The sequence below is a fragment of the Antechinus flavipes genome, chromosome 6 (assembly GCF_016432865.1).
Source record: "Antechinus flavipes isolate AdamAnt ecotype Samford, QLD, Australia chromosome 6, AdamAnt_v2, whole genome shotgun sequence".
NCBI classification, from domain to species: domain Eukaryota; kingdom Metazoa; phylum Chordata; class Mammalia; order Dasyuromorphia; family Dasyuridae; genus Antechinus; species Antechinus flavipes.
In genome coordinates this window covers 237472845-237761202 of record NC_067403.1, presented here as the reverse complement: position 1 = coordinate 237761202, position 288358 = coordinate 237472845, and the positions used below count along the sequence as shown (strand labels likewise).

Genomic DNA, 288358 nt, shown 5'->3' with positions numbered 1-288358 from the left:
AATAGATTCTGGGTTAAGAACCCTTGAACTAAATCTACCCCAGCTCCAGGGCCCATCTCTAGCTGCTCTTCAACAGATGGGGACCTACTCATCTGGGCAGCATCCAAGGCAAACCCTTTTTCCTTTCACCTTAGTTCCACAGAGTCCGGAGCCTCTGAACTAGAATACTGTAGATATCTTGCCTTCCAATGAACCTACTAAAAACAAATCTCCATTAAGTGCCCAATATCTGCCAGGCACTGTGCTAAAAGACACAAATAGAAATGGAATAGAACACAAATAGAAAGAACAAAACAATCCCTATACGTAAGAAGCCTATATTCTAATAGAGGAGACAGCAAGGACATATGAAAATATATACAGATCTTTGGTCATTGAAAGTGTCCATTGAGCCAATGTAGTGATTGCTGCTGGGCTAACTAATAAACTGATCATTGTTGGGTTATTGTCTCTAAGTTTATCTTAATTTTCCAGTAATTAATTAGTTACTGTGATGGGAGAGGGCAACCCCCAAAGGGATATAAAGAGGAGGAGCGGTCCCTGAAATAGTCCTGCAAGAGAAACCCTCCCCCTCAAGAGCTCACTGGTGACATTTTCCAGCATGGACTGTTTCCATGAAAGACTAAAAACCAGGGATCTGACTCTCCCACCCTCATTTTCTTCTGAATTTAAGTTTTAAAGGTATCAGACCCCTGGAAGTCAGCTTCATTAAGATTTCAAAGGCGCTACAATTTAAACTTTCTCCTGGACCCTGAAAGAAGAGGTTTGCTTAAATCAATGAGTGTCCTGAGGATCAAGTTCTTGATATCTACAGCTTGAGCCAAAACACCCCACTGCCCTTGTAGAACTTTAAAGGGCCTCGGGGTACCGACTTGTGGACTTTATGACTTGCAATTTTAACAGAAATGTCTAAGAATCTCTACAAGTAACCTGAGTCAGAGAAGCAGAACTTCTAGGAGAAGTGCCTACCTTCAGAGCTGCTCTGAAAACAGACCCAGTCCCAGAATGGCCATGGGAAGAGATTTTCAGAAACCAGACTCCGACATGAGACATCTGAGCCTAAAGATAGAATATGCTGATGAAATGGACATTGGGAACATGTTGCTAGGAAAGAGACTGAATGCTCACCCTACCCATTCAATCCTTCCCTAAGGATTTGTGTTTCTGTAATTTGTGTTTCTGTAAGACTTAATTACTAAAAGGGATTGTCCCAATGGTATTTGTCAGTTTGTCAGCCATGGGTGATCTTAAAGATTAAGCTTGATGGTTTGGGGGCTATCTCTCTCAAGTTAATTCTATTAAAGTCAAATATATAAGATAAAATTTCTTTAGTCCCTATCCCAATATATAGAATGAGCATTAGAATGTTACAACAGCATGAGAACAAGACAGAAATACCATCCCTATTGCTCAGAATTTTTTTTTTCTGCAACCATTGCTTCAACTTTACTAATCATAATAATCGATAGATATATCTGATTTGTCATTTTAATCAGGATTAATGATTCATGGGAAGAATGGCCTCCAAAGAATCAAAGGGGGAAATTATAAAATTAAAAATTGATTACAATTTTATCTTAAAGACTTACTCAAGCTGACATGCACAACTGAATGGTTCAATGCATAGAGTGCTGGGGAAGATTCATGTTGGAAGATTCATCTTCCTGAGTTCAAATCTGATCTCAGACACTTACCAGCTGTGTGACCATGGGCAAGTGACTTAATTCTGTCTGCCTCAGTTTCCTTATCTGTAAAATGATCTGGAAAAGGAAATGGCAAGCCGCTTTAGTATCTTTGCCAATAAAACCCCAAATGAGATTTACACAGAGTCAGACATGACTGAAAGGGGGAGGTGGGGTGGAAAGGCAGAAATTTAAAAAAGCAAGGATTAAGAAGGATAATACCAGAGAGGGAATAGTGAGCAAAACAAGCTTTCTTAACCTGCAGGTGGAATTTAAAAGGCAAAGAAAAAAAAAGGAAAATACTTTTAATCTAATAGGATACCTTAAAAATTTGCCTCTTAAGTGGTAGGGAAATGGCAGGACAAATTGTGATATAAGTATATGATGGAATGTTATTGCGTTATAAGTGATGAAAGATGATTTCAAAGAATCCTGTATAATAGAAACTGATGCAGAATGAAATCAGCAGACCAGCAGAACAACTTATCCAAAGAGAGCAACATTTTAAAGAAAAACACCTTCAAAATACAAGAACTCTGATCAGCAGTGACCAACCATGTATCCACAGGACCCATGATGAAGAATGTTCCCTTTCAGAAGTGATGAACACAAGGGACAGAAAGGTGCATATGTTTTTGGATATGACCACTGAACAGATTTGTTGTGCTTTACCATTCTTATATATTATGAGGGTCCTTCTTCCCTTCCTTTTTTCTTTCCTTCCTTCTTTCCTTCCATTTTCTCTTCCAGTGTCTCTCTCTCTGGATTTCTCTGTCTCTGTCTCTGTGTCTCTCTGTGTTTCTGTCTCTATCTCTATCTGCCTCTATCTATCTGTCTGTCTGTCTTTGCTTTTGACTGATTGGTTAACAGTAGTAATGCCAAAATTAAAAGGGGGCCATTACAACATTTTTTTAAATGCACACCAGAGAAAAAAGTTCAGATGGAAGCACAGACAATTTTTAAATTAACATGAAAAATATTCAGAATAAATCCTGCCCCCCCCAAAAAAAAAAAAGCCAGAAAGGAGCTCAGCTGAAGAGCTGGGAGTATTTATCCTAGAAAAGGGAGCTGGGGAGCTGATGGCTTTTTAAAAATTATATTCTGGAAAGAGAATTAGGCTTTTTCTGGATCCCAGAGGTTAGAAGTAGGGACAATGGGGAAAACTACAACAAAACAAGGGGAGGTTGTTTTTGGTGGAAAGCTTTCCTGCAATGGGAGCTCTGCAAAGTGGAACCGCTTGCCTCGGTTTTGTTGGCGGCCTTCAAGGCCAGATTGCCTGACCCCTTGGTGAGGGTGCTGCCCAGGGTGCTGTCAGACACCAGTTGGACCACGTGGCTGGGAGGGAGATTCTGTCTTTCTGCCACTCTGGTTTCTGACTCCCAGGCTCACTCTGCTTCCCTCTTTCTCTTCCCTCGCCCCTGCCTTCCTCAGGTTTGTCTGCAAGCTGAGCTACTGTACTTGGGCCTGAGCTGCCTGAAGCAGAATGGGTTTCTCCTTGGGTGGTCCCGGTCTGACCCGGCTGGGAAGAGCAGAAGGGAGATGGAGGCAAAAACGAGCAGCTCCCCAGAGCAAAGTCTGAGGAAGGCAGAGAGGGGGGCTCCCCCCCCCCATAGCTTGGGGAGTGGAGGCTGAGCGGCTCAGGGGATGGATGATTAAGGAGACACTGTTTATCCTGGCTCTGAGGACGAATGTGTAGGGGGGTAAACAGGAACAAGAGGAGGAGGACGTGATTGATGAAGCTTGAAAAACTTCCGGCTGCCATAGCAATAGAAAAGTCATCGCAGTGAAGGGAGGGCCAGAAGCTCCCCTGTTTTCCTGGGTGTGTTGGGGGGAAGGAGCAGCAGAGAGGAAAAACATTGACTTTAGAGTGCAAGGCCCTGTTTTCAAAAGCTGTCTCTGCTTCTAATTACCTGTAGGATTCTGATCACCCAATCCGGGTCTTACCCCCTCATCTATAAAGTGAGAAGCTCTTTTCCAATGCTAAGTCTGTGATCAGATGATGGGATTCTCATTCCTGGCCCTTCTGAGACCACCTCAGCTAGAGTCCAAAGGGAAATAATCCCGCAGTAGTTTCACAGGGACCAGTGAACCGGGTCTCCCCAAATCACAGACTGAGCTGAGCCAGAAGAGGCCTTTAGAGACCCCCTCATGCACCCTCCTTGATTCACAGATGAGGGAATGGCAGCCCAGGGAGGGTGAATAATTTGGCCAACATGACAAAGAAGCAGGATTGGAACCTGGGAGGACCTAGAACTATACCATTGTACCACATTTCCCTTTTTTTACATTAGAACTGGGGAATCACTAAGTCCAGTCTCCTCGTTGTTAAAGGACAGGAAAAGGAGACCCCCCCCCTTGCTGGAGTGACTCAGTGACTCCACAGAGATCTGGTGGAAGGAGATCGGAAGCACTTTCTGCCCAGGACCTAGTAGAGCCCCATCTCCTGGGGCTAATTCAATTAACAGCCCCTGGCCTCCGAGAGGAGGGCTGTGTCCTGTCCTGTGGGCCCCACTGCCGCTGCCTCCCCCCTCGGGTTCTGCACAGTGTCTGGGTCTCTGCCACCTTTCTGCCACGGCTCCTCCAGGCTCTGGACCCGGCCTCACTGCCTGCAGACTAAAAGGAGCCTTCGAGGTTGGCTGGCACTGCCCCGTGGTGCCAGCAGCTGACATGATCCCAGACACGGAGCCTCTGACCAGGACCCCTGGAGGCCCGGGAGGATGGGGAAAGTGGAGGATGATTCTCAAGCCTCAGCCCTTTGGCTTTTTGGGGCAAGAGCAACTCCATCCTTTCAGTGCCTCAGGCTCACAGCCCAGGAGCCTCCTCCACCACAAAAGCCCATTGATATCCCTTAAATCTGCTCCCTTCTCCCCTCTGGACCTTAGTGTTCATCTAAGCTAACCTCCCATTTTACAGGTCCCTAAGTCGTTTCCTTTCTGGACTTTAGTTTTCCAATCCACATCACATAAGATGGGCCTTCACCACCTCATCCTTGGACTTGCCGTGGGTCTGCCTGCCTCAGGTCTTACTCACCCTGTCCAGCCTCCATTTCACTGGCAAAGTGAGCCTCCTAATGTTCAACATGTCACCCCTAGACTTACTAAATTCCAGTGGCTCCCTTATCACCCCCAGGATCAGACACAAAATCCTCTGGCACTTGAAGCCCTTCATCACTTAGCCACCTCCCACCTTTCCAGTTTTCTACCTCTCTCTCACGCACCCAGGGCCCCTGCTCTTTGATCCAATAACCCCGGCCACCTCAGTGTTCCACAAACAAGACCCTCCATCTCTCAGCTCTGGGTATTTTCCCTGGCTGTCCCTCATGCCTAGAATTCCCTCCCTTCTCTCTGGTTTCTGGCTTCCTTGGAATTTTTTAAGTCACAACTGAAATCCTGCCTTGTACAGAAAGCCTTTCCCGATCCCTCTTAATTCTAGTGCTTTCATCATATTTAGCTATATATCCTATAGATAATGTGTTTGTATGTTTCCTCCCCATTAGAATGTTAGAATTTTGCTTTTCTTTGTATCTTCAGGCCTTAGCACAGTGCCTCAGGAGGGTAAAGTGAGGAGCTCTTTTTTTAATTCAAATCTTCCTTTACAAAATGTCTAATATAGAAATATTTTATATAATTGCACATGTATAACCTTACAAAAGAGCTGATAGCACTTCTACTCCTTTCTGAGTTTTGCTTCCTATTACTTCTAAGATTAAATACAAGCTCCTCTTGTTGACATTAAAAACTTTGCACAACCTGGTTCTGACTCACCTTCTAATGTTCACTGTTATTTTATATCATTTATACTTACCTTCAGTCTCTCTCAGTTTCCTCATTTGTTTAAAAAAAAAAAAAGTAATGATCACAGTACCTACATCCCAGTGTTGTGAGGATCCAATGAGAGAATATTTGTACTTTGCTAACCTTAAAGTGTTATATAAATAAAAAATAGGTCCAGCCAAAGTAGCTCTCTCATCCATCCCCCATCCCTCATCCCTCCTTGTCCCTGTTACAGACTGGCCCCCATCCATGAAATACCTCCTTTTTTCATTTCTGGTCTTAGAATCTTGTCATTTCTTTCAAAGCTCAATTCAACAGTAATGAATTACACGAGTCTTTTCCTGATTGCTCCAGCTGCTAGTGCCTCTCCCTCCAAATTATCTATTTTGAGTCTACTTCTATGTATATATGGATTTCTATATTATATCTAGGTTCAGACACTTACTGGCTGTGTGACTGCACTTATTTTCTGTCTGTCTCAGTTTCCTTATTTGTAAAAAAAAAAAAAGAAAAAGAAAAAGAAAAAGAAAAAAAGAAAAGATAATTACAGCATCTAGTTCCCAGGATTACTGTGAGGATCAAAGGAAAGAATATTTGTAGAGTGCTTTGCTAACCTTGAAGTGTTATGTAAATGCTAGTTATTATGTGCATACATGATGTATGTTCTAATCAAATGCAAGTTTTACTGAAGAAAGAAAGGGACGATTTCATTTCTGTCTCTGTCTCTCCAGTGCCTGGGATGTCTTGTGCTTACAAATGCCTCTCATCCTCACTCTTACGGGCACTGTGACTGAAAGAGAGAAAAGTTAAAGATAATACTGAGGTGCTAAGCCTGAATGACTGGACTAATGCCCTCACCGGGACCTGGGAGATTGAAAGGGGGGAGAGTCTGGGGGAGAGGTGAGGAGTTTGGCTGTGAACAGGCTATGGTTTGAGATGCCTGGAGGGCTTCCAGTTGGAGACACCAAGAGGCAGTTGGAAATGTGTGGTTGTAGCTCATAAGCAAGACCAGGGTTTGCTGTAAAGATCTGGGTAAGAGATGATAATGGAACCCATGGAAGCTGAGAAACTCTTTAAAGCTGGAGGGAATCTCAGAAGAGAATCTTTTGGAAGGGATCTTAGAACATAAGGGGTCCGGGAACAGACCACTATGGCTGATTCCCAAGGGTTTTCTGGATGAATCACACTTCCTCATATCAACGAATGAGCAAGTATTTATTGAGTGCAATAGGACCTTATTACCCAGTCCTTCCATCACATAAACACCTATTTATTTGTCTACCTCTACATTAGGCTATACAGGGGGGTAAGAGTTCATGGTTCCCAAGTCACTAAACATTTATTAAGCACCTAATCAACATAGAGATGATTATGGAACCCATTGAAGCTGATAAGAAAAGACCACTGATCTTTGCACACAACATCCTGAGGGAAGATGCCATTCTGTGATGGAGAGATGAAGCTTTCAGGACATTTTGAGGCTATTATTGTAGACCCCTCCCCAATTTGAAGAAATTAGCTGGAGTATGGGAACTGGAGAGGGGAGGAAGGAGAAAACGATCGTGTTACCAGCTTTCAATTTGAAGTTAAGAATTTTGCTAACTAGGATTATAGGACTATCGATTTAAAGCAGGAAAGGACAGAATTTTCCTAATTCAGTGGTCTCAGTGAGGAAGCTTAGGCTCATAAAGGTCAAAAGCCTTACTCAAATAAACACAAAACTCAGTTTTTACTTCTGGAAGGAATATATGTGCTTTCAGCACTTTTTTTAGGTTACACGTGTGCAATTATGTAAAACATTTCCATGTTAGACATTTTGTACAAGAAAACGAATAAAAGAAAAAAATGAAAGAAAGGGAAAAATATCATGCTCAATCAATATCACTTCTTTCTGTGGAAGTGGATAATATACTTCATTATTAGCTAAGATCTTATGTAATGTGTATCTATGTGATATGTGGGGTTTTTCTTTCTAAACTATGAACTCCTTAAGAAAGAAAATCAGCATTTATTAAGTATTTACTATGTTCCAGGTGCCGTGTTAAGTGCTTTACAAATATCGTCTCATTTGTTCCTCCCAATAACTCTGAGAGACAAATGCTATTTTTAGCTCCATTTTAAAACTGAGAAGACTGAGGCAGACAGAAATCAAGTGACTTGCCCAGGGTCACAATTAATAAGTTTCTGAGGGTGGATTTGAACTTGTCTTCTCTACTCCAAGTTTAGCACTCTAAGCATTATGGTGCCCCTTAGCTGACAATAATTGTTGTTGTTTTTTTTTTTAATTTTCTCTTTGTATCTCCAATGCCTTGCATTGTGTTTGACACAGAGTTAGCAATTAATATGTTTATTGATGAATTAATTGGTTGATGGATCCCCATAGCTCTAGGATCTAAACTGGGAGCACAGATCCCCTGCAGGCTTAGCTAAAATATGCTAAACTCTATTTCTCTCTGCTCTGAGTGGTAATGAAAGCCCTCAGTGCCCCAAGCTTTTAACACAAAAAGTAGAGGTGCTAATGTATGCATCCCCTGGTGTATAATTAGCATGGCTTTTTTTTTTAAAAGCACTTGTGAAATGCACTTAAGTCCTCCATCACTTTCTCCCCAGAGTCCTCCACCTTCTTATGTGTCAGTTTTGTCTGATACCAGCCCATAAAACTACAGCCGGCAAGTCTGCCTCAGCTTTAAATCTTCCCTCTTGGTCCCGCCCTCTATGTCCATTGTGCCTCAGATCCTGATTAATCTACCATTTTAAAATAATCTCAGCCAGGTGGTTCTATGCCTCAATTTCCCCGTCTGTCCAATGGACTGATAACAACCATTTTCACTTGGGGATGCTGGGAAGATAAGTGTGGATCCTTTGGTGGGAAGATGGGGAGGAGATGATATTCTCCTTGAAGAACAAAGTAGAACCAGAAGAACAATTTGCATAATATCTATAATGATATGAATGAAACCATCTCTGAAAGACATAAGATCAAAAAGCTAGAAGAAAAACTTCAACCCTCTTGTTCTACAAATGAAGAAAATGAGACCTATGGAGAGGGACACATCCAGGGTCAAACAGATGGTGTGATCTCAAAGCTGGGACTCTTTCCATTGGACCTCACTGAGTCCCTGTCATGGTGCTGAACTTAGATTACTTTCAATAGCCAATCTTCCTCCCATAAGACAGATGATAAACTGATCCTTTTTCATCTATCTGGTAGAGGATTTGTAGGTACCTCATTTTTTGCATATTGTCTCTCCACCTTAAAATGTACATCCCTTGGAAACAGACTATTTTTGCTTTTCTTAGTATTTCCAACACTTTCACAAAATGCTTGGAACAGAGAGAGAGCTTCTAAAGTTCCCCTTGACTGATTGGCTAGAGAGGTTGGGATCTACAAGATCTACATATCACATCTTGTGAGATGGGCGTCAGTTTTGTTGAACTTTTTCTGTTAAAAATGACAGCTGGGTGGTTCCATGGATAGAAAACTGGGTCTGCCAGCCTAAATTCAAATTCAGCCTCAGATACTTACTAGCTCTGTGATCTGGGCAAATCACTTGACTCTGCCTCAGTTGGCTAATAATAATAGCTCCTATTTCTCAGGGTTGTTGGAACGGTCAAATGGGATCATATTTGTAAAGTCCTTACCATGGTGACCGACACATATTAACTATTGCAATTTATTCCCATTTTATACATGAAGAGACTAGGTTCAACGATTAAAGGTCACATGGTTAGCAAATATCAGCGGGGGCAATCCAAATCTAGTCCACTATGTCTCTGGGATAGAAGTTAATGGGGGCAGGGGGGAATCGGAGGACTCCGGGATTCCAGCCCTCAGGGCCTTAAAGGGAATATACACATGACAGTCACAGGAAGCTCCAGCTGAGTGAGAACTGAGCTTGGCAAAGTTTCCTTGGAATGCTGGCTAAATCCTCCTCTGAGTCCTTACAATGCTATGAAAAATGAGCCTAGGGAAGACATTGGGGGAGCAGGGCCAGGGCCAGAAATAGGGACAGCGGAGGCAGCTGCCCCTGCTATAGGACAACCTCCACTGGCCACCGGCCAGGGAAAGTGGGGTCTCCCTACAGTTCAGATCTCCAACAGATGGCCTGGTGATGTCCCCCTCCTCTCCTCACCAAGGTTGACATGTAGTTTCCTCTTATAAACTATTCAGTGATGGAGCCATTCCTCATCTCAGCGCTCGTGGTAGATGAGTGATAAAATCAATTTTTGTTACAAAGAAAAGAATGGAAGTCTACCTTCATGCTCTTAGAAGAGCTAGAGAGTCTAGGGGAGCAAGATATTGCCAGTATGATCAAAAGTATTCTCTTTTTTATTTGGGTCTTGAATGAGGGAAGGTTCAATGGGAGAACAAATTATCTAAGTGCCATTTGTTGAGTTTTTGTTTTGTTTTTTGGAGGCAATTTGTGACAAGTCACAAAAGTTCCATAGCTATTAAATGTCTATGGTTGGATCTGAATTTAGGTCTTCCTGATTAACCCCTGAGCCATCTAGCTGCCCTTAAAACATTTATTGTTTTTTTTTTTAAAGGGGGGGGTGGGGGATAAGTAAAAGTTCTAAATTGGAGAAAACCATAAATCAATCAATCAAGTTTATTAAATGCCTACTTTGAGCTAGACTAGTGCTAAGCCCTAAAGATACAAAAGGAGTCAATAAATAGTCCATGCCCTCAAAGGACTTACATTCGAATTGGGGGAGGGGGGGGAGTTAACCAAGCAAACCATATACATGATAAATAAGAAATAATTAGAAAAGGAAGCCATTAGAATTAAGAAGAATTGGGAAAGACTTCCTGTAGGAAGTGGGATTTTAGTTTGGATTTAAAGGGGGGGGAGGGTTGGAGCAGAAGGGGGCAGTAGCCTGAGGAGGAGGGAGAACATTCCATGCTTGAGATATAGCCAGAGAAAATAAAACTCTAGTACAAATCTTTAAAAATAAATAAACAAGAAGTAATCTTTGAAGATGGGGATAGCATGACTAAGAGACTTTGTAATGACTTTATGGCTAAGAATAATAGATTTTAGGGCTTCAAGGGACTTTCGAAAGCTCATTCAACCCTCTCACTTTACAGAGGAGGAAGCTGAGACTCAGCAAGGATCATGACTCTTTGAGAGCACGTGAAGAGTGAATCTGGTTCACAAACAATGCTTCTGCCTCCACCTCCAGCATTCTTTCCATGATACTGGACTGGCATGTAGGATGGAAAGGATCCTGTAGATGCAGATGGTGATATAGGACAAACCAGCACATGGGTTTGAAAAGAGAACTAATTCTAAAGTCAAGAAACTAGGGTTGAAGGGTCACTTAAGATCCACAAGTGTGTGATCTTGGGCAGGACTATAAGATGACAGGAATGAACCAAATGGCCTCTATATAAGGAAAATGTGGTCACAGTAAGGTACATACTCTTCCATTATCCAAAAGATATCAAAGTGTCATAGGATTTTAAGACTTGGGTAGTATTTTGCTAGTCCAGCCCTTTTGTTTTACAAAAAAGAAATGGATACTTGGAGAATTTAAGTGATTTGCCCATGGTTAGAGACTTAATATTTCTTGAAGTCATCTCACCTCCCAGAAAAAAATTGCTGCCTTGGAGATAAGAAACAATTGTTTCAGAAAGTAGAGTTGAGATAGCCTCCTCTAAAGAATGAAATACCAGAAGATTTGCACATGTTTAAAAGATATTGGATTACTTGCCCTCCAGGGAAGGGGGTGGGAGGAAGAGAAGGAGAAAGAAAAAAAAAACAGTTGGAACACAAGGCTTGCAAGGATGAATGCTAAAAACTATGGGTGCATTTGTTTGAAAATAAAGAGTTTTATGAAGAAGAAGAAGAGGAAGGAGAAGACGAAGGAAGAAGAAGAGGAAGGGCAAGAAGAAGGAAGAAGAAAAAGAAGATGAAGGAAGGAGAAGAAGAAGGAAGAAAGAGGAGAAGAAGAAGAAGAAGAGAAGAAGAAGAAGAAGAAGAAGAAGAAAAGAAGAAGAAGAAGAGGAAGAAAGAGAAGAGGAAGAAGAGAAGAAGAAAAGAAGAAGAAGAAGAAGAAGAAGAAGAAGAGAAGAAGAGGAAGAAAGAGAGAAGAAGAAGAAGAAGAAGAAAAAGAAGAAGAAGAAGAAGAAGAAGAAGAAGAAGAAGAAGAAGAAGAAGAAGAAGAAGAAGAAGAAGAAGAAGAAGAAGAAACCTGCTATATCCATGCTAAGTCTGGAAGTGACAAAAATTTCCACCTTTACAACTTCAAGACTCTCTGCCTGAGGTCTTGGGGCTAAGATCTGGAGGTGCCTCATCAGATGACCTCCATCTTATATTAAGCAGTTAATTTGAAGAAGTCGGGACTTTAGGAATTTGAAAGGTGTTCTCAAATATTTTCTAAGTCATATAAAAGAGTTTTTTTATCTTGGTCCCAGAGGGTAGAAGTAGAGGAGCAAAAGATAAAAGAAAACTAGAAGAGCAATAGGTGACAGATATATATTTCTATTCAGAATAAATAAATATAAAGATTACAGAATCATAGATTTATAGGTGAAAGGAACCTTAGAGGCCAAGTTCAGAACCCTTATTTTACAAAAGAGAAAGCTGAGGCACTTGTCCAACTTGTCCAAGATTTCATAGATAGTGCCTGAAGTAGGTTTTCAATCAAGATTTTCCTGATTCCAAGTACAATGTCTTCTCATTGGATGAATATAGAAACAAGTGAGTTTCCCCTTAATAATAAAAGGGGTAGAAAAACAGGATCACAGAACTGTGGGATATCTGAACTTACCTATTATATTCCCCGCCCAAATTACTATCTAGAAGTTCCAAGGAGCTTTTGCCAATGTCTCCCATTCCCCAAGCTCCCTGATTCTAGATAAAAAGAAATGTGCTCTTTGACCCTTTAAGGGACAGGAATAGAGGGGATAGTTGTGAATAAGAAGGGCCTGGGTTCCTGATGAGTTCAGAGAAGACAAACTGATGGTTATATGGCTCCAAGGATGGAGCTTTGAATCTTTGTTTCACTGAAGATCCTACCAAATTGAAATGTCTACTTTATTAACCCTAAGCTTTGTGGATCTCAGATGAAATATAAAAGGTCAATTCAATAAAGCTTCAGCACCTGTCGTTTGCTTTAAGCACCTCTTTCTTCATCATCATCATCATCAGATTCATCATCAAAAAGTGCCATGCTTATTAACCACCTGTTTGTTTGGGGATGTTGTCTCTCCCGGGAAATCTGCCTTGCTTAAAACCAACTCAATTCACCATCTCCTTGAGGGGCCTAACTTATAATTGCTTTACAAAAATGTTATTTATGGTATATTGAGAAGAAGGAAAGGAAGGAAGGAGGGAGGGAGGGAGGGAGGGAGGGAAGGACGGAGGGAGGGAAAGAGAGAGGGAGGAAAGGAAGGAAGGAAGGAAGGAAGGAAGGAAGGAAGGAAGGAAGGAAGGAAAACGAAGGAAGGAAGGAAGGAAGGAAGGAAGGAAGGAAGGAAGGAAGGAAGGAAGGAAGGAAGGAAGGAAGGAAGGAAGGAAGGAAAGGAAGGAAAAGGAAGGAAGGAAGGAAGGAAGGAAGGAAGGAAGGAAGGAAGGAAGGAAGGAAGGATGGAAGGAAGGATGGATGAATTGCTGGATGGATGGGTGGATGGATGGGTGGATGGATAGATAAAGCATTTACTGAGTGCTAGAATTGGATACAGAGTCAGACTCTGAGCTCTAATAGACCTGGATTTAAATCTAGCCCAGATTCCTTCCTAGATGTGTGACCCTGAGAAGACTGACTTTCCTGAGCCTCAGCTGGTTTGTCTCTGATAAAAGATTCAATAAGTTGATCTCCAAGATCTCATTTCTCCATTGAAGATCCTTTGATGACATGATTTCTCAGGCTCTCACCCCTCTAAAGCCTAGGATGCTGTAAGTGAGCCTCAAATAAGTATCTCTGGTCTCACCCTTCCCAGGAGAAAGGTCAAAATCGGGAGGGGGGTGGTCACTAAATCACTGTGAACTGACTAATTGCATGGAACAAGTTCGTTAGACTATGCATGGTGCTTACAATAGAAAGTAGGGAAATACTGAAGAGGCTAAAAATGGCTGTTCTTTCTTCCTTAGTCTGCCCAGAAAAGAGATTTCCTAACTTCAATGTCTGATCAAGCTCTAAGCCCTCCACAACACCTGCTTCATGGCATTGGAACCAATTATTCTCATCCACCCATTCCATTGGGAAAGATCAGGGAATGTTTTCACAATACTTTGGGTAAATATTCCTCTAACTCACCGTATTTGAGGTCTGCTTATTTTTCCTAGGGGGGCAACTAGATGGTGAAATGAATAGATCTCTGGGCTTGGAGTCCATCTGTTCTCATTTTCCTCAGTTCAAATCTATCCTCAGATACTTACCAAATATGTTGCCTTAACCTGTCTGCCTCAGTTTCCTCAACTGTAAAATAAGCTAGCAATGGCAAAAAAAAAAAAAAAGGCAAACCACTCCAATATCGTTGCCAAGAAAACCCCAAGAGATCACAAAGAGTCAGTCACGACTAAAACAACCAATACCAACAATCATTACCCTCAACCTGATTTAATCCATCGGCCAAGATAAGTGTATATGGGTGCTGTGCATGCACACAGTAGACACTATATAAATGCTTATTCCCTTCCTCTTCTTCATGATCTCTGGATCTAAAAAGAGGCATAATTTGTGCTACACAACCAGACAGGTAGATTTCTGAGAGCAAAGTACATGGCAAATTTTAGAATTTTAGAACTTAAAATGGAATGATCATTATCATTATCTCCCCCCCACCCCCACTTCCTTTAAGCTAATCTTCCCTTAGAACAACAGCAGAGAAGGAAATCAAAGGATCAATGGTCCGTTGCTTCATGTGACCGAGATATTTACAGGAAATTGGTTCAGCCCATTCTTGTCATGAGACAGCCCCCCCTCATCTGCCCTATTCTTCTTCCCTCCCCCATACCCTGGGAAACCATAATGAAGAGAGCCTGCTCAAAATCTCACCGATGTGGAACGGGAAGAGCTCTCAGATGACATCAAGTCCAACTCCTCTCTACTCTGATCATAACTGAAGCTACAAAAGGTGCTCAGTTGTACCCTCCTGGAGCAAGAATTCAGTAATAATGAGTCACTACATATGGAGGCAGGTCGTTTCATTTTGGGAACAACTAGGTGATATAGAGAAGAAAGCACTAGGCCTGGACTCAAAAAGATTCATCTTCCTAGCTCTGTAGTTCTGGGTAAGTCCTTTCACTCTGTTTGCCTCAGTTTCCTCATCTGTCAAATGAGCTAGAGAAGGAAACGGCAAACCACTCGAGTATCCTTGCCAAGAAAACCCTAAATGGGTTCACAAAATCAAACACGACCCAACAACATTTCAGTTTTAGATAACTAGACCCGTGTTATTGTAGGTGCCAGAATAAGAATCAAACGAATCTCCGGTGATATAAATAGAAGAGAGAGCCCTTGCCCTCAAATAGCTTCCATTTTAATAAGATAAGGTAGCATATATATTTGGGGGGGCATGGATGGAAATTCTCATCCAAGACATGGAGTTGTGATATGGAGCGATCATTTGGAGCACTCTTTCCAGAAGTAATGGTAGCACTGACAGCTACTTTCCAGAGCAAGAGGTAGAATGGGAAGGTGGGGGGAAGGGGATGGAAGCAATGAATGGTTAGGGTAGGTGAGCTCTAAGGTACCTTCCAGCTATAGAGCTTAAGTAGAGGGATCTGAATGCTGTATTTAAAGTCAATAAGATCTGAGTTCAAATTGTGCTTCAGATACTTATTAGCTAGGTGATGCTGGGCAAGTCACTTCAATTTTTACCTGTTTCAGTTTCTTCATTTATAAAAAGGGAGTAATTAACACTTGCCTCCCAGAACTATTGTGAGGATCAGAGGGGACAAAGGAGATAAATATGTAATCTCTAAGGTTGCTTTCAGGTCTAAGGCAATGATCCTAGTTTTTCTGTATCAGCCTAGAGTTTAGCATCCAAAGATGAGAAGAAAGAGCTTTTCACATTCATCTAGCCATGTGACTTCTATTTTTTCTGAGTTTTCTTGAGAAATGAAATGGGCATCTGGTAATAAATGCTTGACTGACTACATCGAGAGGGAAAATAGCATTCTCTTCCAAATCTCCTGAGCAACCTAGGGGCTACATTTAAGATCAGATTTGGAAGGACAAGTCTGCTTGAAACAGACACTCTTCCCCTCACAGAGACCCCCTACCACCAACCATTCGGTAGGACAGGAAGGAAGTATGCTGTCCTCTTCAGGAGCAGGGCTGCCAAACCCAGCTCAATCCAGGTAAACTGTTGGGATTCTGTTCAATAAGGCAGCCTAGTGTAGGGCTTGGGGGTGGGAGTTGGGGGAAGGAGTTCAGAGCAGAAGATGGGTCTGAGATGCTTGGGAAATCAACAACCTTGTAGACCTTGAGGACTCTGGAAATTTCAAAGCTGTCATCCAATTCCCAGCATTCCTCACTTAGCTAATTATCTGCTTTCTGTCCTAAGCTGAGGGGCTTGCTTGCTTCACTGCCTCCAGTGGGCTTTGGGGCTGCTGAAAGTGAGGTAACTAGGTTCCCTGGACTTCCCCTCCCCAACAATCCCAGAGAAGGGAAGGAGCCAGACCGGAAGCAGTTAACTGACAGCTGTTCAGAACCTGAACTAGAGGTCTGGAGACATAGAGACAACAGGATAGGAAATAAGGGCAGACAAGCCCAGAGGCTGCCCGCTGGCCATCCTTGGGTGGGCGGGGAGGCCTCAGTGTGAAGATCAACCTTAAGAATCAGAAGCAAAGAAAGAGTGGGGGAGGGAGCAGAGAGAGCAAGCCGGGAGAGGAAGAAAAGAATCCAGGACAGCTGTTCTTTGCATTTCCACTGAGTCAGCATTAAGGAAAGGTGACAGCTCCTGACCCAGCGTGGGCTCTCAAGTCCAGGTCTCAGGGACTATAACTACTGGGACGGCCCCCACCCACACCAGCTCCCTAGGCCTCTGGTCTTGTAGTCCAGACCAGCCCGGCTTCCCAAAAACAGCGCCCCAGGCTTCCCATAAAGAGCACCCCAGGCTCCCTGCCCAAGCTATCCTGAAATGATGACTTCCTTCCTAGGGAGGAAACCCTGGAGAGGACTTGCCCCTTTCTCAGGTGGGATGCAACTGTCCCAACAACGCTCCTTGTTTCCCTACCAGAAAGGGGAGAGTTAGAAAGACACCTTCGTGTGGCTCAAGAGTCTCATTAGGCAGAAGAGAAAAAAAGGGTCCACATCAATGATGGGGTTTGTCAAAAGTCACCCAGCTACTAAGAACCGAGTAGGAATCTGAACCCAGGGCCAAAAGCCTGTCTTGGAAAGCCACTGGCCTAAGACACCCTTCCTGGGCGCGCTAGGTGGGCTTGTTTCTAGTCTCTGTTTCTTCATCTGTCAAATGAAAGTAATATGGAAAGCTTCTATCTCCCTTTGGTTGCATCGAGACCCAAAACGAGAGAGCGGTTGTAAAACTCTACACATATGTCAAGTAGAATTCTTAGAGCAGCTGAGGGGCTTCGCACCCAGCTCCTGGACCGGGTGTCCGAGCCTGTGGAGAGGAAGTTCTATCCAGGACAGATTTGCTCATCCCGGACGGAGGACGGGCCTTGGATTGAATTTGAATCAAGACCCGGATGGACACAGGGGACTGGGGAAGGGGGACTTTTAGTGGAACTGACCGGATCTCAGTGTCTCCGCTGCTGTCTTTCCAAGGACCCCTGCCCCAGGTCCGCACCCCGCCCTCCGCCCCTCCCCCCCGCCCCCCTCGCGCGCGCGCGCAAACACACAAACACACACACACACACACACACACACACACACACACACACACACACAGCCAGCAGTAGGGCGCTGCAGACAGCCAGAGAGACGGACAGATACTCTCAGAATAACGAATGCACTGTGCAAATATATGGTTTTATTTCTCTGTTCTGGAAACCTCACAGACACATCAAGGTAGAAAGAGTATTAAATAAATGCAGTTTACGATTGAAATGCAAAAATAAATAGACTCCGGAAGCTTCGCGGTAGCCCAAGTCCCATCTGTCGCGGCGGGCTGGTAGAAAAGTATTGGGGCGCCGTGTGCTGGGGAGCAGGGAAGGGGGATAGATGGAAACCGGAGCTCCCTACAATTAGAGACAAATACACAGCGGCTCTCCTAGAAAACCTCTCTCTCTCTCTCTTCTCTCTCTCTCTCTCTCTCTCTCTCTCTCTCTCTCTCTCTCTCTCTCTCTCTCTCTCTCTCTCTCTCTCCCTCTCTCTCGCAAAGTAAAAGAAAAGTGGGGACGGGGAGGGGGAGCCCTTCCTTTGGCCCCCTAGGCTGCCTAATCGGGGCATTTGCCCCGCCTCGCTCCAAGTCCCGGCCCCGGATAAGCGCCCGGAGGAGGGCAACGAGTTCTCAGCTCTGCCAGTGTAGAAGCAGAGACCCGGGTTCGGCGGGCAGCCCCCCCACAAGGGCCGGGGCCAAATCAAGTCCTTGGCTGGGAGGGCGGAGGGGGGAGGGGCGATCTCAGAGCGCCGAGTCCGAGTCGCTGGAGTCCAGGCTGTTCCGCATCTTGCAGCTGCCGAGCTGCTCGCGCGGCAGGCTGAGGTTCTGGGTGCTCCGACGCAGGCACTCGAGAGACTGCAGGAACGACTTCTTGGCCTTCTCCTCCTCCATCGGGGACACCCCCTCTTCCTCCACCTCCTGGATCTCGTCGAACGTCACGGGCTGGGTCTTGAAGCGCGACTGGCGGGGCCGCCGCAGCTTGCCCTTGCCCCGGGGCAGCTTAGTGGGCAGCGCGGGCTGCGGAAATTCGTCGGCCAGGCACACGAAGTGGGGCATGACCGCTTGGTAGCTGGAGCAGATGCCCATCAACTCGGGCGGCTTGGCTGCCGCGGCCGCCGCTGCTGCCATCGGGCTGCCGCTCGGCCCGGGGCCCGGCTCTGGGGAGGTGCCGGAGGTGGGCGGCGGCGTGCAGGAGCGGACGCCCCCCGGGCCGGGCGGGCTGGGAACCGGCGGCTCCCCCCGGGGCGCGGCCCGACGTCCGCCGGCCGGGGGATCCAATCTGCTGCCGGGGCGGCGGGCGAGCGGGAAGGGACGGCCCGCTGGGGGCTGCGGGGGGGTCAGCGGCGGGCCTCCCCGTCTAGGGGCCGGCTGGGCGGGACGCCCCGGATCGGGGCTGGGAACGTGGGGGTGGGGGGGATGCAGAGGCTGCTCGGGGCCCCTTCTCACTGCTGCTGCTACTGAGGCTGGCCCTGGGATGCTGCTGCTGCCGCTGCCGCTGCCGCTACTGCTGCTGCTGCTGTTAGTGCTATTGCCTGGTAGGCGGTCGGCTCCGGCTTCTGCGCCGCTGCCCTCACTCCCAGCTGGCCGCCGCTGCCCGCTGCCGCTGCGTCTGCCTCGGGGTCGCCGGCTTCTCTCGCTTATATATCCCCCGTCTGCCCACACGGGAGCATGCTCAGATGACAACAAATACCATTTAAAGCTCGAGAGCCTGGCTCCCTTCCGCCTGACGTCTCCGACTCAGTTCATTAAAATAACCCGCCCCTCTTCCTCTCTCCCTCCCCTCCTCCACGCCCCTCCCCCTCTCCCACCTTGCTTCTCCCGGGTAGGGACCCGGGAGAGGCGCTCCAAAGTGGAGAGCATCCGAGCATCCCCAGCGACTTGGGAGTTTCCCAGAGCATCCCGCGGCTCTCTCTGTCCCCAGGCTTCTAGATAAAGAGAGAGGGGAGGCCGGGCTCGGGGTTGGACCCTGAAAGTAGTCTGGTCCATCACCCCGCTCCAGTCATCCCCATTTAGCCTCCCCTCTAACTAGATCTAGCCCACCTCTCTTAAGTGTCTGCTCCCGGAGGGCAGCTTACCCCAAGTCAAGAAAGTAGTGAGCATCAGAGCGAAGATTCGAACCCCAGAGCCTCCGACCCCCGCTAACTCTATCCACAGTACCGTACTGCCTCGTCAGCTAGAAGCGAAGTAGGGATTTCAAACCAGGCAAGTGAACTTAAAGCGGGGTTTCTCGGCCTTTTTGTCTCACGGTGAAACCTCACGGATCCTCTTCTCAGAATCAAGTTTTTTAATGTACAAAATAAAATACACGGGATTGCAAAGGAAAACATGTGATTGAAATAAAGATTTTTTTCCCCCTTCCAAGGTCACAACCCGTTCGTTCTGTCCAAGATCTCCTCGTTCTGTGGGCCCCAGTCGAAGAATTCTGGCCCCCAAAGCCAGTGCTCTTTCCAAGGTCAATGGCCATTGGGAGGAGTTATCTTTGGCAAACCCACAATGCTGGTTGTATTCACGCTCCCCCCACCCCCCTTTTGTTAATTGAGCTCGGCTATTCCATCCTCTCACTCCTTCCCTACGAGGTAGACTGTGGAGAAAGTGTTCTGTAAACTTAGAGCAGTTCTACTAATGCCGTGCCCAGGGGGTGGGAAAGATAGGACTTAGGGTATCCGATGCCTTTTTGTCTTCCCTGGGGGGCTTGGTAATGTCCCTGCTTTATAAAGTCCCAGGGATCCGCAGAGAAGGTTTTGTTAATGCCAAAAAAAGTCTGTTGCAGTGGAAGGAATATTGGATGTGACTCCTGGGGGCAGTGGGTTTAAGTTCATGATTTCTGTTAAAGACCTCCATCTTTCATGTTCTTGAGAGCATAGCCTAACCTTGCTGCTCCTCCTTCATGATGCTCTTTTTCCCATAGCCTGTTCCCCATGCCTGCTATGAACTCCCTTCTCAGCTCTTAGGATTGTTAGTTTCCTTCAAAACTCACCTCCTACGGAAACCTTTCCCAATCCACCCAGCCCAGCTGCTTAAAAATGGTCTTCCTAAAAAACTTATCTTCAATTTACTCTGAATACAATTTGTGCAAACAAACATATAGTGTATATATATAATGTGTGTGTGTGTGTGTATGTGTGTATATAATGTCTCATCTGATAAAGTGTAAACTCCTCAAAGTCAATCAATAAGCATTAATTTAGAATTTATTGTGTACCAGGCATTGTGCTAATCTCTGGATATCCGAAGAAAGACAAAAAAACCTTTCCTTGCCTTCATAGAGTTCACATTCTAATAGGGCAATATTATTTTTATCTCTGTATCCCCAGCAATTAATCAAGCAATAAACATTTATTAAATGCCCTGCCACGTGCCAAGCACTGGAATCCTTGCTCTCAAGGAGCTCCCAAGCTACCATAATACTTGGCATATAACAGAAGCATGATAAATGTCTGGTGATTCTCCAATTGATAAATGGTCAAAGGATATGAATTTTCAGACCTTTTCAGAAAGATCTTTCTTTCAGAAAATTTTCAGAAAATTTGACAATTTTCAGATGATGAAATTGAAACTGTTTCCAAATGCAAATTAAGGCAACTCTGAGATACCACTACACACCTGTCAGACTAGCTAGAGTGACAGGAAAAAATAATGATGAATGCTGGAGGGGATGCGGGAAAACTGGGACACTGATGCATTGTTGGTGGAGTTGTGAACGAATCCAGCCATTCTGGAGAGCAATCTGGAATTATGCCCAAAAAGTTATCAAACTGTGCATACCCTGTGATCTAGCAGTGCTACTACTGGGCTTATATCCCAAAGAAATACTAAAGAAGGGAAAGGGACCTGTATGTGCCAAAATGTTTGTGGCAGCTCTGTTTGTAGTGGCTAGAAGCTGGAAAATGAAAGGATGTCCATCCATTGGAGAATGGTTGGGTAAATTATGGTGTGTGAATGTTATGGAATATTATTGTTCTGTAAGAAATGACCAGCAGGATGAATACAGAGAGGCTTGGAGAGACTTACATGCACTGATGCTGAGTGAAATGAGCAGAAACAGATCATTATATATTTCAATAACGATACTGTATGAGGATGTATTCTGATGGAAGTGGATATCTTCGATTAAGAGAGTTAATTCAGTTTCAATTGATCAAAGATGGACAGAAGCAGCTACACCCAAAGAAGGAACACTGGGAAATAAGTGTAAACTGTTTGCATTTTTGTTTTTCTTCCCAGGTTATTTTTACCTTCTGAATCCAATTCTTCCTGTGCAACAAGAGAACTGTTCAGTTCTGCACACATATATTGTATCTAGGATATACTGTAACATATTTAACAATTAATCTTGCCATCTAGGGAGGGGGTAGAGGGAGGGAAGAGAAAAGTCCAAACAGGAGTGCAAGGGATAATGTTGTGAAAAAAAAAATTACCCAGGCATATGTTCTGTCAATAAAAAGTTATAATTAAAAAAAAGGAAAAAAAAAAAGAAATTTGCTAAATAAAGGAGAATAATCAGAAAAAAAAATGTTTGATGATTGGTTGCTCCCTGGATGATCTTGGGCAACTTGAGAAGCATTTACTGCAAGTCAGGCTGTAGCAATACAATGACAAAAACAAAAAAACAAAACAGCTCCTCCATTCAAGGAATTCACATTCTACCGAAGGAAACAATGTACACATAATAAGCGGTGGGCATAGTAGAAAAAGTTCTGGCAATCAGAGATCCTGAGTTCAGATCCTACCTCTGATGTATTCCTTTCACGGTGACCTTGGACAAAAGTCCTTTAATATGTCCAACTCTCAGTTTTCTCATCTTTCAATAAGAATATTGGGCTGGATGATTTCTAAGATATATTATAGCTCCAAATCTCTGATGAATAAGGAGCCTCCTTAATTATGACTATTTTCATTCGATATTAACATACATTGATTAAATTGTTGGACTGGATATTGTTTGTTCTGTCATTTTCAATCATGTCTAACCCCATTTAGGGTTTTCTTAGCACAGATGATAGAGATGCCATTTTCTTCTCCAGATCATTTGACAGATGAAGAAACTGAAGTAGACAGAGTTAAGTTGCTTGCCTAGGGTCACATAGCTAGTAAATGTCCAAGGCCAGATTTGAACTCAGGAAGATAAGTGCAGGCCCAGGTGCTGTTCTGTCCATTGCACCATCTTAGCTGCCCCTTGGACTGGGTAACAGAATCATAGACTTTGAATTGGTAAGTTCCTTCAAAGGAACCTCTACTCAAAGCATGAATCCCATCTAACACAGCTCTGAGAAGCTGTCATTTAGCATTTGCTTGAAGACTTCCCAGTGCAGGAAACTTAGAACTCTGGAGATAGATGATATCCATTTTGGAAAGCTCTTTTTATTAAAGAGATTATTCCTGATGGGGAGCTGAAAGTTCTCACTTCTCTTGATCTTCCACCCAGTGATCCAAGTTAGACTCCTTAAGACGGAGCAGAACAATTCTTTTCCCCCATGAAAACTTTTCAAATATTTGAATATTCTACCCATATTCCCAGTAAGTCTTCTCTTTCCTAGGCTAAACACACACAATTCTTATGTAGATATATCCATACATAAACACACTCACACACATAGCACACATATATACATGTCTTTCCTATTCCTTCTGACTCTTTCATTAAATTCTGCTCCGTAACTTGGCTTACTATTATTTTATCTCCCCTCATCCAGGAATCCCTCTCTTGTCTTATTCCCTCACCCTTTGCTTTCCCATCCACCTATCCCTCCCCCTTTACTCCTTTATACATTTTGGAGAGTGCTATACCCTTCATGGTATATATGTATTGTTACCTATTGAACCCATTCCAGATGTGAGTAGGTTTTCAGAACTATGAGCCCTTCTCCCCCTTCTAATGCTTCTGTGTCTATTCTTCTTCTGCATCTTATTTGTATAACATGATTACAATTTTTATCTTTACTTTGCCAATATCTCTTTTGAACTTATCCTATTGTTGATGTAAATCTTAAACATAAAGTATAGATTTCCCAAGTAAAAAAACAAGCAACTTATCCATCTTAAACAGTTTGTCCATGTTAAGTTCCTTAAAATTACTCTTTGATATTGGCTCTCATATGTGAAATTTTCTGTTAAGCTTGGGTTTGATTGATAGAAAGTCCTGAAATTCTGCAAGTTCATTGAAGGTCCATTTTTTCTCACTCAAAATTATAAATAATTTTGCTGGATATGATATTTTTGGCTTTAGGCTAGTTCTTTTGATTGTCGGTAGATATTATTTTAGGACCTGTAGTCTTTTATTATGGCTGGTGTTAAGTCTTATACAATCCTACTTGTAACTCCAGTCTATTTGAATTTTTTTGTTTGTTTCTTGCAAAATTTTCTCTTTCATCTGGAGGTTTTGAAACTTGGCAATAATATTCCTGGATATTTTCCACAAAGGATCTCTTTGAGGTGGTTATCAGTGGATGTTTTCTACTTCTACTTTCCCCTCATGTCCTATCATTCCAGGATAATTTTCTAGGATAATTTCCTGCATTATTTTGTCAAGGTTCTCTGTTTAGGCACAATTTTCTGGAAGTCCAATTATTCTTAAATTTTCTCTTCTTGACATGTTCTCCAGATCTGTTTTTTTTTTAATGAGATGTTTCACATTCTGTTCTATTTTCTCATTCTTTATAATCTGTTTTGTTATTTCTTAGTTTCTCATAACTTCAGTGGTAGATTCTAATTTTCAAGTAGTTATTTTCATCTTTGAGACTCTGTACCTTCTTTTCTAAGTGGTTAACTTTTTTCATAATCTTTTTTTTGTTGTTGTTGTTTTGTTTTGTTTTTTCTGGATGGTTTTAATTTTTTTCTTTAGTTTTTTTTTTTTTTCCCTCAGTGTCTCTCATTTGATTTTTGAATTTTTTTTTTTTTGAGTTCTTCTATAAATTCTCTTTGGATTAGGGAGACTTTTTACATTTCTCTTTGATGTAGAAGCTTTTTTTTTTTTTAAACTAAAGTGCTCTCCTCTGAAGATGAATCCTGTTCTTCCCTAATAATAATAATATGGGGCTAGCTAGGTGGAGCAATGGATAGAGCACCAGCCCTGAAGTCAGGAAGACCCGAGTTCAAATTTGCCTAAGACACTTAACATTTCCTAGCTGTGTGACCCTGGGCAAGTTACTTAACCCCAATTGTCTCAGCAAAATAATAATAATATGTTTCAAAGGTGGATTCTTTCTTCTTTGCTGGTTCATTTTTTTTTTTAATAAGAGGTATTAATGTAAGCATCTCTAATCATGGGGCGGAGGGACGGTGCCCCAAGCTTCCCTTCAGCTCTGCACTCTGACCAGGAACCCCAAACCAAGAGCTCCATTCTCCTGTAAGTGCCCACAGACAGCAGTCCTCCTACCCCACTGCTTCCACACTCACCAGATGCTGGTTTCTTCTCACTCAGGGCCGTGTCTCAGCAGCACAGCTGGGCCTGGCGTTCCCAATCCACCAAGATTCACTCAGTCTTCTAGGACTCAAACCCCCGCCAGACAAACTTTCAGAAAAGTGAAAGTCTCGGTGATTCCTGCTGAGTCTCTAGCCACACCCAGCTAGCCGAGGGATCCCCACTCCCTGCTTCCGCAGAGCTAGCCCGGAGGTGTTTACACTTCCGACAGGTTACTCTCCGCCCAGATCTTTCTTTCGATCTTGTCAGGTTGTATCAGGACTCCTGTTCTGCTCCAAGTCTTGGTTTTTCACCAATCTATGTTTTTTCTGAAGCGCAAATTTGTTCTATTTGTGGGGAAAATCCGGAGAGCTTGAAATTCACCAACCTTCTGTGCCATCTTCCCGGGATTCACCCCACAACCACCACCATCACCATCCCATGCACAGCTCTTTCAACTGGGCCTTGTTCAAGATGGGTTTGAATATACTCCCCATTCCTGTTGACCTCCCCTGACACTCCTGCTTGTTCATGTCACATCTCCAAGGTCCCTTTCCAACTCTGAATTCCTGTGATCCAATGATTCCAAAGATAAACAACAGGTACTCTTGTCCTCATTAAGCTTCCAATCTAGTAGAGGGGATAATATTCACAGATAAACAAAACGAGCTGTTCGAAGGAGAAAACCACCAGGTTGAAAAAGACTTCAGTGGCCATTCACTCCAATCAAGATCTGAAAAAAAGCGTAGCCTCCACAATATACCCAAATGGTCATCTGATCTGTGATTGAAGACATCCAATGAAGGGAAACTCAGGGTCTCCTGAGGCAGCCTTATCCACTTCGGGATAGCTCTAAGCTTTTCCCTATGTCAAACCTACATTTGTATCTTTGGCTTTTACCCATCATTCCTAGTTTTATCTTCTGGAGTCAAACAGAATTAATTCAATCCCTACTGCAGGTGTGAGTCCTTCAAATACTGGAAGACAGTTCTCATCTCCAAGAAACACATTCTTTGTTTCTTTAATCTCCATGGCGGTGAAGAAGCTCTGGTTTTGGAGTTAGACTGCTTGGACTTGATTCCCTCTTCTGCCAAGACTGTCCTGTGTGCCCATGGGCATATACACTCTCTCTATGTGTGTGTATAAGTATATACACATATTTATATACATATATACATGCATATACATATAGAGAGACATATATGTGGGTTTGTATGGGGAACATGCTGACAAAAAAAATCACACATTAACATTATGTTTTATTATATTTTTTTGTTGTTGTTGTTAAAAACATTCCCAATTACATTTTAATCTTATGGCCCACTACTGGCATGTTTGACACCTTAGTTGTCAAACTCTCCCTCTAATTAACAGCCTTCCTAAAAGCTGGTACCCTGAACTGATACTTCTAAAGAGATGTTTGGGAATGGTTCTATATTTTTTTTTCCTCCCCTCTCTGGTTCTGCACTATCTCCATATAATTCTCCCCAAGCAAGCAAGCAGGCATTTATTATGCACCTGCAGTGTGCTAGGCAATTGCGCTAGAACTAGGGGTACAAAAACAAAAGTGAGAAAACTCCTGCCCTCAACGAGATTCTTCTAGGAGAGACATTGTATTCACTCTGTTTCTTTCAACTGTTTCATTATCTCTATTTCTCTCCTTTCCTCTTTTAATTTCATGACTTTGTCTCCATCTGCAGTGATCTTTGAGCCCAAGAATAGAAAATCTGATACTGCTTCCACTTTCTTCTCCCTCTCTTTGCCAGGAAGTGATGGGACCAGTTGCCACTATGTTAGTTTTTAAATGTTAAGCTTCAAATTGGCTTTTACACTCTCTTCTTTCATCTTCATCAAGAAGCTTCTTAATTTTTCACTTTTTCTGTCAGAAAACTTAGTGTATGTGGAACTCTAATCAGGTGCCTTGAGATCAGTGCCCTGAGATGATCATAAAATTGACTAACAGAATCCATAGTCACATGGAGGGGAAAATCTAAATCACTATTAATTGGAGAAATGCAAATTAAAACAACTCTGGGTACTACCTCAGATCTATTAGATTGGCTAATAGGACAGAAAAAGAAAACGACGAATGTTGGAGGGGATGTGGGAAAATTGAGACACTGCTGCATTAATAGTATGAACTTATTCATCCACTATGTAGAGCAATTGCAACTATGTTTAGATATTTATAGCAGCTTTTTTTTTCTGGCTGCAAAGAATTGGAAATTGAGGGGATGTCCATCAAATGGGGATTGACTGAGCAATTAGTGGTATAAGATTGTGGTGGAATATTATTGTGCTGAGAAAAATGATGAGGTAGATGCTCTCTTTTAGAAAACCTAGAATGACTTATGTGAACTGATACAAAGTGAAATGAGGAGAACCAGGAGAACATTACACACAGTTATGGCGATGCAGTCACACGATCAACTGAATGATTTAGGTATTGTTAGCAATACAACTCTGCCATCAAAAAGAACTGATGGTGTCTAAGTATGGAATGAAGCATTCTTGGTAAAGTTTCTTCATTTTGGAAGCATTTTTATTTTGGGTTATGTTTTCTTTTACAACACGGCTAATATAGAAATATGTTTTGTATAGCTACGTACATATAATCTATATCAAATTACTCTCCTCAATGAGGAAGGAGAGAGAGAATTTGAAACTCAACTTTAAAAACAAATGCTGAAAATTGTTTTTACATATTATTAGGGGAAATTAAAATACTATTTTTTTTTAGAAAAGAAAAAAAAATTGGCCAGTAGCTCTATTGTTCTTGAGTCATTTCAGTCACGTTCAATTCTTTGTGACTTCATTTGAGGTCTTCTTGGTAAAGATGTTGGAATGGTTTGCCATTTCCTTCTTCAGCTCATTTTAAAAATGAGGAAACTGAGGCAAACATGACTTGCCCACAGTCACATAATTAGTTTCTGAGTCCAGATACGAATTTAGTTTTTCTTGACTCCAAGGCTCACTGTTCTATCCATCTAACTGCCCCTGCATTCTTCTCGCCTAGCTTTAAGTGCCACTTTCATTCAATGATGTAAAGGGCTAAAACTCTGAATAGATGCACTGGAATCAGACAACTGAGCACTTAATGCTAGTTACCTATTGGACAATAACTGTATTAGCCTATGCTTGGGAAAATGGCCCTTCTCACTATTCCGTGCTGGCTTGATCTTTTGGTATATACAGATAATCATAGAAGGGATTAGGGGGTGGAGTGAGACAAGCAAGAGTCACTTTGAAAGAGGACGAGGAGAAGGGAGGTTGTGGAGAGCTTGTGGCAGTTTTGTCCATCCTCTTCACTTCTCCCCTTAAGACCAAGGACTTTTGCTTATCCTGACTCTGGATGATTCTGAGGCCTCCAGGAAGCTAGTACCGAACTTACACTATGAGATGAATTAGAGCTGGACTTTAGTTCATGGTTATGCCCTCATAGACTGAAATAATGAGAATTCCTAGACTGCTGCCTTTCTTAACCTCAGTCTTGTTTGCCCAAACTTTGAACCCAGATGCATTTTGACCTTTTTCTAACATCTGGAAACCACGACCCTTCTGCCAAAGTGGGACATAAACCAGGCACAAATCAAACACCAGTAATGAGGATTTCTGAAAGTGAATTAGTAGCAACTGAACCTGTGGGGACTGATGCCTAGGAGGGATGCTAGACAAATCTGTCAATTCTCTCAGGGCACTGACACCAGGGCACCTAGTTAGAACTCTGCAGACACTATGCTTTCTAATGGCAAAAAGTAAAGAAGAATTAAGAAGCCTCTTGATGAGCTTGAAAGAAGAGAGTATAAAAGCTAGCTTGAAGCTTAACATCATGGCAACTGATCCCATCACGCCCTGACAAAAAGAGAGAGAAGTGGAAGCAAGTGTCAGATTTTCTATTTTCTATTCTTGGGCTCAAAGATCACTGCAGATGGCAAGTGTAGATGTGAAATAAAAAAAAAAAATGCTTGCTCCTTGGAAGGAAAGCCATGGTAAATCTGGACAGCCTATGAAAAAGCAGAGACATTACCTTGCTGAAAAAGTTTCATTAGAGTCAAAGCAGCAACTTATGGCTCTGAGAGTTGGACTATAAGGAAAGCTGAGCACCCTAGATTCGATGCTTTTGAATTGTGATGTTGGAGAAGATTTTTGGATGGCAAGGAGATCAAATCAGTTAATACTTAAAGAAATGAACTCGGATTACTCGTTGGAAGCAAAAATATTGTAGCTAAGGCTTAAGTACTTTGATATTTGATAATGAAAAGATCAGATTCATTGGAAAAGACCCTGATGTTGGGAAGAGTTGAAGGCAAAAGGAGAAGGATACAGCAGAAGATGAGATGTATAGAGAATGTCATGGAAGCAACGAACATGAACTTGGAAAGACTACAGGAGATAGTGGAGGACAGAAGGATCATAAAGAGACGGACATGAATAAATGAATGAATAAATGAATAACAATGATACTCTAAGCTGTGCTCAATAAAATTGGTATGTCCCCAAACCAGATGAGATCAGTCACTCAAGGTTTCTTTAGGGTCAAATTCCAGCTCTTTAGCCTTACAGATTGGTTCCCATAGACCTTCCCAGTATTATTATTCCATAGTACTCCTTTCTATACTCTTTCCTTCTTTGTCAAACTGATGATAGCTTCCCCTTCCACGACCACTCACTATGTCCCCCCTCTGTCCATTTGCACAAGGGGTCTCGCACATCTAGAATATCCTTCTTCCTCATCTTCACCTCTTAGAATTCTTAATATCTTGACTTATAGATAGTTGGTGAAGGCAGGTGGCAGAGTGAATAAAATATTGGACTTAAAGGCAGGAGGAAGTGAGTTCAGATCCTCCCTCTGATATATACTATTTGTATGACCCTGAATAAATCACCTAACTTTTTATAAGGTTTTTCCAAATCTGTGAAGAGGTGGACAAGAGAACCTTTAAAATCCCTTGGAGCTAGAAATCCATTATCCATCCTCTGGATAATTATGTAACTCTTTGTAAATATTACCTCCTTTGGGACTCACAACAATGCTAGGAGTAAGTGCTATCATTAGCCTCATTTTACCCATAGATACAATAGAGAGGGAGAGATTACATGATTTGCCCAGAATCGCAGAGCTAATAAGTGCCTGAGGTCACATTTGAATTCAGGTCTTGCTGATTCCAAGCCCAGGGCCTTATCCATTGAGCCACCCATTGTTGCTGTTCAGTGGTTTTTCAGTCATATTTAACTCTTCTAGATTTGGGTTGGAGTTTTCCTGTTGTGGTCTGCCATTTCCTTCTCCAGCTCATTTTACAGTTGAGGAAACAGAGGCAAACAGGATCAAGTGACTTGCCCAGCATCACAATAGGTAATAAATATCTGAAGTCAGATTTGAATTCAAGTGCTTCTGACTCCAGTCCTTGTACTCTATTCACTACATCACCTAACTGCCCTATTGGACCATCCAGCTGCCTTTAAACTAGACAAATTCACATTAAAATGGTAATAGAAAGCCAGCCATGCAGCCATTGAGCTCTAGCGTTGCTTCTAACACATACTGGCTTGTGAGTGAGCCTGGGTAAATCATTAAACCTCTTAACTCTCCAGACCAAATAGTTCTCAAAGTGTGGTCTAGAGACCCCTTCAGTTTCAGAGATTTTTTTTATGAGGGTCTTTGAAGTAAGAAATTTTCATAATAATAAGATATTTTAATTTCTGGTATAGTATTTACTTCATATATAGTATACATATATACGTGCATATTTTATATATATATAAATAAATATAAATTTATAAATATATAATATATTACATTATATATAAATATATAATCTAAATAAATATATATGTACATATATATTTACTATAAACAAAGGCTCTTTGGAGATTATCAATACATTTTAAGAGCATCAAAGGGTCTTAAGATCAAAAAGTAGCTACCAATCTAGATAACTCTGTCATTTGTAGCAGAGACTGGCCCGCATGGACAGAAGGAATTGTCTCATAACACATACCAATGAAATCACAAGTCCAGTTCTCATCCCTCTCCTGGAACAAAGGAATGAATGAATGAATGAGTGTGAGTCAGCCTCCCAGAAGCCCATGTCACCCACTCACTCCCTTACTTAACCCAGCTTGTGGGGTAGGATACAGAAGAGGAGATGAGACAAATATGAGAATGGGATCTCTGCACCTCCTTTACCTCGTGCTCTCCACTCTACTCACTGTTCCTTCTCTCTATTTTTTACCCTTCCGCCCACCTTGCAGAGCTACTGTAAGGAAAGTACTTTGTGAATCCTAAAGTACTATGGAAACCTGCATTATTGGTATTATTACAGGGGATTATGTTACATAAAATGCTATGTTGTGTATAATAATACACTTAGAGATCAGGGGCCGGAATGGTCCAAGTCCAAGTTGCCCTCACTGACTGGATTTCCCCTGCTCTCTAAAGATGGGAAGAGCCTCCCAGCCCCTCCCGGCTCAGGGGAAAGAAGCAGGTATTAGCTTGACTACAAGGTCCTGGTTTAGAGTATGAGATCATCCTCTTGGAAAGGTCTCCCTATGGTCTCCTGTTTGCTGAATGTCTGAGGGAGGGAGGATGAAAAGGGGAGGGGAAGGGAGGAGAAAAGGGAGGAGACCCAGAAAGGGGAGAAGCAGAGACAATAATTCCCCTGGTTGTGATCCTGATGAGGAAAGGCAATCTCTCTACACGGGCTCTGAGGAGGTGTCTGGCTTCAGAGAGAAAGCTCACCCTGACCTAGCTCTATGGGATGAGAATTAGCACCCCACGTAAATAGAGCTGAGCTCTTTCCTCACCTGCCCTTTACTCCCCTCTCCTCTCGGGCGCTTTCATTCTAACAGAGGGTGCTCCTTAACTAGGGCGCCACAGACTGGGCCACGAGATTGAGGGGAGCCAGAAAACTTGGATTTGTGACCCAATTCTGCTGCTTTTGTTATTTATGGCTCAAGGCAAATCATCTAATAAACACTCTACTTGTGGATTGCTTTTGTTGGATGATACTTATAATGGGGAGAGGTAATGAGAGTGATGGGGGAAAATGCCACAAAGTATCAATGAAACTTTGTACAAAAACCGGAAGCTAGGGGAAGGAAGTTTAGCCACATACACAAGTGGGGAAATGTTGATATTATTGTGTTAAATGTTAAGAAACATTTTAAAAAAACAACAAAGTGGACAGAAGTTGACAGTTCCTGAATAATGAGAGTTGATATTTACATATCACTTGAAGGTTTTCAAAGCTCCTTACGCATATTATCTCATCTGATCTCATAAATGACCTTCTTGCTTATTCTTTATTTAAATGTTTATGTATGGACAAAGTTAATAATTGAGAAAAAAAAAAACCCTAAAGCTCTCTGGGCCTGGTTCCTCATGTGTAAAAGATGTAGTTTAGATGAATTCTATCTCCTTCAAGGTTTGTGAATCATTCATCAGATGAAATGAAGTTAAGGGAGATATTTGGGAAGAAGGAACATCTCTGCCTACATAGGAGAAGGAAGAGCTATCTGATAGTTATCTGACCCTCAGCTCTCTGCCCCAAAGGTCATAGATTCAGAGGGTCCTATCACTGTATAGGCTTTCCCAGAAATGATGGGGAGGGGAGTCAGCCCTCTGATATCATGTGCTGGAGAATGGGAAATCTGGAAATCGGGCAATTGGGAGAGAAAAAAAAGATGGAAATATGGGAAAAGAGGCTGATCTTCCATCGGGGAGGAAGGATTTGGGATTTTGTTATCCTCTATACTCCGGACTCTTTTAGGGAGATAGTTCTCTAAGACTTGGATTACTAGGACTTTGGGTCAGCTATAGTTGAGTTGGAGTGAAACATTGTAGAGTCCAAGCATTAATTTTTACAAATTGGACTAACACTCACTTAGCATGTATCCCATCTGAGTTGGGGAGGAAGGGATTTGGTAATTTGTATGTGGATGGCAGGCAAATTAATTTGAAAATAGAATGTAGTTGTTTGGAGTCTCAAGATCGTGTGTGTGTGTGTGTGTGTGTGTGTGTGTTCAGGTGAATGTGCTGTGTAGGATGATAAGCCTGATATCAAACCTGGAAGTACAGGAAAGGTATCACAGAAAGAAAACCATATAAAGGGTCAAGAAATATGAGCCCCAGTGGTCTAAGTGTTTATACCATTGATCAACTGAGTGACATTAAGCAAGCCTTTTCCTTTTCCATATCTCAATAAAATGTTCTTCACCTGCAAACTGATTCAGGCATGATAGTGCTAAGGTAACCTTCCAGCTCCAGTATTCTGCTTAAAGTCCCTAAGAGCTCTGGCAATTTATGTTTTATGGACTATGTACTGAGGTCCTTCCTCTGACATTCTATCCTTTCAGAACCCTTTCAGTTCTGACATTCTATGACCAAACAAAGGAGGGTTACAAGATCAGGGGCTGGGAGGGACATTAGAGAATGTTTTATTGAACCCCCTCCTATTACAGGTAAGGAAATGTTTGTTGAAATGAATTCAAACAATTAGAAGCAATTATTAAGCACTTCTACTTACTGGGTTAGACACTAGGGACAGATACAGAAGACAATAATGAAACAGTCATTCCTTGCCCTCAGGGAGCTTACATTCTATCCAGAAAGATAGCATATGTGTATGTATATATTTATGTATATATTTACATATATGTGAATATATGTGTGTGTGTGTGTATTAAATACAAGATAATTAGGAATAATTCTCTTATTTGTCCTTCCCCCAATGCTTTGCTGGAATCCAAATATAGTATATCTTTAGGCAGGGGTCCTCAAACTACGGCCCGGGCCAGATGCAGCAGCTGAGGATGTTTATCCCCCTCACCCAGGACTATGAAGTTTCTTTATTTAAAGGCCCACAAACAAAGTTTTTGTTTTTACTATAGTCTGGCTCTGCAACAGTCTGAGGGACAATGAACTGGCCCCCTATTTAAAAAGTTTGAGGACCTCTGCCTTAGAGTATAAAATCAAAGTGTGTGCCCATAGCCACAGGAGAAATTAATGCCAAAGCCACGATTTGAATTCAAGCTATGAGCCTTCCAGCTCTAATATTCTATAATCTTAAATTGGAAATAAGGATTTTCTTAAGAAGGACAATTTGATTTAGAATCTGGGGCAGAAGAAAGGAAAAAATTATAAATATAATATCTCGAAAAGGAAAGTTGACTGAGTTAAATGGAAACACATTGATGGAGAGCAGCTCTGGTCGGCTTGGGACTACCACTACCTTTCCCCGACTTTGATTTAACAGTAGAGCTATAGTTTAAAAAAAAAAAAAGGCAACAGATTCTCAGCTGTACTTCCTGGGGCTTTCATCCAAAGAAGCTCCAAATATCTCATCTCAACCATCCTCCCAAAAGCTTCTGCTCCTGACTAGGGAGCCAGGGACACATAGGGACACACTAGGACTCAGAGAGGTATGGCATATCACCAGGATTAAACAGCAAGCTAGGTATAATTAGAAACAGAATCGAGAGCTCCAAATTCATTCTCCGGCCTTCTATCCACTGCACCATTGGCTTCTAATAGGGAAAGCAGGGGTTGGAAACCGGGGTCAACCCAAACCATTGTTGACAGAAGCAGCCAGGAATCAGACAGACTTTGGGTTCCTCCAGTTCAGAAACAGAGAGGACTTGGGCAGCTGATCAGCTGGAAGCCAAATTCTTCCTGGCTGCCAACTCCTACTTTCCAGTGTCCGATCCCAAACACCCTCTCCTACCCCCACTCCCAAGCTCTCCCCGGAGACTAGGTTTGGGTTCAAAAGTCTAACTAAGACAATCATACTTTGGAATCACATGGCAGTTTGGTCCTCAAGGGCAGTTTCTTTTGCCTGGGTCATTCTGGAATTTGGGCTTATTTGCTCCCATCTGGTATATGGGAAAGTTTGCATGGGAAAATATGTCTTATATGTATGTGTGTCCAAGTGTGTGAGAGAGCTGAGAAAGTGTCAGTAGTATGCAGTGTTTGAATGAACGTATGTGTGTATGTGTGTATGTGTGAGTCGGGGAGCAAGGGGCCACACCGAACAACTCCACAGCTCTATTGGGGAGTCTTTCAGAGCCTTCTCTGAGATGAGAGGTTTCCTCTAGCACCGACCTTCTCCTCCCCACCCCCATTCCCCATCAAGCCTTCTGAACAAAGCCTGGGAGTTCAGCATCCGACCAACTGGCTTTACCACACTCAGAATTAGCACTTAGTCTGGTACAATTATGAACATCAAAGTGTTTGGATAATTTTGCAGGAGGGTTACCATGGCAATCCCTAGCAAGCTCCAAAAGGGGCTCTCTGTGTGTATATGGGGGGGGGAGGAAAAAGGGGAGGAGGGAAGGAGGGAGAGAGAGAATATGAAGTGACAGGTCCTCAAGTTAGGTTTTCACCCCCACCCCCACCCCATCCTGCTGAGCTCATTCCAGTCGCTGAGCTCACCGCTCTAAATCTGGGACGCTCACTGTACATGCAATGGGACACCGCCGGTGGGGGCAGGGAGGGGACTCATCTGACTGGGGACTGGCACTCTTGCTACCCCTCCTCGGCTCTGGATTTCCCCAACTCTGATTCAAAGGAGAATGGTGTCCAGGGAAATTTCCCCCATGAGCCACTTTGGAGAGAAGGAGAGCTGCCTGGGATGATTAAACCAGGAGCATCCTTGACCTCTCCTTAATCTGTAATCTCATTACCCTTCAAGGAATCTTGTTATGGTAATGGATCACCGGTCCAGAGGTTTGTTCGTTTTCCTCCTCTCTGAGACAGTTTCTTGTAGACTTAAGTGCCCTACCCCCAGAGGACAAGGTTCATGAATAATAATAACATTAATGATAAGCATCCTACGTTTTGATTGTAGAGTGCTCATTACTCTTCAAAGCCCCTTCCCAGCTAAGAGTTCACTAGATCCTCACAAAAACCCCAGGAGATTTTTTTCCTTCATTCATTCATCCAGCAAATGTGTGTTAAAGGCCAATTTCCCATAATTTTTGGTGCCTAGATAGATGTGGCAAAAATTAGGGTTCCCATTTCAAGTATGAAGCAATCGGGGCCCAGAAAGATGAAGTCACTGAAACAAAGTCACAGCAAGCTTTGGTTCGGTTTGATTTTTTTCTGCTTTGGATTTTTGTTGTTGTTGTTGTTTTGTTTTCTGGCTGTTGTTGGTAATTTTTTCTGGACCTATGATGTCATCAGTGAAGGAAGCCCCTGTTATGGCTCCTGCATCGAAGCAGTAATGTCAGTAATTTCTCTGTAATTTATAGCTTTAGAGCTTTTCCTAAGAAGCACCCAGAAGTTAAACAATGTGTCTGTGACTACAAAGCTAGGAGTTAGGAGTTAAATCCATAAGACTCCTCCTCTGTGCTGTCTGCGCAGCAAATAAATCCACAGAAATCATCATTTCTCTACAATACCAAGAATAACTAGAAGGAAATAATAGAGAAATCCCATTCAAAATAGCTACAAAATGCATACAACTTTTCAATGTTAATCTATCAAATCAAACTTAGCTCTTCTATAAATACAATTGCAAAATAGTCTTTCCAGATATAAGATTTTAAGAGCTAAGGAAATATTGATTTCATGTGGTTTGGCTACATCAATGTAAAAATTATCATGATGCATAAATTAATTTGTATATTTAGCCCTATGTTAATTTCTTTCTCAAGGATTTGATAGAACTATGTAAAATAATAATAAAATTCATTTGAAAGAATAACTAGCCTAGAATTTCAAAAACAATAAAAAATTAGGAATGAAAGGATCATAGCACTTTTACTTTTCAAATTATATTATAAAGTAGTCTTCAAAACTACTCAGTATTAAGATATAGAATAATAAGAAATAACTAAGACTCATAAGTAAGCAAACAGCTCAATTTTTAATAAACTTGAGAATATGAGGGGAAAGATTTCCAATTCATTGAAAACTTCTGGGGCAAAGTAGAAAGAAATTAGGCAGTAGTAGAATTAGATTGGAAATTTATGTCCAATATCACAAAATTCCATAAAACTCAAGAATATAAACTACATTGGGGAAAGATTCTCTATTCATTAAAAACTTCTGGGGCAAAGTAGAAAGAAATTAGGCAGCAATTAGGATTAGATCAGAAATATACACCAGATATCATAAAATTCCATATGGATAACCAAATTAAGATACTTTTAAGATTGGCAATGGGAGAGGGAAGGCAATTCTTAACTATACAAGGGATCGTTATTCAATCATTTCACTTGTATCTAATTAATTCTTCATGACCCTATTTGGGTTTTTCTTGGTAAAGATACTGTAATGGTTGGCCATTTCCTTCCCCAGCTCACTTGACAGATGAGAAAACTGAGATAAATAGGATTAAGTGACTTGCCCAGGGTGACAAAGCTAGTAAGTGGCTGAGACCAGATTTGAACTCTGGAAGATGAATCTTGCTGACTTCGGACCCAGCACTCTATCTACCACACCACTAAGCTGCTCAAAATAAGAACTAGAGGCTATTATAAAAAGTAAAATAGGTGACTTGAATTGTCTGTAATGTAAAGGCCTTTCCACAAATAAAATCAGTGCAACTAGAATAATAGAAAAAATTGAATGGGAAAAAAAAGTCTTTGCCATCCATCTTTTATTCTCATTTCAATATCTGATGTCCAAGATATAGCAGAAATTAATGTGAATTAATGAGATCAAGCTCCCATAACAAGTGAATAGCAGAACCAGAATTCGAACTTGGAATTTTTCAGAATCCCTAATAGTTGTGCTGTTTTGGGGGACACTGCCTCTCGGCCCAAAAGTTCCCTGGAATGGGGAAGCCTTACAAACCCATGTGTCTACATCCTGACTCCAGGTGTGGTACTGAGCACCGATAATATAAATATTAACAAAAATAAAGCCTGCCCTTAAAGAGGGCATCCTAGGGACAAAAAAAGAGCTAGAAAGGGTTGGAGGAAGAAAACAAGAGAATCAGGACTAAAGCCTAGAAATTAAGGAAGACATCAGTAGAGCCATTTCCCTACAAATGGGGTGCTGGGAGAAGCCAGCTAATTAGAAGAAGGAATCCTGAAGGCAGAGTGGACTCCCAGAACTTGTGATGAAGGCTGCTGGGGCTTGACAAAGAAAGACTCGGGATTAAGAAGTGGAGCCTGGGGAGGGATGGAACAGAAAAATCCAATCAAGCTAGAGTCAGAGTGCAGTAGGGGAGGCTGTGGCCAATGAGGATGGACATTTGGGGTGGTGAGACCGGGCTAAACAAAGGACTTGATATTTGATCCTATAGGCAATAGAAAGATGCTGAAATATATTGGGCAGGGAAGGATAACATGGTCAGATCTGCACTTAAAGAAAACCACTTTGGCAGCTTCTTGGTGGATGAACTCAGGCAGGGAGAAGCTTAAAGGGGGATCTCACCCCTTCTCTCTTCCTCTTCCTGCCCTCAGAGTTACTGAGAAATATGTTCCCTTCTCCTAGAAGACTAATGAGATTTCTTTTCCCTTAAGTACCTAATAATAAAGTCAAGCCAAGCTGATCCTTCTAAGAGCTCGGCCCCTGCTTGGTGAGACCGGGATGACAACCCCCAGCTCTGAGTATCTCATTGGCAACACACCCACTCTCCAAGGACAGTCTCTGTACCTCAGCCAAATGGGCTCTAAGTGAGGCTTCCAGCCACAGAAGTTTAATAGGCAGGGGAAGATGGGTTGGGGAAGGTTTATTAGCTTATTTAGCCCAGCCTCTGAGGGACCACAAAAGGATCCTTCCCAGCAGCATCTCCTCTGGGACAATGATTCCCAAATGGAGTTTGGGAAGTAGCCATGGTATATAAAGGGTTCCTCGGCACCAGAGGAGAGATCAAAGGAGGGAGATTGGTGAGAAGGAAGGGTCAGTGAGAGTGAAGGAGAGAGTGCTCCAGTCATCAGACCAAAGATCTAGGGCTGGAAAGGAGCTCAGAGCTCCCCCATGTTACAGCTGAGGATACTGAGACCCTTGGATGTCAAATAGCCTCCTGCCTTTACTTGATCCTTTGTAACCGAGACCCAAAGGGATTGTGGGAATTGTTCAAGGTCACACAGGTGAAACAAGTGGCTGAGCCAGGATTTGAAGTCAGGTTCAAAACTGGAATAGATCTCTCGGGCCACTGATTCAACTTTTCATTCAATAGATGGGAAAAGTGACTCCAATTTAAGCTACCGAGTCACCCCACTGAGTGAGTTCTGAGGCCTTTTCCTGCTTTAAATTAAATGTAAATTTCCTGACCATATATTATGTGTAAGAAGCTATGTTAGAACCCAAGGGGAATACCAAGCCCAAAAGGCAGCTGGCTTTGTCTGAGCATGCTCTGCCAAGCACCCGGGGGCTGTTGGTTATCAGTGGGAGAGAGAATGAGGGCACACTGAAAGAGTTATGGCTCTGCTATCACAGGTGGTTGTTCAATCATTTTTCAATCACATTCAACTCTTCTTGACCCCATTTGGGGTGTTCTTAGCAAAGACTCTGAGTGGTTTACCAGTTCCTTCTCCAGCTCATTTTACAGATGAGGAAACTGAGGTAGACAGGGTAAAGTGACACACCCATGGTCCACACATCTAGTGTCTGACCTTCCTAACTACAAGTCTGATGCTCTAGAGTGTCATTCAGCCGGCTCAGATCCTGGGTTCAAATTCTGCCTCTGCAGAGGCAGTGTCTCCTTGGACCAGTGTAACTTCCCCTTGTCTCAGTTTATTCATCTGTAATATGAGGGGATTGGATCCAGTGGTCTCTGATTTATGATGCTATGGTGATCAGTAGTAGATGCTGCAGATCTGGTATCATTGGTCCTAGACCGTGCATACCCTTGCAGATGAGGCAGAAGAGAAAGGGAAACGGAGCAATCTAAACTGAATGAGAGACAACCAGAAAGCAGAGCAATTCCAGGTAGGTAAATACAAAGAAAATTAGTCATAGTCTTGTGGATCTCCCTTTGAAATCACTGATTATAAGTCATCATCCTGGATGCTCACAGCTCACAGAGGGATGGACAACTTCCTCACAAGGGGCTTAACTTCCCCATCTCCCCCTGGGCACACACCGAGCCTTCACAGGGCTCCAAGCCATGCTCAACAAAAGCTCTCTTCACTGGGCTGGGACCAAAGGATCTAGGAGGGCAACAAGAATGCTGTGTTCCTCCCTGCTCAGATCAGAACTGGAGCTCTGGGCTCAGTTCTAAGCACTGCATTTTAAGAAAAATACTGAAAATCTATTTTTATTATAAGTTTATTTATTTTTAATACACATTGCTTAATGAATCATGTTGGGAAGATAATAAAAATCTAGTGAGCATCTGGGGAGGGCAGCTAGAATGGCAGAAGAACCTGAGCTATTATGATGGACTGAAGGAACTGAACTTGAACATGAACTTGAAAGAACTGGAGATGTTTAGCCTGGGGAAGAAATTGGAGAAGCAGCTGACAAATAAAAAAAATAACCTAAAAGGCTGGTCTGTGAAAGAATTAATCTGTGAATAAAGGAATGGAAAAGATCTTTATTAAGAATTATGTGTTGACTAGCATAGAAATATTTTGCATGATTTCATATGTATAATTTATATGAAATTACTTACTATTTCTGGGAGAAAGGGAGAAAATTTGGAACTCAGAAAAAAATTAATGATTGTTTAAAATTGCCTTACAGGTGATTGGGAAAAATAAAGATTATTTTTAAGTTAAAAAAAAAGAATTATGTGTGTCGACCACTGTAATGAACACTAATGATATAACTGGAGAGAAGGGGAGGCAGTCCTTCCTCTAAGGAGATCACAGAAAGGGAAATGACACGTAAGAGAGGATTTGGGTGCAGGGAAGATGGAAGAATTCAGAAACCTTAAGGTTGTGGGGAAGATAACAAGACTTGAGTAACACAAATAGGTCAGCTCAGCTCATAGTGTCAGAGGACTGCAGGGTGTCGACTCAGGATAGACGAAAAGATCTCCATCTCATCAGAAGGAAGGGAGTAGCTGAATGTCCATCTCATCCAATCCCTGGGAGCAGTTAATAGCTCAGGGAAAGGCGTTAAAGGAAGAAGGATTTCAGTGGTGGAGAGTCTTCCTATCATTCAGCTGTCACAAACAAGTTTGTGGTCCCAGAGGAAAGAACCAGGACTGAAATTTCAAAGATGTAAATTCAGATTCCGTAGAGGAAAAGCATCCTAGTAATTGTTTCAAAGTAGAATGGACTACATAAAAAGATAATCATTTCCTCTTCACTGGGGGTCTTTGAGCAGAGACTCATGTTATTTGTCCTTCATTTTTGAAAAGGACCAATGATGACAGGGGTGGATGTCTTGACTTCTCTGTGAATTATATTTAAGTGAGGCAGAGTTGCACAAAAGTCACTCTGGAGTCATCCAAAGTCCAGTGGCAGGAGCAAAGTCAAGACAAATAATGATGGTCCAGGATGTAGTGGATGACCTTGGCATCCTGGGTGTCTGATCAGGCTCCAAGCACTCCACAGTGCCCACTTTAGCCTCCTTCATGGCAGATGAAACAAGTTGCCCATTCCCAGCCCACTGAGGAAGTCTTCACATGTTTGGGGTAAACACCTTCCTCCCTTTGTATCATCACTAGGTTGCTTTGAAGGATGAGGCTTAGACTAGAACTCTGTTGGATTCCCTTCCAACTAGGACACACTATTCTTCTATAATTTAAGCCCCCTTTAGTCTATACTTTTCATTCTGAAGACAAGGAAAGATTGTCCAAGGTGACTACCCCTGTCTTCCTTGCACCATCCTCCCAGCTTCTGGGAGTTAAATAAATTGGACAGCTCCCTGGAGAGTGACGATATCCAAGTAAGGCTCTGCCTCACCCTTGATTCAAGAAGCCGGGTTCGAGAGTCAACTTAGGGCAAAGAGTTGGGAATTCTCAAATTCTAAGCCCAGCCCTTTGACCTGCCAAGTCACTCTTGGCTCCATTCCGCTTTCTCTGGAGGGGTAATAAGACTGAGATTGTTGTGTTCCACAACCCGTATCAATAAGCCCTTGTAAAATATTAGAGATGTCTCAGAATCACATCTGCTCCAGGAGGAGGTTTTTAGATGTCTCATTTGCAATCCTATTCATGATAGTAATAAAAAGCCATTTCATTTAACTACTGTGCAAGACTGGGGGCTGAGGAAAAAAAAACAAAAACGACCAGAGCCAGCCACAGAATTTAATCATGAAAGGTTTACAGGAAAGGAAGAGAAGAAAAGCGGAATAGGATTTTTTTAAAACTTAAATGAGTGCCTTTAAAAAAATGCATTTTGGAATGAGTCTGTCCTAGAATATAAACTTGGGGACAGAACTGACTGTCTTCCTCTTGTTCCCCAAGCTTGATGGGATGGAAGTTTAAAAAACATTATTTGGCAAGAATAACAGACAGGGAGACCACACTGTCCTTGAGAAGTAGTAATATTGACTTATTCATGGAAACCTTGACTACACTCCTGGAGTCATTTCAGATCAGTGCTGGAAATCTTAAAGGCTCTTAGAACAGCAACTCCTGCTTGCTAGCTGCAAGGATAAAATGTAACAGAGATAAAGGAAAGGATTATGCTTGAGTTCAAAGGATCACCTTAACAAGAACAGGCTGAATGAGGTACGATGAAATATTGGTTTGTCTGGAGGTTGCAGGAAACTCTAAGCTTGATGTGAATTAACAGTGTGATAGGACAGCTAAAAAAGCTAAGGTAACCTTGGGCTGACTTCAGAGCACAGCCAGCATTATAGTCAGGAAGCCCTGGATTTAATTCACTTGTCTAAGTTATACTGACTGTGTGACCCAAAACAAGACTTCCCAACAGACTGGGAAGTCATCATCCTTCCGCCAAGATCTCTCCGACTCTTATTCTCCCTATGACTGTGGAGGATGTATAACAAGATCCTCTTAGTCCTTCAGATTCATAATCTGGGGTCAATCTGGACTCCTCACTCTCTCTCACCTGTCATATCCAATTTGTTGTCAAGGTCTGTTGATTTCCCTTTCTCTCAATCACTCCCTCTTCCCTCTTCTGACACAGTCACTGCTCTAATGGCTGCCTACCTGGACTACTGTAATAGTTGGCTTACCTCAGAAAATCTCTCTCCATTCCAGTCCATCATCCACTCAGCCACTCGAGTGATTTTCCTAAATCACAGGTCCAAGTGTACCTTCCTCCTCAATAAATGACAGAGGCTCCCTAGTCCCTCCAGGAGCAAATACAAAATCCTCTTTTTGGTTCTCAAAGCCCTTCGTGAGCTGCCCCATCCTTCCAACTTTCCAGTTTTCTTACTCTGATTCTCTGAAATACTATTCAATCCAGTGATTCTGGCTTCCCAGCTATTCCCCAAACAAGACTCTCCATTCTTTGGCCCTGGACATTCTTTCCATCTGTTCTCCTCCAAGGCTGAAATGCCCTCCCTCCTCATCTCTGCCTACTGGCTTTTCTGTTGCCCTTTAAGCCCCTAGTTAATATCTAACCTTCTAGAGAATCTTCTCCCCAACCTAATTTCAGTACCTTAATTATTTCCTATTTATCTTGTATAGAGTTTGCTTTGTATATGTTTGTTTGTATGTTGTGTCCTCCCTTAAAGTCTAACCTCCTCGAGGACAGGAATTGTCTTTGGTCTTTTTTTTTTCATATTCCCAGAGTTTAGCATCATGTCTAGCACATAGTAGGAGTTTAACCAATGTTTGCTAACTAATTGACCAAAGTAATTGACCACTATTGGAGGCAGTAGCATTCTCCCCCATCAGCTTGTATCACTTCAGTGTTAGCTCTCCCTATTGAGAGTTAGCCTCTTCCTCTCGCTGAGTGTCTCTCACTTCCTCTGTATATAACTTGTATCTATGCCCATGTTTGCATGTAATCATGGAAGGCAAGGGCCATGTTTTTGCCTTCTTATTTGTATCCCCAATACTTAGCACAGTACCTGACATATAATAAACACTTAATAAATACATTTTATAAATAAATAATAGTATATTTGTAGCCTAGTACTTTATGTTCGATAAGTATAAGGAAGTTGAACTATTGAGACTATATCTTGTCCAACAGTTGTTGATTTGTTTGTTGGAGCAATTTTTTTTCACTGGGCAGTCCTAGGGTTTGGTTTGGTCCACAATCTGTTTTTTTGTACAGCCGGTGAATTAAGAATGATTTTTTTTACATTTTAAAATAAAAATGTATTAATTGTTTTTCTGAAGCAATTGGGTTAAGTGACTTGCCTAGGGGCACACAGCCAGGAAATGTTAAGTGTTTGAGTTCACATTTGAACTCAGATCCTAGTGACTTCAAGCTAGTCCTCTATCTACTACCCCAATGAGCTGCCCCCAAATTAATTTTTAAATCATAAAAAATGAAGTCAAAGTTCCGGACCAAAAAAAAAAAGGAAGAAAGAAAGAAAAAAGAAAAGAAAATGTTCTGTTCCCTATTCTGTAGACCTGTAGTCTTGTGTTCAATTCTAGGTACCACATCTCAGGTGTGAAGACCGAGTTAGCACCCTGGATAGCTAAAATCAGCTAGAGCCAGGAGAAGCAAAAGTCCTTGATCTTTATTCTTTGTCAAAGTGATAGGAATGGACACAGGAATCTTCACACCTGGCTTGTCTTACTCCACCCTCTAACTCCTCCTACAATTCTCTGTGTACACCAACAGATCAAGCCAGCTCAGAGTAGTGGGGCAGGCCATTTTCCAAGTATATGCTAATAGAGTATTGTCCAATAAATAATTAGCCTTATGTGCTTGGCTGTTCAAGTGCATCTGCTCAGTTCAGCCCTCTACATCTCTTGCTTTCTTTTGTTTTAGAACACAGATGGTCATGTCATCCCTGACTTCTTGAGAGCCCCCAAAGGAAGGTGATCACAACCCCCCTGACTTCTCAGGGAGATGAGAACCCTAAAAGGAGGTGATCATGCCTCCCTGACTTCTCAGGAAGGGAGATGAAAAGCACCAAAGGGAAGTGGGGATTGCTAGCAGGTTTCTGGGCTGAAGGGTCTTATTATAAACAGGTATGCACAAACCCATCAGCATGGGAGGTATTACAGAAGCACATCGCAATAATGCACAGGCCATTAGTGATGACTCTCCCCACAGTCAGTGCAGACTTGATGTGGTGTAACAAACATTTATTGTACATGCAAGTAGTGGTATAACAAACAATATAAATCAACATGATATTCCAGAAGTCCTAGATGGAGAGTATGTAAACAGCAGTCACACATACGCCTTCTTCAGTAACCAAGAGATAGTCCAAAACCAATCTATTGTCCATTGCTTCACATGTCAGGGAACCCAATGATCCCCGCAAGTTTTTGAAGTCCTGCAACAGTCTTTTTATGTGTTAGGGAATCCAATGATTCCTGCAGATTTTGAAGTCCTGCAACAGTCTTATCATTTCTCAGAAAATCCAATGATTCCTGAGGGCTTTCAAGTCCTACAATAGTCTTATCATGTCTCAGAGAATCCAATGATTTCTGAGGGCTTTCAAGTCCTACAACAGTCTTATCATGTCTCAGAGAATCCGATGATTCCTGAGGGCTTTCAAGTCCTACAACAGTCTTATCATGTCTCAGAGAATCCGATGATTCCTGAGGGCTTTCAAGTCCTACAACAGTCTTATCATGTCTCAGAGAATCCGATGATTCCTGAGAGTTTTCAAGTCCTACAACAGTCTTATCATGTCTCAGAGAATCCAATGATTCCTGAGGGTTTTCATGTCTCAGGGATTCCAATGATTCTTGAGGGCTTTGAAGTCCTGCAAGAGTCTTATCATTTCTCAGAAAATTCAATGATTTCTGAGGGCTTTCAAGTCCTACAACAGTCTTATCATGTCTCAGAGAATCCAGTGATTCCTGAGGGTTTTCATGTCTCAGGGATTCCAATGATTCTTGAGGGTTTTGAAGTCCAACAATTTTTGATGTCCATGAGTCAAACGCCATAATTGCCAGGCTCTTTCAGTTGTGGGCACAGTCAGCAACAGAACCACTCGATGTTTCTTGGGTCTTCTCCTTCGTTTCAAGGGTCTGCTCTGTCCCTCCAATGGACAAGGCAAATACGGCTTGTTGGCACCCATCTGATTCCTTCTCCACCTGTAGAGATACATGCAAACTCTCTCCCCTAAGCAGTTAACCTATATGATCCCTTCCATTCACCACTTTCTGGGTCTCTCCACATCACCTGGAGATTATCTAAATATAGTGGAGCTGCTCTCACTGGACACTGCCCTTCTGGTGGGTTATAAAACCTGTCTGCTGGAGCCAGTGCATCTTTGTCAAAAATCAAGAAGTTAATAGTTTAAAGAGCTAAATTTAGAAGTTCTCTAGGGTTACCTGTGGCTCCTCCTTTCTTTTGTTTTTGGAGGAGCATCTTAATGTCTCTATTTCTCCTCTCTACTATTGCCTGTAATTGAGGATTAAAGGGTATGCCAGTGGTGTGTAAAATCTTATACTGTGCACAAAAGTGTGCAAAATGTTTGGAGGTATATGCAGGTCCATTATCTGTTTTTATTGCTTGTGGCATGCCCATAATGGCAAATGCTTGGATAAGGAATTCAATAACCACTCAGGCTGTCTCTTTTGCTGTTGGTATTGCAAAAGTGAATCCTGAAAAGGTGTCTACTACAACATGGACAAAAGACAGACGACCAAAAGATTTATAATGGTCACTCTTGGAATCTTTACAAACTGTTAAGTCATTAGAGTCAATAGAGACAATAATTACCTAATTTAGCATGGTTCAGTATCATTGATCTGATCTTACAAAGAGATATTTTGAGCCAGAACCTGAAATAAGGTACTAAGTAGAACTAATTGATACAATGCTTGTGTTCACACCAGTACTCATTGGAGTTCACAAGTATGGGAGATTTACAAAGTTAACTGTGTAACTTTGTGAATTCACACTTCCCTTAGGTGTGCCTCCAGAAGGAGGAGTCAACCTTTGGGAAATCATATATAAAGAGGCTCTTAGCTTCAGGTTAGTTAGTTACTTCAGGAAAGAGGAGCTGAATTAGATTGGAGAGTTCAGTTGAATTTAAATTGAGAGGGGAGTGTCAAGTGAGTTCGTCCAGAAACCCTCTCTCTGAGGCAAGAGAGATTCATTGCATTTTCCACCCGGTTAGCTTAGAGGCCTATCTCTTTGCTTGGTTCCAAGAGCTCCCTCCGAATGTCTCCAAATCCAAAGGTTTGTCCTTCAGCCTCCAGCCAGCCAGGTGGAAAATGGAGAATATGACAAGATTAGAAGGGGCATTAATTAAGGCGAAAAATGAAGGAGAAAATATATCTGATTTTATAAATGCATATCCTGTGATTGAAAAGCTTGACTCTTCAGGTCAAAAAGAGAGAAAATACACTCCTTTTAATTTGGAAAAAATTAAAGATTTGAAAAAGAGTTGCACTCTTTATGGGGCTATATCCTCTTATGTTAAGATGTTACTAGATAATTTGTCTTATGAAATCTTAACCCCGAATGATTGGAAATCCATAGCTAGAACATGTCTAGAACCGGGACAAAATTTATTGTGGCTTTCGGAGTTTCATGAATTATGTAGGATTCAAGCCCAATGCAATAGGCAAACAGGAGCTATTGGACAAATAGCTTTTGACCAACTAGCTGGTGAAGGTCAGTATGCAGAGAGTTCAGAACAGATTTATTATCCCATAACAGTGTATGAGCAAATTTCTTTCTTTTTTTTTTTTAATTTTATTTTATTTAATAATAACTTTGTATTGACAGAATCCATGCCAGGATAATTTTTACACGACATTATCCCTTGCAATCACTTATGTTTCGTTTTTTTCCCCTCCCTCCCTTCTCCCCCCCCCCAAGATGGCAAGCAGTCCTATATATGTTAAATATGTTGCAGTATATCCTAGATACAATACATATTTGCAGAACCGAACAGTTCTCCCGCTGCACAGGGAGAATTGGATTCAGAAGGTAAAAATAACTCGGAAGAAAATCAAAAATGCAAATAGTTCACATTCATTTCCCAGTATTCCTTCTTTGGGTGTAGCTGTTTCTGTCCATCATTTCTCCAATGAAACTCAGTTAAGTCTCTTTGTCAGAGAAATCCACTTCCATCAGAATACATCCTCATACAATATCGTTGTCGAAGTGTATAATGATCTCCTGGTTCTGCTCATCTCACTTAGCATTAGTCCATGTAGGTCTCTCCAAGCTTCTCTGTATTCAACCTGCTGGTCATTCCTTACAGAGCAATAATATTCCATAACATTCATATACCACAATTTATCCAGCCATTCTCCAATTGATGGGCATCCATTCATTTTCCAGTTTCTAGCCACTACAAACAGGGCTGCTACAAACATTTTGGCACATACAGGTCCCCTTCCCTTTTTTAGTATCTCTTTGGGGTATAAGCCCAATAGAAACACTGCTGGATCAAAGGGTATGCACAGTTTGATAACTTTTTGGGCATAATTCCAGATCGCTCTCCAAAATGGCTGGATTCATTCACAATTCCACCAACAATGCATCAGTGTCCCCGTTTTCCCGCATCCCCTCCAACATTCATCATTATTTTTTCCTGTCATCTTAGCCAATCTGACAGGTGTGTAGTGATATCTCAGAGTTGTCTTAATTTGCATTTCGTATGAGCAAATTTCTAAGGCTGCAATAAAAGCTTGGAATTCTCTCCCTGGACAAAAAGATGGAAATAAAGCCTTCACAAAAATAGAGCAAGGTCCCAATGAACCTTTTGCTGATTTTGGGGGATGTCTGCAAACAGCTCTAATAAGAACCACTGGAGATAATGCTGCCACAGAAATAATGACTAGACATTTGGCTAAGGAAAATGCCAATGAGGTTTGCAAAAGAACTATATGGGTACTCAACAAAGATGCTCCTTTAGAGGAGATCATAAGAAGCTGTGCCACAGTGGGCATAAATGCTTATCATACCCAAACTATGATGAATATGGAAAGACAGGGTCCTTCTTGGCAAAGGAATTCTAGAGAAACTTGTCGATGTTTTCAGTGTGGAAAAGTTGGACATTTGAGAGCTCATTGTAGAAATAGAGATAGAATGAGAAGACAGGGTGAGAGAATAAAACCCAAAACCCCATGTCCAAAATGCAACTGAGGCTTTCACTGGGCCTCTGAATGTAGATTGACCCAGAGAAAACCATCTTTTATATTATTTTAAAGAAGAACAAGAACTCCAACAGGTCACATCCATTTGCCAAATTTCACTGGGTCTCAAACCATGAGGGTTCTTCCTTGGAGGCAGTGTAGGAGCATGGAAAGGAAGGCAAGCTGTATAGGCTTTTACTATGCTCCTAGCTTCCTCTCTTGATATTCCAAATTGTAAATGTAAAGCTCGAGCAGCCTGATGATATTTAGAATGAGATTCCTGGGCTTCTTGAAATAAAGGAGTATTGGCCAACATAATTAAAAGGCAATCTGCCTTTGAATTACCATCAAAAATAGGATCTGGAAGTCCACTATGAGAGTGGACATGCAAAATATAAATCTTACCTGGATGCTTTCTCACTTGCTCTTGAAGTTCCTTAAAGAGCTGATATATATTAGAGGCTACAAATTTTATTTGGGCTATGGCAATTCTTCATACCACACCTACTGAATAGGCTGAATCAGATATTATATTTATATCTCCTGGATAATAAATAAGAGCTAGAATGATTGCATACAATTCATTCTTCTGAGTGGACTGAAAAGGAGTTCTGACTACTCTCTTTATAGTTAAGTCATGAGAGTATACAGCACAAATATTATGTTTGGACACATCTGTAAAGATAGTTGGTCCTTTAAGAGGAACTTTAGAAACCTTTTTTTTTCAAGAATCCATCTCCAATTATGTAATAGTCTGGTTATCTTTAATGGAGCTCTGTGTGTAAAATTTGGAGCCATGGCTAATAAAATTTGCCACTCTGGGATGGTTTCACAGCATACATTAACTTGTGCATTAGTATAAAGGGTGTATATCTTGTCAGGTCTTGCCCCAGATAATTGTACTGCTTGCTTAATGGCCTTTAATAAAATTCTAGCCACAAGCACCGGGTAAGGAGTAAGGCTTTGTTCTGGTTATGCCGGGAGGTTCACCCACTCTATCACACTGTCTCCTTGATGAAGGACTGCTGTGGGTGCCTCTTGTGTAGCAAAAACTGATATTTCCAAGGGTTTTTGAGTGACTCTTTCAACCACATTGGATAAAGCCAGTTCAACTTCTCTCAAAGCTCTTGAGCTTCTTTTGTAAGCTGGTGTGGTGAGTTTGAAGTAGTGTCTCCCCTTAAAATGTCATATAATGGTTGCAATTGATAGGTAGTCAAGCCTAACACTGGACGTATCCATTGGATATCTCCTATCAATTTCGGAAAGTCATTTAAGGTATTTAACTTTTCTGTTCTTAAGGACAGTTTTTGTACTGTAAGCACCTTAGGATATACTTCATATCCTAAATATTGAAAAGGAGCATGTCTTTGAATTTTTTCTGGAACTATGTACAATTTGTAGTCCCTTAGTGTTTCTATGGTTTTTTGTAGACATGCTTCTAACATTTGTTCCTCAGGTGCACATCCCAATATATCATCCATATAATGTAATAACATTACTTTGGGAAATGCTTTTCTTACTGGAGTAAGAACAGCAGCAACATACATTTGACACTTAGTAGGGCTATTTTTCATTCTCTGTGTCAAAACTGTCCATTAATATCTTTTATAAAGCTCAGCTAAGTTAATGCTGGGCACTGAAAAGACAAATCTTTTCATATCCTCCTTATCTAGAGGGATAGAATAGAAACAATTCTTAATGTCTATAACCCAAAGAGGCTATTCTTTAGGCAAATGAGTAGGAGATGGAAGTCCAGGCTGAAGAGTTCCCATAGTTTCCATCTGTTCATTTACCTTTGTTAAATCAATCAACATCCTCCATTTTCCAGATTTCTTTTTTACAACAAATACTGGGGAATTCCATGGACTTAGATAAGGTTCTAAGTGTCCTTGGTCAAGTTGTTCCTGTACTATATATAATAAGCCTGAATTTTATCATCTAAGGGCCACTGTTCTATCCACACTGGAGTATCTGTTTTCTATTGGATAGGAACAGGTGAAAGTGTTGGCAGGCCTTCAACAGCAGCCCTGCCTAAAAAACCAAAGCACTCATTTGTAATCCTAATTGTTATAAAATGTCTCTTCCCCACAGATTGATGGGGATTTTTTCAACTATAAAAGGAGTAAAAACTACTCTTTCACCTTCAAAAATCCATCTCAAAGAGGTAGTACTAACTTCAGCTGCTATGGATCCTCCTACGCCAGACATGTAGGTGTCTGCTTTAATCTTTGGCCAGTGACTGGGCTAGTTGGCACCTCTAATGACTGTATGATCTGCACCTGTGTCTATTAATCCTTCTAATGGCATGCCATTTATATAGATAGTGAGCATAGGTCGGTCAGCTGTCACAGCTGCTGTCCAGTATATTTCTGGATTTTGTGGCTTGGAGACAGAATCTGGGCGACTATCACCAGATTGCTTATTAGGAGTCTGTATCAGTAAATCTGATGCTACTACTTCTCCTGGTTGATAAATCACACATTGTCTACCTGTGTTAGTGATTGGGATATTATCTACACATTTCCCAGTTTCCCACATCAGTGTGTGGATGGACACTGTTTTGTATGTACTCTCAGGAGGTGAAATGGTCAAGCCTACTGTGCCTGGAGGCAAGGGATTCATAGGCTGGAGAGGAACAGATTTCACCTCTCCAGGGGGTATCTCAGTTGTCCCAGTTGCATACAACTCTATTCTCCCCAATTGTAATCCCTTTCTCCCATCAGATTGCTTCTTGGCTGATTGATTGTGTAATCCCCTTCTCCTATCAGATGGCTTCCTGGCTGATTGGTCATGTCTGGGTACTGGACTTCTAGGCACTCTCTGGGTGTAGCATCGACTGCCATCATTTCCCAAGTATTCTTTGCCCGGGATCCTGGAGCTGGGCCTCTCATCCCATTTCCCTGAATCAGTCTACATTCTGATGCCCAATGAAAGCCTCTGCTGCATTTTGGACATGGGGTCCTGGGTCTTGTTCTCCCACCCTGTTTTCTTACTCTGTCTCTATACCAACATTGAGTTTTCAGATGCCCTACTTTTCCACACTGAAAGCATCTACAAGTCTCTCTGGAAGTCCCTTGCCAAAAGGGACCCTGTCTTCCCATGTTCAGATCTTGGGAAGTGTGCATCATAGCCTGGCTATAAAAGGCATTTGTGCCTACTGTGGCACAGCATCTTAAGATCTCCTCTAAAGGAGCATCCTTGTGCAGTCCTAGTATAATTCTTCTACAAACTTCTTTGTCCTCCTCTTTTTCCTCACTTCCTCATCTGGCTGTTCTTAGAACTTTTCTTTTTTCTATAACTTGCAGGATTCTTTAAGGCCAATTGTATTATGTTGTATATATAGAATGTTTCCTTGGAAATTGAATGAGGACCTTTATCATAGTATTCACATAGTTGATCTCCTACCAGCTTCCAATTATCTATTCCTACTTCTTCTTCCCCTAAGAACCGAGGGGACATGTGTTCTAATGTACCAGAGTCTAGCAATCTGTTCCCAAGTTACGATTAAGCCTTGCCCCTTGATCAACTTAAGTATGCTTTCTATAGCACTCCTTCAGGGTGGGGGTGAGGGAGAATCTCTTCCTAACATCTGCCCCATTTCAACTAGAAAAGGTTACTAGTTTAGCCCTTAACAAAGTAAGTTCCCTGTTTTTCTATTAAAATACTGACCCAATTTCCTGGTCACCAGAGACTTCTTCAGTGAAAGTAGGATCCTTGGTCCCACGTGAAGGCTGAGTTAACACCCTGGATATTTTAGAATCATCCGGAGTCAAGATAAGCAAAAGTCCTTGATCTTTATTCTTTGTTGAAGTGAGAGGAATGGACACAGGAATCTCCACACTTCTCCTCTTCATCTCCCGCCCAAAAGTCAGTCTCGCTTGTCTTACTCCACCCTCAAATCCCTCCTACAATTCTCTGTATACATCAACAGATCAAGCCAGCACAGAATAGTGGGGCGGGCCATTTTCCAAGCATATGCTAATAGAGTATTGTCCAATTAAGTGCCTGGCTATCCAAGTGCATCTGCTCAGTTTCAGCCCACTGCACTCAGGAAAAAGAGAGAATAAATATTTACAAGGCACCTATTATGTGCCAGGTACTTTAGTATTTTACTATTTCATTTAATCCTCACAACAATTTTGGGAGAAAAGTTTTGTTAATTGTCCTCATTTTACAATTGAAGAAACTGAGTCAAACAGAGGTCTAAGTCCCAGCTTCTTAAACTCTGAGTCATTACCCCACATGGGAATAACTGAATGTGGGCATCATGAAATTACGATTTATTATCAGTAAACGTTTGCTTTGTATAACTCATTTACATATTTATGCCCGGGATCACGTAAAAATTTCTTGCCTACAAAGGGGTCATGAGTGCAAAAAGTTTAAGAAGCCCTGGTCTAAGTGATTTGATTTGCACAGTTAGTGTGTGTCTAGAATCGGAAAAGGTCCAGTGCTCTCCTCAACGGGCCGCCGGCTTTCAGAAAGGAAGATGTCCAAACAGGATATTGACCAACCAGAGAAATTCAAATGAGAGCAGCCAGAGAGCTGAGGGACCTTCATATGAGCATCGCTGAAAGAACGGGGGCTATTGAGCCTACAGGAGAGTGTGGGGGTCAGAAAGAGGGAAAATTGGCTGGCGAGCAAGCAAAACTTCTAAATAACAAATGGAAGGGGATTGATCTTGAACAAGGCTGTGGAGGAGGGGCCTGGGCTGGACGGTCCCTTCCAACCTCATATCCCATGCTCTTATGTCTACTCCATGAACCTCTCAAACTCTGTCCTTCCTTTTCCCTGGCAGATTCCTCAGATCAGTGCTCTCCCCACACTCCCTCCAAAGGATGGCTCTTAATCTGGCTGCCTCCCCCACTAGGAGACAGGGGAAGGGGCCTGGGGGCAGGGGCCATGTTTTCATTTCTCCATCTCTGCAGTCTAAGTCCTTCGCCAAAGCAAGCTCAAGAAGTATTCCTTTGTTAGGGTAAGACCTCATCACTGCATTGGACCCATATTCTGACATTCACAAAGGTGGATCACGTCATTCTCACCCAGACAAATGGATTTTTTCTCCATCATCCGTGTCCATGATTTCTCTGCAACATGTCAGAGTCCTGACCACCCCACTCTCTCCTGGAAACTCTGTGTGACAGCATGTTTGCTCTCTCCCTAATTTGCATTCCTTTTGCCGGCTCCTCTGTCTCCCTCCCCACCCACCACCCCCAACTTTTGGCTTTCTCCGGAGCTTTGGCACTTTCCTTCTCAGTCTTGATGATTTTTCCCATCTGTTCTCATGATAGCACCTTGAAATGGTTGGTTCTCCAATTTATATCTCTGATTCTGGGGTTCTAGCTGAGCTCCCTATATCTCTTGTATTTATCCTTCTGCCTACCTGAGGGTCCCATCTGATCATCTTTTCCCCTCCAAACCATCCTCCCAGGGTCTCCTTCACTCCTTTGGTCAATGACACCCCCAAGGTCTCATCCTTTCTAGGGGGTAAACCTCACTTCTCCTAGCCAAATCATGAGTCCCACTGTCATTTCCTTTCTGGGATACTTCCCATCTTTTATATAGAGGATCACAGGTTTACAGTTTAGAGATAGTATAGACCAACTGGCCCATCACTTCATTTTACAATTGAAGAAACTGAGGTCCAGAGGGATGTGCCCAAAATCACAGGAACAAAACAGAAGGATTTACTAAAATAATAGCTAGAATTTTATAGTCCCTATTCTATATGAGACACTGTGCTAAGCACTTTATAAATATTATTTATATATAAATATTTAATTAGATAGAAATAAAAAAGACATGTAAATCTTTTAATCCTCACCATAACCCTAGGAGGTGAGTGCCAGTATAATGCCCATTTTAATAGATGAGGAAACTGAAGAAATTCACTGATTTGCCTAAGAGCTAGCAAGTATTTCAGGCAAGATTTGAATTCAGGTTGTCTTGATTCCAAGCAAAGTACTCTCTGGGCACTCTGGACCCACCCAGTTGCCCTTAAATCTGAATTCAGGTACCATTTTGTTCTACCAGTGATATCAACGTCAAATTGAAACAAGGGCTTCTAAATAGAAACCTTACACATTTATATGTATAAAACTACACAGATGTATCTATGTATGTATATACATGCATATGTATTTTTTAAATGCCCCGACACATTAAAGTCAGAAGCTACATTTCAGTCTGATGAGGGCCACCCTTAGGAGAATTGTGGGAGGCAGATGGCCCATTGGTTCCATGCCTGAAGCTTTTACATTACACCAGGGGCCCTCCCAGAGTGATATTTCCCCTCCTTGCCACTGCTACCATTCCCATCAAGGCTCTCACTGAGGAGCAGAAGGACTTCGAACTGGAAGGGCCCTGGAAAGCAGCCAAGACAGAGCCTCACTTTCACCAGCCAGCCAGGGGGAATTTTTAAAGCACTCATTTCAGCAAGTTTTGCAGCTTCTCCTCGGTACAGACTCCGTGCTGGGTGCTGGACTCAAAGGCAAAAATGAAATCGCCCCTGCCTTCACGGAGCTTCCCTTCAACCAGAGAAGACAATGTGTACATTTGGATCTACAAAAGAGAGATGGGGGGATTGTAGGGGGGAAGGCAGCTGAGGATCAGGAGAAAGTGGCTCTGGAACTGATTGACTGTGAAGGAGACCAGTCCCAGTAAGGTTCCCTTAGACCATGAGCTCCTTGAGAGCAGGGCTTGCTCTGTCCCCCCACCCCTTAGCACAATGCCTGACACCTACAAGACCACTTGCTGACTTGGCTGGAGGCAAAGGGAAGGAGAGAATGCTTTGCAGGCGACTCAAAGGCGCAGAGAGGGGACCAGACCCTCCTGTGTGAGAACAGTAAATAAGCCCAGGTTGACTTTGGAGGCCTTAAGGAGAGTAACAGGTACATTAAGGCAGACTGGGATCAAGCTCTGAAGGTCTTTCCGCGTTAACCACAAGAAATTATATTTGATCCTAGAGGTAATAGGAAGCCACGGGTATTATGGGCTCGGGGAACGATGAGGTCAGATCTGAGTGTTAGGAAAATCATCTTGGCACCCGACTGGAAGGTGTTTGGACTCGGAAGAGACTCGAGAAAAGGCCATCAATCACAACAGCCCAAGCGAGAAGTGATGAGGGCCTGAATGAGCGTGGTAGCTATGTGAGAAGGGAGAAGGGGACCTATGAGAGAGATGTTGTAGAAGTAGAAAAAAGATTTGATAACTGATTCCAAGTGTGGGATAAGTGTGGAGTAAAGCTATGAGTGACAGTAAAGCTAGGGATTGAATGACTAGAAGGATGGAGGTGCTTTTAGTAGAAATAAGGAATTTCAGGAGAGAGATGGGTTTGTGATAAAAGATAACGGATTTTGTTTTAGACATATTGGATTTGACATGTTCAGATGACTTTAGAGCATCTAGTTCTTGGGGAAGCTACAGTACCGGCCCCAGAGTCAGGAGAACCTAAGTTTAAATCCAGCCTCAGACATTTAATACTTACTAGCTGTGTGATCATGGGCAAGTCACTTAACTCCAACTGTCTAAACAACAACAACAAAAAACACATAATTTCTAACTATTCTTAATCTTTTATGTTATCCATCAATATTATACAATATTATATGATCAGTTCTGATGAATGGGACTCTTTCCAACAATGAGATGAGGCCAGTTCCAATGATTTTGTGATGAAAAGAGCCATTTACACCCAGAGAGAAGATTGAGGGAACTGAGGGTAGATCACAACGTAACATTCTCACTCTTTTTATTGTTGTTTGCTTATATTTTGTTTTCTTACTCATTTACTTTCTTTTTTATCTGATTTTTCTTGTGCAGCAAAAGAATCATATAACTATGTTTATACATTTAACATATATTTTAACATGTATAACATATATTGGATTTCTTGTCCTTTAAGGGAGGCGTAGGGGGAAGAAAGAGAAAATCTGAAACCCAAGGCTATGCAAGGGTCAATGTTGTCAAATTATCCAGGCATATGTTTTGAAAATAAAAAGCTTTAAAATTTTTTTTAAAATCCTTTATATTATTGAAACAAGCAGAACCAGGAATACATTGTACACAATAACAGCAAGAATGTGCGATGATCAACTCTGAAAGACTCGGTTCTTCTCAACGGTTCAGTGAGCCAAAGCAATCCCAATAGACTTTGGACAGAAAATATCATCTGCACCCAGAACAAGAACAAAGGAAGCTAAATGTAAATCACCACATGCTCTGTTCACTTTCTTTTTTCTGGTTTTCTATTTCTCCCATGGTTTTTCCTTTTTGCTCTGATTTCTCTGTCCCAGCATGATTCATAAAGCAATGTGTATTAAAAATAACTAAACTTACTACAATAGAATAATGTAGAATAAACAGCTAAAGTTGTGACCTTGGAGCTCAGGAGAGAGACTAGGGTTTGGATATATGGAACTGGGGATCTATGTCGAATGGAAATAATAATTAAAAACTTGGGAGCTAATCATTCTCAAGTGAGTGATTGGAAAGAGAAAAGAGAATAAGGTTTAGGATAAAGCCTTGGATGTATCAGTTAGGGAGACATGGTATAGATAAATGGATAGATGGATGGTTGGCTGGCTGGCTGGTTGGATAGATGGGTGGAAGAATCATTTCTTAAGCATTTCCTATGCAAAGCACTTCACACAGCGCCAGGGATACAAATAGAATAATAAGCCGGTCCTTTCCCACATTCTAATTCTACATTCTAATAAGGAAGACAGTGTATATAGAAAGTTTCAGCTCCATCAGGTAGACTAGCCCCATAGGCCTTAGAGTACAGAAGAAATAGAGATGCTAATGTCTCTTGATACAAAAATCATTTTCATTGATAAAATAATAGTTTCTAATGTTGAATCAAGGTAAGTGAGAACCCAGCAGAGATTGAAGAAGTCAGCCATGAAGGAGAAACCAAAGAAAACCACGTCACAAAAAGGGAACCATGCTCTGGAGAGAGAATGTCCATTGCCCCATGTGACAAAAATAGGAAGGATTCAAGCTTCTCCAGATTCAAACCCAGATCTTCTGACCCCAGATCCAGTCTTTCTTCCACTATACCCTATTGTTCTCCTAGGCCCCTGACTTGGCTTATTGTCATAGCCACTTGCCTCCTGTTGCTTCCTGTCTCTGATCCATCCTGCAAACAACTGTTAGATCCATCTTCCTAAAATGTAGTTTTCTTGACACTCTGCTGCTCATAACCCTTCAATGGCTCCCTCTTAATCATTTCTACAATCTGGTTTCATCTTCTTTGTACAACTTTATCTAAGGATCCAGGATAGAATAATGAATGGGAATACTTGACTTGATAACAGGCAAATCTGAGTTCAAATTCTGCCTCAGATACATATGAGTTGTGTGACTTTGGGATTATTTTTTGTATCAAATGAGATATTTTGTATAAAGTACTTCACAAACCCGAAGGAGCCATTCAGTTCGAGCAATCATCCTTCTATCTCTGTGCTAGTCTTCTCGCAGTCTCCCCAAGGTGCCAGGCTTCTTTCCATCTCCATCCCTTTGGTCAGCCTTCCCCAGCCTGCGATGCCTTCCATATTACTGTAAAATAGAGCCATCCTTTCCACGCCATCTCCAGCAGCCTTCTCTGGCCGCCCCACCTCACGTGCTCATCTTTTATTGTCCCTACTTATCATTCTGGCAATTAATCATCTGCTGTTCTGTGTGTTTATGTCTCGGTTCCCAAATTAGATTTCAAAGCAGCTTGAGCACAGAGACTCGCCACCCTCTGCTCTGAGAGGGCAAGGAGTGCCCGGCAGGTGTGGGATAAATTCTTTGTAAGTGAACCATACTCGGTCCCGAGCCCGAACAGAACTCAGCTTGGAAGGGGAAAGAGAGAGAATAGAATTCAGTTTGGAAGGGGAAAGAGAGAGAACAGGACTCAGTTTGGAAGGGGAAAGAGAGAGAACAGGACTCAGCTTGGAAGGGGAAAGAGAGAGAACAGGACTCAGCTTGGAAGGGGAAAGAGAGAGAATAGAATTCGTTTGGAAGGGGAAAGAGAGAGAACAGGACTCAGTTTGGAAGGGGAAAGAGAGAGAACAGGACTCAGCTTGGAAGGGGAAAGAGAGAGAACAGAATTCAGTTTGGAAGGGGAAAGAGAGAGAACAGGACTCAGCTTGGAAGGGGAAAGAGAGAGAACAGGACTCAGTTTGGAAGGGGAAAGAGAGAGAACAGGACTCAGTTTGGAAGGGGAAAGAGAGAGAACAGGACTCAGCTTGGAAGGGGAAAGAGAGAGAACAGGACTCAGTTTGGAAGGGGAAAGAGAGAGAACAGGACTCAGCTTGGAAGGGGAAAGAGAGAGAACAGGACTCAGCTTGGAAGGGGAAAGAGAGAGAACAGGACTCAGTTTGGAAGGGGAAAGAAAGAGAACAGGACTCAGTTTGGAAGGGGAAAGAAAGAGAACAGGACTCATTTTGGAAGGGGAAAGAAAGAGAACAGGACTCAGTTTGGAAGGGGAAAGAGAGAGAACAGGACTCAGCTTGGAAGGGGAAAGAGAGAGAACAGGACTCAGTTTGGAAGGGGAAAAAAAGAGATCCTCCGGCATCCTTTAAATGGTCTTCAAGGATATGGAAAACCGCAGCCAGAGGAAAAAAGGGAAAATGTAACATGACTCCGGCAATGCTCTTCTGGGAACTCACTCATCACTCATTCCAACCAGCATTTGTCAGATGACCGAATTCAGTGAGGGAAGAGTTGGAGAAATCAGAATACGAAATCTTGGGTTTTAGTAGGTCCTTTAGGTTTGGGGGCCCCATTGCGGGAATCTGGGATTCCACTGGGAGCTCTTTGGTAGTTTCTCATCTGAGTGTCCTCCTCAGCCTGATCCATCGGCTCTCCCAAAAGAACCTGCAAATGTAGCTGATCTTAACAAGACACGTCCCAGACTCATGGATTTTCCATTCTGACCGTGCCTCCTGGAGCCATCAATTCTTTGTCCCTGACTGGCTCCGACTGAAGAGCCTTTAGAGAAGTGTCATGGGACAGAGGGCCTCGTACATCACCCGAAGTGGAAACGATAATGAAAGACATTCACACAACGGCTAAAAAGCACACGCATTCATGGAGCTGCTTAAGATTTGTGAAATACTTGCAATATGTTATCTCATTTCAAGCAATCAAATAATCCGCCAACATTGATTTAGTACTTACTGTGTTCTGAGCACTGCATTTCACTGTGTGGAAATTGTTGGGGTACAAAGAATGGTAAAAAACAAAACAAAACAAAACAAAACAAAAAATCCCCAAACCCTGCCCCTGCTCTCAAGGAGCTCACATTCTTCTTCTTCTTCTTCTTTTTTTTTAATAGTTTTTTATTTACAAGTTATATGAAGGGGTAATTTTTCAGCATTGACAATTGCAAATCCTTTTGTTCCAATTTTTTCCCCTCCTCCCAACCCCCTCCCCCAGATGGCTGATTGACCAATACATGTTAAATATATTAAAGTATAAATTAAATACAATATATGTACACATGTCCATACAGTATTTTGCTGCACAAAAAGAATCGGACTTTGAAATAGTATACAATTAGCCATGAAGGAAATCAAAAATGCAGGAGGTCAAAAATAGAGGGATTGGGAATTCTGGAGCTCACATTCTAATGGAGAGAACATTTGAGCCTTACCACTCCGGGAAGCAGAAGCTGTTAATATGCCCATTTTGTAGATGAAAAAACTGAAGCTCAAAGCAGATCAGTGATTTGCCTGGCTAGCACGTGTCTGAGGAGAGCTAGGGTTTCCCTCCTTTCAATCCCAGGTAGAATACTCTCTCCATTCAGCAATGGTGCCCCTTTATCTCAAGGTAATCTGCTCACCGGCTGTTCTCCTCCTGCCATTATACCCACCACCTGGACCTCAGGAGAAGGTGCCCATCAGGTGCTCAGCCACTTCCTGCCCAGCCCAGGCTGCCCGCCGGAGCCCTCGCCAGCTCAGAGCCCAAGCCCCCATCTCTCCTCCAGGGCGGCTCATTGGGACTGCTTCCCCCCTTCCTCTTACTCCTGTCCCCAGTCATAGATTCAACAGGGCCTGGGCTTCTGGGAAGGGCGTCGAGCCCTCGGGGCACCAAACAGCCTGAGACTCGGAGCCAAACCAAGGCACCTCCAAGCAGTCAGGCCCCCGGCGTCCAGCCCCTCCGGAAGGGGAGCTCCCTGGGAGCTTTGTGCTCCCGGCCCGAGCTGGCCCAGCAGAAGCCTTTGGCACATGACCTTTCACTGATCGTGTGATAGATCCCCCACGTGCCCAGCAGCTGCTGAGAAGATTCCTCTCCCTGGCCCAGCCATGCCCATACATGCCCTGGGAAACATGTCACTGGGGGAGGGGGGTCTCTGTCTCTGTCTCTCTATCTCTGTCTCTGTCTCTCTCTCTGTCTCTGTCTTTCTGTCTCCCAGCTAGTTTATAAACTGCACCTATCTCCCAGGATTATTGTCGGGATCAAATAAGAGAATAATGGGAAGGTACTAAGCACAGCGCTTGGCACATAGTAGGCGCTATATAAAATGTTAGATTTCATTTCCTCCCAACTAGTCTATAAACTCTGTGACTGCAGGGACTGAATCTAATCCAAATTTTTAAACACTCGAGAAAAGAGTTCCTCACTCCTTTGCGGGTAGGGATTTTTTCCTTTTGTCTTTGTCGCCTTAGCAATAGCATCTAGATCAGTGCTTGTCACATAGCAGGTGCTTAATAAATGCTTAATGCACTGGAACAGATAATAGGATCTTTTATTATATAAGTTTAATTGAAAAACCCCTAGCTCATTTCTTCCCAGACTTCCCTCTCATCCCAGGTCAAGAGCCTCTCAGACCAGATTGCTTGGACTGGCCCTTGAACTTGCTCACATTCTAGGGAAGATGCTGCTCCAGCTGAATTTATAGACCATTCCAGAAGGGGGTTTTCCTAAGGGAAAAAAAAAACCCAGGGAGTGCTATTTGGGAGCAGAAATATTTTTATTTGGATCCCATTTTGGCAGAGATAAAGCCATTTTTCTGCCATGGAGTCTTGGGTCTGAGCTCTCTGTGGCCCCTCTGACTTGTGCTTTGGCAAGAATTGCCTGAGAACCTGCCCCCAAACCCAAGATCAGTAAATATGTTTACAGGTCCTGCATCCTGCTCCAGTTAAATTTCTTCATCCCTTCAAATCATGGGTGCAGGCTTTTAGGGGGCGGGCCAATGAACCCTTTGTCCCTCCCTATGTGGATGGTGAATAGCATTTGTTAAGATGCCAGACACTGTGCCAAGGTCTAGGGACCCAGAGAAGGGGAAAAAAATAAAGTCTGTCCTCAAGGAGCTTTATTCTAGACAGGAGGACAACATGCAAGCGACCAGGTGCGTTCAGATGTGGGAGAGGGCTCAGCAGCCAGGAGACTGGGGAAGGTCTCTAGCAGAAAATGGAATTGGAAAGGAGTGTGCCAGGAGGCAGAGAAGGGGAGGAGGGAGAGCATTCAGGGCCGGGACAAAGGCACTGGAGATAGAGTGCCACCGGTGATTGACCAACAGCCTCATTCCCTTTCTGGCCAGAGAGAAAAAATGGTTGCCTGGGTCCCCTGCCAGGAGCCCAGAGTCACACAGCTATCGAGGGTCTGAGAGCAAGTTTTCTGACACAAAGCCCAGTGCTCTGTGCACTATGGCACCACCAGCTGCCTTTATTAAGCACTTACTGTGTGCAAAGCATTGGGTTTTGCCCAGTCAAGGAGAAGGAAGAGCTTGGGAGTGGAAAGATAATGAGTTTAGTTTTGGATTGGTTGTGTTTAAGATGTTTTCAAGTTTATTTATTTTTTTAAACTTCATCTTTCTTGTTTTTTGGGGGAGGAGGACAGAGAAATGTGTTTTCTTTTGCAACGTGGCTAATATAGAAAAATATCAAATTGTTTTTTCAAGGAAGCAATATGGGACGGTGGAGAAAATTTGAAACTCAAAATTTTTTAAATGAATATTAAGAATTATTTTACCTGTAAGTGAAAAAAATTTAATTTAAAATAGATGTCTACAAGTTTGAAATGTCTAATTAGCCACTGGCATGGGCAGGTAGGTGACACAGTGGACGCCAGGCTCATGTTTCTGAGTTCAAATTGGGTATTACATACTACCTGTGTGACTCCCAGACAAGTCACTTAACTTTGCCTCAGTTTCCTCATCTGTAAAATGAGCTAGAGAAGGAAATGGCAAATCACTCCAGGATCTCTGCCAAGAAAACACCAAAGAGGGTCACAAAAAGTAAGACTGAAATGACTTGAAATGACTGAATGAACTATAAAATGGGCATTTCAATAAAATGGACTAGGTAGACAGAGCTGAGAATCATCTGCATCGAGGTGATGAGATCAGCAAGGGAATTAGTGAGGAGGGGGAAGGAGAGAAGAAGGTCAAAGTGAGAGCCTTAGCGGGGGCAGGGGGGCAGTTCACCTACAGTTAGGGGATATAAGCTGGAAAATGATTCATCAAAGGAGACACGTGTGTGTGTGTGAGAGAGAGAGAGAGAGAGAGAGAGAGAGAGAGAGAGAGAGAAACAGAGAGAGAGAGAGAGAGAAACAGAGAGAGAGACAGAGAGAAGAGAGAGAGACAGAGACAGACAGAGACAGAGAGACATGGACAGAGAGACAAAGACAGAGACAGAGACAGAGTCAGAGAGACAGACAGAGAATGAAGTCCTGACTTATTTGGGAACTCCTTTATTTGAAAGCTCTCCTCTCCTGTACAGATCAGATTTGAGAGATTTGTACTCTTGGAGAATAGCTTGGAACAATGAAAAGTTAAATTACTTGCCCTTCTACCCACCAAACTCTTATCCAGCAATCTTTCCTCTCCTGATATCCCTCTCCAAAAACCCTCAGTTCCAGCCAGACTCCTGGACTCACTGCCCTTCCCTGCCCCCTCCTCCTTCCACCAATACCTTACCTATTTCTCCATCTTTGTTCCCATTTTCAGAAGCCTTGGTCTCAGGATTCTGCTATATTTCAGAGCCCAGCTTATCTCCCAATTCTTCCCAATATTGCACGAATATAGAAACCAACAGAAAAACCATTTGTGATGCTTTTTCTACATATGAAACACCTTGAAAAGCAAATTTTCTATGCAAATAGAAAGACAAAAGGCCAGTCTCTGCTCTCAAGGAGCTCACATTTGAGGGAAGAGATAAATTTAAAAAATAGGAGGTTTCAGCTGCAAGGGAGAAGGAAAGGTTCCAAGGTCATCAGGATACAGGAGGAAAGCAAATGGAGTCTATTTTCTTAATGTCCTTTTGGCTCGTAAAACCTTGGCTATTTCTGAAGTTGAACCGTTGCCAGGGTCAAGGACTTAGGTGGGACCTTCCTTTGCTGGGCTGTCAGAGGCTGCCATCATTGGGTCCCAGGCCCTGGACTGTCTCCTTCACAGTGTGGGGGGAGGCGGCGGCGGCAATGGCTTGACTCCCTGGCACAGGCCTCGTCCCTGACTCTTTCCTGATGAGGATGCCCTCCTGCTTCAGCTAGTCAGGCCCTTTTAGAACGAGAGCTCTCCCCTCAGCTTTCCCGCCCGTCTCTTTTGGCCTGCTTAGCCACAATGATCATCACCATTAACACCGGTATCCTCAACCACAGCAGACTGCAAGGTGGGCTAGTCAGGGTGGAGGGTCTGAACTCAGGCCTGTCTCCCATACGAGCTGTGTGCTCGTGGGCAAATCACTCCATCCCTCAGTCTGCTCTCTGGGACGATACATTACAGCTCTACAACAATGGAAGGAGTTAACACACCAGGAACTCTAGACATTGCTGAAAATCACCCATTCGGACCCCCAAACCACCAATAAATTAGAAGCAAACTTACATTCCTATGGCATTTAGGTTTCACAAAGTGCTTTCCTCACAACCCTATAATGTGGACACTGAGACTATTATTACCTCCTTCTTGGACGGAAGGAGACAGAGACTGAGAGCTCCGCGGTTACCCAAGAAGACGTACTTTAAAGTGGCAAGGCCAGGAATTTGGCTGAAGCTTCCTGATTCCAAATCCAATGTTCTCTGCCTTAGGCCAGACTGCCTCCCTTCCAATTTGATCTGAAGAGGGCCTTAGCCTGTACTTCATCCCCTGCTCCTAGGGAGGAGTGGAATCGATAACTTCGGTTGGCTCAAACCCAGTGGATGGAGGGATGGACTGGGTATTATAAAAGATACAAAGCTTAAGTCACCCACGGCTCCTCCTCTGATTGAGTTTAGAGACTGGGGACAGGTGGAAAACAGACATAAGAGACAATAGCCCAAAAGAACAGAAAAGCCCACTCCACGGTCCCTCGGCCGCTCAGTAGGAAAGGGGGAGATGGCTCCTGAACAGGGTACGATTCCTTCTTCTCCTAGCTCCCAAGGCTGCCGTCTTGGCAGGGAAGAGTAGGAAGGCGTCTGGTAACGCTCCTGCACTCTGGGGGTCACTGATGGAGAAGAGGATGTCGTGGGGCTCACTTAGAAGAATTAGAACTAATCTGGACTGGGGATGGTGCAAGACTTCTGCTCCAACAAGGAGACAGGGAGAACCGGAACGAGTGTGAGCCTGACTCTGGGGGGCTCTCTCCCTGTTCTTCCCAAAGATATACTTGGCTAATAGACTTCCATCGGGGTCAACCTGCCGAGGCACTGGGGGTCCAGGAGGCTTCCTGAACAGTAAACAGATGTAACCACGATTCCAGAGAACCAATAGTGAGGCACACTGCCCACTTTCCGACAGAGACGTCAGGACTCCAGATGCAGAATGAGCCAGACGTTTGGGGAATGGCCAATGAAGGCATTGGTCGGTTTAACGCAGATTTGTTACAAGGATTTTTGCTTCCCTTTCTTGGGGGTAGTTGCACACGAGAGAGGAAAACGTTTGTTAATTGATATATACACACACCAAAAAAACAAACAAACAAATAAAAACCAAATTGAATAGTAGATAGGTTTCTAGGTACATATTATATAAATATAATGCTTTGGATTTGGAATCCAAGAACCTAGGTTCGAGTCCCACACTGAGAATTACTCTGTGACGTTGTTAATCGATTATTTCAGTCACTCGTGACCCCATTTGGGGCTTTCTCGGCATAGATCCTTGCAATTTCCTTCTCCAGTTCATTTTACAGATGAGAAACTGAGGCAAACAGGGTGAGTGATTTGGCTGGATTTGAACTCAGGAAGATGGACAAGGGGGAAGAGATGGACTCTATGAGACCCGAGGTCCCTTCCAGAGGCAGATCAATCACTTCAAGGATTGCCAAGCACGTTTCACAATCTCATTCCTACCCCCACCCCCCAACAAGCTGTGAACTAAAGGCCATAGGTATTATCATCCCACTCTCCCAACGAGGAAATGGGAAGCCACACAGGTAATGTTTGAGGCTCATGTTTTAAAGGGTGGTGCTGTTCGGTGGTATCTATTTCCTCCATGATTGTCCCCCATCTCCGCCCTCTGTGCCCTCTGTGCTCTCCCTTTTCCTGTTTTCCCCATCACAGGCCTTTTCCAACGGGTTTTTAGAACATGGTCCAGAATTGAAAACAGGTGCAATTGATGGGCCTCTGAGTGACTCCCCTTAGATAAGCAGAGGCTGGCTTCATACGGCAGCGGCAAGGTGACAGATGGGAAACTCCTCCAAAAACTACAGAGCTTAAATTAAAAGGAAAAAGCGTAATTACTGAGAGTGGGTCAGTTTTGGGGAGGAGGGTGTTGATGAAACCATGAAAAAGTGAAGATTTAAACAAATAAAACATCGCTATGGAAACTTTGGGCTTTATAAGAGAAAAATAAAGCGACCAAAGTTTCCAATTCTACACTCTAAGAGTTTATGACCAGAAAAGGCAAAGCAGGGGTGCTGCGGCCAAATGAAAGCTGCTGAGAAGTCAGGAGGGCAATCTTAGCTGCCGGGAGGTCTATCATTTCTCATAACTTACTCCAGATCATCCCTCATCCGCTGCCTCCCAAGTTACAAGCTGCTCCAGCCACAGCTGGTCCAAGAAATCATTTATTCCCTCAGTGATCCAGGATGTCGGGATGTGGGACACAAAGGGCAGCCTCATGCCAGCTTCAGGAACACAGCACAAGAATATTCTTAATAATAAGTATCAGCTGATGAGAAGCAGTTCAGGATGGCTAGAACCCCCTTGACTTCAGTAATAGTGGAGGTATCTGTCGCTGAAAGGAACTAGAAGCAAATAATAGGAGCCCTGTCACTATTTCCCATTGAGTCCACCAGTAGAACGTGAGCTCTCTGAGGTCAAGGGACTAGTTCTTGTTCATCTCTGTATCCTGAGCAACTAGCAGAGGACTTTGCAGATTATTTCATCTTATTAAATGAATGGTATTTAGCTAATTCTGACTGAACTGAATTATGGGATTTGAAGATGGACTCAGGGATAGAGGGCCCAGGTTTCCTCAGGTAACCGTGTTATAAAGGAATACCTAATACCTGTAACATAAACTGATGTCTAGATGGTGGGGAATGAAAGGTTACAAGGAGATTCTCGCATGTTCTGGTAAGTGAAGAACGATGAAAATTTGGCAAACATTTCTCAGAGTGGAGCCGCCAAAAAAGTTGGCTGAGAAAAAGTGAAGCTTAAAAGGAATAAGAAATGATCTTCCAGATCTAGGAAGAGGGAAGGGGATCATGAAAAATTAAGAGATAGAGAGAATCACAGAAAATTAAATAAACAACTTAAAATTAGAAAGTTTTTTTTCCTAGTCAAGGGGCAGATTTATCGAAAGTAATGTGAAGAAAGTTTTTGTACAAACAAAATCAATGGGCTAAAATTAGAATGGAAAAAGGTAACGCAGCAAATCTTGCCGTCTGTCTCATTTCCAAGCTATATTAGGAATTGGTTCCATAAAGATCAGTCGATAAACATTTATTAAGCACCTACTAAGTTCCAGTTACTATGCCAAGAGCTAGGGATGCAAAAAGAAAAAAAGATAATCTCTATTTTTTAGGACCTCACAATCCAATGGGGCGGACAAAGGAAGAGACAATGAGCAAACACATATTACAAACAAGTTAATACAGGATAAATAGGAAATAAGAGAGAAAGGACACAAACTAAGCAGGATGGGAAAAGGCATCTTATAGAGAATTTAATTGAGAGGGAAAGGAGGCAGGGCAGAACCCTGGTTAGATAGTGTGATCTACACAGGTGCATTAACTACAAAAGGCAGAAGAGATATAGAACAATCACTAGCTGTGACGGAAGAATCAAGTGAGGGTCTTCTGGGGTTAGGAGAGACGTGTGCATGTTTGTAAGCAATCTGTAAATGAATGAACCAGCAGAGAAAGAGAGAGACTGAAGCAAAAGAGTGGACAAGATCGAGGCGTAATTTGTTGGAGGAGACAGAATGAGGTCATTTGTGCAGGCAGAGGGGTTAATCTTGGTAAGGAGGAAGGTCACCTCTTAACGTGAGACAGGAGAGTAGGAGAAGATAGTGGCAGATGGCAGCTGAGTGATAAGAGATGAGGAGGAAGAAAAGAGGAGTTCTCGGTAGATTTTTCTGTAAAATACGTCAAGGTTCTCAGCTGACAGGACTGAGGGGGGATCATGGAAGATTTAAGGAGAAATTAAAGGTTGGAAAGAGCAGCTTGAGAGAGGACAGTGAATTGATAAGGAAGGTGCAGTAGGATTGCCTAGCAGCAGCGAGGGCCCAGTTATGGCTGAGTAACGTAAACCCATCAAAATAATTGTCATTTTTCTCTCCCTTCATTCAGCAGCACATGTAAAGGCAGTAGATGGGGGAAGGGAAGAACTGAGTGGTTAGGTATTAATCAATATGTATGTTTGAAGACCCCTCGTAGAAGAGCAAGAATTGGGGACGAGAGAAAAGTTGTGAACTATTTATTGAACTCATTGAGAAAGGAAACTAAGTGACCTGGAAATCTGCAGACGAGCAGGATTTTTGAGTGCTACATATAAATGGCATGGACTTCAAAGGAGGGGAAATGAATGAGTGCTGGATGTAAGGGGAGAATTTACAAGTGGCGGTGGAGAACAAGAAGCATCCCACCGAAGAATGACAGATGTAGCCAGTCCTGGAAAGGATGCTCGGTTGTTTGTGTCATCAGAGGGAGCCAGTAAGAGCTAAAAGATGGAAGGAGAGGGAGAGGATTTAGGACAAAGGAAAACTTGTTATATATGGAACAGGCAGGGGAAGGGCTTGGCTGGAATTTTGGGATAGGCAATGGGATCTGGATGATGCTCTACAGGGGTTCGGAATCAATGGGATGTGGAGAGGATGAGTGGGAGTGACAGTGTTCATCAAGGAGTGGAAGGTACCACTCTCTCCCTAGAGGAGCTAGAGATGGGTTTGGAGATGGGGACAGGCTCAGATAATCAGAAGGGAGGCCCCGATTCACTATTTCTCTCCAAAAAGGCTGGAGATCAAGCAGGAGACAATGCAGCAGGAGATGGAAGTCAAATCTGATCCCCGCTAGGCTTTCCCCTTCCTCTTCCCTCAAGGTTCTAGCACAGCAGGAGTTGAAAGATGAAAGGTCAGACTGTTCCTCCTTGCACTGGAGGTTCCACACACTCTCGCTGGGAGATCATGCTGGTGGCTGGAAGTGGGAGAACCCTCCCCACCATTCCCAGGGGGTCACCATACTGGTGCTGGACTTTGTGGGCCCTGTGGCAGATCCCCCAGCCTCAGCCTCCCCTGAAATAGGGCCTACGGGGCAGTACCATCATGCTCAGCTTCTGTTTTACATATATAATAGGAAGACCTGACTCCCATCACTTAAAACCATCCCCACTAACACGTGTGCCTGAGATTGGTTGGTGGTAGTTACCAAAGTTCCCTACCTTCCTGGTGTCTTCCCTTTCACTCCTAAACCACTGTGGAGCTTAATATGAGGTGCTTTAGTGCAGGGGGAAAATAGCCCTTCTTGCATATGGTGTTAATCTTACTTCTGAATGAAGGGTAATTCCACAGTGCAAATTTTTTTTTAATTCCAAATCAACTCAAGCAAAAGAGGAAATCAATCTATCAAATAAATGCAAATCCTCTTTGTGGGAGTTGATTTGGAATTTAAAAGAAACTTTAGATCACCTTAAGAGAAGCTATGATAAGCTTAAGGAACCTCCATGCTCTGGATGTAGAGCACTAAGTCACGAATAAAGGAATGCAAAGGTTTTTAGATCTGGGAGATGGAAGGACCATCTAATCTGATCCAGTCAACTGTGAATCCTGGCTTTATCAAATGCCATTTAATCGCTGATCAGGAAATCCCTTTCTCCTAAGGCAGCCCATTTGGTAGCATGGGCACTGGAATCAATTTTTGACTTGGCGTGAGAGGCCTGGGGTCAAGTTCCGGCTCGTCACTTCCTCTGTGACTTTGGTCCTCCCACTACAAATTTACAGGTTGTTTAGCCATTCCCCAGTCTGGTGGCTTTACCTCTCCAGAGATCAACTTCCCTATCTACAAAATGAAGAGGCAGACTAGCCCACTTCTACATACAATCTGAAGCCAAAATGCTAGGATCTCTGATCATGAGTCTGACATCCAGAACAGAAATTCTGAGCGCCAAAAACCAAACTCCAGTAAACAAATCAAAGAATACAATTTTCAAAAGAAATACAAATCATCAAGTGTACAAAAACGCTCCAAATCACTAGTAATAAAGGAAATGCAAATTAAAATTCCAAGGAGTCATCTCACTCTCACCAAACTAGCCAGAGTGACAAAAGATGGAAATACTCTAAGATAGAGGAAGATAGTCAAGGAGCTGAAAAATTAGTCCAACTATAGTGAGAAACAATTGGGAGTTATTGAGAAAATTGCCAAAAACTCGGCCTCTCCCTCCCCATTTACTATTGCCTTAAACAGTTCTTTAACCAGTCATCCGCGGTCTTATAAAACTGTTGACTAAACTCTAAGGGGTCAAGGAGAGTAAGAAAGTTCCCAAATATTTACCATACAAAACTGCACTCCTTATTCCTGCCCTCTCCTCTTCCTGACTTCTCTGCTACTGTCCAGGGCACCAACCACCTGCTACCAAGGTGTCCTTGATTTCTCCCGATCCTTCCCGTATCCAATCTGTTGCTTAATCTAGTTGATTCCTCACCTGATCCTTCCTGTATCCAATCTGTTGCTAAGTCTAATTGATTCGAGGTGTCCTTGATTTCTCCCCATTATTCCTGTATCCAATCTGTTGCTTAATCTAGTTGATTCCTCACCTGATCCTTCCCGTATCCAATCTGTTGCTTAATCTAGTTGATTCCTCACCTGATCCTTCCTGTATCCAATCTGTTGCTAAGTCTAATTGATTCGAGGTGTCCTTGATTTCTCCCCATTATTCCTGTATCCAATCTGTTGCTTAATCTAGTTGATTCCTCACCTGATCCTTCCTGTATCCAATCTGTTGCTAAGTCTAATTGATTCGAGGTGTCCTTGATTTCTCCCCATTATTCCTGTATCCAATCTGTTGCTTAATCTAGTTGATTCCTCACCTGATCCTTCCCGTATCCAGTCTGTTGCTTAATCTAGTTGATTCCTCACCTGATCCTTCCTGTATCCAATCTGTTGCTAAGTCTAATTGATTCGAGGTGTCCTTGATTTCTCCCCATTATTCCTGTATCCAATCTGTTGCTTAATCTAGTTGATTCCTCACCTGATCCTTCCCGTATCCAATCTGTTGCTAAGTCTAATTGATTCGAGGTGTCCTTGATTTCTCCCCATTATTCCTGTATCCAATCTGTTGCTTAATCTAGTTGATTCCTCACCTGATCCTTCCCGTATCCAATCTGTTGCTAAGTCTAATTGATTCGAGGTGTCCTTGATTTCTCCCCATTATTCCTGTATCCAATCTGTTGCTAAGTCTAGTTGATTCTACTTTAAGCATGTCCCACAGAGGCCCATAACGGGCACGCTGGTGCCGACTGTATCAGGTCTTGCCCATCCCATTACAAAGACCCCCTCACTGAGTTCTCCCCATTCAGTTCAGGTTTGTCTTCCCTCAGCCATCATACGGATCTTCCTAAAAGCCCAGCTCTGACCATGTTAATCCTCGTTCAGTAAACTCTGGTGGCTTCAGCACATCCTGTTTGCATGGCGCCCTTCTACACCTTACTGCCTCCCCTGTGCCCTGTGTCTACCAGACACTCCATCTCTTGTCTTCAGGCACTTTCATTCAGAATTCTGTTCCCCTTGCCTCTCTGCTTTCTAGGCCAACATTAAAATCCCATGTTCTAGATCCCCTTAAAGACAATGCCTTCATTTAACATATATTTTAACATGTATTGGACTATCTGCCATCTAGGGGAAAATTTGGAATGGAAGGTTTTGCAAGGATCAATTACCCATTACCTTGAAAAATTACCCATGCATGTTTTGTAAATAAAAAGCTATAACAAAATAAGATAATGCCTTCTCTTTTATTCATCTTTAATTTATTCTTCACATATCTTATTTATACATAACGGTTTATATATCATCTATTCCATTAGACTGATTTCCTGAGAGCAGGACCTTTTTTTTTTTTTTAACTTCTTTGTATCCCTACACACAGCACAATACCCAGCACACAGAGGTGTTTAATGAAGATTTACATAGCAGCATTTATTGTGGTAGCAAAAAGCCACGACCAGAGTGGGTACCCACTGACTGGGGAAGGATTAAACAAAGTGTAACTCTGTAGTGGAATGCAATTTGGCAGCGAGGACCCATGGAAATGAAGGATTCAGAGAAACAAAGCAAATTACAAACGGTGGAAGAACAGGGCAAAATCAGAAGAACAATATGTACACTGATTGCAATAATGCAATTGAAAACAAAAATTCAGATCAGATCCAATGCAATGATTATTAGTTCCAGATGACTGATGTTGGAAAACAACTCCTTCTTTTCTGCAGAAAATAGACTAAGGCCCGCAGATTGTCATTTACTGTTCTATATGACAGCTAAATAGGGCACTGTGTAGCTGTTTTGGTTTTTTTTGCTTTTTGGGGGAAGAAGGGGGTTCACGTGGGGTGGAGTGGCTTACTGGAAAATCAAAAGCTGAAATGGATCAGTAAAAATGGTGTCCATAAATGGCTGCAAAATTCCAGCTGTCTTCTAAGAAAGAATAAAGCAGCTCAAAGCCCTCCTGCCTTCTGGACACTGGCCTTCTCTGAAGGCACGGAAGATCACCTGAGTCTTCTCTGAAGAGCCGCCTCCCACTGCTGACTCATCCTGGGCTTGTAGGTGAGAGGCTGAGCTCTCCAGTGTTGCCCAGTAGGGGATCACTCTACCAACAGCAGGATCCAAGTGAGAAGCCCGAAAGATGCGAAGTCATGACTCCACAATGGGAAGGGTCTTCTCCAAGGGCCCAGAGTCTGCTCATTCAAGGGAACGAGTGAGGTGATTCCCAATGGCACTCACTAACTCATCCCCAAAGAGGTTGCTCCGATAATGTTGGTTAGTCTGTCAACAAGCAGGAGGGGGAGATGTGGTAGCATTCATAGCTCCCTCAAAAATATCAGAATAATGCACAGATTTTATAAAATGCTCAAATTCCTTGGAGGAAAAGTGCTCCATAAAAGCCAAAGGAAAAAATAGCAGACACTATAATGGTGAGAGTCTATCAAAAAGAAAAACTACACAGCTCTGCAAGCAACGAATTCTATTCTGCCCTTCAACAAAACACCCTCTACCCTCTTCACCCTATGATCCACCTGGGCATCAGGATCACAGATCCAAGTCCATGGAATGCAGCTGGGATAAATAGGAGACAATTCAACAACAAGGTTATTTCCACAACAGCCAAGTCTTTCATCTTGTTCTATTCTCACAAATTTCCTTTTATTTATTTATTTTTTTGCTGAGGCAATTGAGGTCAAGTGACTTGCCCAGCTAGAAAGTGTTAAGTGGCTGAGGCCAGATTTGAACTCAGGTCTTCCCGACTTCAGGGCTGGTGCTCTAATTTCCTTTTTCTTAAAAGATTTTCCAGTCTTGGTTTGGAAATATCCTTGCATACCTCTCCTGACCTCCTGTTCACAAAAGCACGTGTTTATGATGCACTAAAAGAGGCAGCAACCCAATGTTGTTTTGGGAACCTCAGTGACGTAATGGCCTCAAGAGCCTTAGTCATAGGGTTACTGAAATTTGAGGGAGAAAAAAAAATCCTCAGATAATTGAGTCCATTCCCAGCAGGCCCCAGGAAGGAGAGCTCCCAGCATGATATTTGTTCCCTAGGTTTCTATCGGATTTGGCTTTAAATGACTCGCGCAACTCTCCAGGGGATACTAATCTATGAGGAACAGATGTCACTATCCGGATATTTGCTCTGCTATTTTGCCTGAATTTCAGCCTATTACTTCTCCTTACATCACACTAAATGATTCTTCTCTTCACCATGTTACACATGTACTGCTGACTGCCCAGCGGTGGGTGGGCCAACTGGATCGGCTGCCTGAGGTTCTTGGGTTTGAGGGACTAGCTAAAGCAGAGTCTGGAGGACAGTGCGATTCAAAGTGTACTCTGCCTAGACAGCCTTCCAGGACAATAGCACAGAAGTCAAGGAGTCAAGACAAACTTCAAAGCAGCCCAGAAAAAACAGCTCTGTTTGGATTTCTGCAGCTGTCTGACCGAGGAGAAATCCAGAGATGGTGACACATATTTACATCTCAACTTCTCTCAAGTCACGGGGGAAGCGTGTGCTGTCTGCCCCCAGAGACACAAACCCATCCTTGTATACAGTCCTTGTATACAGATGAAGGAAAAAGAAAAGCCAATCGGTGAGCACAACCACAATAGATTTTAATCTGCCCAAAGCAAACCCACAAGTCTGAGGTGTGTCTGGGGATTACTATTCCCACAAAAAGCATATTCCAAACATGAAGTGCTTGCTGCCATTTAACAGAACTCTCTGCTAAGGCCCCAGCGAGGCTCTCCTCTCCAACAGAGCTGTTTCACTAGGAGCCCTCAATGTCCACATCCACCTTGGAATGCCTGATGTCAAAGAGCGAGGCCATTCCAAGGACAGCTTCTCTCCGAAGCTTGTTAGGTCACTCTCGAATCCATCCCACTGGGCTCGGAGAAAACAGTCCTAAAGGTCAGGTTCACTCTTGCTTCCTTAGAATGGTACTCCTTGGGTACCCGGTGCTAAAGAGAAACAGACAAGTTATTCACAACTATATCTTATAACTAATTATAGACATAGATATCTGCATTAAAGGTAATTTCAAGGAAATCAGAACACTCCTATTCTAACCTCCCTAAATTGGATATAATAAAAGTTTTAAACTAATAATTATGATGAACTCTTGCATAAAAATGCCCTCCCCACCTTCTGATATTCCCCTACCACAAAATGAGAGCATTCTAGCACTGAAATAGTCTTGCCTTCCCCAAGCATTACTCTTCATCTCAACCTCTTGCTGTTCTCCCCAGCTCAACATGAAGGATGCTAACTAGCAAGTCTTTTTTAACATAATCCAAAAGCAACGTGAGACATTTATCCTCTAAGTGGTAAATGAACCAGCATTTATTTCCTAGCCCTCTGACACTTTAAAGAGAACTTGGCCTGAAATACCTTTTGACTAAAGCTGTGTACATAACATTAAAACCTATCAGCAGTGATTAATAAGCATTATCAAGTTTGATATGATGTCAATTTAATGCCTCAATCATTATGAAATTATGGCACTTCCTAAATTCAGAGTCCTAGATGACATCTGAGAAATTGTACAAGAGATGCTACTGATTCTGCTTCTATATTCTTACCTGCCAATCAACTTGTGTGGCTCCTTCCATCATCAACAAGGTCCCATGATCCAAGGGTATCTTTACTTTTTCCACATATGTATAGTCTCCATTCTCTTCCTGAGAAATAGCATTAAGTGAATCAAATTATTTGCATGTGTGATAAGAATAACAAGAAGACAGATCTCACAAATGACGGCAAGCCAAAAGAAAAGTTCCATCCTTTTGCTCAACAAACTATCAAACTGTGCATACTCTTTGACCCTTTGGGCTTATATCCCAAAGAGATTTTAAAGACGGGAAAGAGGCCTGTATATGCAAGAATGTTTGTGACATCCCTGTTTGTAGTGGCCAGAAACTGGAAACTCAATGGATGCCCATCAATTGGAGAATGGTTGAATAAATTGTGGTATATGAATATTATGGAATATTATTATTCTGTAAAAAATGACCAACAGGAAGATTTCAGAAAGGCCTGGAGAGACTTACATGAACTGATGCTGAATGAAATGAGCAGGACCAGGAGATCATTATATTCTTCAACAACAATACTATATGATGATCAATTCTGATGGACGTGGCCCTCTTCAACAATTAAGATGAACCAAATCAGTTCCAATAGAACAGTAATGAACTGAACCAGCTACACCCAGCAAAAGAACTCAGGGAAATGAATATGAACCGCTACATAGAATTCCCAAATCCTCTATTTTTTTCCACCTGCATTTTTGATTTCCTTTACAGGCTAATTGTACACTATTTCAAAGTCTGACTGTTTTTATACAGCAAAATAAGTGTATGGACATGTATACTTATATTGTATTTAACTTATACTTTAACATATTTAACATGTATTGGTCAACCTGCCATCTGGGGGAAGAGGTGGGGGGAAGGAGGGAAAAAGTTGGAACAAAAGGATTTGCAACTGTCAATTCTGAAAAATTACCTATGCATATATCTTGTAAATAAAAAACTATAATAAAAAAGAGAAAAAATAAAAAAAGGAAAAAGAAAAATTCCATCCATCATCCATCCTTTAGACGCAATGGCTATTTTATAAGATGGCCAAAACTAACAGTTTTATAGCAGAGCCCACTTTGACCAAAGAAACCTAAGAACTCTCTAAAACCAACAAGGCTCAATTACAGTATAATGGGAGTCAGAAAGTCAACTGTGGATTTCGGTCCAGGCTCTGCCTCCTGGTTGTGTGATCTTGAGTAGAGCACCACTCTCCAAGGCTCCCTGTAAAGACTTATTCCTTGGAAACTGAGTGGATCCCCATCAATTGGAGAATGGCTGAATAAATTGTGGTATATGACTATTATGGAATTTCTGTAAGAAATGACCAGCAGGAGGATTTCAGAAAGGCCTGGAGAGACTTACATGAACTGATGTTGAGTGAAATGAGCAGGACCAGGAGATCATTGTACACTTCAACAACAATACTATATGATGATCAAATCTGATGGGCCTGGCCCTCTTCAACAATGAGATGAAGCAAGTCAATTCCAATAGAGCAGTAATGAACTGAACCAGCTACACCCAGCAAAAGAACTCAGGGAAATGAATATGAACCGCTACATAGAATTCCCAAATCCTCTGTTTTTTTCCACCTGCATTTTTGATTTCCTTCAGAGGCTAATTGTACACTATTTCAAAGTCCGATTCTTCTTGTGCAGCAAAATAACTGTATGGACATATATACATATATTGTATTTAACATATACTTTAACATATTTAACATGTATTGTGCTACCTGCCATCTGGGGGAAGGGGTGGGGAGAAGGAGGGGAAAAATTGGAAAAAAGGTTTTGCAACTGTCAATGCTGAAAAATTAGCCACGCATATATCTTGTAAATAAAAAGCTATGATAAAAAAAAAAAAAAGAAGAAAGAAAGCACTCCCCACAAAAGATTTACTCCAACAGACTTTTGTGAGACAAGTGCTTTGCAAAACCTAAAGCCCTAAAGAATTGAGTCATCATTTCTTTGCTTTTGGTATTAAAGCATACTCAAGAAAATGAATTGTCCAATGGAACACCAGTAGGTGACATTTCATCTTTTAACAGTCAACAAAGAAAGTCAACTAGTTCTCTTAAGTTATCTGACCACTGAGAATTCTCTTCTTCGTCCAACGTCCCAAAGGATCTTTCTCCTGCCTTCTCTCTCTCTCACAAAAGCTGGTGTAGCCTACTACCAGGTGACACCAGCTGTTCTAGCTCTTGGAAATCTACCACTAACTCCTGGAAGCCCATAATGACAATACTTTGTATTAACACTGTTCCTTGCTTCCAAGGATCTCAAAGGAGACTTACGTATGTCATTTTTAAGAGACTTCACAACATAACATAGTGAGAGGCAGTTGGTGTTATTTCTCTTTCACAGAAGCAGAAAGTGAAGAGATGGTGAATTAAGCAACTTTTATTTGTCCCCGAGGTTTCAGGGGAGGTCAATTATTTCTCTTAGGAGGTCCCTGGTCTATAAGCTTTTCTGCTGTGAATATAAGGGGCTACCCTGAATGTCTGCTTCACCGTTTATAATTCTTTCTCCCAGAAAAATCACAACCCAAACAATATTACATTTGGATAAACAGCCCAAGTTTCAGGCCCCTAACCCTCTTAAGAGTAGCTTTGGAAAGCAAAACCACAAATCACAGATAGAAGTGAACCGGATGACTGAAGTTATTTTTTCATTTATTGATTGACTCTGGACAATGCACGCCTCTTACCTCAGATAGGGATTAACTAGTCCCCAAATACCCCATGTGACCTATGTGCCATCCAGAAGTAGTGGGCAGATTACCCTACCTGATGGCAGCCTGATTTTATCTCTGATTATTCCCCAACACGAGGCTGCAAAGAACAACGTCAGACACCAACATTTATGTTTTATGGGAGAAAAGCTAGCAAAAGCTGAGTGCGTCATCTGTGAGATTAGGGGAATCCAAGGCTGCTCGATTTAGACAAGAAAACTGCTGGAGCAAGGTTCAAGGCAGCTGGAAGCTAGCGGATGGTAACTGGTAAACATGTAGACTGAATAAACAGGAATGGGGGTGTGTGCAAAAAGCAGGCAACCTGGAAATCAAGCTCAGAAACTGCAACTGGAGCATGGAGAACAATTGAGGACTAATTTTTAGGTGATGGATGAATCTTCCTCTTTTTTTTGGCTATTTGTATCTTTGAAGCACAAAGCAGAACAAGGAAGGAGAACCATAAATGCTCGTGGATAAAACAAGAGATTTTTTAAGCCAAGGAGAATTTCACACATGAAGGGAAAAAATCAGCACTGACAAAGCAGCAGCCGTTTAATCAGTTCCATTTCTGTTGATGGATTTTCACAAGGGTGTTTTAAAATTTTTGTCACTATCTTGTTTTTACATCAGCTCCATTTCCAAATGTCCCTTTCCTCTCCCTCACAAGCTCTCCCTGTGGAACAAAGAACTTAAAAAGAGAAAACACAATTTCAGTAACACCCTGGCTGTGCCTCAAGAGTTCACCCAGACCTTGCCACCCGAGGTCTCCCATGGGGTCACGAATGGTCACCTACTTATGGGCCGTGTTCAGTTTTTCCTTCTGCCGGGCTTCTCTGCTGTTTCTTATGCAGCAGAGGGCTTCCTCCCTTTCACCTATCCCAATTTGTTTAGCCATTCCCCAATAGACGGGAGGGAACCTGTCTTTTGCAGATTCTTGCTACCACAAAAAAGTGGTGCTTTGACTTCACATCTGTAACCTATTGCTTGCTTTCTCAAAGGGTAGAGGAGGGAAGGGAAAGAATTGGGAACTGAAAAATTTTTTAAATGTAATTGAGAAATATTTAATAAAAATATTTTTTAAAAGCAATACATAAATATTTTTGGTACGTGAGACTTTCTATTCCCATGCTTGCTGTCCAGACTTTGAAACCAAGCTCCACCTGCCCCTCCTTTTGCCCTTCAATCCTTCTCCCATTAGCAAACACCTCCAGAAACCTTCATTTTCAGGGTTCACTCTGGACTTCATTTGCTCTCTCTCCATCACTTTGACCCTCTTCTCCTCCTGGTGAACTCTTTTTGGAACCTCCATGGAGTCAGACCAGCCATAATTTATTCTCGGAACTTCTGCTATCTGACACATAGTAATAAAATGCTTGCTGCCCTGATCTCCTTGAGGTATATGCTTAGGAACAGAATCTCTGATGGACATTTTTAGTCCCTTATGTTTTTTTTAAGCCATAATTCCAAACTGCTTGCACAGCTCAACCAGCCAATTATTGGTAGATCTATTTCTCTTCGGCCCTTACACAATGTTTATTATTTCTATCTTTTGTTATTTTCATCAATTTGCTGGTTGTGAAGTAAAATCTCAACATTGTTTTGATTTGTTTTCATGTTTATTTTTAAATAGAAATTTTCGATATTATGAGTTAGGGCAATCAGAAAAAATTGTTAATAGTTTATAATTCTTCATCTGAGAATTGTTTATTCATATCCTTTGACAACTTAACCATTTGGAAATGGTTCTTGGTCTTATTTATTTGTCTAAACTCCATATACAAGAGGCAGACAGATGTAGTAGAAAGAGCTCTAGGAAACTCTAGGATTATTAATTAGCAAAGACACCAACTTGCCCCGGGGGACGGGCAATTTCCCGTGTTCATGAAATCACAGATCCCAGGTATTCCCTGTCCCTTACCAAAGTAGAGAGCTGACAACCAAGATAACTAAGGACCCAATACAAGAAGAAACTACTTGCCCCTTTAGAATTAAAATTACCCAGCCCAAATGAACAAAAGCCTTGAATCCTGAAAGAACCGGTAGGTGCGACTGCTGAGCCACTGGCATTAACATCTGAAAGAATGTGGGAAAATGGGAAGAATACAAAGCTGGAGAATAGCAAATGTCCTCATTTTCAAAATTGGGAAGAGAAGAAAATCTATAAATCATAAATCAGCGAGCTTGATTTTCAATTTCCTGGAAATTTCTATAGGGCACCATTGAAGCTGATGGTTGCTGAACATCGAGAATGGGGCAGGAGTGACAGGGGCTCTGGCTCTATCAAGAATAGGTCACACTAGACGAAGCTCGTTTCCTTTCCAGGCAAGACAACAAAATCAGGGGATGGAGAATGCTATGGACCAACTCGACTTCAATTTTTGTTAAACTTTTTCTTGTGGATAAGGTGGCAAGATGTGGCCTGGATAATAACACGACTAGATGGATTCAGAAGAGTTTGAATGGCTGGGCTCAAAGAATACCTGCCCATGGTTCCCAGTTAAGGGATCTGGGCTAATTCACACATTTACCAATGACTCGGATAGGGACAAAGCATGCGCCTCAAATCTGCAGCTGGCCCAAAGTTGAGAGAGATGGCAAACACAAGGAATGACAGTCATGCTCCAAAGGATTCTGGCAGGTTAGGGGGCGGGACTGAATCTAATAAGACGGAATTCAACAGGGATCAAGGTAAAGTCTTATATCTTAGCATCAAAAATCAACTTCCCAAGAAAGGGGGAACACAGACAGTCACTGCTCTGAGAAGATCTGGGGGTTCTGATGGAAAGCAAGTTAAACAAAAATCAGCAGTGTGATGTAGCAGACAACAAATGAAAGTGATCTTGGACTCCATCAAGAACACAGACAAGGAGGGGATATTCCCAGAGTCCTCTGCCCTGATCAGACCTCATCTGGAGCAGGATATTCAGTCTGCGGCGTCACGGTTGAGCAGACATTGATAAGGCGCAGAGCGTCCAGAGAACAATAAGGACAATGAAAGGCTTGGAGTATTTAATGCAGGAGGAATTGAGGATATTTAGGCTACAGAAGACTTGACTGAGATACAGATAACGATGTTCAAGTATTTAGAGGGCTGTCACACTTGCAGAAGGGACAAAACTGTTAATCTGGCCTCGGAGCTGTTTAGGTTCAATGTCGTGAAACACTTCCTGACCACAAAAGCAGTCCAAAAGTGGGATGGGCTGCCTAAGGGATGGGGGGGGAGAGTGCCCCCTGGAAGTCTTCAAGCAGTGGCTGGATAACGACTCTTTGTCGGATATGTTACAAAGGATTCCTGGCAGTTAGGGCTTAGTCCCAATGACCACTTGAAATCCTAGTTCTCAAATTCTAAAAGGACACGGTGACATCTTGGATACTAGACCCTGCTCAGAAATACTTCACCCAAATAGTTTCCCCCCCAATTCATGCCTTCCCTTCTTATCCTGACTGTAACTGATTTTATTAATGCATAAACCTTTTAATTTCAGGTCACTGAAAATATTTTATCTTTAATAAACATTTTTATCCCTTGTTTGGTTAAGAATGCTTCTAGTCACATCCATGAATTGTACATGACCTTGTTCTCTTATAATTTTTTCTCTTTATGCTCACCATTGTTTATAAGTCCAGTGGGATGAATGGGTCCTATTAATTTTAGACACTTCTGGCTCAATGTGGCAAATATAGCAGACAAAGATACACAGTGTGTTCTTGGGGAAACTATTTCTAATAAGCAAAGGTCTAAACTCATGAGAAAGGTAGAAAGACGTGGTACAGCTGTTGAACTACAGAATTCTTACAGTGCTTATTCCTACTTAGAATCCTAGAGCGTTGGGGCTGCAAAGTTATATAGTCCAGCTCCCTTATTTTAAAGAAGGAGGAAACTGAGGCTCAGAAAGGAGAGATGACTGGCCAGGTTCTCTACCAAGTGACTGGCAAAAGGAAGGCCTAGCACTTAATTCTGGTTCAGGGCTCAAATGCCTTTTTATTTCTCAGAATCTCCTGGTTAAAGAATGCACCTCTCTCCAATGTACACAACGTCACACGATAAATCACACTCAAATAACTCACAGATGCTTCATCCTCTGAAGCCAAAGTTTAATGGGAATATAAACTATCCGGCCCACTTCAGACAAGATGGCGGACAGCCTCTTTCCACTGACGAAAGCAACAGTTAAAGGCACAGAAGGGCCAGTGCCCACTGATAAATGGACAAGGAACAGTGGAAACCTTGGTTCTGACTGTTTACAGATGTGTATTTGCAATCATTAAGCAAGGCTAGGTGGAAAAAAAACAGTCCTCTCATTTATTCAGAACTTTCTTAAATATGATCAGAAAAAAACATGGCTAAGAATGAAATTTTCCATGTCTGTTCCTAGTTTCAAGAGGGCTTCACAGTTCAAAATGAAAGCCCCATATTGATGCTTTTCAACACATACAACACTGTGCTGGGAAATCTTGAAATTTTCCCAATTCCAGAGACAGGTAAATCTGAAGAAGGGATTAAAAAATCCCAGAGCTTCCAGGACCCTCAAGAAGTGACTAGTCCAATCAGGAGCTGCCCTGGAGGCCCCCCCAAGGACACTCCTGGGTAGAAGCCATACAGCCTTTGCTCGAATGCCCCTAGTGGGACTACCTCCCATGGAGACTTAATTTTTTAGAAGTGGTTCCTTATACTAAGCCTACATATGCCTCTCTGGAACGGCTCTAAACAATATTTGAAAACAGCTCTCCTGTTTCCCCCTTAGACTTCCCTTCTTCAGGTTAAACATTTCTAGTTCCTTTAACCATTCCTCACAAAGAATGATTTCAATGCCCATCTTGGTTAGATTCTTCTCTCTAGCTCATTATTCCTAAAGTTTTGGGATTTTAGTCATTTAAAACTGCTCTAAGACTTTTGGCACACCCTCAGAAGGCAGAATCTTTCCCATCTTCACTTGAAAGCACTACATGCTTCAAAAATAAAGATTCAAAAAGATGTTTAGACTGCAGTTCATCTGAAAAAGATCTATGGGTCTTAGTAGACAACAAGATCTATGAGAGTCAATATGATCTCACTCACACTGCAGTTCTATTAATATGTGTATATCTTCTAAGTATATTACTACCTTCTAAGAAAGGAAAGTCTAAGAAAATATTTTAAGGTATAAGTGCACCATATTAATTTTATTTTATAAAAACATCACAAGTGCCTGTGCACAGAAACTTATAATTCCTACCAGAGCATCTGTCCAGAGTCATGAACAATAAGCTCAAGGTTTCTACTAAGAAAAAAAATCACCATCAAATATAATGAGGTCAGAGAATGAAACTAAAATTAAGTTTATTTCACTCTGTCCTCCTTTCTTTATATTTTTGGTTGATTCTTAATGGGCATCTGTTAGTGACAGGGATGATACCATTTAACTAAAAGTAGCTTATGAGGGCAACAGCAGCCAGGCAGCCTGGGGTGTCTCAGCTGTTTCTCTGCCCCATGGAATGGATGCCCAACATAAATTCCAGGGCCATTATCTCATTTAATCAAAGTTTTCTGCCCCGAGTTTCTGACCTTACTTCAACTGTGCTGTTATTGTTGTGTATGTGACAAGGAAGGAGGGAATCTAATAATATAAGCCATTTATAGATCAATAAGCAAATATTTTTCAAATAGATCCTCTATGTTTGGCACTGTGTCGAGCATTAGGGAAAACAGGGGCCAAAGCGATATAAATCATAATCTTTGCTTTCAAGGAGCTCACTTTCTCATTTAATCAAACTAATACTATTAAACATTTATTTGTTATAAGGTACTTTTATGATAGGCACTAGTTGGGGAGATAAGAAAATACTTCTTATACTAACTTAATGGAGAAGTGTAAAATAATGCTACTTTTAAGCCTTTTTTCTCAACTGCAAAATCAAAGAGTTGAACTACATGCTTACTAAGGTCTTTATCCTTTTGATACTAGGGTTGCTGAATGTTTTTGAGCTGGAGATTAACTCGATGAATTATTTTTCATTTTACTTCAACTAAGACTCCAAAAAATATAGAAGCCGAAACAAAATGCCGAGAAACTATAATTCTCTTCATATACATCCGAAACTCCTATTATTTCTTAAGCCTTCCTGAATTATGCACATATTTACATTACTGTGCGAGTACCCACATTATACTTTTTTTCTGTTCCACTGTGACCTTTACTGTGTATGGAACATCAATTAGTCTCTGTTATTGTGATCTAGCTCTATAGCTGGAAACAACCAATATACTGGGTTTTCATTCTGTTCCCATTGCTATTACTTCATGCAAGTCTCCCCATTTTAAAAATCCCTTGAATGTAAAATTTATTATGGTGCAGTAATATTCAATTTCAAAATAAATTTAATTGCCTCTTTTCTGGGATAAATACCCCCAAATGCTTTCAATTCTCACTTGACATGAACTTAAGGACCTTTCCTTGTAGCTGTTTTTCAGATGTTTTCCTGTTTATCCATACTCTTTCTGAAAGGTGATGTCCAAACTGAACACAATATTCAAAGAGGGATCTGAATATGGCAGAGAACATCAAGACTCTGATCTCCATATTCCTAGGAGTGTTGTCTCTTTTAATGTAGCCTCAGAAACCATTAGCTTTTTTGGCTGTTGTATCACTGCTGAACAAAACTAAGCTGATAGTTAATGAAAACCCCCTGATCTTTTTCAGAAAAGCAGCTACTTTTATAATAGTGAGGTGACTTTTCAAAACGTTTCTATAACGGTGAACATTTATCTCTATCAAATGTCTTCTTAAGGCAAGGTCATCTGCTGACAGTAGGAGTACGAGGGGAAAAGAAATTTGGGACAAGTCCATGGGATGTGGCAGACAGTCCATCAGGGAGAAGTAAAAGAAGGACCAAATGGCAAGAAGGGCCCAGTTGAAATTAGCTAACAGCTCTGCAATGGACCAAGTCAACACACTGGGAGGCTTTCCCCAGCAGCCTTGGGCAGGAAGGAGCAGAGAAGGCACAGCCTGGGGTAACTCAAGGCATGGACCTGTGGACAGGGGAATCAAAGGCGGAGAACGGCACCAAGCTGAACTGATTGACCACAGGATCAAGACTATGAAGGAAAGAAAGCACAGCCATCTTTTCCAAGGATGATGGCTGGGAGAACAAGGAGGGGATTGAGGGACTACGAGTTGTAGAAAGATGAACATGTTTAGGAGGAGCAAGGTGAGAGAAAGGAACTTAGAAAAGAAGGATTTCAGAGTTCAACATATGGGGGCTGAATTATGAATGATAATAAAATTAACATGCGATCTGCTTCTGGATAAAAGCAAGAGGAAAAACAGAAGCTATGGGAGTTGATGAACCAGAAAAGTCAAGGATGCTACTGAGAGTACTCGCTATTTCCTTTACTATGAAAAGACCTCTGAATTTGTGGATCAGTGCTCCTTGGTAACCCCAACAGTACATTTCTATAGATGTGAGGACAAAAGCCCAACTGTGAAGGATTAAAGAATGAAGGGATACTGAGGAAATGAAGACATTCTGAGTGAAGAAGATACTGCAGATATAGACCTCTAATTCCAGAAGCTTAACAGGGAAAGGAAGAACAACAATAGTGACGGTCAAATCAAGGTTGGCTCCAATGAGGGTCCCATCCATTCCCTTAGAGGCACAGTGGAACTGATTGAGTGTGGGACAGGACAAAGAAAATTATCTTTTTCACTGCTGAATGATTTCAGTCACTTCTGACTGTGACCCTACCTGGGTTTTCTTGGCAGAGACACTGGAGTGCTTTGCCATTTTCTTCTCCAGCTCATTTTATGATCAAGGAAACTGAGGCAAACAGAGTTTGATGACCTGCCCAAAAGTCACACAGCTAGGAAGTGTCTGAGGCTGGATTTGAACTCAGTCCTCCTGACTCTAGGCCCTGTACACTGCACCACCTTGCTCTCCTAAGGAAAACTGTAAAGCAGGGGTCCTCAAACTTTAAAAAAAAATTTTTTTTAAAAGCTGCTTTTCTGAAAAAAATCAGGGGGTTTTCATTAACTGTCAGCTTAGTTTTGATCAGCAGTGATATAACAGCCAAAAAAGCTAATAGTTTCTGAGGCTGCATTAAAAGAGATAATCCTCCTAAGAATATGGAGATCAGAGTTCAGCTTAGTGCCGTTCTCTGCCTTTGATTGCCCTGTCCACAGGTCCATGCCTTGAGTTAGCCCAGCCTGTGCCTTCTCTGCTCCTTCCTGCCCAGTTCACTGTCCTTCAGACTGTTGGAGGGCCGGACTATAGTAAAAACAAAAACTTTGTTTTGTGGGCTTTTAAATAAAGAAACTTCATAGCCCTGGTTGAGGGGGACAAACGTCCTCAGCTGTCTCATCTGGCCTGCGGGCCGTAGTTTGAAGACCCCTGCTGCAGAGGATAACATTAGTTAGGTGTGTCAGGCCATTGTTCCTCCCAAACAGTTATGCAAATCCTGCTCCTTCTTTTCTATTTCACCTTTTTTTGGCCTACTTTGCTGATCCAAACATGCTACTGGCTAGCCTCACAGCCCCCAGCTGGGTTCTCATTGGGCTCAGTTACACTTGGATTGCAGAGCTGTTCTTACTGATGTTGATGTAAGCAGTAGAAAAATCACAGCTGGACCTTTTGTTTGCAGTGCTGACACCGGGAAAAAAACAAAAAGGCAACTTCTGATTCATTCCGGAAATTATGGAGAGAGAATAAACATGGCAGCCCACAAAATAATTTTACAGAGTTGCTCTGCTGACTCAACTCGGGCTGCAAGTGATCGAATTTCTGGTATCGATCTACAGCACATTTCTCTAAAACCAGAAGCTGCTGTATCTGAGACAAAACCTGCAAAAGTAAAAATGGGAGGGGACGTTGTGCTTTAGTAATTCTGAGGCTCATGTGCTTGAAAAGGTTCTCTGACCACACTTAATCTAATTGTTTCCTATCCAAATTACACAAATGAAAATCTGCGCGCCATCCCTGGCATTCGCTTGGCATAGACTTGCTGACTCACTTGATAAGGAGGAGAGCATAAGAAGGGTAATAGCTGCAATCAATGCCCTCACCCAGGGGGACACCAACTAACTTAAAAATATCCCAAGAACAGTCAGAATCCTGGAGGCTTCAAGAACATGCGACCACTGTACAGGGCAATAACAAAATTATACGATGACCAATTCTGATGGACGTGGCTCTCTTCAATAATGAGATGGTTCAGGCCAGGTCTGATGGTCTTGTGATGGAGAGAGCCATCTGCACCCAGAGAAAGGACTGTGGGGAGTGAGGATGGATCATAATATAATATAATTCACAGCAGCATAGTATTTTCAATTCGCATCATAGTATATTCAACTTTAGTTGTTGTTTTTCCTTGCATTTTGTTTTTTCCTTTTTGGAGCTGATTTTTCATGTGTAGTGTGATAATTGTGCAAATATGTACAAAAGAATTATAGGTTTAACATATAATGGATTACTTGCTGTCAAAGAGGGAGAGGGGAAAAAAATTGCAACACAAAGTTTTGCAAGGCGAATGTCAAAAACTATGTATGCATGTGTTTGGAAAATAAGAAGCTTTATTAAAAAATGTGACCCCCCCCCCCAACTCACTGAACGAAGGCCTGGCACTGTGTGGGAGGCGCCTCACACTGCAATGGGGATCCCCACTGTGCAGATGCTAGCAAAGAGCTTAGAAATCACGTGGCCCTGCCTCATTTTACAAACAAGGAAAGCAAACCTGGAAATGGCAGACTATCTTCGGCAATGAGAGGATCCAAATCAGTTCCAACTGATCAGTGATGAACAGAACCAGATACACCCAGACAAAGAACACTGGGAAATGAGTATGGACCACAACATAGCATTTATACTCTTTCTATTGTTGTTTGCTTGCATTTTTTTCTTCCCAGGTTATTTCACCTTTCTAAATCTGATTTTTCTTGTGCAACAAGAGAACTATATAAATATGTACACATATATTTTATTTAACATATACTTTAACATGTTTAACATGTATGGGACTGCCTACCATCTGGGGGATGGGGTGGAAGGAAGGAGGGGAAAAGTTGGAACAGAAGTATTTGCAAGAGTCAATGTTGAAAAACTGCCCATGCATACTTTGTCAATAAAAAGCTATTTTAAAAAAAATCATCATTAAACCAACACAACATTTCTGGAAAGGACACCCCAATCACTTGTTCTGTAACTGTATGCATACTTCCTTTGACTTCCTGTCCAAAATTCTCCTCCCTAGCCACCTCTGCCTCCATGGGTTGTTTCCCTCAATGCCCTGTTTTTCCTGTATTCACTGCAGCTAGTAATCTTGACATATAAGTGATCAATAAATGTCCCATGAACTGAAGTAAGCTCCTTGAGAACAGGGGCTGCTTTCCTCGCTTATGTGCATTTCTTCAGTTTCTTGCACTTAGTAAGTATTTAATAAATGTTTTTTCTTTCAGTGATCCATTTGCAGAATTTATACTTTAGTTATTTGTGCCTATATTTGTGTTGCTGTTGTTCAGTCATTTCAATCATATCTGAATCTCCACGATCCTATTTTGGGGGATTTCTTGACAAAGTTAACAGAGTAGTAGAGCTCCAGCTCATTTGACAGATAAGGAAACTGAGGCAGAGTGAAGTGATTTGCCCAGAGTCACACAGCTAGAAAGTGTCTGAGACCGGATTTAAACTCAGGAAGAGAAGGCTTCCTGACTCCAGGCCTGGGGATCTATCTACTGTATCACCTACCTGCCCTTGAGCTGATTTTAGATGATTCTATTAGCATAGAACCTCCATGAGATAGGTCAAATTTTACTTCTCTCCACATCTCCCTCTAACACAGCCCTCTGCAGGAACTTAGTAAATATTACTGACAATGAAGACGATTATACACAAAGTGCACCTTGCCATAAATAAATATAACACTGTCAGTCAGTCAATCTCAGTCCCAGAGAGCAAGTGAGGAAAAATAATCTCCTAGGGAGAAGAGGGGCCTGGGACTGCAGAGCATGGCACATGCCATCATCTGCAGTCAACATGGTTTTTGCTTCACTTGTGCTATTTTGCAAGAGAGGAACCAATGGTGGTGATGGCAGAAGGGATGATAGATGTCAGGAAATCACTGGTTTAAAAATAAAAAGCATCTTTTAAATGATGTGGATGGAGAGGGCCCCAAACCTGGGGCAGAAGATCCAGGTACAAGTCCTTCCTCCATGAGATCTCAAACAAATTTCCCAACCTCTAGGGGTCTCAGGATTCTTCTCCCTCAACTGAAAAGGAGGCTTAAATAGCTTCCAAAACTCCTCTCATCTCTAACGTTCTTCTGTCATCCCATAATCTAGAATGGGCTGTACCTGAACAAAAGAGCTGCCAGCCTTTGACTCCCGGTTAGGGCCCTGAAACACAAGACCACCACGTTCAATCTCTCTCAAGCACTTCTTGTAAGGTAATGAAACAAATGAAGCAAGAATCTACAAGTGAGCTGTCAGAACAGGAAGGCCTACAGTGTACAGGATGGACATGGCGATGCTGAACTAAACATGGCTGCCGGTCAGCACGGTCCCGGGGTCTCCCATTAGACCATAAGCTCTTCGATAATAGAGGCTGTTTTTTTTGCTTGCATTTGTATTCCTGGGACTTAAGACAATACTAGGCACTCTCCATCCAATAAATAGATACATGCATTTAACTTAACTCTATTACTCTATATATTCCTCTATACCTATCTAGCTCTAGCTCCTTTTATCTATATCTACCTCAATCTCTTTATCTTTCTAGCTATCTCTAGTCAATGGTGGTCTAAAACGAAACTTCCTTTTCCCACACCTCTCAGAGTCATTAAAAAAAACTTGATGCTCTTCACTCCAGCCATCCTTTCCTCAGAATGGCGTTAGAGCTCAGGTCACCCGTGAGCCCACATGCTCACCAAGACCCCTAAAAGCGTGGTAGAATAAGAGTAGCCCCTGGTGCTACATCTAGGAGGATTTCTCCTTGCTCCTGCCAAAGGTAGCAGGGAAAGGAGAACGTGGGAGAACTGCTGTTAGGCCAAGTCACCCTGAGGTGGATGAAAAAGCACCTCATTGTGATGATTCAGCTGAAGAGCAGAGATTACCTAGAGGTTATTTGCTAGAAAAAAACGGAGCCTTTTGGCATCCAAATCTCGAGTGCATCACAAAACTTCCTGCTATTATCTAATAACACACCCCCTCCTCCTCCAGCCATCACGGTTTCCCTGGTAACCGACGGAGAAATAGCAGCCTGCCAACGGGCCTTTGTCATTCCCTCTCCAGCCTGCTCTGCGGTGTAGAATTAAAGCTGGCCAGGGAAAGCACCCAGCTCATCGTTACAACTGGGCTTCAATGCTGCAGCAAAATCATTTGCAGATGCAGCCGTGTTGGGGCCCCCCGAGACCTTGGATGGCCGTGGGGTGCTGAAATGAAAAGGGGGCTGGTTTCTAGACATACCAGGAAGCAAACCCAAGTTTTAGGCCCAATTCTGCCCTGATCCACTGCGTGACCCCTCCTCCGACAAAGCCCCGACCCAGCAGCTTTCTGCCTGATGAGCCCCAAAGTCTGCTCCCATTTGGGTATTCTGCACTTCTGCATTTGGGACATGTCTTCAGAACATGCTACAAGTGTCACTTAGTCCACCCAAAACTCTAAACCAAACAAAGGAGCGCCATGAGCACAGAAAGGGCTCTAAGACCCGGGATCACAAGTGATTCCTGATGGGGAGAAACGTGGACCCCACGTATGATGGTGGCTCAGTTACTGTGGGAATCACAGGGGAAGGCCTGTAGGTTGCAGCCATAGGACAGCAGAAAAAGAACTGAAGGTGCTGGAGCCATTTGCAGCTGAGTGTAACCTCCAGAAGTCTGCCACGGGGTCAGAAGGCAAAGCGATCACGTGCTCACTTTGTGGAGGAAGCCTCTGGGCTTTCTCTCTGAAAGTGACCCACGTCCAAACTCCCCTCAGGTGGAATGGCAGGCCCAGATGGCAGAAGGCTTCTGAGGGCAGGAAGTCTCTGCTCACAAGCTGGATCAGAGAAAGAGGAGCTAGAACTGGCAGCCAATCCTCCCCAAGCCCCCCACCCCCGAAACATCCAACTGGGATCCTCGCTTTCAGAGCAAGCCAGTGTGGCGCCCCAGAGATGGTGCTCATCTGAACTTATCTGGCCCCTGGTCTATAGGAATTACGCTCACAAATGATTTTTCCATATAAAAACAAACAGATGCCCCATTTGGGAACACGTGCTTCCTTTCTATCCTGGGAAGAAGCAAGAAGAAAACAATCTCCTCCAAGGTCTTGTGCCAAGACAGGGGCTCCTGCTTCCGGCCTGGCTGAAGCCGGGGCACTTGGAAACTCTTGCAAAACTTGTAACCTTGTCAAGAGGCTGATCTCAGCAGCAACGATGGCAACAGGCAGGAGGGCTTTTCACCTTGCTGCAATCCAAGTCTACTTTGGTCTGAAGACGCTGCTCCCAGACACTGGGGAGGGTTATTTGGAAGCTACTTTCATCAATCTGCTAATTCCCTTCACGTGTACTCACCCAGATTCCCTGCCTGCCCCTTTACCTCTGAAACGGAAACCAGAATTAAAGGGATTTGTTAATATTTCATTAAAATCTAACAAAGCTACGCCAGGCAACAGAGAGATGGTTGCCAACCTGTGGACCAGAAAACCCAGGAGGATTTCAGTTCCCTAGGAGGACCAGGCCCTGCCATTCTGATCACTAGCTATCCCCAACAAAGCACGACCTCACGGGGCTGGCGAAATGTGACGTTCAGGAGGAGGCCTTCATCCCTCTAGGATCCCTGCTACGTCACACTGGTGCAGGCCTTGGAAGTGGGAGAGCAGACCCGAAGACCCAGCTCTGCCGGTGACCAAGCAGGTCACCGGGCCAATCATTCAGCTTCCCCAGCCTTGATTTGGGGATGATCTTCACAGTGGCTGGGTGCTCTGCACTTTGGGATGCACTCTCACTTTACAGAAGGGGGCACAGAGGGCAGTGGATGGCAGAGCAAGGGTCTGGACAGCAAAGGCCGACGGCTCCTACGGCTCCCTTGCTACTCCCCTACAGAAGAGTAAGACTCAGTGTGGGGGGAGGAGAAAAGGGGGTCAATATGATAACCCAGACAAATTAAGATGCAGAGGCCGCCACACGCAGCATCGAGGCTGCCTTCCATCCAAAGGACAGACATCCACCCCGGGTGACCAACATGTTCATGGTCTGAAGTCAGATCCTATTTAAGTACCAGGCCCTGAGCACGTCAGGTCTAGGGGAGCCTGGCTCTCAGTCTGGACTTCTCCCTCCCCCCAAGATGTCAACAACGAACCCATGGAGGAGCTTTTGTCCACCGGACTCTCTAAAGACAGCGCGGCACCGTGGGCAGCGATCAGCCCAGGCATCCTTGGGCAGCAAGAGGAAAGAGAAGGACGCTCTCCTGAGAAGACCTGGGAAAGTGACTCCTATCACCGACTACCGTGACTTTGCCTCTTCTCTGACTCAGCTGCTTTATCCTCGAGGATAGACTAATGAACACCTTCCATAACTGCCCTCACTGAGGCCCCCCGCCCCCACTTGTACTGATTTGGAGGCGTCTGTCCCTGCCGTCTCCTCGAGGGCCAGGACTTGCCCCGGTCTCGCACCCGGCACACAGTAGGTGCTTTCCAAGCGTGAACTGCCTGGCTGATCCCAGCAGTGAGACTGGGGCCGTGGCCCTGGGGAGGGACGGGGGTTTGAGAGGGCACTCACCGCAGGGGGCTTCTTCCTCATCTCAAAGGTGCGGGTGGCGCCCAGGCTGAGGGAGGCGATGATGGGGCATCTGCCCAGCGAGGGCTCGTCATCACTGTGCCAGTCCACACTGTCCTTGTCGTTCCGATAAAGGTTGCAGAGTAAGGAGTTGAAGGTGTGGCCGGTGCTCTCCTCGATGCGGCTCTTCAGCATGCTCAGCACGGGGTGCCACTGTGGGAGGCAGAGGGAGGTGAGAGGCGGTAGACACCCCAGCACAAGGCGGGCCTCGCCAGGATGAGGAACACATGAAGCACACAAGCGGGCAGCGATGGGAAACCGAGCCATCTGCTGCTGCAGAGCCCACCTGCCCCGCCCAGCGTGCCCACGCCTCCCCAGCCCCTTCTGCCCCTCCCAGCATGCCCACACCTCCCCATCCCCCCAGATGCAGTGCATCTGCAGCTACACTAGAGCACGGCCTAACCCGTTTTATCCTTGCCCATCACACCTGAGGACAAACTCTTACATAGTCCTCCTCACCATTGGGAGGCTGGGGCACAGACTGAGTCCGCAGTCAAGAGGGTGCCCCCCACTGTGGCCCCAGCAAGGCACCCAACTTCTGCCTTGTTTCAGGGCCCCAGAGAAGGACCCAGCAAAGCACTGAGAAAAGCCCCTTGGGAAGAGAGGGACCTGACTGAAGACCCCAGGCCACAAAAGAAGGACCTGCACAAATCCGGCCCTCCAATTCCTTGTCCCTTCTTTTTAGCTGAAGTAGCTGGACGTGAGCTCCTTCAAGGGATCCCTGCCATGGGCAGAGTCCGGCCCACATAGCCTGTCTGCTTTAGAACTCTCCCCCCAGAGCAGGGCGTTTGCTGGGTCTGCAGGTAGCTCATAGGTACCACCTGGATGGCGAATAACCACCTTGCTTTGTAACCCTCCTCCTGTTAATTCTGTTCCTGTATTTATTATGAAAAATGGGATTATTTTATTTATGACTACTTTGGGGAGTTGTAAAAAGAATAGAAAAACATGAGATCAATGAAAATTCAATCATTGCAAATGTGCCAAATCCCTCTTCCATGCAAGGACCATGGAGGGACATCACTGGGGAGGGGGGATACAATGCTAAGTGAAGTTTGCTCCTTGTCCACGAGAAGGAGGGAAGAGGGAACAAGTAATCAAACGACAATAAGTCCCAGTGGAGGCCAAGTATAGCACAGAGGTGACAGCAAAGTGCCGAGCTCAGAGGAGGAAGAGACGCTTCCATGGGGAGATCAGGGAAAGCTTCTCTCCTTGTCCTAGAAGCAGAGCGGAAAAGGCCCTTCATTATGGGTCCACCGCTGCTTTGAGACGGAGTGGATGGGATTAATTTTACAAAGATTTTTAAGGCTGTTTCCTGTTTGCCTTATTTTTTTTTACACAATGACCCCAAGAGTGAAAAGCCAATTGTCCTTCACCATGACTCTCCTTTAATGTGAGGGCTCAAGAAGACTTACACAGCCCCTCTGTGCCTACGGGGTTCTGGGTCACTGAGGGCGGCTGCTGCACTTGGAGACTTTGGTCCTTTTAGGAAGTTCCTGTTTTCTCACCACTTGGCAGGAAGCTCTGATCCCAACCTCATGAGGCACTTTGCACCTTCTATGGGACACCTTAAATTGTTTTTTTGTTGTTACAGTTTCTTTTAAGTTTCCTACCAGAAGTCTAAACAAAGCGCTCTTCTGAGCACTTCAAAGAATCTTCAAAAATACAGGACAGTGTGTATGAAGGCGGAGGAAAGAATAAGTCAAAGAAAGCCGGCAGAATTCAGGGTCACTTGGGGTTCCCAGCTGCTAAGATCATCAAGGAAGGGCTTTGAGAGATCTTGCTTTAGCCATAACAATAGTTGGGGAACAGGAGCCAGGAGTTCAAAACTACTTACTATTCTGTAGTAAGTACCAAGTTCTGAACTAAAGTCATGCTCTTTTTTTCTCCTAAAAGTTCCCCAAGCAACATGGCGAGCTACATTTCCTGATGATTCTAAAGCTTTACATTTACTGACAATACCACAGAAGCAAAGATCAGCCAAGATTTAACAAGGAAAGAGGCATACATCAGTGTCTCCTTGCATATGTAATTGCTCAATAAATATCGATGGAAATGAATGAAAAAAGAGAGATCTTTCTGCAAAAGGACTGAGCAACAAAAAGAAACAACTCTCAGCATCTCGGGTTCTACAGTTCATAGGATGCGATAGTAATCAATTCTGTAATGTTTCTAGGTTGCGAATATATCCATTTTTCTCAGTGGCAGGCTGATGGAGAGACGGGAGGAGAACGCAATGAGCCAGAGGACAAAGCCTCCTTTATCACTGTTGCACCAACTCCCCCAATTTCCTGACAACCCAGGGAGCTGAACTTCTCAGGGAGCCTAAATGTATCTGACATACGCAAGAATGGCATCCCGTCCTGAAAAGTGATGAGAAAACAGTCAATACTACAGAAATAAAGGAATCCCAGAGCTAAAATGAACATGGAACGCGCAGTGTGAAAGCTAACAAAAGAACAAGCCAATCTGTTGGGTGATAGTCTACTCTGCTTCTAAAAAAGGGGCTTTACCAGCTACTTGACCCCATGTTTTAAAACTTGTTATCCTCAACTCGGATACCAAATGTGACAATCAGGCCACAAGCTACAAAGATTATTAAAACTCTATCTGCAAGGCTCAGGTTTGTTTTTCCCAATAAACTACACAATTTCAAATGAACAAATCCCAGTCCTTTTGAAGGAATTTCAAATTGCCAACAGAGTCCAGAAGGAAAGAAATTCGAAGTGAGGTCCTACTTTAAACCACCACTTAATAAGCTCCATGCCTTTTCCAACTTAATCTGGAAAGATCAACCCCAAAGAATAAGAGCTCCTCTCCCCTTCCCAGAAGAGCTTATTTTCCAAGCTCTGATTCAACAACTGTTGAAATGAGTGGCAATTAATAATGCCAAGTACCATGGGCCCCAGTAAATTATAGGAACTGAACTGAAAGCTCAATTTGCAATGCAAGTTTCCAAAATAATCTCAGATGGTCAAGGGTCCATTATTTGCCTGGGCTATATACAAAATGTTAAACTAGGAATAATGATTACACAAATTTTCTTGAGTAAAAAAACCATGACAGATCTGTTTAATACTTTTACCCTCTCATATCTTCAGGTCTAAGTTTTCCATTACAGATTAACCAGTATCTGCCACAGATTTAACTACCTCTTCTGAAATGTCTCACACATCTGTTTATTCACATAGAGTGAGCATAATCTCCTTTTCTTCCAAACTTATTAACACACAATATCCCTTGCCAGTGGCAAGGATCCTACAAACTGAACTGAAGGCCCCTTCTTGTATACCAACTTCATCCTCTTGACATTTTAATTTACAAACTAGACCATAACTGCCCACCCCAGTGAACATTCCAAACAAAGGAAAAGGGAGGCAGACATCCAAGAAGATAAGTTTGGAGACCTAAAAGCTCCAGTCTTAAGCACAGAAATCAACATAAAAAGCTCCAGATTCTTCAGAAGTAACAAAACTGTCTGGGAAAGGGACAGTTTTGAACTGATTTCATAGGGCAGGATAAAGGATACTACCTCATAGGTATGGAGAGGCCCATATATACATAGAAAGTAGAACGGGTGAGAAAATAATCTTTACTTTCTTAGGATGCTAAGCATTGGTTCTATTTTGATCTCATTCTTTAATTGTTTCACTAGATCATGAAAAGAATGGAAAGTATGATATTCACTAAGGGCCAAACGACTGGTCCTCCACAGATCCTATCCAGTGGGATTTTAAGTTCTATACCATAAATTCTTGGTATTTAGTCTATAAAAATATATCAATTATAAAATTTAAACACACTACGGCAACAAGAAGATTATATGATGATCAATTTTGATAGCTGTGGCTCTTTTTAACATTGAGATGATTTAGGCCAGTTCCAATGGTCCTGTGATGATGAGAGCCATCTATACTCAGAGAAAGGACTGTGGGAACTAAATGTGGTTCACAACATAGCATTTTCACTCTTTTTGTTGTCTGCTTGCATTACATTTTCTTTCTCATTTTTTCCTTTTTAATCTGATTTTTCTTAGGCAGCAAGATAACTGTATAAATATGTATGCATTTATTGGATTTAACATATATTTTTACCATGTTTAACACATATTAGATTACTTGCCATCTAGAAGAGGGAGTGGGGGGAAGGAGGGAAGGCTTTACAAGGGTCAATGTTGAAAAATTATCCATGCATATATTTTGAAAAAAAAAAAAAAAAGCTTTAATAATTTTTTTAAAAATGTAAACGTACTTGAGGATTTGGCTCCATTGTAATTCTGGAATAAGTGTAAGGGAGTTCTCCATACCACGCTGTCAATCTTGGCTGCAGGTAACTCATGCCTATAGAAAGAAATTACAAAGCCTTTGGAATTTTTCAGTCGGATTCCATTTAATACCAACACTGGTTCTAATCTAGTTCATAATATTTCTCCCCTTGCAGAATCTGATTGTGTAAAACCTAAGGGTGGTCTCTAATTAGTGGTATCTGTGTGTGTACAGACACACACTTTTTTTTTCTTTTCAAGGAGAGTTCATTCTCTGAATACAACAACAGAATCAATACATTTTTGGAGTATTTATTAAGAGCCTTGCAACGTATTAGATGGTACAGAAAATGTAAGGGAAGCATAAGAAGCCCTTCCCTCAACAACATCTCTCTCAGACCTGAATCAGAGAAATACCAGCAAGGTGCCGGTATAGAAGCACAGACGGTAAGTACAACAAAGAGGAGTATACAAAAGGAGACTGGCGAGGGCAGTGTAGCTGGAGGTGAGCCATGAGGAGGGCCTTGGGAAGATGGGTAGGATTTGTGTGGGCAGATAGAAGTAAAGATATTCCAAAGTAGACAGACCGCATAAAGAAAGACCCAGAGATCTGAATGTTCGTGATGAGTTAAGGTGGAAAGACATTTACCTGAGAGGAGCCAGGAATTCTCATTAGAGAGGAAGAAGCGATGAGGTTAATGAGGAAGAAGACAAGGGCAGGGTGAGGGAGATGAATGGTAAGAAGGGAAGAGATAACACTTTTTTTCTCTTTACAAACCCCCGGCCCCTCTCCCCCCACCCCATATGGCTGGGCTGCTGCCAAAGGCAGGGAAAGGGCCCCCCAGCGTCAGCCCCAGGCCCAGGACTGCACATGATAAAACCGACAGGGCAACAAAACCCTCATGTCAAACCCAGTCTTCAGCCCGAGACCTCCCTCCCCCTCCCTGTCCCTTCCAAAGGGCCTCTCCTTTCCTTACTGATCCAGGGGAGGAGGTGCTCCGAGGAGCTGGCGCGAGGGTGCGCTCCCCCCTTCCTCCTCCTGACAATGCCAAGGAAAGGTGAAGGCACAGGCGCCCCCCGGTGCCAGCATGTGGTAGAGCAGGCACCTCACATAGCTTCACACCCCAACTGTCTCCAGGTTTTTAATCTGACATGAGAACAGAAGTCCTGCTTGTAATTCTCTGCAACATGAAATTAAAAGTGCACGAGAGAGAAATCAGAAGGGGAAGCCATGGGGAAGGGGCGCTTTCCATTTAAAGGTACAAAATGTTGGTTTTAAGTCACCCAGCAGAAACTGACAAAGGACCTGCTGAAAAGGAGGGGCCCAGCAGAGGGCGGGTGCTGGACCCCAAATCAAAGACGAGCGGGCGAAGAGAGGAGAAAGCCAACGGAGCTCGTGGCGAAAGTGCACCAAGCTCACCAAGCCAACGACAGAAGAGATTCTTACAAAAGGTTTCAAACGGGGAGAAATGTATTGGAAAAGAAGTTTCTGTTGGATGGGCTCCCCGAGACACCCTTCCCTTGGGATCCCAACGACCGCTCCGGCAGGGAAGCCAGGCAAGCAGAGCTGGACCGACAGAGGAGCAGCATCAGAGCCTGAGGAGCTCAGCCGGAGTGGTGGAGGGGAGCACGGAGGGGAGCACGGAGGGGAGCACAGAGGGGAGCACGGAGGGGAGCACGGAGGGGAGCGTGTGCAGGTGAGCACAGAGGGGAGTTTGGGGAAAAGAGGAGGGGGTCTGTTTTGGCCATATTGCCTATAAAATGCCTAGTGAACACTGATTTCCAGATGAGTGGAAGGCAGTTGGAGATGTGAACCAGAGAGATATGGGTAAGATAGATTTGAGAATCATCAATAAGGAGAGGATAATTAAATCTATGGGAACTGATGACATCACCTAATGAAGAAGTACAGAGGGAAAAGAGAAGAGGGTCTGGGACAAAACCCTGAGGTTGTCAGGGTTTATGATTTTATAATTCAAGGCATGATCTGGAGGTGGATCCGGTAAGAAAACAGAGAAGGGGCAGTCTGAGCCGTAGGAGGAGAACCAGGAGATGGAGAGCAATGTCCCAGAAAGCAAGAGAGAAGAGAGAAGATCTATTGTCAGAAGCTGCTGCGAGAAAAGGACAAGGACTGAGAAAAAGCCACTGAATCTGGCAGCTAGGAGATTCCAGAGAGTAGCCTGGCAAAAGGTCAGAAGTCAGAGGGTAAAGGGGGAAGCAGAGCTCTGCTGGGGGCGGCCTTTTCCAGGACCGAGAAGCCGCAGATGGCTGCAGTCAGGAGGGGAGGGCTCAGTGGGAGGGAGATACGGAGAGCCAGCGGAGCAGAGGGAGGCCAGAATCAATGGGAGAAGGTAGGACTGATGGGACAGCCTGGGCAGGTATGAAAGGGGCTGAGGAACAGGTGAGTCTGGAGAATGCCCTGGACCCTTTTCTGTAGAAGTCGGGCAAGGGGCTCCCCCGAGAGGGCCGAGGGAAGTTTGAGGAAGGAGGAAGAAGGGTGGAAGAGCCAGCAGGGACTGCGGCAGGGCTGCCGAGCAGCAGAGAGGGCCCAGCTGAGGCTGCGCAGCAGAAACCTGTGGGGCCCAACCCGAACAACTGCGCTTCTTTCTGCACTCAGTGTGGAGGTGACTAATCTGGGGGTGACCCAAGGCTGGGCTGGCTGGAGATTTAAGAGAGGAAAACCAGGAGAATTGAATTGGCTCAGAAGGGGTTTAGATGGGGGGAACGAGGAGAAAGGAGGGAAGACAGTGATTGGAGGTCCCGGGGTAGACACACAGAGGAAGACAGAGGAAGAGGTGAAAGGCCAATAATAGATTTTGTAATCAGAGAGGGGAATTTCCGGTAGTACACCAGGGAATGGCAAAAAGTGGAGATGTAGCTGATGGGAAGAGCAGGCTAAAGAACTGAGTGTCCAGGGTTAGAAACAGGAGCTTCCAGTCTACAAGAGCTTATGGCGGGGCTAACAAAATAATCCTGGGCAAATAGCCACAAATAAAATCTGGGCACGATCGCCCAAAGCAACAAGTGACCCCATCCTTTAGGCTCCTCGTGCTTCTTGAGAAGAAACGTCTTCCATGAGGGAAAGGACCTTGAAAAGAAGGCTTCCCTTTTATGGGCTAGGACGATGGGAGCTCTCGGGTGTTCCTAGCTTAAAATGAGAAATGCCAGGAAGGTGAAGAGTTCCCCTGGACGCACCCTCTCGATTACCAGTCCGCTGCTTCCATGGAATATCTTGGCACAGTTGTTCAAATATCCAATCGGCTTCTTCCGAGTCAATGAAATTGGGAAACAAGCGTATCCTGATGAACAAAGCAGAAGCACGACAGGTTAAAGGGCACCGAGGTAAGATAACACGCTGAGGCAATCTCTTCAGATGTTAAAGCAAAGAAGCAATTTCTTGGGGCATCTCCACCTCCTATTAATCAAGAGGCACTTTGGAAAACCAACAGTCAGCAAGGCAGTGACTGGACAATACTGTGCTGTGGAAACCAGAGGGACCTGGGCCACGAAAGCATGCAAAGAGATTGCATAAGCTAGAGCTGTTAGGAGAGTGCTCTTCTTGGGATTTTTAAATATGATTAAAGAGGTACAGGCCCAACAACAGTATGCAAGCACAATCTGCTTAGGGAATCTGGCAGAAAACAATCTAGAGAGTACTCAATAACTTCTATCTTCAAAAAGATACGTGACTGCTCTATAATAATATCTGCAAACAGTTACTCTGCTTGGGGAGGAAATAAAGTACACTAAAAAGCTTGTATTATGTTACATAACCAAATGAACTGAGAGAAAAAAACCAAAAACAATAAAGTCCCTTGTGAGGGAAGGAGGAATGTTTCACAAAGCCAGGCAAAAAGAGTGAGAAAAAAAGACCAGGAAGACGGGCAGAGTAGAGGGAAACATGAACAAAGGATGTTCACGTAACTCGGCCATGAGACTGGCATACAAAGTACGCCAATTTGTGATGTCATGATTGTATGTTATAGCTAAGAAAAAGAATATAAAGTACTTGGATGCAGTCTCTGACCTTGGCTTATCTGAGAACACAGGCATGGGAGGCAGTGAATAGAATCATTCCCTAACCATGTTGCTAGCTGCATGCCTCTGTGTTTTAGGATCAAACCTGTGGCATGGCAGCCCCCCAGCTGGTTCACCCATCCTCCTAGCTGCTCCATTCATCCCTATGTATCCCCGACAGCAAAGGGGGAGGCAGTCTCGAGTCAGGCAGGATCAGCACGGGAAGGCCACTCTCTTTAGGGTGCTCAGACCTTGGTGGCCTGAAGCCACGAGTTACGGTTCAGGCCTTTGGGATAAAATGCACAAAGGCTCCCACTCTTTGTTCTTGTGGGAATATTCCCATTATCCAAGAGCTCCCAAAGAACATCCACCCAACATTCTCATTTATAGGCATGCCCTCACTCTGGATAGGGGAAGAGGCAGTGAGGAGACCTTAGAATATGTGACTTTAACAGCTACCTTGACGAACCTGCTTTTAATTTATAAAATGAGGGGACTGATCCTTGCAAACCCTGCCTCACTGGATTAGTATGAGCAAAATATTCTGAAATGTTTACTGTTCTAGGATTTACAGTCTCCAGAATCAAGAACAATTTCCATTTGGACATCCCTCTGCCAATTCCACAAGATGTGATGAGATGCAATTATAGGCAACATGTTACTGTGGCCAAAAATTTCATCAACAAGAGGTCAATCTCTGGACATCTATCACTGAGACGACAACTCAGCATCCAGCCAGGTTGGACCTTGGACAGTAGCCACAGACTGTCACCAGACTCATACTTAAGGTCCTTGTATTTCAGTGGAACCTGCCAGAATTCCCATTTCCCATGCAGAGCCTTCAAAGTTGTATTTGTAATGATATATGTAATTATACACAATTCCTTAAGAAAACAAACACTAAAACTTATGCAGGCCAATGAGAGTTGGATTTTTCAAAATGATGCCATTGGGAGGTCTTTTCCTCATCCCAATATTGAGAACTTCCTTCAGAATATCAGTTTTTGAATATCCTCATTTGTGGCAAACTTTTACCTTGCAGAGGGGAACTGGAATTGAGAAAAATTATGAGTAAGTGGAGCCAAAACTGATGAAAATAAAATAGAGAGTGAAATGGCAGTTTATATCCAAAAGCGGCTTAACTGCAAAATAGTAAGGTTGTTCATCCCTTACAAATGGGTTCTGAATTCAACTTCCAAAAGTAATCAACAGCAGCATCACTGAAGGATGCAATGAATATCTCAGAATGGACCCCAGAAACCAGCAAAACTTGAATTCAAATACTCTCAGAAGATGGCTGCATGACCTGGGAACATAGTTGCTGAGCTTCTCAGTTTCAGTTCCTCACCTTTAAAATGAGGACATGCAACAAGACATCCTCTAAAGCCCCCTCTATTTCTAAGTCTAGGCTCCTATGAGTTTTTAAAGACAACCTTCATCAGATAAAGTTCCAGTTTGCTTAATTTTTTGGTTTCTTTTTCTCTCACATCTCTTAGTTTCTACAGATGTAAAAACCAAAAGAAGTAGCCTAATTCCCATTCTCCACCTTGCTGAAGGAACCCTGGCCCTCAGCAGCTCTTCTTCATCTGTTAAAAGTTAGAATAATTTTTTTTTTGTTTGTTTTTGCTGAGGCAATTGGGTTTAAGTGACTTGCCTAGGGTCACAGAGCCAGGAAGTGTTAAGTGTCTGAGGCCACATTTGAACTCAAGTCCTCCTGACTTTAATTCTGGTGCTCTATCCACTGCACCACCTAGCTGCCTCCCCCTCCCCCCAGAAACTTTAATTTTTAATTTTTGTTACAAGGAAGGGATACTGAAAAAAGAAGGGAGGAAGGGTATATTAAGAAATGAATAAAAAACAAACAAACAAAAAAAAAACCATGAAAAGCAAAATCCAAAAAGAATTTCTGGGGAAAAAAAGTTTGCAATTCACACTCCACAGATAAGTTATGTGAGTAAAAAAAGATTAGAGATTTAAAAGTGCTTTTTAAAAGTTACAAATAATCACATAAACACAAAATACACAAAAATTACAAAACCAGAAAGAACTTTAGAGCTCATTTTGTCCAAATCCACTCATTTTATAGATGAGGAAACAGAATTGCTTTCAAATTCAAAATAGGATTCAGGAATCTGACGTCCCAAGTTTCGATTCTGGGCACATACATGAGTATATTTTCAGAGTTCCCCTCCAGTGGGGACTCTGAAATGACAGTGCCTTCCTGAGAACCAGCCCCTCTGCTGAAAGGATTCACTCACCGAGAAGTGCCTGTGGGTGATATGCTGATTTCATAGACACCTTCTTTGCTAAGGAAAGAAAACAGAAGAAAAACTCAGTGTAAGAGGTGATTTTTTACAGGCTTCTTTTTCTTTCTTTCTTTCTTTTTTTTTTTTTTTTAATTATAGCTTTTTATTTACAAGTTATATGCATGGGTAATTTTACAGCATTGACAACTGCCAAACCTTTTGTTCCAATTTTTCCCCTCCTTCCCCACCATCCTCTCCCCCAGATGGCAGGTTGACCGATACATGCTAAATATGTTAAAGTGTAAATTAAATACAATATTAGTATACATGTCCAAACATTTATTTGGTACGGGCTTCTAAGTATACATTCAGAAATTTCAGAGAGCCAAAATAGGGAAAGGTAAGATAGAATGTCTCCTCCTCTTGCTGAAGGCCAAATAGCCACAATGGACAATATTTACAATCTTTTTAAATAGGAAAATTAGGCATACGAGACTATGAGGAAAAATAACACAGGTTCAATCCTCAGTATATCTACCCATATTTTCCTCTTAACCCTTACACAGGGTGCCATCTACTCAACATCCAGCCTGTGCTGGACTTGCATGAACTGATACTAAGTGAAGTGAGCAGAACCAGAACACTGTATAGACGAACAGCAAACCTGTGTGATTAATGACTATGATAGACTCAGCTCTTCTTGGCAATATAACGATTCAAGATAATTTCAATAGATTTGGGATGGAAAAATGCACAACTCATATACAGAAAAAGAACTATAGAAACTAAATGCAGACTGAGGCATATTTTTGTCATTTTTTGTTTTTTATTTCCTGTGGTTCTTTCCACTTTGTTCTGAATTTATTTTCATAACATGACTAATATAGAAATAGGTTTAAAATGATTGTATATATGTATCACCTATATCAGATTGCTAACTATCTTGGAGAAGAGGAGGTAAGGGAAGGGAGAAAAAATTTATAAACTCAAAATCTGACAAAAATGAACACTGAAAACTATCTTTACATGTAATCGGAAAAAAAAATACTATTAAATGAAAAAAAGTATGCAGCCTATGCACATACAATGGCACCAAGTTTACTCCACCATCATTTTCTCCTATCATGTATAAAGTTGCAGATTTTTCTTGTCTATCAACACCATTAAAAATGGCTCTCTGGCTCTAAGCCGGCTTCTGTAGGGGCTGTAAAATATGTCTCCAATCCTCAAAATAATTTTAAAATGGCAGTTTTAACCAGGAAACAAGGGTAATTTAAAAGGGTCTGATGTAGAAAGTAACAATGCCTTTTCTTTTACTTTCTGGAAGAATTAAAAGACAATTTTAATATAATCTGTCCCTGGGACTGGTGATTCAAAAGCCAAATAGTTGCCTGTCTAATGATGAAAAAAGGCTGCATGCTTTCAACATAGCTATGGCTAGACAGCAAGGCTGGGGGAAATAAACTAGACACAGAATTTTTCAAATCAGACACAGAAATGGAAAACTAAAACCTTGAGGGCAACAGCCTGAATGCCTTACGGGAAACATCAAACTTGGCACTTCTCTAGGGCTGGAGTTCTTCTGAGATCTCAAAAATCTTGCCAAACCTAACTACATGATATAGCAATGAGGGCAGGAGAAATCAAACTCTCTGCATTATAGCAGAGACAAGGGGTTAAACAAATGCTCTAGTTCATAGAACAAGTCACTGACAGAAAAGTACCCATGCAGACAAGGAAAAGGAGGGATGGAGTATAAAGTGTGGATGTGGATCCTTGGGTTCAAAACTTAGCTCTGACAATCACTAGACAGATTGGGAAGCATTATATTTGTAATGCTCACAATTCAGAGCTGTTGGGGTGAAATGCTTTGTAATCTCCAAAGTACTACACCAACAAAAGCAATTACTACTGTAAACAGATTATCTGGACTTACATTAAGATTCATAGACTAGAAGACCAAAGATAAAAATGGTCAGTGCCGGAGGGACTGTGGGAAGACAAGCACAGTAGGATGTTCTCAATGAAGCTACAGAAATCAACGTGGAATTATACTATAAGAGGCCAAATGTTGATACATCTCTAACCCTGAGATCCCACTACTAGGCAAAGATTATAGGAAGTTTTATTTAAATCAAAATATTTGGAGCAATACTTTTTGTAGTTGCAAAGAACTGGCAACTAAATAAGTGCCAACTGATAGGGGAATGCCTATGTGAATGCTACACATGAACATAAAGCAATCATTCATGAACTATAAGGAACTATAAATATGAGAAACGTGAGAAGAAGAGAAGTAAAGTGAAGTAAAAAGAAAACAGGAAAATAGCAGATATCCACACTGCAACAATATAACGTGAGGAAAAAAAAGAAACTGAATGCTGTGATTATAGTACCAAGTTGCATCCCAAAGAAGAAATGAGACTTTCTTCTCTTAGGACTATAGGTGTGGGAGGGTGGAGACTGAAAGGTTTGACTGATGGATAGGTTAGTTTTACTGAACTGCCATTAAAAAAAACCAAACACTTTTCTCCTTTATTATTTGTTATAAGAAGCCTTGCTGAGGAGGGGAAAGGATATATTCAAAAATGAAAGCAACATTAAAAATCAACAATTTTTTAAAATGTATTATGCTATATCATACATACAAGTTAGAAGATTTATGAGGGATTATCAAAGGCTCAGAATGCTAGAATATTAATTGGAGACAATCTAGTAGAGGAAAGAAATATAGTCAGGAGAGCCCAAGGCCCAAATTCTAATCCTGTGACTCTTGACAACTTAACTAACTTTGGGGAACCTGTTTGTTCACCTATAAAATGGGAGAGAATACTTATGTCCTAACTGCTCACCGTGGCTTTGTGAATCTTAAAGTACTTAAACTGTGAGTTACTATTAAATTGTAAATGCCCAAAATGGAACATCTCCTTGTAAAATTTCTGTGAGCATGAAAGCTTAAGGGAGAAAGGGTACTTGTTGGCAGTAAAGACCTAGGCATTTGAGCTCCGTGGATATGACAGATCTCGACACGAGGGGCCGACAGACACTTCTTGTCATGTAGGTTTTCAATTGTCTCTGACTCTCATGTGAGGTTTTCTTGGCAGATATTGGAGTGTTGCCATTTCCTTTTCCAGCCCCTTTTATAGAAGAAGAACTGTAGCAAAAGGAGTGAGGTGATTTGCCCAGGGTCGAACAGTGAGAAGTCCAAGGCTAGATTATAACTCAGGGAAGATGAGTCCTGCTGACTCCAGCCCTCTGCCCACCCCATAAGTGCTACAGGAATGTGGCACTACAGGAGTACTCAGGGTAGCGAAGAGCCTTGACTTCAGGCAAGGTGAGGCCCTTGGTCCCCTCAGGGACCTCAGGCACCGAGCTGAGAGGAACCTGAGTGGACCCCAGCTCAGCCCCCACAAGCCAGGCTCTCGATCCAAGCCTTTAGCATGGTGTGAAGAGGAATAAGCTGGGCAGGATCCCAGCTGAAGGGAGAGGCGGTGCTTCCACAAGCCTTGCCAAGCTTGTCAGCCGGCGGACGGTGGTAGCATCCAGCTAGTCTGTTATTGCTCACACTCAAACCCTGGTCAGGAACTTGCAGAGCACAAACCAGAAGGAAAAGCAGATTACGGGAGAAATGAAGAAACTGATGGAACTGATGCAAAGTGCACAGAACCAGGCAAGGACAGGCCAAATGCTCTCCGGTCATTTTTTGGCAATGTCGCATAAACATTGTTAAGAAGGACTCTTCGAATCTAACAGACTTTTTATTCTTATGCAGCCTGGGTTATTATCTGGAGGCCAGGACACAAAGAACAATTGTCAATATACCTTTGCCAGGTGTTTGTTTACATTTAGTAAAGTGTTTGTTTGCTTTTTAATTTGTCTCACTGACTCAGTCTCTTCAAACCATGAACATGCAACTGGAGCCAGCATGTACCTGTCCTAAGAAAAGAACTAGTCATCATAGATTAGAAGGGAAGTAATAAACTAGGAAAACATTTTTACATCCAAAGGTTCTGATAAAGGCCTCATTTCTAAAATAGAGAACTTACTCAAATTAATAATAGTTCAAGCCATTCTCCAATTGATAAGTAGTCAAAGGATATGAACAGACAATTTTCAGATGATGAAATTAAAACTATTACCAATCATATGAAAATATGCTCCAAATCACTATTGATTAGAGAAATGCAAATTAAGACAACTCTGAGATATCACTATTCACCTGTCATTTTGGCGAAGATGATAGGAAATGATAATGAACAGTGTTGGAGAGGATGTGGGAAATCTGAGACACTGATGCATTGTTGGTGGAGTTGTGAACAGATTCAACCATTCTGGAAAACAAATTGGAACTATGCTCAAAAAGTTATCAAACTCTGCATACCCTTTGACCCAGCAGTGTTTCTACTAGGCTTATATCCCAAAGATATCTTAAGGAAGGGAAAGGGACCCACATGTACAAAAATGTTTGTGGCAGCCCTACAAACTGGATGCCCATCAATTGGAGAATAACTGAAGATGAGTTTTGATATATGAATGTTATAGAATATTATTGTTCTGTAAGAAACAACCAGCAGGATGATCTCAGAAAGGCCTGGAGAGACTTACTGATGCTGAGTAAAATGAGCAGAACCAGGAGATCATTGTATATGGCAACAAGAAGACTATAAAATCAATTCTGACGGACATGGCTCTCTTCAACAATGAGATCACTCAAACCAGCTCCATTTGTGCAGTGAAGAAGAGAGCCATCTACATCCAGGGAGGGGCTTATGGGAACAGAGGGTGGAGCACAGCATAGCATTCTCACTCTCTCTGTTATTATTTGCTTGCATTTTGTTTCTTTTTTCTCAGTTCTTCTTTTTCTTTCTTCTTGATCTGATTTCTCTTGCACAATCAGGTGGCTGTGTGAATATGTATATACATATATTGGATCTGGCATGTATTTCGGCATATTTGGCATGTATTGGACTGCTTGCCGGGTGGGGGAGAGGATGGGGGAAGAAGGGGAAAATTTGTGGGAAAAATTACCCATGCATAGCTTTGTGAATAAAAAGCTATAATAAAAAAATTTACTCAAGAGAGGGGCATAGTGGGAAGGATAAATTAATTTCAAAAATTCATGTTACTTGAAAAATAAAAACAATAAACCATTTAAAACAAAACAAAACAAAGCAAAAAAGTAGTCAGTCGGTATCTATTAAACACTTGTTATGTGTTTAATAACTGAGATATTTAAACCCATAAGAGTTGATGAGGTTACCAAGACAGAATAGAAATAAGGCCCAGTAGAGAGCTTTGGGGTGTATACTCATGAGGGCTGTGCATCTGTGTGTCTGTGTGATAGGACAGAAGGAGAATTAAGAGCATCACGATTAAGAGACGGAAGCATATCCAGGAACAGAGGGTCATCAGCAGCACCAGGCAGAAAAGTACAAAGGCGTTAACAAAGAACCATCAGATCTGGCAGCTAAGAAATCCCGGCCAACTCCGGGGAAAGCCCCTTCCATCCAGTGCGGTCATCTCCGGTAAGAGAAGATCAACAAGGGTAATAGCAGAGAAAGAGCAGAGAAGGGAGGAGGGGCAGAGGTTGCCACCTGCAGTGTGACAGTAGCAAGCAAGGGTTTCTTGAAGATGAGACAGACCTCTGGGAAGGAACTATTCATGGGAGAGATGGGAGCCAGAGGGAAGAAGGGAGGGATTAGGCCAGAGAGGAGAGATGGCATATGGTGTTCTTCTGCACAGAAATAAAGAGAAAAGAAAGCTGAGGAATGGCTAAACAAACTGGACAAAACAATACACTAGAACACCACTCCAAGGTAAAAAAAAGGAGTTTAATCAAAGTTCACAAGCACATTATGTCTGAGAATATACATCCGCTGACCATCTGTCTCTGCCATGAAGGCTGTTGCATAAACCTGCCCCTCAATAGTTCATTGAATCTCTGGTCCATGGGGATGCTCATGCCTGTCAAGGGAAATCCGAAAGCAAACACGCGAGCCACCAAACAGGCAGGTGAGTACCTCCGGCACACCTGAGGATCACGAGTCTGTTTTTTTTCCCTAAAAACTAGATGAAAACTAAAGTTTCAAAGCCAGACTATCTGACCAGAGCTTCCCAACAGTGCTACAACTTTGCTATATTTACCCTATTAGCACCCTGGACTTTGGAGCTTCAAGAAACTTGCATCTACAGCAAGATAACGGAGACCCAAGAATGACCTGTTTGGTCAGAGGTCATTAGAGATCTTTCAACATTCTAGGTAGGTTACCTGCAAAAAGTCAGACCCTGCATTGGACAAAGGCAGGGACATACAAGAGAACTAAGAGAATGGTTTATATTCCAATTTGCAAGTGCTCAGAACATCAGGGCCAGAAGACACCTTAAAAATCATCTGGTCCAGCAGGATGAATACAGAGATGCTTGGAGAGACTTATATGAACTGATGCTGGGTGAAATGAGCAGAACCAGGAGATCATTATATACCTCAACAACGATACTGTATGAGGATGTATTCTGATGGCAGTGGATTTCTTTGACAAAGAGAAGATCTAACTCAGTTTCCATTGATCAAGGATGTTCAGAAGCACTACACCCAAAGAAAGAAGACTGGGAAATGAATATAAGCTACTTGCATTTTTGTTCCAATTCTCCCTGTGCAACAAGAGAATTGTTCGGTTCTGCAGACATATGTTGTATCTAAGATATACTGGGACATTTTTAACATGTATAGGACTGCTTGCCATCTGGGGGGAGGGGGAAGAGGGAGGGAGGAGAAAAATCGGAACAGAAGGGAGTGCAAGGGATAATGTTGTAAAAAAATTACCCTGGCATGGGTTCTGTCAATAAAAAGTTATAATTATTAAAAAAAAAAAATCATCTGGTCTGTGCTCACCATTTTACAGAGGAGGAAAGAGGCTCCAGAAGGATGAAGGGGCTTGAGTAGAAGCCCTGAGCTGGTAAGCCAAAGAACCCAGACTTGCACTGACTGCAAAGGCCTGACCCCTTTCCACACCAAGTGCAAACACAAGAGATTCAGGTAAACATAACTGACCGATCTGTCCAGAGGTGAGCTGGAGAGCCCTGACCACTAATCAACTCAGACTGCTCTGGAAGAACAAGGCGGTTCTGAGAAATGGACGTTTTCTTGCAGCTTTTTAAGCATTCCAGATCAAACCAGATCTGATGTCTGACCTTCAGTGTGGTGAGGAGTCAAAATGATCTCCCTCTGCTCCCTCAAAGCAAACACAGATTCCTTTGGAGACTCCCTTCGGACTTACTTTCTCTAGAGATCGGGGGAAGTGGGTCAGAAAGGGCCGTACCACAGCTGCGGCCTGTTTCACCACGTTCTTCCTCCCTTCTCCATCCCATCAGCAAATGTGGCAAGCCTCCAAAGGAGCCGCATGAGCATTGTTTCACAAAGGGGAGGCGGAGCAAAACCATAAGGATGAAAGTTCTCAGGGGGGACTGAAGCTTCTCATTGGGGCTGGTTCACAAGACCCAGGTTCTCTGACTCATCAACAGTGAACAGAAAACAAACTTCTCAACAGGGGCAGCATTTACATGTTCATTGTGTCCCATCAGGCAGCAGGGTACTCACTCAATCACTTGTGGGTCTGGGATCCGACGTAAAACCTGAAGAAAACAAGCATAGCAGATTTAGAATCAGAAAACCGTCTTAATATCCTGAATTCAAAGGCGTTCCTATTTAGGCACAGAAATATTAGCATTTATATTGCACCTAATGGAACACTTGGCCTGTGGTCAGGAAGACCTGAGTTTAAATTCACTCTCACTAGCTATGTGACTCTGGGCAAGATACTTAACTGTCTATCTCAGTTTCCTCATCTGTAAAATGGGCATAAAAGCAGCATCCACCTCTCAGGACTTTTGTGAGATAATATTTGTAAAAAGCAATTAGTAAAATGCCTGACACAAAGAAGGAAATACATAAATGTTAACTATTATCGCTGTTGGTATTATAATATACCAGGTATTATGCTAAGTGCTTTTTACAAATATTATCTCATCTGATTCTCACAACAATTCTGTGAAATGGGGGCTATTATTATCCCCATTTTACAGCTGAGGAAATAGAAGGAGACAGAGGTTAAGTGACTTGCCTAGTCTAAGGATGAATTTGAACTCGGGTTTTTCTGAGTCCAGGTTGGGCATCCTGTGCATAGGGCGCCCCCTAGTGCCTCAGTACTTACTCTTATTACCCTACTCCTTACTGAAATGCTCCTTAGAGTACTGGGTCCCAAACTACACTAAAAGGAGTAATTATCAGAACAGTTTGGTCCTGATTCGAAGATTCACAAGGCTGAACAAAAGGAGAGACGAGGTCTACCATGCATAAGCAAATGAACCATGTAGCCTCGTGCTCAATAAACCCCAAGAGCCATCTGCTATCAGTATTTGACCAAAAAAAAATAATAAAAATAAAAATAAAAAAACAATGGATGCTGGAAAAGAGCAGCCTGGGAGAAATTAGGTTTAGACCAACACTTCATATCATAAACCAAGCTAAATTCCAAATGGATACATGATCTGGATAAAAAAGTTCACATCATTACTTAGAACAAGAAGAAACCTTTCAGATCCATGGAAAAGGGAAGAATTCATGAACAAACGAAGGACAGAAAGGATCACAATTTTGATTTATTAAAAACTTTTTGCATAAACTAACCTAAGCAGTTTAAGATTAGAAGGAAAACAGCTAAATGGGAACAAATCTTGGCAGCAACTTTCTTTGAACTAGGTCTCATTTCTAAGATACATGAATTGTAAGATTTCATATCAAAGGATATGAATACAAAATCACTAGGGGAAGAAATCCAAGCCATTGACAGCCATGTGAAAAAAAAAAAAAATCCTCCAAATCTCTATTAATTAGAGAAATGCAAAGTAATGTAACTGTAAATTTGGCAAAGATGACAAAACAGAAAAATAACAAATATTGGAAAAGATAAAGGAAAACGGACACCACTGCTGGAGTTGTAAATCGTTTCAACTCTTCTGGAAAGGAAGTTGGAATTATACCCAAAAAGTTACTTATCTATGTATATTCTTTTGACCCATCAATATCATTACTAGGTCTATAACCCCAAAAACATCAGGGACTCATGAGTCCAAAAATAATCACAGCAGCTTTTTCATAGTTTTAACAAACTGAAAACTAAAGGGTGGCTACTTATTGGAAAAGCAAATTATGGTATATGAATATAATGGAATATTACCGAATCATAAGAAATGACAAAAGGAGAATTTCAGAGCAAACTGGGAAGACTTCCATGAACTAACTGCAGAGTGATGGGAGCAGAATCAGCAAAACAAATTATCTAACAACACTGTAAAAAAGAACAACAATGAAAGATTTTAGAACTCCGACCAAAATAACCATGATTCCAGAAGATCAATGATGAAGAATACAACCCACTTCCTGACCAAGGTGATGGACAACCAAACATGAGGAATGAGATGCATTTTTTGACATGGTCAATATGGTGTGACGATTATAAAGGTTTAAGAGAGTATGTTTCTGGGTAATTTAATCATTTTATTAATAGGTTTAACATGTTATTAATAAAAGGATGGTCATTAGACCAAAGACAATCAGGATGGAGGCTCACAGTTTATATTCTGAAGAGTAGGTATTCAAAGAAAGGCCAAGAGTGACATCATGTCACCCTTGGCCAGAGAAACCACCTCCATAATCAGACCACCTCCAGCCTTGGGCTATCTGGATAAAAGGATCTATCTTAACCCAAGCTAGAATAGAGCACAACAAGCTTCCCCATCTTAGATCAAATTCCTTATTAGGCTGGATGAGTAGAGTTAATTCAATCTCATTATCAGTAACATTCTTCAAGAGATTGAACTTTTTCTTTTTCTTTAAATCAGGACTTCAAAAGAAGAGAACTCTGGATAATCATTTCTCTCACTGGGTATCTATTTGACTTGAGTAGTAAGGGTTTGCTTTGATTTTCTTTCCCCTAGAGGGAAAAAATAAATGCTTGTTAATTGAAATTTATTTAATTAGAAAAAAAAGAATAAAAATTAGAACCATCTCTTTTGAGTTGAACTCTCATTTTACTATCGCCTTGACCTTGTTATTCTTATTAAGGGTACTTGATGCATGCCAGCAGCTTTCTTGGCAGATATATTTGTAAAAAAGGATCAGGAGAGAAGTTGAGGGGAAAAGCATTATGCCTTTAATTAATACTCTTGCTAGTTAGCAAGAAACTCTGTTAAATGACTCCAGTGAAGAGGTTGGAACCAACAACTATGATAAAGCTTTGCCATTACTTGTAGATGTCAATTTTTCACTACAATGGAGAACCTACCAGTTGCCCCTGCTGAACTTGAACCCTGCTCAGTAGGAAAAACATTCAACAATCAAGTCAACAAGCGCTTATCAGGGCTCATTATGTACAAAGCTGTGCCGGATGTTGGAGAAACAAAGGAGAAAAACAGAGTGCCTCTCCTGAAGGAGGTTATCATTCAGGAGGGGAACAAAGCAAAAGGACAAATAACAATATGCTAAGTAACCAGAAGTAAAAATGTAAGTAAATAAAAGTAAATTAAAAAAAAAAATTGGGGAAGGAGAAGCCCCTTCCATCAGAGAGGACTTTGTGAAGAATGTGGCTTCTGAGCAGGACCTTGATGGGAAAAAAAAAAAAAAATCTCTAATGGAAGGTGTCAAGACATTGAGGGACCCCCTCTATCACAGTCCAGGAGAACAGATCATGAATGGCAAAAAAAGGCCCTAAAAGATGGTTCCATAGTTCAACCCCAGGTAACTGCTTGGGTTTTGTTGGCTCAGAGTGGATGTAAATAGCCAATCATTTCTGTTTTGGTCAGAAACCCTGAGGGTCTTCCCCTCCCAGAGTGATTTTTTTTTAAGGAAGAGGCCATCTTTTGCCTCAATTCTTACCTAGCCTTAATTACAGAATGGGCACTGCCTCAGACAAACTGCGCCCTGTTAAAGATCCCAAGGATAATAAGGCCAGGGTCTTCCCCTGCATCCAGGGTATTCTCCAGCCATCCTGAGCTATAGCTGGCCCTTGGACAAGAGAGGCTGATGACCCTGCCTGGCCCTACATCACTTAAATCCAATTCACTTTCAAGTCAAGACATCACCTTGCAGATGTCCTGGTCCTCCTTGAGAAGGAAGAACAAACAATAGTCTTAAGTCCAGTCAGAGCAGCAGTAAGCGGCAAAGCTGGGAGTGGAAGCAGGGCTACCCACCCCCCTCACACTGCCATTCAGCTCTCGTGCCAAACATCTGGGGCTCAAAGTTGGGTTTGAACACACCAACCCGTATTCAGCAAAGTCCAGCAACTTCTTCTCACTCACTCCACAAATAAAGACAAACTCTTCTATTGGCTTGTAAAGTCCTTCCCAACCTCACCCTTCCAAGCCTCAGGGTTCAGGCAATCTCCTTTCTATTCCCTCCTCTCAGAATTCAGAATTTCCTTGAAAACCACAAATCCTACTTTGGGAGAAAGCTCTTCCTGACAGGCCCTGGGCACTCTCCCTGTCCCCAAACCTTGTATCTAATGCGTGCACCTTGTGCCTGTGTCTGAACGTTCTCCCGTGCCCAGGCAGGGACTGTTGTCTCAGTCTCTCCAGAGCTGTCCACCATTTCATAAATGCCTTTTAATTGTTATCTCGTTCTTTCACTTATTAGTAAATGCATTTTTAAAACTTCCCTTGATTCTGGGAGCTGGGAGGAGCACTTACCTCTTCCTTTGGTTCTTTATACACAAACTGTCTTTCAGGTAGACGTGACTCGCTTTTCATCCAGTTCTGTCCACGGCCTTGCTGGGGGGGGCCTTTGGCACCGAGACCTAAAGCAAAGCAAAGAACAAAATCAGACTAGGAGCACTAGCCCATAATGGAGCCGAGGGAGCATGAGAACCTCTCCCCATTTCACTAAGGAAGCCCCCAGATCTCCTCAATGACCTTGGGCCTCCCTGGCATCTGATCATGGCTGGGGCCCAACAAGGGTGTGAGGATGTGTGTGTGTGTGTGTGTGTGTGTGTGTGTGTGTGTGTGCGCGTGCGTGTGTGTGTGTGTGTCTCCTGGGCGTCTCAGGGCAGTAAGGGGACATGATGGCTGGTGACAACCCTCCACCTCCCACCAAACTATCACCACCTCAGGAGGGACAGGAAGCATTTCAGGGCTGGGGCTTGCCTGGCTTCCCAGCAGCCTGGTTCCTGGCAGGGCCTGCCCAGCCCCCCTGCACTCGGACTCTCCGTCTCTTGTCCTCCATGGTGCTTTCTGCTCTTCCTGGTTTTCCGTCTGTTTTCTCTCTGAGGCAAACAAAAAGGTCAGGCAACTCAGTCCCTTCTCCCAGTTCCTGATCCACCAGAGGAGTCCTGATGCTGACGGGGTCCATCAAGACCCCTCCTCTGCTCTCAGGTGACGGGGTCCATCAAGGCCTCTCCTCTGCTCTCAAGGGGCTTTTCACCCACACTGATGGGCAAGGCACAAAGAAGAGACCCCAAAATGACAATGGCACAGAGCATAACTCTAAGCCACAAGATGAGATCACTTTTTAGAGAGGGACAGAAAAATCAAGGAAATGTTCACGGAAAGGTAGTAACTGGACTAAACCTTGGAGGGATTTTAATAGTGACAGAGGGGTGACAGGATCACCGATCTAAAGAGGCGAGACCGGAGGCCATCTTGTTTGGTGCCCTCCCTTTCTAGGGGACCGGACGTGGCCTCCTCAGAGTGAACAACAAGTCTCCAATGAGGTGACCGAGTGAACAGTTCTGGAAGGTTCGGTGACTCCACCGGATCCATTTTATCACAAACTGATACTGGCTGCCTGGATTCACTTCCTCCTCACCAAGCAGCCCCAAAGCCTATTTCCTGTCATGCCAGTGAGAGACAGACCCTAAACTCAGCATCCACTAGCATGACCCTAACAGACCTAATCCTCATCAACCCCAAGCTTGCAGCACAACATCAGTGCATCCCGAAAAAGAAAGAGGTTCAATCATTGTCTCAAGACAAATCAGTAGCTTAGCTGGCCGTATCTGGGGAGGGAGGAGGTGAATTCCTCCTGATGGACAGCTTGTTCTGTAATTTATAATTTCCGGAAATGGCCTGGGGGCTTTGATCAGGCTACACTTTGGTATCCAACACACCAAATCTCACCTCAGGGTTAGCAGCGGATTAGAATTCTAACTGTACCAACTCCTAGCTTTATATTAAATGCAAATCCATCCTATAAGATATAGAAACTTACCAACTACTCTATAAAGCAGATTCAATCATGGAAACCGGCTTGAGATCTGAGGAATTACAAATTTTCATCCAGAATACACAAGACAGATGCACTGCAAAGAAAAATTAGAAGGAAGGGGGCCTGAAAAGGAAAAGGAAAATCCTGTGAAGTCTAAATTTTAAAACATCATACAAATCCCAGAGATCAAGAGCCATCAATCCCGAGTTCTGCCGGAGCAATGCTTTTTTAAACGTCTATTACCTATTAAAAGGGGTCACCACCATCAGCAGCCCTGCTTTTATCAATAATATCTGGGCACTGTTTTTTTTTAATCGTCTATTACCCATTAAGGTCACCACCATCACCATTTCTGTTATTAACAATTCAACAAAGGCAATGCGGCCCGGGTGCAAAAGGGGCCAGCTTCAGAATCCAGAGGCCCTGACCACCGGACGAGTCACTTTCTCTCTCCCCGCCTCAGGCAGCTTTCTAAGGCGACAGAGTCCGGCAGAAGAAAATTTCTTTCTCCCGGTTCTGAGTTCGAATTCGACTCCACCCCATGCCACCTGGGCAAGTCATTGGGCCTCAAGTTTCTGACCTGCAAAAAAGACCCCCGGGTCCCTCCTAACTTTAACTCGGATAAGCTCCCCGCCCACCCATGCAGTAGAGTTTCCTGAGACATTTAAAGTTTGCAAAGATCTCGATTGAGTCTCTCAGCCTCATCCCCAGGGGCAGGCAACAGTTGTTAACATTCCCATTTTACTGAAGGCAAAATAAAGGCTGGGTGACATCGGGGTGCAGACAGGGAGCTGGGACCCGGAGTCGGATACACAAGCATTAATTAGACGCAGAAAGCATCCTCTGGCCTCGAGCAGCTTATGAGCTAACGGGGAGGGGGCCATTCGGCCCAGCCCTACCCAGTTTGTCGGATGGGGATACTGAGGTCGGGTGATTCTCCCCGGCTCACAGAGGGCGTCCCTCCTCCCTCCCCCTCGGGGGCCGCAGGACCGAAGGGTTACGCCCCGTTTTACAGAGGAGAGAACTGAGGCCCTGCTGGGAATGCAGGAATTGCTCCGGTCCGGGGTTCCCTCTCACTCCCATCACGACAACTCATCCCTTCGCCCCGGATCCCCGGGGCAGCAAGGCCTGGTCCGAGCAGGGAGGCCCCGCGAGCCACACGAGACCCTCGGACACCCACCAGCCCCTTCCTGGAACTTCCGGCCGACCCCGCTGGCGCTCCAGCTGCTTCCGGTGCCGGAGCAGGTGCAGGTACGCGGCTACGAGCGTCCGGGCTGCAACCGCTTCCTTGGGTCTAGAGGGTTCGCCCCAGAGGGAGGAGCGGCCGGGGAAAGTGGGAGGGGCTAAGAGGTGAGGGAGGAGCCAGAACTGGAGGGAGGAGCCCGAGCGGAAGGGAGGAGCTAAAAGGGAGAGGAAGAAAGCGGGAGAAAAAGGGGAGGATCAAAGAGAAGGGAAGAAAGAAACCTAGGAAAGCAAGGAATAGGAGGGGAAAAGGGAGGGGCCCGCAGGATGGGAGGAGCCTAGAGGGGAGGGAGGGAGAGAGGAAGGGAGATGCTAGAGAGAGGAAAGAAATCAAAAAAGGGGGAGGGAAGTGAGGGGGAAGAGGAGGGAGAGAAAGGGGAGGGGCCAGCAGGGTGGGAGGAGCCGGGGGATGGAGGGAGGAGCTGGAGGAGGCAAGCAGGTAAGTGACGTGCTCAGGGTCATACAGCTAGCGAATGTTTTAACTCCAGGCTTCCCCCAGGCCGTGCTCCGCCCGCTGAGCCACCTGGTGGCTCTTATTTGACCCACCGAAAACCACTGAGGAGGTTCTGTGGCTTTCGCAGACTGCCCAAGGCGTCCATGACAGGTTAAGCCCAGAGTCTGACAGGGAAGGCCCCCCTTCTGAACCTAGGAAAGCCCAAGGCGGGGAGCTCTCCCTCCTGGACTGGGGGCCTGCTTTGATGATCCCCAGGGGATCCCTTCCACCTGCCCGGGGCCCTCCAGGACCCCACCAAGCTCCTGCTGCTGAAACGTGCTCACACCTCTTTAAAAGGCAGGGAGGGACCACCTACAAGCCTTCAGGCCTCCTCTGCTGCCGGATCTGAAGGACCCTCGGGTCTCCACGATCCAAAGACCTTTCTATCCCTGACACAATCTACTCTGTGGGGGTCTCTCCCAATCAGAACGGGAGCTCTGGCAGAGCTGGAACCCCCCGCTGCTTTCCTGTTTTTGTTCTCAGTAGTTAGCAAGGGGTTTGGCCCACAATAAGCACTTGATAAATACTTAATGATCCCATTCACCCCTCTAAAGGAAGACCCATAATTTAAACAAAAGTAGTCTGCCAATAACAGCCCCTGAACCGTGGACTTGGAAGAAGGGGAGACTCATCCACAGGGTGATGGTGGGTAAGAGGCAAAGAGGTGACCATGAGGAGCACGTGGAAAAGCAGCCTGGCCACGCGGTCAGCCCGTGGCAGGAGGCCGGGAGCCGGCATGTTCTGGTGATGGCCACACTGTCGAGAGCTGCAGAAAAAGCCTAGCTCCCCGGTAGATTTATTGGAGGGCTTGGGAGAGTTGGGGGAGGGGGCAGTTAGCCAGAACAAGGGTGCAAGGATAGGCTGTGCTCTGCCCCAGGAAAGGAGGGTCCATGCATGGGATCACAGGCCCATTTCAGGGATTTCAGCCACATCCCTTCCTATTCTACTTAATTCCTCTGAACCTCACAGGCTTCTAAGTCTAGAGATTGAAGGGTCATGTACCTCTCATTTTACAGATGAGAAAAGTAGGGACTTGGTGAAATGACAGGGACACTCATTTCCTTCATCTGTAAAAGACTTGCACCACGCAGATAGTGGTGGGTTAGCAAAAGATTTTGGAGACACTCTATTTCCCAGAGCTTGCCCTGAGCTTGCCATAACAACGATCCTTTGCACTCAGGATGAAATCACCTTCTGGGCCAAGCTTGGACCAGCCCAATGTGTCCAATGAGGGGCTCACCTTACTGGCCGGCCGTCACATATTCACAATCCCTGTTCCTTGTCACTGACAAGTTCCCGTTCCAGAACTCTGGTTCTGTGCTCCGCAGGGTGGTCAAGACCCCTGAAACCTTGAGATAATGGCTGTTCCCATTAGCATGGTTATGCTAACTGTAAGAACAATCTCATGCTGTAAGAATGACTGTGTTGTGGGCCATCCTCGTGCATCAGCCAAGTTAAGCCCTCCTTCTGAGGAAGTGGGTTTCCACCTGCAGATGTCATTTTCATTATTCCGGGATTAATTAAACTCCTATCTCTAGCCTGCTTTGTGAGGCTCCAGCCACCCACAGGTAGGAGACCAGTTTCAATCCAGTTGACGCTTTTAAAGTACCACAGAAGTGGGTATTATTATTATTTTTGTAGACCCTCAGTAGTGGAGGTAGGATAGGGCATATAGATCAGTTCTCCTAATTGTAGTTGGAAGAGAAAGCAAAGTTTAAATTTTATTCAATTAAATTCAACAAACATTCAGTAATCTCTATTCTGCTTAAGGTGCTAAAGACACAAAGTTAAAAAAAAAACATTGATGATGATGAGGGATGGAGATGATTGGTAACAGACACAGGTAAATCAATACAAATAAAAAGAATACTGAGGGTTAGGGGGAACATTAGGAAATGGGAGACAAGAATGGACCTTATATAAAAAGATATAAATCAATCTTTCTTCCAAATGTTTTTCCCTCCTCTCCCTTTCTCTATCTTCAAGTCGACAAGCAACCTGATATAGGTTATGTGTGTGCAATCATATTAATCATATTTCCACATTAGTCATGTTGGGAAAGAATTGGAACAAAGGGGAAAACCACAAAAAAGGGCAAACAGTCCACTTTGATCTACATTCAGACTCCATAGTTGAAAGGGCTGAATTTCAAAAGCAGCTAGGGATTCCAAGAGATAAAGGTAGAAAGAGAAAGAACATGAGGCAGAGGGGAACAGTCTGTCCCAAAGCAGAGGCAGAAAATTCTACATTGTGTATTTATTGGGAACAACTTTGCTAGGGAATATCAACTGCACAAAGAGATAGCTTTTCAGGCTGATGAAACATTACTTTATAAGGCTTTATCTTTAAAACGTGATTTTTTTATTATTATTATTACAAAGGCCATAGGGAGTCAGTCAGTGAAGCTTCTAGAGCACAGATCTTTACATTAGGAATATCATTTTGGACAAATTGGTGAGGGAGAGAGTCAGAAAGTACAAAGGCCAAATGGGAGATGATTATAATATAGGAGATGGGAGGCCTGAAAATGGTCTCATTCATCTGGAAATAACTACTCTCCGGCCTTCAACTCTGAGGCAAGTTCCATTTGAAGGAGTCAGTGGTCAACAAGATGGCCTCAAGCACGTAGAAGTGGGGAGAACATAGACAAGTCCTACTAGGGAAGTTCCAGTTCTCAGAACTTGTCTCAGTGACAAAATTGCAAATTCTACCAGTCCACAGGGCATCAGTTAAGTATTCATTGTGAATTCTCTAAACTACAGTAATTACTTTGTATAGACCTTGAGTTATAATGGATTTCATTTATAAAGTGGGAAAAATACTACTTTTTATCCAAGTTTGGGGTAGCAAATTATATAGTAATAGCAACATGAGAATAACTCAATTATTTTAAAACCAGTTACTCTTCTGGGCCCTACCAAGGCACAAACACTACGGTCTTTTTGTGAAAAGACTACCCTAGTATTTATACACTCAAAATCCAGTTTCAGGAACTCAAAGGGCTTTAGAGACTTATTGATAGGGTGACTTGTAATAATCCAACTGACTTTGTAGAGGGGGCCGTCTTCTTCAGAATTGCACCTTGTAAAAAGGGTGACATCCACAATGGCTACTGAGATCGGCCTCCTGGCTGTTCCCTTCCATCCTCTGGGTGTTTCCACCTGCTGGTCCCCAACCCTGTAACTTCCCTTTAATCTCCACTTCCTGTTTTTTTTTCCAGTTCCAGCCAAAGTCCTACTAAAAGAAGCCTTTCCTGACCCCCTTAATGACAGTGCCCCCCTCTGTTGGTTAGCTGTGGTTTATCTTATTCCATCTATACAGAGCACCGTGCATGTCGCCTCCCCTACTGGCTTGTGTGCTGCTGAAGATTGTGACCATATTTTGCCTTTATTTGTATTCCCAAAACTTAGCAGTGCCCGGCACACGAGTTTCTTAGTAAAAGCTTGTTGACAATTCCAAAGGATTCATGATGGAAAATGTCTTCCATCTTCAGAGAGAGAACTGATGAACTTTGAGTACATAATGAAGCATACTTTTTCCATTTCTCTTTCTTGGTGTTTGTGTGTGTGTTTTGTTTTGTTTTTTTGCAACATGACTAATTATGGAAATATCCTGCATCACTTTACACGTGTAATCAATATATTGCTTTCCTTCTCAAGGGATGAGGAAGGAGAATTCAAATTCAAAATTTTGAAAAGTGACTATTAAAATGTTTTTTTAAATATTATATCTATTTTTAATGCTTGTTGATTTGAGTTAGATACCAAGTACTTAGTATGGAAAATATGATCCTTTTTCAATTCAATTCAACACATCACTTAGTTACGTATGGGCTGTATCAATTGGGGAATGGCTGAATAAGTTGTGCTAAGTGAATGTAATGGAAACCTACTGTGCTCTAAGAAATGACAAGCAGGCAAATTTCAAAAAAACCTATAAAGATTTGCACGAACGGATACAAAGCGCGAGGGGCAGAACCAGAACATTGCATATGATTAATTGTAAATGATTTAGCTACTCTCAGCAATATGATGATCCAAGATAATTCCAAAGGACTCGCTGAAAAATGCTATTTACATGCAGAGAAAGAACTGATGGAATGAATCTGAATGCAGATGGAAGCATTCTATTTTCACTTTTTTGTGTGTGGTTTTAAAATTTTGCCATTTCTTCTTTCACAACATGACTAAAGTGGATATATCTTTTACATGATTACACACATATAACTTATATCAAACTGCTTCCCATCTTAGAAAGGAAGAGATAATGGAAGGAAGGAGAAAATTCAGAACTCAAATTTTTTTTTAATGTTAAAATTTGTCTTTATGTGTAATTGAAAAAAAAAATACTACTATTAAGGTACCAATGGGCAGGACATATAAAACTAGGTTCTGGGGATCGATCCAAAGTAAAAAGGAAAGAATAATTGCCCTCAACAATGGCATTCTAGGAATGGATACAACTGATGAATACATGTATACAGATGAGTAAATAGAAAATATTCTTTAGTACCTTTTCCTCCTTTTAAAGATGAGGAAACCAAGGCTAAGAGACTTGCCTAGAATTGCAAGACAAGTAAGTGTCTGAAGTGGGATTTGGCTCCAAAGCTCCATTACACTACATTGCCTCTTGATAGCTTAATATCTGAGGATTTTGTGGTTCAGTTATTTTCAGTCATGTCTAACTCTTGGAGTTTTCTTGGCAGATACTGGATTTCCTTCTCCAGCTCATTTTAAGATAGGGAAACTGAGGCAGTGAAGTGAGTTGCACAGGGTCACGTAGCTAGTCTGTGGCTGAGGCCAGATTTGAATTCAGGCAGTTTGGCTGACTCTGGGCTGGTGCTCTATCCATTGCACTACCTGCCTGCCCATATCTGGAAATACCAAAATAAAATAAAAAACAGCCCTTTCCATTATGCAGCTTAGTCTACTAAAGGAATACAATATGTAAATAAATTAACCAGCTATCTGGCACAGTGGGTGGAATGTTAAATGCTTTGACACAGACTGTGGAACCTGGGCAAGTAACGTAACCTGCCTTAGTTTCCCCATCTGTAAAATGGGGACGATGATAACACCTACTTCCCACAGCTACTATGAGAATCAAATGAGATAAAACACCTAAACCATCTGCAAATTTTAAAGTGGCGTATAAATGCTAACTGCTTTATCGTTGTTAATATAGTATTAGATGGGCACACACGTGACAAATCAAGGAGAAGAAAGGTACATCCAGTTAGGAGAACCAGAACAATTTCCCAAAGGAGATGGCCTGTGAAATAAGTCTTGAAAGAAGCTAGGAATTCTAAGAAGTAGAGATGTCGATGGAGTGCATTCCAGGCAGGTGGGAGAGGAAATGGAGCGCTGGCTTCAGAGAACGAGTGTGGCTGGAAGGCAGCGTGTGGAAAGGGCAGGAAAGTGAAACACTTCCAGAAAGGAAGGTTGGAGCTAGTTGGTGAAGACCATCATTGGTCTTCTGTGTTTGCTAACTTTTGACGCACCAGCTGATAAGCCAACCGGACGAATGAGGAGGTACAGGCAACTAGTCTGTATATCAATCCATTTATTAAGCAACTTGTGTTGTGCCAGACACTGTGCTAAGTCCCTGTCCTCAAGAAGCTCAGAGTCTGATGGGAGAGAATTACTGTGCAATGAAACCAGACTTCCAGTTTGCACAACTAGATCAGAGCAGTGATGGTGCTCTGAGATCCTTGGGGGATTCCCAGACAAACTACAGCTGTGTTCTAACTACAAACATAGGAAAAAACGCACCTGAGCAACCACAATGCCCCCAGGTATTACTGAATCAGCCTCCAGGCCCTTCTAGTATGGAAAGGAAAGTTGCTTCCAGACTTACAGAACAGAACTGGGGCTGGAAAGGGCTTTCGAGATCACCCAGGCCATCCCTTTCATTTTACGGAAGGAGTAAATGGAGGTCCAGACCTGCACAGAACCCAACCCACAAACCCTTTGGACTTCAAAGTCAGTGCTCTTTCCATTCCCCCACAGCATTTTTTACTGTAAATTATAGGAGGTGTGACCATAATTTAAGCATCAAGAGAATCTAATCTCTGCCCCATGGGCAACAATCTGCATTCTTCTTAAAAGAGAAGACTTCAGATGGTGCCCAGTGAGCAGTGGTGCTCTGGGAGCAGTGCTGCTGCTGCTGCTGGTGACACGGGCACACACAGCGTGAGAGCAGGGAAGGGCACCACGGACAGCTCCTGGGAAGGGTCCCTTCTTCAGGAAGCAGAACCCTTTCTTTCAGTTTTCGACTTGATGCTCACTGAAGTTATAGGGTACAAAGCACCAGTCAGAGACCAGGCGGTTTGGGCGAGTGCTGTGTTTGTGAAACAAGACCACTACAAACAGAGAGGTGGCCACAAGCAGCATTTTATTCAGCCCCTGCTGTGGGCCAGGCAGGCCCCACACTGGGTATGTGGGATGCAAAGACAAAGACTTTACAGAGTTTTAAGAAGACTTTACAGAGGCCTGCACAAACTGCAGGGGATCTACCATCCTCTCCCCCCACCCCCAACTACCCAGTACCACTGGACTCAATCAACCTCCTCTCACCTTAGAAGGGTTAAGACTGCAGTAGTATCCGGGCTGCTATTTAGCAAGCACAACTCAGACAATACAAATAATGCCTCATAATTACAAAAGCAGGAGAGGGTCAGTTTTTTGGCCCTGATGAAGCCTTTTCAGTCCCTAGCCAAGTGTCTAGTTCTGTGAGTTAGTAAGCAGCTCTCTGGCAATCTGCCCTGCACTCTGTCCTTTTCCCCCAACCCCCCCTCCCCCCCAGCCTGATTCTGTTTTGTTTTTCTAGGTAAGGATTCCCCATGGAATGAGATAAGCCCTTATTTGAAGTTCTGACTTGGTCCAATTGGCATCAAGTAAGCAATCCAAGGCAGAAGCCCTGGAAATAAATGTTACTTTCTCCTCAAACCCAAAAGCATTTAGTCTGATTACAAAATTAAAAAGTGATAACTGGAGAGTTCCCAGAACACGAGGATACATTGGACCATCTGCTGGAGACCCTCATCGAGATCACCCAGCTTAAGTTTTCTTGCTCTTCTTCAGGTGGCGAGCTCGCAGACCCTTGTTTAAAGACATCGAAACTTTCAGAGAAAGCCATGAAGGCATCACTGAGAAGATCCAACCCTAGGGAGGAAAGAGAAAGCAAGTTCTAAGCTTTCAAATGCCATTTGGACTTTTACAACACCATTAACAGGACACACAAAATTATCAAGAACTCAAGCAGTGGGAGGAGGATGTGGCCCGAGGTTGCCTTAGTGGGCCCGGACCATTGATTTCTAGGGCTTATAGGGCCTGCAGGCCTGCCCTGTTCTAAACCCATCCTCCGCAGACTGAGGATTTCCCTGGGGCAGCTTCCTACCCACTCCCACTAGCAAACTGCCTTCTCTCTCTGAAGGGGCTTTTCTAACCCTGTGGGGCTGTAATCCAAGAACTACCCTTCAGCTATCCTGGTGCTGATCTGACCACTGACACAGAGCCTAAGTCCAGGCCTCCCTGAGCAGATTTCCCACCTCAGTAGAACCTGCTAGGGCTCATGGAACAGCCGGAGATCCGAGGATCATCTCTGTGCTTCTAAAAGGAGGGGCTACTCTAAAGCATGTAGTTTTACATCCTCAACTATTTTCAGGGGATCAGACCTGCAATTCCTTTATATTTGACGTCTCCAGGGTAAGAGAACTCTTCCCAATGCAGTCCGTTACCTTATAAGTCTCACATTATCTGGATCTCTGAGAAACTTCAATGTAACCTGCCCAGGATCCCAGAGCTAATATGAACAGAGACAGGAATGGAAGCCAGAGATTTTGACTCTGAGGTCAGATCTCTAGCCACTAAGGCAAACTACTTCAATAAGAATTTTTTTTACATGGTTTTTAAATTTATCTGATATTAAGGCTTTTTTTTTTCTTACCAAAAGGGGAGTTAGTGCAACTTAGAAATAACTTCTTGCCACATCTAAAAAGTCTCCGTTTTGCTACTGTATCCATGGCTTCAGTACAAACAGCTCTGACCATAAAAAACATCTTTAAAACTATCTTATTATAAAGAAGAAAATGAAGTATGAAAACTTTTTGTTCTTCACAAAGAACAACCTACCATAAGGGCATGGACTGGATAGCCATTGGTACGGTGCTGCAGACCAACCGTCTTAATTGCGGACTTCACAAATGTCTTTGATGACGGCTTATCAATGGTTGGTCTTCGGATTTTTGCCAGTTTTGTGGCCACAAAGAAGGGTAGAACACTCTGGAAAACAAAGCACATTGAGTTAAAGTGAGAAAAGAGTATGTTACTAATTAATACTTTCACAAAGAATTCAGAACCATGTCTGTGGCATAATAAATGCGGCATCTTGAAAAGAAACCTTTCTTCCCACCACAACAGAAGGCACCGGGAGAGGACACAATTTATAATACAAAGAACTAATATGAGAAATAATCACCCACATTAACTAAATAGGGAAAAGAAGAGAGAAATGGTAGCAGTGAACCAAATTAAAGCTTCAACTGGGAGACTAGAATGGTCCAAGACAAAGTGTTCTTACCTAACTATTCTGCTAACCAGGACACAGAATTATAAAGTAGAAAATGCTGAAGATTTCATCCTGTCAAGAGAAATCATAACCTCTTGCTTTAGTTTATTTAGAAGCAAATTAAAAATCTGGTGTACTCTGTAGTGACTTTGCTCATGGAGGGGCTTCTCACTTCCTCAAACTCCTCTACGATAAGAGGTTAAACCAACAAGGGTAGGATGAAGGAGGTTACAGTGGCTGGGAGACAACTACAGCAGTGCTATTTACCCAATGTCAAGACATGTAGAAGAAGGCCCCTAGAACACTGACAGAGGTCTGTGGTTTCTATGGGCAGAGATAACACAGGCAGCAAGAGATCAGAAGGTATGGAGAGGCTAGGGGAGGGCATCCCCCCGACAAAGCAGCCAGGAGGTTTTGCTTTTGAGATAAAGCATTTATTTGTCGCTTCTGAGTGTGACAAACATTAGCTATTTGGGAGAAATGATCAGTAAAATCCTGTTCCTGTCTCATTGACACTATTAGGGCACACATATAGCTCAGATAAACAAGAGATGAAGTTTGCCAGACTGCCCTTCCCCCACCCCCAACCCAAACCATTCCACTTGAGAGAAAAACAAAGCCTTTGTCATTTGAAGAAACCTCCATGAGGATGACGGCTCCTGGGCAGTTTGGATCCTTGAGTCTGCATTCAGTACAAGGGCCTGAGGCTGCACTGCCCCGCTGGGCCGCTTGGTGGTGCCAGAGGACCATTCATCACTCAGGTGGGGCAGAGGCCTCCCAGCCCAGGTGAGCACAGACAGAGGGATCTGCTGGTCTTTGAAAACAAAGGCGTCTTCTTCCCTCCCCCAGACTGGGCCTGGGGGCAGCTGCCAGGGGTTTAGAGCTCCAAAGTTCCTGGAGATCAGCCCCCTCCTTTCATAGACAGGGACACTGAGGCCAGGTGCCCCTCCCACATTGGCCTGGGGGCAATTGCCAGGGCCTTAGAGCTCCAAAGCTCCTGGAGATGGACCCCTCGTTTTACACACAGGGACATTGAGTTGGGGTCCCCCCTAAGGTCCTGGAAAAGGAAGGGGGTGCTAGAGGTGGCAGCCAACTCCTGCACTGCCCTCCCTTATTTCCCGTTCTGCTCTATGCTGCCGGGCTCCAGGTCAGGGAGAGTCTGCTCCATTCATTCACAGGGTCTCGCTCTTCTCCAAATTTCTGAGCATTTGTCTGACTCCTTGCCTTGGACGTCACAGGCATATTTGTACATGACCATCCTTCCTCCATTAGGTTGCTGGTTTCCATTTTTGCATCTCCAGCACCAATTGGGGGAGGGGGGGATGCGGGGGAGTTGTGTCCAGCAGAGACATTTAGTGAAGGGTTGTTAATTTGATTTGAAAGAGAACCACAGAATGTAAGAACTGGAAGGGGTCCTAGGGACAGACCATCAACAACCAAAACCCATGACATCTGAGAGGGGGAGGGGGAGCCAGAAAAGACCCCAAAAGGTCAAAGGGCTCTCCCATCTGGCCATGAGAAAATGCTAAGTAAAAGATCTGGAAGAAGAAGCCAGGCTTTTGGCTTAATTTCCAGCCTGAAGGGAAAGAAGGAGCCAGGAGTTTTCACAAAGTCCATTTTTCTTTGCAATCAGAGCTAGAAAGAAACACCGAATCCAGTCTCTGTCACTAAGGTGGCTATGCAGGCTGACAGAGAGAACTCTAATGCTCCCTCTAGTGACCCAAGCCCCACAAATTTCTTATTCATTCCTCACCAAAAAAATTACCTCACCTCAGGTTCATGTTAGAGGTACTGATTTTGATGAAAAGACTCCTTCTTTCAAAATAATAATTAAACAAATAAAAAATTGAGGTAAATTTGATTAGGTCAAGTGTCACAATACAAAAATATTCCTCAAAAAAAAGAATATCAATCAAGTTTAATTTGATTCTGATTCTACTGCTATATGCTGAAATCTTCCAAACCCCTTACAAAAAGAGGCTGGTTCTAAAGGATGTACTCTGGAAAGATGCATTTGGTTATTCAATGTAAACATTAAGTGTCTAATCTGTGCTAATTACTGTCCTAGGATACTGGGGATATAGGAAAAAATACAGCCCACAAGGGGCTTGTTCTATTGCATAGTCCAAAATGCCCCAGGTCCAGTGTGGAAAATTTGGGCTAAGCCCAAAAATTCTGAGGAATGGGAAACTAGAGCTGCAGAGTCTCTCTTAAAAAAAAAAAAAATCTTATTTTGAATTAAGTGATTACTAAAATGCATTTCTCCCAATAAGCCTCAGAGGCAGAATTCAGATTCAATTCTATCTGCAATGAATTCAGAGCATCTAGTCCTCTGAATAAATTATGCCTAGAAGTAGCTACTGATCTAACAGGTCAAGAAATGGTTCTACTTTGTTAAGGACAAGAGCATGTTTGACTACAGCCAGTTCTTACTAAAAAATATTAAAGTAGCATTTAGAAAGAGTATTTGTTTTCAAAGACCATGGAAGATATTTCATGTTAAGTAACATCCTTTCCCTGCTCCCCAGGGTTCTTTTGGGAACCAGACATTCGGTAAAGTTGCTTAGTCATGTGCCTCGACTACAGAAGCAGCACAAGGAAGGTTGCCACAGAGGCACTGGGATATGTTGCTGCTGGATGGAGGCAGGTGATTTGGTCCAAATCCTGAATGATGTTGGACAGGTGACTCAAGTTGGACTAAAGTGGCTTGATGCTCTGCCCATGATGTTACAGCCCCGAGACCTTCCTCTGTGTGAAGCCTTCTAAACCAGCCAAGGAGGTGTTCCAGTTCCTCCACGACCTCTTTGCAGCCTTCACACACCAGGCTAAGCCAGCCCCAGGAGCCTTTAGGTCACTTTTCATTCAGAATTTGCTCTTTCTCTATGTCTTTAATCGCTCTGGTCCTGCTCCGTACCATGCCTCCAGCTCTTATTTCATTTCCCATCCATTCTTCAAGCATAACAATCAAATATTAGCTTCCCTCATTTTCCCAAGGTAGAAGAAGGGATATCTTCTGCCTTTTATCTCCTTCTCAAAGCACATTCTATCTTATGTTACTATTATTTGTATAGTTCTTATTTCTGCTAAATTATAAGCTCCCGGAGGGGAAAGAATATCTTACTGTATTATACATTATTCATAAGAGCATTTAATAAAACAATGAAAATATTCCATTCCCCTCCCCAAAACCCATAAAATGGAAGAATATCTCCTTAAATTAAAAAAAAAAAATCAACCTAGCATCATTCAAATGAATTTTGAGTTGTTTTCTCCCTCTCAATTCTTCTATTTGTCCACTGACTGGTCAATCAGAAAACCAAACGAGATCCATTCCTTGGAAAGAAATCGCCAGGTCAATGAAGTGAGTATGAGTGTGATTCACAATATGCCCAGTCTCGATCAAAGCAGTGAAAGTAAGGATGGTGGGAATGAAAGGCATCAAATTTGGAGTAAGCCCAAGATAGGCGTATCTGAATGACGCTGACTCTTGTTAAGAATAGGAAAGTCGATTTCATTCCCAGTCACGGTGGAAGACAATGATGAGAGAGGAATCTCAGCTGGCAAAACGTTCTTTGTCCTGGCAACACCAAGGACTTGGTTCTCCATCCAGGGAGGGATCTGGCCTCCAGAGCAGACGCCACAGCCAAATGCCTTACACAGTCCAGATTCTGCAACAAAAGCAGGCCAGTATCTTCTTCGGACAGGACGAGGCCTCTGGCCCAGGAGGCTGTAATGGCCCGGCATGAAACCATTCCTGCTGTAGTGTGCCCTAAGAGTCAGGCTCTGCCTGAGCTTCGAAGGGCTACCTAAGATTTTCCATGAGCTGCCAATGTACTAGCCCCATGAGAGGCTCCCAAAGGAGGCAAGAGAAAGATGAGGAGAGTGGTGGTGGTCCCTACTCAACAATGAAGAAGTATGTCTGGGCTACATAAAGTCACTCCTTAGCAAGTCAGGCTTAGATGGGGTGTAGGAGAAGAGGTTTAAACGATGAGCCCGTCCTGTGCCTGGCTGGGGATGAGCTCCCCAGGTCATTCTCACCTAGACAAAAACAACTTTAATTGCAATTTGCAATGCCTAGAGTCAGGAGTGTAAAGTAATGGAGAAAGAGCAAATCGTCAGTCAGGAAAATCCAGTTCCAGCTCTGCCTTCTGATGGTGAACCCTGGGAAGGAGGATGTCAATTTATATGGATGGAGGTTTCCTTATATTGTCACTGGGAGGTCCCTATACCTATAAAAGTACAAGTCTAATCCATTCAATCCCAAATTATACTGAAGGCCAACAATAATCTCTCATTATCATTATTATTTTATCAACAAAGTAGGCTATTCATCAGCATTTGATTAAAGAATCAAAGAATGCCAAATAGGAATTCTTGACAGGGCAATCCCTGTCAAGATACATCTCCTTCCGTCCCCAAAGAAACTGAATCAAGGGAATAATAAAAGACAAGTGTGAAAAAAACTTTTCCCTAATGGGAGGAGTGGGAAAAGGATGGAAAAAATGAATAGTAGCAAAGGAAGAAGAAAAGATATCTTTCTTCAGGCAGATAGGTGGTACAGCAAGAGGCATAGAGATGGACCTGGAGCTAAAAGAAAACCTGAGTTCAAATTCATCCATAGATACTTAACTAGCTCTGTGACTCTTAGCAAACTACTCAACTACTGTCTGCCTCGGTTTCTTCATCTGTAAAATAGAAATAACAGTACCTACTTCCCAGAGTGGTTGTGAGGTAGTAAAGGACTTTGCAAACTTTAAAGCCCTACAGAAATAGTAATTATTACTATTACTTATAAAAGAAGTAGCATCACTTCTTAAAGTCTGAGAGAACACAAACTAATTTAACTCTGGTTTACAGAGAACAGGTTGGGAAAGTCCAAGCCAGATTATCCCCGAGATATACTGCAGGGGGACCTCTAGGAGTAAGTTTTCTAATAGTGGTGTCTGAGCAAGGACAATATCTCCAGGGATTCTATCAGGTTCATGGAGGCAAGAATCCCCGGGTTGGAAAGGACCCAGAGATTCTCTCCAACCCTGCTCTGCAGCCTTTCTGAAAAGTGATTACCGAGTCTCTGTTGTTATTGACAGGGGACTCACTGCCTTCCCAGGCAGTTCATTCACGCTTTGGAGAAAGTTCTCCATATTGAGTCAAAATCTGCTGTAACTAGATTACAGCATTAGTAACTAGCATAGGGTGAATAGGCTCTTAGGACAATTATTTGTCCATATATCCATATTATTATCCATAAAAGAAACATAACAACTTTAAAGAAATATCATTTTTTCCCTCAGTTTCATTTTGACATGATTTTTTTGAACCTTCCATCATAATTTGACACTGAGGGTCTCTTACTTCAAGATATTCACACACACACACACACACACACACACACACACACACACACACACGGATAACGTAAGCACTCGGCCTTGTAGCACCGGGGAGAACATAAACAAGAGTCACACTGAGTGAACAGTCTCCCCATGTGAAGCCAGCAGGGGAAGGCAAGAATGTTCCCTAAATAAGATACTAGCTCGGGGGTGAGAACGCAGGCAATGAGCTGGACCTCAGAGCCCATGTGAATGCAGAGGGCCCTTGCTAAAGGCTGAGGGTACGAAGGCCCGTGCTAAGCTCTGGGGAGGGGAGCCCCTGCTCTGGGACAGCCTTCCCGCTCGGGGTTCATTCTCTAGTGTGGGGGGGTAAGGGAGGAGATTGCAACAGTGAAGCAGATGGGAAGACTCAAGGGTCCTGAAGGCACAGGGGCAGAGCGGACGGCAAAGCGTCTTCTCTTAAGGTCATGTCCATCGATAAAAGTGTTAGGAGACTCCAATGTTAAGCCATCTGACGGTGTCAAGGACTTTGTGGTGAGAATGTCCCTTCCCCCATCTTCCACAGCTGCGGCACCTGCAGAGGCAGTTGCTAGGTTACGCTTCCCAAGAGTCATTTCCCTGGATGGAGGCTGGGAGGGCTGGACAAGAAACAGGCTCTGTTGTCTAGGAGAGTACTGAGAGACCAAAGACTTTAGTGCTCTCGTGCCCTTTGGGGGCAGGAAGCTGGTGCCTGCAGCGGGAAGGGGCAGGGCTGGTGGCCGACTGAATGCAGGCTGGGGGTCTGGGAGAGGGGCAGCTCAATTCTCAAGGCTCTGGGGCCTAGGTCTCAAGGGAGCAGATGGTCACAATGATGGAAGTAGTCTGAGATCAATGGCATATGCAGCTTCCTGTCTCTCCCTCAGCCAGGTTTCCCTGTCTGCCCCAATTGGAGGGGAGTGGAGGGGGAGATGACCGGCAGCTTGTCTTGGGGACAAGGCAGGCCTCTTCTCCGCAGGGGTTGCTCGTACTGTAATCTCTCCAATTTGCCAAGGCAGCCCAGATCAGGAATGTTGTGGCTCATCTTCAGGTGCCACATTTTGGGAAGTACATCAATGAACTGGGGACCAATAACCAGGCCAAACAAAACTTCCAAGGGGGGAACTGAATGAGAGAACATACTAAAGCCTTCCCTTCTAATGATGTGCTGGTTCCCTCCTTAGAAGACAAGTTCCTTGAGGGCAGGTTTAGTGTTTCTGTCTGTCCTTGTGTGCTCAAGGCCTTGCACATTTTGGGGAAGTTCTTGTGGATTAGGGGAAGGCCCTTCGTGCAGACTGTTAAAGATTATCCCTCCTGCTGCTCGAGGGGCTCCTTTAGGAATCAATGACTTTGTGGCCGTAAGTATTCCTGCCATCAGGATGGACGGACTTCCCTCTGTGACTCAGCCTGCTTTCTGAGAGCTGCTGTGGCCAAGTGAGGGATGAGCCTCTCTTTGCCTGCTGTGTTTCTGGGACTCTCATGGAAGCCTTGCCAGACCACCACGGCCCTGCGATCCACTGGAGGTGTTAGGAACCAGTCACTTCCACACCACACTGATGGACAGGCCAACGGAAGTAGTGGAATAATAACTATATATATATATGGACTATAAGTCCTTCTAACATGAACTCTTTGGTAATTTTGTAATAATTTACACATCCATCAAGAAGCAATGGTGACTAAGGAAGAAAGGAAATAATGTAAAAGCACACAAAAGTCAGACTACAGCACAGTAGTGTTGGAAGGCTGCCCTTGGAGAACATCTAGTCCACTTAACAGATGAGGAAACTGAGGCTCTAAGAGGTAACACAGCTTCCTCGAGGTCTTGTAACTAGTAAATGGTAAGTGTTGAAGTACAAAGCCAGGGCTCTGGAATCCTTTAAATCTTGCATCTCCCAGGAAGCTCTGCAAACAATGGCTTGTCCACAGGTACTAGACATGCAGGTAGAAATTCTGTATGCAAAAGAGAGAGCCTGCAGGGGAGGGTGTGTCAGGGCTACTAGAACATACAATACAGGGAGTAAGATTTTAGACCAGGTCAGGGACAGGCCGACTCCAGGATTAGATGATAAGAACATTCCTCCCCTCAATGGACAAGCCAGTGCCAATGTTCCTTTGAGAGCACTGCTCTATCCAAGATACAAACAAAGAGAGATATGAACTTGAAAACTTGATGAGGTGGCTCTGAACTGACAGGAAGGCTCACCCTACTCTGCTGGCCCAGTAATTACCAAAGTCTGGGGTTTATCTAATAGATTTCCCAAGCTGCTTCAAGAGGAAGCCTGGGATCCCAGGAATGGCAACTAGCTTTCACAAACAGTGACAGGGAACGTGATAGCAACCTTCAAGTCCAAATGACAGACACACAGAGAGAAATAAAGGCACGTGTTGCTTGGTCCCAAAGGGCAAAACTAGGAGCAAAGGGTGGGAAATTGCAAACATTCAATGTAAGAAAAAATGTCCTCATGATTAGAACTATCCAAAAATAGAACAGGTGGCTGAGGGCTGTGCCCTTGGCTACTACTCAATAACTGATTGAGAGTGCAATCAATAAAGGCCCCTAGTAAAACTTCTGTGAACTCCTACAGCCATTGTCAGTCACCAGAGCATTGCTGCTTCAATAGGATGTTGCCAGATAAGTTCAGAGGTCGGTATAAATGTCATCCTGGAATCTGGCTTTGGTGAAATAAAAATACTCCTTCCTTATTCCTTTTGTGTCTACCTACAATCCTTGTGGCACGCCAATCAGAGGGGTCAGGGTTCAAGTCCCTTGGGTAGAAGTCTTTAGGGAGCAGGCCAGTACAGGAGAAAAGTAGACTGGACTCATGCTGAGTTTAAACTGAGCTCTTGTACTTAACCTGGAGGACTTTGGGCAAGTGACTTTCTCCTTCTGGGATGCTTTCTTTCATCTCTCTAGTGAGGAGATGACTCCATGGAGTCAAGAGTCCCTTCTAGTTTTTAAACCCTCTGACAGCCAACCTTTGATCTATAATTGAGCTTGAACCAATTTTGCTTAAATCATTTCCATGATGCCTTTGGTTTGGCTTCGGGCACGAAACCCCACTTAAAAGTTTGGGGAACACTGTTCAGAGGCCACGATTTTCCTAGCATAAGCCAAAGGTAACTGTATCTTTAATGGTACATTAACGTCACATTCACTTACTTGCAAACGTGATTTCCTTTCGTTGCCAAGACAGCCACAGTTGCTGTGGCAACCACGCATTAACAGGGATGCTTAATGGAAACAAACTCCACTCACCTGCACAAAGACGCCCTTGCTCCTGTACTCCGCATAGAGGCACCGGGAGAAGAAATCTACAAAAGCCTGCATGGGTGGGAGGGGGAAGAAGAAAACACATCGATGACATCAATCGGCTGATCGGTCGTCTTGGAAACAAGAAATAATCTGGCAACCAGGAACATGCAGGTTCCTCACCACTGGTTTTACTTTAGATAAAGACTGAGACTTTATAAAGTACCAAGTACAGTCACAAGTTGGCTTCTAACAGTAAAGCCATCAAGAAACGTGATCCTTGATAAGGACATCCTGCTGATCTGATCACGACTCGTGAGCAGAAGTGCCTAGGAGCCAGATCGGGGCCCACGTAGGATGTACTCGGGGCTCGAGGTCAGGCACTGCCATTTGCCTCCCACTGCCTCAAGACAGAGCATTTGATGTCACAGGACCTCAGTTAGCTTATCAATGTTCTAAGCTAAAGGAGCAGCTGAAAGGGACAAAAAGGCCGGTGTATGTGAAACGTTATAAAGATCAGAGTAGTCTCGTCTTCTAGTTGCATACAGTTTGGTTATTTGGGAGCACAGAACGGTCCCAAGTCCATTCATTTTTAAAATTCCACTGCTTTCAAAGAAAAATTCTATTTTGTTCATATTAAAAAATATAGCTCCTTTTTACACTTAGGCTCTAAGAGACAAAGAAACAAGCTCTCAGAGCTGAAAGGGGACATTGAGATCAACAGTCAAGGGAAGTCTGGGGAGACTCAGCAGGTGCAGACAAGAAAACATTTCCTATCTTTTCATAAAAACCCTCCACAAAACAAAACTAAACAAAAAAACAAAAAAAACAAAATCTGGTATCCCCTTAAAGAAATGTAAGAAGAACCCATTCGCCCTCTGCAGCCCGAGCTCCTAGGACAGACAGGAAGCATCCGATGGTCTGTGCTTCAGGTGGCACGCAGGTGACATCAAGCTCAATCGGGCAAGGCCCTGAGCTGGCAATATTTTGGCCAATGCGGCAGAGCAAGCAGCAAGGCTCAAGGTGCATTCTACAGGCTGAGGCCACGAGCACACGCCGGCGGGTGTCTCACTGAGAATGTCAGTGTCAGCCCAGGACAAAGGCAGGCCAAAAGGGCTGGGGGCAGCTGGCTCAAAAGCGCAGCTGCCTTTTCAGGGTTCCAGCAGCTGACACAAACCAAGGAAAACGTATTATTGCAGGCGCTATTTTTGTTGTTCTCTTTCCCAAATTAATGCCAGGTCTTGCTGCATGCTGCCAAGGCACACTGCACTTCAGCTCCTTACATGAGCACCTGCCACTGGAAGCATGATGTCACCCAGGTTTTCTCCCACAAAAAACCAAGGTTTCTCTAAGGGACCTCCCAGCTCATTCCCCATCTCAGTCTTGACACGTGCTTTGGCCGTGCCCCTGCAGGGAGGACAGCTCTCACACTCTCACACCCTCAGCTCGGCAGCGCAGGGATACTGAGATCACAGGCCTTGCACCGAACACCGAGGAACTCAGGGAGGAAGGCCGTGTCCTGTGGGAATGGCACCAGTCCCACTTGTAGAGCTCACTGGGCACATGTCACAATGAGGAACAGAGGCTCCAAGATGCTAAACTACTTCTCTAAGAGTAGCCCCAGTACTTCTTACCCTCAGGCCATAAGCCCTGCCTGACTCTTACTGAATCATCTGGCCCTTGCCCACAATAAAACTGCTGATGTTTCTGTGGATTTGGGATCTTGTTTTCTACAAGTGTTATGTATATAATGCCTCCATATTGAAATAGTAAAAAATGGAGCTATTCAAATGGGAAACCACAAATGCCTGCACTTTTCCTATCCAATTATAAGAAGCATTACCTTTCTTTAATTAAGAGTATGTCTTGTTAACATGTCTGAGATGTCATTAATAAATTTCAGGAAAAAGCTAAATTCTAAGCAGTCTTTATTGCTGAATAGGAGCCAGCAAGGTCATTTTCCATGATTCTCCTATTGGGTTTTCTTATCACCGGCCACACTCCCCAAGTTCTTCCAATTTGTCAGAATAAAAAATAAACCTAATAAGAATATTGCTTTCTCTTTTAATAAAATGCTGTGAAAATAAATTTCAATGTAATTAATAAGAATAAGTGTCCATTTTCTTATTTCTAGACATAAATTTAGAAAAAGAATTAATTGCCCATTATTTTAAAAGGAAAACTAGACTAAATATTAAGTTCTCCACTTTAAAAAATGGCTTTTTAAGTCTCTTCCATGCACTGGTTTCATTGTATATTCACAGATTAGATTTACTTGCACTCCTCAACATTTTCCCTTCTTTGTTCCTGCGATAGGCTTGTTGACCCTGAGTCGCCTTTTGTATATGAGATGACATCCTAGAGTACATGACTCCACTCTCATTGTAGAGATGGATTTATGCTGATTGACCCAGCCTCCTTAGCTTCTACTCCAAACTGATCACTGGCCCACACTTAGAAGGTAGTTGATCAAGGTTAAAAGAGCCCTGATTAAAGTTCATAGGTCTATGTGGAAGAGGATGTCATATGCTTGATTCCAAGAACGCCAGACTCACAGCAGCCATGGATAACTGGAGCAGAGGCCAAGTACTCTGTGACTCATTCATAGCAGCAATGACCACAAAGTTAGACTGTAGGTAATTAGCTTTCCAATAAATGAGGAAACAATATAAGCAAGGTTCTGAAAATGGTTTTAAAGGTGAAAGCTAATGGTTTACAACAAATCTGGAGTTCAACTGTTCCTGATCTTAGGGTAATATCTAGATATAACTGTCCCCTTAAGAAATGAAAACTCATGTTTTCACATATGGGAAATGCCAAACTGGGTTAGATCAAATCTAAGGTTCTATAGGCAGAGTAGATGAGTGGTCTCTCCTCGCCAAATGGGGCAAGGGACAATCTGGGTTTTCTTTCTAGCCCATTTTGAAACTGACAAAAATAAGCACACAAAGGAGAAACAAGTTCATTAGTGTGGGAACTTATATAATAATCACAATTAATCTATAATTCAGTAGATAAATCCTTAGAATCTTCTTGAAACCTATAGATATTAAGTAATTTGCTTAGGCAAGTGTCAGAAGTTCTTCCTGAACTAGAATCTAACAAATTATCTGCTCTGCTAGCTTTCCAAAAAGGAAACTACCAGAAATGCACATTCATAGCACTTCTAACTTAATCTATTCCAATCATTTTTTTCCCAAATAAACTGTACCTTGGTCGCTGAGTAAACACACAGCAGTGGAACGGGATGCATGCCACTGGCAGACGAGATGTTCAAAATTGCACCTTTAGATCTAAAAGGAGGAGGAGACAGAATATGTAAGAAAAATGACAATCATCCACATTTCTATGTATATTTACCAACTTCTTCTCCCAGAACAACTCTGCAAAATATGTAGTACAATGTGGTCTAGACATATATAAGGAGAAGGCTAAGACTCCAAGAGCTTCAGGCAGTCTGGAGCACATACATGGCTGTTTCTTAAATATTGACAACAGAAATACATTGATTTGACACTTCATTTCATAAGGATTTACTTAATCCAGATTTAAATTGACCTACAATTACCAATACAGCATTATTTAGGACAAAGTTGCTTAACTGAACAGTGGGTTGCGACCCCAAATGGGATCTCATAACAAAGTGTGTGTGTGTGTGTGTGTGTGCGCGCGCGCGCACGTGCGCACACGCGCAAATCACAAAAACTGGCAACAGTAAAAGGCTTCTGAACACAATGACCACAAATTAATTCAAAATCAAATGCTTAACAAATCCAAGGTGTTTCTGGCAGCACTCACCCATGTCTTAGCCTACAACTTTACTTTAGTCTTGGTTTTAAACATGCAACATGTGCACTCGGCACTGCACATGCTGCCAGAAACACCTTGGCCCAGATTCAAGACAGAGTCATGTAAAAATTTCTCAGGTGAAAAGGGGTCACAAATGGGAAAAAATTGAAGAAGCCCTGGTCTAGGATACACTTGGTTATTTGGAGAAACTCAACTCTCCTAATGACAGGATCCATTTCATAGAGAGTCAGCTGCATTAATTTTCAATTTCTATCCTATCTGCAATCCAAAATACAATCCAAGATAATTAAAGGTCTCCCTTCACGGAGGAATTATCAGTACTGCAACCCCCCCAAACAAAAAGGAATATCACGAATAAGACTCCAGGATGATCTACTTCTTCCATTAGGCCTTTTCTATTCATTTTAGTCCTTTCTTTTCTGGGAATCTGTCTCTACCACTTATTTTAGGACTTAATTAGAAGTTCAACTAATGCTTAACTAAGTCTCAGTTATGTCCAGGACATTGTACAATAATCTGGGAGACAGAAATACCATATGGTCCCTGAGCTTGAGGACCTGAGGATCAACATGTGAAAATGGAACTTATTGACTCTGAAATCCTGCTTCTTTCTCCTGACTTCCCCATTTTTGTCAATGGCATCATCAATCTCCATGTTCGTAACCTTGAATCTTTGCTCCCCTTCATTATACACACCAATTCAGTCACTAAGACCTATTCATAATCCTCTACTCCACTCCTTGTGGCCATCTTTCACTCATCATGACTCCCACTGCTGCTGCCCTTTAGCTTAGGTCGCCATCAATTTTATCTTAGCAGCAGACTAACAGACAGTTTGGAAGCCCCTCACTCCATTCTACAGGCTGCCAAGGGGAGGGTCTTCCAGGACACAGGATCACGCTACTCACTCCACTGTTCAAAAGCATCATATGGACATGGCTCTTCTCAACAGCGAGGTAACTCAGGCCGGTTCTAATGGTCTTGTGATGGAGAGAGCCATCTGCACCCAGAGAGGGGACTGTGGGGACTGAGTGCGGATCACAACATAGTGTTTTCACTCTTTGTTGTTGTTTGCTTGCTTTTTTTGTTTTCTTTCTCATTTTTTTTTCCTTTCTTATCCGACTTTTCTTGTGCAGCACAATAAATGTGGAATTATGTATAGAAGAATCACACAAGTTTAACATATATTGGATTACTTGCTTTCTAAAGGAGAGGGTAGGGGAGAGAAAGGGTAAAAATTGGGGACACAAGGTTTGCAAATTATCCACACATGTGTATTGAAAATAAAAAGCTTTAATAAAACAAAACAAAATCGTAGGCTTGTGCCAGCAAAGAGGGAGGTCTTCCACCATCTAGCTCCAAACTGCTTTGGACAGTTCTATCATATATGGTAACAGTCTGGGGATGGGTCTGATCAGAGTAACGATGACATGATTTTTATCCATCGGGTCCTGTTTGCTCTGCTTTAATTGACAGTCTATGATAGAATCAGCTTTCTGTTGCCATATTACACAGCTGACTCATACTGGATTTGCAGTTCACTAAAAAAGCCAGATCTTTTCCAAATGAATTCCTTGCTATCTAGTCTTCTTGTAGTTGGTGAAGCTGATTTCTTTTAGTTCAGCTTCATGATTATCCCTATTAAAATTCCATTTTAGGAAATTTTCTAGGAACAGAAACCAAGCTCAGTATTCTATACTTTGTTTTTTTCAAAATTAGAAATAACAATGGCCCTTCCTCAAGCCTGTAGGCCCTCTCTCAATCTCTAAGAATTTTGAAGGTTAATCAAAGTGGCTCCACAATGCCATCTGCCTGTTCTTTCATACTCTAGGATGTTTGTCCAAGCTTGGTGACTTGTGAGAACTCTGTGGGAGCGGCTAGATGCTGACCTAACTTCCCTGATTTCAGGTTTTCCTTCTCCATGGACCATGTTTATTCTCTTTCCCTATCTAAAGATCACTATCCTCAGAAGAGAAAACAAGCAAAGTAAGAGTCAAGTAGTTCAGCCTTCTTGCTCTCCTATGCTATAATCATTCCATCCACCCCCGCTACAGTTCTATTCCTTCTGTGGTACAATTCTTGTCTCCAAATACACAAAAAAGCCACCATGCTTTTTTATTGTTTTTAATGTTCCTGACTTAAAAGCCTCCTGGATGGTATCAGGCTAGAGAGAAGACTGGCAGGGTCTGCCAGAGGCTCTCTCTGCTGTTTAAATCTTTAGAACCCAGGACCCAGCTACATCACGATGGGGAAGGCCAGCAGGACCCAGGGGAAGGCTTGTAAATGCTCTTAGAACACGTGAATGCACACTGCCACACTTTCCTTGCTTTGTGGTGGCAGACATCAAAGAGCCAATTCCATATGGCCGGCGTGCCCATCGGGGGTCTCACTTGTTGGCAGAACAACTCAATGTCTCCGCACTCAGCTCCACGGGGCCGCCCCGCTGCTGAGAGGCTGAAGGCCTGCCCTCTACACCTGCCGGGCCTCTGACTTACTGCTGGACTTCTGCCCGGCACTAAATCTTGCCGTAGCTTCCTCCTTTTGAAAATAAGCTCTAGAGCTGAAGGTCTTACTCTCTTCTGTGTCATAGGCCCTAATGGTAGTCTGGTGAGACTAATGGAAACCCTCTCAGAATCATGTTTTAAATATCTAAGAAAGAAATACATGAGATGACAAAGAGACCAATTATAAGTAAAACTCCCCATGCAGAGCAACCTTTAAGGTCCTTCCTAATTCCAATGTCAGCGACTTTAAGCCTTATGTGATGGGCCTCAATGTATTCATTGAAGCAATGTAATACTGTGCCTCAAATAAGACACAATAGGGGGCAAATCTAGCAATTCGAGAAACTCAAAAGGCAAGGTCAGAAGGTGAGTCAGAATTTAATTTTGACTGTATTTGTTCTGAATCTGGATTTTTGCCGTAAATGCACACTACTTACTTAGTTTAAGAAATAAATCGCTATCACAGGTTCACTACTGGATGCATATATACAGTTCAGGAAGACTGAATGACAGAATAAAAAGCCAGGCCCTTTTTAAAAAGATATTCCTTTGGCAGATAATTTCCCTTTCCTAAGCCATGAAGTTTCTGGCCCTTCCAACATTATATTCATTTGTTTCTTCATTTGACATTTTTTTTTTTAAACAATAGCAACAACTTTTATATTTATTGCATGCTTGCGATTCAAAATGCCTGCCTTGTTCTATGAATAGCTCCTTCTCTAAACATTTTCTCATGCAGGAACATAGGCTTTGGCATGGGAAGGGACTTTAGAATTCCTCTCCTGCCATTGTTCATTTTACATATGAGAAAACTAAGGTCCAGAGAAATGAACTCATTTGCCATTCAGCTGGTGAGTGCCCAAGCAAAGCTAAATGGGAATCTAATTCACTGGGCTCAAAACCCACTGAATTTTCAATTATAGTCTGCTTCCTCTGAACTCTTATGTAAAAATCTATTCTTTAGCTTTATATTATTTGATTACTTAGGTCTAACTACTCTTTATTAAGCTAAGAATTCCACACAGAGTGTCTCACTGGATTCTCACACTAACTCATAATGTAAGGGCTACAGGTATTGCCCCATTTTACAGATAAGAAAACTAAGGCTCAGGGAGGCAGGAATCTCTTCTGGCTGTTGGGCTCTCTACCCTGTGCCATGCTGAGTTCTAGATGATGTGGCTCATTGTCCTTTTCAGTCTTGGGAAATTGTGACTTTATTCAGTGCTAATTGTGGGATGCTCTGAGATGTCACAGTAGGGTTACATGGAAAAGTTCTAGTTCGGGGCACATTACAGGAGGCACCACTGTTTCTACTAATCTGCTCTCCAACTCTCCCTTCTCGTGCTGCAAGGTAACAGGCCAAACTAAGCCCTGCCTGGATTACCACACATTGTCCATGGCTATCACCGAACTCCATAGCTTTGCTTATTACTAGCAGACGCATGTAAGCTCAGGGACGCAAGCTCATGACAACAGGACTGCCGAGCAAACAGAAGGCTTTTTTTTTCTCCTTTACTTGCATTGCTAGTTCCATTGCCCCACCTAAACAGAATCTGTGACATCAAGGCGGTTTCCATGGCAGAGGCAGACTCATGTATGCGCTGTATCAAGTAGGGGGAAAAAAAGTCAAGCTTAACATCCACCCAGAACTAAATGAGAAAAAAGCTCTGTTCTCCTGAGGCTTGGAAAGAGAAGGTGAGACTTTCTGGATTCATGGTTGCAGTCTGCAATCAAATGTTCTCACGTCTCCCCCAGCCCATTCATACATGACTCCACAATTAGCCATTCGATGTCCTGTGAGGGAACAACACGCCTTATTGATCAGATTGCCCTTACTAGGGAACAACCACAACTCCACAGTGTTTCCCGTAGAACAGTGACATCCTGCTACCTCTAAAATACTCTTAAAGAAAAGCTGAAATGGCACTGGAAAAGGCATGGGGGCCTTCGTGCTAAAGCCAGAACTCACTGGCACAGAGTGCTTTTATTACGTGTCTCTGAGGGGCCCAGGCTTCTGTTCTCTGCTGCATCGTCAGAGAAGTGGGGGGCAGAGTGTGGACCGGACTCAGGAGACCGAGGCTCCCTCTCTCACCTACCTGAGCCTCAGCCTCCTCGCCAAGAATAAGGAGGCTGGATGACCTCATCTGTCATGCCCTGTACAATCAAAAACCCTCTGACTCCTCTCAAGCCTGGCGCAAAGATATAGCGGGGGCTGGGCTACGGACGAGGGCTGGTGGGACGCACCAGCACCTATTTACGAGGAGCTTACGTTCTAACGAGGGAGGTCAGGAGCGATGCTCCCTGACGGGTAAGGGAAGGACGGGCAGAAATGTAAAGTTCATAAATCACAGACCAAGGCGAGGCCTAAGGTGAGGGGCCCAGTGCGAGGGCAGGAAAGGCTGCAGCAGAAGATGATGCTCCAGCTGCATTTTAGAGTAAGCCTGTGAATGGGAGCTAAGGAGCAAGCGTGTCCCCAATATGGGGAATGATCGGAACAAGCCCCAGAAATAAAGGAATGGGACAGAGAGAAGCTGGCTCAGCCGGACCCAGCATAACAGGGGGTAGAGAAACCATCTCCTGAGGCGGTCAAGGCTGGGGGCCAGGTGTGGAGCACTCTGAAACTAAACAGAAGAAAGTATATTTGATCCCAAAGTAACAGGAAGCCACCGAAGGGAGCTGGACAGAAGGGTGACGGCTCGCAGAAAAGCGCTAGGGCAGCAGTGACTGACTGAAATGGGGGCAGACTGGAGGCAGGGAGTCCCATTAGGAGGCTGCTGCAATAATCTAGGGGAAAAGGGACACTGGGGAAGCTGAAATGAAATGCCTCAGTTATGATTCTGAAAGAAACAGGAAGTGGGGATGATTTAGAAGGAAGGATAATGGTTCAGTCTTAGACATGCTGAGATTGAGACACCTCGGGAAAATTAGGTTAGAAATGTCCAGGAGCCAACTGGTGATGGGACTGAAGCTCAGGGGAGCAACTGGGGTTAAACAGAGAGCTGAGAGTCATGTTCCTAGATATATCGGCCGGAGCCCTGGTGCTGAGGAAAGTACCAAGCGAGGATGCAAAGAGAAGAGGGCTGGGCGGCGCCCTGGGGAACATACCCATATGTAGGGACTGAGCCATCAAGAGGAGACCTAGGAGGGAGAAACCGGGAGTCGTGGCAGGAATAGCCAGAGGCCGAGCAACAGCGCGGGCAGCCCATGGGCAAGGGGGAGGACGTCTGAGAAAAGGCCTCGGACACGACAGAGTTATGGATAAGGAAGGCAGCTGGGCAGGAAGCCCTGAGTTCGAATGCAGGCTCATACACGCGATTATGTGACTCCGAAGGCCTCATCAAAAAGAAACAGAGAGAGCTGGTAAGTCAGCAGAATGAGAAGTGAGAGGAAGCACTCAGTGAGTGGGGGCTCCTTGGAGAGCTGAGAAAGGGGGAGAGGGCCGACACAGAGCAGAAAATCAGAGCTTATGGACGCCATGCTCATCTTCTTGGATTTTATGTGGTGCCCAATATTATCAGCCATTTGGCTGCTGATCCCACTGTGATCAAATTCCCTGCAAACTTGTTCATGTAAACTTTGCTGAGTAAAATAACAAGATCTAGTGAAGGTTTCTTCAGGACAACTCGGAGCATGTTTGCAGGCAGTAGGCAAACTCGGGAAAGGAAAGGTGACGATGCGCAATGTGGATCCTATGGGCGGCAGGGCTCATGAGCACGTGCAGAGGGGCCGTCCTCTGCCAAAGATGAGGAAAGCAGAGGAGAATAATAATGATGCAGAGGGACCTTGAAATAAGGAGAACGGGAGATGCTCACAAGGAATGATTTTACTATTAAATATGAGGGGAGAGAGAAGGAAGAGATTTGGAAAAGCTCCTGTGGGGACTAATTCTAGATGACACTTTCTGGTCAGCTTTTGGGGGCAGCCACGTGGCCCAGTGGTTATAGGGCCAGGCCCAGAGCCGGGAATATCAGAGCACAGCTTCGGCCTCAGACACTTCCCAACCCCGTCTCAGTTTTCTCATCTGTGAGTGAAAGGGAGAAGGAAATGGCAGACCTCTCCTGTATCTTTGCCAAAATAATTCCCCCCAGTGGGGCCACAAAGAACTGGACATGACCGCAACACCTGCCCTACCACTCTAGCCTTTCTAGTTGCTCCACCTCCTCAGGTTGCAGTCCACTAAAGCCAGATGAACTGCTGCCCCGGGGCCAGTCATGTAGATCTTCTTGCTCTTCTTCACACATTAAATCCCATCGCTTCTTCGTGTCTTTGCACAAACCATCCATCAGTCTGGCAACACATGGGCTCTTCTTGCCTCTACCGTTATAATCCCTATTTTCCCATAAAGCCATCTAAAATTTATCATTTTAAGTTCATCATCTCTCTACAACCTCATTGATTGTTGGGAGTACTAAGAGAAATGATTATTTCTCTCTCACATTAATAATCATTATTCTGAAGGACGTTGCTGTTAATGAGATGAATTAGTTTTCCCTTCAATCTTGCTCAAACTCTACCCAAGTGGGGAAACCCATGGAGCTCTACACAAGTTTGGGTAAGGACAAATTCTTTGATTAGAATGCCAGAGGTTAGACAATTTAGAATTAAAGGATAGAATCAAAATTACATCCCCTCCAGTACCTCATTAGAATAGGCCCCCCTCTTATTGTAATATTCATTCTGTCTCACTTACAGACTTCCCCTCATCTTTGCCAATTTATCCTTAAGTTCTTCCATGAAATTTTCTGAGCAAAAATCACAGAAAGTCTGCCCCGAGAAGGACCTCAGAGTCAATCACATTCTGCTCAAACTTGAACAAAACATTCGCTATCAGACCCTCAGAAAGTGGCTACCCTCGCCTCTGCTCGAAGACCTCTCGTGGGAAAAGGTAGGAAAGGAATACTCACCACCCAAGAAAGCACCTTCCACATCTGGATAGCTTTCCTTGCTACACTGTTTTCCATCTACAGGGATGAAACATTCTCTGCTACTTCCACCCAATACTTCTGGATTCTCTCTCTCTAGACTCAGGCTAATCTATTGGCCTCTCCTGTTCATAACAAATCATTTTCTAGCTTGCGTAACAGTAATCTATATGCATATCTCACCATCCCTAGTCAATTAGAAGCTCTTTGAGGGCAGAGACTATTTCTTTTCTCATAATTTTTTTTTCCATCAATGACAATGGAATCACTACATTTAAACGGTCATGTTAATAGTCCCCAATGTTCCCCTTTACAAAGTGGGAAAAAAAATGCTAGTGGAAATAAAAACAGAAAGCTGGCCCAAAACAGGGACTTACACCAAGAAGGCCCCGGTAGCTTGAATGGGATAAACTGAGTGAAGACCTCTCATGGGAATGTGGGCCTTGAATTATGCTCTAAATGTGGCTTGAGACTTTGTAAATAACAAGTTAAACTATAGCTAAAAAGCTGTAGATGATTGTCTTGGCTGAATATTACCTCTCCTGTTTCCCCCCACCTCTTTAGTAGAATTAAAATTCTTCTTTTAAAGGCAATGATGATTTTAGGAATTCAGGTAACATAATTCTTGCATCCAAGAATATCTGCTTGTATAGCAGTTCTCTAGGGAAATTTGAAATAAGAGTTTGTTGTTTATTGGTATTCTTTTGTTTCTGGGATAGATTTCCATGTTTAGAATTCAAGCCTGGACTCCCCCTGACAATGGAAGAAAAGGTTAGGAGGGGACAGAGAAGAAAAGGGCTTCTGGTCTATATAATCTTGTGTTTTGCAGTTTGTACTTTGCACTCCTCTACTGACACCTTGTCTGTTGAGCTGCCCTTGAAATAAATCCTTTTTGGTTGTTGTTGTTGTTTGCTTTTTACCTTGAAAGTCTCTGATTTTAATTTGGGTAAAGAGTCACTGTCCCGCCCATAGGTCAAAAATTTATTTCAATTCAACAAGCATTTATTAAATGCCTATTTTATGCAAGAACTATGCTAAGCAGTGGAGCTATAACGGAAGCAGAATCTGTCCTGAAGGAGTGTGTAACACTTTTCAGAGGATTAAGAAATGAATCCTCAACATCTCTAAGAGACAAGAAAACATTGAACAATTGGGGAGAGTAAAATTATGGGTGTTATTATTACTAAAAAAGGAACTTTGAGGTTACTGATTAACAAGTGGCCTAGAAACTAAGTGTGTTATCTCAACAAAATCTTTTCGGGGAATTTCCATAAAAGGTATCTCTGCTGCAAATGGAGCCAAAAGGATTCCTAAAACCAAACTCTACTGTAGATCATTTCTTTTGTCATAGAAGGACTTGAAAGAACATAAGATTCAAGAACTTAAGATCCTTTGGTGTTATTTGACTAGCTTTAGACACATGCCTGCAGCAAAGCATCCCCCACACTAATGGCATCATTGACTTAAATCTGTAAGGGACCTACCACAGGGGTATCTAGTCCATGATTCCTTCACCCAGCAACTGAGGTAACATCCAGCCCTGTAGGACCAGAAGGATCAATGAGGGCTCAAACTAAGAGATGTGTCCTTCACAAGAGTGCTGACTACTTACTGCTTGGGAGGATATCCGCCGGGGTTGCCAAATGGAAGAGGGATAGCCTATAGACTGTGAAATTATCCAGATGCTTCTGCTGTTTGTAGATGGCACTGTGCTGATTGCATCAATCCCTGGCACACTGCCAAGGCTCGAAATGAGATTCATCATTACTCAAGAGCAAAGTCTATCCATATAGAAAAGCATGAAAATAAAAAATGCTCATTATTCAAACCATGAAGTGCTGTTGGAAGAACTGCCCAGAGAAGCAGTTCATAAGTGTTTGGGTTTCAGACATCCATGACAGTTGGTACAACGAAATGAGCCAGAATTGAATGGGACAGAAATTTCGATTGCATTCGAAGTTGGGCAGCATTTCCAATGAGCCCCAAACTTTTTCCTGAAACTCTTTCATCTTTTCAAAATCACAACTTGTTACAATCTCTGCTTGTACAATCAAAGCTGCAGTCTGTTCAAAAGGCAACAGAAAGACAGATGATGTGTAAATAGTCTACGACTGTACGCTACCCACGATAAAATGTCTGAACTGAAGAGTGTAGAAGGTATCAGAGAGAGGATCAACCAAAAAGGGATCACGGAGTGAGGGAAAAGAAGAGATGGCTGGGCAGTCTGCAAGCCGTGCTCATACCCAGCCATATACTGTTAAAAGATAAGAGCAAAGACCTTAAGCCATTGGGCGATCCTCTGTGCAGGGCTGAGGACGTGGATAAGAAGGGCAAGCCTGAGTCTTGGTCCGTACTGTAGAAGGGGAACCTCACGTTAAGTACAATGGGCTTAAGGCAAACCCATGTCTTCTGAGGCAGGTTCATGAAAATGGAAACATGACCCAGGCCCAGCCCTGAAAGGGCTCGCCAAATACTATGGAAAGGGGAGGGGGTGAGGGAGATGAACTATGCACAGAGATAAGCACTACTGAAAGTCGAATGAGAGAGTTGCAAATGAGATACCCAAAGTGCTGCAGGAAAACATCAGGAGGGAGAGAATACTTTGAGTTGGGGAAACAGAGAAAGAATATCTGATAAAACATGTGAGCTGAACTGGAGAATGAGGAGGGAATGGGGGCCAGCCAGGGCCAGCTTGTCTGGAGCAGATGGTAAGTGAAGGAGAGGTATTATGAAATAGGCCTGGAAAAAAGGCTAGAGTCAGAGGGTGCAGGGTCTTAATTACAGGTTACTACTGAAGGTTACGTTATTTATTCTATCAGGAATAGGGAGCCTGGAAGGTTTCTGAGTGAGGGAATAGCAGTCATCATACAGCATGAGGTGGGGACTACACTGGGGAAGGAGAACAGGTGGGAGAGAGCCTCTGTCATGGGGCTCCAAGTCTCAGTCCCTGACCAGGGAGTACATATGTATGTGCTTTCAGGAAGAATTATATTATTGAGAGCAAGGAAAAAATGGAAATCGATTTCAACAGCTTCCCTTAACAGTTCTTCTCGAGGTCTGAGAAACATATCCTAAATGCAAGCGCCAAATTGCGAGGGGAATCGAGAGCTCCAAGGTCAGCCATATAATGAGGGCTCAGCATCCTAATCCTTATTCTGTCCAAACAGGACTCTGCCGATGTAAGTTTGCAAACATTTAGCAGATGTCCCCCCCACTCCTCAACATGTCACAGTGCCACCTTAAGCAACACAGGAGAAAACAGGCTATTTTTAGCTTTTCCCAAGTTGCTATGGCAACCTCCTCCTGGCTCCAGCTGTCCACAATGTTTACAATTCCAGGGAAGGGGGAAGCTCAAGCTTCCTCTATCATGTAATTATGCACTTTCTACTTCTGCAGCAATAACACCATCACCCGATTGCAGAGATATTGGTTGAGTGATCACATGTCTCGAGGCTACCGTTCTGGAGGACTGGACGTTCTGTTATCCCCAAATTCAGAACGGAGCAAAGAGAAGAGAAGAACAAAGATGATTCTTAAGGTTCCCTGTCTCTCAGTGAGAGCTTCAATAAAACCAAGGATGCCATTACAGGCACGACACAGGGCAAGCTATTAAGGGCCTGCTCAAAATTTATAAGCAAAGGCTCAAAGAGAGCTTTAGAAATTGGGGGAGGGGGCAGGACTCTGCCCTAAGAAATGATGGTAGGAGAGAAAATGTGTGGTCAGCCTTTCACCTTAACCCACTGCCTTCACGGTCTGCTCTGTATTCCTCATGGGTCCTTAGCAGTGACGCAGCAAACCTGGCCTGGCCCGGCCTCCCCCTTTACGTTCACTCTCCTTCTCCCCCTGGGAGCCTATGGTGGCTCTGTGCTAGATCGAGTTAGGGAGAACCAAACGGTGGACTCTCGAGATACTCCTGGGAACAGCCTCCCCAAACATTGGCCCAATTTAAAAAGCTGTCCCCAGGAAGGCTCATCCTGCAGTCTAAGTCCAGCCAGCTCACCCAGTTATGGCTTTGCTGTAGTTTAACCTCAGTCTCTTAGTAGTTACTCTACCAATGCTCTGATCTGTATGTTTGCCTATGGAGTGTTAAGTAGGTGATTCCATGCCCAGGAGGCTGCCGGAGCCTAAAAGAGAGCTGAGACTGAAGGGGAATCTCAAATATGAGACGGTAAAGCTCGGGCCCCTTTCCTCTTGGAACCACTGCCTTGCATCTTCTATGAAAACAAGATTACCAGGGAAAGGTAGAGATTATGATCAGTCCAAAGCCATTAAATAGAGAAAATTCAAATTTCTAATATGAAATTTTATGGAAATCAATGTCAACAGCTTCCCTTAACAGCCCTTCCCGAGGTCTGGAAACATATCCTAAATGCAAGCATCAAATCACGAGGACAATCGGAGGAGAACTCCAGGTCAGCCATGTCAAGAGAGTTCAGCATCCAAATCTTTGTTCTGTACAAGTAGGGATTTGCTAATGAAAGTTTGCAAACTTTTAGCAGATTGAAGTGAGCACTGCTTCAAGGCCGTGGATCACACTGTGATCAAAAGATCTGAAGTTAAAATCAAACATCCAGACCAGGAGTACTCGAAACTATCTGTGCATGAGCCCCTTGAACCATCTACTAACGTCCAGGGACTCCTTCTCAGAATGTTGTTAAAGAAAAAAAAAAGAAAGAAAGAAAGCCAACTGTATTGAAATGCAATTATTAAAATATTTTCAAAATGAGTTGGTTTATGGACCTGATCTTGTTCAATCAAAGTCTCTGGAAAAACAGCCTCTCCTCGGGCCTCCTGCGTAATGAAGGCCCTTACCTATGGGCCTCTGGGTTGTTAGCCATCCTCTGCTGACTGATCCTATTAGCCCCTGGGCATCTTTCTGACTTGGGATACCTCCCAGTCTGACCTTTGTCCAGGTTGAAACAAAAATCTCTAGCTGCAAGTTGAGGCTGACTCTACTTGTTGAAGCTTGCTTTCTTTACCTCATATTCTAAGACATCATCTAGACTCTTGTCTTCCCTGTTATGACATGGTTTCAATGATAGAAATTGTCTTTTTCTGACTACTGCTTTGAGCAATATGTCTTCTCTCTGAGAGAGACACAGAGGTGAATTCCTTGTCTTCTTCTGATTCCAAAGTCCACACTGTGGTTTCTTGTCTGTAGGAGAGACTTCGTGTCATCCCTTGTGCGAAGCCACGATGGCCGGCACATCCTACATGGGCAAGGACATGATGGCCGGCACATCCTACCTGTACAAAGCCACAACAGCCGGCACATCCTACACTTGCAACGACGGCCGGCTCACTCTGCCCATAGAAAGCCACAATGGCCGCCTCATCCTACATGTACAGAGCCATGATGGCCGGCACATCCTGTACGTACAAAGCCACGATGCCGGCATATCCTAAGTAAGATCCGTGAATTAGCAAGTCACCTCAGATGATCAGTCTTGTCAACCCTGTAAGGTTCCCTGTGATGGTTTATGATATGGTGTTGGTAAGAAAGGAAAAGGGAACTTTTCCTGAGGTACCATAATGCTGTGCTTAGAGTGTATGATATTTTACACATTAAGACTGGATAATATAATTCCCAAGAAGAGTAAGGAACCCATTTCATTAGAGTGAGACTCAACACCAATTGGCTGAGTTGGGGCCAGTTCCCATTTTCTCTTTCTTACCAGACTGGCTCCACATCCTATAATCATTTTTTGTTATTATGCCTGTGTAGAACACAAACCCATTCTCCTTGCCAGAATTCTAAAACCGAAGGTTGTGTCTTGGCGAACAAAACCCTCACGATTTGGGTTACAAATGGAGAGGAGTGCGCAACTTTAAAAGGTTCTTCCCGGGAACATCCCAGGAACCCTAACCACCCCCTCAGAATAGCAGGTTATTGAGTTAGTGGGGATGACTCAGAAAGACTCTTTAATTCTGGTCTAAAGAAGCCATCACAGCCCTGGAGAGGGGGAATAAAAAGGGAATCAAGTGGAAAAGGCTTCCACCAGCTGATGACTCACACACCATGGCCGTGACTCACCTCAGCATCACTCCATCAGTAAAAATGGAGGATAGCTTGATTAGTCACCATAATGAATTTTTCAAAGAAAGGATTCTCCCTTATAAATAATAATGAACTCGGGCTATATAGCATTTGTGTGTGAGATCATGACTCACCTTTCCACCATGCCGGGCAACACCAATTGTGTCATCTGCAAAAAAAGAAGAAAAACAAACTATGAGGACTGAGGATGCGAGCAAAGGACAAAGAGGGGAGAAGAGCCGCCCCCACAAAAATGAAGGGAACCCAGAAGCCGCCCCCCCATAGTCATTTATTTTTATATACTCTATCACATTTGGCTATGTCCAGAACCCATAAAGAGGAATCAGATCAAATTATGGGAGATAACATTGTAGATCCTGTCAGTGAGCCAGGATAAAATTAGTCTTGCCTGAAATCTAACCAAAGTCTAGAGATTCTGAAATAGGATGGAATTTCTAATGAAAAGGGCACTTACCCAACTCTCTTTTTAAAAAAGGGCACATGCTACCACAAGTAGACATATTGCCTACTGGTGTTTCTGAAATTTCCTCTTCTGTAGAGATTTTCAAAGGCCTTTGCTTTTATGGGATTGTTCAATTTTTTCTAAAACTACATCAGAAAGCAATAGACCAACAATATCTTAAGATCATCTTAAAAGTACTTTAAGATTAATTTCTTATGGCTCTAGCCAGAAACAAAGAAAACTCTGGTCATAAGAAGCAAAAGAACAACTAAGTGGTTATAAATCTGTTATAGCTACTTTATTAATACCAAAATTCATATTTGCATTTTGAAGGACTTTCTTTGAAGAAAGGTTGTGCATATAGCTGTTTATTCCTATGAAAATCACTTCCTACTTTTTATATAGCTTGTCTTTACCCAAGAGTTCTGGCTCCATGCTGTAGTAGAAAGAGAAAGATCCTGGATGCCAGAAGTTGAATTAAGAAGCCTTAAGGACCCACCATTTGCCAGACACTGTGCTAAGTGCTAGAGACACAAAGCAAAAAAAATGCTTGGGCAGGAGATGGTGCAAGAAGCAGAAAGGAGGCCCGGGACAGTAGATGGGGGGCATGAGGATGAGAGGTACAAAAAGCTGGGGGCCCAGGGGCAGGGCATGGGTTACGAAGGGCTTTGAATGCCGAGAGGATTTTATATTTGATTCTAGAGATGACAGGGAATCACTGTAGTTGGTTAAAAAGGGGTTGACATGGTCAAACCTGCACTTTAGCAAGATTAATTCGACAGCTGGATGGAAAACGAGTGGGAGTGAGAAGAGATTTTGGAGAAGGAAACCAACCGGCAGCAGCAGTCTAGGCTTGAGCCAATGAGGGCCTGCATCAAGGCCTGGTGGGAAGTGTCAGTAGAGAGGGAGAGGAGATGTTTCAAGGTCAAATCGAGAGGATTTGGCAAAGATCGTAAACGTGTGGGCGAGAGAAAAGTGGAGGACAACAGGCTGGCAGTGTGGGTTTGGGAGCCAGCTCCGTCCTCCTTGGGGGCGGAGGCAGCATTGGCAGAGGACCAAAGACCCGCACCCAGATCACCTGGGGGGGGATAGGGAGGCGCGCAGGGCCCCTCAGCTTTTTGGGACCCAAGTTTCTACATTGTGGAAGGGACCCCAGAGGGAGGGTCACCTCTGACCACCGAGAGCTTCACTTGCTGCCAGAGAAGGAGCATGAGTATCTAGGCCAGAAGGAGACAAAGTTAGCTCTAAAGCCCTTCAGGGACACGGCAGAGTGCTGCCCGAACAGAAGTTGGGCCAAATGAAATTCTGGGCAGAACAAGCTCTGGTATTATCAGGGTTCAGAGACAAAAGGCTTTCCAGCAGGGGTGTGCACCACGAGGTCATGTTAACATTACTACAAAATAAGACCAACCAACACATTAAATGCATGCATGAAATGCTGCATGAAAACAAAACTCTAACTTTATGCAGTTCAAAAGACCTAATTCCCCTTTCTGTCACACTTTATCTGTTTAAAAAAAAATCTTTCCCCCCTGCACATTCAATCAACATAATGGATTCACTGGGGTCATCTTACATTCCAGTCTCTTTATCATAAAGTTATAGCCTAAGTCACTTTAATTAAATTTTCCCAAAAGGAATCACCTATCACTGCTAAGATGCCATTTAGTCCCAAACTCTCTATAATATTGAGTGTGACAACCAACTGCCCTGATGTTGGAATACACGGGAGCCACCTGGCAGTGGCTGCTGGAGATCCAACCTAGACCTGCAGAAAGGATCTCCTTGTGTGAGAGGATGACACAAGGAGACTGAGAGGCCATTGCTGTTCTCTGACCTCTCTGACTGAGAGGCCATTGGACATTGACCTCTCTCCTTTTCCCTCTGCCTCCAATTTATCTCATTCCCAGTCCACAACACCTGTGTCAGCAAAGGCTCCCCTTGCAACTCCTTCAGATGCTATGATCTACAGCTGTGGAGGCTCTTGCAGAACTGACCTGTCCCTTAACACCCTAAGGAGCCACTAAAAATCTCTGATTGCCGAGATCAAAACTCTTTTCCCTGGCCACTTTTCTTATTTGAGTTATACACTGTCTACTCCCCACATGAGAATATGAGATCCTTGAAGGCAGGATTGTCCAGGAATGCCGAGCCAACAGCTTTATTTCTGTACTTGTATTACTAGTGCACAGCAATGTCCCGCAGATAGTATATTCCCAATAAATGTTTAGGGATTGACAAGAGGTCACTGAAATGGTGATAAATAAACCAGATCCAAGGAAAGTATGATTTAACCCAACTTAGAATTCTTTTAGGTATATGACCAACGAGCAATCACGTGAGGCACCTATCAGACATAGGCTCTGTCTGCTGCCAAAGTTGCGTACAGTCTGGTGGAAGAGTTCTATTTCTATTCTCTTTGCCAAAGAGAATGCCAAAGAAAAGAGCTGCAAAGAACAGAATAAAAATGGATAAAAAGAAGTAGATGCCCAAGATAAATAAGGAAAGAGTTACAGAACACTTAGCTCTCCTTGAAGAAATTGAGTGAGCTGGCTCAGATAACTTTTCTCCTTGGGTAATGAAAAAAATGGCAAATAGGCAGGCTGAACCACTTTCAATGACATTTGTAAAATCGTGAAGAAGGGGGTGGCACTGCAGGACTGAAGAAAGGCAAATGTTATCATAATTCTCAAAAAAGGAAAGAGAATGAGTCTGCAAACTATAAGCATGACTTCGTGACTATGTGTCTTCTAAAACATATTACTAAAGAAACAGGTAATGGGCATTGCAGAAAAAAGGTGATCACAAAATGCCAGTGTAGCTTCATCAAGAACAGTTATGCCAGGCCAAGCTTGTTCCTTTTCTGACAGACCAGGGGAATGCCACAGATACAAAATCATTTGATAAATGCTGGCAGGGCTGTTGGAAAACAGGTACATTAACATATTGGGGCTAGAAGTGTGATTTCAGCCAGCCATTGTGGAAAGCAATTTAGAATTATAGCTAAAACTGATGAGCAGGATGCTCCCAGAAAAATAAATAATAATAATAATAAAAAACCCTGGAAAGTCCTTCATGAATTCGAGCAAAGTGAAACATATTGTATACAAAGTAATAGCAATATTCTGGGATGACCAGCTGTAAATGGTTTTGCTATTGTCAGCAATACAATGATCCACAACTACTTTGAAGTACTTATGATGAAAAATCTTATCCATACCCAGAGAAGGAACTATGTCTGAATACAGACTAAGGATCCTTTCTTTCTTTCTTTTTAACTTAATTTTTCTTGAGGGTTTTTATTTTCATCAGGGTGGGAGATCTAGGTTTTCTTCTATAACCTGACATTAATAGAAATATTTTACATAACACAGTTTCTTCATTTGGATGGGGATACAAGAGAGAATTTAGAGCTCAAAAATTTTAAAAAACAAATATAAAACAAAAATTTTTGTTTTGAATGTAACTAGAGAAAAATATTAAATAAATAAAAAAAACTATACCAAAAAGCTATTAAACTGTGTATATCGTTTGATTTAGAGATACTGCTGTTAGGTCTAAACCCCAAAGGGATCAAAGAGAGAGAAAAATGTCCCATTATGTACACCAACATTTTTTTTTGGCTTTGTCACAGCAAAGTTTTGGAGGCTAAGGGAGTGCCCAACAATTGGAGAAATAACAAAATGAAAAATCTAAAAACACTGATCAACACAACAACCACAAGTGCCAGAGGACTAATGATGAGACACGCTAGCCCACCTCCAGATGGAGAGGTAACGAACTCAAAGACTGTAGATTGAGATGTTATATATATTTTAATGCGACCAATATGGGAATTTCTTTTGCTTGACTATATTTGCTGGCAATGGATTTTATTTTTCTTGCGTTCTCAATGGGGAAGATAGGAGAGGTGAAAGAATGAAAATTTGAACATAAAATAAAACTGAATCTAAACAAAAGCATTTAATAAAGTATCTCATGCTATTTTTTTGTGGAAAAATGGAATGATGTGAGCTGGATCAAGGTATAATAAAATTGATTTAGAACTAGTTGAATGAGAATACTTAAAGAAATCATTCAACTCTAATGGCTCTCTACCTCAGGATCAAATATAAAATTCTCCATTTGGTGTTCAAAGCCCTTCATAATCTGCCCTTCCCTGCTTTTCTAGTTTTCTTTTGTCTTGTTCATCTATCTCCAAAGGCTCTGAAATCTGGTGAGATAGACCCTGAACTTTTCCTCACAGAGGACAAGCTATTTCCTGACTACTCCTTTTTCCTGGATGTCCCCATGCTTAGAATTATCTCCTTTTTCATCTCTACCTACTCAATCCTTGGCCTTCCTCAAATCTCAGCTAAAATTCCACCATCTATAGAAAGCCTTTTCATTGATCTTTAATTTTATATCTTTCCTCCATTGATGAGCTCCAATTTCTCCCACATACACTTATTTGTACAATTTTTTTCCATGTTGTTTCCCACATGAGACTGTGAGCAAAGACTCTGTTTCTGCCTCTCTTAATACGTATTCCCTGTACTTGGCACAGTACTTGGCACTTCAGACATGCTCCTGGACTGATTGACATGCTTCTACAACGATTTGGAAGGGGGATTTCCAGTGCAGTGCCCTAAGGATCTGATTGCTCCTGTGTAGTTGGAATATTTTTTATCAATGATATGGATAATAGCATCAATGGCATGGCATCTTTATCTAGTCTGCAGAAGACTCAAAGCTGATTGGCTAATATAAAAAAATTACAGAATCAAAAGCTAAAAAGACTGTCATGAAAAGCTAAGAAATTAAACTGAAATTAAGAAAATCTAATAAATGTAAAATCAGTCTTAAATTTGAGTTTAAGAAATGCCCTTTACAAGTAAAAATACAGGGAATATGGGCAAAAGGGGAAGTAACAGGTTGCAATGAGACAAATTTGGGCCCAAAAAAAGAAAAATGGTTTTAGGTTCAGCTATCTCTAGAAGTAGAATGGGCATCCTTGGGAAGCTGCAGGTTCCCTCTCACACTGTGAATCTTCAAGAAAGGACGGATGAGCATTTCTTGGGTATGCTCTCAGGGAATTGTGTTTTAGATATGTATTAAATAAAATAGCTGTTTGAGGTTCCCTTTTAACAAAATTCTGTGATTCCTTGTTATACCAGGAAAAAAAAAAGAGGTTTAATAGTAGCAATCCTCTACTCAAATTTGTGGGGACAGTTAAAAAATACACTGAGATGAAGCAATCACTTCTCTTTTGAACCTATAATCAGAGTTCGCTCAAAGTCGAACTTTATCACCTATGTGACAGCCAGCTCAGAGTATGTGATCATCCATGTATAAATCAGAGTCTCTATGTTAATAAAGTGGGGTGATGCCGTGCATGTCTACTGTGCCATCCTAACATTTCTCTGCTAAGCATTCTGCCAACAGCCTCAATAAGGAGTTTCATCTGGACATGGCTCTTTATAACAATGGGATGATTCAGGTCAGTTGCAATAGATTTGTGATGGAGAGAGACATCTGTATCCAGAGAGAGGACCGTGGCAACTGAATATGGATTACAACATAATATTTTCACCTTTGTTGTTGTTTGCTTGTTTTTTTTTTCTTTTTGTTCCGATTTTTCTGTGCAGCATGATGAACATAGAAATATGCTTAGAAAAATTGCACATGTTTAACCTATATTGGATTATTTGCTGTATGGGGAGGAGGAAGGAAGAGAGAAAAATCTGGAACCCGAGGTTTTATAAGGGTGAATGCTGAAAATTTTCTTTGCAGGTATTTTGAAAAATAAAAAGCTATTACAGAGAAAGCAGACTTGTAAAAAAACAAAAACAAAAGCAAAATGAGGTGCATCAGAGCCCAGGCTGCCCCAATTCAAACAAGTATGAATAGAATCATGCCATTTTGAAGCCAAGAGTTTCTTAGAAGTAAATGCTTTTAACCAACTGGCAAGTGGATTCATAACAAAATAATTTTTAAAATTCTATTATATTAGTAATCTGAAAGCAACCAGGTAATAATGGTGTCACAGTGTATGTTTGGCAGTAATGAGGCAGCAGCTCTCCTGGAAGTCACACCAAAGCAATCCAAAGCACATAACCTTTGAAAAACTGTATAATTTGAATTCTGTATTACCGGGATCACAATTTGATTAGAAATTCTTAGACTCATATCTGTGAGAACAACATAATACTTACTGCACAGGAGGAGAAAGCCTAATTAGATCAAGTTGATCAGATGCTTTGAGATCCTCAGGTGAACAGCCAAATGCTTCTTGGCTGTTCCCTGTGTAACTAGTCTAAGTCTTTGTGGTACAGCAGTCCTCCCCCAAAGACTCCAGCCCCGTCATTCAAGATGGAAAATCTCCCCTTTCTAAAACAGACAACATTTTTCATGTCCTAGCTTGTGTTTCCTTAGAGAGTCAGCTAGGATTGTCAGAGACCTCCTGTGGTGAAATCCCAATTTATCATTCATAGAAAAGAAACCCACTTTTTAAAGGAGAAAAGCAACACACAAATCATTGATCTAAAATGTATTTTTGATGCCTTTTATTTTGGGTGATTGGGTGTTTGTGGGCATCCTTCTACACCCCAATACTGACTCCACCTTGGACACTCAGACAAAAACCACCCAGAGTGATGGCATCAGAACGGCACAAGCAGTAATTGCTTCTGCAGAGGTGGAAGACATACTCCGTTCTCTGCCCTCCACAAGCATGACGCGTACTACTAATCTGCAATACTAAAAATAGCTCCGATTTACAGTTTCATAGTTTATTCATAACAAATCACACTTAAATACTGCTCTGAGGGTTTATAAAGGGCTTTCTGAAACAGCTCTGATAAGCAGGTACAATGACCAAATCTTCATCTTAGAGGTGAGGAAGCTGAGGCTTTGAGGGGTTAAAGCACCTGCCCACAGAGCTGAGGCAGAACGAGGCTGGAGCCTGTGGGCCTCATGCCCAGGGCTCGGCACCATCATGCCCCACTGACACCAACATTAAATCTGTGTGTGTGTGTGTGTGTGTGTGTGTGTGTGTGTGTGTGTGTGTGTGTGTGTGTGTGTCTGTTACAGATCATTTTCCACAGAGTATCACTTTTTTAAGTCCCAAATCTTTCATTTCAAAACTCTAAGTGGACACAAAAATAAGCCACACATGGCATCAGCAAAACAGACATTAGTTTGATGAGGTAATACAGTGTGGTCTAATTGATTTTTTTCTAAAACTTGAGCCATTTGATCTACAACGGGGTCGCTGTTCCAAGTTTTTTAACCAAACAGTGTGCTTTCCCCAAACTGTCAGCATCTATCAGGTTTGTGGGCAATTCCCTAATTTTTCCAATGAGGTGCGACCCTATTTGTGCTCCTGGATCCTTCCTAAGTACTCAGACCCACATCATGTACCTAGCCATGTCTACGGCAGCTGACGGGACTCTTTCAAGCCCAGATATGTCATCAATGATTCCAAAATGCCCACTCCGAGGACTAGAGGATTAATGGCTGATTTCAAAAGGAATTAAAGAGGCCTGTGATCCCGAGCCAGTATGCCAGGCAGAAAACATCTCTGGAAAAAGTAAGAGGCTCTTGCGGTTTACTTGTCTGCCGCGGGAATCGCCTTACAGCCACAAAAGGACCAGAGCCTGATCTGCATTTCTCTGAACCTGCAGGAGCCCTATGCAGACCAGAAGGCCTCCCTCCCTGACCAGACCCAGTGGGCCATGGGATTACCAAAGGGCTCCCTCTGCTGGTGTCCGATGGCACATCCCACGCCTTCTGCAGAACTGAGAACACCCTCAGTAAACATGCATTTCATTGGTACAGGAGCCACGACATAAACTGTAAGACCGCTGGGGACAAAATGGAAGCACAGAATCGGCTCCTCAAAAGCAGCCTTTGCGAGGGCCGCCTGCCCGCGACACAAGGATTTAGAGAAGATGGATCCTGTCTGTTCGATACCCTGGAGTTTCTCTGGTAGAAGCATATGCTTCACACAAAATCTTTCTATGTTCAAGACTGTGCTTAAGTCTCTCCGAAATACAATCAGGCTCCTCACAGTCCCTCAGTGCTCAAGAGCTGGGCAGACGGTGCTCTGGCCCCTGGGCCCAAGCAGCCCGTCCCCTCCCCACCCAACAGCCCATCCAGAGGCGACACTCACTAACCCCTTCATCCGCCCGGTCAGCGTCAACAAGCGTTTGTTAAACCATTACCCTGCATTAGACACTAGAGATACGAGTGGAAAAGGACTGATGGGCACGTCATGTGTACGAGCTCTGTGCCTTGCAGGGGAAACACAAACGAAAGAGGATCTATTAGGAGCTTCCTGTGTTGAACCCTGGAAAGGCAAAGACAAACCCCGTCCTCAAGGAGCTTATGTTTTCCTAGGATGGGAAATGTGTCCATGGGCACATGGAGAAGAATACAAAATCAGTGCAAGGTTGTTGGGGGGTGAGACACTGGAGCTGGAAGGGGAGGTGACCATGAGGGAGCCTTTATGGAGAAAGCTTGGGAGCCTAAAAGTGAGCACGAGGAGGAAGGGCCTCCAGGCCTGAGGGGCAGGCTGAGCGAAGGCCCTGGGGCTGAGCTTTGGCTGAACTCTGAGATTAGCCAGGGGGCACAAGGGCTAGAGCCTGGAGTCCAGCGTCGGGAGCCGGACTCAATCCCTCAGACACTCAGTAGCTGAGTGATCTGGGCGAGACGCCTCCCGTTTCCCTCAGTTTCTCCAGCAGAAAACAGGAACAGCGGCAGCCCCCTCCCCCGCTGGACCAGGGGCTCAGGGTTTCTGGCCACACGCCCGCCTCAGACATGGCGGCTTCCTTCCGCAGTACCTGGGGGCCCGCTGTCAGAGGGGCCACTGGCGATGACACCTGAGGAGAGATCCCAGGTACCAGACACTCTGCTCAGGGGCCAGCTTTCTTCTCCCCCAGAGAAAGTGGGAGGAGAGTGCTGTGGGACGCCTCCAACGCCATGCCAGCCATTGGGCCGGGGTCTCGGAACGGCCCTGCGCCAAAGGCCTCCGTGTGGTAAACCATCGCTTCCCTCAGGAGTCATGCTTTCTTTACCTTCCAGCACTACAACACTTGCTACAATCTGCCTTTTTTTTCCCCCAAGTTCTCCAGAACCACCTCCTGGCTTGGAGGGAGCCTCGAGAGCCCAAGGCTGGGCTGGCAGGGCTCCGTCAGGCCCAAGGCTGGAAAGACCTTGAGAAGGCGCCCCAGGAAGGTCTGAGGATGATCACTCAATGCCCAGCCTTGTCAGGGGGCACATCAGCCTGAGCCCCAGTCTTTCAGGCCAACAACTCTTAACTCTCAAAGGTTGCCAGCATCTGCAGACATGCCCCTGGATCACTGAAAGACTAGTTATAAATTTGGAACCAGGTTCTCTCCCATGATGCCAATTTTCTAAGGACTCCCATCCATTCTCAATAACTTGAGGCGTAGCATTCTGAGGGTAAGGACTGAGGTCCTGCTCTGTGTCCCTGGGGCTGGCCCGTCCCCTATTTGCTGGTTCTTCATTCGAGGCCTTGCTAGCCCGGCCCAGGAGGGAGGCCCCCATAACTCCATGGCCTCAGTCTGGAGGAGGAATATTCACCTTGCATTTCTGTTGCCTTCAGCTTGTAGCCTCCACACCCCAGCCCTTGTTCACGGGCTCCTCGGGGCCACATCTGAGTTACCCCAACTCAGATGCCTTCTAGCATGTTACTTGGCAGAGAGGTATTTATATAACTTGGACTGATTTAAAATTAAGCAGCGTTCTCTGATCACATCTCAACAGGGCAGCCGGAAACAAAGGTCTCGGAGGGCTTGGTACAAAGGTTTACTGGCCTGTCGGGGTTGTCATGAGCAAGCTGAGATCCTGCACTGCTTTGAGATAGGACTTAAATTGAAAACACGTATTAAAAAAGAAACAGCTTACCTTACAAACAGAGATGATGTTAACATTTATCAATTTATTGATGATCTGCCAAAAAAAATAAATTAAACATTACTTTCCAAGCAGTTCATTTAGAAGTAACTATTGACATTTTATAGATATTATAGTTGTCCTGAAACTTGACCTGAGAATGTGAAGTCCTTAAAATGAAGGCAGAAATGAGTGAGAACAAAATTAAAAGATCCTGAGAACTCACATTTCTGGAGCATTTTATGATTTATGAAGGGTCTGCCTCACAACTACCTTGCCAGGTAGTCAGTAGGACATGCATTGTGCCCATTTCGGGGAAGCTAAAGAAGGGTGGGATAAAGGTTCCAATGTCACTCCCACTGCAGCTGGCTCTCCCAACGGTCAATACCAGAGCCAATTATTTCCCCTAATACAACAGAGTTGAGTTCATTAGTGAGCTGGGAAGAGCTCTATATGTAGTACCGGGCTTTTTCTTCTGCCAAAACTGCATAACATCAATTACCTCGACGAAGCTCCCTGAACCTCAGTTTCCCCCTCTGCAAAGTGAAGGGGAAGTGGTCTTGATGGCTCTGCGGTCCCTTCTCTACTGTTATGATTCCATTAGACTTAAAATGTACGACCACTAGAGCACTTCTCCAATATTTCTGTTCATGGCACAGCGTGACTCATGACATGAGGACCATTAGGGGAGAGTAAAGAGAGAGGACACATCCACAGGCCTCTGAGTTTAACCCCTTTGAGAACCACTGACTTCAGAGGGTCCATTCAACTTCAACGCAGACTTTACAAGAATTCCCTTAACCAAAAAAAAAAAAAAAAACAACAAAAAAAAAAAAACAAACCTAGGAACACTGTGCAAAATATGCTGAAACACCCCTGAGAGTTAAAATAAGCAGTTCTCTTTCTGACATGTTTACACAGTTTTTACTTAAAGGAAAAGCATATTCACATCATGGAAATCATTCCTTCCAGGTTAATGTTAACTCATCTGTGTCTATCCTACCACTAGAGATTTGAAAAGATTTGTTTTTAGCGATGTTTTAAAAATAGCTTACATTATCCAGGTCTGGAACATCCAAGAAGTATTCAGGATACGCATATGACATTCCCACATTGTTCACTGAAATAAAACAAAAATATTAGTTGTTTTGCTGTCGTGTATTTTAAAGATTCTTGAGAGTAATGAAATGAAATGCAGCCTTGAAAATTTACAAGACAAAAAGCAACCAAAAATCAATGTCAGCAAACTAATTCTTCCTGTACCTTCAGATTGCTTTGATTTCCAATGACCAAAATGGAAGCTCTGAATAGGATGGAAACGCAGTATTTACTGTTTTGTCTTTTAAATGCAAACATCTATTTTTGGTGTTTCTTTGACCAAAGAACTTGAAATTTTTTCCAAATAGTAGATTTCTGGATTATCAATTACATCCTTGACCTGTGTTCTATTTATTTTACTGGACTTAGCTGAATTATTAAAAGACAAAGCCATCCTACATACAAGCATCTTCCACCTCCATCCCCAACTAACACTGTTAAGTGGTTCCTTGCCAACTTCACATGGAAGGGAAACATGATAGGCCTTAGCATAGTGGTAGATGCTAAGTAAATGTTTACCGACTGACTAGAGGCCGAGCCTCAGGAACGAGATTGTGAACAGTTAATGGGATCAGCCAAACAAGGTTCCTCTTATCAGTGGGATCTGGGTGTCAGGTACATGAATGCCTTTTTAAAAGAATAATGTAGGTTGGGGCCCACAGGATGTGGGAGATCTCCTCTAACTTCATCTCAGACCACATTAGTAGAATATCAATGAAGAGTGGGAATAACTAACAGAGATCTAAATAAAACCTAGTAAACAAAGAATTATTAGAAAAAGGAAAGTTTAAGCTGGTCTAAGATAATGAAATCATGAGCTAAATGCTGGTAAAGGAAAACTTGTGCAAGAAACCTGTCTGTACCAAGAGCAGCATAACATGATGGAACAACCTCTGAACCTGAAGACAGAAAACAGATCTGGGACCTGCTTCCACCTTGGTGGGCAAGACACCCGAGATGTTGAAATCTCAGTTTCTTCATCTGTAAAATAAGGGACAATAATCTCCTTTCATGGCTTCCGGGAGAATCAAAGTATCCTACACAAGAATCAAAGCTAGGAAATGACCCTGGGTGTCCATAGTCCAACCCTCTCCTTTTATAACAGGAGGAAACCAAGAAGAGACTTGTCTAAAGTCAAACAGCCAGTAAGTGGCAGAATGAGCCAAGATCTGAATTATATTACTCAACCCTGTCTTTTATAAATCAGGATCAAAGCCCCTCCTCCCCTCCTCTAAGCCCTGCTCCTAAAAATGAGGGAATTAAGGCCCAGGGAGATTAAGGTCACTAAAACAAGCACCAAAATGGGGATTTGAATCCCCTATGAATCATAAACATGAAGCTACTGCTGTTGCTACTACCTTCCAAACAAGAGCATGTGGAGGAGCCCAGGAAATGCTTTTCATTCAGCATGATGAAAGTCAATCACCAGAACTTCCTCGCAAAAGCAAGGTAAAATTCTTTGGACATAGCACTGCCTAAACATCAGTAAGCACGAGATGCCAAAAGACAAGCACTTGACCAAGGGTTAGGAGAAATTATTAAATTATTTCTAGCCTAAATTTTAGTTTTAGTCACTGAAAAGGATTCTACCAAATACAGAATCTGAATTCAGTTCTGGAAGAGCTACATGCACATCATACTACACAGAGCTAGACTTCAGATCAATCACACAGGCCAGATGGCCCAGGTACAAACCTGGGAAAATGCCTTCCCTCGTCATGTCTCTTTGCCTCCATTTTGTTATCTGTAAATGGAGGGAGCTGATTTAAAGGATCCTCGTGAGGGCCATCCCAGCAGCCGGGATGGTTCTTGTGAAAAAGCATCATCATATAAATCGCCCTCATGCAAACAGTACAAGGAAAATCCTCCTCCATCTGCTGAGTGGTGATTGCCTCCCTACCCTCCACACCTGCCCCAGGTTGACATCTTTTTCCTCCCTTCTTACACAGTCAATCTCTCTCACTGACTTGCTCTTCCCAAAGCCAGAACTTTTTCCTGTATGTTAGCAGATTCCTTTCCCGAACCCACAGGAAAACATCTCCTTTTGAAATGTCTACGGCCCTGGCTGCACGCTTCAGCTCCACACCTGGCTGACCTGGGGCAGCTCATTCAACCTCCCCAAGCCTCAATTCTGTGTCAATTCAAGGAATGGGCTGTCTAGACGGTCTCCGAAGTCTCCCTAAGTTTAAAATTAACGATCCTAACTTTTGAGACTCTGTAATTCCACGTGTGTGTCCAACTTTGCCAGCTGCGGTAGCTCTACAAACTTGGCAGGTGATCGTCCCAAGTTGCCATGATTTAAAAAAAAAAGTGGGCTATGATCAGCCTAGGGATGAAGCACTTCTCTGAATTTAGCTGGGCTGGCCCTGAGCTAATAGTCTACCACAGGTTGTTTCACAAATTATAAAATAACAACGCCAAGGCAAGTTCAACAATTCCCACTGTGTGGGCCTTGAATATAGCAGATGTTTATTTTCTTCTTTCTACATTTCCTTTCCCCAGGGAGGAAGAATCCTTGTTTTAATAAGCTTAGTTAAGCAAAATAAATTCCCCTTTTGGCCATGTCCAAAAACCTTATATATTTTTAAAGCTCAAAAGCAACGGTTAGAATTACAGAGCTGAAAACCGGAGGCATTATCTAAGTTTTTTAAACGTTCTTCATTTAAAAGATGAGAAGAAAAAGGTCCTGAGAGAGAGCTGGTTGCAGAGCTAGCTCATGACATGGCAGGCCCTGGAACTCTGGTCTCCCCAGCCCATGCTGGGGTGCTTTTCAGCCCACCAAAACGTGGCCGGGTGCCATTTCCCAAGCTGAATGTACACAGACAGGTTATTTCTTCAGTAACAAGCCATCTTTTTGGAACGTTCGGAAATCTAGCGAGCCCAACTGTTGCTTGCTTAAAAAGCACTTTCCCTAAGCCATACTGCATCCTTCCCCTCTTGCAGGAGGCAAGCCCGGCGTAGTTCTGCGTACGGACACTAGGTGGCAGCAGGAACCCGAGAGCGGGCAGCTGGCTCGCCAGGGGCCTGGGAGGGGGCGGCTGTGCCAGAGAAATATTGAGATTATAATTCCCACACATAGCTCGCTTAATCTCATGTCAAAGCGGGTGTGGGCGCTGCCATCCCGCTCTATTCTGGGCCTCATTACGAAAGGCCCAGGGAATCCCCCGAGTTGTTTTCACACCTTTTGGATTTGTGAAGTCTCTTCCCCATGGCAAGAGATTCAAGTGAAGGGGGGGAGCCCCAGAACTCTGCTGGCACCTCCCCGCTCCCCAGCGTGGGACCACAGAAGGGCTCCCCTCCGAGGCCCCCTTCTTCACTGGACTCCTGATCCCCTCCTCACGCCCTCCCCTCCCAAGTACCCTCGGATTGATTCGCTGTTCAGTCTATAATCTATTTTTGGCCCATCACTTCCACACAGAGATGTTGTTTCCCTCAGTAGAATAAAGCTTCTTGGAGGGCAGGGGCAGCTTCCTTTTTGTCACTGCATCCCCAGAGCCGGGCACCCAAGTGGCCCTTAATAAATGCCTGCTGACTCACTGAGGGGGGCTACTGCTGACTTTCAGCTCTTCCCTATGACCCCAAAGACTTCCATGATACATCTAACTTCTTTACTGCCTCCCTTCAAGTGAAGGGAGTTTCATCTCATAAGTTTATTGATTTATTTAGTCATTCCCCAGGTATCAAGTGCCTGAAAGTATGGTCATCAGCATGGTGGAAGAGACAGGAAGATGGATGGACAAGGCCTGGCCTGGTCCCTGCCCTCAAGGAGATAAGAGTAATCACCAAGAAGTTATGAAGCACCTACTATGTGCCAGGTTCTCTGTTAGGAGCCAAGGATACAAAGACAAAAGTGAACTCTTCCCTGCCCTCAAGGAGTGTTCATTCTGGGACAGGTTCACAAGTACAATAGGCAGAAAACACCAGAGGAAGATGTAGTAACTCAGGAGAAATCCCTGATCAGTGCAGGGTTCAGAGAGAAAGGAGTATCAGAGCAGGGCCTTCCAAACTATTTCGGATTCAGACTCCTAGAGCAGGGGAGGAGGTGTTGTCCCAACAAAGGTACTGCTCTCCAAGGTATTCAGGGACTTCCCTTGAAGCTGCCCAGGACATGTCCCAGCATCTCCACTTCTGTCTCCCACGAGGAGATGGCGGGCCCTTCTCCCTCTCCACTTGTTCCCTTCAGTCAGCTCCAGCAGATTGCCGTCTCTGCCCCCTGCACTCTCCCTCTCTCCAATCTCCAACCTCTCCATGTCCTGGCTGCTTCCCCACTGCCCATGAACACCCCTCATGGCTTGCCCATCCCCCCATGGCCACCACATTTTCTCTTCTCACTCTTAAATTCTCAGCAGTCGGGCTTCCCACTTCATCCTTCAACTGAAAGCGCTTCTTCCAAAGTCACCCACCATCTTTTAATTGCCAAATTAAACGGCCTTGTCTTGAACCTCATGCTTTTTGTGCAAGCTCTGCCATGATTGATGGCACCATCTCGGCTCTCTGGGTTCGCCACCTCCCCATAGCAGCCCCCCTTCGCTGTCTCGCCAGGTCACGCCAATTAACCTTAGATGTCTCCTGAAGCTTCGTCCTGGGCCCTCTTTCTCTCTCATCTTCCTTAGGGATCTCACTTGTGGGTCACTTACTTCTGGGGAGGTGCTTCACAAGTTGGGCCTTCCCTCAGCTCCAGCCCCAACTGCCTTCCTGGAGCAGCCCCAAGGACGCCCTCTCCCACCTTCGGGTCTAGAATTCTCTCTCCCTCCTCCCTTTCCCTCTGGGCTCCTACTACCATCAGTTCCCCCACAGCTTTTCTCTGTGCCATCCTCCCTTCTCTCCTGTACAAGCAGTGGTCTCTGTGTTCCCTCCCTCTTAGGAATGAGGCTCTTCATTCAGGGGTTTCCAGGGGGTCAGGGGCTCCAGGAGGATCTCCAACACTTAGCCCAGGACCCAGCTCTTAAAAAGTAATTGCCAAGTGACGCGGCTGGCCTGGCTGGACAACAGGGAGCATGGAAGAAAGAGGCAAGCCACAGGGCCGGGAAGCTGAGGTTCACACTAACAAGGGTCAATCAGCAAGCAATGAAGAATGACTGAGGGAGAGTAGGACCTTAGGCATAAACCTGCCCAATAACAGGCCCTTCTGCACCTTCAGAAATGGTCAAGTTCTCATCTAACCTACTACTTATCTAGGGAGCTCAGGCTGGGGCAAAGGAAACAGGGAGAAGAGATGCGAGGGGATGTGGCAAGCCCAGGAGAAGGGACCAAGAGGAAAGGACAGGCAGAGAACTGCAAAAGGACAGGAGGAGAGGGTGGCCCCAGTCAGAGGGAGGCAGGAGCCAGGAGCCGCACTTCCACCAGAGTCCACTTTCTCTCAGTCACAAGCTTTAGAAAACACAATACGTTTCCAGCTAATTTTGAAAAGGTTTATCATTTTTTTCCTATTTTTATGTTCATTCTCCTTTCTCTTGGCGGGACTAAGAGGGTTTTGTTCCTGCTAAAGTTCATCTGCTGTTGCTGGACCTCCCTCTTTCCCCCGTCCCCCAAGTCAAAGTTCTCTCTGAAAACCAGAAACTGGGAAGACAGTGTTGTCATCTGTGATTTTCCCCAGTGGTTAGGGTGGTCAGAGGCAGAGAAGAGCGAAGAGCCAGAGTGAGGGTTTTTTTCAAACAATCTCAATCTAAAGGCTGAGCAGAAGTGTGCTAGATGCCCCCTCATATGCCCCTCAGGTAAGAGATCATTCAGATTCACATGAAATAAACCTATCAAAAGGGCTACAGAAATGTTCTCGAAACCTTGGCTCCTCCTTCTATTACTTAGATCATCAGGATTTCCATTTCAGTCCCCTTTCAGATGATCCACCCTAAGCCAGCCTTAGCACTGACTGCTCTGGAAGACCAGAGAAACTCCAATCCAGGGAGAGTACCTTCCTTTACTGACTGAGAAAGAGAAGGGAAGAAATGCTTTAGCTTACAGCCCATCCTCCCTCCAGGCTTGTACTCAGGACTAGCTCTACCATCGCCCAGAATCCTTTTCATCCCAGAAGCTCATCCAGCCCTCAATGACCATGTGGCCCCTGCGCTGGATTGGATGGCTCCTCCTAGACCTCCCATTTGAAGGAGGGCGCCCAAGCCAGCCATGTCTTCCTTCTCCTACAGGGTGCACTCTAGACTTTTTCTACCATGCTCAGATACTGGCTTCCCCACCACCCCTTCAGCTCTCTATAAAAGAGCTGCAATCATCTTCCCCATCAGAATGTAATCTCCCGAAGGGCAGGGATTGTCCTGCTAGAATCTACATTCCCAGTACCAGATACAGAGTAAGCACTTAATAAATGCTGATTTAATTTTTAAAACTTAAAATAATTTAAGCTTCATTCATCAGGGATTGGTTTAATGTAATTTTTTACAAGTCAGCTGAATTAGGAGCCATCTACTTTGGGGGTTAATGGACTGATCTGATATTTTTAAGACCATGGTAAAAATAGCTATGTGAGGTAATTACCAAAATGACTCAGGTCAGAAATACTAGTGAAGGGATTATCCAGACAGTCCACCTTGTGTGGTGATTGAATTCACCACATAGATATTGCCCCTTCCTTCTCCTGCCCCTACTCCAGTTTTGCCCTCCATGTTGTCCCAACTGTCTCATGTCAGTAGAGTTCAGCGACTCCAGCAAAGAAAGGTTCTGCTGCCTCTTATTTAACATATTGCTGCAGCTAGCACATGTTCATAGTCTGACAGATGATATTTGGAACACTATGCAAAACATTTTGCAAACTTTACAGTTTTCCTACATTTGTGAGAATCAATTTCTAAATAAAAAGGAGTTTACAAGGCTTTAAATTTGCAGTGGCTTTAATCAGAATCTGCAAATTGAGGCTGAGTCAGAAGCTACACAATAGAAAATTTCCAGTATTTACTTCTAAGTTACTGTGATTTCCCCATAACAAAATTAAATGCAATTGGCCAAGCATAAACTCTGGTGGGTGAAGGTGGAGTAAAAGAAGGAAGGAGAGAAGGGAAGAAAGAATGGAATTGGATCAGATCATACAATAGTTCACAGCTCAACAAGGGACTACTTAGAACACGAATTATGGGTCCATTTATACTTGAGGTTACAGCTACCTTTGAAATAACCTTCTTGTTGTTACTGTTTTTTGTCCTTCGTTTTCAAAAAGTAGCATGACATCAGGGAGGTGATGCTATGACATGCAAGGGAATTGGAGTGAAGTGAGAGAGCACTGTGTTATCTTGCCCAATCAAAATTCTATAATTCTACAAATTATTTTTTCTTTTAATTTTTTAATATTTCATTTTTTATTACTTCATTTCCTAATGAATGAGAGGGAAAGAATACACATTTCCTAATGTATTCTTTCCCTCTCATCCACCCAGACAGCTGATCCTTCTAAGAATTAAAAAAAAAAAAGGGGGGGGGAGTAATGCAGCAAAACTAACCAAGATTCATCAAGTCCAGTCTTTCTTGATAGTAACTGGTGAAGGCCCACTTGTTCATACCCATAATTTCTTTCTTGGCAAAAAAGAGAAAGGTACCCACATCTCTCCCTGTCTCCTTCCCTCCCCTATGTCTGTCTGTCTCTGTCCCTTCCCTCTCTCTCTCTGGACAGGGGCTCAGTTTGATCACTATAATCATACATGCCATGGAGTAAGAATAAGTGTGGCAGACTGAATACAGAGCTACCCTTAAGCAGACCAAAGACCTGGGTTCAAGGATCAAGTCAGACAGCTCTACCACCCAGTTAAGCTCTTGGAGCTCCAGGCAACTTTAGAAAAATGAACTGCAGAGATGGTGGCTGGCTGCTGAGATGGAAGAAGCTTCTTCTTTGGAGGAAGCCTTATCCCAAATGAAGTCACAGGCCCACATCTGAGCCCCAAGAACATCTGTAAATTAGTGGCTCCCCTACATCAGTGCTATCAGCAAAAATAAGGCAAAGCTACAGTGTTTGCAAGTTTTAAGTTCTAGCATGTTTGTTTATTACCTGGGAAAGCCAAACTCAGGCTAGACTTTCCCATCCTGACACCCAGATGAGAAGGTAAGGCAGCTTAAACCACCCTTCCCAGCAGGCATGGGCCCCTACTCTTCCAAAGATAGCTAGCTCAGGCTCCCACAGGCTGCACAATAAAACCCCATGTTAAGCAAGAGGAGGCTTTTTCCCAGGGTAGGTGAGGCGGCTGGTCTAGGGTTACAGAAAACTACCTCTCACTCTTGGATCCACAAAAATGTCATATAATTACTGCTCTAGGAAGCAGAAGAACCCTCCTCACAAGTCCCTCATTTGACTCAGCATTCTTCCTGTCACTTGGACAGGATTTGGGAAGAGTAGGACCAAAAGCGTTCCTGTCCCTACCTCTGGGAAGATTTATTGGAAAAGAGACAGAACCAGCTCCTGGGCCTTTTAAAAGGATAGTCTTTTTATTCCAAGCACACCAGGGAGCACAGTGTTTTGCATGTTTTAAGGGCTTAATAAATGCTTTTTGAATGACTAAAAGTAAAAATTTCAGGCTGGGAGAGGTGTCTCACTCTCCCCTTCCCCTCTCTTCCTTAACCCCTCATGGCAATGGAATTGTTAAGCCCCACCCAAGTCTGCTCCCACTTCCTCAGGCTGCAAAATGATCTCTGCCTCCTTCAACTAAAACGCTTTCTCCAACTCAGTGTTTCTAATTTCACTAAAGGATTAACTCAAGGATTCTTAACCTGGAGACCAGGTTTTCAGACTTCATGAACTTAGATGGAAAAGAAGGCACATCTTTAACCAGACTAATGGAATTAGCATTTTCTCCAATTACTTAAAAGCATGATTCTGAGAAAGGCATCTACAGACTCCCACCCACCCAGGTTGTCAAAGGGGCTCAGGACACAAACAAGGAAAAGCAGCCGGAAGTAGAGCAGAAAGCAGGGGGAGAAAAGGCCAATGGAGCAGAAATTTCTGCTATTTCTGCCACAAGGCTATCTGTACAACCTCACACATGGCAACCAATCTCTTTTGAGTTTCACCTTTTTCATCTCTAAAAATGAAGCTAGCTGGACTAGATGACAGGATGGTAGTAGGAGGAGGAGGAGCAGGAGTAGCAATGATAATAATAATAATAATGATACCACCCAGGATTTAACTGGTGCTTTAAATTTTGCAAAGCTCATTCCATGTTAATTCATTTGATCTTCAAATTCAGGAATAGTTAATTTTCTATTTGTTTCTGATTTAAAATAGATAAAACCTCGCTTTTCAAAGGAAAACAAAAATCCTAGTAAAGGAAAAGGGCAAAGGCTACTGGCCATCACTGGTGGTATCCTTGATGTGAGGAAATCTTTTTCTCAATGGGAGGAATTCCACAGCCTATTCCAGATGGTCTTGCCAGGATTATTTCTCAAAGATTGTCCCCATTTGCAATTGATGTTCCAGAAAGTTTTCTTGCTGGATTCAATATATTTTGTCCCTCAAGCCTGAGGCTCTGTGATTTTGGAAAGCTATTCCTTTAGACCTGAGACATTAAAGATCTTTAAATGTATATTGCTTTCTTCACTAAGCTTGAAAATGACAATGTTTTTCTAAAGTCCAGAAAAAGTGTAATAGAAAGAGGGCTAGATTTGGATCCAAATTCTGATTGTGGGCAGCTTACTTCATCTATCTCTCTGAGTACTTTCAACTTTAAAATTTGGGATTTTCTAAATGACTTTACCTCATTCTTCTTTTTAAAAGGAATGTCTTTTTATTCCTAGCACACCAGGGAACACAGTATTTTGCATGTATTAAGGGCTTAATAAATGCTTACTGAATGACTAGAAGTAAAATTTTCAGGCTGGGGGAGGTGTCTCATCTGTGAAAACATTACATAAATGCTAACTGCTATGATTACTATTAGATTCATCCAGTCTATGCTAGAAAACCTCTCAAGGGGGGAAGCTGACCACACTTCCAAATACAGCCCACTCCACTTTCGGAATAGTTTGAATGGTTAATAAATTTTATTAGAAACTAACTATGCTCGTCTTCCCTTTTTTCTAACCATGTTCTTGTTTCTGCTTTTACATAGATTTTCTTACTATTAAGAAGATTTCCCTCTTACATCATGGCTGAATAGTATTTACAAGTTGTGTGACCAAAAACATATCATTTAACTTCATTCAAGTTCTCTCCTCGATATTGTCATCTATAAAATGGAGATAACACTTTCATTAGATCTTCCTCAAAGGATTATTTTAAGGCAAATGGAGTGTAAACCACAGAGCTGTATAAATTTGAACTAATATTCAATGGCCGTGAAACCAACTGATGACGTACTAAATCACTCCTCGTGATCATCCTCATTATGATTACTCCACCTATTTTCCCCGCTGTCTCTGGTCTCCAAAGGTCTGATTCTGGGGCTTCTAGTCAGGAAGCCTCTGGGGTAAGGGGGAAAAAAAAGTGGCTATCTATGACAACGGACTTCAAACAAGGTGGTAAATGAATCAGGAAGCCTTGTCTCCACTTTCTTGCCACCAGTGATGTTCACAAACCTCTTAACCTCTCTTCATCTCAGTCTCTTCATCTGTAAAATGGAAAGAACCACCACCTCCCAGGTTTGCTGTGAGATTCTTCTCATCAAAAGCATTTTGCAAGCCTTAAAGATGACGTGTCAGGCTAGTATTGTTGCTATTATCACCTTTACCACAGGCCTTCTGAAATGGCTTAGAGAACAAAGGCTTAATATTAGGATACAGATCAGTTGCCTGATCCCACCAGTGCCCGGCTTCCTCCCTCAAGCGGAGCCGCGCTCTCGTTGCCTCTTCCCGGCCCTGTTCACTATCAGATCACCATCACCACAGAAGGGGTGAGGGCAAGTAACAAAGAAGTGTCTTCAGGGGCATCCAGCTGCTGTCAAGGAAGAAGGCCCGTTTGTTACTGGGTATTCAGTGCCCAGTGCTTGTATCGAGTTTAAGCTAATTTAAAAAGAGAGTCCACCAGGCCATATATGCCACAGAATAAAACAGGGGGGCCAGTGCACACACTTTGGTACTCATACAGTAGGAACGGTGAGGCGGACTGGGGTCTAAATGTGGGCAGAAGGGACAAGAGGACTTCCCAGGGGTCAGGATGAAGAGCGGAACACACAGAAGACTCCAAGAAGAACCTTTGTTTGGCTTTTAAAACTAGAAAGTCTATGATATGGGCTAAGGCACTGGGGCCTGGTCTTCATTGACAGACACCTCCCTTACTCCTCGGTACTGGCCTGCTTCTGGGGTCCATTAAAGAGAAGAATGTATTTATTACAAAGTCCATGGCATTTTAGATTCAGCAGCAAGGAGGTTAGGAAAGAAGTACTCACAGGACTAAGCATGTCCTGCATTCTATTTGGTATTTTTCTCTAAATGAAATGCTTCAAGTGTGAGAGGAATCACCCCACAGAGTCTGTCTTTCCTTGACAGCTTTAGGAGTAGATGCTCTGTCTAATGAGATGAAATACTAAGAATTCAACTACAAATGAGAACACTTCAATTTTAAAAAAATAGAATGAAAATAATTTAGCAACAGAAAAAACAATCAAAATGGCAGAAGAGCAATTTTTTAAAGACATAAGTCTATATTCAAAAGCAGGTTCATATTTAAATAAATTCATGACATTCAAAATTCATAATAACCTCATCTATTGTGTTTATGAGTTTACTTCACCCATTTAAAGGTATACAGACGATAATAGTGTTTTTGTACTAAGGAATACAAAGCAAGTAGAAAGGAGGTTTAAATGACAGATTAAATCCAAGAAATATGCCAAAGATACAAACCTAAAACACCAATCTGGAGACCGGCCAGGTCTGTGCGGATCTTGTTATAAATATCAACAGATCCAAAGTCAACAGCAATTGTCTTGGTTTCCACTTTGAATTTTTCTCCTAAAAAGGAACAAAGAGAGATGTTTGAAAAATATACATACAGACACATAAAAAAGAACTTGAATTCAAATTCAGTGACATTTCTTTTAAAATTTTCAGACTGGATGTGGGTCTTGGAATATAATACCACATCCTGCACACATCGATATGTGCTATAGGTCTCAGTTTCTTCCACCATAAAATGAAAACCTTAGATTCAAGGACATCTGAACTCTTGCCTCTTCCAGCTGTAAACCTGTGACCCCATGATTTTTCAGTACTAGAGGGATAGCTTAGCAGAAAACACAATAACGAGCTAATATTGAGCTGAATTCTCAATAGCTGTGTCCCACTTTTCATGACCCCATTTGGGGTTTTCTTGCCAAATCCTTCTCCAGCTCATTTTATAAATGAGGAACTGAGGCAAACAGGATGAAGTGACTTGCTCAGAGTCACACAGCTGATAAGTGGTTGTGGCTGGATCTGTGTCTTCCTGATCCTAGGCTCAGTGCTCTACCCACAGTACTCCTAGCTGCCCAGCATGATTCTAAGTAACCCACAATCAGTGATGCCTTTTGTAAAATAAGGATAGTGACATCTACTTCCTGATCTTTAGATGAACTGTTTGAGATAACAGGAAAAATACAATTCACATTTAAATATGTCTGAAATATCACTGGGACTGAGGATTTTAATGAAAATTTAAGATTTCACAATATCAATGAGAAGTTATCCCACTAGTTGGTGGGGCCTATGGATAATTATCAAGCACCAATATTTAGTAATATGCAAAATTACACTAGGTCTTGAAGTCTGGCTAGGAGTTAGCAGTCACTGTCACCAGTGACCTAAGAGCTTTACAGAAACCCCTCAATGAATAAAGTCACTAACTAGGCAGAAAAAGTGCCTACAAAGTAGGGCTCTCCATAATAAAAGGTCCCAAAGCTCTCTCCTAGCTTGAAGAGTGCCCAATCAACAAAAACATTTAATAAGTGGATATAAAGAAAAACTGAGACTGAGTGGTGATACTCATGAAACCATGAGGGAAAATAACTTCTTTAAGCAAACCAATCACAGTGACCTCTATATTGGTTAGTTATCTTTAATAAAAGATAAGAGACTAGAATTTAGTTGTATTTTAAAATAATGTGAATAAGAAGTAGCTAGATAGCCCAGTGGATAGAACACCAGCCCACAAGTTAGGAGGACTGAGTTAAAATCTGGCCTCAGAAAATTCACAATAGCTGTGTGACTTTGGGCAAGTCACTTAACCCTAACTGCCTCACTCAGTCTTCTACCCATATGTGTTCCTTAAATTTCTTAAAATTCCTGCTTCCTTAAAAAAGGGGGAGATGGAGAAGGTATAAATGGCAACTTTTTTTTTTCATGTAGTACTTTATTTCCCCCAATTACATATAAAAACCATTTGTAACACTTTTTTTTTAAACTTTGAGCCCCAGATTCTCTCCTTTCCTCTCTCCCTACCCCTTCATCGAGAAGGTAAGCAATAAGAATAATCATGTTGTTGAAGAAAACAGGCACTCCCTCCAAAAACAAACAAAAAATGTCAAGAAAAGAAAGTAAATTTTTACAAAGTATGCTTCAATCTATATTAAGATATCAGCAGTTTTTTTCTCAGGGGATAGAAAGCATTTTTTCATCATAAATCCTTCAGAGTTGTCTTAAATCACTGTATTGCTAAAAACAGCCAAGTCATTTATAGCTGATCATTTTACAAAATTGTGTTACTTTGTACAAAGCACATTTCACTTTGCATCAGCTCATGGAAGTCTTTCCAAGTTTCTGAGGATATCCTGCTCACCATTTTTTATAGCACAATAATATCCCATCATAATCACACATCACAATTTTTTCAGTCAGCCCCCAATTTCCAATTCTTTGCCCCCAGAGAAGAGCTAGTATAAATATTTTTGTATATATAGGTCCTTGTCCTTTTTTTTTTTTTTTTTTTTTTTTTTAAATATCGTTTGGAATAGAGACCTAGTAGTGGTATCATTGAGTCAAACAGTATGTATGGTCCTCTGGGCATAGTTCCAAATTGCTTTACAGAATGGCTTAACGGTTCACAACTTCACCAACAGGGCATTAAGGTCTTATTTTTCCCACATCCCCTTCAATATCTGTCATTTTTTTTTTGTCCAATGAGCCATTTTAATAGGTATGAGGTGATACCTCAGAGCTGTTTTTATTTGATCTTCTCCAATAAATAGTTTGTTAGAACTTTTTTTTTTCATATGGCCATAGATAATTTTGATTTCTTCATCTGAAAACTATTTATATTTTTTGATCATTTGTCAATTGGGGAATGGCTCTTACTTTTATAAATCTGACTTGGTTCTCTATATCTTTGAGAAATAGGGGAAAAGATGCCCCATTCATCCACACAGGAAGAAGTAACTCTCATTGAAAAAGATTCCTGCCTTAAAGTTAAAGCTGGGTCATGAAAGACTTGGATCTTGGTTAGAATCAATGACAAGAACGAATCCTGGAGAATAATTTTTGCAAGGGCTATTAATCAGCTTGAAGACATAATTGCTGCTTTAACACAATCTATTCCTACTCATAAACTGGAAGCCTAGAAAACATGAGGACAACCTATCTTTTTTAAAGTTGCAAGTTTAGAGAAAAATGCAAGAACTGGATCATTTGAGTATCTTTTGCTCCAAATTATAGAAGTCATACTGACTCTCAAAAGCTGGAAGGAACTTTCAAGGTCATCCAACATGGGCCCCAGAATTCACCAGCAGTAAAGAATACTCTCCTTATTGTGTCATCTTCCTAGGAAAAGTAATGAGGAAAGATTGGAGCATACTTTTTATTAAACATAAAGCTTTTGAATCAGTTTAAAACTAATAAAAAATTTTCAAAATGATTTTAAGAAAAACAAAGTATCTTCCTAGGCAAAACTGCTAGGTTGACAGTTTTCAAAAATGAATAAATTTCCAACCTAGGGATAAGATCTATGTACTAACCAAGGAAGCAAAATATACACTTTTATAATCTACATTTGGTAGACATAGTTAAATTTTTAAGACTTAAAAATTACATAAAATGTAATCAAAGAACTAAGAATGTTATTGAATCATGAACCCCCATAGAAGTCTATCTACTTGTTCTTACATCAAAAAAATATAATGGCTTCTGGAAGAAAGTAGTATGGACTATATCTGAATAATAATGGGGGTTCCTAAATCCTTATGTCCTAAAAGTTTTCTTTTGTCTGGTTTTGCAGTATACAACTCTGTGAAACAGAAAAGACAACTATTATTTTCATTATCTTGACTCTACAGATTAGGAGGTAAAACTCTCAGAGATTCTGGAGAAGTGAACAGAATTATCTAGGATCACACAACTATCAAATAGTAACTTGTGACACAAACCTGGGACTCTGGACAAGTACTACTCTTGCACCAGTCCTCAGGTGATCAGTGATTTGGCTACACTGTTTAAAGTGAGCTTTGGAACTCACTTTTTGGAGATTCAGAAGAAGTAGGAATTATCTTTTACATATCCCTGTAAGGCACCTACAGGTTATCACAAACTTAGGTATGAATATGTATGAAGACATCTTGACCTCTACAAACAAGAAAGCCATCTATCACCTGAAGTAAGATGGCTGGGCATTCTACCACTTATAATGTAACCTCTATATTAAAATGAGACCCATAATCTTGGCTCTCCCTCTGACACTGTAGAACCCAAGGCGAATCACTTTTCTCTGGATCCCAGTTTTTTTTTCTGTAAAAGGGAAGTTGACTAAGATGATTTCCAGAATTATTTTCAGCTTTAACTATTACCACGCATTGCTATGAAAAGCTCTGAAAGGAGTACCATGCTCTTCCTCGTCTCAGATCAAGTTTACTAGGACACATTTATTAAAGAAGATCTAGGCTGGGCATTTACCCAGAAGAAGATCAAAAAGAGAGAAGAAAGTTCCCATGTGCAGAGGTCACCAAAACATTCACAACAATGCTTCTGTGGTAGCACAGAGCTGCCAACGTAGTAGCTGGCCATCAAACGTGGGATGGCTAAACAGATGACGGTTTATGAATGTGACAGGAGCCATGATGAAAAGAGAAGCATGGGATGATTTACATGAATTAGTTCAAAATGAAGTAATTAGAACTAGGAAAACAGTAGGCCCAATGACCACAACAATGTGGCAAAATCCCTCAGCAAACAGAATTTGTAGCCACCCCAGGGCATTAGGGAAGGATCAAGAGAATGCTCAGGGAAGGAGGAGGCAGCCACTGACACATTTGGCAGTGCTTACTTTGGCTCAACTGTCTTTTCTCTCTCTTTTAAGCTTTGTGACAAAAGATTTTGTTGTTCAGACATTTCTTCTCTGGCTCACTTTTTACAGATGAGCAAACTGGGCTAAACAGGGTTAAATAGCTGTCCCAGAATTACACAGTTAGTGTCTGAAGCCAGATTTGAATGCGGGAAGATGAGTCTTGCTGACTCTAGGCCGGTTCTCTGTCCACTAACTGCCCCATGATCAAGAATACCCACCCTCCAATCTTGACTTTCCAACCACTATATACACACTACAATGTCCTGTAAACATTTTAACTCCGTTCAAAACAACTCATTATCTTTCCCCACAAACCCTCTATTCTTTCCAACTTCCCCTTTATTGCTGAGACTACCACTATCATCCCAAGACATCTGGACTCCCAACCTGGGTGTCGACTTTGAACTCGCCCTCCCCTTCTCTTCTGACCCTGTTAAATCCACGATGGAGTCTAATCTTTTGTACCTTCTCTTAAATACCCCCCAGCCCTCTCTCCTCAGCCACTACCATCACTGCTGCAAATCCTGGACTGCTGGCTGACACCTGAGCTCTAGACTCTAGGTCTCTGATAGAGACTCTAGGTACTGATGATGGAGCAGGAGAGCCAATAAATTAGTAAGTTTGTGGCAGAGAGCTGTCGCTAGTCTGAATGGTTTGGTTATCAGAGTCACTTCCATTTATTGTCTGTGTTTGTTTGAATGGGAAGAGGCAATTCCCAAGAAAAGCGGCCCACAGTGAATTGTAGTATGACCTGCTGAAGGTCTCAGGCCCAGTAGACAGACATTGAAAGCCTGGGCAGGGATGGAAGGATGTATGGAGGTATGGATGTATGGATGGACAGACGGACAGATGGATAAGAGGAATGAAGAAATAAATAAGCATTCCAATATGCAGAACACTGGAGATACAGAGAAAAGCAAGTCAATCCCTGCTCTTGATGAGTTCACTTTCAACCAGAGAATAGTACATAAGAACTCTCAGCCCCAAGTCAGTCAGAAAGACCCAGCACTCTTTGCAACTGCACAGCAGATGTTAACGCTTCTATGGCGGTGTTTCCATGGCTAAATCATTTGAAGGTGCTGAGAACTTTTACACAGAAGCCACTGGTGGCAGCAGTTAAACCCATTTCACCACCCAGCTTGTCCTGTTGCTCCAGCTGGGCCGCCTTGCTTTTCCCAGGGGTTGGAGTCAGTGTTGGTCATGGCAGAGATGGAAAGCGTCCTGATTCTGACACTTTCCCAAGGTTAGTGGCAAATACCTGTGTCTGTGCCCATGCTTTCTGAGGATACATCAGTCCTGTTGTCACAGTTCTGCTCACCTGTTTCTTTGTCTGAAGGGTAGAATTGATACCTCCAGGCTAATACAGTTCTAGCATAGGGATAAACTTCCCTCCCACAGCAGACAATCAGCTAGGAATAGAAGCAACGTTCCAGCCCCAGCACTGGTAACTGGAGAACAAGTCAAGAATTAGGTGAGATAAAACTGTCCCTTTCCTTATTCTGCCCACTAAAAAACACATCCTTACAATTGAAACTCAGAGGGAATAATCTAAATGTTATTTATAACCACAGATCTATAGCACAATCGATCATCACAGGCCTCAAGCCACTGCCAGCCCCTGGGCATGGGCTGACCCACTCGGCTCTGGGGCTATTTTTAGTTCAGGGACTCCTGAACTGGGTCAAGTAAGGTCTGAAGTGAAAAGCAAAAAATGGTCTTGCGGTTCTGGGATCCCCAAGAATAACCCAAACCTGCCAACTTCTATATTCAAGCTTGAACTTGAAAAAAACTCATGAATACGTGGCAAGTGACCTTTGGTTTCAATACTCTTCTCACTCAGCTCAAGTCCCCCCTTTCACTTGAATTTTTATGTGAACCAATACAAGTCAAATCATCTTTGTAATATTTCACTTTTTATATATTTTCCCTAACAGATAAGCACTCACTACATCAGAGATGGACATTATCTTACTGCATTATTGGGTACTTTTAAAACTTAATAAAAATCTCATAAACTGAGATTTAGCTCAATTCTCCAACGTGCGATTCAGGGGGTGAGATTTTTATACCACAAGGTTAAAAACAACAACTTGTTCATGCCCCCTGAAGACCAAGGCTGCTTAGGCTTTGTCAAGTACACACTCCCTCCAATGTACTATCACTCCCAGGCCTGGGTTCCCAGAGAAGTTCCACAATCACAGTTATACCCAATTTTCCTCAAGAATCCTATGGGTTAATGGGACAATATTATTGCTTTGTTATGAGAGAATATAGCCTCCCATTCACAGTTCCCTTTTCTTTGAAGGTACGTCACTACAAAGAATGGTGCAGAATACGTGGCCGCCCGCTTCTCCATTTCTCAGAGACTTTGTGATGGGCGCCAGCATTTTCCTGGTTTGATTTGCCTCACTAACAAGTCAAAGGGAATGTACCCATTTCTGATTTCTCCACGTCATCATTTCTTATTGATCCTCCTGTCCAAAGCAATCAATGCTTACACTATTTTGAGCTGTGCTTTGGTACTTGTCTTCTTAAACTTACATTATTTGTCACTGAGTTAAGTTTGTCACATACCAAGAAGCAGTAGTTTGCCACTTCCTTCTCCAGTGGATTAAGGAGAAGTTACCTGGCTTGCCCATCATCACACAGCTAGTAAGTGTCTGAAGCCAAACATGAAGTCAGGTTTTCCTGACCCGAGATCCAGGATTTTATCCCCCGAGTCATCAGCCATCTCCAACTCTGCCATTACCACCCAAAAGATCTGGTATTTAGGACTATGCTCTTCTACTATCAACATTCCCTTTTTACTTCTCTGTGAGGCCTTCAAAGACATTAGTCTGCCATGAATTTTCAGCATAACATGTTTTCCATAACAGAAGTGAGGAATACTTTTTTTACTATAGAATGAAGCAGTCTCACGTTATAAACTAGGTCCCCAAATGTACGTTATCAATTCACAACACATCAAATCTATAGGAACTGACATAGACTGAATCAGCAAAAGCAAGAAAACAATATATACAATGAGTGCAATATAAATGGAAAAAAAAAACACAAATAAAACTCAAAAGAGAATGTAGCAAAATTATAAAGATCAAGCAAGATACAAATGAAGAACCCCCCCCAACTTACTCTTTGACTTCTGTCTCAAAGCCCAGCATCCTTTTCACTATATTATATTGCCTTCCATTTAAGTAGTGATAATTTTCTTTGTCTTTTTAGATTTTAGAAAACATTTGTTGGGGAAATGATCTATCCCAAAGACTCTGAACAAAATAAAAAAATAGGCTTTGCCTCAAATTTCAAACAAGATTCTTAATTCTTTAATTTTATTTCTTGTATTTCTAAATATCTCTAAAGTATTATCCTAAATGCTCAATACATTTTTGGGTAAAGGCAAAATGAGCCACAAAGATATAACTGGAGACAAGGGAGAGGAAAGAGAGGGAGATCCTGTACTCAAGATTCAACATCATGTGGGTCCAGGGCTTGATCCATCTGTAGGTGACATAAAGAAATGCTTGCCACACTTTAAGAATGAGGCAACAGTGTAGAGGGCTGAAACTCCAAAAAGGTATGCTTGAAATAGACAACTGAGCACTTAAGGCTAATTACCCATTCGATGTAAGACAATGACTTTATTAGCATAAATCTGGATAAACGGTTCTTCTCACTGTTGGTGCTTGCTGAATGTTTGGTGTTAATATAATCGTAGGCAAGATTGGAGGGGGTAGGAGGAGGGAAGAGCCAGAGTCACTTGGTGGCAGGAGGAGGAGGAGAGAGGTGGTGACTCTGGATCCGGAATCCAGGAGACATCTTTGGCAAGTCTCGTGACAGCTTGCCTGCCTCCTTCACTTCTTCCCCTAAAGACCAAGGATTTTAATTTATCCTGACTCTGGGTAACCCTGAGGCCCTCCAGGGAGCTAGCCCCTACACTATACAACAGGGCACCCCCCACAACGCCACTCTGGGTAGCAGAGTCAGAGGCCTTTACTGGAAGACAAGTAGGGCAGTTTCTTGGAGAAGCTTCTCTTCTCTACTAGAAAAACAATGGTGAGATGTCAACCCAAATGCAGCTTAGGGCAAAAGCCTAATCCAGCACCCACTGACCCTCCTAGGCCACTTCACTCTGACAGATCCTGCTCCTTACACAGTTGGTCCTGAAAGTCTGCAGTGTGCTCCCTTTCTGTCTCTCTGCCTCTCTTTCTCCCCTTATCAACATATCCCAGAATCCCTTCAACTCAGCCATCACCTCCTAAAAGAAGTCTTTTCTAATTCTCATAGTATTCTCGACTTCCTTGAATTATCTTCAGTTTATTAATCATAATTCAGTTTATTATTACATACCCAGTAGATCATAAGATCTTTTAGGACACGAAGGGTTTTTTTTGTTGTTTTTGGTATTTCCAATAACCTATTTATAACAGGCTTTTAATAAATGTCTGCTGAATTTAATGGGTAAGCAACATTTGGACTCAGAACGAGAATGAATCACATATAACATTCCCAGATCTGAGCACAGGGTACAAGTTTACAAGGGAAGTATTTAATGAATATTTGTTAAATGAATGTTAAATAAATAACTAAAGAAGAAGCGATATGATTGTTAATCAGCCAGCACTGAAGGAGATAGATGGACAGTATTGGACCTAGCAAAAGGCGGGAGCCGCCCACATACAATGCCTTAAGTTCACTTTAGCCTGCCCTTCTGACTACGTCTCCAAGGAAGTTTCAGGAAAGTTCACCTTCTTTTCTCTGTAAGACAGAGAAACATGCAAGTCAGCACAAGTCTTTTCCAAATGTCAGACACAGCCCCACCTTGTATCACCAACATTCACTGGAATTTGAACTTCCCTGGTAACTGAAGATAATCTGAGCTCATCAATGACACAACAAGTATTGGCCACTGAGCAGTCGGGAAGGTAAGGCAGTTTGGAACCTGAAGTGATCCTAGATCTGCTATATGGTCCAGATCACAGAACCAGGAAGCATCAGTCTGGATCCATCTTTGTGGTAGAACCTTCAGCACAACTTCATCTCTGAGTCTCCTTTCTATCACCTCTCCCAGGGAGAGCAAACACACTGGGAAATAAGCAAAGTATCATCAAAACCAGAAAGGGCTATACCAATGAATTTATCATTTTTCCAGTATCCACCTGCTTAAGATAATTTCACCTATGAAAATATCAGCTGAGCATGGGAGTAAAATTAGCAAGTATAAGCTCCACTTCCTAATTCTGCAGCACAATCTACTTTCCTAAAATTGTAAGGGCCCTCTATCATGCTCCCCACTCAAAATTACACAAACTCCAAAATTTTAAAAGTCCAAATTGTCGTGGGAAAATAAATGTCTCGAACTGGTTTAAAAAGAACTACTTGGCATACTTTTAGATTCAGAAGATGTTGGAGCTAGAAGGAACCTTTGAAACCCAACTAATTTAACCCCTTTGTTTATTTTATAGAACAGAAAGTGATATGTAGTGAATTGTCTCAAAACACACACAAAAAATGCCACAAATAAAACTAGAACCCAGGCATCCTGATGCCAGATTTAGTGCTCCATTCTATTAGTACATTAATTTGATTGTTTCATCTTATTTAAAAAGGACAAAAGAGAACATTAAAGCTATTTAACAGCCCTTCCCTAATTTAAAGTTAAAAAAATTCTCATAAAAATGTGTTAGCCTGAGCTGCCCATAAAATGCAATTTATGATGCAGACCTCCATCTGGGGTTCACAAGGTGCAACAGAGCTTCGGAAAAATATCCTTAGGACTCTGTATATCTTTGTATGTACAGAACAATTACTTCTAGAAAAGCTCCTGAAGCAATCAAACAGAGAATAGCAAACATAACAAATATAGAGCATTAGAAATGCTATTTTATGCTGGTACTGAATGAGCTGCATTTACTGCTACCATGGAGTGAAGAAAAAAAAATAACCAGAAGAAAAAAGGAAGCATTACTGCAGCCATTAAGTATCAGAATATGGAGATAAAGGAGGCCATGGTGATAGCATGGACAGAGTGCGGGGAAAGAGAATAAGAAGATGAGGGTTATGGGACTGGCTCTGTCAACTAATGAGAACAAAGCAAAAAAAAAAAAAAAAAAGAGCCAAACAAAACTGATCCCTTCTCTCCTTAACATTCTATGTTGTAAGACCATGTGGAAGTATGTTTAAAATGACATACATGTATGACCTATATCAGACTGCTTGCTAGCTTGGGGAGAAGGGGAAATAAGAGAGGAAGAAAGAAACTATTTAGAACTTAAAATCTTATAAAAGTTAATGTTGAAAATCATCTTTACATGTTAATTGGGAAAACAATATACTACTGAGAAAGAAAAATTCTATGTTGTGTTTTCTAAAGTCCTTCCCAGTTCTAACATTCGACACAAAATGTTCTAAGGTTCTCTCCAGCTAATTGTCTATGTTCTATGGCCCCTAGCAGCTCAAACATTGTATGTTTTAAGTTACTCTGAGCTCTAAAACATTACATTCTATTAGAGTTCTATTTTGCTATTCCACTAACTCTGATATTCATAATTTCATAAATGAAATTATTAAGCACTTAATATATATCAGGCACTGGGCTAAATGTTATAGATACAAATATAAAAAACCATACAGTCCTTCTTGCCACAGGGCTTACAGTCTAAAAGGAGAAGACAACACATGTACTGGAAAAGAGGCCAGGGAGGAATGCTTTTGTCTGCGAAGTTACAGGGACTAGCAAAAGGAGGCACAAGGCAAACTGTTGATATGTTATACATCATTTCAATATAGACACTTCATTCATAGAGAGCAAATGAGACCAAAACGTTACTTTCAAAATGTCTTCTACTTCAAAAATGTTAGATTCTCAGCTCTGAGAGCCCTCCCAGCTCTAAATCTATATACCCTGCAATAGGATCTTCAAAGTATGTCACTTGCAAATGAGAAAACTGAGGATCCCAGAATGAGGTGACTGGGCCTAAGTTCACAGCAAAACCAGAAGCACAATCCAGTTTCTCTGACTCCTCTTTCCAGGCCAAATTACACCCAAACTGGTCTTTCCTTATTCTTGTGAATCAACAAAAAAACTAATCACCAAACATTCATTGAGCAACCACTACTTGGTAATCTAAGTGCAATAGTTTCAGGATTCTTTAGGAACAGACAGTCACAGGAGAAAATAATTTTCTGGAATTAAAAAGTACATCAAAAGAACAAAGATTGTTGCTTTAAGTTGATGGATTTTTATTATTCATAAGAGAAATTTTTCAAGACCTTTTTCTTAAGATATTTTCGGAGATTTTTTTTTTCTCTTAAGATTTTCACCAAAGTCCTTTTCCTGACATGGCAATAAGTCAGGATTTTGAAGGAAATGCCAATGGAGCCCAGTTTTGAAAAGCTCTAGTCTAAGCTGGAAAGACTTCAAATATGGGCTTAGTCATGGACTGTACAGCCAGGAAATCAGGGAGACTTGAGTCCAAATTTTACCTCTGACATTTACTAACCATGTGACTCTACATAAGTCATTAATCTCTCCAGGACTCAGTTTCCTCATATTTAAGATGAGGATAACAAACAGCACCTTCTTGGGTTGTGAGAATTAAATGAGAAAATATTTATAAAGTGCTTTATAAACCTTAAAGTGGTGTATAAATGCTATCTACTGTATCTGTTGTAAGAAGACTGGTTTAAGTTAAGTATGGAAAAACCCATTGTGAAACTAGGTATAAAGAGATGAATTTTTCAGCTACAGCAATTCTTGAAGATCATCTCTTAGGTGGTAGAAGGAAAAAGTTGGTATTGACAGGAATATTATTATTCATGGAAACTAAAGATCATTGAAGTTATGAACATTTATAGTTTAGGTGACTTATCAGTTAAAGAAACTATAAGTGAAATAATGAATTGGACTAAATGAGTGGTGCTGAAAAGATACAAGAATCAGCCATAACATTCCAAGTTCTAGAACTGGAAAGGATCTTAATCTAGGCCAACCCCTATTTTTATCAAGTGAACTAACTTGTTTATGATCTCACAGACATAGCTAGGATTTGAATTTTAAAATCATCTGACCACCAATCCAAAGCTCCTTCTGCCGTATAATCTAATTTTATGTATTTGTTTAGGCTTCTTAAACACCAATTTTCTAGAAAATATTATTCACTTGATAAACTAAATATTTACACAACATAAAAATTGGCACCAATAGTGCCTGGACATCTGGTTTTGGGTTATGTGTCTATGTTTATTGTTTGTTTTTTTCTTAAACTGGCTAAAAGAAATTTAATTATGGAATATTCCCAAAACAGCAAGTCAAATAGAATACTTTCCCAACAATATTTATCACTTCTGAAAATTTCAATAGCTAAAAATATTCTTTTATCATTCATAAAAATCTGTTAATTTCAAGAAAAACCATTCACAAAAAGATTACAAACAATAACATTCTTTCCCAAGATGCATTTCTCCATTCAAAGAAAAGTAGGAGCTCCCATCATGATTGCCCATTCATGCTGAATTCTGGAACTACTTAGTGCACAGGGTGTATGGACATCCTCTCAAGAAGAGCCAGGGAATGGCAAGAGAAAGTAGATTTCTTTTCATTTGCCACAAGCTGCTGCACTGGATATTAAAAAAAAAAAAAAAAAAAACACACACACACACTCTAGGGAGACGTTGCTATGTGAAACAAGGACGTAAGTGACATTCACCCCCTACTGCAAGCACTGTCTGGTAACTGTTGGGGAAAATGAAGTTAATAGCTTTTGTGCATTGTGTAGGATGGACAGGGAAGAGAAAGGCGAGACAAGAAAGGAATTATCTACACTCAACAACTCATTTTTATAAAATATTACATGCATGTGTGCAGTTTGTGTGCTTTTATATGTGCACAAACACATATACCTTTAAATTTTTAAAAAAGATGAGTTTTAGAAGAAGAAATATAGTCTGCAGCTGCCATTTTTCCCTTTTAGCATTATATTAAGCAGCCTGAGGATTCTCCACCATGATTAAGATGAGCTTTAAAATGTATACACCCTCTCATCACCAGCTACTTATCACATGGTGTCACATCAAATGGGAGCGAGTTCCCAAGCAATTTTGTATATGAAACATCAGGTCAAACGTATACCATATGAAAAAGAATTCAAAGGTAATAACTTTTAAAAATGTGATTTCTATACATTTTTCTCTTCAAGTAACAAAATTTTATTTTTTTTTTTAAAGAAAGATATGAGAATTAACCCTCATTTCTTGTTCAATTTGGCCTAATCAATGCATGTTTTTCATTCATGATAAATGTGGTTGTGGGATCAGACAATCCCTTCATTGGGACAGTAAAGGTTCTACAAGTACACCTGTGAGCTCCTACAAGGAAGCTATGATTTTTTACAGTCAAAAATGTCTATTTACTCAAATATCAAGAAAAGCAAGTATGCTAACATCAAAAGCCTTAAAAATAAAAGCAAGAGTTCAGCATGGATACAGCAAATCCTACAGTCCCAATTGGCTAAGATAACAATTTTATTAGTCTAGGAATAATTTGACAATGAAAAATACAATTTCTTGAAAGTTGTACTGTGGTTTTTTAAGATATTAAAACTGTCTAAAAAACACATTTCTATTATGTTTTATGAAGATATTAAGAAAAGAATGACTATTTAACTTCTGAAACTATACTTTCTTTTTAACAAGGGATTGTTTTCCATTTAGGTCTCTGAATCCCCAAGGTTCACGTTGTGTACCTTGCAGAGAACAGGCATTTGATATTCCCTGGCACTGTAGGCAGCAGAAAGACCACCGAGTAGAAAGCCAAGCCCCGGGCTTCCATCACCACCCAGTTGTGTGATTATGACCAAATCACTTCCTTTCCCTGGGTCTCAGTTCAGTTATCTATAAAAGGAGGGAGCAGGATTATGGTCTGTTAAAGAGTTAGAATATATAATATATAGGTCAGAACATTATCTGTCCTTCATTCTCAAAGAGGACCAATGCATCAGGGAGGTGATTCCACAGTCTGTAAAGTGAGTTGGATTTAAGTGAGGGAGGGCAGTCACCTGCCTCACATCATATGAGCCATCAGGGCCCAGTGGGAAGATACAGATGGGGATGACTAGAGATGGCCCCAGATGCAGTGGGAGAACCTGACTTCCTCTAAGGTCTTTAACAGGTCTTAGTCTGGCAGAGACAATCAGGGTGATTAAAGTAAGAAATGAGGCAGAAAATGGCCACTTTTAACTAGTCCCCCCCCCCCCAAAAAAAAAAAAAAAATCAATCTGCGAGGGGAAAACCCTCAGGGTTTCTGTCCAAAACAGAAGTGATTGCTGTTAACATTCGCTCTGAGTCAATCAGGTCCCGAACAATGCCAACTTGGCCTAAACCTAATGGCCAATCAATGAGAACCAGAGGGATTCTTGACTTGTCCGTAGGGGTAGGAGGTAGAAAGTAGATGGTAACATATATGCTCATTACAGAAAACGTTAAACATGCAATCAAGATGAGTGGACTGGACATACAGTCAGATTGTCCTTAAATTTTTATTAGCTACATGAACTTGAGCAGCTCAAATAACTTCTGCAGGCTTCTACTTCCTCATCTAGAAAACGAAGGTGTTGGGCTAGATTCTCTCTAATCCAGGACTAAGACTATTTAACCTTAAGAATTAATATAGGCACCACTAGTTTGGTGCTCACATTACTTGGTTTGTTTGGTTGGTTTTTTAAAGCCAGGTCCTGCTTTCTTGCTGGGGCTGAAAGTGCAGGAGCTCCTTGTAAAGCCAAGCCCATTTCGGATCGAAGGGGGCTCTGACAGCTTGGTTTCCAACGTAGGATGGTCAGTAGATGGAGCGGCCTACTATTCCTGCGTGGTCACCACACTGGCGCCAAACTCCTACACCCCAAGTCCAAGAGCACCGCCTCCGCCTCCACAGGAGCCAGGACCTGTCCTGCACTTACATGACTGTGGCCAAATGCTTATTACAATGACTGCCACGTGACAGGCTCCATATAAACGCTTATTCTCCTTCTTCTTCCACACACATCATCTTATGGGACTTTCAAGAGCTTTAAAACCCTCAAGATTTTTTTTTTTTAATCACATAGCTACGATCAAAGTGAAACTGTAGATATCAATTAGTTAGCAATTGTTGGATCTCTGTTACTCAATAGTATGTACAGCTCTAGGCAGAAGCTGTGAGGCTAGAGAAGTAGAATAAAAAACAAAATGTTGAGTGGGCAAGGCTAACAAACAGAACTAATTAGGAAATAATACAAAACAATATATAATTAAATGCTAAACTGTGTGGTTCAGACTCTTCAGCCAGCTGGAATAATGAATTCAACTCAGCAAATATTTACCAGGTTCCTATTTTGTGCAAGGCATTCTGCGTGAAAAGATAAAGACAAAAAAAAAAAAAAAAAAGACAAATCTTGCCTTCATAGAAGGCATAGGATTTGAACTGGGCCTGAAAACAGGAATAAGGTTTTGAAAGGCAGAGAGAGGGTAGGATCGATAACAATGGCCCAAAGTGTTGTAAACAGTAAGGTCAGGGGGAGAGACAGCCCAGACAGGATACAAAAGTAAGTTTGGACCAAGAGGGCCTTCAAAGTAAAAGCAAGAGTTCAGCATGGATAGAGCAGATCCTACAGGTCTGGTGAGCAGGACCAGCAGCGATGTTCAAGGATGAGGTGGTTTAGAAAAGAGAGAGGCTTCACTTGAGAATTTTGCTAGGTCCCTGGTAGGTCAAGACAACAAAAAACTCCAGCAAAGATTTCTTTGACAAAAGGAGACAGAACTATATGTACTGGAAGGCAGAGAGGAAACCAGTGTAAAAGGAATTAAATACATGGAACATGGAGGGTTTGAACTGAAAGAAAGAAGGATGAGAAGAAAGGAGACGCTTTCTCTAGAAATGGAAGGAAAAACAAGACCAACTGTGATGACCACATTAGCACCCTGGATACCTTAGAATCAGCCAGAGTCAGGATAAGCAAAAGTCCTTGGTCTTTATTCCTAGTCTTTAGGGGTAGAAGTGAATTGGATGGACACCGGATCTCCCCGACTTCTCCTCTTCATCTCCTGCCCAAAAGTGACTCTGGCTAGTCTTACTCCATCCCCTAATCCCTCCTACAATTCTCTGTATTCACCAATTATCGAGCCAGCATAGGATAGTGGGAAGGGCCATTTTCCAAGCATATGCTTATAGAGTAGTGTCCAATCGGTAATTAGCCTTAAGTGCTTGGTTGTCCAACCTCAGTGCATCAACTCAGAGTTTCAGACCTTTATAACCAACAAGGAATTTTCATATGAAATCAATTAGCATTTATTAAATGCCAAAAATGTGTGCCAAGCACCACGCTAAGAACTAGAATAAATCAGGAAGATGATCTAAGACAAGGAAGGACCAGTCTGGCCTGAGAGAACCCGAGGCTTAGAGCTTCCCTAAGTACAAGGTGAAGGGGACAATTATTGAACTCCCTTGCTTAAAAGCCCAAGAAGGATGCTATGAAGGCTATGAAGCTTTCTGTAGAGTTTTTTCATCTCTGTATATGAGATGACTAGAGTTCCCTAAAATAGAATTATGTCGAAGTGACTCCAAAGTAATTCAAGTTTAATCCTAAACTTTCCTAATAGCTTTTCCTAATACTAGTCATCCCAAATACAGAATTAGAAATTATTATCAAAAACATCACATTTCGACCCAGAAAGCTTGAGCTAGGGAAAGAATTTAACGTCTAAAAAAAAAGAAAAAGAAAAAAGATTTTCCCCAAATGCAATTAATTTCAACCAGGAAACAAAGATTTACTACCAAAGATTTTGTTTTAGTTGGCATTTAGGAACCTTTAAATTTACCCCTTTTTTATATTTAACCCTTTAAACATAATTCAAGAGAAAAAACTTAATTCAGGAGAGGTTTGATATGCATAACTCATCATTAATGATGTATTTAAATTTAAGAGGCGAGAGGAGGGAACTCCTTGCCCTGTTACAAAATGATTTGGCTCTTCCCCAACTGAAAAATGGTCAAAGGATATGAATGGACAATTCTCAGATGAAGAAAATAATGCCATTTCTAGTCATATGAAAAAATGCTCTAAATCACTACTGAATAGAGAAATGCAAATTAAGACAACTTTGAGGTACTACTCCACACCTCTGAGACTGACTACGATGAAAGGAAAAGATAATGATGGAAGTTTGGAGGATCAGTGGGAAAACTGGGACACTAATGCATTTTTGGAAGAGATATGAATTGATCCAACCATTCTGGAGAGCAATTGGGAACTATACCCAAAGGGCTATCAAAATGTTCATAACTTTTGATCCAGCAATCTCACTTTCTGGGTCTATATTCTAGAGATCATAAAAAGAAGGAAAAGGATCCATTTGTACAAAAAAATTTGTAGCAGCCCCTTTTTGTAATGGCAAGGAACTGGAAATTAAGTAAATGCCCATTAGTTGGGGAATAGCTAAATGAGTTATATTATATGAATGTAATGGAATATTATTGTTCTATAAGGAATAATGAACTGGTTGATTTCAGAAAGGCCTGGAAAATCTTACAAGAACTGATACTAAGTAAAGTGAACAGAATCAAGAGAATTTTGTACATAGCAACAACAAAATCATGTGATGATCAACTGTGATAGACCTAAATTAGCTCTTTTAACAATAAGGTGATTCAAGGAAATTCTATTAGACTTGTGATGGAAAGAGCCATCTGCATCCAGGGAGACAGAGAACTATAGAGAATCAATGTGGATCATACCACAGTATTTTCTTTTTTGTTGTTGTTTGTTTGCTTTTTTCCTTTCTTGTGTTTTTTCCTTTTTGATTTGATTTTTCTTGTGCAGCATGACAAATGTGGAAATATGTTTAGAATTGCACATATTTAACTTATATTGAATTGCTTGCTGTCTGAGGGAGGGGAGAGAAGAGAAAAATTTGGAACACAAGGTTTTGTAAAGGTAAATGTTGAAAACTCTCTGCATGTATTTGGAAAAATAAAATGCTATATAAAAAGGTGCTCCAAATCAATATTGATCAGAGCAATGCAAATTAAGATAACTCTGAGATACCACTACACATCTCTCAGATTGGCTAAGAGGACTAGAAAAGATAATGACGAATGTTGGAGGGGATATGGGAAAATTAGGACACTAATACAGTGTTGGTGGATTTGTGAACAGATCCAATCATTCTGGAGAGCAGTTTGGAACTATGCTCAAAACGTTATTAAACTATGCATACCCTTTGATCCAGCAGTGTTTCTACTGGGCTTATATCCCAAAGAGATTTTAAAGAAGAGAAAGAGACCTGTATGAGCAAAAAATGTTGTGGCAGCCCTTTTTGTAGTGGCTAGAAACTGGAAACTGAGTGGATGCCCATCAGTTGGAGAATGCTGAATAAATTATGGTATATGAATGTTATGGAATATTATTGTTCTATAAGAAACGACCAACAGGATGATTTCAGAGAGGTCTGGAGAAACTTAACTAATGCTGAGGGAAGTGAGCAGAATTAGGAGACCATTATACAAGGCAACAACAAGATTACACAATGATCAATTCTGATGGACATGGTTCTCTTCAACAATGAGATGATTCAAACCAGTTCCACTTGTTCAGTGATGAAGAGAGCCATCTACACCTGGAGAGAGCACCGTGGGAGTTGAGTGTGGATCACAATATAGCATTCTCACTTTCTATTGTTCACGCGCATTTTGTTTTCTTTCTCTGGTTTTTTTTTTTCCCTTCTTGATCCATTTTTTCTTGTGCAGATAGATAATGTACAAATATGTATACATATATTGGATTTAACATATATTTTAACTTATTTAACATGTATTAGACTACCTGTCATCTAAAGGAGGGGGTGGAGGGAAGGAGGGGAAAATTTAGAACCGATTTTGCAAGGGTCAATGTTAAAAAAATCACCCATGCATATGTTTTGTAAATAAAAAGCTTTAATAAAATAAAATTTACAAAAAATTTTAGAGAAGGGACATGACAAATTCAGTGGCCCCTTTGGGCTCATTCACTTTACTCAAAGGCATGGACAAGAGTCACATAGGAAAGACAGAGATCTGTAGCATTAGAAGAAACATGCAAATCAATGAATTCTTATATCCATTGAATTCTTTGAGGGGTAAAGAGATCAATACTTTAATTTAAAACCAATTTTTTTCAAATTAATTTCAAGTTTTCTTAACACTTTTTGTCAATATAGAGAATGTTTGCCTATTATTTTATGTATTTAGCAGATTGTGAATTAAGGTATTCAATTAAGAAATGAACTTTTGATATTTCATAATATGTAGTTTTTGATAATGCTTTTTAATTGGGTACTAAATATTCATTCCTTTTCTCCTATTCTATAAAATCCCAGGTCATAAATAATAAATGGAAGAAAACCAGAAAAAAATACTATTAAAATAAAAAAAAAAAAAAAAAAGATTTGGCTCTCTAAGAGTTGGGGAACCTCTTTCTGCATGTTCTCTTATTAGTCTTATTTTAAATATAAATTTATCCAAGTTAAATTCTTAACAGTCCCCATCCACTGGAAAACAGCTTTCTACCCTTTCCTGCTGCTTTTCCTCAAACTTTCTGTAGCTTCCTCCCCTTACCCCCCCAAAAAGAGTCTACTGACTCTTCTTTCTTATCTCCCATCATTCCTAAGTCTTCTGCCATGCTTTCCTCCTTCACTGCTGTTTCACATGAAGAGGTGTCCTTCCTCCGACCAAAGCTAGCCCCTTTGATGTGAATAAAAGATCTCATTCTCCTTCAACAGACTGCCTGTTATTCCCAATCTACCACACCTTCAATCTCTCTCCTTTCTACTGGTTCATGCCCTATTGTCTACAAACTTACCCATGTCTCTCCCATCTCCAAATACCCTCATTTATGCCTTCATCCCAGCTACTATCCTACATCTATTCAGCTATTTGTGGCTAAACTCTCTAGAAAAATTACTTACAACAGATACCTTCACACTGTCTCTTTTCACTTTATTTTTAACCACCCATAATCCACTTCTCATTTACACATATATTAAACATATGTTTTATCAGAGAAAGAATATTAACAAAACTCATTAAGGACCCATAATATATAAGGTAATTCATTATGAATCAAAGGCATCGTGTGGACTGGATTAGATGAGATAATCTTTAAACAAAAACAAAAAGAAAGAAACCAATTTTCCAAAAAGGTAACTTTGAACTTGGGACTACTTTCTCAAAGTCAGAAGAAAAAGCAAACACCTTCTGAGCAAGAATATCAATATCAAAATTTTAAAAATGCTTCATAAAATTTTCCAAATTATTCATTTGTTTAAAGCTATGTCTAAACAATTATTTGTTTGTTTCAACAAACATAACAATTTAAGAGTGAGAGGAGAAAAACTGATCATCGATTTAAATGGGAATTTCATTCCACATTGGTCCCTATTCTCCTCCTTTCAAAGAGAATTTTATTAAAAACAAACAAATCACTGAACCATCAATAATCCAATAGTAGAGACCACTTACTGCTTTGAAGAAACTCTCCATCCATAGCCAAGCATTTTAATTAAGAGGTACAATCTAGCATCTGGCTCCGGTGCAGTACACTCCCACGTGCGTAATGCCAGCTGTGGAATGGCAACACTAATGCAGCTGCCTTAATCGGAGATGCAGGCCTAAATACGTTAATTTGGCTGATCCACATAATTGGTAGACATGCTAACATTTCTGCTAAAATATCCATCCATAATACAGATGTTATTCTCTAACACAGCAAAAACTATGAGCAGTATAAACAATAACAGAAGTTGAAATTAACTGCAATTGATAGAAACATTTTGATTTTATAATGAAATGTTCCAAAAGTTTGGGAATATTCATATGAGATTAACATATAAAATTTCAAAGGTATTATTATTTGCAGAGGATAACGAAGTCCCCTTTTCAGTCAGCCCAAGAATACATCCTATACTTTTCTCAAGCTAAATCTTCCTCACACATCGGTCTAGTTTCACATTCCTCCTTTGTTCAGAATTCTTCAATTGCCTATCAAACAAAGTTTGTTAAACAAAAATACTTAAAAACAGTTTAGCACAGAATTCAAGGTTACCCATAACCTAGTGGGCACCATACATTTCATAGAGATTATATTGTAGAAAATTGGAAGGATTCTCCCTCATCATGGACTTCATATTTGGGACACATATCACTTCTACAATAGTCATATATAATTTTTATATTGTAGTTTTTCTGGGTTTGTAATAATTTATAAACTCCACAAAGAGACCCTAACACATCTAATTTAAAAACAACAATGCTACCGATGTAGAAAAGGTGTTTTAAAATGTAATAGGTAATTCACAAGTGTTTGCTACTGAAGTAATCATATGCCCAAAGATATACACAATCCAAAGGACGAATTTTAAAGCAGAGGATGCTGGGGCTCTTGTTAAGGGGATGCTATTGAAGTGCAGGGAGAACTATAACCTCAGGTCCTTTTCTGTTCGAAGGACCTATTGCTCTATAACTCTTCCCTTCTTTACGATGTAATGGAGAGATACAGATGAGTCTGCTGACTCAGGATCTGTAGTATCTTCTGGGTGTCAGGCAGCATACTGGGTAATAGAAACAAAGATAAAAATCAAGCTCTCCTTGTCCTCAAGGAGCTTATATTTTCTTAGGGAAAACAGCATACAGACAAATAACTGTAAATTCAAAATACAGAGTAAATTCAAGGTAATTTGGGTGAAGGAAGAACAACTGCTGGGGGAATATCAGGAACAGCCTCATGCAAAAGATAGCATTTGAGGTGAACCTTGAAGGAAACGGAGGTTTCGAGAGGCAAAAGTTGCAGGATGAGAAATCTGGAATTAGAAGGGACCTCAGAGTCAATGGAGTCCAATCCTATAATTCTATTTTGCAGATGTAGGAAATAAGATGCAGAGAAATCAGGTGACTTGCCCAGGGTTAAACAACTAGTAAGTGCCAGAGGCAGAATTTGAACTCAGAACCTCCAGGCTTTGATTTGAATGCCTTAGCCACATGCTATTTCCCAATAGCAGCGGGAGCTCTTAAGAGCAGGAGACTTCTTTATCTATTTGCATACCCCAAACTTCACACAGTGGTTGGCACAGAGTAAGTGTTAAGTAATTACTTTTCATTTACTCACATAGCCAATTTGGATCAAGAACACATCCAAGTCGTACAAGATTCTTTGAAAGATGGAACAAGATCAATTGCTTTGATCAACAGCCTCTGATTAAGATTAAGTAAAGCATAAAGCACAGAGTAACACTTGCCAAAAGGGTTTGCTATTATCACAAAGGATAGCTAATACAGAATGCAAATCAAAGATTCCCTCCCTATAAATGGGGCAGTGAGATGAAACACTGGGTAGAGAACGATGACTAGAGTTAGGAAGAAAGACTTCATGTTCCTGAATTCAAATTCTACCTCAGACACTTCCCGACTGTATGACTCTGAGCAAGTCACTTAACCTATCTGTCTCAGGTTCCTCATCTGTAAAATGAGTTGGAGAAGGAAAAAGCAAACCACTTCAGTATCTTTGCCAAGAAAACTCCAAATGAGGTCATGAAGATCAGACACGACCACAGCCACCACAAAATAGATGATGAGGTCCTCCAGGACTTCTGGTCATGGATGACAGGAGAAGATTTCCTCCAGAACACTGCAAAGCCTCCTACAGGATAATCATAATCATACCACCTAACTAAACACATTGGAAAAAATGAGACAGGTGGAAATTGCCTATCATTCAGACTTTTTCCTCCTTATTGAACAAAGGACTCAGAGAGCTGGTCCATCTTGTACAGACACCACAGATGAACAGTTACACGAGTCCCAGAATTGGTCAAAAGCATATGTGGTTTAACGGTATTTAAGAAATTACAGTGTTCTTGATGATCCCAAGCCCCACCTTGAGACAATATTTATCTCTGAAAAAAGTAAGTTTTAGGATCACTCAAAGAACAATAGAGAGGCAAGTGGTAGCCTTCAATGAACTTCAAAATATTGACCAATAAAGATCTGGGCAGGAGAAGCAATGTCAACTATGGTATCAAATAGCAAATGTCTAATCAAATAGAAAAATGAAAAAGCATTCAGAGAGAGAACCACAAAGACTAAATACTATTTTCACCTTTTTTTTTTTTTTTTTTTTTTGATTTGCTTTTTCTTTCTCATGGTTCCTTCCTTTTGTTCTGGTTTTTCTTTCATAAACATGATTCATATGGAAATATGCTTGAACTGATTGTAGATGTATAACCTATATCAGATATCTGTTTTGAGGGGAATGAGGTGATAAGGAAGAGAGAAGAAAAATTTGGAACTCAAAATCTCACAAAAATGAAAACTATCTTTATCTGTAATTGGAAAAATAAAATTCTACTGAAGTTTTTTGTTTTTTTTTTTAAAATAGTATCAAAAACATATATGATTAGGAAAGATGGACTAGCTATATGTTAATAAAATAACATTTATTAAGAATAAAAATGAGAGTAAATCTGCACTCAATGTCTAAAGATCTAGGAGAATCTCAAAACACCCAATAAGGTGGGTAGGCCCACTGGGAAGAATCTGAGATACGGATAAGAAACATACAAGAAGGAAGAATGAAATGTGACCTGTCCTAGTAGAGGAAACATCCAAATTAACAGGATCACAAAGACATCCAAAATCTAAGCAGAGATGACTGTCATTATCTGGCAATCCTGACAAAATACTACTCTTTCTTGAATAACCAAGATGAAGAAGAAAAAAAAAGATCTTTTTAAGAGGGTGCTAAGGAGAGGAAGAAGAGCTTGAACTCTCCCTAAACAATCTCAAATGACTTGATATTTGGACAATCTTCTATTTTCAGTCAGCCTGTATTATAGAATTATACAACCTTAATTCTATACAACCTAATTCTATGACCTTAAACCTTTGCCTTGTAAATAAAGGAAAGAGTAAAAGTTTTTCACTTTAAGAAATTCCAAAGAGAACAGCTTTTATTTATGTTACCCACATATAAATGAAGGGCAGACATTGACATGATGCTTTATTTTCCATCCTCCCCAAACTACTAAACGTCTTTCTAATGACAATTTTATTGTATTGGTCAAGATGAAAATCATAATTTTATGTAAGAGGATAAAAAAAAAAGTTACCAATTTTTGGGACTAAAAAGTACAAAAACCCCAAACTGATCAATCTTTAGGATGATGGATAGAAGCTTAAAAAACTGACAATGGACTCAGTGCAACAATGAACACACACACACACACACACACACACACACATACATACACGTTTCGCTGTATGGCTGGAAGCAATTTTTTTTCTCCCTACTGTCCTAAAGGGTACATAGTAAAGATAGGCTGATGACAAATTGATGTGACAGGCAAGACTTTTTCTACCCATGACAAGGACAAAACAGTTGGTTTTTTCCTAAAAACAGCCTCCTGAAAATGTACTTACAATGACCTCTGTATATATAAGAGAAAACTTCATCTCTTCCCCGCTCCCCTTCATTGTTAGTGGAAATTGTCTCTTTCCAGTCACTGTAGGGAACTACTCTAAGGAAACCAAAGTGATGGGATTCTGCAAAGCCATTCTCCTAAAGGGAGAAGTCTGGTAGGGATAGGAAAGCTAACTCATCTTAGACATTAATATCTACAGCAAAGTGGAGGAAAACCATAAATTCAAGTGTGGATATACTTTTCTAATAAACCCAGTATACTAGAATCATTAAATGTTTAAGCTGCAAGATATACTGGACTACATCTAATCAGCCATCCTCATTTAAAGATGCAAGGTAAAGTGACTCGCCCTAGGTCTCACAGGTGACCAACAACAGCAGTACCTGGGTTGGAGATCTTCAAGACTAGTCTTGTCTATATCACAACTTCCTCTCACCGTTGGAGAGGGAGCAAAGAGAAATGGTAGAAATTACAGAGATTTTCAGGACAGGCATAGGAAAGGTGTTTGCTACTGTATAAGAGATGGTTCACTATAATTTTAAAAAAACTATTCTGTACACTAATAACTTTATTAAAACAGAAATATTTTGGATCTTTTGGGTTCAAAGGTGTCTAAATCTTGGCTGTCAATTTCCTATTATATACATTAAAGCTTTTGCTTCAGAAGTACATTGATTTTCATATAGAGCCCTCATGAGGAACAAATTCTCAGGGTACCAATGAAGGGATATTTGTTAAGATTGATAACAAGTATGGGAAAAAGAGGAAGAAGAGTCATGGGGAAAGTAACCTTGAGAGAATGGGTTAGTTCTAAATGTGCTGTCTTCCCCAAATCCCAAGTCCTGCACTGTCTGGTAACCCACAGTGAAAGCCCAGGGATAATTCCCAATGTTACACCACCTGAGACCAGAGTCCTCAGAAGCACAACTACAGAAAAGGTCAAGTTCTCTGACTACCCCTCAGGTCTCCTCTGGAATATTTCCAACTGAGAAATTGATTTAAACAGATCAAACACATGGCTCTTCTTGTCTCTGTGCTTAGAACGTGTTGGGCATCTTGGTAGTAAAATGCAATTTGGGCTGACAAAGCAGAATTCTATGGGGCAGAGGGAACTTGATCTGGGAGGGGCAATAATGCTTGGCTGCAGGCTGCAGCACTTGCTGACAGGAATTTCTTCTGCTTCTATGATTGGAGTATCCCAGGTAAAGGAGCAGGCCCCATATCCTAGTCTGCAGGAAGGCTCTTTCCAATTCTGACTTCATGGAGAGAAGATGAGAAAACCAAATAAATATCCAATAATCCTCACTAGAACTTGCCTGACAAACTCTCAGGCTTGTCCCCAGTCAGCCTCAAAAGCTCACGGTATCTTGGGAGTGTAGAACCCACCATTTCACTTTCTGGCGCACTTCCACCAGCCCCAGAAAGGCGACAAGGCCCATTTACTGTCTGCACCCTAGATAAGATCATTGTCAAGGAAAAACAATGTCTTTTGGGATTTGGATGCAATTATCTCTCCAGTCTTACTTTTTCTGTCTGTCCCATCCCATCTAATTCTACTTTCCTTCAAATGCCCCATTAAATTCTATCTAATAAATATTAAGCCCATTTTATGTGCAAGACTCAGGACAATCAAGTGGCAGAGCAGGTAGAATGCCAGGCCCCGAATCAGGAAGACTCATGAAGAATAGAACAGAACATCTTTTCTACATAATAATAACAAAACTCCAAAGAGCAACAAAAGGGAAATCCCATATAACAACTGAAATCTGTCATTATTCCGTTGTTTTCAGTCACATCCAACTCCTTGTGAGCCTATTTGGGCTTTTCTTAGAAAAAGTACTGGAATGATTTGCCATTTCCTTCCCCAGCTCCTTTTAAAGATGAGAAAACTGAGGCAAACAGTGTTAAGTGATTTGTCCAGGGTCACAGAGCTAGTACTGAAGCCAAATCTAAACTCGGTTGCTCCTAAATCCAGAGCCGGTGCTCTATCTGCTGTGGCACCCAACAACTAAAATAGATGGAAGAACAGTGAGTATTTATGGCTGGGATGTGCCATTATAATACAAAGGGCAACATTATAAAAGATAAAGTACAGTTTAATACTAAGTAAAACTCCCGAAAGCATGCTTTACAGAACTTGATAAAAATAATTCATTTGGAGAAGCAAAACACCAAGGACAATCGTGAAAAGGATACAAATAAGGGAGGAGAGCACACTATTACTGTATCAGGCCTTTGTGTCAGGGCTTGCTCTCTCTGCCAATCTTTACCATTTCTGCTTTCTGTAAATGTGGTCCAAAGTTTAAAGAGAGGCTATATAGTTTCTGCCTTTATCAATCCATTCCCCAAATATTCTCCACCATATTTCTTTCCCCTCTCAGTTCCAATTTCCAAATGAGTAAATCAAATCTTCTCTCTATTCTTGTTTTATATAAGACTTATAATTTTGATCCATGCTTCTGAACAGAATACAATCCCAGCCAACCTCAATGATACTTACAAAGTTATTTGTTTCACAACAGGAGGATATAAAATTACCTTGCTTAATACCCATATATATTTACAACTGTAAAAGATATTGGAGACCAGAGATTTTTTATCACTGGCTCCTTTAATTTTGTATGACTTTTCTTCCTGGGCTGTCCTTAAATAACTAGATAGAATGTAATTGAGGTTAGGGACCATTTCATTTTTAATTTTTATCCCCAGGATCTAGCAAAGTGCCTGATACATAAGAATAAATACTTGTTGACTGGTTGATGATAAATGTAGGCAGTTCTTCTCCTTTTCCAACTCACCTTTTAAGTTGAAAGACCTTTAGATTACATTCAGAAAAATTCCAAGCAAATATATTCTTAGCAGTCCTTACCAGGGATATTCCAAACCCTGATTTACAGCCTAACATTCTTGTTTTTCAGCTTTTCTTGAAACTCTTGCTTGCTATTGACAGAAGTGACAAGTTTCATGTTCAAACTTTAAAATCCTTGGTAATACATTCTAGATCCTTTTTGGCAATATATGTGTCCACATAAATAAATAGAAGTGGACAAGACTTGAAAAACAGTTTTTGTTTTGTTGCATTTGTAAAGTAGCTATAAAGCAATGGGGAACATGAAAGCATAATATCTTGGCAACATAAATACAAGTTGAATTTCTTTCCTTATAAAAAGAACAAAACACTACAATCAATGAAGAACATTATAAATGTCATAGCAATATGTTATTCTTAAAATATATTAATATAATAAAGGAATTATGTCACAAAATACAAAATGCTCCTTTTCCAAGTTTTTTCAGCAAGCTATTTCCCAATATGGAATATCTATGAATACCCAGGTGGCTCTTGATTATATACATAAGTAATAATACTTCAATAATATCCCCCAGCCAACCTTTTGGTCCCAGACCTTTCCAAATTTAGCTACAGCAAAGAACTTTGGGATTGACAACCACATATTCTACTGTTGGCTCCATATTCAAAAGTTCGTCTGTCTTGGTTGTGCTACAAAACATTGTACGGGGTGGACAGAATCTTCAAACTCTCAAATTATTCCCATACCAAGAAGATGACTAAGTGAAAAATTTCAGCAAAAAGAATAATGATAATGACAATGATAACTACGAAGATAATGGCAATTGTGATGACAATGATTGATTCCCCTCTCTCATCTTTGGGATTTTAAATACTATTCCAGCAAAGCATCAAAATATCTAATTGAGTCAATTAAGCTGGAAAATTTTCACAGACAGGATCAGAGTGCTGTCCACCTATTAATACAATGACAAGCCTAGAAAAGCTCAGTCACTCAGCACTAGGTTGACTGCAGAGCGATGAATTTATTCACCACAGCAATTTTCAAAGACCATCTACAAATGCAGAGGTAATTACAGATCATCCAACTCTAAGTAAGAATAAAAATCGCAACCACTGCCAAAACAACAGGTGCTGACATGAAAACATACTTATTTCATTAGCCACCTCCTTCAGTTTTTCCTGGGATCTGCTGATGAGGACAATCTTCATTCCACGCTTTGCTAACTGCAAACAAGAGAGAATGAAGACAATTCAGTAAGTACCATGCAATGTTTTAGCAGCCAACAGGGCTTTAAAAACAATCTATGGGAAAGAAGATTCTTTGCTAGTCATTACTACTGCTCATTTAATTATAAAACACAAAAATTATAGACAGCTTGGTTTAAAAAATTTAGGATGCATTAAGGTATTACTGACAAGACTGAAAATAATTATGCAATTATTATTCTTTCTTATAGATTGTAACTTGGCTCTACTAAATAAAGTGCTTTTCATAATCAAACACAATGTGACCTTCGGTTCCTCATCTTCCTATAAGGAAGTTGGACAGCCAGCTTTATCAATAGTCCTCTGGACCTCTGACTGATCATTATATTGATCTCAAAACTGCTTGTCCTTAGATTGTCATTATTTAATAAATTTTTCTGGTCCGACCCATTTTACTCTGCATCAAATCCTACAAGTCTTCCCAGTTTCTCTTCAACATTTCTTATAGCAAAATAATACTTGATATATTGTAATTTATTCATATACTGCCCAATTAACACACACACTGTTAGTTTCTAATTCTTTGCTATAACAAAAAAAAAGCAGCTCCACATAGAGGCCCTTCCTATTTGACATTTTTTACAACACAATAATATTCCATCACAATCATATACCACAGATTCTCTAGCCATTATCTAAATGACAAGGATCCTTTAATTTCCAATTTTTAGCCATCACAAAAAGAGCTGCTATCGATATATTTGTATAAATAGATCCTTTGCCCATTATTTTATTTAACTTCTGTCTCTGGATTCAAATCTTGCCCTTCAATCTTTCCATTTAAGTAACCCTGAACGAGTCATTAAGTCCCATAAGCTTTGGGTTCTTTTTCTACAAAATGAATGAATTCCACAAGATGGTCTTTGAAGTCCCTTTCAGTTGTAGATCTAGGATGATATATTCCATGGTTCCCCCCACTTAATCTATGACAATAATATTAGTAGTGCTATGTCAACCACAGCCCAGAGCCTTTTAGGAGCATGCCAAAGTTTGGATGTATCAGACAATGATCTCAGATCCAAAACACCTACGGTAAGTTATTGTTTAGATATTCTAAAATCTGTGGTCCCTAATACTCTCTACTTCTGTTTTCATTCCCAGAAATTAAAAGGAGTCACACAGTAAAACAGAAGGCCATTTTTAATTTGTTCTCATCATGTGGGCTCTAATGATTGAAGAATTTATTACCTGAAAACCAAATTATGATGAAACTTTCCATACTTAAAGTGAGGCTGGTGATGTGGGCTCTCTTCAACATTTAGATTCTTCGAACCAGTTCCACTTGTTCAGTGGGGAAGAGAGCCATCTACACCCAGAGAGAGAACCATGGGGACAGAGTGTGGAATACAATATAACATTCTCACTCTCTCTGTTATTATATGCTTGCATTTTGTTTTCTTTCTCAGTTTTTCTTTTTCTTCCTTCTTGATCTGATTTTTCTTGTGCAGCAAGATAACTGTATAAACATGTATACATATATTGGATTTAACATGTATTGAACTACTTGCCAGCTAGGGAAGGGGATGGGAGAAAGGAGAGGGAAAATGTGGAACAAAAGGTTTTGCAATGGTCAATGTTTAGGGTTAGAGTCGGCTTTGTAAATAAAAAGCTTTAATTAATAAAATAATAATGATAATAAAAATTTTTTTAAAATAAAATGAGGTTAGTTCTTGGATGCAGTAAGTTTTTCTGGCTTCATAGAAAATGATAGAGCTCATGACTCCTTGATACAATAAGGAATCAAAATAGAATTTTATGGAGATATTGAACAGGAAGATAAAAGGTATTTGTTTTTATGGTGGAACATGTCCAATGAAAAGTCCAAGTAGGACTTTTTCTTATACATAGACAGGTCCTCCAGATGTTCCTCTATACAGATGACTTTATGCTGACTGTATTAAGCTCCAGAATAACATAGAGCTTGCTTGAGAAGTCTATAATTCCTCCAAAGAATATGGCCTAACATGCTGACTGCTCAAAGTGGAATATATAGCAAGATGATCATCTCACTGACTTGATTTAAAACTCAATCTTCCTTAGACAGATGTTGCAGATGAATATTAAGAATGAGCTTTTCAAGATAATTGTATAAGTATGTATACCTATATTAGATTTACATATATTTTACCATGTTTAACAAATATTGGATTACTTGCCATCTAGGAGAGGAGGTGGGGGGAAGAGAGGGAAATCGGAACACAAAGTTTTTTGTAAAGATCAATCATGAAAAATTATCCTTGCATATGTTTTGAAAATAAAAAGCTTCAATAAAAATAAAAAATAAATACATACAAAAAAAAAAAAGAATGGGCTATTGTGTTTCTGTGAAACCCACCTTTTCAACACCAATATTCTTCTAGTGATGCTGTATGGCCATGAATCTGAGAACTACAATTATAACTTCCAAGGCACAAGTCAGCTGAAGACATATGGATCGCAAGGGGGGCATAAATAAGTTGTCCTTAGGATGACTTGAGCATAAGAAATGGCATACAATTTAACAAGGGGGAAAGTGAGGATCGGAGGAAAGGGGCCAGTCAAAGGTTAAATCTCAAAAAAAAGGAATTCTGGGAATTATGAACTAATGAAGAGAGAAGAAAAGTAAGCAGAGAACAATGTGTACAATGACAAGAGGATTGCGAAGAAAAATAAGGCTTAAGAATTTTGATCAAAGCCATAACCTATAGCTCCCAAAGATGGCTGATAAAGTATGTTACTCACTTCCTGAGACAGGGGTGCAATCAGGATGCAAAAAGAGCATTAAGTTTTCCAATATGACACCATGCAAATTTCTTTGGTTTGAGTATATTTGTTAAAAGAATTCTATTTTAAAATGGTCAGGAAAGAAAGGGAGAACAAATCACTAGAAATTCCAAAAAGAAAAAGAGGGTCACTGAAACATTTTTTAAATGCGCAGACAAGGACAAGAAGGAAGATAGGAAGGAAGCATAAAGGGTGACAGCTTTAAAAGTAACATGAAATTTTTAATGTAATTTTTTTAAAACAAAAGCAAGCAATATGAAATGGAGACTCATGGTTTCATGTTTTGAATTCTACTACGTATGAGGAAATTAAGGGAGGGTGCATTTACATTCTGGATAAAAATAAATTAATAAAAATTAAAATTTTAAAACTTAAATTAATAAAATGAAGGTTTACCTCTTCTGCATATGATTTTCCAATTCCATCAGTACTTCCTGTGATAACTGAAAAGAGAAAAAAAGACAAAGTTTAATGTCTAACTCATAAAAATTGTACTAAAACAAAGTTATACAAAATCCTATTCCTTTTATAAACTAAAATCTTCCAGACACTAGAGCAGAAACATCATAAGAACAGGCCTCAAGCTTAGCACAGTGGTCCATTTGGCCTAGTATTTTGTCTCTAACACCAAGTAGCACCAAGATTTGTTTTATGAAAGGGCAAGGATACCCTTCAAGATGTCAAACCTTAAAAGATTAAGGATGTAGTCCCAAACTTCCTCTTTAAAACTATCTTCTGATGCTCCTGAAACTAATCAAGATGAGAAAAGACCAGTATCAGAATTGGAGGGCCTGTAGGGAGAAGGGCACACAAATACATTGCTGATCGATCTGAGAACCATTCTGGAAACAATTTGAAATCATGTGACATAAGGTGTTTCACTGTCCTCAAACTCAGTGATCTCAGTGTGGGACACATACATCCTAAGGAAGTCAAAGACATGAAGAAATGCCTCAGTTGTATCAATAAATTCACACTAGGACTTTTATGATAGAAGAAAACTAAACAAAGTGAATGTCCAACTGGAGGAATGGTTGAATTATATTTACTTATCAAAGTTTTTTTTCCCCCCCCAAAGAAATTAAAAAAAAAAAAAAAGACTTCTACTGTTTGGTCACTTCAGCCATGCAATTCCAGATCCCTTTGAGGTTTTTCTTGGCCAAAATACTGAAAGAGTTTGCCATTTTTTTCGATTCATTTTACAAATGAAGAACTGGAGCAAACAGGGTGATGTGACTTGCCCAGGATCACATAGCTAACAAGAGTTTGAGGCCAGATTTGAACTCAGGAAGTTGAATCTAACATCTTCCAGATGTGGCACTCTATCAACTACTAGCTGTTGCCCCAGGAAATAAGACAGAATGAAGAAAACAGCTGTCAAGAGAAGAATATATATGACAATTACAAAAATATAAATAAATACGCCAGAGAATAACACACTTCCCTGGAGAGACAGGGGACAAGTATGGATGTGAATTATTGCATACACTATCAGATGCAGTCATTCAGCAATAATTGGTTTAGTTTATTTCTTTGTTATAATCAATCAATAAATCAACAACCATGTAATAAATTTGTATTATGTAACAGACACTGTTCTAAGCACTGGTAATTGCAAAAAAGCAAAAACAATCCTTGATCTCACGGGCCATATGATTTACATATGGCCCATGGAGTCTACAACAAGTACATCTCTTAGGAGAAAGAAGACAAATACAAGATATCTCTGACGGTATTTTAATCCTGTGGTAAGATATTTATTAGAAAGTGGCCAGAAGTAGAAAAAATCCTTAAATAATTCCTCAAAATTGCTGTATACTTACACAAAGCTCTTCTTATCTCTTTATGCTCTAGAAACTTATCAAAGCATTACTTGCATCAAACTGCAAAATTCCAGGAATTTCCAGGGATCCAAAGATCCAGGATTCCAAGACAAGATAAACAACATCCCATCTCAATCACCACATTTTAAATAAACTTGAATGCCATTTCTTTTCTATCTTCTCTCATCTGGATAATGGAATCCATCATTTGACTCAAATTAGGTGCACAATAGTAGAGTACTAGACCTGGAGTCATGAAGACTCAGCTTCCTGAGTTCAAGTCTTGCTTCAGACACTTCTCAGCTATATGACTCTGCACAAGTCACTTCACCCTCTCTGCCTCAGTTTCTTCACCTGTAAAATGAGCTGGAAAAGGAAATGGCAAACCACTCCAATGTCTTTGCCAAGAAAACCAGAAAAGGAGTCAGAAAGATTCTAAGATAACTGAAAAATGACTCAAGAACACAAGCTTCAACTAGGAGTCCTTACTTCCCTCCAGATGATTCACCAGCTCCTCTCCAGTTCCATTAGGTTTCCAATGAGGTGGTATCAAAATAAAACAAAATAAAACCACCTAATGACAGTTTCCTAGGATCTATCTTTTTGATCTAAAAATTATTATTCTTTCTGGACCTCATTAAAGCTTTCTTTTTTAAAGGAGTCTTTGCAAAATGAGACAGCACTTATGAACTGGCTAAGTATCATGCACAGTTAGTCATACCAGTAGAATAAAAATTTTCTATTTGGTTTCTAAAACTCTTCTTGATGACACTGGCTTTTGTACTCAGGACAATATGCTGACCTGCACTGAGCTCTATTCTGGATAAACCAATAACTCGAGATGATCATCCTACAAATTAAACTTGGATTAGTTTTCCATAAGTATGTATTTTATATACTTGCCCACACTGAAGCTTACCCTTGTTTATTCACATTTTCCTTCTTGTGTTGTAATGATAATAATTTATAATCATAAGGCACCTTAAAGTTTATGAATACATGTCTATGCACCTCTCAGATTGACTAAAATGATAAGAAAAGATAATAATAAATGTTGGAGGGAATGTAGGAAAACTGGGACACCAATGCATTGTTGGTGGAGTTGTGAAATGATCTAACCATTCAGAAGAGCAATTTGGAATCATGCCCAAAGACTTTTGATAATTCGATATTTGGTAACTGGACATATTCTTTGATCCAGCAGTCCCCTACTGAATCTGTATCTCAGAAATCATAAAAGAGAGGAAAGGAATCATATGTGCATAAAAATTTGTAGCAGTTTTTTTTTTTAGTGGCAAGGAATTAGAAACTGAAGGGATGTCCATTAGCTGGGGAATGGCTGAATAAGTTATGGTATATACATGTAATGGAATATTATTGCTTGGTGAGAAATAATTAGTGGATTGATTCCAGGAAAACCTAGAGAGACTTACATCAACTTATGCTGAGTGAAGTGAGCAGAACCAAGAGAACACTGTACACAAGTTTATGTGATGATCAACTGTGATGGATGTGGTTCTTTTCAACAATGAAGTGATTAAAGGCAATTCCAACAGATTTGTGATGGAAAGTGCTATCCATCTCCAGAGAAAGAAATATGGAGGATGAATGTGGATCAAAGCATAGTATTTTCACTTTTTTGTTGTTGTTGTTTTTCTCTCATGTTTTTCCCTCTTTTGATTTTTCTTGTGCATCATGACAAATGTGGAAATACATTTAGAAGAACTGTACATGTTTAATCTATAATGGATTGCTTACCTATCTTGGGAAGGAAGGAATAAAGGGAGAGAGGAAGAAAAATCTGGATTACACAAGGTTTTGCAAAATTATCTTTGCATGTATTTAGAAAAATAAAATACTGTTTAAAAAATACATATGTATTCTCACTGAATGCTTACGACATCCCTGTGAAGTACATATTATTACCCTTATTTTCTAGGTGAAGAAACTGAAGCTGAAAATGGAAAAGTGGCTGCTCTGAGTCACAAAATGAGAGTGTGAATATAGGTCTTGTGATTCCAAGCCCAGAGCTCTTGCCAGCACTATTTCTCATGATCATGAGGCCAAAAAACACCCTAAAAACATATAGCCTTTGACCAAAACTCTAGACTTAAGTACAATTAGTCATAAATAAAATAGCAGAACTGTTACTAGATCTAGTCTTCACAACCCTAGATTATAGTACGTGAATGTCGAAGTATAGTGAAGATACAAAATTATTTATGGATTTTTAAAATTTGATTATCTTTAAAGAACACTATTTTTTTTTTTTTGTAAATCTAAAACTGCCTATTTCACATGATTCTAAACCAGTTTTCTTGAACTCAACCCTAAAAATAGTCTAGACACCTCCAGACTAGATCAGTTCTAGTAAAATGCTCCAGAAGATGCGGCTCTCTAGATATTTTTATATGCTCAAAAATTGTATAAAACCTCTAAAATCAAATCAAGAACAAACACACAATATCAGATTTTCTAAGTTAAAAGCAAAACACTAAACAAACTATTCAAAAAGCCCCCCCCCCAGAGAACATAGTCTCTATTTTTCTAGTGGCCATCAATTTCAAATTAAACAAATTTATTTCCTTAGTACCTACTTTGGGTTTGGCACTATGGGAGCTACACTGCAGTCTAAACACAATTTGTATCAACATATGCACTAAAAACTTGGGACACACTTCATATTCAATTCATAATATACTGTTTGCAACGAGTAAATGTTAGAGAAATAACTTGATTCTTTACCACCTATAAACTTCACTCCAGATATTTTTTAGGATCCAGACAAAAAAGTCATTTTTCCAAATCCTACTACTTGTGCTCTCCAATATGGAAGGTCCTGTCACTTATTTCACAGGATTAAAGAATGTTAGAATTTGCAAGTTAGGACTTCTAAAACCCTCTCATTCAATCTGTAGGTGAATATATATCTCTGTAACACCCCCAAGAGTAATCATCCCTTAGTTCAAACCTTCGCAACTTTTTCCTTATATCAAGCATAAACTTTCCTTTCTACTACTTCAACACAATGACTCTCACTTCTGCCCTCTGGAGTCAAGCATAACAAGTCAAATGAATAAATTTCCAGAAAAATCTTAAGGTCATAAAAAGTTTATTTATGGAAATATGATCACAAAATGATATCTGAAATACAATTGGATCTTTTTAGCTGTCCTTCCAGTCTAGCCATCTAATGGCATGGAAAAATAATGGCAACTGAAGATCAGGGATCACTTTCCTATCATGGACGAAATGACAAATTCACCAGCATCTTATACTTATATGGTGCCAGCCTTCCTCGGATATATAACCAGGATCAAATAATCGCTAAAATTGGAGTTTCTGCCAAAGATGAAATCAAACATCCCACCGAGCACAAATAAATCACTTCATTTGATTCAAAAAGAGGATGATGACATCTGCCAATAAATAAGATGGACAACTTTTAGGAAAACCGTCCCTGGTCACAGACGATGCCATTCTAAAAGGAAATTGTCTAGTACTTATTTCATCTTAGTAAGATAACTGTGGTATATGCCATAACGATGACAGGCAGCGTGGTAGATTACCAAGATTCAGAGTCAAAAGACCTAAGTTCAAATCCCATCTTTGGGTGATCCAGGATGAGGCAATTCTATTTTCTGTGCATATGAGATGATTTCTAATGGATCTCCCAGTTCTACAGATCCTGAGATCTATCTATCCACTAACATTACAGTGTCTAAGGATATAGAACTATGCTATTTGGAAACAAGACACTGACTATGTAAAGTTAACTTGTCAAAATTCCTTGAACAGGAAAGATCAGAAGTTGAGAAGAAGGATTTGAATTCCAGCTCTTCTCCATATTATCTGTGTGATCTTGAAAAAGTCATTTAAATTCTCGGGTTAAAAAATACATATACTTATAATTTTTAGAGTCTCTTCAAGCTTTAAATACTATGATCTCTGCTTATTGTGAACTGGATTTAAGTTCAAGTGACCAAATCCTAGTAGAACAACATAACAACTTCCATGGTTAAGACATAATAGCTGTTAGTTTCTACAAGTACTGTTTAAAGAATATTATAAATACTGTAATTTTTTGACCTGTTAAGTAACCTAATTTCAATTAGTTATATCAAAAATTGAAAAAGATAAGCCAATACTAATTTACCAATCACTTATCAGTCACTACTTTGATTCAAAATGGCAGAATTCTCCCTTATAGTAAAAGAGATAAGCAGCATTAGTCTGCCCATTGATCCTGCTTGACAACTTAGGTTCCATTTGACACCTGGGTTCCAATAACTCTAGACAACAGGAAAGAAACATGCTTCCTTCTCAGCCAGGAATTACACTGAACTGAGTTGTCTTTTAGTGGCATTTTCTTTATATTCTTTAGGTCCTTGTATTCAATATTGTTTTGCCTTTATTTAAATTATTATTAATCAATTCCTGCAAGTTTTCCACTTGCTACAGCTACCCAAGAGTCACTGGACTTGAAGGAGCAAGGGGATGATGGTCAGAGTAGAAATTAAGGAAAATCACTTTGACAGCTGAGTGGAGAAAACTGGAATGACACTAGGATGGAAGCTTTGTCAGAGGAAAAAATGAGAGATGTTCAAAAGATAGGACTACAACAACAGGACTTGGAACCTTGAATAGGATGTGAGAAAGTCAGTTAACCAATAAGCATTTATTATGTACCTACTATGTACAAGAAAGAGGCACTGGAGTAGATTTAAAAAGAATCAAAAGACCTCACAATCTAATGAGGGCAACAACAAGCAAATAAATATATACAAACAAGTTACATAGAGAATAAATAGAAACAAAATAACATCAGGAAGGCCCTAGAATTACAAATATCTGGAACAAGTTTTCAAAAGATAATGAAATTGTAGCTGAAGGAAGTCAGGAGGCAGAGATAAGGAGAGAGAACATCCCAGGCATGGAGCTCAACCAGAGAAAACACGCCAAGTCAAAAGCTGGCAGAGCTTTCTCATGAAAAGGCAAGGAAGCCAGTGAAGAGTAGAAGGTCCTGGATAGTGAGCCTCAGTGATTGGGAGGCTGGTGGTTCTCTCAAAACTAACAGAAAAGTAAGACTAATGAAAGGTGGGGAGGGGGAAGAGGGGAGAGAAGGGAGAGAGTGGAGGGAGTCAGAGGTAAGATAATAATTTCAGTTTGGGATATAATAAATTTGAGATACTGGTGGGATATCCATCTGAGATGCCTTAAAAGGCATTTGGTGATGAAGGACAAGGGCTCAGGAGAAGTTAGAGCTAAATAACAAGATCTGAGAACCATGCAGAGATATGATAGTTGAATCCACAGGAGCTAATGTAACATCTAGCTACATCTCAATAAGATATTAGAGGAAGAAGAAAAGATAGCCCAAGACAATTTTAAGAGACAATCACCATTAGCAGACATAACTAGCAAAGGAGATTGAGAAAGAGCAGTCCGGTAGGTAGGAAAACCAGGAGAGAATAGCCATGAGAAGAGAGTGATTAACACTATCAATGACTGTAAAGAGGTCAAGTAGGATGAGAACTGAGGAAAAAGCAATTGAATGTGGCAACTGAGAGACCACTGGTAACTTTGGGGAGAATAGTTTTGTTGGAAAGATAAATTAGAAAACCTAATTATAACGGTTAGAAGGGACTGAGATGGAGGAAGCAAAGACATTAGCTGAAGCTATTGGATCTTTCTCAAGGAAAGGAGGCAAAGATGAATCAACTGAAGGGTTTTCTAAGGACAGAAGGGACATAGGCATGTTTGTAAACCCATCAATAAACAGAACAATTGATAAAAGTTTAGCGAGAACATGGGAATGATGGAAGGTACAGCCAGTTGGAGAAAACAAGATAGGAAGGAATCGAAAATACACATAGAGTTGACGAGAACTACCACCTCTTCATGTGAGACAGTAGTCAAGGAGATGCGGAGTAGATATCTGAGTAATATGAAACAAGGAGAGAAGAAAAAGACCTCGGTGAATAGCCTCAGTTTCTATGGGTTAGGTAGGAAGCTAGGTTCTCCGCTGAGGGAACCTCTTGTGTGGACAAGAGATTTGAGGAAGGATAAAGGTTCAGACAAGCGACTATGATGATCAGGACAGTGAATTACTTGGGGGCCATCAGCAGGGAAAGAGACTGGGGAGAGGGGCAGGCATGTAAAAAGAATTCCTCTGCAGCAGTGAGCCCAGTGGACATTACAGAACAAATCTGTAGTGGGCCCAATCAATAATTTTCTCCAGCTTTGTTCAGCAGCACGAGAAGATACATGAAAACAGCAGATGGTGGGAATAGGCTCAGTCTTGGAAAGAAGTGATCAGCAATAAGAAGAAGAGACAAGGCAATGAAAGGTAGAGGAGAGAAGAGAGTTGAACTGATTCACCAAAGGATTTTGACAAAGAAGGGAGAAGGGTGTAGATAGTGCAAAGGCAAGGGCCAGGGAAAGAAGTGAAGTGTGAACAGACTAGAAGTCTCCATGAAGACAAAAATGCAAAGGTATAATAAAAGCCTGTGATTGGATAAAGAAACTTAAAAAAGTCTTCAGCCTTTCCCCAATCAATGAGCACCTACTTTATTTTTAGGTCTTGATGACTACACAAATTGATGCTATACATTTTTTTTAATAAGCATATGGGATTTTCCCTTTGTTTTTGACTCCTCAGGAGTAATAAATACCTAGTAGTGGGACTGCTGGGTCAAAGAATATGTAGGTTCAGGCACTTTTCACAGGCAATTGTAAATTTAGAGCTCTCTTTCTTTAAAGGGGTCTCTTGCTACATGATGAAGTATGACCTCAGAATCCCTTCCAAGACTATGAATCTTCTGGAATCAATAGACAATATTACACAACATTTTTCCCATTTTTGGTCCCAATTCTTTACTTCTTCCAGGAATGAGGCTTCAGCTGAAGCAAAGCAGTGTCAAGTGCACCAGGGATTCCTTTAGAAGACCCAGTTTGGAAGCCTGCATCAGTCACTAACTAGCAGTGTGATCTAGGGCGAGTCCCTTAATTTCTCTGAGCCATATATTCCCTATCTACAAAATAAGAAGCTTGGATGAGATACTCTCTAAGGGCCCTCCCACTACAAAGACTCTCTGATTCAATGAGTTCAGTGTCATCATATTTATGTAAGCTGGAATTATCCATAGCAACCTAAAGCAAGAAACAAGGATGGTTTCATTTCGCTATGAAGTCAATAGTCTTGGTGATCTGCTTTTTAAGTTCTGCTATGTGTCTGTTTTTTGGGTTTGTTTGTTTGTTTGTTAAAGAAAAATAAATTAGGGCAACATCTAAATGATAAAATCCAAGTAAGCAGGAATAACCTTGGGGATTTCTTGCCAGTTTTATATATATATTTCCCTGCTGAATAATAAAACTTAAGAATTGTGACTATTCTTTGGAATTAAAAAAAGCTCTAAATTACAGAAGTAATTTGACAAGCTAAGTAATAATCTCTAACAAGATAAGTGTTGGAGGTTTATCTGCAGCTCTGAGACTTGACCAAGATAGTAAACATCAGCTCTGCATGCCCCATGTTTCTGGTTCTTTAGACAAAGGAACAATACATACACACATCAAATGATGATGATCTCAAGAACAAAACTATTTCACAGAATCATAATTTTTGAGGCCAACAACCTTATTTTACAGTTAAAGCAACTTGTCCAGAGCAGTGAGGTGACATGTCCAGTTTCCTACAAATCAATGACAGAGGCTAAAATCCAGTTTTCCAGACTACTAATCCAGACTTCTTTCCATATATTTGCATTTTAACAAAAATACATTTCTAAAATTCCATTCATATACCATTCCATACCTTCTACTTATGCTGTTTTCAGTTGATAGTTATTTGCATATTGCTTCTTCCATTCAAATGTGAGCACTTTGAGGGCAGGGGCCATGTTTTCTTGTCTTTTCTTTGTATCTCCAATACTGGAGGCGCAGCATCTGGGCCACAACTACCTCTTTAAGAATTAGTAGCCATCCAATTACAACTCACACTTATATACTGTCTAAAGTTTATATACCACCTTCCTCAAAATAACCTGAAGTGTTATGCATCCAGGAATGATTGCTAGAACAAAAGCATCATGGATGGCTCTGGAGATATGATGACAAATGCAAAGCAGTTTTTACACTCAAAAAGCTTAAGTTTCATTTCATTATCCATCTGAGTTTAACAACAGCCACGTTCTCACAACTCCATACATGGCTTAGTCCCCAAACCAGCTGGTCTTTTCTCCTTGGCCTCCTCACTCAACACATCCTACACATAGCCAAGAAAAACATTCTTCACTCACCATTTTCACTGGGTTATTCTGATAAGAAGCAACACAAGCACCAAGTACAAATGGAGGATAACAGAAATACTACTTTAACGCTCAGAATCAGGTAACCTGGGTTTGAATCCCAATTCTAATGACTACTGGCTGTGACAGCATAGGGAGGCCATTTAGTTTCCATGAGACCCGGTTTCTGTAAAGTGAGAATGATAAAAACCTACCTCATTATAAGAAAAGCACTGTATGAGCCTTCAAATACTACATTAAATTAAATTTTATAACACATTCCATTGTCTGGTTCTTCAATATTTTCACTCTACAAGTCCACCATTTTATCTTCCACCTCCTTTCTCCCCACTACCCTATAAAGGCATTCTTCTCAACACAAGCTACCTGTTGCATGCCTCTGACCTTTCTCCTAACATTCAAGTCAGGTCCCCCTCCTCTAAAAATCTACTCAAGATTCTCTGCTTTCAGCAAGTCATCCTGTCATCCCTAACACTCTCATTCTACCTCCTGACACCTCTCTCAACACTCCCTCTGACTCTCTGTCCTCTGCCATTATTCACACCTGGACATCCCTTGGTAAGCACTGTCTTTTTCACGGACTGTATGTGATCTATATTCTCAACCAGACTGTAAATTTCTCAACCACAAGGACAGTCACATTTAATATGACATTTCGCATGTAGAGGGCACCCAAGAAGTGATTCTGTTACTGAGTGAAAATATCCTTGTCAAGAAAGGAGTTGGATCTTATTGTTCCCAGTTTTCTACCAGTCTTTCCAAGGCAGAAACTGTAAACAGAGCTACACCATGGTCAAAAAGGAAATCTGATGCCAATCTTGTGAATAAATCGTTCAACAGATACTTAGTAAATATCTACTATGTGAGATCAATTATTTCCTTTTCCTTATTCAACACAGAAATAAACATAATTCAGCTTTCCAGGAAATATAATTAGTAGAAACTGAAATAGGCCTCAGTACATGCTGAGTCTATAGATAAACTTTCAAAGGATGCTGGGACTCTGTGACCAAAAGAAATGATTTTTATTGCTAAAGATCATCATTATCATGTTCCAGGATGGGTGTGAAGTGAACTAGCCTCTGAATTAATTTTCAGCCCCAGGAGAAATGGGAACTTTGACTATTTTGGTTTTGCAAAAAAACAAAGCTGACATTATCAAGGCAGATGCAGTTTACTCTCTTTGACACTCATGTTGGCTTCTTCCAATTAACTCAATGGTTATGGTAATAGTTCTATCTTAGTACAGAAAAAACAGATGAGTTAAGGTCCTTCTCGCAGGGAAGACAAAAAAGAACAAAATTCTGCATTAGTACCGTAACTCCACTTAGGAGATAAAGAAGATGATACATACTGTTTTAATATCTAAGGAATTGAATCGTGGTAGAGGGAGAAAAGACAAAGGATCATGAGAGAAATATTCTAGCAAACAAAGCAAGAACCTAAAATATGTAAGTCTTTGAAAAGACTGGACCTGGCAAGTATAAAGACGATCCTTTTTTAGCATCCAGAAGTGTCCAGTTTGTTAGAGGTTATATAAAATACTAGCAACTGACCAGTGACTAGTTTCCAGAATTTTTTTTAGTCAACAAAAATACTTGAGTTTGTGTAGGTTAAAAATATTCTATTCTTTGTCCTCAACTTGCAAAGAACAGCTATTTTTAGCAAGAACCAATCAACCTTATCAAAATCAAACATCAAAAATAGACTAGAGGAACACTGGAAGCAAACACACTATTTTTAGCTCCTCTGCCTCTCTTCACCAGATCCTGACTGCGAAGCCCATGCACGAGTGCTCAGTTATTCCAGGCGGGTCCTCCTCGTGACCCTTTTTTTCCCTGAACACCTGAATGCAGAAAACACTCGATTGATTAAAGATTAATACCGCCGCAAACCGTGACAGCTGCCTCTCGTCTGAGTGTTTCTGGGGAGGGGGAGAACAGGGAATGACAGAGAGCTTGCATCAGTATTCCTCCTGGGGATCTATTACATGGAAAGAAAATTGCTATTTCAATTCCCTTTTGTTGCTAAAAATAGCAGTCCCAATTGATTCCAGCAAACAGGGCACCGGCTGAGCTACGCCGAATTTAGAAGCCACTGAAGTCCCAAAGAGTGGCGCTAACGCAGGTCAACACATGCCAGCTCATATCGAACAGAGAACAAAGAAGATAAGCACGCGGGCTGCAAGTTAATCAGACAGCAGCGACTTCCTGCATCTGTATTAAAGCAAGGCAGAGAGAGTGGAGCAAAGTCAGAAAAGACCAACGTGAGCCGGGTTCCCACTCCCATGGAAATAGAAATTATTTGGCGGGGAAAGAAAATGGGGCTGGTCAAAAATGGCCTATGACATACCGGGATTTCTATCTATTTCTTCTCAAAGCCAAAGAGTTTGCCACCAGAAACATGTGTGTGTCTGTGTGTGTATGTGTACATATATATGTACATGCATATATATATACATGTATGTATATACATATATACATATATGTGTGTGACTAGTTATACAAGTGATATGTACACAAACTCATAAATGGATCAGCCATGCAAAGAACAAGTACCGATCCAAAGGTGCCCCTCCAAGTCACTGTGAAAAAGCCTTGGTGCTTTTAAAGCACCTGTGAGTTCAGAAGGAAGACAGAGTCTGAAAGTCAGGAGGGCAAACCCTAAAGGGGTGGGTGTGCAGGCAGGGTAGACTTGATGTGCAGGCAGTACCCTTCCACCCCCAGCCCAGACTACCTTCCCCCCGCACCATCTAGCATTTCTGTCCTGCTGCTTTGTGTCTCCTGCCTGGGCTTGTACCAGACACAGTCATCTGCGTTAAGAAGCCTCTGCTTCTAAAAAATGTAAAATCTTCTGGGAAAGCTGGGGAAAAGAGGGTGAGCTATCAGTCATTCACAAATTAATGTGAATTAGTTCAACAAGATTGCTTGTCTCTAGTTAAATGACTAAGAAAATGGACGTTCTGATAGGGAGGGATGAGAGGGCAGAGAAGAAGGATGGCTTTATAAGGGCCTGAGAAGATATACAAAGAGAAATGGAACTAAAAGTGTTGGTGAAGTCTTCCAGGAGAACATGGGGTTTTAGTTGGGCCTTGAAGGAAGCCAGGGATGCCAGGGGGTAGCGTTAAGGAGGTAGAGAAATGGAAGATGGTCAAAAAAATGCCCAGAACTGAGAGATGGAATATCTAATTCATGCAACAGAAATACAGGGAGTGTCTGTATTATATTAAAGAGAATGGGAAAGGTAAGGAGGGCCTAGATTAAAAAGGGCTTTGAATGCCAAACAAAGGATTCTGTATTTGATCCAAGTGGCAATAGGGAAGCACTGGAATTTATTAAATGAATGGAATGACACGGTCCATTTGGAAGGACCTGTACTCTAGAAAAATCACTCTGGTGGCTGGAGGATAAATTCAGGTAGGGAGATCTGGAGCAGGCGGATAATTCTACTTCCAGATGTGAGGTATTAAGGGCCTACACCAGGGCGCTGGCAGTGTTAAAAGAGCCTGTTCAAAATTTTGGAGAAGTGAAATCAACAGGTTTGGGTAACAAACTGGATGGGGGAGGAGGAGGAGGAGGGGGGAGGAAGGATGAAATATTATGACAAGTTGAAGAAGATACCAAAGTTGTCAGCCTGAGAGACTGGAAGGGCGGTGTTATACTCAACCATGATAGGGAAGGGAGAAATTAGAAAGCGGGGAAGACAGAGGGGCAAGAAATGACTGCAGTTTGGGCAAGTTTAAGATGTCACCCTGACATCCAGTTGGAAACAGAAGGGTGAAAGTCACCAAATTGGTTCCAGCAAAACAGATCAATCTAAGAATCATGAGCATAGAAGTCACCATTGAAGCCATAGGACATGATGATATCACTCAGGCAAGCCATCCAGAGGGAGAAGAGCAGAGGGCCAGGAGGGAAGCCTAGGGAACAGTAAGGGAACATAATCCAGATGGGAATCTGGCAAAGGAGACTGACATGGGTAAGAGAAGTAAGAGAACTAGGAAACTGAAGGGTTCCAGAATCCTAGAGATGAGTCTCAGGGAGCAGAGGATGAGCAATGTTGTCAAAGGCTGCAGAGAGGTACCGAGACAAAAGGCCATTGGATCTGGTGATCAGGCGATCACTGCCAGCTCTGAAGAGAGCAGCTGCCATGGAATGAGGAAGCTGGAAGAGAGAGTAAGAAGAAAGAGGAGGTGTCCATTGTAGATGGCCTTCTCAAGGAGGCTAGCCACGACTGAGGATTCCAGTGAGCAGGGAGGGCAGGGGAGACACAGGCATGTGCATAGGAAAGCCAACACGATGTTCCCCTCCGGTCAGGAAGACATGGGAATCCAAGTCTTGCCTCTGATGGAACTCTAGGCAAGTTGCTTGGCTACAGGCAGCCATCTACGGATTAAGTCCCCAAGAAAGTGCTGCCTTGACTGGGAAGCACAAATCTGACTGGGCAAACTCCTCACGACAGGGCCGTTCCGGTCTGAAGCCACATGTCCAGCCCTGGACAGCAGGCCCAGGGCCAGGCCCCAGGGACACAAAGTGCACAGTGAGAGCCTCTGTCCTCGAAGGGCTGACTTTCTATGAGGAAGACCACGGTGCTATCTCAGGCCATAGAGCAAAGCATCAGGGGCTGCCTGCCACGGAAATGGGGAGTGTGGAGGAAGGATGGAAGAGCTGATGAGTTCCAATGTGGAGCTGCTGAGCTTGGGACAGCCACACCAGTTCATATCCAGCGGGCCGCTAGAGCTGGAGAAAACTCTCTGGGCCATCCAGGAAGAGTGGGTTCACAGCTTTGGAGACAGAAGGAATCGCAGAGATCATGAATCCAACCTCCTCATTTTAGTATTATTAACCCAGACAAGTGAGGAGACTTCCCAAGCTCACACAAACTATCAGAAGAGTGGATTCAAACCCAGGTCCCCTGATTCCCAAGCCAGGTTCTCACGACTCAACCCCTGCCTCAGACCTGCCAGTCATCATCTGCTCCTCAAACTCTGGGGAACAGACAGGGGATGTGAGCCAGGAAACAGAAGAAATGACAGGAGAAAGAAAAGAGGAAAATTCCTCACCAAGAACGAGGACAGTTTACGGAGTCGGTGCAAACTTCTCTCCACCATGCCCGAGTAGAGGCTTCGCGATGTTTGGGCCCCAAAAGATGCATCATCTGAGTGGCTAATCTTGGAAAACAAGCCCTTCTGGATGGAGCCAGACCCTGGACAACAAATTCTCTTCAGGACCAAGACTAATCTGGAACGAGCTACAAAAGCTTAGACTCCATTTGCAGAAGTCTCCTCCACACCAGAACTTCAGTGCAAGAACATGTTAATAACATTAAAATTTATATTGGTACAGGACATAATTTAATACATATGTTACCACCTTCCTTGAGCTCTCACAACAGGCAGAAAGAGGCACTATTATCTCTATTTCACAGATGAGCAAAGAATGAAAAAGCCTCAGCCAAGTAACCAGGACTTCTCAGGAAGAGAGGCAGGGCTCTGCCCAGCCTCTGCCTCTCATCACTCCTCAGCTGTGTCCTTTCTCCTTGCCCTTCTCTTTTCAAGATCACTAGAGTCATAAAGAACTGGCCTCTGCATGCTTCTAGTCCAACACTCTCTCTAGAGGCCACCATTGGGTTTTCCTCCCAATCATTGGGTTCTGAAAAGGCAGAACGTAAAGAAATGAACCCATGGCCCTCATGATCCCTAAATACAGGTCTCAGGGTGATCCAGGGATCCCAAGGTTCAGGAGGTCCATGGTCAAAACTATTTTTATAATACCAAGACATTTAAAACTTCTAATACAATAAATATTATAAGATATGATCCACCTGAGCAAAAGTTGCTGGACATGTGCCCAATCATTTTTAAAAGTATATGGAGGTTGGGGCAGCTAGGTGACATAGTGGATAGAGCATCAGCCTGAAGTCAGGAGGAACTGAGTTCAAATCTGGTTTCAGGCACTTAACACTTCCTAGCTGTGTGACTCTGGGCAAGTCCTTAACCCCAATTGTCTCAACAACAATTACAAAAAAGTAGATGGGGGTCCTGGGAACAAAGCTTGAGAGCTGTGAAGCAGGCCCCTCCATTTCCAGTGGTTCCAGGCTGGAACCACTATATCTTCAGTTACCATTAGGAGTGGAGCAGGTAAGAAGTCAAAGCTGAGAAACAGTCTGTGAATGTGGAAAAAAGATAGTGGGAGATAGGGGAGGAGGCAAACAGAGACTGGAGATGGTCTTAGAAAATCTCTGCCCCTGGGCCCCAGAAGAAAGGGAGAGTAATATAAGGAAAGCCAGGCTTCCCCAAAGGGACCCAACAAATTGATGCTATACCAGATTTTCTGGAGGAGTACTACATATCCTAATGAGTTGAATAGCTTGGAGCACACATTTTTGCTTATTTTAACAATCCATTATACAGCCTGAGCTAGGAGACTTCCTCATTTTACACATGAGGAAACTGATCCTAGAAAGTTTAAATAAGATGCCATATTCAGCCACTTAGAGGAAGAACAAGAAGGATCTAAATTTTCGGCCTCCTGGACCACTGTCCTTGGCAGTGCTTTCAGAAAGTGACCATTCCTGTTTGATATTAATAGGTGACAGTTTGGCTTATGAAAAACTTTTAGAGTAAAAAGTCCTTTATAATCATGATTTTCTTCAATCAACATCCCAGCTGATGGATCAGCCGACCTTTGCAGTCCAAGATTCATACTAGTTTGGGTGAGTGTTCCTTGGAGCACTCATGATTATATTTTTTAATTACATGGTGCATTTTTACCTTTCAGAGCCAGCAATAAGCTGTTTAGCTATCCCTGTTCACCACTGCTTTCTGGAAGGGAGCCACTAAATATGCTTAGCACACAGCACTAAATGCAGTTATTTTCAGCTCGTGAGCTTTGCTTATCCCATCAGACAATGTCTACTCAGTGTAATGGGGAAAGTATGAGGTGCCCTGTTCAAGGTTACTGGGCCTTAACAACACCTACATTCAGGTAACCCGACCAAGCACTCTCCTGTATATCTGCCTGAGGAGATTTCTTTCACCTTGGCAGATTGGGCATGAGATGGCATTGTCCCTTTACTAGTGTGGACGAAAGATCACTTCTTGCAGTTGTAGCCTGGAACACAGGTATAAATCAGATTTCTGCACACACATTTTAAGTACGCTAAGGAAATTTGTTATTTAAAATAGCTCTAAGATTACTATTATAAAATTTTTTAAAATTATCTTTCAATAAGGCAAATAATTTTCTCAGACCTTTGCTATTTTATAGATTCATCTTTAGATTTTCTTAAAAGTGGACCACAACTACAGTACCATGCGTGAACTGAGGCAATGAGAAAGTTGCTGGTTCAGTGATAGCTTCATAATAGCTAGATTGGGCCACATAAATAAAATGTTCCCCAAAATTCATTCTCTCATTCTCTCTCTCTCTCTCTCTCTCTCTCTCTCACACACACACACACACACACACACACACACACACAAAGAGTCTACATATAGTTAATCAAGAAAACAAGGTCTTCACAGGGACAATATGAAAGAAGTCCTCTTATTTATTTATTTCAGTTCAAATCCAAAAGACTCAGGCTTTGGCCCTTATTAGTATAGGAAGCTAGCTATGCAGAGTATACAACAATTGCAGAGTGCTGGACCAGTAGTCAAAATGACCTGAATCCAAAACTCACCTCAGATACTTACTATGATCCTGGGCAAGTCACTTACCCTGTATGGCTTACTTCACTGGAAAAGGAAATGCCAAACCATTGCAGTATCTTTGCTAAGAAAACTCTATAGACAATATTGGGAATGCTAAAAACCACAGTGTCAAAAATTGGATACAACTGAAAAAACAACAAATATAAATTACTCTAGCCAAATCATTAAAACTTCTGGAGCCTTAATTTCCTCATTGTATTTCCCTCAGGTCAAGTACTCAGGTTCATAAGAAGGAGGCATAAAAAAACAAACAAAAAATAAAAAAACAAACAAAACAAAACAAAAAACCAGAAGAGTGGATACAAAAATATCAAAATGTAAGATGGACTTTACCTCAATGAAAAACAAGTCAGTCTGCTTTTGCAAAATAATGCTGACCCCCTCCCCTCCCCCCGGGCTGGCAGAAGTGAGATGAGTCCCCTAAGAAGAAGAGGGCTCTGCCCAGAGGGAGAGAAGAAGCAGCAAGATAGGCCCTCTCCCCCACCCCCCTGCAGTTGATCCCATTTTCTCTTCTAAGCTTTCATAGGAAGTAACCTGGCTCCCCTGTAACAGACAGTAAGCAGCTATATATGGAAGAACATGAATGAACTGGGACACCGAAAATCTGTGAAATGAAGTATCTAATATATAAACTGATTCCCTCCCCCCCCCAAAAAAAAATCCTATCCTCCAAGCAGTGTGAGCAGATCATGAATGAAAAGAGAAAAAGTGGGGGAGGAGCTTGAAGAAGAAAGAGACAAAGAACAAAATCTGGTCTCTGACACATTTATAAAAAACTGATGGTCTGTCACCCAGACACTGATGAATATTTTTACAGGATAAAAATGGCAACCTAGAGTCTAAAAATAACAGTGTGCTGCAGAGCTGTCTGGTTCAGCTACACCATTGGAATACAAACACACACGCTTGCTAGTATATCCTGACTTAAAGCTTCACAAAGGAGGAAAAACTGAACATTTTGTAGCACAAGGAAAAACGTTCAAATAGCTTTATAGAGCTATATTCTATGGACACTGTATATTTTCATTTAGAAGCTGGAGGTATATCTGTGAGTGCAGTAAAAGATAGATGACTAATTGTGAGCCCATTAACTGGCACCATGTAAAGGATTATTTCTCCCTTCAACACAACTGTAATAAAACAGAATGGAAAATCACAGTTTAAAAATGAAATTATAATTATTTCTAAATGATGGCAGTTTGAATGACAGGTCCGGCCAAAACTCTGCCTTCCCAGATGGGAGGAAAATCCATTGTGCCTAATGTGCCCAGGTGGAGGAAGGAGCAACAGGAAGACGGGCTATCCCCAAGAACCTAAGACCTGACAGAACCAAGGCGGGTAGCGAAGTTTTTGCCTATTGATGCATATTAGTTACAAGAATTTTGTTTTTCTTTTTTTCTCAACTGAGAGAAGGAGAAATGGGAGGGAGAGAAAATAAATGCCTGTCACCAAACAAAAGCTTTTCTCCCCAAGTACCTGGCAGCATACAGCACTGTTGAGCATAATCTGAGGCCTCAATTTCTTCAACCGGCCACATCCATGTGGATGCAAACTTCAACCACCGCCAAGAGCCCCCATCTTCTGGCTCTCCTTCTAGTTGGTGGATTCTTTCTTCCTTGTGCCTACTACAAACAGGCCCAGGTTTCCCCCCATCTTTCCTGGTTTCTAATGTTCTCTCAACCTGGACTCCCAAAGGTCCTCTTCCTTTCACACTCCTGAAGAGGATTTTCTGGCCTTCCCTTCCTCCTTTCCCATTCACTTCTTAGCTGCTCCCATCTGGCTTGCCACTAGACCTGGTCTCACCTAGCATTCCCAAGTCCTCTCTCTAGCTGATCGCTCAGCAGCTTCTGACCACCTTTCTCTCACTGGCTCCTCCTGCATATGACTCCCACCAGGGCACCCAGAATGCTTCTTTGATTCCAGTATGTTCCCTACCAGTCTGGTGACTGCCCTTCATTCTTCTTTAACAAATCCTCATCTTGGGGTAGCCAGATGTTAACTGCTAGGTTGGAGTCAGAAAGACATTGGTCTCAGATGCTAGCTATATAAACCTGGGCAAATCACTTCACCTTATCCGCCTCAATTTCCTCATCTGAAAAATGAGCTGGAGAAGGAAATGGCCAACTGTTTCAGCGTCTTTGCCAAGAAAGACCCCAAAGGGGACACAGAGTCAGATATGACTGAAATGATAGAGTAGCAGCATCTTGTTCTAGTCCCTTGGTTTCCCCAAGGCTCTCTACTCTCCTGGGTCTTTGTTTTTTCCAAGCTTCTTTCTATAGATCTCATCAGCTCCCATCCACTCAATTATCATCTTTATGTAGAGAACTCCCAAACTGACAGATCCAGTAACATCTCTCCTAAATTCCAGTTCCACAATGCCAATAGTCTGCGGACAACTCCACTTTACTGTCCCAAAGACAAAACTGAAGTCAAATATGTCAAGAGACATTATGCATTTTATTCTCCTCTAAGGTTTAGAATTGTTTATGCTATTGATGTGTTAAAAAGAAACCATTTTTATCTCAGGGACCTGCCAATTAACTTAATAGGGGTCCTATGTACTTGAGAGCCATAAAAATGCAGTTGAAAATTTAGACTGTTCCTCTGCCACTCATCTTGAGGGGTCAAGAATGCTATTCTGTAGGACTCCTCCAAACTTTTTTAGTCTGCTGAGGGTATCATCCTTCATATGACCATCACAGGTGCAGGGTCACCTTTGGAAAGGGGCACCAGAGACGGGCAAGAGGGAATGGTCAATCATTTGGAAAATCTTAATTCTACCTCCATAACATCTCTCACATCTAGCCTCTTCTCTCTATTAATACAGCCTTTATGCTATTTCAGACCTTCATCAGCCTCACCTACTAAAAAAGGCCTTCAAATAATTTCCCTTCTAATCTCTTCAATCTCTAATCCATTCTCCACAACCCTGCCAAAAATTTAAAAACACCTATCTGACTGCATTATTCCCCTGCTTAAGACTCTTCAGTGGTCCCCTATTGCTTTTAGGTCAAAATAAAAAAATTTTAGCTCAACAATGATTCCTACTTACTTTTTTAAACCTGTTTCAGTTTATTTACCTCTCGCTTACCCAGTAAAACTGGGCTGCTAGCTTTTACCTAAACATGACATTCCATATCCCATTTCTGTGCATCTAAACAGGCTGTGCCCCCCTGTGGTGCCTCTGCATCCCTGCCCAGTGGTGTGCTATCCTATTAAGACAGCTTTCCTGCTCTCCGCCTCTATCCCTGCCAGTTGTTACTGCCCTCTCTCCTTTCTCAAGCTTTTGGTATTTCCTTATCTCTGCACCAGCTACATTTTTTCCTTCTTTTCCTGCAAAATATAAACTCCTTGAGGCATTTTTATCTTTGTACCTGGATACAATAAAATAAAAATTTTAAAGGCTGATAAATTAAAAACTAATTCTTTTGACATTTCATTGAGAGGTATAATAAATATCACTAATTTTGAATGACAGGGTGGGCTGAGGGAGATTTCTCTAAAGTCTGGATTCCATGGAGAGTCACAGCCAAATAAATTATCACCAAGCGGCCCATCTACTGATGAAGGACTTCTTATTCACATTCAACTAGCCTGGTGCTCAAAAAGCAGTATTAGCCAGACTGGGTGCACTCAAAGGATTTGAACAATACAGAGTCCTAAAGAACAGCCCTCAAGACCCCTCAGCAGAGGAAGTCTAAATTTTCAACTGCATTTTTATGGTTTTCAAGTACCTAGGATGATCCCTATTAAATTAACTGGAAGGTTCCTGAGATAAAAATGGTTTCTATTTAACACCAATAGCATAAACAGTTCCAAAATATTGGAAAACTAGTTTGTTCTCTTAAGTAGCTTAATTATGTCATAAAATTTAATACCATTCATCTGCTTAGCAAGTCCTCTTATCAATTTTTTTCCTGACCACTTTGTGAGCACTTGCCAAAAAAAAAAAGATTATTTTATGGAGAACTCACACAGGGCAAGCACTCACAAGGTGGTCAGAAAAACTGATACAAGGACACTTCCAAGGTATCACTTCAGAACTGATTGTATGCCGTGGGAGACACTGACGCAGGACCCCTAGCATGGCAGGCCCTCATCAGAGAAGGTGCTGTTCTCTGTGAGCAAAGCAGAATTGAATTAGCCCAAAATAAACACAAGACGCTCAGAGTAAGAGAAGCCCCCAAATGTTCACAGAGACTATTTGTGTTGGACCAGTGGCGGAGCATTCCAAGCTTGTGGTCTGATCGGCCACAGTCGGACACAGTGACATCATTTTGGTCTTCTTTGAGAATGAAGGACAAGCAACCAAGTCCTCTTAATCACAGAACAGTTCAATTAATTCAAGCTATCAGAAACTCACAAAGGTAGAGTCTGAGCTGATGAGGGTATGATTTATACTATTCATGGGGCAGTGAAAAGGGCATCAGTCCAGGAGATGTGGACTTATCTGGCTCCTACCACTAACAAGATACCTCTTCTTTAACTTATCTCTTCTTTACTTCCTGCTTTCAAAATGAGGGAAGGTAATCTGATTATCATAAAGGGCCCTTTCATGCCAGATAGTCCATCTCTGTCTGTACAGTTATTCCCACATGTAAGATACCACTAAGTTTCTTAAAATGGAGATATAAAACAAATCTTGTCAGATTATCAAACCCTATTTTCCCATTAACGTAAGACATGCATCCCAATGAAAAGAACAGTCATAAATAATATCTAGCTTAATATAAGTATGATTTTTAAAAGCATATGCCAAAAGGCAAAATGGCCTTGCATTATCAGATCAAACTTCAAAACAAGCCACTGAATAAAATCAATGACCATTTCTGATACTGGTAATTTTCATCAAAAAGACCATTCACATCAAAGGAGAACCTCCTGAGATGGAGTCAGGTGCTAGGTGAAGAGGAAGAGACAAAGTTCTGTAATATCCAAGCCCCTTTTTCAGTAAGCTCAGAAGTACAGTAGGGAAGATAGGGCCAGACACAGCAAAATATACTGGGCACCATACAAATGTACAAACAGTACTGTCAGAGTATAGGAAGCATTCTTCCAGTTGGGGATATGGAAATGTATTATAGTATTTGGACTGAATCTTGAAGAAGAAACAAGAATTTAGCAAGGGAAGATGGAGCTATAGGAGCTTCTATGCCAAAGAACAGGTCTGAAGAACAAAAAAAGGAATGGTAGGAAAATGAAGAGCCTAAATGAGAAACAGAGAGGAATCAGATTGGCTGGAACCCAGTATTGGATAGTTTGTGTTATGATCAGATGTAAAAATAGCAAAGTTTTTTATTAGATAATATCAGTCTTAATTAGCCTTAACAGGTTTAATTCTATATGCCAGAATAATCAATAAGTCAATCAACAAATACGTATTAAACACTTAATATTTGGTATGGTGTTCTTGCATTGAGTGGATATAAAATGGCAACAGAGAAAAAGAAAACTAAGTTAAAAAATTAAATTTAAAAAACATTTAAGGATGAAAAATCTTAAAAGTAAACTAAAATCTTAGTATCAAAGAGCTCACATTTTATCAAAATAGGTAATATAAACATATTCAATCAATTTCCCAATTTGAAAATTTCCTAACTGTGAAATGTTAATATTTATAGAGGACTTTAAGTTATGCAAAATATCTTACATTTATGATAATTGACTATCAAGAAGATTGGTATCTACATACATTAAATTGCCTTCAGAGATAAACAACATGGAACCCTAGATCAAAATCAAAAGCCATGAATTCAAATCCTGCTATTTGTCTGTATGACCTTTGAGGTATATCACATTAACCTCATGGGACCTCAGTTTTCTATTCTGCAAGATGAGATGACTGGACTAGAGAAAGCACTAATATCCTCTATGATCCCAGAGCCTTACTTCTGAGTTAAATTTTGATGTGGCTAACAGACATTATCCAGTCTTGTCACCCACAATGCTCAGCGGGTTTCACTCTTAATGACTTTTGGCTATTTCTTAAAACTAACCCTTACCTTAGTAAGATGACTGACCATTACTGAGACTATTCAGGGTAATGAACCTCAGGTTCTTAGGCTCATTCTAAGAGAGGCAGTTCAAAAATATAAGCAAAGGTTACCTTAAAACAAATGTATAGGCTCCTAAAGTAACTGTTGTGAAGGAAGACTCCCCTGGGAAATATGCCCACTTCAAAAAAAAAAAAAAAAAGATTATTTTATGGAGAACTCACACAGGGCAAGCACTCACAAGGTGGTCAGAAAAACTGATACAAGGACACTTCCAAGGTATCACTTCAGAACTGATTATATGCCGTGGGAGACACTGACGCAGGACCCCTAGCATGGCAGGCCCTCATCAGAGAAGGTGCTGTTCTCTGTGAGCAAAGCAGAATTGAATTAGCCCAAAATAAACACAAGACGCTCAAAGTAAGAGAAGCCCCCAAATGTTCACAGAGACTATTTGTGTTGGACCAGTGGCGGAGCATTCCAAGCTTGTGGTCTGATCGGCCACAGTCGGCCACAGTGACATCATTTTGGTCTTCTTTGAGAATGAAGGACAAGCAACCAAGTCCTCTTAATCACAGAACAGTTCAATTAATTCAAGCTATCAGAAACTCACAAAGGTAGAGTCTGAGCTGATGAGGGTATGATTTATACTATTCATGGGGCAGTGAAAAGGGCGTCAGTCCAGGAGATGTGGACTTATCTGGCTCCTACCACTAACAAGATACCTCTTCTTTAACTTATCTCTTCTTTACTTCCTGCTTTCAAAATGAGGGAAGGTAATCTGATTATCATAAAGGGCCCTTTCATGCCAGATAGTCCATCTCTGTCTGTACAGTTATTCCCACATGTAAGATACCACTAAGTTTCTTAAAATGGAAACATAAAACAAATCTTGTCAGATTATCAAACCCTATTTTCCCATTAACGTAAGACATGCATCCCAATGAAAAAAACAGTTATAACTAATATCTAGCTTAATATAAGTATGATTTTTTAAAGCATATGCCAAAAGGCAAAATGGCCTTGCATTATCAGATCAAACTTCAAAACAAGCCACTGAATAAAATCAATGACAGCTTCTGATACTGGTAATTTTCATCAAAAAGACCATTCACATCAAAGGAGAACCTCCTGAGATGGAGTCAGGTGCTAGGTGAACCACCCCTCCCCCACAGTGTCTTAGCCCGCTCGGATCTCAGAGCGCTCGGATCTCAGTGCGCAGGCGCCATAGCACAGTAGGACCTGTGCCTCACGAATACCCTGCCCCTCCCCCAAAGAAAGCAGCCTCCATTCAAGGGTTTTTTTTTTCCTTCTGTTTCTTTGATAGTTTGTCTTTGATAAATAGACAGAATGAGCAAGAAACTGAAAAAGAATTTAACCCTGGACAGCTTTTATACAGATAAAGAGCAGACTCCAAACCCTGAGGAGACTAAAAACAAACAGTCCCCAGGTGAATCCCCGAAGGAAGAGACCTTATGTCCCTCAGCACAGATGAATCTCATGGAGGAAATTAAAAAGGCTCTCACAAGGGAGCTAGAAGAAAAATGGGAAAAGGAGAGGGAGGCTCTGCAAAAGGAGAGGGAGGCTTGGCAAAAGAGCCTGGAGAAGTCAGTTAAAGAGAGAGTGGATAAAGAAACCAAATCCTTGAAAAATAGGATTAGTGAACTGGAAACAGAAAACAGCTCTCTAAAAAACAAAATTGGCGAAATGGAAAAAAATTCCACAGAACAAAAGAACTCAATTGGACAATTAGAAAAAGATCTTAAAAAAGTGAGTGAAGAAAATACCTCACTGAAAATCAGGGTCGAACAATTGGAATTGAATGACTCGAGGAGACAAGAAGAATCAGTCAAGCAAATCCAAAAAAATCAAACAATGGAAAAGGATGTGAAATACCTTCTGGGGAAGACAACAGACCTGGAAAACAGATCCAGGAGAGACAACCTGAGAATCATCGGACTTCCAGAAAAGTATGATGAAAAAAAAAGCCTGAACACTATCTTCCAGGAAATTATCAAAGAGAACTGCCCAGAAGTCATAGAAACAGAAGGTAAAATAGACATTGAAAGAATTCATCGATCCCCTACTGAAAGGGATCCTAAAATCAAAACACCAAGGAATATAGTGGCCAAATGCCAGAACCCTCAGGCAAAGGAAAAAATACTGCAAGCGGCTAGAAAAACCCAATTCAAGTATCAAGGAGCCACAATAAGGATCACCCAGGATCTGGCAGCATCCACATTAAAGGATCGAAGGGCCTGGAATATGATATTCCGAAAGGCTAAGGAACTTGGTATGCAACCAAAAATAACTTACCCAGCGAGATTGAGCATCTTTTTCCAGGGAAGAAGATGGACATTCAACGAAATAAGCGAATTTCATCTATTTCTGATGAAAAAGCCAGAACTTAACAAAAAATTTGATCTACAAGCACAGAACTCAAGAGAAATCTAAAAAGGTAAAGATTAATCTTGGGAACTATATTTCGGCTGTAAAGATGTATAAAGAATACATGTATACCTTGTTCTAGAAACTAGGTGTGGAAAGGACATTGTACTAGAAAAAAGGGAAAGTGGGGGTACTACATTTCATGAAGAGGCAAAGAAAACCTAGTAAATCTGAGAGAAAGAATGGAGAGGAATGAAAATAGTGAGTATTTTACTGCTTTCAGAATTGGCAGTAAGAGAAGAATTTTAGACATATTCAATCTATGGTGAAACTTCTCCCACCTCATTGAAAAGTGAGAAGGGAAAAGTGAAAAAGGAAGGAATAAGCTAAGTGGAAGGGAATACGGTAACTGGGAGGGAAAGGGGTAAGTTGGGGGGGGGGAACTCTAAGGGGGGGGAGGGATACTGAAAAAGGGAGGGCTGTGAGAAGCAAGGGGAGCTCACAAGCTTAATACTGGGAAGGGGGGTAAGGGAGGGGATAAGGGAGTAAGAAGGGAGAAAAGCATAAACCGGGGTTAACAAGATGGCAAGTAATACAGAATTGGTCATTTTAACCATAAATGTGAACGGGGTAAACTCCTCTATAAAGAGGAAGCGGTTAGCAGAATGGATTAAAAGCCAGAATCCTACAATATGTTGTATACAGGAAACACACCTAAAGCGGGGTGATACATGCAGGTTAAAGGTAAAAGGTTGGAGCAAAATCTACTATGCTTCAGGTGAAGCCAAAAAAGCAGGGGTAGCCATCCTGATCTCAGATCAAGCTAAAGCAAAAATTGATCTAATCAAAAGAGATAAGGAAGGGCACTATATCTTGCTAAAGGGTAGAATGAATAATGAAGAAGTATCTATATTAAATATATATGCACCAAGTAGTGTAGCATCTAAATTCCTAAAAGAGAAATTAAGAGAGCTGCAAGAAGAAATAGACAGTAAAACTATAATAGTGGGAGATCTCAACCTTGCACTCTCAGAATTAGATAAATCAAACCACAAAATAAATAAGAAAGAAGTCAAAGAGATAAATAGAATACTAGAAAAATTAGATATGATAGATCTCTGGAGAAAATGTAATGGGGACAGAAAGGAGTACACCTTCTTTTCAGCAGTTCATGGAACTTATACAAAAATTGATCATATATTAGGACATAAAAACCTCAAACTCAAATGCAGTAAGGCAGAAATAGTGAATGCATCCTTTTCAGACCATGATGCATTGAAAATTACATTCAATAAAAAGCCACAGGAAAGTAGACCAAAAAATAATTGGAAACTAAATAATCTCATACTAAAGAATGATTGGGTGAAACAGCAAATTATAGACATAATTAATAACTTCATCCAAGAAAATGATAATAATGAGACATCATACCAAAATGTATGGGATGCAGCCAAAGCGGTAATAAGGGGAAATCTCATATCTCTAGAGGCCTATTTGTATAAAATAGAGAAAGAGAAGGTCAATGAATTGGGCTTGCAACTAAAAATGCTAGAAAAGGAACAAATTAAAAACCCCCAATCAAACACTAAACTTGAAATTCAAAAAATAAAAGGAGAGATCAATAAAATTGAAAGTAAAAAAACTATTGAATTGATTAATAAAACTAAGAGTTGGTTCTATGAAAAAACCAACAAAATAGACAAACCCTTAGTAAATCTGATTAAAAAAAGGAAAGAGGAAAATCAAATTGTTAGTCTTAAAAATGAAAAGGGAGAACTCACCACTAACGAAGAGGAAATTAGAGCAATAATTAGGAGTTACTTTGCCCAACTTTACGCCAATAAATTCGACAACTTAAATGAAATAGAAGAATACCTCCAAAAATATAGCTTACCTAAACTAACAGAGGAAGAAGTAAATATCCTAAACACTCCTATCTCAGAAAAAGAAATAGAACAAACTATCAATCAACTCCCTAAGAAAAAAACCCAGGACCAGATGGATTTACATCTGAATTCTATCAAACATTTAAAGATCAATTAACTCCAATGCTAAATAAACTATTTGAAGAAGTAGGGATTGAAGGAGTCCTACCAAACTCCTTTTATGACACAGATATGGTACTGATACCTAAACCAGGTAGGCTGAAAACAGAGAAAGAAAATTATAGACCAATCTCCCTAATGAATATTGATGCTAAAATCTTAAATAAAATATTAGCAAAAAGATTACAGAAAATCATCCCCAGGATAATACACTATGACCAAGTAGGATTTATACCAGGAATGCAGGGCTGGTTCAATATTAGGAAAACTATTAACATAATTGACTATATCAACAACCAACCAAACAAAAACCATATGATCATTTCAATAGATGCAGAAAAAGCATTTGATAAAATCCAACAGCCATTCCTAATAAAAACACTTGAGAGCATAGGAATAAAAGGACTTTTCCTTAAAATAGTTAGGAGCATATATTTTAAACCTTCAGTAAGCATCATATGCAATGGGGAAAAACTGGAACCTTTCCCGGTAAGATCTGGAGTGAAGCAAGGTTGCCCACTATCACCACTATTATTCAATATTGTATTAGAAACACTGGCCTCTGCAATAAGAGTCGAGAAAGAGATTAAAGGAATTAGAGTAGGCAATGAGGAAACCAAACTATCACTCTTTGCAGATGATATGATGGTATACCTAGAAAACCCCAGAGATTCTACTAAAAAGCTATTAGAAATAATTCATAATTTTAGCAAAGTAGCAGGATACAAAATAAATCCCCATAAATCCTCAGCATTCTTATACACCACCAACAAAATCCAAGAGCAAGAAATACAAAGAGAAATTCCATTCAAAATAACTGTTGATAGCATAAAATATTTGGGAATCTACCTACCAAAGGAAAGTCAGGAATTATATGAGCAAAATTACAAAAAAGTTTTCACACAAATAAAGTCAGACTTAAATAATTGGAAAAATATTAAGTGCTCTTGGATAGGCCGAGCAAATATAATAAAGATGACAATACTCCCTAAACTAATCTATTTATTTAGTGCTATACCAATCAGACTTCCAAGAAAATATTTTAATGATTTAGAAAAAATAACAACAAAATTCATATGGAACAATAAAAAGTCGAGAATCTCAAGGGAATTAATGAAAAAAAAATCAAATGAAGGTGGTCTAGCTGTACCTGATCTAAAATTATATTATAAAGCAGCAGTCACCAAAACCATCTGGTATTGGCTTAGAAATAGATTAGTTGATCAGTGGAAAAGGTTAGGTTCACAAGACAGAATAGTCAACTATAGCAATCTAGTGTTTGACAAACCCAAAGATTCTAAATTTTGGGATAAGATTTCATTATTTGATAAAAACTGCTGGGATAACTGGAAATTAGTATGGCAGAAATTAGGCAAGGACCCACACTTAACACCACATACCAAGATAAGATCAAAATGGGTCCATGACCTAGGCATAAAGAACGAGATTATAAATAAATTAGAGGAACATAGGATAGTTTATCTCTCAGACTTGTGGAGGAGAAAGAAATTTGTGACCAAAGATGAACTAGAGACCATTACCAATCACAAAATAGAAAATTTTGATTATATCAAATTAAAAAGCCTTTGTACAAACAGAACGAATGCAAACAAGATTAGTAGGGAAGTAACTAACTGGGAAAACATCTTTACAATTAAAGGTTCTGATAAAGGCCTCATTTCCAAAATATATAGAGAACTGACTCAAATTTATAAAAAATCAACCCATTCTCCAATTGATAAATGGTCAAAGGATATGAACAGACAATTTTCAGATGAAGAAATTGAAACTATTACCACTCACATGAAAGAGTGTTCCAAATCACTATTGATCAGAGAAATGCAAATTAAGACAACTCTGAGATATCACTACACTCCTGTCAGATTGGCTAAGATGACAGGAAAAAACAATGATGAATGTTGGAGGGGATGCGGGAAAACGGGGACATTGATGCATTGTTGGTGGAGTTGTGAACGAATCCAGCCATTCTGGAGAGCAATCTGGAATTATGCCCAAAAAGTTATCAAACTGTGCATACCCTTTGATCCAACAGTGTTTCTATTGGGCTTATACCCCAAAGAGATACTAAAAAAGGGAAGGGGACCTGTATGTGCCAAAATGTTTGTAGCAGCCCTGTTTGTAGTGGCTAGAAACTGGAAAATGAATGGATGCCCATCAATTGGAGAATGGCTGGGTAAATTGTGGTATATGAATGTTATGGAATATTATTGCTCTGTAAGGAATGACCAGCAGGATGAATACAGAAAGGCTTGGAGAGACCTACATGGACTGATGCTAAGTGAGATGAGCAGAACCAGGAGATCATTATACACTTCGACAACGATATTGTATGAGGATGTATTCTGATGGAAGTGGATTTCTCTGACAAAGAGACTTAACTGAGTTTCATTGGAGAAATGATGGACAGAAACAGCTACACCCAAAGAAGGAATACTGGGAAATGAATGTGAACTATTTGCATTTTTGATTTTCTTCCCGAGTTATTTTTACCTTCTGAATCCAATTCTCCCTGTGCAACAAGAGAACTGTTTGGTTCTGCAAATATGTATTGTATCTAGGATATACTGCAACATGTTTAGCATATATAGGACTGCTTGCCATCCTGGGGGGGGGGGGGGGGGAGGAGGGAGGGAGGGGGAAAAAACGAAACATAAGTGATTGCAAGGGATAATGTCGTGTAGAAATTATCCTGGCATGGATTCTGTCAATGCGAAGTTATTATTAAATAAAATAAAAAATAAAAAATAAAAAAAAAAAAAAAAAAATTAATTTAGGAATAGAGGGAAAGAAGATAATAATAGAGAAGTCGTCCCCCCCCTCAAAAAAAAGTATCAGTAATTGTTTTAAAAATGCACATGAGAGACAGAAGATCAGAAGGAAACGCAGACAGGCTGGACAAAACTAGAATGAATATGACAATTAGTAATAGGATTTTTAAAAAGCCGAGTCTTTATTCAATGAGGATTTCCAGTGGGACATAAGGGGCCAGCCAAGCTGGAATGACCTTGGGGCAGCCAACTTCTCTTAGTCTTCATTTCCTCATTGGAAAGCATAAAAACTCATAAAAGAATCCATCTTATTTCTTTGCTCTGAGGATCAAATGACGTTTAAGAACTTAAGACACTATTTAATGTGCAAACTGCAAATCTGCTACATCTAACACGTGTAAAGCGATTATATTTCCTCTTTGTCTACTGAAATGCTCATACTGGTTGGTGTTTATCAAGTTATAATAACAACAGTTTAATCACTTTTTAAAAATTTACCTCTAAAGGTCCACCCTTGATCCATTCCACAAACACAGGTTGCAGTTGCACTAGGGCTTTTGGACAGAGGGCAGGGTTGGAGTCAGGTAGACCAAAGTTCCAATCTAGCCTCAAACCTGGACTGGCTGTATGCCTTGGACAAGTCCCTTCACTCCAGTCTGTTTTCTCAACTGTAAAAAGGGAATAACGACAGCACCCATGTCCACAGGCTAAAAGCCTTGGGCAGTGCCTGGCACCGAGCCACCACAACAGGCTGGCTTCCATAAAGTTGACTAATTTTCATCTCTCTCTAGGAGGGCCCTAACACCACCTGCTATCTGGACAGCACCCCTGCCCTCTATTATATTAATTCTCACGGCCCCATATTTGGGGGTCAAAGAGACCTCAAAAGCCATCTGGTGCAGGTCTCATAGCCTGCACAGAACCCAAAAGTGGGGAGCACCGGGAGAGGAAACTTGAACTTGAGTCTTTTGATTTCAGAGCCAGTGGCCTTTCCACTGGCCATCCATTTATCCTCTACATCAGGGGTCCTCAAAAACTACAGCCGGTGTGTCAGATGCAGCAGCTGAGGACATTTATCCCCCTCATCCACAGCTATGAAGTTTCTTTATTTAAAGGCCCACAAAACAAAGTTTTTGTTTTTACTATAGTCCGGCCCTCCAACAGTCTGAGGGACAGTGAACTGGCCCCCTATTTAAAAAGTTTGAGAACCCCTGCTCTACATTTTATGTATATGAGGGAAATTAACAATCTGTCCATGGTCACACAACTCCTAGGTTTTGGAGCCAAGAGGTACACCAGGTCTACAACCCCCTCTGTGTCTAACTCTCTTTCCATTACATCAGGGCTCAAAGAGATATATATTTAAATACTTTCATGCTTTCTGGGCCAATCAACAAAACTAAGGATATTATGTAGGCATAATTGAATATAATTTTATTTGGTAAATAAAGGTCTTCCTTTTTAAGGAAATAACATTTTACTTGATTAGAGTTCAAATTGTTCCCTATCATCAAAATCAATTACAAAGGTACATGCATGCTAAATCTGATCTAGAATGAGATTTTACATATTTCATTCTTGAAAAGATCTTCCACAAATGTTGGTATCAATCCATGAGCATGTGTTGTTAATTGAGCATATTCACTGCTTAGATGACATTTGTAGAATTCGATTACATTCTTCTCTTTGTATATGCCTTTGAATATGTAAGACACTGTCGATTAATCACTTCCAACTGAAGATTAGATGGAATCATTTCAAATGAACTTTTAAATATTTAAATATAAACTTTAAATATTCTGAAATGTGAATTTTTTCTTTTGGACTTGCATTAAGGCCCAGAAACCACTAGAATTGTAGTTTTTAGATCGGAAAATAAATCCACTGCAAATTTGTGTGAAAATGGAGATCTTATTTCTTGTTTCAACTTTGGCATCCTAGGAACTATATAAAGCAGCCTGATATTACTTGTGATTCAAACAACATTTGCATGTAAGTGCTATTTTGCTCTGTAATTCTAGGTTGAATTCGGTAACATTATCAAATATATAGCAAAGGTAAATTTTCAAAGTCATTCAGTGTTCATAACATTGGCTGAAGGCACTTCTCATTCAAAAAAATTTCAATCTCAGCCTTGAGCTTAAAAATAAAATAAAATAAAATCCACTCTCTCTCCCCTTCTTATTTTGGACATAATGGGTACACACTGGTATAAAAAACAAACAAATAAATAAAACAAAATGTCATGACACAGCAACACATGTGGCTTCTGAAATGTTGTCAACTTAGAACTGCTTCATTGTGATTTCAATTCCTGGAACAATTGGGCAGAGATGAGACACATATGATCTGCTATAATTCAAAAGCAATACAGAGAAGAATGAGTGGGACTGCATTTCAATAAAAACTTATTTATGAACACAGAAATTTGAATTTTGTTTAATTTTCACATCATGAGATAATATTCATCTTTTTTAAATTTTGTTTCAATCACTTAAAATTGTAAAAACTATCTTAGTTCATGGGCCATACACACTTTGCTTAACTCTGCTCTACTTTTTGCTGCATCTCCACTAGTAAATCCAAGCCAATTTTTGAGATATTATATATATATCCATCAATTTTACAAAGAATCACAAAATTCTAGGATAAGAACCTATCTAGTCCATCTTTTAAGCAGTAGAACAATGAGAAATAAGCTTCTCTTCTCATCTGAGACTGTCATGTCAGTTAATATAGAGAATCTGACCAAAGCAAGTCAGGAGGAAAACTTGAGGCAAGATCAAACAGTAGTGTGAGGGTCTACTCTGGCTACCCACATAGTGAGGGAAAAAAGGTGATCACATCACCACAAAATGTATGAAAGGACCTGAGGTATCATTTGGTCTAATCCATCCCTGTATGGGAACAGCTAGGTGGCACATTGGCTAGAGTCCTGGGCCTGGTCAGGAAAACTCATCTTCCTGAGTTCAAATCCAGCCTCAGACACTTACCAGCTGTATGACCTGGGGCAAGTCACTTAATCCAATTTGCCTCAGGTTCCTTATCTGTAAAAATGACCTGGAGAAGAAAATGGCAAATTACTCCAATATCTCCATTAAGAAAACTCCAAATGGGGTCACAAAGAACTGAACGCCTGCAAAATGACTCTACAACAAAATGCCTGTATAGGAATTCCTACTACAGTGAACCTAACGGCTAGTTATCCAGTCTTTGCTGCATGAAGTGAAGGGGAACCCTAAGTGTAATCTTAAAAGTCTGATCCATCCCTTTGCTCAAACTGTTTGCCCTCCATGCCTGGAATATACTTCAACTCTGCTTCTTACCATCCTATACTCTCTTTTTTATACAGGAGGGACTGTTTAAACAAAAAATGCTTGTTGATTCACCGATTCACCTCAAAGATAAATATAAGCAGGGATTTAAAAAAAAAAAATTAAGGATCTATATTTTTTTTATTTTTATTTTTTGGGGAGGAGCAAAGCAAGTGGGGTTAGGTGACTTGCCCATCATCACACAGCTAATAAGTGTTAAGTGTTGGAGACAGGATTTGACCACAGGTCCTCCTGACTTCAAGGTCAGTGCTCTATTCACTGCACCATCTAGCTGCCTCAGGAAACTGCCCTGGTCACCGATTCTAGACTCTAAGGAGTAAGAAATCCTGATTTCCCAGATTCTGGACTCTGCCACTAACTAATTATGGTCCTTAAGCAAAATTTCTGAGTCTCCAATTCCTCAGCTATAAAACAGGAATGTCGCATCCAAATACAAAGACAAGAGATTTTCACTTATCTACCCTCCCAAGTTTGTTATGAAGAATATGCTTGCAAATAGGTACATTACTGAGTAAACAAAATTAGTAGCAATACACACAGAAGCAACTGTGGCTTTTCACCCTTGCTGGTAATTGATTATTAGTGTTCATAGGATCAAAGGACTATAGATTGAGAGCTGGAAGGGATGTTAAGAGATCACTGAATCCAAACCCCTCATTTTACAGATGACGAAACCCAATCCCAGAATAACTGCCTTGCTCAAGATCATAGTTGGTAAATTATCAGAATCAAATTTCAAATCCAGATTTTCTAAGTGCAAATACATTTCACTTTCTCCAATAAAATATTGTGAATAGTAGCACTAAAATCAATTTCATCTTAGATTCATGAAGACTCAAATAAAACCTCACTCTAACAGAAACTTTCCCACTTATTCTGCCTACAACTTCTGCAGCTTTTCTGCAATATTGGTCTTGTAGGAAATATCATCCACCCAACAGAGCAGAATCTCAAATGGACAGAAGAGTGAATTCATATTTTACAACTATTTCAAGTTTATAAGGTTCATTAAAATACAAATCAGTGGTTGTCTCTATTTGAGAGTGCAGCAGCAATATCATTATCCCACCCCCGCCAAAAAAAACCACTACCAGTCAGTTAACTCAGCTTTTCATCCCCCTGTACTTACTGGGGTTCTATCTGAAAGAAAATTAAACTGAACCATACATACTGAAAAGGGAAGGAAATACCCAAGTAAATATTTGTCACTTACAAATTTCTTTGATGCTGTTGATTACTAAGGTAAACTATTCGACTTTTTCAGGCTGTATTTCAGAGCAAATGGTATTATTAAAAGATCTGCAACTTGCATATTAAAACAATTACATCCAAAAACTTCAAGTGAAAATGGAGATAACCAGCATTCTAGAAAAATGCCTCTCATTTTAAAAATGACATTTTTCTTACAGATGCTTCTTATCACATAATCTAACTTCATAATTAACTAGACTCTGGCTTTTAGGTAAGAATAAAGTCAAAAGAAAAACTATAAAAGACCAAAAATGCAGTAAATATCTTGGTGACCTGAGACAAGACAGAGGAACAGAAGGTGAGAAATGAGAAAATTCTGTAATAAAGTTTACAGCACAATATTATGTTACTGTACTTAATATTTTTGCTAAATGTTTCTCAATAAAATAAAAATTTTTTAGCATTTTTTTTAAATTTTGAGTTCCAAATTATTTCCCCATTCTATCCCTCCTCTCTCCTTGAGAAAGCAAACAATTTGATATAGATTACACATTTGAAGTCATGCAAAATACATTTTCATATTAGCCATGTTATCAAAAAGAAACCCACAAAATAAAACAATCAAAATATAGAAATTTTAAAAATATATAGTTCAGTTGCATGCAGAGTCCATCAGTTTTCTCTCTGGAGATAGATAGCCTTTTATCATGGGTTCTTTATTATTGTCCTGAAACAGGATCATGATCAGATTAGTTAAGACCTTCACAACTAAATATCCTTACAATATTGCTGTTACAATGAACAATGTTCTCCTGATTTTGTTCACTTCACTTTGCAGTGAGTCTGTTGAGGATTCTCTGAAAGCCATCCTATCCTGCTCTGCATTTCTTTTAGAACAACAGAATTCCATCACAATCATGCATCACAACTTATTCAGCTATTCCCTAATTGATGGACATCTCCTGGATTTTAAATTTCTTGGTCCTTTTTCCTATTCTTTGATATAAAGATCCAATTGATTCTTTTTCCTTTTCTTTGAGATACAAACTTAAAATGATACTACTGGATCAAAGTTTTATATGCTTTGGGCATAGTTCCAAATTGCTCTCCAGAATGGTTAGATTAGTTTGCAACTCCACCAATGATAAATTAGTATCATCCATTCTCTCTCTGGAGACGAACAGCATCTTTCACCAATTGTACGTGTACAAAATGTACATCTCCTACAGCATTGATTATTTTCCTTTTATGTCACGTTAGTCCATCTGATTGATATGATACCTCAAAGTTGTTTCATTTCCATTTCTCTAATAAGTGGTGATTTAGAGCATTTTTTTTAATGTGGCTATTGAGAGCTTTGATATCTTCTTCTGAAAACAGTCTGTTCATGTCTTTTGGCCATCTATCAACAAGGAAATGACTTTTTTTTTTTTTTTGTTTGGCTCAGTTTCATAAATACTTGAGAAATGGGGTCTTTATCAGAGAAATTTCTAATTTTTTCCATTTCCTGTTTTTCTTCCAATCTCGATTGCTGTGCAAAAGTTTTTACTTATTTCCATGTCATCAAAATTATCCATTTTAAATCCCATAATATTTTCTATCTTTTGCTTGTTTATAAGACCTTCCCTCATCCACAGATCTGACAGGTATATTTTTTCCAGGTTCCCCTAATTTACTGATATCATCTTCATGACTAAATCATTTATCCATTTTGACCTTATCTTGGTATACAGTGTGAGATGTTAGTCTATGTCTATTTTCTGCCAAACTGCTTTCCTGTTTTGCCAGAAATTCTTGTCAAATGATGGTTTCAACCCCCAAAACTAGAATTTTGTTTTTTGGTTTTTTTTTAACATTAGACTGGCATGATCATTACTACTGTGTATTAAATACCTAATCTTTTTTTTAAAATTCATCTCTATTTATGAGCCAGATTACCACTCTGTAATAACAACTTGAAATCTGGAACCATTAGGCCACCTCCCTTCACATTTTTCTTGTTGATTCTCTTCATATTCTCGACTTTTGGTTCTGCCAGAGAACTTATTACTATTTTTCCTAGTTTTATAAAACAATTTTTTAGTAATTTGATTGCTACGGCACAGCATAATTAAATTTACTTAGGTAGAATTGTCATTTTATTATATTGGCTCAGCCTACCCATGAGCAATTAATCTTTCTTCAATTGTTCATAACTGTCATTATTTGTGTGAGAAATGTTTTATAATTGTGTTCATATAATCGCTGAGATTGTCTGGGCAGATAGACTCCCAGGTTTTATCTATTTCTGCAGTTATTTTTAACGGAATTTCTCTTTCTGCTGGTTTTTTTTTTTTTTTTTTTTTGGTAATATATAGAAACGCTGATAATTTATATGGGTTTGTTTTATATCTTGCAACTTTGTTGAAGTTGTTAATCATTTCAACTAATTTTTTAATTGTTTCTCTAATGTTTTCTAAGTATAACATCATATCATTTGCAAAGAATGATCATTTTGTTTCCTCATTATCTATTTTTATTCCTTCAATTTTTTTTTTCTTGTATTACGGCCATAACTAGCAATTCTAGTACAATATTGCTAGTGATGATAATGGACATCCTTGTTTCACTCCAGATTTTATTAGGAGAGCTTCAAGTTTATTTCCAGTATAGATAATACTTGCTCCTGTTTTAGATATACTACTTATTTTGAGAAAAGCTTCATTGATTGGGAAAACAACTAATAATTGTTTTAATTTCATCTTCATTGATGATGCATTTATCTTTTTCATTTTTGAGACTGAGGATATTTTGGTTTTCTTTTTTTTAATCAAATTAGTCAACAGCTGATCTCTTGGGACAACAATGGATACTACTAAAGGTCCCTGATCTCTTAGCCCTGGAAGTGATAATGCCCCTTAGGGTTTCCACTCATGTATGACCAAAAGCATTCACCCTTGCTATGATCCACAAGAGAGTACAGGGAATGGAGTAATATTTGCATAGAGGTACCCTGTTGTCTCTTTCTGACCAGTTGCCAGGTGCCCTTATCATCATCTCTGGTTTAGTAGCTTTTTAAAGCTGCTGCTCTCCTCTGCTTCTATTGCCACCTCCTAATTCCACCACCAGTGTTTCCTCCATGTAGGCTCCAGGCCATTTCCGTCATAAGGTTCTCTTTGTGAACTCCAAAATTGCCTTGGGATAGAAGACTATCTCACTTAGGGACTCTTTGGGGGGCTCTGCCACTCCTGGATTAGATTTGAAATTTTATTTCAAAGTTGTCTGGAGGAGAAAATATTGGGAAAACTCAGTGGGGCCTTTCTCCACTCTACCATCTCAGCTCCATCCCCTCAAGTCCCTGTACTTTCATTACATTTATGTCAAGCTATGAAATTGTCCCCCAATTATATCACAGCTGAAATGACACTTTCACAAAAAAGAGTTTTTACTTTTATCTTTCATCCATTGTCTCGGATCACAATACATGTTTATTAAAAAGGAAAACAATTTTTATGTCCATTATCCAAAACATCACTATTCCTATCTTGAACAGGGATATTCTTTTATAAAGACAACAATAACTTCTTTACTTGAACACAGCTTTATCATCTAAATAAGCAGACAGCTTGAATCCTCTCTCAGGTACACATCCTGGTGGAAAAGGATGAGGGGGAGATAATGAGAAAGTCACCATGTTTCCAAAATAAATTTCTGATGCTGTTTGAACCTCACATACATCTGTACAATGAATGCAGCAATTTTATATCTAGAGAGAATAGAGAAATAAGAACACAATGGCCTTATGACCCTACTTCATATTCCATCAAGCTATGCACCCTGCTGCCAGACGCTTTCAACCAGTCGTCCATGTGACCTGATCCAAAGACCTTTCCCCCATCCACACAGAGGACTAAGAAGACCCTCTAGTCCGATGCCCTCAACTTAGAAATTAGGATGCTGGGGGAAGCTAGATGGCCCACTGGATAGAATACCAGTCCTTAAGTCAGAAGTTCAAATCAGGCCTCAGACACTAGCTGGGAAAGTTACTTAACCCTAATTGCCTTGCCAAAAGAAAGAAAAAAATTTTAATTTTAATTAAAAAAAAAAATTGAGGCCCAGAGAGGTAAATGCCAAACACAAGTGTCTAAGCCAGCTTCTTTGACTCTACATTCTTTGCTCCTTCCCACTGTCTGCTACAATATATTGCCTCAATGAGAAGTTACATTGGTTATCTGACCACCATACTATGGAAAACACGAGTGGTTCTCTGGGGATACCGATTGCCCCTAGGCGTCAGAATCCCAGATTTGGCAGAATACAGCCCATACCAACCAAGACCATCCAAATTCCACAGGGAAAGGATGCACAGGAAGGCAGCCATCCCACTTTGAGACAGCTTCTATGTTAGAAAACCCTTTATGTACCAAAGCCACTGGATGATGGGGCCTAGAAGGCTCTGTCTGTTGAGTGTCTGCCCATCCCCAATTCAGCCCCTGCAGAATCATCACCAGAACTGTGACAACCAGGCTGTCTTCACCATTCCCATTCATGAAAGTCTAAAAGGAGGAGGGAATGTGACCTGAAATGCTGGAGGCAGCACCGCCCCACAACATGACTGATTTCAAGTCTATATCAATATCTCATTTGATTTGATTTCAACAGTGTAGTCCATCAATGTAGACTGCAAGGTTTCCTTAGAAAGAATTCCAGAATCAAAGACCTGAGGAATAAGAAAGGATCTCAGAAACCCACATGTTTTTAAAGGTTCCAAGAACTTCGAATTTTGTTCACTTCTTGTCAACATTCTCCCAAAGATTTTCCACAAAGGATCTCTGGAAGAAAAATCCACCTGAACTACTAGAAATTCTCCTTTGAGTTTTCTTCTATTTCAAGGGGTACTCACACAACTCTAGTCTTTCCTATTACCCTACCTCACAGTTGCCATCTAAGTGCATACCTTTTCTGGTTTTCTTAATATTCTACCATTTTTTGCACTTTAGTCTTTACTGGAAACATGCTGGACTATTATTTACTATTAGTTTCTCCTTTGTCCTATAAAATCCCCAGAAATTAGGTTGTTCCAACACACAACCTTGCTAGGAAACAGTTGCATTTAAAAAGCAGATTTCTGCATGGAGAGCAGCTTTAGAGCTGTGAAAAGCACTACATGTTCAGTTCAAAGCAACCTACTTCCTCCATTCAATTCAATTCCTCGGACAAACTCACCATCCATCTATCTGGAGTGCCCGTCCAAGATACATGTACTTACAGACTAAAGAGCTAACAAAATGGTAGCATGGAAAATCCATCCATTGAGTTTTTTCATACATGACCTGTTAGCTTTTGAGTCACTGTTATAAAAAACCAGCTAAGTTATAGGACCATCTTGATCAATCAACATCTGTTTAAAAATCCAAATAGAAAATACTAAAAACCACGAATAATTTAATAATGAAGAGCCTGACAACTTGATAGGACAAACTAATGATTTAGCTATTTGGAAAAAGATGGAAATAAGCATGAAATCATCAGATTCTAGTTATTGGTGGATCAGTACTCCCATGATAATAACAATGATGGATTTGAATATGAAAAACTATTAAAACTAAGAACCTACCAGAAGAAATCAGTCTTAATCAGAAAATTATAAGGTTTAAAGGATTTCTTTTAAAATTAAATATCCCAAGTATGCAGGCAGAATTAGATTGGAACAAATATACTAGATATAAATGAAGGATATGTCACTATGAGCAATGTTCAGACCCCAGATTCTTACATGGGTCACAACCCCATAGGGGTCATGTAACTGAAGGTGGGAGTCACAAAATTATGATTTATTATCAGTAAATGTTTGATTTGTATACCTATTTTATATACCTATATGCCCAGGGTCACATAAAAATGTCTCAGGCAAAAAAAGGGATTGTGAGTGGGAAAAGTTTGAGAAGCCCTGAATAGACTATCCACCTCAAGTTTCAACTAGTACAGACTAGGACACATTAGAAACTGCTAGTAGCATAACTATCAGTTGGATTTGATTCAATAAATGTTTATTAAAAGTGTATTAATCTACTGTGTACAAAGTACTAACCTAGCTGATGTATTCTAACTCAAACTTGAGTGTTATTCTCAATTAGTTGTATTCCTGAAAATTTTGAGTTTGCAGCATCAGAGAAATACAATAAAACTTCATCATTCAGATTCTTTTAATCAGTATTTGTGATCAATCTGATCAAAGGAGAATCTTCATTCTTTGGAAGCAGTCATCCCATTTGATGATCTCCTAAGATTACCATACACCTGTGTTAAGCACAAAAGAGATGGCACAAAGAAGTGGAATAAGTCTGAATATGGGACAGATCTAAACCAGTCTTGGACAAAGTTAACTCATCAGGTAGAACAGGTTATAGAGAATTTATTTAACCTACTTGAGAGCAATTTATAAAGGATTTTAGCAATGTTCCCCCTCTTTTTTTGCTCTTGTAGGCAGTGTTCCATGGTGGATACCAGTTTCCTCACTTCCACCTCACATCCCATTTCTTCAAGGTTCAGCTCAAAAGAAGCTATCTTCTATAAAAAGTCTTTCTTGCTCCCTCCAGCAACAAAGCTGCCTCCCCAAAGGGCCTTGTACTTATTTTGTACATATCCTTATGAATATCACATGTCTCCCCTACTTAGAATGTGATTCCTAGAGGATAGAGATTATAAATTATTTTCATCCCCACCACCTAGGACAGTGCCAGGCTCCTAGGAGATGTTAATTGCCTGATTAATTGACAAAGAATAATGCTAGGAAGGTGGGGAAAGAGATATATCAAAAAAGTGACATAAAAACAAGATATAAAAAAATAATCTTTTAAATTGCTACACCAGAGACCTCTGAGTGCACTGTTCCCCTTCACCCCCAAAGCTAGTCAGTAGAACTTTGCATTCCCAGAGTTCTCTCTGGTCTACCTCTATCACATTTCTTCCAAAAAAAAAAAAAAAACCTATAATCTTACTCTAACACTAACAATCACCATCAACATCTGGCATTCTCATCCACAACCTTTCCTAGATCAAAAAGGTTTTAATTGAAATCATCCCTATGTCAACCTCTACCAGCTAATCTCTATGAGCTAATCAGTGCACAAGACAAGCTACAACTTCTTCAGGAAGGAAGAAGTCACCAGGTTTGGTGACTGTCACCACAGTACTGCCTCAACTAAATTTATAGATATACATCTCAGATATACTCTAAATCTGGATGAATTTCTCTATGATGCATTTGGTTTAGGCTCATAAGATCGCCTTTGAAATCTCTACTCAAACCATAAAAAAAGAAAAGGGACCCACAAATACAAAAATGTTTGTAGCAGCCCTTTTTGTAGCGGAAAGAAACTGGAAACTGAGTGGCTGCTCATCAGTTGGAGAATGGCTGAATAAATTATGGTTTATGGATGTTATGGAATATTATTATTCTATAAGAAACGATCAGCAGGATGATTTAAAGAGGCCTTGAGAGACTTACATAAACTGATGCTAAGAGAAGTGAGCAGACATTATAATCATTCATTATTTATGGCTATAACAAGATTATTGATGAACAATTCTGATGGACGTGGCTGTATTCAACAGTGATTCAAGTCAATTCCAAAGGCCTTGTGGAGAGGTCATCTGTATCCAGAGAGAGGCCTATGGGAACTGAGTGGATCACAATATATTTTTACCTTTGTTGTTGTTTGCTTTTTGTTTTCTTTTTCATTTTTTTTCTTTTTGATCTGATATTTCTTGCACAGCATGATAATTGTGGAAATATATATATATATATTGTACATATTTAATCTATACTGAATTGCTTGCTGTCTAAGAGAGAGCGTGGGGAGAAGGGAAGGAGAAAAATTCTGGAACACAAGGTATTGCATGGGTGAATGATGAAAACTACTTTTGCACATATTTTGAAAATAAAAAGCTATTTTTAAAAAAAGAGAGAAATTTCTACTTAAATTCATTCTTTTCACTCCTGAGAACCTAGTAATAAAGAACCACCTGATAACTTATTATCATTATTATAGTAGCTATCATTTTTATAGCACTAAGGTATATGAAGCATTTGAAATATTCATTCATTTGGTTCTGAAAATAACCCCTCAAATAGGTGCTATTATTCTGATTTACAAGGTTTTGAGTATTCCTTAGCAGGTTTGGCCATTTGGAGAGAGTTCTTTTCTTGGGCTGTATTACCCAAGGAAAGTCCCCTCCTATTCTTCAAGTCATAGGTGACAGTAGTTTGTCCACTGGCCTCCAAAAAACCATCTTGGCAGATGGCTTACAAGTAACCTACAGGCCTCAAACCCATTAGTATGTTAAGGGGAATGTCTACCCCAAGCACATAAAGACTTCCTTGATGGAATGGGCAGACAAGAACAATTTGTTCCAATCATCACAAAGGCAGCTGGAGTGCTGTTCTCTGGTCGGATATCCTGATTTTTGCCCTGCCATTGGACTTCAATGACTGTAATACAACTCTGTCTCATTTAAATCTAATTCACAAAAAATCAAGTCACATCACATCCTGAAGTCATTGGTCCTCTTCAAAAGTGAAGGAGAAACCACCAAAACTTCATCTGGGTCCCTTGAGTACACTGAAGGACTCCACTCATCTTCTCCCAAGAATCCTACCCTTTCCTAAAGATGCAACACAGGCCAACTGCTCTAACTGTCTCTTTCTGATTAAATGCAATATGAAAGTAAAAAAAGAGTGCTCTCAGGAGGGTTATAAAAAGACTTAAGGAGCGTGAGGCTTAAAGAAACTTGAAAATGTTTTGCTTGAAGAAGATCAGTTTTAATAGGAACAGTCTTATTCATATACATAAATCATTGGATCAAAGAATCTGAGCTAGAAGGAGCCAAGAAAACAGGGTTTCTTTTTCTTTTTTTTTTTTTTAAATTATACAGAGCCTACTACATAGTTGGCACTTAATACTTAACTGGAAGAAACCTTAGAAGCCATCTTGTCAAATTCTCTAATTTTACAAATGAGGAATTGTAACCCAGAGAGTGTCAAGAAATTTATCCAACGTCACCTGGGGAGCAAATGACAGAGCTAATAAGTCAATCTCAAGTCACCAGCCAACAAATGCAGCACTCTTTCTACTAGGCTTCAACTTTAAATTGAACTAAATGGTCTTTGAAGTCCCTGCCACCTTAAGATTCTACAAATCTGATTTATAAAGGCCACCTTCAAAAGTGAGTTCCATTGGCAATGCAAGATATTCTATCCAATCTTTAAGGGTCATATTATCATAGGAATTGGTTCAAGCAATATTCCCTACACACATTTAAAGTTAGTTTTGACTCATGTAAAAGTCAGGAATTCTTTCAGGAAACTCACTGCCTCCTTTCCCGCACCTGTTTTACTTTCTATCAGCTCTAAAGATCCAGATGTTTTCCTTACAGTAGTAAATGAATTACTGGGGACAGGAAACAATTTTGCTTTGATTTCCTCTGGAGGCACAATCCCTGCACTAGCCCAGCTAAGATGCAAGAAAGGCCTTTCTGCCATCCCTTGAAAAGACAGGATCCTGTAACTGTGGACCTCAGTGTAGACTGCCAGACACAGCTGATGATGTTGAAAGTTTTGCTCAAGCATTTTTCTTCCTCCTCTTTTTAAAGTCTCTATTAAATGGGAAGTTGCTCTCTGTAGACACAAGAGAAGATTAAGATGTATAAAAGCAAAAGAAATCAATTTTAAAGGTTTTGATGGTTTTTAAAAAGATAGATTTTTTTTTAGTCTTTCAGATTTGGTTTCTCCACCCCGCCCGTCCATGTTATCCAAAACAGAACACTAAGCTCAGTACTAGGCCTGTACCAATCGCTACATAATAGCAATAATAGCAACAGAGGCAACTCACAGAATATCTCCTAATGTACCCAATGAAAATGAATATACCCAAATTAAATAAATAACATACCACCAAGAGAACATGTTATGCTAAATGTTAACTAAATTATTTAAAACTGATAATGATAAAAGAGGGCAAGGTATTAATCAAACAGTAAATCTTAGAAATGGATACCTCCACCAACATCACCATGTAACACATAAAAGAAAAATTAGCATTATTTAATTAGAAACAAAATGTAGAACAATGTTATACAAAGAATGAGAAGAAAAATATCTAAAATAAATTAGGAGCTTTTTATTGCCTCCAAAAGGAAATACAAAATGTTCCCTTGGACTTTTTAAAAGCCCTTCATAACCTAGCCCCTTCCTACTTTTCCAATCATCTCACAACTCATGTATAGCGGATTCTTCTGTATGTACTCTTCAGTCCAATGATCTAGTCTCTTGTCTGTTCCAAGACAAGACACTTCATCTCTGAGTCCAAACTCTTTCTTTTGCTGTCCCCCATGCCTGGAAGGTTCTCCCTCCTCTACTCTAATCCTGGCTTTAAATGCCAATTAAAATGCCATGTTCTACAGGAAGGCCAGGAAACTCTTCTTAATTCCCTTCCCCTATAGATTATCTCCTATTTATTTAGCATGCATAGAACATATATTTACATGTCATCTCCACTGGGCTATCTTTTTTAATCTTTTTGCATCCCCAGTAATTAACGCAGTGCTTGGGACATGGTGGACAATTAATAAATGTTTACTGAACAACTGAAAATTAATACTGCTTAACAAAATGAATTTTTTCTATGATCTAAGATTTTAGTTTTTCTACTTATCTTTTTAAAATTACATTAATCCCAAATATTCAAGTACTCAAATAAGTATCTGCTGAAGAGTCCTTTCTGCTAAAGGGCAAAGGATAAATTATCTTCCTCTTTTCACTACTTCATCCTGAAGATAATACAAAATACTAGGTTGAGATGAGCTACTTAAAACATCACTTGTTTTTCAAAGCTGCCCTTGAGTTGAGAGAGGGTAAAACACTTTAGAAGAATAAAAACAAAAAACAGACTGCAATGTTCAAAATTAAATCCCAGTAGCATGGATGTGAACTGTTCGGCTTACCTTTCTCAATAAGACCAGGAAAGAAATAGAGGTTTTGCCAAAATCCTAGAGAACAAGCTGAAACTGACCAAATTCTAGCCTTTTAATGATGAAATGATAATTGCAAAGAAAACCAACAAAAGTTGCCATTTGACTCCTACTATAATCTTTTCCTTGTCTTCTGAAGCCTCTTTTCTCAGGAGCTGTGCCAGATTTTTTTCTAACTGAAATGCTGTGAGAATTCTCAGGCAATGACTTTGTAAAGTCACTGACAGATTATTCAGTTGCAAAATTCTCCCTTCAAAGTAGTCATCACCAAGAACCTGGAACAATTTCTGCAGAAGTTCATAGACTCCACAAGTGCTAGAAGGAAACTTGCAGACCGATTCTACATCCTTTCCGGAACCCAGTGAAAAGAGTAGTGGCTCTGAAATTTGGGATTTGTGCTAACATTCCACCTCTGACACTCTCCATTTGACAGCAAATCATTTCTCATCCCTTAGCCTTAACTTCATCTTTTAAAAGAGAGTTGTTGAATTAGATGGTCTTACTTCTAGCTCTAAATCTGCAATCCAGAAGAATAAATGATTTTTCCAGGATCATGGCAAAGTCAGGATTAAGTTCTAGCTCCCATAACAAAAAAGCTAAATAAGCCCATTCTTTTCTTTTTTCCTTTCAAGAAGGAAATTTCTTAATTTTAATTTTAAAATGGACGGTTTTGAATTGTCTATTTAAAGAGACTACTTTTTTTTTTTTCAAGACCTTGGCCAAGTTTCAAGAGTATTATAACTTTATTGGAACTGTTTGAAGGTAACATCAAATCCAATGCTGATAACTAACTTTTGGAAGCAAGGTTGTGTTGCAAAACTATTACAGAAGTCAATATTCAAAAGTTGGGAAAAAAAGTTTTGAAATTCAATTACTGTACAGTTTATAAGAAAAGAGTGATTCACCTCCAGAAAAGAGAAAAAAATTAGACAAAGTGAACGTAAAATTTTAATAACGTTAACTCATCACATCAGATAAATATCATTTTGTAAACCTACACTGAGACAATGTAGTCAAAATTTTAATTTGGTATAGGCAGAAAAGAAAAAAAAAAAAAAAAAAAAAGGATCACCAAGATCTTTCACCTACAAATGATGTAGAGGCGTTCTAAATGGATAATCAAATCATAGTAAAGTTAATGAGCTCGCTTATCATTCCACAAGTAATCCCTTGGCTGTTCAGAAGTTGCTCAACAGGTAAACGTCCCAGAAACTCCAAAGACCTTTAACCTACTTTTATTTTTTTTTTAATTTGTACAATTCCATTCACATTTTGAGAATTGTATTTTCCCTCCAAAGCCCATTTCAGGACAGTATTTATTCCAACATTAACATTTTATTTTGCCTGAGTAAAAACATGGGGCCAAAACTATCATACTTGCTGCTTAGCCTAATAAGCTCTTCCCTGCCATGAAACTCAAGTCTCCTCTTCTTCAAAGCAGAGATCAAACCTCATCATCTCCAGGATTCCTTTCGGCTCCAAATCCTACAATCCTAAGGGGAAAAAAGCAGCAGCAATGTGGGGACCCTTGCCACTGGGGAAGGGGGCATGAAGGCGGAGGGATTGCCCAGATAAGTGCCAAGAGCACACCATTGCGTCAGGAGCAAGGGAATTAACCTTTGCAAAGTTTTGCAAACTTTAAGGCGGATACGTGCATACATACATAGCATAGGTGAGTGTGCGTCCATATAGACATACATAATTGCTAACTATTATTACTATTATTTAGAATCGGAAGAAAACCTTAGGGGTCTTCTAGTACAAACTTGGTCCCCCGGTTCACATACGGCCAGCGAGTGGCAGAGGTGTCAACGTATGCAGTTTCTCGGACCCTTCCGATGGGCCGGAGACGTTTTCGAAAGGCATACAGCTGGAGCTTAATACGTGTTTACTGAACTGAATTGCAACAATACCCGGGAATATTGACAGCCTTCAATATATGCTTGGTGAACCACATCCAGCAGTTAACCCGGTGGCAAGGGAATGAAAGGGAGAGGAAGTTGCTAGGAGTCCTACTCACTGTTGGATCCTAAAACCCTCCTGATTTTACAATGCTCAAGCTCTTAGACACCTGCTACGTACTAAATGCTGTCAGGGGAGTGAACTGAGTCAGCGGTAAGGGAGGGGATTTGCCAAGAGTCATAAGTGGACGAGACAAGGCTCAGCCCGGGTACAGGAGGCGCCTAATAAGTGCTTCGGGATTGGAGCATGGGGTTCTGCCCGCGTTACCACGGTCGGTCATGGGGGAGGGGCCTCGGTTGGAGCTTCAGGTAAAGAGCGCGCCGGGGGCCCCGCCCGGGACTCACCTGCCCACTCGCCGAGCGCCGGCCCGACCTCCGTCTCGTGGGCCATGCCCCAGATCCGGAAGGCCGAGAAGAGGCTGTAGGAGAGCCGCAGCGCCAGGTAGGCCACGGTGCTCGCGCCCACCCAATAGAGGAAGCCGGCTGCGGGAGCGGCGGAGTCCATGGCTGCGGACCGAGGCTCAGAGGGGAAGCGAGACACACGAGGGATCAGAGCCGGAAGCGGAGTAGCACAGCGGGCGACCACGACCACTGAGACATAGAAAAGCTGCGCTGTCCCGCCCACCCGAACCAAAAGCCGGTGCAGTTGCAGAGCCTACCCTTTGGATCCCCTCAGCGCTCAGCCATTGGCTAGCGCCACCTTCGATCCCACCTTCGAGGAGGTAATCATTGACCCAAGAGAGCTTTGGCACCGCCTCTCAGACGTTAGACCACGCCCCTAAGAGCGGCCCTTTGCCTCTCACCCCATGTGCACGCCTTGCGGCCCAGCTTCCGGCTCCAAAATCACTGAATGATGTCGCCTGCTGACCAATGAAGTTCAAGCCCCGCCTCTTATCGGCCAAGCCAGTCACAAACTCCAGCTGGTTTTTCTAGTGCCCCGCCCCCGTCTTTCATTGGCTCCTGCTGCCCTCGCGACTTTAGACCGAGCTCAGATTGGCCGGACTCAAAAAAGCCGACTTTGAGCTACGGTATTTAAATAGGTGCCCCGTTTACTGCTACGGTCAACTTGGACCTTGGCTGACTGCTGTGTATAGAGGTGAGAGGTTAAAAAAATCAAAATTTTCTCTTTGAATTTCAAGCCCCGCCTTAAATGTTGGATTGCCCACGTTACAGATTTGTAGGAAACATACAGCCATTTATTGAGTGCCTACTGTATGCCAGGTACTCATTTGATCCTCAACTGCCCGTCGGTGCGAGAGTGCTATTATTATCATCCCCATTTTTAGTGGAGGGAATGAGAGAAGTCATTAATGGAGCAGACGTCTAAGAAATGTCAGAGGCTGGATTTGAATTCAAGTCTTCCTAATTTCAGACCCTATTCTCCATTCTCTGTACCGTCTAGTTGCCTTATAGTCTGAAAACCTGAGCCTCAGTCAGTCAACAAACATTTATAAAGTGCCTGTTGTGTGGCAGACTTGGTACTAGGTAGTCAGCAAGCTTTTATTAAGTGCCTTCTATGTGCCCACGCGCTGGAGAAACAAACGGCCATAAGAGAAAAGAAAACCTCGTCCCTGATCTCTAGGAGCTCAGTCTAGAGGCTCCAGGGTAAATGATGTCTAGGATTCCCCTGAGAAGAGGATGTGGCTTAATGGCAGAGCCCCATTCACTCTCTGCATCCCGTAGTAGGAGGTATCAGCCTGAATGGCTTTCAGTGCCCCCAGATAATTCTCTTAAAAAAAAACTAAAAGGGCAAAATATTTGCAGTTGAAGGATGGTAGAGTCTAGTTCCCGTCCCCTCTGGCTATAACAACATCAAAACACTTACAAAATAAACAAGTATTTAGTATTAAGTACCTACTAAGCACCAAGCACCGGGTTAAAGACTCAAGATAAAGGAAAGGGGAAAAGCAGTCTGCCTTCAAGGAGTACATTGTGCCAGGCTGTGGCAAATCAGACCCAAAGAGTACAAACAGTCCTGCTTATATTCTAATTGGGAAAACCCCATATGCAAATCAGAATATGCAAAGCTGGAGTAGAGGTCGGGGATCTAACATTCTCAGGGATGGCACTACCTACCAGTGGAGGAGGATGGGAGGGAAGGGTTACTGAATCTTGAAAATTAGGATGGAGAACTTTCCAGACATATAAAGCAGTTAATGCAAAGTCTCTAAGAAGGAAAATAGAATGTCCTGTGCAAGGAGAAATTAAATAAATCATATAACTGGATCATATTGTGCGTGGAAGAAAGTAAAATGTAAAATTAGGAAGGGGCCAGATTTGGTAAACTTTAAATACCTGACAAAGGATTTCCTGTTTAATCCTGGAGGTAAAAGGTAGCTGCTGGTGTTCATCCAACATCCAAGTGGGTGACATAGTCAAACACAAATAGGAAAATTACTGGCTGCAGAGGAGAGGATGGGCTGGAATAGGAAGAAAGTTGAAGCAAGAAAACCAATTAAAATTCTATTGCAGTGGTCTAGACCAGAGGTAATAAGGACCTGAAGGAGGATGTTGATAATATTAGTAAAGAAAAGGTGAGTATGTGAGAGATGCTATAAAGAAAGAAATTAAGAGATTTGGCCAAAGCAGTCCGTAGGGGAAATTTTATATCCCTAAATATTTTCATCAATTAAAAAAAAGAAAGAGCAGATTTAAAAATTGGATGTACATCTTAAGGGGGAAAAACTGAAAAGCAACAAATTAATAGCTCTCAAATAGCCAAAGAAAAATCCCAAAAATCAAAGAAAAGATTAATTTTAAAAAACCACAACTCCTTGAATTAATAAACAAAATTAAGAGCTGACTTTTTTTTGGGGGGGGAGTGGGAAATGGGGGGAAATAAAGTGGCTAAATCATTAGCTAATTTGATTTCTTAAAAGAAAGAGGAAAAACAAATTATTAATATCAAAATTTTAAAATGCAAATTAAAAGCCAATGAAGAAATCAGGAAATTATTAGAAACCATTTTGCTTAATTGTATGCCAATGAGATTTAAATGAATATTTACAAAAATATAAAATCTTAAATTTAAGAAAGTGAGAAAGAAATTACAAAATTTGGCAAGTATATGCTACATGATGTGAACCCATCAGAGGAATCAAGGATGATAATGAAATTTCAAAACTGGGTAAAAAGGATAGTAGTTATCTTCAACAGTAATAGGGAAGTTTGGGAGAAAAGAGAGTTTTATTTGTAAATGTTGAATTTTGAGGTGCCTACAAAATAACTAGTCTAAAAGGCATTTAGTGATGCAGGCCTGAAGCTCAGGAGACAAGAGTTGAATATTTAGATCTTAGAATCATCTACACAGAAGTAATATTTCAGCCCATGGGAGTTGATAAGCTTATCAAGAAAGAATGGAAAGAGAAGAAGGCAAAGGATCCAGTCTTGGGTTACATGAACAGTTAATGAGCATGACACAGATGAAGATGCAGCAGAAGAATCTGAGAAGGAACTATCAGAGAAGTAGGAGCAAAGTCCAGAGTCTAGAGACCATTCAGAAGGAGAAGATTGTGTACCATTGTCTACCAGATGTTTCAGAGAGGTCAAGAAGAATGAGTACTGAGGAAAAACAATGAGATAAGACCCTCTGCTATCTTTGCCATGAAAACCCCATCAATGGAATCACCAAGAGTCAGACACACCTAAAGATTTAATAACAAATTAGATTTGAGATCATTAGTAACTTTGGAGAGAGCAGTCTTAACTGGATGAGGAGATCAGAAGGCAAATTGCTGAGAGTGAAGAAGAGAGGGAGAAGAAAAAAAAAGCAGATCTACATGTGGTCTGTGGCTTTCTCAAAGAACTTAGCTGAGAAGGGGAGGAGAGAGAGAGCACAGCAGTGGACAGTCATGGTAGGATCTAGAAGAAAGGAAAATATCGAAGATTAGAGGAAGAGGGTGATGACAATCTTCTGGAGAAGATCCAATGTACAGGATACTTTGCAAAGGCTAAGAGGTTGGCTTTGGCAAGAAGAAAAGTCACTTCACATCACAGATTGGAGAAGATATTACAAGATGAGGAAAAAGAAAAGAGGAGAGAGCCTTTGTGGACGGGCCTGAATTTTTTCCAAAAAGTATGCTGTGAAGGGCCTCAAAAGGGAGGGCAAAAGGTTTGAGAAAAAAAAAAAAAGAAGGGAATCAGTTAGAAAAAAGTAGAATTGTCTTGCTGTTCATTTTGCAAAGGATCGATGATATCACAGGTGATAAACAAGAGAAAACAAGTCTTTGGGAGTAAACAAATCTTACAATGCTTGGCACACTGTAAATGCCTTATAAATAAGTGATGACTAATAGACTGAAAATTTTCAAGACTCAAGAATCTTACCCTTCTTTTTTTATGTTTCTCCCCTAGCATCTAGACTAGGGTTTATCCACACACACATACATCTATAAATGTCATTCTTGGAATGAATAAATGAATGAAAACTGTCTTCAGTTCCTATTAAGGGCCAACCACTGGGCTAAGTGCTAGGATTACAAATATGCAAGCAAGAAAATCCTTGTTCTCCAGGAATTTAGATCCCTATAGGAAAGAGGCATGGCCGAGCAAAGATGTTTTCATCATGAAAGCCACAGGGATGGTGAGTTATAAGGGAGTCAAATGACATATCTTCTCCAGAAACACATAATTTATTTTTATGCCCAGGTTAAGAAGTAGAAAGTGATGGTGGGAAGATAGATGGGAAGAAGATGACCAAGGCAGACAATTAGATGTGATACGGAGCATAGTCCAGAATCTGGGGCCATGCCTGTTTGTACTGCCTGACTCCACAATCAGAACAGTGTAACCCCAGAAGGGTACTGATAGAACTGAGTAAATAAAATCACCCAGGGCATGGTCCATGGAAGGTGCAGATGACCAGGAGTGATTAGCAGCTGGGCAGGTGTTAAGGAGAGCAGAATGGAAGTTCAGATGAGAAGGGATCTGCTGACTCTATCACCCTCCCCTAGGATTTTATTTGGCTGCCTTAATCTCAGATCAATTACCTCTATCCTAATGACATTTAGTAATCAATGAAAGATGCTCTAGGCCAGTTGCTCTGGCTGTTTGACCATGGCTATTTGCCCTTGATAATTGCAATCAGAAGGGTTTTGTAATTAGACTTACCATGAAAATGAATTCCTCACTTTACATTACCCAATTAACAGTGTTCGTTAAAATAATGAACTCATTTTTTCTCTTTATTTTTTAAAACTAACCTTTAACTTTCTCCTTTGTTCATTTAACCTTGAAGTGATGCTTTGCATATAGAAACTTGTTCAGTTTAATTCATATGAATACATTAATAATATTAATAGTATTAATTGTAATTAATTAATAATTATAATGCCACAAAGCTTTTCTGATTATACAACTCTTCCTCCTTATTATGCTAGAAGGATGCCTAATAGTAGCTTGTATATGTTGAGGTTGGGAATATGGAGAAAACAAGAAATGGGACATAATTTCTGCTAATCATGTGACCCTGACTAAGCATCAGTCTCTGATCATCTCAATTTCCTCATCTGTAAAAGGCAAGCTTGGCTTAAATGATCTTTGACATCCCTGTCAATTCTCAATCCCTGATTATCCAGTGGAATAATAGAATGACAGCTGCTGTAAGTTGAAGTTGTAAGATGAAGTGCTATTTTCAGCCTAACACTACTACCTATGTGAGCAAAGGCAAATCAATGGATCTCTCTGAGACTCAATTTCATCATCTAAAAAAATTAAAGAGCTAACGTAGATGACCTTTGAAATCCTTTCCAGCTCTAAATCTATGATTAATAACCTTTAGTAGAATGTTCTTGTTCATGTTTTGTTATCACAGGATGATGTCTTGACTTGCGTGCCAATTGCATTTCAACGGGCAAAGTTATCAGCCTCACTTTTTCTTCCAGAGCCATCCCACGTCCCATGGCAAGGCGAAAGTCAGGACTACTGGCGATGGTCCAGGATGCAATGGATGACCTTGATATCTTTAATGTCAGCCACTTTCATTGCCATTGGAACAAATTGTCCCCATCTGCCCATTCTGCTGAGGGAATTCTTCACATGCTTGAAGTAAACATTCCCCTAATTCTCCTGTTGGTTACCCTCAACCTGGTTTAGCCTGTCTGCTGAGATGTTTTTACAGGGTATGACCAGGATGCTACGGCTTCTTGGAGCCATTAACTATTTGTCTCTTTTTCAAAGACCAGGACAGCTAAGTATGTAAAAGTTCATCACTAAAATCATGACTATCACACAATGAATTTTCTAGCCACAGAAACTCAAGAAGTCCTATAGTAAGACAAGAAGGCATTCCAGTCTGCACTGGTGGTCAGAGTACTCAAGTGAATGAAATCATAGACTCTTGAAGAAAATATATATTTCAAATCAGCAAATGTAGCTTTCATTAGCATAGATTTCTCCTTACAATTATTAAATCCCCTTTCTAACTTTAGCAAAAGAGTTCTCCTTTATACTTAAAATTCTAAGCCGACTTTGTTTTTGAAAATATTAAGAGAAATAATATTGGGTTTTCTGCAGAATTATGTTTAAAAGAAAAAGAAAAAAATGACTAAGAAAACTTTGGTGTCTAACCACACAATATAAAGAGATTACTAGCAGCTGGTAGACTCAGGGTGAGTACTGTGTCATCACAGTGGTTAAAAGCATTGGAGAAGAAAAGTTCTTGGTTCAGGGGCCCATGTTTGTAATAAAATGTAAGCAGAAATTTATGGGAATCATGGATCTTTACTTCATCTCTGTCTCTTTAGCACTTAGTTCATGGTCTTGAGTATAATATCTACTTGTTGAATAAATTTATATGCACAGAAATTAAGTTGTGGGGGGAAGGAGGAGGGAGGGCAAGGAGAAACAGTGAAAAGGCCAGCTCAAAAGCTTTTATAATGTTAATATTTCTTCAGGCTAATTCTGACAGATTTTTTTTTTTTGATTGCTATAATAAGGGATGTTTCTTGACAATCGGTTTCATCTTGAACTTTTTGATTTTATCTCATGCTAAGTATACAGTAATGAGGAAGGCATCTTCTAAAAGTTCTAACTCCTTAGGCTTTGCTACTACATACCACTGCAAACTGGAGAATCATTAAATATCTCTCTAGTTTGCAGTGGAATGTTGAAGCAAAGGCATTTTTTTTTTTATGCAGGCATTATTCTATGACAATATTAATGAAGAGATGGATGCTGATTCCAGGGCTTGATAGAGCGGTTCTAATTATTCTTGCAGTATTTACCATTGCTTTCTAGTGTTTCTAGTCTTTTGTTTATATTTAGAGTTGTGTTTTTCTTTAACTTTTATTTATCCAAAGTTCTTCTCATTTCATTTTCCATAATATGTAGATCTCACTCCTAAAAGTGGGGAATTAAAGGCTTAGCTAGATCAATAGTGATTTGTTCAGTCATAAAATGAATTACAATTAGAGTTAAAAATAGAACCTATGTCTTCCTCCTAGCTCAGGAGTCTTTCCCACCCAGCTGTATTTCCAAAGCTCTGGAAAGGGTCCACAGTCGATGAGAAAATGGAGGCTTGGCCAACCTCATCCCCCAAGTCCCTTCTTGTTATAAATAGATGATCCTATGGCTTGTCTGGCATCGATGGGGTGATCTAGACCAATCAACCCAAAAACAAAACAAAAGTGGGCCCTAAAGTAGAACAAACTGATATTGTAGGTTTATCTTCTACAGAGCTATCATATACTGATGCCCACAGTTACCTTATATAATCTGGAGGTTAAGCTACAGACCTTAATTTCGGAGGTCATCTTATATAAAAAGGTCCTCAGAAACACTAGTTGATTTACTGATGCACACAATTAACATAGTTAGTATACATTGTTCTGAGTCATTTCCCATACAAGCTTTTACCTTTCCCTTCGTTAACTGTGGATTCCAGTAAGGAACTTAGCCTGCTTGCTAAAGACCATTACAGTAAAGCTTTTTCCCCTTGACCTAGAATTGGTTTGAATCTGTGAATTCATTCCAAATAACTCCCACCTTTGTAACTTGTTGTATCTCATTATTTTGGGTGCCATATGTGAGAACCAGTCAGTTGACTCAAGCCCTCTCCCAGTCAAGGCAAGCCTCCCTTCTCCTTCCTTTGGCCCTGTGGTTGAGTCATCCCTTCAAGCACCAAGGCGGCTCCCCCGATTAAAGATGCCTGATCTTGGGAACACTTAAGGTTTCATTTCTCCCTCTCCAGGATACCAGTAGAGAACAATAACTATAGGAGCTCTGGTTTTCCCTTCCCCTCTTTTTTACAACTTGTGGCAAAGATGGGACATCTTTGAGATCTTCTATCTCATGGGACTCCCCTTAAGTATTTTAATTGTGCATTTTGTATTTGTCTTATCATTTTGCCTGTGATTGCTGTGCTGTGATCTAGATTCTGTTATCTTGAAAGATTTAAAATGTAGTCAGAAAGAAAAATTACTATGGATTGTAGTTAGAACACTAACAAAGATTTGTTAACTAACTCCTACCTTAGGCTTTCCATGGGAGATTAAGTTATAAGAAGAGATTCCCCCCTCTTTCCCTCTCCCCCCATGGTCAAGTTGGGACTACAGAAATAAAGTTAGATAATTAAAGATGAAGAAGCACTAAAAAAAACATCCTAGCAGATTCTGATTGTTATGATTATAAACATAGGATATTTCTTGACAATCTGTAAACTTTTTCATTTTGATGAATTTTTTGATTCTATCTCTTACTGAGTATACAGTAATGAGGAAGGCATCTTCTAAAAGTTTGAGATTAATCATTAAGGAGTTTGGCAATTAGTCATTTAAAGAACTCCTGAGACTTTGGGGTAATTCCAGGAATTCACACCCTTCTGAAAAATCTTTGTAAGTTTTGAGGTATTTTTCTGTAAAATTTTAAGTAAAAATAAGCATTAAATCTTATAAAAATTTTAAAAGATTTTAAAAGCAATTGACAAGATTAATAGTTTTATTGCTCTAGGGCAGTGAAGAAAAGAAAGTGTCTCTTTTCTCTCTCCCCATTTCCCTGATTGCAGTAAAGATGGGTAGATGGGAGAGAGAAAGAAAAAAAGTATACTGCTGCATATATTTGAGATATGATGGAAAAAAGCAAGTAAAAGTTAAGAGGAGTATCAGATCAGAATAAGAAAGAAATAAGACATATGATGTCATAAGAAGTCACAAAAATCTAAACTACTTTTTGTTCCTGGATGTTCTGTTTATATAATTTAGCACCTCTAAATTGTATAAGGTAACTATGTGCATCAGTATAAAATAGTTCTATCTGTAGAAGATTATTTCTACAGTGTCAAGTTTGTTTCTCCCCAGGGCCCACTCAGATACTGTGTTGCTACCAGGAATATGTTTTTTGGTTGGAGTCCATTCATCCCATCAAGACCATATAAACAAATGGTAGAGGATTCATTCTCATGAATTCAGGTCTCATTATTTCAAGTCTATTTGCAATTTCTCTCTGTGACTACATTTTAAAGACTAATTTTTAGTCTTTTTCTTTACTGTTTCAAAATCCCCTATGAAGTTGAACTTTGGAAACAAGGCTTGTCCTTCAGAGGCATAATTGATTAGAAAAACATGATTAGTGACTAAGGTCACTAATGATATGCTCAGGAAGGGCAAACTGCCTAAGACTTGGAGCCTTGAAGAGGCTCCAAGGACCAAACCCATGTAATATTCAATTGGTGCCCAGATAAATATACTCAGAACACAATCACATTTGAATTTAAGTTTGGAATTTATTGAAATAATAATAACTTTTGATTTCATCAAATTCTTTAATGTGAAAAGACATTAACAAGTACTGATGTCATGTAGATGTCTCAGCCTTGAGATCGATGTCATTACATAAGCTGGTACTGACTGGTTCCAAGTGACATTTCAGAAATATCAGTTCACAAACAGGTCTTCTAGATAAAATGAAGATAAATTTATTGTGGCTGCATAGAATTTCTCATTAGTGGGATAAATACACATTGGAAAAATACTTCAGGATACTTTTTCTAAGTTTTTTTGTCATCAGAGATCTAAAGTTGGAAAGGACCTTGGAAGATATCACCTCTAATCCCTCTTCCATCATGATGAGAAATCAAGACCAGAGATGTGAAACTTGACCAAGATCACATTGGTAGTGAGTTACAGAGCTGGAAATGAGACGCAGGTAATCTGATTCTTTCTATTACAACACAATTTTCAGCATGTCTAGATATGACTTGAAGAAATAGTACTCCTACTTTCCATTAGTTTTCTTTCACACAAAATAGGTATTAGTTTTCTTTTACGTGTGTGTGTGTGTGTGTGTGTGTGTGTGTGTGTATTCTTTCAATTTGGAACTTTTTTCTCTTTTTTTGGTTATTTTTAATAGTAATTTATTTTTCTAAATACATGCAGATAATTTTCACCTTTGCAAAACCTTGTATTCCAAATTTTTCTCCCTCTCTCTTCCCCCCTCCAAGACAGCAAACAATCCGATATAGGTTAAATATGTGCATTTTTTTGAAACATATTTCCATATTTGTCATGCTTGTGCATTAGTTTTCTTTTACAAATACTTATATACACATATACAGTACTTATATATTTATATACATATATATATATACATATACTTTTACATATACTTAATTAGGAACTTTTTTCTCTTTTTTTTTGGTTATTCTTAATAGCAATTTATGTTTCTAAATCCATGCAAAGATGATTTTCTCCTTTGCAAAGCCTTATGTTCCAAATTTTTCTCCCTTTCTCTTCTCCTCTCATAATACAGCAAGCAATCTGATATGGGTTAAACATGTGCAATTCTTCTAAACATATTTCCATATCTGTCATGCTTGTACATTGGTTTTCACAGCACTTCTTCATGTATTTGCTCACCTGAACCTGGCTACGACCCTGAGAGGTTGGAGGTCAGAGATATTATCTCCATTTCATAGATAAGACCACTGAGACACAGAGAGGCTGCAAATCAGTGGCAGAGCCAGGACTAGAAAGACCCAGGATCTCAGTTATCCAGAACTTTTTCTACTCTGTAATTACATAATAACAGGGCACAAATTCTAGTTCCTGGGAACTTATTTCTTGGTAAAGAAGCCATTTTAGATGGGACTTGGGTTAGATAGAAAAAGGGAAGAAGAAGGGATCAAAAATTTGAATAACGTCAGCTCTGTGTCAGGCACTGTGTCAAACACATGTACATACAAGAAGCCTGTGAAAGCTTCCCACTGGTATTGTGTAATGACTCTGGGAACTCTTAAGGTTAATTATGTTATGCCATAAGTTTTTTTGAATCATTTTTTTTTTTTTGCTATATGTTATTCCAGAGTAAGACAAAGTATCTAATAAATTTAGTTCTTTTTTACCTTCTTCTTCAGTATTAGGCCTGACATCTATTCTATATTCATGAACTCATGTGACAAAAATAATCCAATCCATCTGTGTCCTTTCCAAATGCTGCTGCTGCCCCTGCCATAGAATTAGAAACTATTGGGTAGGAAGAGATCTTAGTGGTCTTATAGTCCTGAATTTACCTGAGTGAGAATTCCATCTTTGGCATATGGAAACAAGTGCTCATTAAGATTTTGCTGGTCCATCATTTCCTGGGACAATGCGTTCCACTTTTAGGAAACTCCATTTGTTAAGAAGTTTTTCCTTAGATCAAGCTTAAAGTTGCCTCTATGAGCCTTCCACTCAGGACTCCTCATCCTGCCCTTTGGGGCCAAGAAGGAAGGAATTTAATCCCTCTTTCATTTATCAGGTCAATAGATCTTTAAAGCAGCCTGCATATCCCCCTACTCAGCAAATGTCTGTTTCTCCAGATCAACTGCTGACCTCTGATCTTTCTTTTGCACTTCAGATAGAAGTTTGAGGCATTTCATCTTTCTTACCTTCCTTCTGCTGCTCTCCAGTTTATAAATATCCTTCCTGGAATGTGGTATCCAAAATGGACTACAACTCTCTATATGGTCCAACTGGAGCAGAATATAGCCAGGACTCTCACTTTCCTAATTTGAGGCCCTCAACTTCCTTTAACAGTGAAATCTTAGTGGAGAATCAATCCTCTATAACACTGCCGAAGGCAAAAGGTGAACAAAGATAAACAATTATTTGACGTTAAATAAAACAGGAATGGCTGGATTAAAGAAGCAGTTATCTATCCTTGGCATCAATATAAAAATAGCCTTGAGGTTCCCCATTTCAAACATCATTGTATCCTGGATCCTTTGGGCAATCTGACAAAGACTTTGGGTCCCTTTTTTGGAATAATGTTTTTTAAATTCATAAACTCAAATACATAATATGACAGAGGAAACCAATTTTATTGAAATACAATTATCAGAATATAAACAAAAACAAATTCAGGTTAAGAATCACTGCCTTACAACAAGAAGACTCGATATGATGATCAATTCTGATGGACGTGGCTCTCTTCAACAATGGGATGATTCAAACCAGTTCCAGTTGTTCAGTGATGAAGAGAGCCATCTGCAACCAGAGAGAGGACCATGGGAGCTGAGGGTGGACCATAACATAGCATTCTCATTCTTTCTGTTGTTTGCTTGCATTTTGTTTTCTTTCCCATTTTTTCTTTTTCTTCTTGATCTGATTTTTCTTGTACAGCAAGATAACTGTATAAATATGTATACATATATTGAATTTAATATATATTTTAACATAGTTAACATGTATTGGACTACCTATCATTTGGGGGGACAGGAGGAAGGCGGGGATAATTTGGAACAGAAGACTTTGCAAGGGTCAGTGTTGAAAAATTACCCATGCATATGTTTTGTCAATAAAAAGCTTTAATAAAAAAGAAAAGAAAGAAAGAAATGAATCACACACACAAAAAAAGAATCTCTGCCTTAATTCATAATCCTTGGACTGTCTTGAACAAAGTTCATATTGTGAAATAGAGATTGATTGAAAATTTAGTTACCTTTTCTTCAGGTCTGGTGCTCTCACTCTTATAGATCCAAAAACTCAAATGTTAGGTCACTCAGGGATGAGGAAACCTGTTATTTTTATTTAAAAGAACATATTTTATAAATCAAAAAATCTTTTTGTTAATGTGAATGATATATTGGTCAATTTTTATTAATCAGTAAATATTATAGTAACTGGGTCTTTGGAGAAAGTCAAATGAAAGACTAGAAAGTTGTTTAGTCAGAATGGAATAGAAAAACTAGAAAATCTTAAGGTTTTTTTTTTTTTAAATAAAATTATGACCAAGATTTCCTTGTTATAGATCACTGAATCATAGATAATGAGGTAGTCCAAGCCCTTTACTTTACAGATGAGGAAATTGAGACTCAGAAAAGTTAGAACATTTCTTCCAGGCAGTATCTGATACACTCTTAGGAGGCTTCTAGGAAGTTTAACAAATGGCTATTCCCTTGGTGCCCCTTCTAGTTTCCATTCACCAAACAAGATACCTCTCCTAGATTAAATTATCATTCCTAATCTTATCATTGTGCTGCTAACCAATCCTTAATAACCACCACGTTCTGATTGGAGGATTGAAGGGTGGAGTGACTCCTTCCAATGCCTTCCTTTACAGAACATATCAACTCTGATTCATTACACCCACATCTATTGCTCAGCTCCATGGAACAAGATACCCCTGGGCACCAGACACCTCCAGGTCTCCTCCTCTGCCCTTTCCTGCCTCCTTTCGTACATCATCTCCTCCAGTTAGACTGTAAGCTCACTGAGATCAGGGACTTTCTTTTTATTGTGACTCCAGGGCTTAATACAGTGCCTGGCGCATAGTAAGCTCTTAATAAGAGTTTATTGGATTGGACTGGTATGTCTGAAGTCACATAAAGGAAAACTACATCTTGGAATCTAAGGAGTGAGAGCACAAAGGTGTAGAAAGTATAGACAAAGTTGACAAGGGAAGGATTCTCTAAACCTAACTCCTCCACAGTGAGACATGGAAGGGAAAGGAAGGGAGCTAGCCAGGGATGTTGCCAGAGCCTTGGATGTGATGGTCTTAGGTCCCAGAAAGAAGAGAAAAAGTCTACAGTAGTCCTACAAGTAGTCCTATGAACTACACAAATATTTCCATCGAGCTCTCAAAGCTCTTCCTGATTGGGTACCATTGTCAGGTACTCAATTCCTTGTTCTGCTCACTTCAGTGAATCAGCCCTTTTTAAATCTTTTTATTCTTTAGAATTTTTCATATTCTAGGTTGTAGAAGGAAAAGCAGGGTCTGGCTCATCCAGACATGTTCAATTGGGAACATGGAAGATCCCTGATATTGAAGACTCCAGGAAAAAGGTCTAGGGTTAGGGGAAAAAACAAATGGGTATATCCAGAACAGTGTTGTCCCAGGCAAGGAGAATCACATACTGACTTAGAAAGGCCCAAATTGACATTATCTATGTTGGCCTTCCATTCTGTTTCTTGTTTTTTTGATGACAGAGAGAGTTGTTAAGAATGTTTTGGTATATGATAAAAGTAAGTGACATTAAGAGAGCATTTTAGTGTTTGCAAAGATATATATATATGTGTGTGTGTGTGTATGTGTGTGTGTATGTGTATAAATATATTCAGATGTATATACATATATACACATGAGCCTGTGAGTACCAGATGCAAATAAATATCCCTTCTTAATAGATGAGGATTTAGTAATTTGATCAGGTCACATAGTTGGGAAATTTTTGAGACAGGGTTTGAAATCAGATTCTCCTGACTCCAGATCCTATGTTTTATCCACTAGGTCACTGAGCTGTCTATTGGACATCTGTTTCTTTAACTTTCATATAGTATAATCTCAACAGTAGGGGTCACCAGATCAAACAATACAGAAAGTAGTCACTTTTTTTTCATAATTCCAAATTGATTCCAGAGAGTGCACCAATTCACAGTTCAACGAACCATGTGTCACAGAACACTTCTTTCTCTTCCCACACCCCTCCAATACAGATTGTTTCTAGTTTTTCAGTCATCAGGGAATAAGACAAAATCAGAGTTTAATTTGCATTCCTCTTAGTATAGAATTTGAAGCATGTTTTCAAATCAGCATTTATCGCTTGCAATTCGTCTTTTGAAAACTTTTCATATCTTTTGTCTTTTTACTTATTGGGTAATAAGTGTTTTATATATCTATATATAATTTTGGTTTTTTTGATCATTTCCCTATAGCTTTTAAATATCAGTGGTTTTTTTTATGCAAATCTCTAACTACTATATGACTCTTTTTCTTAGCTTTGGTTTTATTTGTATAAAATGTTTTTTAATTTTAAACAATTTAAATTCTCTATTTTGTGACCACAGGATTTTTACCCCTTGATGACAAAGTGTCTCCTGTTAGTCATGTACTCCTAGGAGATAAAAATCACAAAGAAAATGACTATATACATTAAAATATTCAATACAAAACTTTGTAGTAGCAAATACCTGGAAATGAAGAAGATGCTCCTCAACAGGGGAGAGAAGGGATGGGAGACTAAACAAGTTGTGACATAGGAATATGACAGAAAACAATTCACAAAAAAAAGATGAATATGAAAAATTCTAAAGAATAAAAAGACTTAAAAAGGGTTGGTTCACTGAAGTGAGCAGAACAAGAAATTCAATATATATAAGAATTGGAACAAATACAAATGACAACAACAAAAATCCAGAAAATGAACATTATGTAGCTGTACATAACCAAGGCAAGAAAACTGAAGTCCAGGTCTTACCTTAACATATCCTGGGTAGGTAACTGGGTAAACTGCTTAACACTGTGCTTTGGGGAACTAAGTTGGTCCATAAGATGCTGAAAAGGTGCCAAACAAAATCACAGAGCGGGCCCTTATCTCTAAATCTGGACCTGAAGAAGGGATGAGCGATGCATCTCTCATAAATCTTTGCAGAGGTAGGTTCGTTCTGGGGGGAAACATAGCATATGTTGTCAGGCACAGTTAATGTGTAGATTTACTTTGCTTAACTATCCCTCATTTTTTTTTTTTTTTTTTGATTACAGGGGATGGCTTGACATAGGAAGGGGAATGAAGAAATTTAGAATTGGAGATAATGTAAAAACAAAAAATATCCATAAAAATTTTGAAATAAAATTGCCTCTTTTGTTTTATTATTTTTTTATCCTTCCTTTAAAGTATTCTTTCCTGCAAAGTGTGAAAAATACCTTCTCTCGTGCTTTTCTTTACATATATATTTTAATCTTTTAAAATTTTTAATCTTTTTTTTTTTTTTTTAAAAGCTTGGTTTCCCTATTCTGAGGCAGCTAGGTGGTGCAGTTGTGCCAGGCCTGGAGTCAGAAGAATCTGAATTCAAATGTGGCTTCAGATGCATAGTAACCAACCAGGTGACCCTGGTCAAGTCACTTAACCCTGTTTGTCTCAGTTTCTTCATCTGTTAAAAAAAAAAATGAGATGGAAATGGAAATGGCCAACTGCTCTGGTAACTTTGCCAAGAAAACCCCAAATGGGGTCACGAAGAGTCAGACAAACCTGAAATGACTCCTAGCTCACTCAGGCTGGAAGTTCAGTGGTCATTCATGGCCCAGCCTCATTATTCATCAAGAAAGAAGTTCTGGCCTGCTTACTTTCCTCTTTGGATTAGTTTGTTCCCTCCATGGAGAGTCTAGTACTTGTCTCCTTCTCCCTCTCCCCAGTCCTAGTAGCTCACCATATTCGTGGGAGACTTAGGCTACCCATTTGTCTGCAGTTCAGAGCTTTTGAGCTCAAGCAATCCAGAGCCTCAGCCTCCTCAGAAGCAGGAAGCAAAGGTGTGCTCCCTTCATATGGTTTTAAATGTATTTTTTAAAGATAGCCTGCACATTAAATAGATATCCCAACTTGAATAATTTTAATTGACAGTAAAGGTTTTTGAAAAAATTCTCTTTAGTTTTACAAGCATAAAAGCCAATGGACTTAATAGCTTCTTTTTTTTTTTTCTTTTGGCTAAATGATATTTAAACATACTATGAATAAGGAAACAGTTAAGTTAATAATTAAATGGGGATACTAAAAATTCATGAGTTCTACAGAAATATGCAAGAGAAACCAGTTTCAAGAACATTTTGTGCCTGCATATGACAATTACTAGCACAAATTATGAAACAATAAATTATATTTAAAGATTTCAGATTCACTACAAACACAAAATTTAAAAATTACAATTCATCATCTCTACAATAAATTTGACTATAGATTTACCTATATATTCTATAAAGGCAGAAAAATATTTTATACTGACACTACTTCTAGAATATTTTCCCCCTGATTGCAACTAGGATGGGTGCCATCGTCATTTTTTTAACTACCCAATTTTTTTTTTTTAAGGAAAAAATATTTCTCTTAGGCTATGACCACTTGGAGATATTATGGCAAATCCTGCTTATTGAAATCACTTTGAGGAATGGAAGTTGTGATTCTACTAAACAGCTGATTTAACTAAAATCAGACCAGTTTCTTGAAGAACATTGATATTTATGGAAAATCTAATGCAAATTATAAGCAGATGGAGACAGAAAATGATTGTTCATGACAAGAAGGCATAATATTTAGCCAAAATTTACATAATATGAATGAAAATAAGGAAAATACACAAGCAACATCCACCAATTGCATACACACAGAAGACTAATCCTTAGAACTGTTGTTCAGTCACTGTGAGCCAAATCCAGTCTTCTCCATGATGAAATCAATCATGGTGTATGCTTTACCAAGGGTGTAAACCGAAATAGAAAAGATTCCTATGGGCTACGTACTGACTTAGAAAACCATGAATTAACATTATATATGCAGTATTTTACTTTTATTTAGTTTGTCAAATATTTCCCAATTACATTTTATTTTAATTCAGGTTTCAGTTGCAGACCATACTTTCCTCTTTGGGTTGATTTGCTCCTTCCTTGAGGAGTCTGGTTCCTTTCTCTTTCCCCCCTAATTTACAATATACAAGTTTTTCTCTCCTCCAAGTTCTTTCTACAACACACACACACACACACACACACAATGATTTTTTTTTTGGTATCAGTTCATCTTGACCATAAACTTGAAAGTAATGTTGAATAGGAGACAAGACCAATCAAGGAGATGGATACTTTTCTGATCACACCATACTTGGAAAGCCTGAATCTCATTCTTCAGAATAATTCCAAGGCTGGCATATTGTAACAGCATTGTATAGTCAAAAAAGAATGTTAGGTTTGCAGTCGAGAGACTGGGTTTAAATTCTGCTTCTAAAATTTTCTGGGTGGGATCACAGAGAAATCATTTGAGGAGGCAGAATATGGTACAGTGGGAAAATCTGTTTCCAATTCCCACTTTATTACTTGCTATCTCAATAACCCTGTGTAAGACATTTAATCTCTCTAAGTCTCAGTTTCCTCATCTGAAAATAAGTAGAAGGGACTAAATTTGTAATTTTGCAACTCTAAATCCAAAATCCTATGACTCTCTCTCTAAACTTGTTTTCTCATCTATAAAATGGAAATAATACTTGTGATACTTACAGGATTGTTGTGAGGATCAAGTGACAAAGCATGTAGAGTCTCTCTGTGTGTATGTATACATGCACACATACATGTAAGGTTTGTTGGTTGGCTTTCAACATTTGTTTTAAATGTTAGCTCCAAAAGTGGTACCAAATTTTCCATCCAGATAGAAAGCCAGGATAACCATTTGTCAGAAATGTGGTAGATGGAAGTTCTATACCACTATTGGTTGGATAAGATAGTCTCTGAAGTCCCTTTCAACTGTGACTATGATCCAGTATTAAGAGTAGGGAAGCCTGATATAGAGTGTCATACAGTGACATAGAATTGGGTGAAGTTCAAGAAAGGGAGAAACAAAAGTGATTTTATCGTTGGAGTACACTGTAGACCACTAGGTCAGAAAGAAGAAATAGATGACTTTGTAGACCTGAAGCTTGTTGTAGTACTAGAGACTTCACTTGTTAACAGATGAATCTCTTTCTTTCTCTTTCTCTGTGTCTCTCTCCCTTCCTTTTTTTTCTTCTTCTTCTTCTTCTCTCTCTCTCCTTCCCTCCCTCCCATCCTCCTTGAAAACAAAGCTGCTAGTAACTTGTTGACATATCTTAGGGATAATTTCGTCCTTCAAAAAGTGGAGGAACCTACAAGGGGAAATTCTATTCAGTATCTGATTCTGACTAATAAGGATAAATTGGCTACAGGAATGGAAATGATAGTTGGTGACAGAAAAGGAACGGAAATTGAGCATAATGTAAAATGTGCCCTAAATTTTGGAAAAGCATATTTGAAGAGGTTCAAAGGAAAGATAGGTAGGATTGCGTTAACCAAAATATTACGGGGGATGGAAGATGCTCAAGAAAGAAATTCTGAAGCCATAATGGAAAACTTTCAAATGGAAGTAAAAATGAGATGTGTCCAAAGAGACTAATACACTCAAACACACACACACACACACACACACACACACACACACACACACACGAGATGAATAATTAATTAATTTTAAAAAGAAATGTATAAAAGATGGAAGCAAGACCATTAAGCAGAGGCAAATAAAAAATCATGACATAGGTAATGAAAAACTGAAACAACTGCCCATATTGTCATTTCTTAGGGAGTAGCAATATTCCATTACATTCATATACCATAATGTTAAATTCCATAAGAAATGACAAAATGAACAATTTCAAAGTAAGCTGAAGACTTCAATGAACTGATGCAGAAGCAGAACAATCAATAGAACATTGTAGAGAAAAACATTTTTGAAAGATTTTAGAATTCCAATCAATGCAGTGATAAACCACTAAGGCAGAGGATTAAAGAGAGATGTGACTTACCACTATTAGAGAGCACTTGTAAAGACAGAGAGAGATGTGTGTTCTGGGGCATGGCCAGTGTGGGTATTGAAAAAATGTACTGTGTGTATTTCCAATAAGGATTTTTTCATTTGGAAATTCAACTGAAAAAAAAAAATTGGCTCTGCACAAGCTGAGGCTGGCAAGGGAAGCTAAGGACAACAAAAACATTTTTGACTTTTGAAGAACAAAAAGAGGCTCAAAGAATGGATAGGAGCTTTGCTTGGGACGGTTGGGTGAATTATAACTGACAATGGACAGCAGAGCTATTCAGTCCTTATGTGTGAGAATGACCTTTGCATTGGAAATAACAGGGAGCTGATCTCCAAGATAACCCAGGAGATTTCAAGAGAGCATCTGACTGCTCCTGTTGAATTCAAGTCACCTGACTCGGATGAACTATGTCCTTAGATATTAAAAGAATTGGGAGGTGTGATTACTGAACCACTATTTTGCAGATATTGTTAAGCAGGCATTTCAATTGTTTCTAAGTCTACATGACCTCATTAAGTAGGGTTTTCTTGGCAAAGATACTGGAATGTTACATAATTTCCTTCCTTAGCCCATTTTATAGAGGAGGAAACTGAGGCAAATACAATTAATTGACTTGCTTAAGGTTACATAACTAGCATCTGAAGTCATATTTGAACTCAGGTCTTTCTGAAGCTTGGTTTGGTGCTCTATCTACTAGACCATCTAGCTAACCTTACTGTCATCATTAGTGTGATCTGAAAGATCATGGAAACAGATATCTTAATTTTTAAAGAGGGAAACAGTCTACATGCTGTAAGTCAGAGAATTTTACTTCGATTTCTGGGAAAATTCTAGAATTGATCTAAGAAATGGCTGGCAAATCTCTCCATTCCCAAGGAAATGGTAATTATAAAGAACTAATAATCTACCAACCTAATCAAGTAATGCCATTCCGGTCTCCTATCTTTTTAAATATTCAATTTTATCCTATTTAGGTCCATATTTTCTTGTATGTGTGAAGTTAGTTTTTCTTTTTTAATCTAAATATGAGATTTTATGTTTATCCCTACTGACTTTCATCTAGTCAAATTCAGTCTTGGTCTGATAAGATCCTTTTGGAGTGTGACCCTGTCATCCAGTATATTTACAATCTCTCAAAATTTGGGGTCATCTGCAAATATGATGAGCATGCCTTTATCTTAATCACTCAGGAAAATGTTACTATAATAGAGGGACAGATCCTTGAATTACTGCATTAGAGACCACTGTTCACACTGAACCATTAGTGATAATGCATGACTAACTGGAGACTAACCAGTTCTAAACCTACCTATTATTATGTAGCCCACATTTCTCCATCTTTTCTGCAAAAAAATAGTATGAGATTTTATCAAATGTCCTCTGAAAAGGGATATATTAAATCTATAATATCTTCTGGTTTATTAGTTTAGCAAGAGCCAAAAAAGTAAAATAAGCTTAATCTCATATGAGCTATTTAAAAAATTTTTATTGATCTTGTTTTTATATAATTTCTCATTATATTAACATATCACTTGTTCCTTCTCTAAGAACCATCACTTATTAACAAAGAATAAAAAAGAAAATATAGCTCAGTAAAACAAGTATCTAAAAATCCTGATATATATACCCACATCTCCACATCTTTAAAGAATAGGGAAGAAAACTTCTCATGTTTTCTTTACTCCAAGCTTGGTCTAATATTATGGATGGGCAGGGCCTATCTTAAAGAGGTCTCTGTAATCAGTTTCCTTTATTAGATGTTTACTAATCATCTTCTTTGTTATTTGTCTGGAATTTTCTCTGGAAATAAATTAAAATTTGGCTTAGCGTATATCACTTTTTGTTTTGAAATTTGGGATGTTTATCTTCAGTTTTGTGGTACCTTTCTCATTTGCCTCGATCTTTAAAATATCACCAAAAGTGAATCAGAAATTATATTTGCCACTTTTTTCAGGACACAAGAATGAAGTTTACCTTGGTCAAATAACTTGTATTAGCCAAATTACTCTTAATTGACAAATATAACAAAAAGAAATGTTCTTGGAAGTCAAAATTCATAAGTATACAGTAAGAGAAGCTAAATCGAACTTGTATCATGCATGGTTTTCTTTTGGAAATCTTTAGAAAGGATTGTCTATATTCACAGCATCCTATATTTCTCTAGGGATTTCATTGGCAATATTTGTCTCTATCTTGATAGTCATTCATTAATTATTTGAAGACAATTGCAAAGTAATTTTGCAAATTCTCTCTCTTTCCACAAGAATCCCCTGGCTGATTAAAACATTTATTAGCCCTTCTTATAACACAGTCAAGACAGACAATGCCATTTGTAACAGCATTAATTTTACCAAGGCTTCACGTTGAGGCAAATGAGTAGGTACTGTTCCAAAAGTTTACCCTTCTTAGACACAGTTGAGTCTTTGTACTAATTTGGGCACTGGAGCACCAAGAGAACACTGTTATCCCACCGATAAATGTTCTTGCATATAATCTTTGGATATTTCATCAATAAGAGCACCGATACCTCAAAAATAAAAACCAGCAAATATTCATTATATATTTTTAAAAAGTATAAATTAAACAAGTTTATTTCAAAACCTGTCCTGTTTGTTCCTCCTCCCTGAATTTCCTTCTGTTCTCTTCTATGCATTTAAAAAATGTTTCAATGATGCTTTTTTATTTTGGGGAGCATAACAACCCCTACCTTCTCTGTTCTTCCCACTTACATAAAAATCCTTTCTTGTAGCAAATAAGCAGAGTTAAGCAAAACCAATATATACATTGTCTACATCCAAAAGTGTGCATCTGATTTGACATCTCTAGTCCACCATGTTTATCAGGAGATGAGGAGCATGTTTCACATCACTGGTTCTTGGGGCTATGACTGGTCATTGCATCGATCAAAGTTCTCAAGAATTTCAAAATCGTTTTTTAATGTTTTCATTCTTGTATAAATTATTCTCCTGGGAGTTCACTTGTGTGCCTCAATTCATATAAACTTTAATTATCTCTGAATACAGCTCTTCTGCATTTCTTATTGTACAATATTCCATTACATTCATACTTTGCTATTCAGTTATTCTCCCATTGATATGCATCCTTCAATTCAATACACATCTTGGAAATGGGAGGGACAGGAGACAGAAATAGAAGAGAAATAATGAAAGTAACTCTTTTAAGTTTCTGGTTCTTTGCTACAACAAAAAGTGCTCCTATTGGGGTTGGTGGTGTGTTTGTTTCTGTACATATTTGCCCTTTTTCAATCTCCTTTTAATCTCTTTGAGGTATAAGTCTCATAGTTGTATCACTAGGTCAAAGGATATACCATTTTTTGCTTTCTGGATATGATTCCAAATAAGCACAAGACTTTCAATGGCATAAGAACATTGATCAATCACAGTGCATAATGTCAGCATATGAAAAGCTTCTCCAATTTCCTTGGATATTATTTCACAGCCAGTGAATGAGATTTTTTTCTCATAAACATTTTAGTTTCTCAGAATGTTTAGTTTAATATTTATTAATCTTTGCTTGCAACAGTTTATTTTCCCAGCTTTCTTTAAATGCAGTTCTATAAAGTAATATATATCAGGGCAATTGGCACAGTGAATAGCGTACCAGCCCTGAAGTCAGAAGGACTGTTAAGTATCAGACACTTAATACTTTCCAGCTGTGTGACCCTGTGCAAGTCACTTAACCCCAATGATCTCACAAAAAGAAAATTTAAAAAATCATCAAATATGATGAGAGGTTTAAAAAGGGAATATTTTGAGGCAATACATATGGTCAAGAAGACTGAGTTTTCCTAGAAGGCATGAGTTCTTAGTGAAAAAAGAAATTATTTTCTAAAATTCTTTTTCAATGAATCTAATTTACTTTTAAAAACTCTATTTTATTCTTAAGAAATAAACATTTCTATAACAAAGTGGGACAGAAAAATGAAGGATTGCCTCTGAAATTGCAAATCCATTAGATACAACTTGCTATTCCTTTAAAATATACAATATTGTCATGTGACTTTTCCCCCTCTTCTAACTCCAAACTTTGAGATGGCTACCATTAGACACAAATCTCTGTGTGTGTATGTACACACACACACAGATATAGCTATATCTATATAGATATTTATAATAGCAACTTCCTTCAGAGGATACTTGTAATTAATTTGGGTATTTATAATAAAATCACTTGGTTGCTCAAAATTGTTCTTAAAACAATATTGCTCAGTTTGATCTTTATTTTGTGGGAGTCTCTCTGTGTTTCTCTAAAATCAGTGGTCAGTAATAATTTAAAGTATTTTTATATGACTATAAATTATTTTTATTTCTTCAGAAAACTATCTATTCACATCCCTTGACCACTTATCAATTGGGAAATGTCTCACATTCTTATGGATTTGACAAAGTTCTGTATATATTTGAGATATGAGATTTTTTTTTCTGAAGAAATGTCTAAATTCCTCTCCCCCTTCTCCCCCGTTTTCTGCTTTCCTTCTAATTTTGGCCACATTTCATTTGTACAACATTTAAAAATTTTTTAATGTAATCAAAATGATTGATTTTAGATCTCACAACACTATCTCATTTGTACATAAATTGTTCACTTGTCCTTAAGTCTGATAGGTAATGTTCCATGTTGTTCAAATTTTTTCGTAATATCTCTTTGTATTTGCATATATGCAGTTTGACTTCATGTTGGTAAATGGTATAAAATATTGGTCTATGCCACTTTTTGCCGGACTGCTTTCCAGCTTTCCCAACAATTTTTACCAAATAATGAATTCTAATCCCCAAAACTTGTGTTTAAACTTTTCAAACACTGGGTTACTTTATTCATTTGCTGCTGTAGATTGCATATCTGCTCTGTTCTACTGACCTACCTTTCTATTTCTTAGCCAGTGCCAAATAGTTTTGATAATTATTGCCTTATAACACTTTGCTGAAATTATTTAAACTTTTTAATTGAGTCTTCAGGATTTTCCAAGTATATCATATCATCTATAAAAAGAGATAGTTTTACCATTTCATTGCCTATTTTGATTCCTTCTATTTCTGTCTTCTTTTATTGTTATAGCTAGGATTTTCAATACAATATCGAATAATATTGGTGACAGAGGGCATCCTTATTTTACACCTGATCTTACTAGGAAGTCTTCCAACTTATCCCCATTACAAATAATGCTTGCTAATGGTTTTATTTTTTATCTTATCAATTTAAGGAAAAGCCTATACTTTTAAGTGTTTTTAATTAGTACTGTCAATTTTTTTTTTTTTTGCATCTTAATGGTATGATTTTTACTTGTATTATTGATAAAATCAGTTATCTTTTAAGTTTTTTTTTTTTGGTTAAACTACCTCAGCATTTTTGGTATAAATTTCACTTGGTCATAATATATTGTAATATTTGAGCTAGAATTTTATTGTTTTTGCAACCATATTAATAAAACTGATCATTTTCTTTGTTTTTATTTTTCTCATTTACATATAAACATCATATTTGTTTCATGAAGAATATAGTAAAACTCTTTGTCTACTATTCCAACTAATTTATTTAATATTGGAATTAGTTGGCCTTTAAATGTTTGATAGAATTCACTTGTAAATCTGTCTAGTCCTGGTGCTTTTGTCTTAGGAAGCTCATTTATGACTTGTTCAATTTATTTTTCTAAAATAGATTTGTTTAGATATTTTATTTCCTCTTCTGCTAATCCAGGCAGTTTGTATTTTTGTCAATATTCTTTCATTTCACTTACGTTGTTAGATTTATTAGCATAAAAATGGGCAAAATAACTCCTTAAACTTGCTTTGATTTCATCTTCTTTAGTGATATATTCATCCTTCTCATTTTTAACACTAACAATTTGGTTTTCTTCTCTTTTTAGTCATATTAACCAATGATTTGTCTACTGATTTTTTTCATAATCCAACTCATTGGTCTGCTTTTTTTTCTTTATTGATATAAGCATTTGAGATATCCATTTCCCTCTGATTGATCTATAATCTCCCATAGATTTTAACATATTGTTTCATTATTGTCATTTTCCTTAATGAAATTATTGTTTCTACTATTTGTTCTTTACCCCAAACATTAAGATTAGGTTGCTTTCTGTTTTATTTTGGGTTTTTTTTTGCTGTTCAGTATTATACTTTTCTGGGTTAAGTCATTTTTGATTGCAATTCCAGTTCTTTTGTTCTTTAATATATAATATTACAAGATCCGTGGTCTTTTAATGTAATAGCTACTAAGTCTTATGCAATTCTAATTGTGACTCTGCAGTATTTTAATTTTTTCTTATTGCTCATATTTCCTCCTTAATCTGCAGTTCTGAAATTTGTCTATGATATTCCTGTAGGTTTTTATCCTGGAATCTCTTTAAGGTGCTGATCAGTGAATTTTTTTCTATTTCTACTTCTTCCTCTTGTTCTAAAACTTCAGGGCAATTTTATTTCTCATAATACTGTCTCAAGAATACTTTTTTATTCTAGCTTTCAGTGTGATAATTCTTATTTTTTTCTTTTCTTGATTTGTTCTCCAGATCAGTTATTTTTTCTCATGAAATGTTTCAAATTCTTTTAAAAAATTTTTTTGTTTTGCTATTTCTTGGTATCATACATATAACATCATCTGCTTTCCTTTGCTCAATTCTAGTTTTCAAGTTTTATTCCTTAAAATTCTGAATCTCTTTACAGTTGGTTAATTTTCTTGCATTGTTCTTACTTTTTCCTCAATCTTTATTTTGTTTTTAAAGTTATTTTTAAGGTCCTTCCTAGAATTCTTTGGAGTAGGAAAGACTTTTTTTTTGCTTCAATATTCTCTGAAATTGAACTCTATGTCCCCATAGTAGCTATCTATGGTCAGGTTCTTTCTCCTTTGCTTATCTATTTTTATTGTTTTTTAGACTTTTAGCAGCCTGTTATTATAATCACCTGTAGTCCTAGGCTGTGGAGCATGAGGAATCTGGTCTCAGGTTCTTACTATTATTTTTGTTATTGTCCAGGGCCCGACTTCAATATTCTCTTCCCCCTCCAAGACATAGGTAGGCCCCCCAGACACTCAATGCTGGAAATGCTTTTGCTCTCTTCACCCAGTTAGTGGCTGGAATCTTCAGTCCCCTCTGGCCTGAATCAAAACTAAGAACTCACTCTCCTGTAAGTGCCCAAAGCAACAGTGTCTCCACCCCATCTTTTCTTTTTTTGCACTGATCAGGCATGTGCTAGTTCCTTCTCACTTTCAGCTGGAACACTGCTAGCATTCTCTCCCCCTCGCCCCCCAATTGCTCTTGTCCCCAGCATCTGGTGTCCAGTGCCTTCAATCTTCCCATTTAAATGTCTGATCCTCCTCTCCCCCAAAATCTTGAGGTCTTTTCCAATTGTCCCAGAACCACTGCTCTTCCCCAGTTCTTTATTTTTGCTTTCTACCCTGAAAAGCTTGGTTGTTTAAACTATAGAAGAAATCTGGAGGCTTGGAATTTTCTCACCTATTCCACCATCTTCCCAGAATCCCCCCTATATTTAATTCATTTCTAACTGAACAAGAGATTTCTTAATAAGGAAACAGCTGTCTATATAATTGTCATTATGAATATTATTTTGGAAAGTTAAGATGGAAAAATCCATTGTATTTTCTCAGCAGTTTAAGATTATTAGTTTTCATATATTCATGAAGTTAGATTATTCTAATTTTATGGACTTCTATAGCATGTCCTTTGCAAACTTTAAAACTTATTTTGAGGGTTACACTCCAGTTTTCAACAAGCAGTTCAATTATAACGCAAGGGGAAGAATTGTGTAACTTTAATGTTATTAAGTGTATTTATGTGGGATAGAATAAGAAGAAAACAATCATAAACATTATAAATTCCTTGATTAGGTAAATTTTATGTAATTCAGAAGATGAAGCATATTGCTTTTAAGAGCCTACCTGTTAGGAAGCTATCTCACATTGAGAAAGTGTATGAACCAGTAGATAAAATTGCTGGACTTGGGAGTTAGGAATACATAAATCCAAAATCCTAACTGTGATTGTGTGATTATGGGCAAATCACTGAACTTGAATTTACTAAAGTTATATATAATAGTTGTGTGCTGAAATCACAAATTCTTGTGAATCCTTTTTGATTCCAACTTTCAAGGACCAGTACTACCATATCACACTCTTAGGCTATAGACAATTAAAAAAAAAAATTTGTCAAGAGTGGTAATTTAGGAAATCCAATTGATAGTCTGTTAGTTGGATTTAAAAAACAATCTTGTGGAGTTTAATCTACCTACAAAATTTTTTTTAAAGATGTTTGTAAAAAAAGATGTTTCAAAGGTACACTACCCTTATTAGATCTTCTTTAAAAAATCTTGGCAAGTTTAAATTTCAGAAAAGTGGGTTTCAAAGTTGGGCAACTAAATAAAGCATTTTGTATAGGTACTTTTTTTTTTTTTTTTTTTTTTTTTTTGCTGAGGCAATTAGGGCTAAGGGTTATGTGACTTGCCAGGGTCACAAAGCTAGGAAGTGTTAAGTGTCTGAGACCACATTTGAACTCAGGTTCTCCTGACTTCAGGACTGGTGCTCTATCCACCGCATGACCAAGCTGCTCCTGTATAAGTACTTATAAAGGATATTCTATTTACAGGATATTTCTAATCTTTTGCAAAGCTATTTTGGCATGAACTTAGTTTTTGCAGTTTTAAGTTCTAGGATTTTTTTTTTCTTTTGTTTCACAAAACTTCAAAAACAACATGAATGATAAAACATTTATTAAGTATTCAGGCACTGTGTTAAATACTTCATAAGGAAGGAAGCCCTTGCCCATAAGGAGCTTACATTCTAATGAAGAGATACAATACAGAAAGAAGTACTAGAAAGGGAGAGGAGTATGGGTGGCATGGTGAGCAAAAAGTGGTCAGATAATTCCAAGGAAAGCAGAAACAAAAGAGAGTGTGTCTTTCTAGACAACTCAAGAATATTAAAAATTTCTTGGAAAAATCTTCCTTTTGAACTTGCTCCTTTACCCAGAAAAGCAGTCATTTTCTGGCCCCCCCTATCTCCCAAGATGTTTAGAAGAGAGCAAATTTATTTATTTCTAGATCTGGAGTCTTAAGACTAGAATTTGAATTCCTGGTCTAGTCACTTAACTTCTCCAGGATACAAAACAAATGGACTAGCTGACCGCTCAAGCCCATTTAAATAATACTATTCTCATGATCCCAAGGAATCATTTTTTTTTCTTTTTTTGGATGAGGCAACTGGGGTTAAGTGACTTGCCCAGAGTCACACAGCTAGGAAATGTTAAGTGTCTGAGACCAGATTTTCTAAAGAAATGCTGTTATGGAATCCACCAGTGAACAATGAAGTTATCTTATAAGGAGAAATTAATCCAACGGTTAAAAAACCACAATGCAATTAAAACTTAGTAAATTAAAAAGAAAAAGTCAACAAATAAACTGCCCAACCTTCAAGGCTATGAGATTACTCTTAAACCAAGGGTACAAATCCTAAATACTGCCCTTATCTCTACAATGCACAATTCTCTCATTGTTCCCTATCAACTAAGGGCAGCACTCCATGATAACTGTTATAGGAAGACAAAAGTCAGAAATCTTGGATTAATTTACAGATTAACCTGTTACTTTTTATATCGGGGAATAGGCAAATAGTCTACTTTTCTCTAGAACTGGAACTATACAAATGTGACTGCAATTATGACCACCATTTAAGTATGACTTTATAATTTTAGAAAACTTGAAGCAAATGGAGCCTGTAATACACTTGTAGGCAAAAAAAAAAGCACTTAAGATTTCCCTACTGGAATGAAATCACAGGTTCAGTGTCCTCTCCTACTCACCCACAAAAACAAGAAAACAGTCCAAAATTTATAGAACTCACACATACAGTGCCTCACATAATAAGCTCTTAACAAACCAGCAACTTTGTTGACTATTCTGTCTTGTGAACCTAACCTTTTCCACTGATCCACTAATCTATTTCTTAACCAATACCAAATGGTTTTGGTGACTGCTGCTTTATAATATAATTTTAGATCAGGTACAACTAGGCCACCTTCATTTGATTTTTTTTTTCATTAATTCCCTTGAGATTCTCGACTTTTTATTGTTCCATATGAATTTTGCTGTTATTTTTTCTAGATCATTAAAATATTTTCTTGGAAGTCTGATTGGTATAGCACTAAATAAATAGATTAGTTTAGGGAGTATTGTCATCTTTATTATGTTCGCTCGACTGATCCAAGAGCACTTAATATTTTTCCAATTATTTAAGTCTGACTTTATTTGTGTGGAGACTTTTTTATAATTTTGCTCATATAATTCCTGACTTTCCTTTGGTAGATAGATTCCCAAATATTTTATGTTATCAACAGTTATTCTGAATGGAATTTCTCTTTGTATCTCTTGCTGTTGGATTTTGTTGGTGATAAACCAGTAACTTTGAATGGTTGTCTTCCCATTTCTATGATTTCTAATCTAGCACACAGTAAGTACTCAATAAAGGTTTATATGAATATTTGTAGATATCCTAGAAACAGACACTTGAAAAAGCTCTGTCAAACCACTCTTATATGGTATCTCACAATATTTTATGAATCTATTCATTAGTCTATTCAAAAACACTCCATTAATGGCTACCAATTTTTCTTAAGGATAAAACTTTAAAAGTTGATATGCCCTAAGGAGTTTTGATGTTTTAAATTACATCCTCATAAATTATAAAGAATGTGGAAGGGGAAAAAAAAGAATGTGGAGATCAGATAAGATACAATCTATGAACATAGGAGCAGAAAGATATCATCAGTGGGACACATACAATATACACAGGATTGTATAAGCTAAGAATTGGAAGTATCCCTTATGGAGTCACTTCTATGTAACTTAATCATTCAGACAATGGTCATCAGGCTTTTGTACGTACCCAGTGTCAGGAAACCCATTACTCTCGACACATCTTTCACACACATGCTATAGATTTTAATATGGTGTCAGGATGAAATGCAGATATCTACTCTCATGTGCCAATATAATTTACTAGCTCATTTGAATAGGCTAACATGAACATCCATTAACTTGCAAAAATTGGGCTCTGTCTATAAATGCCCTTTACAATCTCATTAAGTAAATATTAAAAACCACTTATAATTGTTACCATCTTCCTCAGCTTCTTCTCCAAATGTTCTAGGAAACAAAATCCTCAATTTTCTCCACTAGGAAACAAAAAGTCCCTAATAGTTGATCTCAGCTACCTTTAAACATATTCTTGCAAACCACCAGTTACTTCCTTTCTTATTCTTTGCCACCTCTTTTCATGGGAACTACAAATAGGGAAACTCCACCAAGGCACAGCTGACTACTGGTTTCCAAAGTTGTTTTAGAAAATTTCCTGGCTTACGTGAACTGATACAAAGTGAAGTGAGCAGAACCAGAAGATATATATACAGTATAGCAACTATGATTAACTGTGAATGAGTTATACATTGATTCGAGACAAATACACGACAATTGCAAAGGACTTATCCACCTCTAGAGAAAGAAACTTTTAGGAGTCTGAATGCAGATTGAAGCACACTATTTTTCCTTTTATTTTTTTTCCTGTTTTCCCCTCTGGATGCATGTCTCCTTTCAAAACACGACTAATACGAAAATTAAAGAGAATGTGCCAGGGTTAGGTTAAGTTATTGGATGCCCTGCAACAATGTGTCAAGAGAAAGGCTTTGGTTTTTCCCAAAGTTAATCCTCCAGTCCCCAAACTAGTCCGGCTAAGAGCCAGACACAAATGTTACCAAAAGTAGACAAAAAATGCTAGTATACAAAGCAAAGCCACAACTCCTTATATAGCATGTCATTCAAATACTGGTGGATTTCAACCACAACCACGGAGGATGAGAATGGATCTTTAGAGACCAGGAAGTCCAATCACCGAGGAGGAGAGGAAGGCACAGGAGGGCTTAAACAACCTGCCATTAGCTGATAGAGAACTGTGTTCAGAATTTGAATACAGGGCTTCTGAAACTAAGTCCTGCAAGGCTCCCAGGCAATTAATTAAGCTAGGGCTCCTCACCGCAGCCAATTAAAGAGTTTTTATTTCAGCCCCACCCCCCGGGAGGCTGCTCCGGGAGAACAGGAAAGCACTCTCAGGAGCAAGAGACCCGAGGCCAGGAAGCTGATCCTGGGTCCTGGACATCCCTCACCCCACCTCCCGCCCCCTGCCCCCGGAGTG

The 288358-nt window shown here is 40.8% G+C and overlaps 3 protein-coding genes and 1 non-coding gene across 6 annotated transcripts; all 4 read right to left on the bottom strand.

Annotated features, from left to right (window-relative positions):
• Nucleotides 1-17714: 17714 nt before the first annotated feature.
• Nucleotides 17715-19235, bottom strand: C6H11orf96 (chromosome 6 C11orf96 homolog). Its single transcript, XM_051966765.1, has 2 exons — nt 19058-19235; nt 17715-18985 (listed from the first exon to the last, which is right to left on the bottom strand). The coding sequence occupies exons 1-2, from the start codon at nt 19233-19235 to the stop codon at nt 17991-17993; spliced, it is 1173 nt and encodes a 390-aa protein (XP_051822725.1). The 3' UTR covers nt 17715-17990.
• A 52806-nt stretch (nt 19236-72041) lies between these two features.
• Nucleotides 72042-117958, bottom strand: ALKBH3 (alkB homolog 3, alpha-ketoglutarate dependent dioxygenase). Of its 3 annotated transcripts, none has more exons than XM_051963941.1 (11): nt 117859-117958; nt 116682-116801; nt 115619-115737; nt 115166-115272; nt 111021-111055; nt 103436-103483; nt 100356-100459; nt 97148-97236; nt 92840-93049; nt 75389-75487; nt 72042-74767 (listed from the first exon to the last, which is right to left on the bottom strand). In XM_051963941.1, the coding sequence occupies exons 3-11, from the start codon at nt 115695-115697 to the stop codon at nt 74666-74668; spliced, it is 873 nt and encodes a 290-aa protein (XP_051819901.1). In that variant the 5' UTR covers nt 115698-115737; nt 116682-116801; nt 117859-117958; the 3' UTR covers nt 72042-74665. The 3 variants fall into 3 exon arrangements, with proteins under 3 accessions (XP_051819901.1, XP_051819902.1, XP_051819900.1); XM_051963942.1 differs by lacking the exon at nt 117859-117958 and adding an exon at nt 117578-117829; XM_051963940.1 differs by lacking the exon at nt 117859-117958 and having other exon boundaries at nt 116682-117266.
• A 6831-nt stretch (nt 117959-124789) lies between these two features.
• On the bottom strand, nt 124790-257091 carry HSD17B12 (hydroxysteroid 17-beta dehydrogenase 12). The gene is made up of 11 exons (XM_051967473.1): nt 256707-257091; nt 208200-208246; nt 204923-204998; nt 176083-176190; nt 164268-164332; nt 163225-163269; nt 152987-153021; nt 138791-138872; nt 135586-135651; nt 126546-126695; nt 124790-125576 (listed from the first exon to the last, which is right to left on the bottom strand). Exons 1-11 carry the CDS (start codon nt 256864-256866, stop codon nt 125472-125474), a joined length of 939 nt encoding a protein of 312 aa, XP_051823433.1. The 5' UTR covers nt 256867-257091; the 3' UTR covers nt 124790-125471.
• Nucleotides 202331-202466, bottom strand: LOC127542227 (small nucleolar RNA SNORA68). The gene has a single exon (XR_007948611.1). It is a non-coding gene; the product is annotated as a small nucleolar RNA SNORA68 (small nucleolar RNA).
• Nucleotides 257092-288358: the final 31267 nt, after the last annotated feature.

Excerpts from the sequence above, each read along its gene's own strand:
- C6H11orf96 (XM_051966765.1), bottom strand. The coding sequence starts at position 19,235 with ATGGACCAGACTACTTTCAGGGTCCAACCCCGAGCCCGGCCTCCCCTC. Across the intron at positions 18,986-19,057 it reads CCCTACCCGGGAGAAGCAAG|TCGGAGACGTCAGGCGGAAG; the intron begins GTGGGAGAGGGG and ends TAATGAACTGAG.
- HSD17B12 (XM_051967473.1), bottom strand. The coding sequence starts at position 256,866 with ATGGACTCCGCCGCTCCCGCAGCCGGCTTCCTCTATTGGGTGGGCGCG. Across the intron at positions 153,022-163,224 it reads ACATCATCTCTGTTTGTAAG|ATGACACAATTGGTGTTGCC; the intron begins GTAAGCTGTTTC and ends CTTTTTTTGCAG. Across the intron at positions 126,696-135,585 it reads GCAAGGGCGTCTTTGTGCAG|AGTGTTCTACCCTTCTTTGT; the intron begins GTGAGTGGAGTT and ends TTTGTTTTCCAG.
- ALKBH3 (XM_051963941.1), bottom strand. The coding sequence starts at position 115,697 with ATGGAGGACAAGAGACGGAGAGTCCGAGTGCAGGGGGGCTGGGCAGGC. Across the intron at positions 111,056-115,165 it reads ATAAAGAACCAAAGGAAGAG|GTTTTACGTCGGATCCCAGA; the intron begins GTAAGTGCTCCT and ends TGTTTTCTTCAG. Across the intron at positions 97,237-100,355 it reads GCGGACTGGTAATCGAGAGG|GCATGAGTTACCTGCAGCCA; the intron begins GTGCGTCCAGGG and ends TTCTTTCTATAG.